This window comes from Schistocerca cancellata, chromosome 5, assembly GCF_023864275.1.
Source record: "Schistocerca cancellata isolate TAMUIC-IGC-003103 chromosome 5, iqSchCanc2.1, whole genome shotgun sequence".
In the NCBI taxonomy this organism is placed as follows: domain Eukaryota; kingdom Metazoa; phylum Arthropoda; class Insecta; order Orthoptera; family Acrididae; genus Schistocerca; species Schistocerca cancellata.
Genome location: NC_064630.1, coordinates 476,546,785 through 476,835,142, shown reverse-complemented (window position 1 = coordinate 476,835,142; position 288,358 = coordinate 476,546,785). Strand labels below are relative to the sequence as shown.

General features: G+C 41.7%; 1 protein-coding gene and 2 non-coding genes across 3 annotated transcripts; 1 reads left to right on the top strand and 2 right to left on the bottom strand.

Moving 5' to 3' along the window:
• Positions 1-58,334: 58,334 nt before the first annotated feature.
• On the bottom strand, positions 58,335-171,569 carry LOC126187491 (proton-coupled amino acid transporter-like protein pathetic). The gene is made up of 11 exons (XM_049928603.1): positions 171,439-171,569; positions 105,657-105,710; positions 74,415-74,500; positions 73,091-73,225; positions 72,229-72,379; positions 71,759-71,880; positions 71,397-71,481; positions 68,507-68,788; positions 65,337-65,515; positions 64,766-64,932; positions 58,335-60,756 (listed from the first exon to the last, which is right to left on the bottom strand). Exons 1-11 carry the CDS (start codon positions 171,493-171,495, stop codon positions 60,515-60,517), a joined length of 1,560 nt encoding a protein of 519 aa, XP_049784560.1. The 5' UTR covers positions 171,496-171,569; the 3' UTR covers positions 58,335-60,514.
• Trnat-ugu (transfer RNA threonine (anticodon UGU)) lies at positions 101,585-101,658 on the top strand. Its single transcript has one exon. It is a non-coding gene; the product is annotated as a tRNA-Thr (tRNA).
• Positions 110,391-110,465, bottom strand: Trnas-cga (transfer RNA serine (anticodon CGA)). Its single transcript has one exon. It is a non-coding gene; the product is annotated as a tRNA-Ser (tRNA).
• Positions 171,570-288,358: the final 116,789 nt, after the last annotated feature.

The window sequence follows — 288,358 nt, the reverse complement described above, 5'->3', positions numbered from 1 at the left end:
GAAATTGTACTGAATGCTTTCTCAAAAAATTATTTTGAACAATTAGTTTATGAGCCCACTCGAAGCGTAAATGGTTGCGAAAGCATACTTGACCTTTTAGCAACAAATAATACTGGACAAATATTGAGCATCGGGACGAATACAGGGATTAGAGACCACAAGGCAGTTGCTGCTAGGCTGAATGCCGTAACACCTTCAACCATCAAAAAGAAACGCAAAGCTGATAAATTTTAAGAGACAGTCTTCACTCCTTCCAATCTGGTCATGTAAGCGTAGAAAAGTTGTGGAAAGATTTCAAAGACATAGTATCAACAGCAATTGAGAGATATATACCACAAAAATTAATAAGTGCTGGTACTGATCCCCCATGGTACACAAAACGGGTCAGATCGCTGTTGCAGAAGCAGCGAAAAAAGCATGCCAAATTTAAAAGAACGCAAAATCCCCAAGACTGGCGAAGTTTTACAGAAGTTCGAAATATAGCGCTAACTTCAATGAGAGATGCTTTTAATAATTTCCATAACGAAACTGTCTCGAAATCTGGCAGAAAACCCAAAGAGATTCTGGTCATACATAAAGCACGCCAGTGGCAAGACGCAATCAATATCTTCGTTACGCGATGACATAGAAAGAAGGATCCTTTATTGTATGATTATATGATAGCGGAACAAACACTGGTAGCAGTTACTTCTGTAAAATATCTGGGAGTATGCGTGCGGAACGATTTGAAGTGGAATGATCATATAAAATTAATTGTTGGTAAGGCGGGTACCAGGTTGAGATTCATTGGGAGAGTCCTTAGAAAATGTAGTCCATCAACAAAGGAGGTGGCTAACAAAACACTCGTTCGACCTATACTTGAGTATTGCTCATCAGTGTGGGATCCGTACCAGATCGGGTTGACGGAGGAGATAGAGAAGATCCAAAGAAGAGCGGCGCGTTTCGTCACAGGGTTATTTGGTAACCGTGATAGCGTTACGGAGATGTTTAACAAACTCAAGTGGCAGACTCTGCAAGAGAGGCGCTCTGCATCGCGGTGTAGCTTGCTCGCCAGGTTTCGAGAGGGTGCGTTTCTGGATGAGGTATCGAATATATTGCTTCCCCCTACTTATACCTCCCGAGGAGATCACGAATGTAAAATTAGAGAGATTAGAGCGCGCACAGAGGCTTTCAGACAGTCGTTCTTCCCGCGAACCATACGCGACTGGAACAGGAAAGGGAGATAATGACAGTGGCACGTAAAGTGCCCTCCGCCACACACCGTTGGGTGGCTTGCGGAGTATAAATGTAGATGTAGATGTAGACAACGGTGACACTGATGACAGTGCCACTAAAGCAAAGTTATTAAACACGGTTTTTCGAAACTCCTTCACCAAAGAAGATGAAGTAAATATTATTGAATTCCAATCAAGAAAACCTGCCAATATGAGAAATATAGAAGTAGATATCCTCCGTGTCGCAAAGCAGCTTTAATCGCTTAATAAATGCAAGGATTCTGATCCAGATTGTATACCAGTCAGGTTCCTCTCAGAGTAAGCTGATACAATAACTCCATATTTAGCAATTATATACAACCCCTCGCTCACAGAAAGATCCGTACCTAAAGACTGGAAAATTGCTGAAGTCACACCAATACCCAAAAACATATGTAGGAGTAATCCGTTGAATTACAGGTCCATATCATTAACGTCAATTTGCAGTAGGGTTTCGGAACATACACTGTATTCGTACATTAGGAATTACCTCGAAGAAAACGATTTATTGACACACAGTCAGCACGGATTCAGAAAATATCGTTTTTGCGAAACACAACTGGCTCTTTATACTCATGAATTAATGAGTGCTATCGACAGGGGATGTCAAATTGATTCCATACTTTTATATTTCCAGATGGCTTCGACACCGTTCCTCACAAGCGTTTTCTAACCAAACTGCGTGACTATTGATTATCGCCTCAGTTGTACGACTGGATTCATGATTTCCTGTCGGAAAGGTCACAGTTCGTAGTAATAGACGGAAAGACATCGAGTAAAACGGAGGTAATATCCGGCGTTCCACAAGGAAGTGTTATGGGCCCTGTATTGTTCCTGATCTGTTTTAACTACATAGGAGACAATCTTAGTAGCCGTCTTAGATTGTTTGCAGATGATGCTGTCATTTATCATCTTGTAAAGTCATCAGATGACCAAAACGAATTGAAAAATGATTTAGATATCTGTATAGTGCAAAAAGTGGCAATTGACCCTGAATAAAGAAAAGTGTGAAGTTATTCATATGAGTACTAAAAGAAATACACTAAATTTCGATTACGCGATAAGTTTCACAAATCGAAGGCTGTAAGTTCAACTAAATAGTTAGAGATTACAATTACAAACAACCTAAATTGGAACGATCACACAGATAATGTTGTGGGTAGAGCAAACCAAAGACTGCGATTCATTGGCAGAACAGTTAGAAGGTGCAACAGGCCCATTAAAGAGATTGCGTACATCACGCTTGTCCGCCCTATTCTGGAGTGTTGCTGTGTGGTGTAGGAGCTGCATCAGATGGGACTGACGGATGACATCGAAAAAGTACAAAGAAGGGCGGCTCGTTTTGTATTATCGTGAAATAGTGGAGATAGTGCCACAGACATGATACGTGAACTGGAGTGGCAATCATTAAAACAAAGGCGTTTTTCGTTGCCACGGGATCTCCTCATGAAATTTCAAGCACCAGTTTTCTCATCTGATTGGGAAAACATTCTGTTGGCACCCACCTACATAGGGAGAAATGACCATCACGATAAAATAAGAGAAATCATGGCTCGCACAGAAAAAATTAAGTGCTCGTTTTTCCTTCGCGCCTTTCGAGTGTGGAACGGTGGAGAGACAGCATGAAGGTGGTTCATTGAACCATATCCCAGGCAGTTTATTGTGAATTGCAGAGTAATCATGTAGATGTAGATGTAGACTCCGTACCACCCAGGGCTGGAGGAACTGAATCATATCCTCTGCCAGGGTTTCGACTACCTCGCGTTGTGCACTGAAATGAGGAATGTCCTATGCGCTATCCCTCCCATCCCTTCCACAATGGTGTTCTGCCACTCACCAAACCTACACAATATCCTTGTCCATTCCTAAACTCCCCATCTTGTCCCAGTACGCTCCCACAAGCAGCACTTTACTGTCCACCACTCCTACCCTGTTATCTTCCCCTCTCCTTGCCTCAGTCTCCTTACACCCACCACCCAGACGGCTTATCCCATGATGCGCTGCTGCCTGCAGCCTGGCCTCGGCAGCTAGAGACTTTGGTCATGTATGTGTGAGTTGCGTTCACATGTGTCCGTGTGTGAGTGAGTGAGAGTGTGTGTATGTTGTCTAATTCTGATGAAGGCCTTTTTGGCTTGACAATATTTTTCTTGTAGCAATCCGCGACTTAGCGTCTCTGCTATTTGGCGAGTAGCAACTGTCCTTTTCATAATATTGTCATTAATCCACCCCGAATTTTTCAATGTTTGATTTTTTCAATGCAAAATTAATCATTTTAAGAGGTTGTTGTTGTTGTGGTCTTCAGTCCTGAGACTGGTTTGATGCAGCTTTCCATGCTACTCTATCCTGTGCAAGCTTCTTCATCTCCCAGTACCTACTGCAACCTACATCCTTCAGAATCTGCTTAGTATATTCATCTCTTGGTCTCCCCCTACGATTTTTACCCTCCACGCTGCCCTCCAATACTAAATTGGTGATCCCTTGATGCCTCAGAACATGTCCTACCAACCGATCCCTTCTTCTGGTCAAGTTGTGCCACAAACTTCTCTTCTCCCCAATCCTATTCAATACTTCCTCATTAGTTATGTGATCTACCCATCTAATCTTCAGCATTCTTCTGTAGCACCACATTTCGAAAGCTTCTATTCTCTTCTTGTCCAAACTATTTACCGTCCATGTTTCACTTCCATACATGGCTACACTCCATACAAATACTTTCAGAAATGACTTCCTGATACTTAAATCCATACTCGAGGTATCTGTGCTCAAAGAACAACCGAATGGTTCATTTTTTTTTCTTTGGTGACCGTCTTTCTGAGAAAAATAGAGGAAGCCATCATGATTGAAAGATAACACTTCACTGCTTTCACTTGGGAAAGTTCTCCAGCAATTATTGTCGCAGTTTTCTTTCTCCTGTTTCGGAGAGGAGTGGAGGGGGGAGGGGGGGAGTGTGACCCAGACAACCGTCCACATGAACAACAGATTTTCCCTCTCGCAACATAGAAGGCAGTTGAGTTTAAGAAGGTCTGCTAGGTGACAGTTTGGGTAGGTTCTCAAAATTTCGTTACGTGAGAAGGCACCTCATTTGGTGACAAGAGAATTATTTGCTAAGCGGGGTGTTGGACTCTCGTTCTTAAACGTTCGTTGGTTAATCATTGAACGCGTCTTCCCATTGATGGAATAACATTTCCATGGACTTTTTGTGGGAAACTCTGAAGCAGACGGAAAATGTAAAATTTTATGGAGACACATGATCACAGGACAGAGGCAACGACACTTGTCTGGAGAGATGCGGAAAAAGAAAATTGAAGAGAGCTTTAGTCTTACATTTCGCGATTCAGCTTGTCATTCCATGACTGATGGCGTTGTTGCCGTCAGCAGGTCACAGGGGACACAGATCTTGTCGCTATGAGTCGTAGATTCTGATGAAAATAGCTTGCAGTGCAGGCTAGCACGAGAGGAGAAGTGTTAGGTGTTTTCGATTGTTTCTTCAAATCTGATTTAACAACACGACTTGATATTTCGGCTGGTATCAGAGGGCCCATCTGTGACTGATCAGGCTTAGGTATTTGCATGTCATTTCATTTTTCTGATTTCTGGTACGATTGGAAAAATTATTTCGTCTCCAAAAGCAGTTACGCATTTGAGGAACAAACTTGTTGAGATCGTTCTTACACTTACCATTAAAACAAATCTGCTAAATTTCGGTTATGCAGTACATGACACAGACCTAAAGGCTGTAAATTCAACTAAATACTTAAGGATTACAATTACGAACAGGAAAGCAAACCAAAGACTGTGATTTATTTTACAGAACAGATAGAAAATCGCAACAGGCTTACAGGCTTACTAAAGAGACTGCTTAACCTATGCTTGTCCAGCTTGTCCTCATTCTTCTGGAGTATTGCTGTGCATTGTGGAATCAGATAGGATTGACGGAATGACGGAGGACATAGCAAAAGTCCAAAGAAGGGCAACTCGTTTTGTATTATCGAGAAATAGGGGAGAACGATGGGGCAGGATCTTCTCTCTCTCTGTTTCTCTCTCTCATCAATTTAGTGGATCAGACTATTAATCCTTCATGATTATATAAGAATGTATTTAAGAGTGACTTTCTTTTCTTATTATGTGATCCGTCGCATGATAAATTCAATTCCATATCTGAGTTCATGCGCAGCGATCCGTCTGTCACTCCAGCCAAAAACATTATAAAAACGACCGAAAGGCTCATCAGTTCAAGTGAGCCTCTTAAAATATGAGGTCAATTGCTTTGGATTCCTTTTCCAGGAATTATCTGATAATAGACTTCGTCTTGCATAAAAAGGTGGTCCGTGCACGACAGTGTTCCAAAAAGTCGCTTGCGAAAATTCCGTTATTAAGGGGTTAATAATTCTTGTTGTATTGATCACATAGGTAAGGAGTTAAGTGTTCTGGATAGCCCTTCACTTAGCGACAGTTCATATATCCATCGGAATAACGGGCTCACTGTGGCTGTCCTGCAGTGCAGGGTCAAAATTTAAACATTACACATTTTCTCTAGCCTAGGCAAATTGAACAAATCAGTTGGTTCTTTTGCATTAGGTGTAGTCTAGGATGGGCCTTAGGTGGCTTATAAAAGCACCATTTGTTCGTGGGTGGTTCCTGAGAAAACCGAGAAAAACAATTATATTTGGGTTCCATAAGTAGCAGTTGTGGGGATGCCCAATTCTATAATTTATACTTGCGGCGCATTGTCGAAATTTTTACCATATATTCATAAGATTCTTTTCTTGGGGAAACATGAAACTTTTTTTTTCGATATCAGTATCCGTTATCAATATTCAGAGATCCAAAGTTACTCTACTTGTGCAGTGCCCGTGTAATATCCTGTCTGAGGCATAAATGCAGTTTTAACTGATGTAGTGAAAACGTGGCAAGGGTCTGGGGTCATCGTAACGGTTCTGAGATCACCAAATTATGCTTTAGTCGACACTTTTTCGCTCTCTCTCTATGATGGGCATTTCACGTCTATACAGGCTGTCTTGACCTAGGAATCATCCGATGGCGCATCTGGCGGCATATGGACGCCACACACCGTCAAGTGGCTTGCGAAGTAAGGATGTAGATGTAAGGACCTTACAGAAATTTGTCATACGAAATTCTTCGTAAATCGCATTTAGAATCCCACCATTTTGGGTATACTGCAGCCTAAAAATGCTGTGCATCTTTTTATAAAGTAGTGTAAAGAGAACTGGTATTGGATGGCAAACAATTTTTTGTTAAGGTTATATTGTGAGTACTTATTTGTTGTTTATACATGTCAAAGTATGTAAATGTGTCAAAGTATATAAATAAACTGTCAAAATTTTACTGAACTACAGTATTCGTTTTACATAGGCAGCACACCCTGCTGTAACAGAGAAAAGACGGGAATCAGCTGAAAAATGCTCATGTTGGAGCACTAAAAAAGGCGAATGTGCTAGTCTTTGGAAGACTCTGACAGAAAACCAGCTGCCTCAATCCTCATTCTGCCTTCTTCACCAAACGTTTTGGCATGCAAACATATTTGTGCTTTTTTGTGCCGAACGACAGTAGCAGAGAGTGCCAAAGGGAGAGAAAGAGAGAGGAGAAAGTGCCAGTGGGAGAGAAAGAGATTGGAGAAAGTGATGGTGGAGGAGGGAAGGAGAAGAGGGAGGAAGGGAGGGAGAGAAAGAGAGAGGAAGGGAGTGAGGGAGGGAGAGAGCGAGAGAGAGAGAGAAAGAGAGAGAGAGAGGGAGGGAGGGAGGAAGAGGAGGCAGTGACAATGGTTGACAGAAAGTGGCAGTGAGAAAAAGATGAATGAAGACAATAGCTGTGGGAGCCAAAGAGAGTGGAGATACTGATGGCCAGTAAGACACAGTGGCAGTAAAAAGGAAGAGACATGGATGGAGATAGTAGAGGTCTGAGGAAAAGGAAAGAGAGAAGAGACAATGTAAATGAGAGAGATGAATGGAGACCATACATAAGCTGGGGGGGGGGGGGGGAGGGAGAGGGCCTAAAACTCGCCAGATCATACCACTTAAATACGAATAAATTCTGCCAATTTCCCCCATCCTATACACCCATGCATTAAAGTTTCTTGATCGAGGGGTCAAAACCCCGAGAAAACTATTCGCAAGTATATGTGTGGTGAGGAGGCACTGGTGGTTCAAGAGAGAGACAGCAGACTGTAAGCGAGAAAAAATGAGACAGTAACAATGGGAGAGAAAAAGAACAGGACAAAGACAATGGCAGTGCAACATAGAGACAGTGAAAGTGACAGAGATGGATATGGTGGTAAGGGAGGGATGAAGACAGTGACATTGGGAGAGGCAGACAGGAGGAAGGGCAAATGAGAGAACAAGGAGACAGTTGGAGAGACACATATGTAGACAGTGGCAGCGAGTATGCTGAGTATGTGAGTATGCTGAGTATGAAGGCTTCACTAAGGCACTGGGTAAAAGGATTTAGAATGTTGTGTGCTAAGAGTGCAAATATCTTTGCATGCCAAAATTTTTGATGAGGAAGGCACAATGAGGGCTGAGACATCTGATTCCCTTCCTTTCTGTGTCTTTCATACAGGAACACATTCGCAATTTTTGCCCTCTAACAGGAGCATTTTTCAGCTGGTAGAAATACTGTCTAATATTCGCTTGTTTCAAGTTCTCTAATAATGACAGGGAATGTTGTACAGCCGGCCGGAGTGGCAGAGCGGTTCTAGGCGCTACAGTCTGGAACCGAGCGACTGCTACGGTCGCAGGTTCGAATCCTACCTCGGACATGGATGTGTGTGATGTCCTTAGGTTAGTTAGATTTAAGTAATTCTAAGTTCTAGGGGACTGATGACCTCAGAAGTTAAGTCCCATAGTGCTCAGAACCATTTGAACCAATGTCGTACACAAAATGAATAAGCTGTCATTGATCTAGCTACTGTGGGATTTCAATGACAAGAAGTCAGTTCAAAGTAATGTCTTCGATAGCTAAAATAAAATTGCGAAAGCACTTAATTAAACCTATGTTTATTTCTTTCAGCACATTTTTCTTACATTGTGTCTTGTGTTTTCCTTGTCGTGTTCTCATTACAGTGTAGTTTGCCGGCATGGAAAACTTTTGGAAGGGCTATAATTGGAAGGAGAAACAGCAATAAGACCAATGCTGTTTCTCCTTCCAGTTATATCCATTATCTGGTCGTGGTGCACAGAACACTCCATGGAGTCGCCAATCAATAAAATTTTGGAAAGGCTTTAGTGTAGATTTATTTGTGATACAGTGCTGATACGTCGTCTGTTGGTTTGGCTTGTGAGGACAAAATTGCTTTCTTGTGTTAAACTCCCAATGAATAAGGATGAGGAATCGGAGCGGAGCAAAAAGGGAGTTAGAAAGGATCACTTGGTATAGGGTAGTGAGAGCAAACATGTTCTGAACAGCATACAGAATACGAGTGAGAGGGCGCTCTTAGTTTAGAAAATAGAGAGTAAATTGTGGGAAATCATAACAATGAAGACGTGAATGAGAGCGATGTAATGATGCAAAATGTAGACGTGATCGTGACTGATAGAATTTTCGAGGAAGAAGGCAGCACCAGATCAAATGTCACTGTACCTGGATAGGCTCAACTGAGCTATCTCAGCACGTCATAGTCAGAACCACCTGGAGAGAAGGATAAAATTGATATATTACTCGAGTTTTATGGCAAAAAATGAACCTAGATACAAGAGATGAGACGAGAAACAAAAGAGCTGAAACGAGAAATAAAAGAGAAGTTAACTAAGCAGAGTGAAGACACAAAATAAATTAGGGAGAGTCAACAGAGGTGTTGAATAGGCAGGACGTGCATTTGGTCGAAATTAGGATCCAACTGGAACAAACATCTATAATGTAGAAGATTAGCTATGTAGAACACCGGCACGAGGAGCACGGGAACCATGTCGAGAGCTTAAAAAAACACATAAATGAGGTAACGGAGCGAGTTAACCAGAGGCTGGTTGAGATTAGATGTAGGATGTGTGGGTCACAGAACAACTTAAGATCAGTAAACATAAGATAGTAAAGCAGGACTGAAATGTGCATAGGGATCAGACAGTACATGTCCAATACCAGAAGTGTAAAATGTGGAAGTACAATTGCTTCTCATGTTTAAACAGAACCAAGATGGAATAAATCAATGACAACACCATAGGAATGAGATTTTGACTAACGATTACGGATATTTCTAGATGAAGGTCACACGGGTGTTAGGCTGCTGAGGAACACAACTGGTGCACATAGCTTTGCACATTTCAGAAAATTATGCATGTGAAAGAGCACATGCTAGGCCGGAAATAATTAATGGATGGGAATGTTTTCGTAGCATACAACTACTAACAGTCGAACGAAATCACAAGAAGGCGAATCTTTTGACTACATGCACTTCCTCTCAGTGTGTAAGTTCCCATTTTTTTAGGCAAAATGGAAATGCATGTCACCTAAAGGCTTAGACTGTACAGTTTGACCACTCTTTTCCAGTTAGTTCGCTACTAAGACGTCGCTTAGAATTTCTGCGTAGTTTCCTCGAGGGTAAAATAGTGACGAGATTGTTACCAACATAATAACAATGCACATCGTACAGGGAATTTAAGGATCCATCCTTAGCTAATTAGTGGTCTAGTGCAGCGCCGAACTGAGTCAAATAGGATATAATGAAGAGCCAAAAACTGAAAGAACTTAATTTCCTAAGTTCAGTGAAATTCTCTGAAGCAAATCAGTACCATTCGGGCCTTCATAAATCATATGGTTATCTTGTATGAAGCTACCCACCAACTATGAGTGGGATCTTGCCAAACATTGTGAAGAGGATACAGAAGCTTTCAAAAGTTTGCTCTAAGACCTGGAGTTTGCCCAGGATGAGGACAATGTATGAAACAGGCAATAACAACCAGAGTGCGACTCTGATGGACCACTACTCTGTCACAACGAATGACATCGTTACCGATTCTAATCATAAGATTCTGATCTTATCATCAGAACAGAGTTAAATGGAACAACTGCTGATACAACCGTGGTTACCGGTTTGTGCTAAGACGAGACAGACAGGAGGGATTGACGCCTCAAACCGAGGTTGCTGAAATGTGGTTTGCTGAGTCATGTAGCCATCGCAGTGTGATACGATGATGGGAGGCAGATGGAAAGGGATAAACCTGTGGGAGACCTCAGAGACTGTGAAGTAAATGTGATAGAATATGGTGATGTAAGGCAATTACTTTACAAGAGAAGAAGAGTCTCAGTACATGAAATTTTCATCTGATAAACACCAATATCGTAGGGAGAATTGAATTAGAAACGATCCTGAATAATGGGAGTCAGATTTACAGCATTTCCACTACAGTGTTTTGGAGAAATGCTAAACACTGTATTTCAGAAACTCTTCTATAGTATAAAATGATCTTGCCTTTTTTTTAACAAGAGCTGATCTTCTACCAAACACTTAATTCTTCAACAGAGGGCGTTAAAAATTTTACAGGCAGTGAAATGAACTCCTTTCTGTACCATACTTGGATTTGTCTGTTTATAGTGGATATAATGTTTTCTTCTCGTCTCATGACTATCATACTCACTATTCAGTTTAAAAATGGATTATTCTCTCCTTATGAAGCTCAACAAAGAGAATATATATTGCACAGTGGATGTAAGGATTCTAAGCCTGCATGTGGCTCTAGGTTGGACTCCACACATTATCCTTATGGCTCTTTTTTGTGCTCAGAGTGATTTTTTAAACAGTGACTGATTTCCCCAAAATATAATTCCATATACCATAATGACATGAAAATAACTATAATAGGCTGACTTCATGTTTTCCATACTTCTACAAGAAGAAACAGTGCATAATGTGTAAGTTGCTGAACTCAGTCTTTTGCATAGATCCAGGATATGGTTTGACCAGTTGAGTTTGCTGTCAATATGCAGTCCTAGGTATTTTGAGGTATCCACCCTGGTTAAAACCTGCTCACCTATTTTTCCTAATATTTCTTCATCTTTGAATATTGTATGGAAATGAACTTAGTTTTTTTCAGTGTAATGTAAAGAAACGCCATTAAAGTTAAACCAGCTCAATGTTTCACTCAAAACCTTATATCCTGTTTCCTAAAGTTTATCTGTTCAATTATCAATAAGTAGTGTGGTGTGATCAGCAAAAATGATGAATCTGCAATATTCCGTACAGAGAAGCAGATCATTTATAAATACGATAAAAAGTAGGGAGCCCAGAACTGAGCCTTGGGGCACTTCATATCTAATGGTACCCCATTCTGAAGATAATGGGACTACATTCTGACTATCTACTACAACTTTCTATTTCTTGTTTGACAGGTACGACTCAAGCCATTTCCCTGATGAACCACTTCTACTGAGATGTGCAGCTTTTTGTAAAAGAATCTGGTGATTGACACACTCAAACGCTTTTGTTAGGATACAAAAACTCCCAAGCACGGTTTTTCTTGATAGAGTCCAAGACTTTGCCAGCAAATGTAAATATTGCATCTTCTGTTGACAAACCTTTCTCAAATCCAAACTGGCTTTCGCTGAGAATATTTTGATCTCTGAGATGATTAACTATCCTGGCAGGCATTAGTTACTCTGAAACCTTTCAAAAACTTGTCAGTAGTGATAGTGGCTGATAGTTAGCAGCATCTGTCTTATCGCCCTTCAGAGAAAGCGGTTGTACTACTGCATATTTCAGCCTCTCAGGAACTATTCTTTGCTTAAGTGATGCTTAAAAAATGTGGCAAAGGACTTTACTTACATGGCCTTAGCAGTATTTTAATAATTTGTTAGAAATACACTAGACTCTCTCTAATACGGCCACTCCTGGCACATGTGGGTGCCGGATTGGCGGAAGTTCCGGATTATTGAGTGTCTGAAATTTATTTTATTCATTTATTTTGTGTTTTATTTATTTTGAAAACATAGCTGATATAGTGTACTGTTCTTTATTAAACTGAAGGATACAATAAAACGTAGTGGATATACTTTATTACATCCGAAAATACATTAATTTTCAAAGAAAACTTATTCCTTGAGTGTATACTGTACATAATTATATAGTCGAATCACTCACTATGAAACATGTCTCTTAATTTTTAACTGTCGCAGTGATGATACACAATGATTAGATTAGATTAGATTAATACAAGTTCCATGGATCATGAATACGATATTTCGTAATGATGTGGAACGTGTCAAATTTTCCAATACATGACATAATTAAGTTAATTTAACAACATACTTAAGTTAATATAACAAATTTTTCTTTTTTGTGTTTTTTATTTTTATTTTTTTTATTTTTATTTTTTTATTATTTTTATTTTTTTGTTTTTTTTTTTAATTTATATCTAAAAATTTCTCTATGGAGTAGAAGGAGTTGTCATTCAGAAATTCTTTTAATTTCTTCTTAAATACTTGTTGGTTATCTGTCAGACTTTTGATACTATTTGGTAAGTGACCAAAGACTTTAGTACCAGTATAATTCACCCCTTTCTGTGCCAAAGTTAGATTTAATCTTGAATAGTGAAGATCATCCTTTCTCCTAGTATTGTAGTTATGCACACTGCTATTACTTTTGAATTGGGTTTGGTTGTTAATAACAAATTTCATAAGAGAGTATATATACTGAGAAGCTACTGTGAATATCCCTAGATCCTTAAATAAATGTCTGCAGGATGATCTTGGGTGGACTCCAGCTATTATTCTGATTACATGCTTTTGTGCAATAAATACTTTATTCCTCAGTGATGAATTACCCCAAAATATGATGCCATATGAGAGCAAGGAGTGAAAATAGGCGTAGTAAGCTAATTTACTAAGATGTTTATCACCAAAATTTGCAATGACCCTTATTGCATAAGTAGCTGAACTCAAACGTTTCAGCAGATCATCAATGTGTTTCTTCCAATTTAATCTCTCATCAATGGCCACACCTAAAAATTTGGGATATTCTACCTTAGCTATATGCTTCTGATTAAGGTCTATATTTATTAATGGCATCATACCATTCACTGTACGGAACTGTATATACTGTGTCTTATTAAAATTCAGTGAGAGTCCGTTTACAAGGAACCACTTAGTAATTTTCTGAAAGACAGTATTGACAATTTCATCAGTTAATTCTTGTTTGTCAGGTGTGATTACCATACTTGTATCATCAGCAAAGAGAACTAACTTTGCCTCTTCATGAATATAGACTGGCAAGTCATTAATATATATTAAGAACAACAAAGGACCCAAGACTGACCCTTGTGGAACCCCATTCTTGATAGTTCCCCAGTTTGAGGACTGTGCTGATCTTTGCATATTATGAGAACTACTTATTTCAACTTTCTGCACTCTTCCAGTTAGGTACGAATTAAACCATTTGTGCACTGTCCCACTCATGCCACAATACTTGAGCTTGTCTAGCAGAATTTCATGATTTACACAATCAAAAGCCTTTGAGAGATCATAAAAAATCCCAATGGGTGGTTTTCGGTTATTCAGATCATTCAAAATTTGATTGGTGAAAGCATATATGGCATTTTCTGTTGAAAAACCTTTCTGGAAACCAAACTGACATTTTGTTAGTACTTCATTGTTACAGATATGTGAAGCTACTCTTGAATACATTACTTTCTCAAAAATTTTGGATAAAGCTGTAAGAAGGGAGATTGGACGGTAATTGTTGACATCAGATCTATCCCCCTTTTTATGCAAATGTATAACAATAGCATATTTCAGTCTATCAGGGAAAATGCCCTGTTCCAGAGAGCTATTACACAGGTGGCTGAGAATCTTACTTATCTGTTGAGAACAAGTTTTTAGTATTTTGCTGGAAATGCCATCAATTCCATGTGAGTTTTTGCTTTTAAGCAAGTTTATTATTTTCCTAATTTCAGAGGGAGAAGTGGGTGAGATTTCAATTGTATCAAATTGCATAGGTATGGCCTCTTCCATTAACAGCCTAGCATCTTCTAAAGAACACCTGGATCCTACTATATCCACAACATTTAGAAAATGATTATTAAAAATATTTTCAACTTCTGACTTTTTGTTCGTAAAGTTTTCATTCAATTTGATGGTAATACTGTCTTCCTGTGCTCTTGGTTGACCTGTTTCTCTTTTAATAATAATCCAAATTGTTTTAATTTTATTATCAGAGTTGCTGATTTCAGACATGATACACATACTTCTGGATTTTTTAATAACTTTTCTTAATATAACACAGTAGTTTTTATAATGTTTGATAGTTTCTGGGTCACTACTCTTTCTTGCTGTCAGATACATTTCTCTTTTCCGGTTACAAGATATTTTTATACCCTTAGTAAGCCATGGTTTGTTACAAGGTTTCTTACAAGTATATTTAACTATTTTCTTGGGGAAGCAGTTTTCAAATGCATTTACAAAAATGTCATGAAATAAATTATATTTTAAATTGGCATCAGGTTCACGGTACACCTCATCCCAGTCTAACTGCTGTAGGCTTTCCCTGAAATTTGCAATTGTTAAATCGTTGACTGAACGTACTACTTTGGAGGACTGTTTAGTATTGCCGAATGGAGCTATGTCATATATTGTAACTAGCTGTGCACCATGATCAGAAAGACCATTCTCAACAGGCTGAGCATTTATCTGATTAAACTTATCTTGGTCTATAAAGAAGTTATCTATCAGTGAGCTGCTATCCTTTACCACCCGAGTAGGAAAATCAATAACGGGTGTCAAATTGAAAGAACCGAGTAATACTTCAAGGTCATTTTTCCTATTACCCTCTTTCAGAGAATCTACATTGAAGTCCCCACAAATAATAATTTGCTTCCCCCTGTCTGACAGATAGCACAACAAGGAGTCCAAATTTTTCAGAAATAGAGGAAAATTTCCTGATGGGGACCTATATACAGTTACAATTATAAATGCGCCTTTATTTAATTTAAGCTCACAGGCACATGCTTCTATATGTTTCTCTACACAAAACTTTTTTGTTTCTATACTTTTTGCACAATGATAACTTTTGACATATATGGCAACTCCTCCTTTCTCCATATTTTCTCTCATTACATGTGCAGAGAGCTTATATCCACTTACATTTACCTTATCCATATCAGTAACAATGTGATGCTCAGACAGGCATAGTATATCTATTTCATCCTCAGCTTCTAAATCTTCTAAACAAACCAGAAGCTCATCTATTTTATTCTTTAAACTCCCAATATTTTGATGAAATATACTTACATTATTTTTAATTATACTTTTATGAGAACCTTTCCTTATTCTAACATTTGCAGTACTATCCTGTCTTGAGTTTCTCATTGTGCTTAGGCCTAGTTGCTATACCAGTGGTCACATGGTGTTCAGAGAGGCAGATTATGTCAACTGGGTTGGGTGACTTTAATTCATCAATGGAATTACCTAGGACTGAGATACAACTTGGTGGAGATAAAATTTCTGATGATTGGTGAAAATTTATAATTGACAGCTGTGATTGATGATCCAATGTGCTAGAATTGTGCTGTTTAATTTCTTTCCTAAACTGAAGATTTGTTTCAGTCCTGACCTCTCGTAGAACTTGACATCTTTCTGTCTTACCTATCCTAAAAAAGGTGCTGCTCCAACACCTGTAACCACTGGTATTTTACCGTTCATGGCAGTGCCTCCCCCCCTTAAATTTCCTGCTATTACCCCAGCCAGTTTCCCCTTCCCTTTCCTGTTGAGATGTAGGCCGTGCCTGGTATAGTCCCACCTACTGAGAGAATCAACAGGAACCACACCAATATGAGCCCCTGCACCCGACCCAAGCAGCCGTTCCAACTCCAAATTAACTCTCCCAACAGAAGAGTTCAAATGAGGCCGGTCATGGCGTCTCAGGACAGATACAAATTCAACACTGGTGTGTCTCGATGCCGACGCAATCTTTACCAGGTCACACTCTATACTGTAAGTAGGATCTCTGTCGATGCTGTTCCCTGGCCCTCCCACAATAACCACGGTGCTTCCCTGGTAAATCCTTTACAGAGTGAACCTAAATCCTCTGTCACCTGATCCAGACTAGCACTTGGTTTGAAAAAATTTGTGACCTGGTATTCTGGTCCTAATTCCTCCTGCAGAAGTTGGCCTACACCTGTGACATGCGAACTGCCTAACAACAAAACTTTCTTCCTTTTCGATGGCTTTCCTACATTCTTTTTCAATTTCCTATTGAAAGTTTGTTGTGTCCTGTCTACACCTACCTCTGCTTGAGGCTCATCAGTTTCTAACTGAAGCAACAGGTCAAACTTATTTTGGACATTCACCACCAAACTGTCAGACTTAGTTCTAGGCCTGTTCCTTCTGCTACCTGTTGCCACTCCCCACCTCTCTTTGCCCTTCTCCCTCCTTAACCTGTCCAGATATTCCCTAGCCTGATCTAGCTCAGCCTGAAGGGCAGTAATTTTCCCCTCCTGTTCCACTATCTTCCTATCTCTGCTGCAAATCCTACAAAACCACTGATGAGCCTGATCCACTTTCCCGACACCCACGCCACTGCAGTCCCCCCAGTGAAAAAAACTACTGCATCCATCACACCAAATCCCGGAACTAACAATTCTACGGCAAGTCAGGCACTTCTCACTCATGGCAAAAATAATACTTTAGCTAGAATAAATCAATTAAATTACCGAAAATCAAAAAAGACGTTACAAGAATTAAGCCTATTCACAAATGTATATAAGCAAGTTTCTGATTTAAAATTCCGCTGTTTTTCTGAGATCTGTATTAAAACAATGAAGGTATACGCTATTTATTTTATATTTCACTCGATGGAATGAAAAAAAGGACAATTAAACGAGATACTTTAACTTTGATTCTCCAAAAACGTTACGAGAATTAGGCCTATAAACAAATGTATATAAGCAAGTTTCTGATATAAAGTTACGCTGTTTTTCTGAAATCTGTATTAAAACAATGAAGTTATACGCTATTCACGGTAGTTTACTTATTTGTTACAGAGAAATTAGTTAAATTACCGTGAAACAAGAAACAAACACGTTTACAAAATTTAAGCCTAAGCGCGACTTCGCGAAGTTACGGTCTTTTCGTGTTTTCTGAAAAAATACGCAAAGAAAAGTCAAACCTTTAACGGCAAGACTAAATAATACACTAATGCATGAATTTAATTTGTTGTCGGCGTTAAAGTAAATTATATTCCTGTTTAAATCACTCAACTTTCTGGAAGTGGTTTCTGGCGTCACTTACTCGGCGGCCATCTTGACTCGAAACTAGTGGCATGTTTTATCACGCTACCACTTTATAAGCATTACGTCGGTACTGCATGTATCTGGTTGTTGCATAATGTACTCCAGGAAGACCTCAGCTGCTTCAGCACCAGCAGTGTTATCTCCTCCTGTGTCCGCTTCATCACTTTCGTCATTACTTTTTTGCACGCTTTTGATTATTTCTTCATCTGTTAATGTTTGGTCCGTATCACAGTTTTCCTCATACAGCCGCTTAGTAACATCAATTTCTTCTCCTCCTGGAAGGTTGTGGAACATGTCAGTGTACAAAGTAATTGATAATTGTTAATTGACTGGCTCATCGCTGTCACTCACTGCTGGACCCATCTCATCATCAATGGACGGGCACAATTTTCTCCAGCTCTTCACTATGGAAGCGTCCAATTCCTTATTCTCACTCCTTCACATAACCTTCCGTTTTCCCAACTCACTATCCATTTGTGATGAGTACTGTCGAATAATATCTTCTTGCTTTTTGATGTCATAAATGGTTGCTCGTCCAACCATGAACTCAGCAGCAATGGTTTTCTGCGAAGAACCTCGACTTAACTTATCTAAAATTTCGAGTTTCCTTTAAGAAGACATGATTCCGAACTGTAAAGAAAGCTACAATTTCAAATACAGTATGTAAAGCATTATTTAACTAAACACTGTTGCGCACAATAATTCATTGTGCACGTGCTTTTGGATGTGCGTTGGTTGACTGAGAGACCGGACTACAGAGCACCGGATTAGCGAGAGTCTAGTGTATTGTCAATTCCAGTAGAATTTTTACTTTTTAGGGATTTAATAAGTCTTTCAATTTCTTGAACAGTGGCTGTTGTTACATTCGTGTGTTGTACTGATCTAGGTACTCTGGCTTTCAAAAGGTTGATGACTTGGTTCATGGAGTTTGTAAACCTATTTTTTCTGTTACTGTTAAAAATGTTTGATTAATGTGTCTGCAACTATTTTTGGATTGCCAGCAAGATGACCATCACTTTTTATTTGGATGTTTTCACTACAATCTGTGATTTTCCTTGTTTCCTTCTTCACTAAATTGCAAATAGTTTTATTTTATTGTTCGAGTAATCAGTTTCTGCCTTCAAGTACATGTTCTTTGCTTTTTTTATGGCCTTACTCAGAACTTTATTGTAGAGTTTATAGTGCACACTCGTACTGGAATCATTTGATCTCCTGGCTGCTGCATATAGTTCTCTTCTTGTTTTACAAGATATTTTGATGCTTTTAGTAATCCAAGGCTTGTTCCCAGATTTTAGCTGATTTTTTTCTCAAAGACTGTTTTTCGAAAGGTTTCGTCAAAAAGACTTGCAACTTCATTGATAAATATATTAAATTTTGACTCAACATCAACTGCAGCATAAACGGAAGTCCAGTCCACTAGCTGTAATTACTGATTAAAGTTTTCAATGGTGTGTTCCTTAGTAATCCCAAAGTTTTTCCAAGTGAAATTTTCTTTCCTTTGTACATTTATTTGTTTTAAAGTGCGGAATTGCCCTTCGTGATCAGAGAGGCCATTTATAATATTTTCACAGTTGAATTATTGTAAATATCCTTATCTAAAAATACAACTAGTTATTAGTGCTAGAACTGGCTGTTACACTAGTTGGAGCGTCTACCACTGGTACTAAGTTGTAACACTACATCAGGTTTTCAAAGTCGCTTTGTTTCAATTTTATGTTAAAAAGTCCACATTGAAGTCACCCATAACAATGGTTGATTTAGTTTTCCTACATAGGTAGGGCAGAAGTGATTCTATCTGTCTCAGAAATACGTTCAGATTTCCAGCAGGTACCCTGTAAATACCCAGTACAATAACTGTTGCACTGTCTGCTATTAACTTGATGCCACACACCTCAAAATTCTGTTCATCACAGTATTTGCTTAAATCTAGAGATTTATATACTACCTCGTTTTTTACAAGTATTGCAACTCCATCTTTTCTCATAAGAGAATTACAGTAATGTGCAACTAAACTGGAGTTTTCAGTTTGTGGATTCCACTCATAACACGCTGTTGTGAGAAACACAGTATATCAGGCTCACTTTCAAACTCGTCTTTTAAATTTATTAAAAAGTGGTCTATTTTATTCTTGAGACTACATATGTTTTGGTGGAATAAAGCCAAGATTTGAGTTTTGCTCACCTCTGCATTTGCATGATGTTTGCTCGGAGTGGCTTTTTCCTGTAGACAAGTTGATAGTATTGTTTGAGGTGTGGAAGACTCATATTGAACATACGTGACATATGTTTCACGAAACTTAGAATCCTATTTCCTCGCGTTACTCACCATAAAAAAAAACGACGGGTTTGCTTTCTGTTCCATGTAGGACGGTGCATGTGTTGATGTTACAGCTGTTGGTCCTGCCACTGATGAATCTGCTGATTTTCATGATTCTGCTTCTTCTGCTGCTGAGATTGGTCCCATACCGATACATGGAAGTTTGCTGTTCGCTCCACAGTAGCTGTTGCGTCGTATTTTTTGTTTTCTTTGAAAAGGCACATCATGTTTGTGCCGTACTGTCCGTTGAAGATAATACACTACTTTCGTGTTTGCACTGTTGTACGTTTTCGTTGATATTATTTTTCTCATTCGTCCCATTACTGCGTGCAAAAGATGGCATGCTCAGTTTCTCATTATCACTGTTTGCCTTAAGGCTGAACTTAGAGCCTGTGTCACCATTCTGTTGATAAGGTTTGTTCAAAAGTTTATGATCCCTTACCTATGTTAGACATGAAATTTGTTTTTAACCACCAGTTGTTTGTTGTTTTCACTCCCCGGTGATGTCATCGTATTTAGGCTATAACTTGGTTTTATATGGTATATTCGTTCACTCGTGACAGTTCTTTTGCGGAAGAGAAATGGACTTTTGTTTGACTAATGGCTCACTTATCTCTTTTCGAAGTTTAGACGTCTCACTACTGAATACTCCGACGATTTTGTGAAGACTAGAAATACGCCCATTTAGCTTCATAATTTCGTTCCTACAATTTACACACACTGTATTTTTACTGAAATATTTTCGTATCTAGCATGAGCACCACTCACTTGTACACACAATGTCACCGCCATCTTGGATTCTTACAGTGCTATGAATCCACTTTTCCTTTAAAATATTCGGGAGATAACTGAAGTAGAACCAGAAAAAGTTGCCAGCATACGGGTAAAGTCTGGCGCCGGCTGGCCAGCGCTGAAGCAGAAGTGTCTGGAACCTTCTTCCTCTCATTGCCTTGATGCTTCAAAGACATTATGACACCGTGGCTATATAAAGCCCACCCTGCTGTCGCAGTCATTCAGTGTAGATAGTTTCGTTCAGTGCAGACATATTTAGTGTTCTGACTTTAGTGTCTAGTGGACTATTTTGTGTAACTATATTTTATTCAATTACTTTAGTCTCTTAGTGATTTGTGAATTAAGTTTGCAATGGAAGTTAATGATACTGCAAATCATTGTGTCATCAGTTGCTCCATCGTCTTCAGGCAAGAACCATTCACAGCCAAAACCTGGCAATCCATTAAGGGAAGATCATTTCTGAAGTCTTGGTTGATCAAATATGAAGCATCTACCAAAACGTTTTTTGCAAAACCTGCAAAGAGGCATATGCTAAAAATCTATTACAATTTTCTTCAAAAAAGAAAATGTATTTACTTCCATAGAGTTTTCTAACTGGAAAAAGGCTTTGGAAAAATTCCGTCTTCATGAAAACACGTTTACGCATAAAGAAGGTGTTCTGAAACTAAATTCTATCTCTAAGAGAAGTGATGGTCTCCCAATTGAACGAACAGTTAGAGATATGAAGAAAGACCGTTTAGCTCTTGAGACAAATTTTACTACCATGCAATTTCTACGCCGAAAAGGACTAGCAAATAGAGGGCACAAAGATGTAAACTCAAATTTTTTTCAGCTGTTGGAACTTTGAAAGAATTACATGCTTGAGTTTAAAGATTGGTTAGGGCATTCAGGGTACAAGTGGACGTCCCACGATATTCAAAACGAGGACATTGATCTACAAGCAAAGTCTGTGTTGAGAAAGGTATTGGCTTCAATAAAGAAGACTGAACATTTATCTATTATGGTTGACGAAACAAGTGATTCTTCGAATCACGAACAAGTGTCATTTTGTATTCATATTGTCGATGATTCCTTAATCAGCAATGAAGACTTTATTGGCTTATACGAGACCCCCAACACTAAATCACAAACTCTGTTTAGTATTTTAAAAGACGTTTTTGCTCGTCTTGATTTGTCAGTGGATAACTTAAATAGACAGTGCTATGACGGTGTCTCGAATATGAGAGGTAAGTAAGTTCAAAGGACTAAAAAAGTTACTTTTGGATATGCAACCAAAAGTACATTATGTGCACTGCACTGCTCACAGTTTAGACTTGGCAGTTGTAGACGTGTCCGCCATCTTATGTCTATGAGGGATATTATAGCTTTAGCCAAAGAGTTAATAAACACTGTAAGGGAATCCAACAAAAGGATGGGACTTTTCAGAAGCATATGCTGTGAGAGTGCCAATGACCAAGCTGGTCTACGACCCCTATGCCCGACTCGATGGACTATGTGAGCTAGTTTCTTTAGAACATTGAAAAACTTCGAAGAAATTCTAGAGTTTTTTTTAAAACAATTTCTGCAGAGGACAAAACAGAGGCAGTTACAAATGTGCAGGTTACCTTGAGCCAATGTTAAAATTCAAAACTTATTTCTTTTTACATCCTTATTCCCATGCAATTAACCCAGAAGAGGACGTCAATGAAAAAATGTAATGCCATCTAAGTGTTGCTGATCTGGAAAAAGTATGTGAGGGCTTGGTTTCTGTATTGAATGGAAGACGTAACAGTTTTGAACACATTTGGGAATTGTGTTTAAAAGAGAAACCTTCACAAGTTGATGATCCTTCGCTTCCTCGGAATCAAAGTATTCCAAAGATGTATGAAAACAACGAAGCCAGCTCACCACACACTTTCAAAACCCCAAATAAATACTACAAAGCTAATTACATTGAAGTTCGTGAAACGGTGCAGTCTTGCATTACTAAGCGGTTTGCTTATGCTGGACTCACACAGGTTATTGCATTTGAACAAGAGTGCTTGCTTTTAGTAAACAGAGATGAAACAAATTTGGAAAAATCAACTGAGTTTTTCAAAAATGACCTAGACATTGAGAGACTTGAATATGTTAGCTGATATTGCTAACAAAAAACAACTGGTCTTAAAAAACATGTGTGATGTAAGAAAGCACATTACACAAGAGCCTGCAGTTGGAGAAATGTTATGTGAAGTAGTAAAGTGCATTAAGCTTCTCCGAGTAGTTCCAATCACGACAGCAACAGTAGAATGGTCATTTAGCGCCCTTAGACGTCAGAAGTCATATTCCAATCAACAATGGGATTGAACAAATTGGCTGTTCTTCATGCCCACGGAAATGTTTCAGATGAATTGGATATCCGACCAGTCATCAATGACTTCATATTCAGTAATCCAGTGAAACGGTTGACATTTGCTCCTTTCTAAAGACACTCTAGCCCTAATAATGGCATTTAGAACAATATTAAAAATCTTTATAAAATAGAGAATTAAACACATATATAATGTTAAATTTTCCATTTCGAAATATTAGTACTAGTTTAGTACCGTATTACTATATTACTATAGTACTGTATTAGTTATTTTCAAATACTTTAGGGTGTAAGATCCAATTAAAACCTACTATTTACATACTTTTGACAAAGTATTGGGCATACTGTATTAACTTTGTTAACTGTATTAAAGCATTAACTTTGAGATATTGTTTTTATTTAAGGACCCCATAGCCTTATTCGAAGTAAGCTTAAATTAGCTTTTTGCAGAAATACCATGCTTGTTTATGTTTCGTTTTTTTTTTTCAAAGCCAAAACATGTGTCAGGATCATCGAGTTATCGAGAGTCCAGTTTTCGGGGTTCTAATGTTGGTCATATGACTCTAAAATGCTTTAAAAAGCTTTAAAACTCACTATTTTTCATCTAAAATTTAGAAAATTTCCTGGGGCAAAACCCCCAGTATGAACCCCACCCAATCTTTTCTATAGATCAGCGCCCCTGCTGGCAGAACATACATGGGGGCAGCATAAAGGAGAGGGACACTGGATTCTGTTCTAGTGTCTATGGGGAAATGAAGGTTGTTGTCATGATGTAACGTGTGCAGCCTTCCACTAGGAGAGTCTGCCATGTTCAGAGACTGTTGTGTGTAATGGCACCATATAGCATTGTCATGAGCTATGGCACATATACTGGCCCACTGCAGAGTTTGAATGTCATGCCAGATAGACAAATAGTTTCTTGATTGACTGATCTGGGGGAAGGGATCAAACAGTGAGGCCATTGGTCCCATCAGATTAAGGAAGAGTGGGAAAGGAATTTGGCCATGCCCTTACAGAGGAAAGATCCCCTGCATTTGCCTGAAGCGATTTAGGGAAATCACAGACAACCTAAATCAGGATGGTCAGATGCAGGTTTGAACCGTCATCCTATTGAATGCAACTCCAGAGTGCTAACCACTTTGCCACCTCGCTCAGTAACAGATTCTTGCTGCATCACTGATGGTGTTTCGAAACCAACAGAGTGGATAGACAAGATAGGAAGTATACTAATTGTCACCCACACCATCAGATGTGCTTCACTGGAGATCTACTGTACAGTAAGGTGTGGGGGTCAGTGGATGGCATCAGTTAAGGCGGAAACGACGCAGATAGTGCTAATGACCAGCCAGGAGATGGCAGCAGGGTGTTCTGCTGAGCTCTGTGTCCTCTCGTTTGACCTCTGCTAGTCAAGTTCATTGGAGCTGAGGGGTAGGGGTCTTGGGGGGAGGGGGGGGGGAAGTAGTGGGGCACGAGGCACTGTTATTAACCCTCTCATCTGCCTAAGGGCTTGTGGTTGGAAGTAGCTGCCAAAGATGGATGAATCTATGTTCTTGATATACCAGCCAGAGCTTACCCTCTAAGAGACCTAATGGGTGTGAGAGCAGCGAAGTAGTAGCCCAACAAGCCATAATGCCCCAAGGGTGACACTTGGCATTATCTTGCGGCCAACCTGTGCTCATAATTGTCTTGAGAGCTGTGAAGGTGATCTGTCGCCACATTGGTCCTTGTGGATGATATGAAGAATTGCTTTTGTGGTAAGACACAATAGATATTCGGTGTAATTGACTTCATGGTAGCATATTAGGGTTGGGCAGAAGACCTCAAAATCAGGTTGCGAATGAGGTCATTATGGTCATGAAGGTCGCTGACCAAACAAGCGAATCGATCATCATCATTTAGATGCCACATATGCAGAGAATGCTATCAACCAAGGTGAACCACTACTTTGGATTGTCCTTGTGGAGCTGTGGTAACTTGGAGAATCTGCCCACTCGGCCATGTTGCATAGAAGTTGGTTGGCTCAGCTTATGACAGAAGAGGGGCAGCAATGTGGGTGATCGCAGTAGTATCTCCACAGCAGGGCGAGAAATCCTGATTGAGAATGTTGAGCAAAGAAGGTCAATGTGGTTTGTCATCTGAGGTCCCTGTGGGGAGTGGAGTGGGGCAGGGGAGAGGCAAAGCTTTGACCACATGTGCTACACAATGTGGAAGGTGCGGAATTGTAAGCAACTGATGCAAATGGGAGTACCATGGTGATAACTGAAAAGTGAGATAGAAAGTTCATGAGAAACTACTTGGGTGGCTGAATGGAACAATGCAGTGTTTGTGTGCAATAAATGTCCACTGCCTGCTGCGTGACAAACTGATGAAGCTGGTAAACACATAGAAGCAAGAGATTGTGAGGTGAATTCTTACTTCAAATGATGTAGATCTTGATCTGTTTTGGCAGAGCTTCCCAGCCATCGTATGTTGCAGTATGCAATGGTACTATTTATGAGGTATCCACCATGGTGGTGTAGTCATGTTTACATTAGCCTCCTGTGGGCCAATACACAAAGAATGTCCATGGGCCCACAAAACTGCTACTTCCACTGTTGATTATGTCTGTGCTTCACAATCGACACCCTGTGTGTAGTCATGGACTGTGGAGTCCAATGTATTCCATGGTAACTGATCTTTTGTGTATGTAGGCTGACTCTGAATACAGGTAACACACAAATAGTTAGTCACAGGTTGGAGGTGCAGATGTAGACTATGTAGTCTTGTAACCAGCTAGCTGGCATCAGGCATTTGCCTGCGTGGGAAAGAGGGATCTCTGCTGCATGAGCCTGGTTGTGAGGAAGTTTCAGGATGTAGTGGTTAGACTGCAACATCTAACAATAGTGCCACAGGGTTGTCCTCATTTATGTCATTCAGTAATTGGAGTGGGTGAAGAAGGGTGATGCGAGTTGTGGATGAGTCATCAGGAGAAGGAGGGAAAGTGACAAACACAAAAAACACTCTGCCAATAAGCTGAAGAGATGTATCCTTGATGAGGAAGACTAACACAGAGACAGTGAAGACTACAGCAATGGGAGGGGAGGGCAGGATGATGCAGAAACAAAATGCCCACATACCTTAACCGCTTGTTCAGGATGGGAAGCATTACATGAGGTACTGGTTCCAGGTGACACACTAGCAAGGAATGGGAGAGGGTGGGGGGAGGGGGGAGGGGGTGTACAGGGCACTGGAAGGAGTTATCATTACCCACAGCGAGGATATTGTCTGATGGTACAGCATGTGCATCTGTAGTAGTGGAAGTTTCCTCATCTAATGTCCAAGCAGACTTAACTGTGTTTAAGGAAACCATCTGATGTTTCCTTTTGAGAAGATTGTCCACTGTGCTATCCACAAGGCTAAGAACCCTGTGCAGACCAGAGTATACTGGTTGAAGAGATGTCATAACATAGTATCAAAAACTCACAGTGTTCCAAATCGTTATGTATATAGATTCATGGCCACGTGTGAGAGCACAGTGCTAGTGTACATATATTACTGATGTGTGAATAGATACCTCAACTACAGCAGGGAGCTCGTCCTGAGGCAGAAGCTCGGTGTCCACAACGAACACAGCAGATGGAACTAAGGACTAGCAACAGAGGACATCAGCAAGGGAAGAGTTCAGGTCATCTTGTGAGCCAAATGAATACTGAGTAAGACCCACAGCAGGGCCTTCAACCAGGATCCATCATTGCGCATGAGAGCCACTTTAAGGGCATGGTGCCAATGTTCAACCAGACTGTTGTTCTATGGGTGATGCACAGTTGAATGGAACCTGTCAACTATGCACAGAGAGCATAATTTGGTAATGAGTGAGGATTCAAACTGGGGTCTCTGGTTGGTGGTGATGGGTGTGGAGCATCCGAAATGTGAAGTCCACATAGAAGCAAAACTATGTGAGACAGAATCAGCCATGATATCTGAAATAGGTACTGTCAGCCCATCTGATTACGCGATCAACAACCAAAGGGATATATCTGGATCCGTTGGTGCTGTACATTATGAAAGTGTCCATTTGGTATGTTTGAAGTTTCCCAATAGAGACGGAGTGTGACGTCCAACCTTACTCTGTTGACATGGTATGTGCATGCATGTTAAAAAACACTAGTCATTCTTGATGTCAGACCAAACAAAATGTTTAACGACAAGGCTTGTTATAGCCTTGATGCCTGCATGATAAGATCATGGATATCCAAGAAAACTGTCTGTCATAGAGGAGCCAGAACAAGAGAACAGATTTTACCAGTTGAGATATCACAAAGTATCAAAGTGGAGGTACCAGAAAGGGGCAAGACACCGAAGTGCCGGCTGTTGTGGCTGAGCGGTTCTAGGCACTTCAGTCCTGAACTGCGATGCTGCTATGGTCGCAGGTTCCAATCCTGCCTCGGGCATGGGTGTTTGTGATGTCCTCAGGTTAGTTAGGTTTAAGTCTAAGTCTAGAGGACTGATGACCTCAGATAAGTCCCATAGTGTTTAGAGCCATTTGAACCATTTTTGAATACTGAGGTCAGTGCCAAACTAGAGTCCTGTTGCAGGATTGAATCTTAGGACTGTCCACTTCCTGGTGAGCTAGTTCACCCAAAACCAAAGTGGAAGTAATGGAATTTGCTCATAACAGGTAGGCAGCTACACTTGTTGTTCCACTGGAAGTGCCAAATGACAGTGGTATACTGGCTAACAAGGTGCATGTGTTGGCATCTCTGTGAGGGGTAGGTCCTGTGTGTGGTGGCAAATCACATGCATGAGTGGCTTGTGGCCAGTAAAAATTGTGACCTCACATCCTTCATTGTCCTCATGGAATTATGTCATGGCTTTGAAAACTGTGAGTAGTTCATGGTCAAATGCTGACCATTTGCATTGAGGAGCAGCGAGTTTCATTGAGAAGATATGAGAGGTTGTATAGTATCACTGAAGTGCTGCTGTACAACTGTGCTGATTGATGTGTTACTCATGTTAGCAGTGCTGGAGATATATGCATCAGTGTGTATGTGTGTAACAATGTTTCAAAGTAAAATCTTAATTGTGTTAAACACTTGAATCAATTTGTGTGCTAGAGGCATTTTGGCAGTCAAAGTATCTTTCAGAGAGGCCTGGAGAGAAGTGGTATGTGACAAATGTCTTCAAAGAAAAGTTCACTATTCCCAAAAAGCAGCAGAACCATCCATAAGTTGTGGATAATAGGAGGTCATGTATTAGTGGAATCTGTTCAGACATTAGACAAGTATCTTTTGCTGCAACAGTGTGACTGAGGATGCCAAGACTCATTCAGCTCAGTTTTGGCTTATCACAGTTAATTTCCATGCCATTATTGGTGAGAGTAGACAGAACTTGAGTTGGACGTTTTTCATGCTCCTCAGTGGAGGGGGAGTAGGTTAGCACATCATTGAGGTATGCGTAGCTATAAGGTAGGTTATACAAAACAGAATTAATGAACCTTTGCATAGTTTGAGACACTTACTTGAGGCTATAAGGCTTTAATCAGTTCTCTAATAAGCTGAATGGTGTAATTATTACTGTTTTAGGTTAGTCTTCTTTGCACACAAGAATCTGATGGTATGTCTTGCAACAGTCACTAACACTGAACAGTCTGGTTCTGTTAATTAGTTGGGGGAGTCTTGAATGTTTAGGATGGGATAATTGTCCAAAATGGCTTATATACTGAGTTTCCAGTAGTCACCACACAACCAAAATGAACTATTATTCCGAGGAACAAGATGTATGATGGGAGACCAGTTACTGGATAAAGGGTGTACAATGCCTGCATTTAAAAGTTCATTAAGAACTGTTTTCACATGGTGCAGTTTCTTAAGTGTGAGATGGCATGCATTGTAGTGTATGGGAGGACCCTTTGTCATTGTTATCCTATGTCAGGTAACATCTGTAATTGTGCCTAGGTATACTGCCTGTACAGGCAGCATTCCATATGAAGGCAGCATGATCAGATGAAATGTTAGTAGGAGAAAGGTCACTGACATTTGCTTGTATACACAGAGACTCCAACAGGTATTATGTTGCTGTGGTGAGCACATATGCAATGTGAGTTAGCCACAAATCAATTAGGCTATTCATACTGTACTGAATGTGCCATAGTTTGTCCAGGGCAATGTTAATCAGCTCTTGTAGTTTGAGGGTTGAAGTCTGTAGGGTGTTGATCTCAGAGGGCTGGGTAGTAAGCTCTATCAGGGAGCTGATGAGGTGAGGAGTCCACAAGGAGCACTCAGAGGGAGCAACTAGTGTTGGATCACTTTTCATCAAAGAAGGGGGCATTGATGGGCTGAAGAAGCCTGGAATACATATGTCTGTTACATGGTGTAGTAATGACTCCAAATGTAGATCCAGAGAGAGGTGAAAGCTTTCAAAAAAAGTCAGTGCTGAGGACTGCACTGTACACGTCAGCAACATAAAAATTCCAGAAAAACTGTAGATCCAGTATCTGGAGTTGGAGCAAGTTGGAGCTGAAGTTCAACCACGCAATAGATGTTGGTGTAAGAAATGTTGGTGGTGTAAAGGGCAAGTTTCACTGGGAGAATATACATGGGGGCATAACAGGGGGGGAGCGACAATGGATTCTGCTCCATTGTCTATAGAAAAATGAAGGTTACTATCATGTTCTAAGGTGTACAGCCTTCCACCAGGAAATTCCACTGTGTTCAATGACTGTTGCATGTAATGAAACCCTGTAGCATTGTCATGAGCTGTGGCAAATATACTAGACCACTGTGGAGTTTGAATGCCGTGCACAGAAAGGCCAACAGTTTCTTGATTGATTGATTGGGGGGAAGGTGCCAAACAGTGTGGTCATCAGTTCCATTGAATTATGGAAGAATGGAGAAATAAGTTGGCCATTCCCTTGCAATGGAACCATCCCAGCATATTCCTGAAGCAATTTAGGGAAATCACCAGAAATGTAAATCAGGTTGGTCTGGCACAGGTTTGAACTGTCATCCTCCCAAATGCGAGTCCAGTGTGATAACCAATTCGTCACCCCGCTCGGTCACAATTTCTTTCTGCATCACTGAAGGTGGTGTAAAACCAACAGTGTGGAATCTGTCATGCGTACCATCTGTTGAGCTTCACTGAAGATCTGCTGTATAATCAGATGGGGTGTCAGTGGATGGCATCAGTAGAGGAGGGACCAGCAGATGTAGTCCTAATGGCCAACCACCAGAGAGCAGCAGGGTGTTCTACTGAGTTGTGTGAGCTCTTGCATGACATCTGCCAGCCAGGCACATCGGAGCTGGGGAGCAGGTGGGAGAGGGGAGTGGGAGCATATGAGAGGATGATGTAAGTATTATTACTAACCTTCTTGTCTGCTGAAGGGTGTGCTGTTGGAAGTAGCTGCCAATGATGCATGATTCTATGTTCCTGATCTGCCAGCCAGAGCTTAGCCTCTAAGGGGCCTGCTGCATGTGAGAGCAGCTGAAGTTGTAGTTCATGTGGTAGCCAACCAAGCCATAATGTCCAAAGAGTGATATATGGATTGACCTTTGGGCCAGCCTGTGCCCAAAATTGACATGAGAGCTTTGAAGGTGATCTGTCACTGGGTTGCTCCTTGTGGATGCTATGATGAATCACTTCTGTGGTGGGACACAACAGATGTTCAATGTAATCAACTTTATCGTAGCAAGCTCGGGTTGTGTGAAGAGCTCAAATCTGATTGCAAATGAGATCAGTATGGTCATGAAGATGGCTGACCAAGCAAAGAAATCAAGCATCATCATTTAGATGCCATGTTTGCAGATGCAGGCTGAACCACTTCTTTGGTTTGTGCTTGTGGAGCTGTGGTAACTTGTCAAATCCACCTGCCTGGACATGCTGCATAGAAGTTGGTTGGCTCATTGTATGATGGAAGAGGGACAGTGATGTGGGTAATTCTAATGCTTTCTTCACAGCAGTGGGCATGAAAGTTTGAGTGAGAATGCTGTGCAAAGAAGGTCAGTGTGGTTTGCCATCTGACATCCCTGTTGGGGTTTTGAGTGGGGCAGGGGACAGACAAGGCTTTAACCACATGTGCTGCACAGTGTGGAAGGTGCAGAATTGCATCCAACTGATGCAGATGGGACTACCATGGTGGTCATTGGAAAGTGGGATGGAAAGTTCATGAGAAACTACTTGGGTGGCCAAATGGAACACTGCAGCACTTACCTGTAATAATTGTTCACCACCTGTTGTTGGTGACAAACTGAAGGAGATAGTAGACATGTAGAAGTGAGAGGTTGTGAGGTGAATTCTTACTTCAAATGATGTAGACCTTGTCCAGTTTTGGCAAACAGAGCTCAGTAGCCAGGGTATGTTGCAGTGTGCAATGGCACCATTTGTTGAGTTTCTGGTCACGGTGGTGTAATCACGGTTAGGTTAGGCATAAGTGGGTCGATACTGAAAGAATGTTCATGTGCGCATAAAACTGGTACTTGTGCTGTTGATTGTGTCTATGCTTCACAATCAACATCCGGTATTTATGCAGGGAGAGTGGAGTTCAATGTTTTCCATGGTAACTTATCTGTCATGTATGTAGGCTGACAATGAAGACCGGTAACACACAACACAAACACACACACAAAAATAGTTAGTCATGACTGAAAAGGAATCTGAGGTTACCATTGTCAGTATTTATCCTATACTCATTGGGTGTAAGAGAGATAACCCACCTATAAGAAACAATTTGCACTTTATTGTCTGAATAAACTGTATGCCCAACTGTACATCACAACAACATAGCAGAGACAGTAGGCCAATGATTCTGGTGTTTATTAATGTAAATACTTTCTGGACTATCAGTAGTTGCCACAAATTTCTTATTAGTCAGTTTTCATACATTTAGTGGAATACTTTGACTCAGGAATGAATATTTCAGATATTCCATACTTTCAGTAAATAGGTCCATACTTTGCCAGTATGAGGATGAATCAAATACAAACCTGATTTCTTAATAAGCTTATTTAAGCTTCTGAAAGATTTATACACACAAACACATTTTTCTCAGTAGGTAATATCTTGATCCTGTTTCCATAAAAAGAGCTTGGCTGTGATAGCAACCAGTTAAACTAAACACATCAACAGCACTATCATTGTCAAATCTGTGTCCTCTGGTGCTTCCGTTAGAGATCCAAACAAGTGAAAATTGCAGAGAAGTAAATCTGGATTGTAGGGTGGATTCTCTAGTGTGATCCAGAACAATTCCTCAATTTTTTATTGAGTTCAAGCAGCTATGTGGGATAGAGTTTTGTCATCAGTCACATTCTGGATTTAAAATGCACACATTTTCCAATGATATTCATGTTTCATGTGGTCCAAGAATTGGAAACACTATGCAGTATTCAAAGTATGATGTTTGTGGAAAAAATTGATTAGAAGAACTGCTTTAAAATGAAAAATGTTGCACAAGCCTTCCCAGTGGAGAGATAGGTTTTGTTTTTGATGGGTGCAGATTCTTCCTTTTTTGCACCATTCTGTGGTGCCTTCTGTTTTGTGTGTGTGTGTGTGTGTGTGTGTGTGTGTGTGTGTGTGTGTGTGTGTGTGTGTGTGTGTTTGTATGTGTTCACTATTGGAATTTGTGCTCTGCAGTGGGAAGATGAGATAACCATCTTGCAGACACTTTCAAAAATCCAAGGCTGTCAGTAATGACCATCTGAGCACTACTGTAGCTTATGCTAACCTCAGTATTAACTTCAGCAACTGTTACGTGGCAACCATCTTCAATGAGCTGGCTAACAATGCAAATATTCTCCTCAGTAATGCTGGTCCTTGGGCAATGTCAGTGAGCTGCATTATCAACTGCTTCTCATCCTCATAAAAACTGTTTGTGCTGTGCTTACTGTTGAGACTTTCCCAGGGTTTGTCCCCAAACTACCCCACAAATCTTTTCAAAATTTCAGATTGTTTTAGTCCTTCTGTTCTGAGAAAGTTGATTATAATGTGTTGCACAAAGATGATGCTACTTCTTACTCTGACATTGCAGTAATAAGTAAAGAAATGGTATGACAGTAATCTAGCTGTGGATAACAGCCACTGGAAACAAAAGCAACAATAATCAGAGATCATGTCACTCTCCATTCACAAAAAGGTACATAACAACAAAATTTCTCATTTATATTTAATTCATCCCCATGTATAGGTAGTTGACACTGTGTGTGTAATATTACACAAATGTATTGCATACGAAACTATGAAAGTCAGCACCAAAAATGTGACTCTGAGACTGAGAATAAATTACAGTTTAGCTAGGATTTAGGGGATTGACCCCAGTAAGTTCCATTGTCTAATTTTGACATTTGCACAGTGCAATTGTGCATTGAAGTATAAAAGGAAAACTGCAGCTGGTTACAAGAGGAAGAATGATTTTTTTTTTTCAAAGAAGTACATCTTCTTATAAACAGTTAGAGTAGGTTAGGGATATTTTATTGTTAGTGTACAGAAGCATCCAGTAGTGGTTGATTCCATTAACATATAATTGCACTTGTTCAACATCCCTGGAGGCTCTGCCTCATGTCGGGTTTTATAGAATGTGATGTGTGAATGAATGAATCATCTGTTGACTGTTTATGAAGCATCATAATTGACTGTTTTGGTTCTGTAACCATCTGACTGTGGGTAAAAGCAAACAACAGTGGCTTTGAATACCATTCTTCACTCCATTTGTAAAGTGGGTTCCATTATTAGATTTTTGCCTGCAAAAGGTTCTACAGCTGGTTACACTCATCAGGTTTTATGCCTAGCTTATGGCCTACAGTAATTAATGAAGGAAAGGTGAGACAATTGCCCCAATACTTTTGATATTTATATATTTCTTGATTTGGTGTTTTGTTCCCTAGGGATGCATTTACATGGTACTGGCCCTCATTTTCCCCTGCCTTCTAACATGCTTTTTGTTATTTTATTGCTGTTTTGCACTTTCTCTTTATTTATCAACTGGTATCTATTCATCTTTCTTCATCTTTCTCCTTTCACCATACCATCTGAAGCATCTGTCAGTAAGCATTTTCTTCTTGGACATTGCCCCAACAATTTTTTTTTTCTCTGTAAAATCTTGATTAATATTTGTTGATGACATACATGTTGCACATTTAACATATAATTCTAAGAAGAAACTTAAGTAACTGCCTTGGACTCGATGTATTTTTGTAATGTTTATAACTTATGGATGCCCACCAGAACAGTCTGTGTACGTCTAGTGTCATTTCAATTATTTTACTTTTAACTGGTTTTCACATAAGTATAAATTCAAATTAAATTATGTGTCCTTCTGCTTGGAAAAATGAAAGCACTGAAGTAGTGACAATAGATATTTTAAATAATTATGGTTTAGAGGTAGAATGTTCCAGAATGGGATGCCTATGAGGCTTCTGTTTACATTCTGCAGTACCATGACTTTAGATTAAATAAAAATGATTTTTTTGTAAATCTAACTACATTTTCATAATCACATGACAACTATTTAAATAATGGATAATAATATATAGTCTACAACAGTATTAATAAAATTTTATTATTTCACAAGCTTTGTTGACATTTGCTATTTGAATCAATTAAATACTGAAAAGTTACAGTGTTTTTGACATATATTTGTTTTCAAAATACTGTGTATTCTTTTCAGTTTAAAAGTGGTATTAATAAGGTGGTTAACTCTTTGGAATATTATGTTTATGTATTGGAATTGGTAGGAATATTCTCATTAACCAGAGACAATAAATAGAACTATTGTTGTTGTAAAGGCTCCAGTGTATTCAGTGTTTCATCAGAAGATAAGTATTGTATCATTCAAAACTAAAATGGTGTCTAAAACTATAAATCCAAAAGCAGTTTCAAACAGTTCATTTTGTCAAACTGAACTGAAGCTTGGTTCTTTACAAGTTGCTTTAATAAATGGCTTCAGCTTTGTCAATATCGAGATGCAGAATAAAACAGCAAGACTTCCAAATATTAGTCATGTAGATCCTTTGATAGTATAGGTAATTTCTAACATAAATAGGCTATAATTACTTCACAGCAGTACTGTAACTTAATTAACATCTCTTTAAATACAAACTTTTTTCAGGTTATTGTTCCTAAATAAAAAATTATACAGGCATTTGGGTTTTTAAGGTCCATGTTTTTATTTATTGACTTTCGGCAGGACACAGCCCATTTCCTTCATCATCCTTCCTAAGCCTGAACTTATGCTCTAATTACCTCCTTGTACAAGAGACAGTAGACCCTAATCTTCTTTTTTCCTATGTCATTCACATTTGTTTCCCACAGAGTACTATATCAAGATGGTTATCGACATTTGCACTATGTGAATGACATAATTTGACAAGAGAATTTACTGTGATCATTTTTCTTAATCCCTGCTAAACCATAATTTACTCTCAACCATAGAATCACATTTTGCAGCTGAATTTCATCACTTCATGTACATAACATAGAGAAACTGCATTTAATAAATAAAAGACAGAATTAATGATAAATACTTAACTTCAGGAGATGAGATGTTAACACTGCTGAACAGACATACATAAAAGTGATGACACAGACCTCACTTTTGGAGCTGTTGCTTCCATTCTCAGAGAGGAGAGAGGGATATAGTAGGTAGGGTTAAAGGAGAAGGATTACTTGTAGTGAAGACAATGGTAGACATAAGTTGTATTTCCAATTAACTGTTTTCAAAGTACAGGTCAAACAACTTAAGCTATTAAAAATGGTTGAAGAGAAACAAGCTGTTGTCTTGACTATCTTTGTTTTTTTTACCCCCCAAAGTCAGAAGTCTATTTCCCACTTATTTTGTTTATAATTTTTTTTTCATTTCAGAAAAGTTTTTCAGAAGTCAAATACTCCACAATAATTTTAAATATCTGCTCACTACAGCAGTTTGTTTTGTTTTTGATTGAACATAGTTTGGTGCTTGTTTTAGTGACTTAGCATAGCATTACACTATCAAATTTTCTTTGCAAAAGTGTCTTTCTGAAATAAAATTTGATAGTGTAATAAGGAACTTTGTCAAAGTTAGGCCTTGGTGAAATTTTCTTTGGTCGGATCTTGCACCTTGTCTTGGCTTTGATGAAATAAACTATTTATTATCTGTCTACTGCATGAAAAAATGTAACTGCTTGGATCAAAAGCATTCCTGAAGCTGTTTCACATCTAACGTTTACCAATATGGCATTGTAATTTGTGTGGTACATCACATCAATGATGAAATTGATATAAATGTACGAGGCAGAGCTACATCTACTCACACATCTACATGAACACTCTGCAAATAACACTTAACTGCCTGCCAGAGTGTGCACTAAACCACCTTCACAATAATTCTCTATTATTCCAGTCTTGAACAGCATGCAGTAAAAATGAACAGCTGTGTCTTTCTGTATGAGTACTGATTTCCCTTATTTTATTATGATGTTCATTTCTCCCTATGTAGATCAGCATCAACAAAATATTTTCACATTTGAGAGAGACAGTTGGTGGTTGAAATTTTGCCACAAGATTCTGCAACAACAAAAAGCATCTATTTTCTAATTATGTCCACCGGAGATCCTGTATCATGTCCATGGCACTCTCTCTCCTATTTCTTGATAATACAAAATGTGCTGCTCTTCTTTGAACTTTCTCAATGTTCTCCATTAATACTGTCTGGCAAGGATCCCACACCATGCAGCAGTATACCAAAAGAAGATGGACAAGTGTTGCGTGGGCAGTCTCTTTACTAGATCTGCTCCATCTTCTAAGTGTTCTGCCGATAAAAGATGGACTTTGGTTCCCTTCCCCACAATATTTCCAGTGGGTTCTTTCCAATTGTAATTCCTAGTTATTTAATTGAATTTATGGCCTTAGATTTGACAGATTTATTGTGCAACTGAAGTTTAACAGATTCCTTTTAGCATTCATGTGGATGACCTCACACTTTTCACTATTTAGGGGCAATTTCCAATTTTTGCACCATACAGATATCTTTTCTAAAATGCTTTGCAATTGGTTTTGATCTTCTGATGACTTTACTAGGCATTAAATGACAGCATTATCTGCCAACATCCTGAGGCAGCTGCACAGATTGTCTCCTAAATCATTTATATAGATGGGGAACAGCAGAGGGACTGTAACTCGACCCTAGGGGGAAACCAGAAATAACTCCTGTTTTACTCAATGACTTTCCATCAGTTACGGTACTATCAACTGTGACGTTTTTGACAGGAAATCACAAATCCAGTTAAATAACTAAGACAGTATTCCATAAGCAAGCAGATTGACTACAAGCCGCTTGTGAAGTACAATGTCAATAGCCTTCTGTAAATGTAAGAAAGATGTTTTCTAAATCCATGTTGAATGTGAGTCAGTAGACTATGCTCTTCAAGATAATTCATATCATTTGAACACAAAATATGTTCCAAAATCCCACTGAGTATCAATGTTAATGATATGGGTCTGTAATTTAGTCAATTACTCCTACTGCCTATCTTGAATACTGGTGTGAACTGTGCAACTTTCCAGTCTTTGGATATGAATCTTACATCAAGTGTGCAGATTTATATGATTGTTAAGTATGGAGGTACTGAATTAGCATACTCTGAAGGGAACCTAAATGGTACACAGTCTGGACCAGAAGACACTTTTATTGAGTGATATAAGTTGCTCCACAACTCCGAGGATGTTGTTGTTGTTGTGGTCTTCAGTCCTGAGACTGGTTTGATGCAGCTCTCCATGCTACTCTATCCTGTGCAAGCTTCTTCATCTCCCAGTACCTACTGCAGCCCACATCCTTCTGAATCTGCTTAGTGTATTCATCTCTTGGTCTCCCTCTACGATTTTTACCCTCCACACTGCCCTCCAGTACCAAATTGGTGATACCATGATGCCTCAGAACATGTCCTACCAACCGATCCCTTCTTCTAGTCAAATTGTGCCACAAACTACTCTTCTCCCCAATTCTATTCAATACCTCCTAATTGGTTATGCAATCTACCCATCTAATCTTCAGCATTCTTCCGTAGCACCACATTTCGAAAGCTTCTATTCTCTTCTTGTCCAAACTATTTACCATCCATGTTTCACTTCCATACATGCCTACAGTCCATACAAATACTTTCAGAAACGACTTCCTGACACTTAAATCAGTACTCAATGTTAACAAATTTCTCTTCTTCGGAAACGCTTTCCTTGCCATTGCCAGTCTACATTTTATGTCCTCTCTACTTTGACCATCATCAGTTATTTTGCTCCCCAAATAGCAAAACTCCTTTACTACTTTAGGTGTCTCATTTCCTAATCTAATTCCCTCAGCATCACCCAACTTAATTCAACTAAATTCCAGTATCCTCGTTTTGCTTTTGTTGATGTTCATCTTATATATTCCTTTCAAGACACTGTCTATTCCGTTCAACTGCTCTTCCAAGTCCTTTGAAGTCTCTGACAGAATTACAATGTCATCGGTGAACCTCAAAGTGTTTATTTCTTCTCCATGGATTTTAATACCTACTTCGAATTTTTCTTTTGTTTCCTTCACTGCTTGCTCAATATACAGATTGAATAACATCGGGGAGAGGCTACAACCCTGTCTCACTCCCTTCCCAACCACTACTTCCCTTTCATGTCCCTCGACTCTTATAACTGCAATCTGGTTTCTGTACAAATTGTAAATAGCCTTTCGCTCCCTGTATTTTACCCCTGACACCTTCAGAAGTTGAAAGAGAGTATTCCAGTCAACATTGTCAAAAGCTTTCTCTAAGTCTACAAATGCTAGAAATGTAGTTTTGCCTTTCCTTAATCTTTCTTCTAATATAAGTCGTAGGGTCAGTATTGCCTCTCGTGTTCCAACATTTCTACGGAATCCAAACTGATCTTCCCCCAGGTCGGCTTCTACCAGTTGCCCCACTCATCTGTATAGAATTCGTGTTAGTATTTTGCAGCCATGACTTATTAAACTGATATTTCGGTAATTTTCACATCTGTCAACACCTGCTTTCTTTGGGATTGGAATTACTATATTCTTCTTGAAGTCTGTGGGAATTTCGCCTGTCTCATACATCTTGCTCACCAGATGGTAGAGTTTTTTCAGGATTGGCTCTCCCAAGGCTGTCAGTAGTTCTAATGGAATGTTGTCTACTCCCGGGGCTTTGTTTTGAATTAGGTCTTTCAGTGCTTTGTCAAACTCTTCACACAGTATCAAATCTCCCATTCCATCTTCATTTACCTCCCCTTCCATTTCCACAATATTGTCCTCAAGAACATTGCCCCTGTATAGACCCTCTATATACTTCTTCCACCTTTCTCCTTTCCCTTCTTTGCTTAAAACTGGGTTTCCATCTGAGCTCTTGATATTCATACAAGTGGTTCTCTTTTCTCCAAAGGTCTCTTTAATTTCCCTGTAGGCAGTATCTATCTTACCCCTCGTGAGATAAGCCTCTACATCCTTACATTTGTCCTCCAGCCATCCCTGCTTAGCCATTTTGCATTTCCTGTCAATCTCATTTTTGAGATGTTTGTACTCCTTTTTGCCTGCTTCACTTACTGCATTTTTGTATTTTCTCCTTTCATCAATTAAATTCAGTATCTCTTCTGTTACCCAAGGATTTCTGCTATCCCTCGTCTTTTTACCTACTTGATCCCCTGCTGCCTTCACTATTTCATTCCTCAAAGCTACCCATTCTTCTTCTACTGTATTTCTTTCCCTCATTCCTGTCAATTGTTCCCTTATGCTCTCCCTGAAACTCTGCACAATCTCTGGTTCTTTCAGTTTATCCAGGTCCCATCTCCTTAATCTACAGTTCATAACCAATAGATTGTGGTCAGAGTCCACATCTGCCCCTGGAAATGTCTTACAATTTAAAATCTGGTTCTTAAATCTCTGTCTTACCATTATATAATCTGTCTGAAACCTTCTAGTATCTCCAGGGTTCTTCCCTGTATACAGCCTTCTTTCATGATTCTTGAACCAAGTGTTAGCTATGATTAAGTTATGCTCTGTGCAAAATTCTACCAGGCAGCTTCCTCTTTCATTTATTAGCCCCAATCCATATTCACCTACTATGTTTCCTTCTCTTCCTTTTCCTTCTGTTGAATTCCAGTCACCCATGACTATTAAATTTTCATCTTCCTTCACTACCTGAATAATTTCTTTTATCTCATCATACATTCCATCAATTTCTTCATCATCTGCACAGCTAGTTGGCATATAAACTTGTACTACTGTAGTAGGCATGGGCTTTGTGTCTATCTTGGTCACAATAATGTGTTCACTATGCTGTTTGTAGTACCTTACCTGCACTCCTATTTTTTTATTCATTACCCATATTTGATTTTGTATTTATAACCCTATATTCACCTGACCAAAAGTCTTGTTCCTCCTGCCACCAAACTTAACTAATTCCCACTATATCTAACCTCAACCTATCCACTTCCCTTTTTAAATTTTCTAACCTACCTGCCCAATTAAGGGATTCGACATTCCACACTCCGATCCATAGAATGCGAGTTGTCTTTCTCCTGATAACAACGTCCTCTTGAGTAGTCCCCGCCCGCAGATCCGAATGGGGGACTATTTTACCTCCAGCATATTTTACCCAAGAGGACGTCACCATCATTTAATCATACAGTAAAGCTGCATGCCCTCAGGAAAAATTACAGCTGTAGTTTCCCTTTGCTTTCAGCCGTTTGCAGTGCCAGAACAGCAAGGCCATTTTGGTTAGTGTTACAAGGCCAGAACAGTCAATCATCCAGACTGTTGCCCCTGCAACTACTGAAAAGGTTGCTGCCCCTCTTCAGGAACCATACGTTTGTCTGGCCTCTCAACAGATACCCCTCTGTTGTGGTTGCACGCTATGGCTATCTGTATCATTGAGGCATGCAAGCCTCCCCACCAACGGCAAGGTCCATGGTTCATGGGGGGGACTCCAAGGATATCTGCTTCTAAATAGCTCATGTTGGCAGCTTTTCTTCATTTTAATTCTGGTCTATTTACTTTGTCTTGTTTGGTGAAGGAATTTTGGAAGGCTGTGTTTAGTAACTCTCCTTTAGCAGCACTGTCATTGATAATATTTCCATTGTTATCATGCAGAGAAGACATTTATTGTGTCTTGTCACTAGCGTAATTTACATAAGACCAGAATCTGCCAGTTTTTGAGACATAATTTTGTTGTGGAATCTATTTAAGTATTTTGCATGGATGTCTCCACTAAATTTTGAGCTTCTGTAAAAGATCACCAATCTTGGTGATTTTGTGTTCTTTTAAGTTTGACATGCTTTTCTGGTTATTTCTGCAACAGTGTTCTGACCCGTTTTGTGTACCAAGGGGAATCAGGTCCACTGTTTGTTAATTTATTTGGTATAAATCTCTCAGCTGCTGTCAATACTATTTCTTTGAATTCAAGCCACATCGGTCTACATCTTACTGGTATATTGTTAACTTGGAAGGAATGGAGACTGTCTCTCTTTTCAATGTTCAGTATGCTGAATGCAAAAACCTGATTCATTGAGGTGAAAGGTACCAAGAAATGACATAAAGAAGAAGATAAATATTTACTATATATGTAGTAACTTTTCCTGGAGGTTGTAATGGTCGCCTAGTCATAGATATTGCTAATTGCTCCATTTATGGAGCTTGTTAGCACTTGATGTAAGGTTGTCACCATTAAAATGCATTGTAGTAATCGCTGCTGCTTGCTGGATCGCTGCTATGTCTCGATGCTGATGCTGGCTCTAAATCTGGTTGTCTAGGTTTAAAAAGATGAGGTACTGTGTTTCTGATGTGCTTTTGATGATAAATAACAAGCAAAACCAACAAATATTTAGACTTCAATCATTTATTACTCTGGTGGCCACCTTCATTCCACTGTCCACCAAAGACAATGACACATCACAAAGTAGTACTTCTTTTACATGTTCTTTGCATTTTTTATCCACCTTGAACATTAACACACATAGTACACTACACACTTTACCAAAGTGACATTCTGACTGCGCTCCCGACTCTTCTTGCTGCTTGTATTTATAACCTTGTCAAAGAACTACTAAAAACAGATATAGTTTATAAGTCACATGTACATCTGTTATCATAATTTGTGCAGAAAAGTTATTAATTTACATCGAGTGACATAATTTAACATGTTATTAAAATGACAGACAGATTTGTTGACTTGACAGAATAATTCTTTGGTACAAAAAGGCCGTTTTTTAGAAGTTTGTCAATTGACTTCTCTAATTTGCATAAATAAGTAAATAACATGAATTATTAAGAATTACATTGGTTTTCATCTAAAATAGGAGTGCTTATGTGAATACTGAGTGAAAACAGTCCTAGTGAACAAATAGGTTTCACTGGGTGATTTTTATTTAAGGAGATCCAAAATACGTCAGTTGGTCACTATTTTTCGTACTTCATATTAATTATTTAAGATGAACTTAGTGTTTTTACATGATGACATTTGCTGTATCAGTGATCAAGTGATATTAACTTTTGTGTGGGTCAGTTATTCAGTATAATTTAATGGATTGACTGTTTATGGAGACATGTTATGCAATCATTGGTGACATACACAATAACTTTACTATAATCATAAATACTCGTTAAACTGGTTGTATTTGGAGGGTATCGCATACTTCGGTAAAGTAAAGCCTTTAATAGGTCCTGTTACAAGGTACAGAAATAAGAAAACCACTAATGTGGCTGGCAAGAATAGAGAAGCTGCTTTCTACTAGTCTTCTTCGTTGTGACCACCTGTAATTAAAACCTGTAACAACCCCCCTAGTTCAGGGGTTGTATTATGTCAGAATGACAAACAGGTATGATTTGGGAGAGAAGGGTGACTCATGCCAAAACATGCAGAGGAACACCAGCAAGTGTGCCATTGACTTTATTGCACAAAGCTGACCTTTTGCTGAACCCAGTGCAGGTGCCACATGGCATGGTTGTGTGAGTCAGCACCAATGCCAGTGCTGTAATTTGCTGCATCAGTGTCTGGTTGCCCAGCCTTGCAGATGTAGTGCTCCTACTCATGCCATGGCTAAGAGGCAGCCACATATGTTGGCTCCACTGATACCCCATGACTTGGCTGACTGCTCCCTCAAGCGTAGCCCCATGTGTAGCACTGAAGGGCAACAGTCATCTGCCATCATTGTAATGAGCCTTAGCAGCTCAGGCCATCTGACCAGGGCAACTTGGTCAGCACGCACAGAAAGCTCCACTCCCTGGCGGCTGCCAGTTCATGCCGTACGCCTACCCCTGTGGACAGCAGCTTGTAGTGTGCTGGATGATGTCATCCAGGGAGCAAGGGTCAGCGGTCCTCTCACTCCTCATGCCAGTGCAGCTTCAATGTGTGGCCCACCCTGCCATAGTTATGATGTGCAGTGGAGGTTGGAGGTAGTTTCAGCAGGCCAGTTGGCTGTCAATATCCATCACCAGAGGTTGTTGTGGTTGGCCAGCAAGTTAAACAATCATCATTCTCTCCAGTTCTAGAAACAGACAGAATGGTGACATGACTGCATGATCTGAGCCTCCGGGCTTGCTTATTTATATTTATTTCCCCTATGCTGCTGATGTAGTTCCTCTGGAGGAGACAAGTGGAGTGCTCTTTAATAATTACAATGTCAGCTTCCTCAGCCCACTTTGGCCCCTACACACAGGTCAATAGACGCTGTTTTAACTGCAACATATGGTTTCTTCACAGTATACATTTACTAAGGCTCTACAAGGGCAAATCAATGTTACAGCAAGTTTGTGATTTGTAGATATAGCACATCTGAGATGAATTTTCTGCTTGGTAATATGAGGAGCCACTTCCTACATCACATATTGAGATGTAATATCCATTCACAAGTAATTTTTGTATAGCCTTACATCATTAACTTCCAGCTCCTGCAACTCACCTAGAAACCCACAGCTTCCTATGTTTACTTTTTCTTCTCTTCTGCTCCTCTTCAAAATGTAAATTCAGTGCACTTGTGGTATCTGCACCAGCATAACACTGTAATAAGTCTTCATCAGCCATTCCAAAGGAACTATGATATTGAAGATCTTCATCAAAAAAATATTATTTGAATATAATACTGCTACTTGCACCATATCAAATATATTTGTCAAACAGAATTTGATAGTGTAATACCAGCCTTATAAAGAAAAAATTATGATTAGGCTCACGGAAAACCAAGGCAGTTAGGGTATCTCAGTTAGTCGAGTTAACCAAATCATAATTATTTACTTTTGTAATTCAAAGATCTTTTTAATTTTAAAAATGTTTAGATCCTAAGGTTGTAAGGTTGTGAAAATGGCCACAAGTCAGACTTAGTATTTTTTTATTTACCCTTTCACTCTTCAAATGAACAAGAGTATCATTAGAATATACAGTGTAAAGTTGGTTGGAAACACTAAAGATTTAACTGGTTGTACTATAGTGCTTAAATTTACATTTAATGTATGTTTAAAGTACAGTAGTAAATGATGTCATTGACAGCACCAAATTTTTGGCCTTTCAATGTCATCATTTACTACTGTACTTTAGACATAAGTTTAGGTACTATAGTACATGCAATCCTATTTAGGAACAATGAAAGAAAAACAAGTGAACTGACAAATTTGTAAGAGCAGTTGAAAATGCTAAATTTTTAGGGATCACCGTGGACAGTTGTTTAGGATGGAAAGATCATATTTCCAATAGAAGCAATAAATTTAGCAGTGCTGTTTTTGCTCTGAGACAAATTAAGTCACCAATAACTGAAGATGATGTGCACATGGTGTATTTTTCATACTTCAACACTATAATGAGCATTGGTATAGAAATCTGAGGCCACTTGACTCAGGCAATTAAAATATTCAAATTGCAAAAGAGAGTAATTAGAATAATAGGAAACAAAAGAACAAGAGATAGTTGGAAACCTCTTTTCAAAAAATATAAGATTGTAACCTTCTACAGCTTGTACATAAATAAAATTCTGCTCTTTGCTTGGGATCATAAAGATGAAGATGTACACCACCACCACACCAGAAACACAAAGAAATTAAGAATTCCACAGCATAACACAACTCAGTATCAGAGAAGCAGTGATTATATGGCAGTAAAGTTGTACAACTCTTTATCGCTACTGCCAAATCATAGGATAAGTATAAATAGTCAATCAAACAACTGCTACCCCTTCATATTCAATCAGAGAATTTCTTTAAAATGAAAATAACTGAAGCAAACAGGCATAGTACACTAAAAAAATGTAAACAGGTATAGAGAAAAAGAAAAAGTAAAATGTTTTAACTTCTTAACAGCATTGTTTTTCCTAAATATTTTGTTTTCTACAGTATTATTGCTGTTAACTTTTTTTATAAATATAAGTAAAATGGGATCTAGAATATGTATGTGCTATATGACTGCACTATACCATATATATAAAATTATCGACCCATAGTATAGAATTATTGCAATTAAATGTTCTGTAATTTAGGTACACAGGTTATGCCTCATATAATCCATTCAGTTCACAGTATCTAAAATTTTGTAACTATGATGTAAATTTCCAGAAATATTGTGGCTAAAATTTATTAGTTATCTTAGCAAAATTGTAGTTATAATCAGTAAAAGTAATATATTTTATTGGAAAACTGACAAAGCAAACATGTACTTGGACCTACTCCATAGAGGTACATCATAATCTGCTAAATAAATAAATAAATAAATAAACCAGTTTAATCCTTAGAGCTGCCAGCAACTTTAAATGCAATCTTTAGTGCTGTCAACCAATTTTAAATTGTATATGCTGTTGATACTCTCGTTCATTTGAAGAGCGAAATCAGTAAATAAAAAATACTAAGTGAAATTTTCAGCTGTTTTCAAAAGCTTAGTTTTAACAGCTGCTCCCTCTGTAGGCAGTGCCTACTCTTGCTTTTTGATCATGCTACTGGTGATAACTTTCTTTGTAAAAATTCTGAATAAGTGCATATTAGACCTATTACAGTTGAATTGGTAATATTTATTTTCAGATATCAAGAGTTTACAATCATACAGCAGACCACTAGTCATATGCAGCAGCAAATCTGAATCTAATAGTGAAAACTATCAAAGCAGGAATTAGCATTTGTGCAGCATCCAAGCAATTTAACATGCCTCAAACAAAATTAAAAAATAACTCTGGCAAAGCTATTGAGATCCATAAAATAAACTTTCAAGTCATCGAATGAATACAAAGATGTTTTTACCCCAGCAGAACATCTTTCTCTGCATTCCACCTTAAAATAAATTGCTAATATGCGTTATTGTTTATTGTTCACAATTGTGAGGACATCAGCATATAAATTTACTCTAGGTAATAACAAGGAATGTAGGCCAAACTGGAAACTGCAGAAGGGCTTTATTTTTTTATGAAGAGACAAAAACTCTCTTTGTGACAAGCTGAAGCTACTAGTCTGAGTTATGAAAGTCATTTCAGTAAATCAAACATTGATAAATTTTATACCAGTTAGAATCTTGTCAAAAATTGAAATCTGGACTGGAAGACATCCACAACCTTGACGAGACTGGCCCCACAATTGTACAGGAGCCAGAAAAGCTAGTGTCTCCATACGGGCAGAAGCAAGTGGAAAAAAATTCTCCAGAGAGGGAGAAACTTGTAACCATTGTAGCATTATTGGGAGCACAGTAAAAGCATTTACCACATTTCTGTGTGGATGTGCTCCCACATGTCCATTTTCATGATTATATGCTTCACAAGGAACTACTTGGAAGTGCAGGTGCGGCACAACAGGATTTTTGGTTTCCAGCCATAATGAAAACTCCAAGATAACAGTGTTAAACGAAAGGAGAAATACCACCAGTGCTCACTCCCCTGTTCTGAAGATTATGACTCTAAATGTGCAGTGCCTCAAGAACAAATATTGTGAACTTGAAATAGCAGTAAGTAACACCCAACCTGATGTCTTGTGTATTACAGAACATTGGTGTAAGGACCAAGAAATTAGCAGTATTCACATTAATCCATTTAAACTGGCAAATAATTATAGTAGGAAAATTGCAAAAGGTGGTGGAGTCGGTATTTACCTTAGACAAGAGTTAGAAATTAAAAAGAGATGAGAAGCAGAGAACTTAAGTATTGAAAAGTTTTTTGAAGCAGGTGCTGTCCAACTATATGGCCTGATGAAAAAAGTCATAGTCATAACAGTGTATAGGTCACCATGTGGAAACATAGAAGTCTTTTTTGATAAATTAGAATTGTTGCTAAATACTATTTACAAAAAAGAAACTGTGATTATTCTTTGTGGTGATTTCAATATTTATCTTCTAGTTGAAAGTCAACAAAAAAGGCAATTTTTGGACATATTAAAGAGTTTCAACATGTCACCACACATAAACAATTCAACTAGAATAACAAACACCTCCAATAGCTTCATAGATAACATTTTCTCAAATATGTCAGAAACTGACATAGAGATAACAAACATAGATTTAGGATTGTCTGACCACAATGCTCTCACCATTGAAATCCCTTTAAGGTCAAAGGAAGATAAAGGTGTAAATAATATTTACAAAAGAAACTTCTCTGTGGACAGCTGTCATGAGTTCATAAGTATCTTAGAAAATGAAAATTGGTTAGATGTTTTGAAACAGTCAAGTACAGATGAGGCATATAGTGAATTTGCATCGATTTATATGATGAACTTTGAGAGAAACTGACCAGAGTCAAGTCTACTGGATACATAAAGTCAAGTTCTTGTATGACTCTTGGAATTAAGAAATCATGTGAAAACATGAAAAAACTGAATTCAGAGTTGAGGGAGTGTACAAATATTGATTTTATAGAATATGTAAAGAGGTATAGGAAAATATACCGCAGAGTAATTGCAAATGCAAAGTTATTAAGTAATAATATGGAAATAAAACAGTCCAGAAATAAAACTAAAATAGCATGGGAAATTGTGAGAAAAGAAACCGGGGTACCTACCAAAGACAAGGAAATTATTCTAAAAGATGAGGAGAATAAAATGGTAGATAAATATGCCATGCCTAATTATATAAATAATTACTTTTTAAATGTACCCCAGACATTAAGCAGGAATCTTGGGGAGCAGATTAAGATGGAAGCTCCCAAGGCAGCCAGCAGTATGATGGCAGTTCCAACGAACGTAAAAGAAGTTTTAAAAGTGATTAAAAGTCTGAAGTCCAAGATGTCAGCTGGAGTAGATGAGGTGCCAATAATATTAGTAAAGAAAACAGCTAATCAGATAGCGAAACCATTGACGCACATAGCAAACTTGTCAATGGCTGAGGGCGTGTTTCCACAAAAACTGAAAATTTCTAAAGTCATTCCCCTGTTGATAAAGGGTGATAAACTTAAAATAGAAAACTACAGACCTGTCTCACTCCTTCCAACTTTCTCTAAAGTTTTAGAGATACTAATGAAATATAGAGTCACACATTATCTTAATATGCACAATCTGATAAACAGTAATCAGCATGGATTTCAAGCTGGGAGAAGTACCGAAACAGCTGTACTAGAATACACAAAAGAAATAATCACTAAATTGGAAGAGGGAAATAGTGTAGTTGGGATAAATCTAGATTTGTCAAAAGCCTTTGACACCGTTGACCACAGCATACTTTTGAAAAAGCTTGAAGCTATAGTATCAGAGGACCGGTAAAAAAGTGGTTTGAGTCTTATCTGGAAAAGAGGATGCAGGTGGTTGAAATTACAGCACCAAATATTAATCAAAAAATTAAACTAAGATCAGATCCAAGGGAGGTCACAGTAGGAGTACCTCAAGGAAGTGTATTAGGCCCCTTGCTGTTCCTCATTTACATTAATGATATTCAGGTGTCAGAGAGAAAAGCTAGAATCATGTTATTTGCTGATGATACTAGTTTAATAGTTAGTGATATGAAGCAGTCATTGCACAGTACTGTGGACCATGTCCTACAAGATATACAAAAATGGTTTAGTGCTAACAAGCTAACACTGAATGCAAAAAAAACTAATTATGTGCAATATGGAAAAATAAGTGAACAGGACGACCTAAATCCCACCATGGAGGGCAAACAACTTGAAAGAGTACAGTGTGCAAAATTCCTGGGTATGCACATTGATGAGAAGATTAATTGGAAGGACCATGTGGTGAACTTAGCACTAAAACTAAATTCAGCATGTTTTGTGCTTAGAATAATTTCAAGAGTTTGTAGTAATGACTGTACCAGATTAGTATATTTTGGCTATTTTCAGTCCATTGCATCCTATGGGATAGTATTCTGGGGAAAAACAAATTGTCGTCTAAATGAGATTTTCAAATTGCAAAAACGTGCTATTCGGATAATGACCCACAGCCCACCTCAAACACATTGTAGGCCCCTTTTTAAAGCATTGAAAATTTTAACAATTCCATCATTATACATTCTGAAATGTCTGTTGGTGATCAAAAGAAATCAGGACAAAATGAAAACCAATACAGACTTCCATAATTACAATACACGGCAATGTAAAGATTTCCACATACAAGCTGTAACAAGGACCCGAAGCCAGAAACATGTATGTAATCAAGGCATCAAACTTTTTAATGCACTACCAAAACATATCAAAGAGCTGGAAAATGAGAATAAATTTAAAACTGTTCTAAAGAACCACATGCTTGACAAATGCTATTACAGCATAAGTGAATATCTCTGTGCAACTGTATAAAATATATGTTTAAGTTAATGTGACAAATGAAATTACATCAGTGCATAATAAATTATGTTATAAAAACACTTATTAGTTGTATATTGTATTAAATGTAAGATAGATTAGTATGAATTCAGCACAGATACAAATTTTGTAAAGATATTATATAGTTGTTAAAATGTACCCTGACAAATCCTATATCACAAATGTGATCATTGGGATGAAATAAATAAATAAATAAATAAATAAATGTATGACTGTAGACATATTTGTGGAGGTATTGGCACATATTGTCAAAAGTAAATGATCAGGCAAAGTTATTATCATTGACAATCACAAAAGCATCATGTCAATAAGAGCATTAAATTTGCCAAAGAAACTGTTTTGGCATTACAATGACAGTGCAGTGATAAACTGCAACATTTGGATGTTGCCATTCACTGTCCTTTCAAGTTCTGTTATAACAGGACACATGACAGGTGGCTATTAAACATCATTTCAGGTGTGTAATGTAGTAGGCATTGTGTGAGAAGCATTTACATATGCTTTCATGCCTTCTAATATCAGGAAAGATTTCAAAGCTCCAGCACTAATGCCTTTCAATGAAGAAACATTTGGTTAAGAAAATTTTCTGTGGTTATCTGTGACATATAGTCCTGCTGAGCCATCTGAGATTGAAAGAGTTGTCTCTAAAAACAATGTTCCTGCTACAGTTCCAGATTCAATTCCTCTATCTTCTCCTGTGTCTATCAGTGATACAGTTCTTTCAAGTACTAATACATTTGCATCTCATTCCTTCAGACCCTCATGAACAAGAACTCCAGACAGAATTATTTGTGCCTCCTAAAGCATTGCTTCTATTCCCACAATGTGTTTCCCAAAAAAGGAGTGATCATAGCTGAATATAAGGAAGATCTTTTATTCTTACAAGTTCACCTGTGTGGATCCATTTGCAAGAAGATTCTGTGTCCAAATAATAAAAGAAATATAAAAATAAGAAGACTGCTGCACAAAAACTGGATTTATTGTCAGAAGAAACTGTTAAATTTGTGTTAGAAGAATGTGACTGTTCTCAAAATGAATGCTTTGAAAATGGAGACAATTTTTCAGATTAAAACTGATTTATACATAGGTAATTGTTGAAGGGTATGGAATAAAAATAGACTGGGATTACCATTTTACAGCTGTTGTAAATGAGTTGATTTGTTCTGGCATTCAAGTGTCTATCTAAAGCAGCAGTTGCCAAAAGATTTTCCATGACGTGAAGATGCCTTTCTTGCCGCTGTTAATGCTATTACAAAACTTCCTCATCCCCTTCAGGACATACATCAAGGATTTGAAGAAATTGTTTATATCAATGATGATTCACATGAAAACATATTTTTATTAAGAATGATTTAATTTAAAGCTTCAGGCAGTTGGAATGGAATGGAATACTGGTATGAACAAATTGAAAGATAATAAAAAGGCATGAGAATTGTTTATTAAGCTGCAGAACAGATATGAATCTCTAACAATGGAAGACAACTTTAACATTAAAGGCCAGTGGAAAATGATAAAAACAAATATAGACACAGCAGCAGTAGATGTGAGCAAAAAGTGAGAGAAAGAAGAGTACCAAAGGAAAAACACCTACAGGAATATTCCAAAATAGCAAAGAAGCATGTGAAAATGCTAACAGGGAAACCAAAAATTTTCTCAGAAGGAAAAAGAGAGAGCACATCAAAAGTCTAGTGATATTCAGAAGAGGATACATACGATGGATGTATAATATTGAAGATTAAAGAGACAATAAGGTTTTGAAAAGAGTAAAAGGTGTGGAAATTTGCAAGGAATATTTTGAGGAGAAGAGCTGTTAAATGTTGGAGATGAAAGTACATAAATGGATAAACAACATAAATATCAGAATTTAGAGCCGTTACTGCACTGCTGAAGCTGAAAGATACAGCAAACACAGTCAGAACACTAAAAGACAACTAAGGGAGAGATGGAATAACATCTGAACTAAAGAAGGGAGGAGATAAAATTGTGAAACAAGTACACCAACTCATGATCAATATTTGGAACACAGGAAGAATCTGAGCAGAATGGAAAGAAGTGGTTATAGTACCAATCCATAAAAAGGGCAAATAATGAGAACATAGAAATTATAAAGGCATCTCATTAATTAACTCAACTACAAAGTGTTGTCCAAGATCCTCCAGAAATGATTGGAACCATATTTAAAAGAGACAATAGATGAGCAGCAAGTTGGACTTATCAAGGACTGGTCCAACATTGATAAGATATTTGTACTGAAGCAGCGATATCAAAATGCTGAAAAAAAAAAAAAACAGTGGCAATATCGTTCATTGATTTTAAAAAAATCTGTAATAGCAAAACAAAGAAAAGTTGTTGGAGGAAATGCAACAGTTTGGAACACCAAAGAAGATTACAAATCTTGTGAAAATTACACTGGGAGATTTAAAAGGGATAGAGAAAATGCATGGAGAATATTCCTTTGCTTTTGGAATAAAAACAGGAAACAGAAAATGAGATAGAACATCATCAGTCTTGTTCAATGTAGTAATACAGGAAGCACTGACTGCCACAAGTGAAGCAGGAAGGAAATTAGCATAGGAATAAAAATGAATGCATTGGTCTTTGCCAGTGATGTAGCATTAATCACTGAAAATGCAGATGGCCTGAAAATATTGGAAAGAAAGCTAATTCAAAGAGCAAAGAATTGGATCAGAGGTAAATGATGAGAAAGTAAAATTCACAAGGGGAGAAGGAATTATAAGACAAAAAGACATGCAGCCATACAGATTGATGACCATGCATTTGAAGAAGCAGAAGCGTTTGAATATTTGGTGGTTGGTGTGAATAACAGAAATGATCAGAAACAAGAAATATAAGCAAGGATAAAAGTAGCATCTAGAGCATCATATTCACTCAACAAACTACTGTCATCCAAAATTTTATCATGAGGAACCAAATTAAGGATATATAAAACTATCATTAAACCAGTATTATTATTTGGGGCCAAAACAGAAGAGTAGATAAATGCACAGAGAGAAAGATAAAGGTTTTCAAAAATAAAATCCTATGGAGGACATTTGGACCAATTTGTGAGGGAGGAGAATGGTGAAGAAGAAAAAAAAGCTGTCTCAGTGAGGCGTATAATGAACCTGATATTATTGTGGAAGCCAAGACTAAGAGACTGAGATGGTCCAGGCACATCTATAGAAGAGAGGAGGGATTGACACTACGAGAAGTGTAAGAGAGGAAACTCAAAGGAGGATGACCTATTTTCTTTTCTTTTTTGAGTCATCAATATTCTGCCTTCCTCTACAGTTTTTTCCCTCTAGAGCCATGGAAACCATTTCCTCACATCTTAAGAGACATCCTATCATCCTGTCCCTCCTTCTTGTCAGTGTTTACAACATATTCCTTTCCTCTCCAATTCTGCACAGAACATCCTCATTCCTTACCTTATCAGTCCACCTAATTTTCAACATTCTTCTGTAGCACCACATCTCAAATGCTTCAGTTCTTTCCACTTTAGTTTCCCCACAGGCCATGTTTCACTATCATACAATGCTGTGCTCCAGACGTACATTCTCAGAAATTTCTTTCTCAAATTAAGGCCTATGTTTGATACTAGTAGACTTCTCCTGGCCAGTAATGCCCTTTTGGCAGTGTCAGTCTGCTTTTGATGTCTTCCTTCCTCTGTCTGTCATTGGTTATTTTGCTGCCTAGTTAGTAGAATTCATTAACTTTATCTACTTTGTGACCATCAATCCCAATGTTAAGTTTCTTGCTGTTCTCATTAATCCCATTTTTTTAATTTACTTTCAATCCATAGTCTATACTCAATAGATTATTCATTCTATTCAGCAGATCTTGTAACTGTTCTTCATTTCGCCCAGGATAGCAATGTCGTCAGTGAATTGTATTATTGATATACTTTCACCTTGAATTTTAATTTCACTCCTGAATCTTTCTTTTATTTCCATCATTGCTTCTTTGATGTATAAATTGAACAGTAGGGTCAAAAGACTACATACCTGTCTTACACTCTTTTTAATCCATGCACTTTGTTCTTGGTCATCCACTTCTAGCCGAGTGGTCTAAGGCGCTGCAGTCATGGACTGTTCAGCTGATCCCGGCAGAGGTTCGAGTCCTCCCTTGGGCATGAGTGTGGGTGTTTGTCCTTAGGATAAGTTAGGTTAAATAATGTGTAAGCTTAGGGACTGATGACCTTAGCAGTTAAGTCCCATAAGATTTCAAACACATTTGAACATTTTTTTCATCCACTTCATTATTACCTCTTGGTTCTTGTACGTATTATATATTACCCATCTCCCTATAGCTTACTCCTATTTTTTTCAAGATTTTGAACACCTTTCACCATATTATCCTATTTTTCTCAGAATTCTGAACATCTTGCACCATTTTACATTGTCAAACATTTTCTCCAGGGTGACAAATCTGATGAACAAGTCTTGATTTTTCTTTAGTCTTGCTTCCATTATCAACTGCAATGCCAGAATTGCCTCTCTGATGCCTTTACCTCTCCTAAAGCCAAACTGATCACCCTGTAACACATCCTCAACTTTCTTTTCCATTCTTCTGTATATTATTCTTGTCAGCAACTTGGATGCATTAGCTTTTAAGTATTGTGTGATAATTCTTGCACTTGTCAGCTCTTGCAGTCTTGAGGATGATATTGTGTGGATGAAATTTTTCCAAAAGTCAGATGGTATGTAACCAGATCATACATTCTACAAATCAACATGAATAGTCATTTTGTTGCCACTTGCCCCAGTGATTTTAGAAATTCTGATGGAATGTTATCTATCCCTTCTGCCATATTTGATTCTAACTCCTCCAAAGTTCTTTTAAATTCTGATACTGAATTGCCTATCACTTCTAAATTGAGTCCTGTTTCTTCTTATACCACATCAGACAACTCTTCCCCCTCGTAGAGACCTTCAATGTACTCCTTTCACCTATCTGCTCTGTCCTCTACCTTCAACAGTGGACCGAGCAGGGTGGCGCAGTGGTTAGACACTGGACTCACATTCGGGAGGATGACGGTTCAATCCCGCGTCCGGCCATCCTGATTTAGGTTTTCTGTGATTTCCCTAAATCACTCCAGGCAAATGCCGGGATGGTTCCTCTGAAAGGGCACAGCCGACTTCCTTCCCAATCCTTCCCTAATCCGATGAGACCAATGACCACGCTGTCTGGTCTTCTTCCCCAAACCAACCAACCAACAGTGGAATTCCCATTGTACTCTTAATGTTACCATACTTGCTTTTTGAAATTTCAACAAAAGTTCTTTTGACTTTCCTATATGCTCAGTCAGTACTTCCACAATCATATCTTTCTCAATTTCTTCACATTTTTCATGCAGCCATTCTATCTTAGCTTCCCTGCACTTCCTATTTATTTCATTCCTCAATGCCCTGAATTTCAATGTTCCTGAATTTCCTTGAACATTTTTGTTCTTCCTCCTTTCATCAATCAGCTGAAGTATTTCTTCTGTTACCCATTGGTTTCTTCACATTTACCTTCTTTGTATCCATGTTTTCCTTTCCAACTTCTATGATTGCCATTTTTAGAGATGTCCATTCCTCTTGAATGATACCGCCTACTGCAATACACCTTATTGCTATATCTGTAACCTTAGAGAACTTGAATGTATCTCGCCATGCCTTAGTACTTTCATATCCCACGTCTTTGCACACTGATTCTTCCTGACTAGTCCCTTCAACTTCAGACTGCTCTTCATCATTACCAAATTGTGACCTGAGTGTGTATATATATAAACAGAGGGAAACATTCCACGTGGGAAAAATACATCTAAAAACAAAGATGATGTGACTTACCAAACGAAAGTGCTGGCATGTCGATAGACACACATACATACACACAAAATTCAAGCTTTCGCAACCAACGGTTGATTCGTCAGGAAAGAGGGAAGGAGAGCGAAAGACATCTCTGCCCAAACTCTTTGCCTTTACAAATGTCTGCTTGTGTCTGTGTATGTGCGGATGGATATGTATGTGTGTGCGAGTGTATACCTGTCCTTTTCTCCCCCTAAGGTAAGTCTTTCCGCTCCCGGGATTGGAATGACTCCTTATCCTCTCCTGTAAAACCCACATCCTTTTGTCTTTCCCTCTCCTTCCCTCTTTTCTGATGAAGCAACTGTTGGTTGCGAAACCTTGAATTTTGTGTGCATGTTTGTGTTTGTTTGTGTGTCTATCGACATGCCAGCATTTTCGTTTGGTAAGTCACATCATGCCTTACAACCCAGTATCTGATTTTGGAATCTCTGTCTGACAATGATGTAATCTAACTGGAATCTTCCCACATCACCCAGCCTTTTCCAAGTGTACCTCTTCCTCTTGTGATTCTTGAACAGAGTATTTGCTATTACTAGCTGAAAATTATTACAGAACTCAATTAGACTTTCTTCTCTCTCATTCCTTGTCCACAGCAAATATTCTCCTGTAACCTTTTCTTCTACTCTTTCCCCTACAACTGAATTCCAGTCCCCCATGACTATTAGATTTTCATCTTCATTTACATACCATATTAACCTTTCAATGCCCTCATATGGGTTCTCTTTCTCTTCATCTTCAGCTTGCAGTGTTGCCATTTATACCTGAACTATCATTGTTGGAGTTGTTTTCTTCTTGATTCTGATAAGAACAACCCTATCACTGAACTGTTCACAGTAACACACTCTCTGCCCTGCCTTCCTATTCATAATAAATCCTATTCCTATTATACCATTTTCTGCTGCTGTTGGTACTTCCCTACACTCATCTGACCAGAAGTCCTTGTTTTATTTCCATTTCACTTTGCTGACCCCTACTATATCCAGATTGAGTCTTTGTGTTTCTTTTTGCAGATTTTCTAGCTTCCCTACCACATTCCAAGCTGCTGAGATTCCATATCCCAACTTGAAGAATGTTATCCTTTTGTTGGTTATTCAGTCTTTTTCTCATGGTCAACTACGCCTTGGGAGTCCTCTCCTGGGGATCTGAATGGGGGTCTACTCCGGAATCTTTTGCCAGTGGAGGGATCATCATAACACTCTCCAATTACAGGCCACATGTCATGTGGATACAAATTATTTGTCTTTAATGAAGTGGTTTCCATTGCATTCTGCAACCTCAGCCATTGATCATTGCTGTTTCTTCCAGCTTTAGTGGCAGTTTCCTATCCCAAGGGTAAGAGAGTGCCCTGAACCTCTGTCCACTACTCTGTCCTCTTTGAAAGACTGTTGGCAGAATGAGTGTGATTCTTTATGGTGGATGTCTTCAGCCACCAATGCTGAATATTAATCAAAATTTAAGTGGTGGTGGGTTTTGAACCCAGTACTGAGGACGGTTTGATTGCCAGTGAAAGACGCTACCGCCATTATTTTTTATCCCCCCCCCCCCCCCCTCCCAGTGTTGTTCATTGCATTTGGCCTCAGCAGACATCACATGACATCTGTTCAAGTTGATCCTTGATTCCTTTATTCAGTTTTTTTATTACAGAGGACCACCACCTCTCTGACTGAATGCACTGAGCTACCATGCTGGCATTTTTAGGCAGACCAAAAATAAGATGGAGAGCAGGTGGCCAAGGAACATCATACACTTGGAGCAAGGAAAGTAGTTGCCAATGACAGAACACTGTGGAGGAGGCTAGTTGATGAAGCTGCGAACTGTGTGAAGTTTGTGAGGACAGGAGAGTAAGAGCAAGTCAGTTTAATCAGTTGCATTTGGTATAACAGTTACTGATGGTGCAATGCCTGTGCAATCTTTTGAAATAAAAAAAATTATTTAATTTATTTCCACTGATTTCACTACCTGAACCAGTTAACATTACTGGTTAGGTCACTTTGCAGATGACTCGATTAGTTCATAGTTCACAATTACTGAAAGTAATACAGAGTCCTTGAACTTCTCATTGTAAAGAAAACATGTAACCCAGACTTACCATGAAATTAAATGTAAATGAGTTTCGTACATACATTGTCAGACCAGTTTTAAAATATGTGATTAAATTAACCAAACCTTTTATAATTTCAACTCCAGGTCCAATTTTGTTACTCCCCCATCACACACAGAATCTTTCTGGTTTCATGTTATGATCAATTATATTAACTGCATTTCTTATATAGGAAGGACAATAAAGAGACGATACCACAAATAAAACACTCACAGTTTTTGTAAAATAATATGTATTATGTCACATCAGTACATCTGCAGATTTTAAAAAAATGAATACAGAAATTAAAAACTCACAAAGACAATTTTAAGTTTTGAAGAAAAGAAAAAAGTATGTTGTCCCTGATAAATATTCAGTCAGATCTGAACTGCTAGTAAGTGTAACACAAATACATGATCAATTGAATGTTGCACATTCTGTCATGTAATCTCCACTGAATATCTGTTCAATAAGTTACAAGCACAGCTGATAGGCACAATATTATGAAGCTTTTAACAATAAATTACATTCTTTTTGGTAAGCTGCAGATATTTTTTTGCAGACTAAAACATTTTTCATATTTCTTTCACTCATAGCACCACCTTACAATCACACAGCATTCCAATAATTTACACCCTGCAACTATCAATAACCTTCAATGTCAAACATTTGGCATGACTGCCACTGTACCACTTAATACACCTAAAAAACATTCCTGAGCTCTGAGCAAAATACTTTGCCAGGAACATTCAGTATACACACAGGATGCAAAATAACACAATGAATGGGACTAGACTACCAAGAAAAAGATCTACACTATATATATGGCATAAAGAAGCAACAGCCTCTTTCACTCATACATGAAAACTTAACAACAGTATCAATCAAACATTGGAACTTTGTTTCAAAAGTACAAAGGATATCTATTGGCTAATATGGTACCCTATTTCAACTAAAACTGAGGAAGCTGGTTTCCATGTGGTGCAAGTATTAAAAATAAATATCTGAAATGTGTTGTTCATTGTAAAAAAACTACATGTGCAAAAAATACTATTATTTTGTATGCAACAGCATAACATAACTTGGTGTCATGAGATTTTATCATGCAGTATGCATGTAATGGTTCAAAAACTTGAAAGTATTAAAAATGTAAAAGCTTCATGGAAATCTAACTTGAAAAATGTTTTATTTTCACTTCTGTTTTACTAGAACCACTTAAGTCCACTGGTAAATCAATTCAATAATTTGCTCTGAATCTCATGATAGCAGTATTCAGAGTAAATTGAAAAATAGTGCTACATAACAGAAGTTGCTTGTGCTTTTATACAGCAGAGATTTGTATAATTAAGAATTTTAGTGAGCAATAATAATCCACAGAAACCAGCGAACATCACTGAAAAGTTTTATCACTTTTACTGATTCTGATTTCAAACAGTATTTTATTCAATACACAAATCCTTTTTCGAAAATAGTATGTTGAGCATCATTGAAATTTAAAAAAAAAATGTATAAAGCTGTGAAACAGTTTAAATATAGTTTCTCATATCCATCATTAAATTTTGGAACTTTGTTTAAAGCATCAGCATTACAAAAATATATCTACTAAAATATAACTGCTTTGTACATTACAGTGTTTGTCGAAAATATCAGATAATATTCCTCACTTAGATTGTACAATTTATCACAGTTGGCTTCTTTATTAACTGCTGAGCTTAACCTTTCTTAAATTTTTTGACAATTTTTGCAAAGTTGTTGTAACAGGTGAAATGAGTTAATTTCAATTTTAAAGACATATGTTTCTTATGTCAGTTTCTTTGTAAAATGTGAGTAAATTGTTCTTATGTCATTGTATGAAATCAAAGTAAATTAATCTCTGAACTGCAATAGCAGCATACACATTATACATGAATAGAAACAAAAGCAGGAACAATATTGGAAATCTTTCACACACTGCAGTTGTACATCATGCCAGTTCTCTAAGAAAGCACACTGAGAAAGCTGATATCAAACTCTGTGTTAGTTGTGTGGCACTATTCAGCATTTCCAACCCACCCACCTGTGCAAAAACACTTAAAAATTATCTTTCCATTTATGTATACAAATACTGCATTTAAGAAGAGTAAAATAGGTTACTCTTCTGTCCAATAAAATTTACAACTTTTACATGCTATATCTACATATTATTACATTCACATTTGTTAAATAACAATAAAAAACAATTGAGATAGCACCTTACACAATAACTCGTATCTTATTTACAGAAACAATTAATAACATTAACAGAATGCGGCTCAGTGAAAGACTGCATTGGAACAGACTATAGTGCATGACAAACAATGGTTTTAAAAGTTTGTCATGTTTGGTACAAAGCTGTTGCTGCATTAACTGAGGTCCAAAACAGTTTTGGATTACTCTGTTCCCTTACTATTACTGCATAGCCCTTTAACTGCAATGCAAAAAGAAATGGATGTTGCAGTTTTCTAATGCATGTAATGCAGTTTTACATTATATAAATTAAATTTGCTTGTGGGCTATGACTAGATAAATTTGCTTAAACGTGTTCAACACATTACAGCAAACAGCTAGTTCTTCCTGTAGGCACTCTTTGCTAACTCATTATCACTAATAAAGCTCCCTTTTCGCTTGCCACATGGTTATAACACTAACTAAAACATTAGCACCATATGGCAAGCTCTGCAGTCTAATAGGCATGTATATCTATGTTAACAGTCTATCTCTTCCAAATTACTGGAAATGGCACACCCAAAAGGGCTTATGGCAGGGAATGCCAGTGCCACAGTTGGTTTTAATAAATCACATACCAACTCTGTAACTACCCTGTGGTGCCTGCACCTAGGTAGACAAAGCTCTGAATCCGCCTCTGTTTACTGATTACTGAGATTAGCCTCCCACAACCTTTGCATGCGGACGGATGTAGGATGTGTGAGGCAGTTCCCACAGTAATTCTCCCTTAATATCTCACATCCTTACATCTCTTCAACAATTTCTTGTATGCTTGTCCAGGTTCCAGTGACAAACCCAAGTACTCCAAACAGAATGATCAACACGTTTTTCCAGAGACGCCAGTAATAACTCCCCAGTCCAGGAGATTCCCAGTAGGTGGCCAATTCAATGATGGCAGGGAACATCAGGCCAAGGGTTGATAAACACACAGCACCCACCAATGAAATTATTGGTCCTAGGTTTGGCACAGCAGCTGCTACACCCACTGTAAAGAAAGTGTTCCATTTTATACACACAATTGACATGGCAAACATTGTAAATATTATGGCATAGGAGTTTTTATGTATTCTGCAAGCAATGGATGGAAATTCAGAAACAACTTGTGATTTTATAGAAATGATGCAGAATAGTTATATTGCTTGTAAAAATCAGTAAAAAATAATGCAAGATTTGTGAGTGACTGATTGTTTTCTGATATATATTCCAACAGAAATGTGCCATTAATAATTGTAACTCTAGATTTCCATGTTTATTATACATCTAAAGGACTAGTTTTCACTTTACAGTTAATTCCATGAAATAATGTCTAGGCATAGAAACTTTTAAGTTCAAAATTTGAGTGGTGTTGTGTCAAATGAATCATATAGTTTTATTGCATGGACAAGAAATTATTTGTGACACAACTGTTATTGCATTACTGGCATGTGAAAAATTACATTGTGGTTATAATACAAAAAGTACATGATAAATACATTGAGTAAAGGTGTTTGGAGCAACATATATAGTCTTGTTACTTTTAAACATTATCCCCATTATCAGAGGAAATGTTCCAAAGCTTGGAAGTGAGAGCTTAGTAGTTGTGAGAAAGTTAAATGCATAGATGTTTAAAACAATGGACTTGCATTTGGAAAGAGCAAGATACAAATACCCATCTGTTTCTTATAGTTTTCATAAATTACCTAAAGTTGATGTTAGAATTTAGCCTCCAAAAAGACACAGCTAATTTCCCACCATAGGCTTATCCAATTTAACCCTTTGACTGCTGTTGATAGATTAATTCATCAAACCCCACTGTTCCCACTAAGCTGCTGAAGAGCTTAATTGTGACCTCTGCATTTTCCTTCAGCATTACTGATCAACTTGTACCTCCTCTCTGACTGCTGAGCACCCTTGACCAATACAGACATGTCACTACTCAGGAACTTGAGTACTGTTTCTGAGTTTAAGTACACAGCAGAATTTCTGCCCCATATCTTAGTAGCTTTTTACAGTTACTGCCATTAAATTGTGTTGGGATTCTTTTGTTTGTTGTGACCCTCTTTTTCTGCATTCAGCTTTGCTTTATGTCTTACTGTTAATCAGGATTGGCATCACAATTTTTTTCCCATCATCGTTTCTACAAACAAAATGACAGGCCATTGTGGTTGCACTGAGGAAGAGTTCATGGAGATACTCAGGAAGGGCAGCACTGAAGAATGAATTATTTGCTGTTGATGTAAGTGATAACTGCTCCTCATATCCTGAAAGTCATGGTCCTAAGCAGCAGATGTAGAATTATGTTTCAACAAGAGATGTAACTGATAGTCCTTCCAAATATGAAAAGCTGAAAGTGGTAGTAACTTTCACATGGGTACTGATTTCCTATCTGAACTCTTGATATTCATAGAGCTGCTTTGCTTTTGTCCAAAGTTTCTTTAATATTTCTATAGGTGACCTCTGTCTTTCCTCAAGTTATGCATTCTTCTACAGTCTTGCCATCTCTACTTTGCCATTTTGCACTTCCTGTCAATCTCATTTACTAGATATCTATATATTATTTTGCCTTCTTCCTTTGCTTAAATTTTATATTTTCTGCTTTTGTCAGTTAGATACCTTATCTCATGGGTTATTAATAGAGCTCTACTGGGCTTTCCCTGTTTGATCCCATATTGCTTTCACTATTTAATTTTTCAAAATAAACCAATTATCTTCTATTTATTTCAGTCAATTATTGTCTAATTCTCTTTCTCAAACTCTAAACTGCCTCTGTTTCTTTAAAGCTGTTCAGGCCCATTTCCTCAATTTCCTACCTTTCTGAAATGTCATCAGATTTAATCTGCAGTTTGTAACCAACAAATTATGGTCAGAACCCAATTCAGTGTCTAGAAATGTTTTGCAGCTTTAAATCCAGTTTTGAAGTTGCCTTGCTGTTATGTAATCAGTCTGAAAGATTCCAGTGTCTCCTGCTCTATTCCACATGTACAATCTTCTTTCATGAGTTTAAACCAAGGATTAGTAGTGATAAACTATATTCTGCACAAAATTCAATCAGGTGACTTCCCCTATCATTTCTTTCCCCTAGTCCATATTCCTCACTATTTTTCCTTCTCTTCTTTTTTACACTGCTTAAATCCAATCCCCCATCACAATTAAATTTTTGCCTCCTTTCACTATTTGAATAATTTGTCCCATTATACATTCTTTAATTTCTTCATCATGAATGGCGCTGATTGGCATATAAACTTGTATTATTTTTGTGGGTGTTGCCTTCATGTCTATGTTGACTATGATAATGCATTCATTATGCTGTTCATAGATGCTTATTTGCTTTATTATCTTGTTATTCATTATTAGACCTACTTTTACATTATCGCTATTTTTTATTTTGTTTTTATAACTCATCTGACCAGAAGTCATTTTCTTCTGCCATCACACTACACTAATTCCAACTATATCAAACTTCATCCTATCCAATTAAGGAATCTAATGCTGCACACTGAAAGCCATAGAAAGCCACTTTTGTTTTACCTAGTGATGACATCTTCCTCAGTAGTTCCCAGATAGAGATCTGAATGAAGTAATATTTTCCCAGACTTAACCATACAGTAGAGTTGCACGCCTTCAGGAAATATAATGGCTGTTGTTTTCCTAGCTTTCTCCTGTTTGCAGTATCAGCATAGCAAAGCCATGTTGCTTAATATTACAAGGCCCGATCAGGCAATCATCCAGCCTGTTGCCTCTGCAACTACTGAAAAGGGTGCTGATCCTCTTCAGGAACTACATGTTTGTCTGGCCTCTCCAGAGATTCCAGAATGAGATTTTCACTCTGCAGCGGAGTGTGCACTGATATGAAACTTCCTGGCAGATTAAAACTGTGTGCCCGACCGAGACTCGAACTCGGGACCTTTTGCCTTTTGTGGGCAAGTGCTCTACCATCTGAGCTACCGAAGCACGACTCACACCCGGTACTCACAGCTTTACTTCTGCCAGTACCTCGTCTCCTACCTTCCAAACTTTACAGAAGCTCTCCTGCGAACCTTGCAGAACTAGCACTCCTGAAAGAAAGGATATTGCGGAGACATGGCTTAGCCACAGCCTAGGGGATGTTTCCAGAATGAGATTTTCACTCTGCAGCGGAGTGTGCCCTGATATGAAACTTCCTGGTAGATTAAAACTGTGTGCCCGACCGAGACTCGAACTCGGGACCTTTTGCCTTTCGCGGGCAAGTGCTCTACCATCTGAGCTACCGAGGCACGACTCACACCCGGTACTCACAGCTTTACTTCTGCCAGTACCTCATCTCCAGAGATTGATTATTCCCCCGACCCCATCCCCACCCCCTTCCTCTCTCTCCGTGACTGCAACTATGGTAGAGCTATCCATGCCACTGAGGCAGACAGCAACCCGACCTTGGAAATGTTCCTTATTAATGGGGGTGGAGCTAATTTTTACACCTTCAATTATGTCCATCTTGGTGGTGGCAAATCCTAGAGTAACAGGAGGAGACATACAAACATATTCAGCACAGTGCAAAGCAGGCTGTTTGGGTAACACAGGATTTAGTGTGGGCAGATGTGATCAGGGGCTAACACCACAGCTCTCAGCTTGGCATGTAGCAATCTCATCTGCAGCAGCCATAGGGTTAAGCCTGTGATCCGTCTTCAATAATTTCATCAGTGGTGGTGAGTTCAACAGTAATATTTCTCCTTTGAGTGACCAAACATACATAAAAGTGGTAATATCAAGAGGAAAAGAGCCAGGCCAGAAAAATTTGAGACACAAGTAGAACAGAAACTAAAAGGCAGAACATGAGATTACTAGAAAAAAGGAATAGAGTAAATATTTGGCAATGGAGACTTTTAATGTGAGAATGAGCTACTCAGTAAAATTCCACATGTTTGTGAATATAAACTTGTGTTACATTTTATGTAAATTAGTATGTTTCATTGTCATAAATTATGTTACAGTGTTTGCAATTAATATTGCATAACCATTTAAATCTGTAACAAACATACCTGTGCAGATAACGAGGATCGTTCTCAGTACGTACTCAGCAATGGTTTTGCGGGAACCAAAACGATGTTTTGTCGCCTTCCAGATGATCTCGAAGGGCACGTAGAACTGCAGTGAGTATGTGAAGAAAATTGCCACCGCTATCATGACCTTAACTGACTGGGCCAGACTGTAACAAAACCGCACTAAAGATGGACCTCCATAGTTGGTTCCATTGGCATTTTGTCACTTCATTGTATCTTGTTGTAAAATGTGATACAGTGACATCCAACAATGATTTGTGTTAGTATTCAGTACAAATTTATTTTTGTACTCAGACCACTAATATCTGTGTACTATTTGAATTTTAAGGTGATTCCTCAGCTGTATATGTAATAATTGTTTACACTATATGTTGCTGGCAAGTGTCCTGAGGAAGTGCTGTAAATTTAATATCATTTTAAAGCTAAGAAAGTTAGTGTTAGATAATATTTAAGCACTTTGGACAAATAATAGACATTGTGACATTAGATGGTATTAAAAATAATGTAGAACATTAATATAAGACCATACTGACTCTGAATTAATACTCACACTTCTTCTGTTGGCAAGTTCAGGGTTATGCTGCCTTCAGTCTTGTCACCATATTTAAGGTAGCCAAAGAAGCCGACAGCTGTGTAAAGGGACACTACAACTGCCATGCCAATATTGAGCACACCTGGGCAGCCAATAAAATGTGTCGGTGTCTTCATACTGTTTTCAAGTGGCATTACCTGCAAAAAGATATTCAAATTAAATAAACAAAATTAAGAAGAGATCTTAAGATAATGAGTAATAGAGTACAAATATTATGGACAATGCTGCTAAGCTTTTTGACAATTTTCTCCTTCAGAGATAACTAATACGGTGAACATACACAAATGAGGCTACATTGTCCCAACTCTGCTGCTTAACTGGGGTATTGAGTTGTGTCAGGTCTAGTGGGAGGAAGGGAAAGTAGGCAGGGAGCAGTGGAAGTGCAGGTGCTGCATGTTGGGAGGGAGAAGTAATGAAAAAACATGATAGGGATGTGGAAGTAGTGAGTCCAGGTACCAGAAGTGTTGTGTGGCACATGATGAAGTGGTTTCATGGATTGTGACTTAGACAGGGAGGTAGAACAGAGGAAGATAGAAACTGCAGAGAAATGAGTGTAAGTGTAGACTCAAAAAAACTGAGGCATGGGGACAGGGGTAGAGATAGATGTGTGACAGAGAAAAGTACGGTACATCATTTGTCCCATATAGATGGCTGCATATATATATATATATATATATATATATATATATATATATATATATATATATATATACTCCTGGAAATGGAAAAAAGAACACATTGACACCGGTGTGTCAGACCCACCATACTTGCTCCGGACACTGCGAGAGGGCTGTACAAGCAATGATCACACGCACGGCACAGCGGACACACCAGGAACCGCGGTGTTGGCCGTCGAATGGCGCTAGCTGCGCAGCATTTGTGCACCGCCGCCATCAGTGTCAACCAGTTTGTGCAGTTGACGGACTCTGAGCGAGGGCATATAGTGGGCATGCGGGAGGCCGGGTGGACGTACCGCCGAATTGCTCAACACGTGGGGCATGAGGTCTCCACAGTACATCGATGTCGTCGCCAGTGGTCGGCGGAAGGTGCACGTGCCCGTCGACCTGGGACCGGACCGCAGCAACACACGGATGCACGCCAAGACCGTAGGATCCTACGCAGTGCCGTAGGGGACCGCACCGCCACTTCCCAGCAAATTAGGGACACTGTTGCTCCTGGGGTATCGGCGAGGACCATTCGCAACCGTCTCCATGAAGCTGGGCGATGGTCCCGCACACCGTTAGGCCGTCTTCCGCTCACGCCCCAACATCGTGCAGCCCGCCTCCAGTGGTGTCGCGACAGGCGTGAATGGAGGGACGAATGGAGACGTGTCGTCTTCAGCGATGAGAGTCGCTTCTGCCTTGGTGCCAATGATGGTCGTATGCGTGTTTGGCGCCGTGCAGGTGAGCGCCACAATCAGGACTGCATACGACCGAGGCACACAGGGCCAACACCCGGCATCATGGTGTGGGGAGCGATCTCCTACACTGGCCGTACACCACTGGTGATCGTCGAGGGGACACTGAATAGTGCACGGTACATCCAAGCCGTCATCGAACCCATCGTTCTACCATTCCTAGACCGGCAAGGGAACTTGCTGTTCCAACAGGACAATGCACGTCCACATGTATCCCGTGCCACCCAACGTGCTCTAGAAGGTGTAAGTCAACTACCCTGGCCAGCAAGATCTCCGGATCTGTCCCCCATTGAGCATGTTTTGGACTGGATGAAGCGTCGTCTCACGCGGTCTGCACGTCCAGCACGAACGCTGGTCCAACTGAGGTGCCAGGTGGAAATGGCATGGCAAGCCGTTCCACAGGACTACATCCAGCATCTCTACGATCGTCTCCATGGGAGAATAGCAGCCTGCATTGCTGCAAAAGGTGGATATACACTGTACTAGTGCCAACATTGTGCATGCTCTGTTGCCTGTGTCTACGTGCCTGTGGTTCTGTCAGTGTGATCATGTGATGTATCTGACCCCAGGAATGTGTCAATAAAGTTTCCCCTTCCTGGGACAATGAATTCACGGTGTTCTTATTTCAATTTCCAGGAGTGTATATATATGTGTGTCGACAGACACACAAACGAACACAAACATACACACAAAATTCAAGCACCTTGTGTCTGTATATGTGTGGATGGATATGTGTTTGTGTGTGCAAGTGTATACCTGTCCCTTTTTCCCCCTAAGGTAAGTCTTTCCGCTCCCGGGACTGGAATGACTCCTTACCCTCTCCTTAAAACCACATCCTTTCGTCTTTCCCTCTCCTTCCCTCTTTCCTGATGAGGCAACAGTTTGTTGTGAAAGCTTGAATTTTGTGTGTATGTTTGTGTTCGTTTGTGTGTCTGTCGACCTGCCACCACTTTCATTTGGTAAGTCACATCATCTTTGTTTTTAGGTATATTTTTCCTACGTGGAATGTTTCCTTCTTTTATAACCATATATATATATATATATATATATATATATATATATATATATATATATATATATATATATATATATATATATATAATGAATAAAAGTACAAGTACTTTGAACTATGAGAAGAGACTGCGACAGTCATTAAGAACCTAGTCCACTGAGGTTTATATACAAGTCATATAAAATACCAGAAGCTGTTCGTGAATTTTGAATAGGTTCATGGATCATCCATCAATGCTGTCTCATTACTTTGCTGAGTATTACAGATAAGCAAAAAATATTGCAACTACTACAGTGATAGAAACTATTTTCTATACTTGTGTATGAATGTCTGAAATCAGATATTAGTTGAGAACTTTAGAGAATCATTCAGAATGAAGGTGAGTAAGTCAAACATTAAAACATTAACACTAAGCCTGGTGTGCAAAAACCAAGCTACTGTGAAAGTCAATGACTCAGTTGTCAGAATCATAAAAACAGCTGTGCAAATAATGTATATCCTGATTGAGCTTAAAATCCTAAATTGTCTCATTAATTTGAATACTGCTCTATATTTAAATCAAATTGAATGTATCCTACAAAAGAGGTTAATGCAGAAGATTTGCATTTTTAACTGTTAGTATTTTTCATTAGTTGATATAGGAGTTAACATTTATTTAACATTAAAACCACACATAAATTGTCGATTGTTTCCACATACCACTCCTATTCCTTCCAAGGCAAAAATGGCAGTTCCAAAAAACAATGGTAGTTGTCCCCATGATGAAAAATTAGGAAGGCCACTGTTGGTGATGGAAGGCAGATCACTGAAGATGTAGTAGAAGGTAATTCCTAATCCAATACTGATCAGTATGTTTGCCAGCATTGAGAAAGGAGAGAGGTATTTCAGATTTCGAACCCAGTTGATTAGGATCAGTACAGGAGCCATTATCAGCATGTAGTACTGAATAGGCCACTCAGTCTCTGAGTAGAAATCAACAACCTATGACAGAAAGAGAAGCAGTTACAACCAACAAATAAACAAAAAAAAATGGCTCTGAGCACTATGGGACTTAACAGCTGAGGTCATCAGTCCCCTAGAACTTAGAACTACTTAAACCTAACTAACCTAAGGACATCACACACATCCATGCCCGAGGCAGGATTCGAACCTGCGACTGTAGCGGTCGCGCGGTTCCAGACTGAAGCACCTAGAACTGCTCGGCCACCACGGCCGGCAAAAATAAAGAGTTCAAACAGTTAATTATTTTTGTGAATACCCTCTGTGTCTTCAGTTTTTCTTCAGATAACAACAGCTACATATATAACTACTTTAGTATTAAAGGAGACCACTCACCAAAAAGCAGAAGCATTGAATTGTTGATAGGCATACACAAAAGAAGGAAAACTTGCTAGCTTTCAGAATTATCTTTTAATGGCCTAGAGTAAAATACACAAACACACACACTCACAAACATGGATACATGCCCTATGCCCGGCACCATGGAGGGGCATAGGCATGGATATTTGTGCGTGTGAGTGAGTGTGTATGTGTATTTTGCTCATTAAAGGATAACATTGAAAGCTAGCAAGTTTTCCTTCTTTTGTGTTTGCCTATCAAGAACTAAATGCTCCTGCTTTTTGGTGAGTGGTGTTATATAATCCTAAGGTATTTACACCCTACAAGAACTTTAGAGTAAATTTTATGTATATAACTAGTATTCAGTCACACCAATGACATCATCCAAATAGAATATCAGCATAACAAGCATTTTTGATACATAACAAGCAATAAATTGTTGGATTCAGTGATTGATGTGAAACTCCATTGTACTTAATCTGAATGACATCACCTGTGAAACACATTTAAAAAATGTATTTTGTGGCTTGAGAGGATTTATTTATTGCATTCTAAAGATATTAATCTGATCATGGTTCATGAAAACTGTAGTGGTAAATTACCAACCAAACTAAATTTGGACAAAATGTTAGTAGGAAGCCTAATAAATTTTTGATTCAGAGTTATCTTTTAAATATGTCAGGATTAGCCTGAAGATGTAAATCAAGTGTACACAGTAAATTACTATAGGTGATATAAGTCACAATGAATTACACAAAAAGGTAAACAAAATGTTTCCTCATATCACAATGTTTCTGTATTTTCACTTTGAAACTGGAATAATTGAGTACACGCAAGCAAGAATCATACGGAATTCTGTAGAGGCAGCAAAATTACCATGTTTATCATTATGCCTTCTACATATCATCTGTTTAAAAAAAGGTCAACAATGCCTATTTAATTATTTCTGCCCTTCATGTAACTGTTGCAGATTTGCTTAGTCACTGTTCAGCTATTAACAATCAAATGATACTGCATCAGTTCCATTTATTCTGTACACCTCACACAAAACATATATCTATTTATTTTTATTCATGTATTAATTTATTTATCCTTTCATCCAGCCATGTACTTTACATAGTTTACATTAAGTTAATTACAGCACATGTTATAACAAGTCTTGCACCACTTAGAAATAATTATGAGGGTATGTTGAAGAGTAATACTTCCAAATTCTTATGTGAAAAATCTTAAAGCTTTTTAGATAAAACAAACATTATTAACATTCTCCTTATATATATATTTTCTGCAGTCTTCTGTCACTAGAGAGCTCTGAATGGTGGCGTGTAACAAGGTGGTGTGTAATGTAAGCATGTCAATGCAAGAAAAACAGCATGTTGTAATCGAGTTTTGAATTCAAGTAGTTCATTCATACATGGAGCACAGCATGACAATGCCAGGCCACACACAAGCACTGTGACATCCATAACAGTCTGATGCCTCAGGTTCACTCTCATCAATTGTCCTCCATACAGTCCAGACTTGGCCTCATCCGATTTTTGTCTGTTTCCAAAACTTAAAGAAAGGGCACGTTTAGGACTTCAATCTGACCTGATGAAGAGGTGCAAGCCAGGGTAAGGCTGTACCTCTGTCAATGAAGTTAAATGTTTCACAACAAAGGTATCAATGAACAGGTCTGTCATTGGGAGAAACATATTTATTACAAGCATGACTATATTAAGAAATAAGTATGTAAACATGATCTAGAATTTTAATAACATTTGTTTTATTAAAAAAAGCATTAAGATTTTTCATGTAACACTTTTAAGTGTATAAAATAAATAGTGGTGACAGCAGTAGTTACCATAAATAGTAAAAGAGATTTTATATAATTTCATGGAAAGTGAAACAACAAAGACAAATTATAAGGAGGTAGACGTAAACTGAAAACTCTGGATACTGGTAGCAATGAATGTTGGGAAATAGGTGGGGGAGGGAGATAAAAAGGAACATCCAGAATGAGGGGTGGGGGTGGAGAAAGAAGCATGACTGAATAAAACATGAAAATGGAAATACAGATAGCCAGGAGAAGATGGAAGCACTTGCTTTACTGTTTAACAGAGATAAATTGGCCATATCTGGCACTGAGATCACTTAAGAAATTTTTAGGCCTCAGATTTTACACGTAAGTAACGTGGTCAACAGACACACATAACAGTTACACAATGCCAGCCTGTTATATAAAATTTGCTAAATTTAATTAATTTCTTACCTGTTTAATATTTTTTGCAACAAAAACAATGTAGACACAGCAGCATCCTATTAAATCAATCACCAGGAATGTGTTTATGCAGCCCCTGCAAGAGAAACAATTTCATACATTTTCAGGAAATAGATACCTTGTGTTACAGTATTGTTGTAAACTATACTTCAATGCAAATAATCTTTTTAATTTGGTTGTCAATAACTGTGTAATTAAAATGTGAAAATACAGAACAACACTTCAAAAAATTTGTGAATGTAGCATGTCTGTTTTACGTATTTCAGTATCCATTGAATATAGTATTTTTTTTAATATTGCATTTTTCTGACAAAAAAGTTATTTAATTTTTTATGATAAATATGTGCACTCACGCTGCAATTCCCGAAAACTTCTGCAAAACTGGTGGTCCTGTCAAAAATGCTGCTTCAGCTACTTCAGAAAAGCCGAGTGTAGGAACTTTGGATCTACGACATAGGATATGTGCGCATTTCACCTGAAAAAGAGGTTTTTGTTATACTTGCTGCAGAAAATAGAGTGTACAGAAGTATCCACTCAGTTCTAATGAACTGCTCAACCATTTCATAGCCTGTTCAAAAATTTATGTAAACTGAAGGTAATAAAGACAGGAAATTGCTTTTTGCCTTATAACAACATGTTTATCAAAGTAATTCTTCCCTTAGGGAGATATAACTAGCTCTACTTATGTCACTGAGACTGAGTTTGTCATCAAAATATGCTACAAATGTATATATCTAATTTACAATCTTAATATTAGAAAAATCGTTATTGATTGTTTACATATAAATGAATACTTGTGCAAGTAATCACATGAAATACTCACCAGTATGTGTACACAGTATGTGCAGACAAAACCAACAATGAAAATTGCAATAAGGCCAAACAGGAGACCAGAATTGTAGAATGCTAGAGGCATTGCCAAGATTCCTGATCCAAGACTTCCCTTTAGCAAATGTATTAGTGTCTCACAGTCACTGAAAAAGTTAAAAATCACAGAATCTATCAGTGGTCTACAACAGAAATAAGTGAAAAATATTAACTGTTAATAAAATTGAATGTAAATTATGTTCCTAACTTGTGGAGACCTACTAAGCCAGTAGATGTGAAAAACATGGAACAAAACTACAATAAAATGTGAACTCTTGTTACAAATAGTTTCCTCAGAGTACTCAGATATGCATATTACTTTGACTTTTAAAGCATATTATAAGTATGTGAATTATGTCCTGTTGCTGCAGTCAATAATAATGTCAGAACTGACCGAGAGAAACAAAATTATTATGTTCATATTTCTGCAGTGACATATTCTTTCAGTTTAATCTCATAAAGAGGGCTGAGGGTAAAGGAAATCACTATTAAATGAAAGCCTGAGGTTTATGTACATTTCTTTCATGTTAATATTATTTCAAAATTTATAGATGCAGGTCTACTGCAAAAAAAATTATGTCAACCCTATAAGACATGTCAGCAGAGTCCATAACTAAAATAATAGAAACAGTTAAACAATGCTTGCTAGAGATATCATGAGATAAAATATGCACGTGCGGTGGATGATGAAGCAGAGAGCTCATGATAATCACTATTCATAAGAAGCCTTAGAAGAATCTTCATTACACACATAATGTTAGTTTTGATAATATTATCAGTCTGTCAAGAAATAAAGAAAACTGCACAGCAACACTTACGTGGTGGGATGTGGGTGGTCACGATGTTCAAAGGGGTTATAACCGAGCTCCTCATCATTGGCAGGCTTTTCAACAAGTGGAGTAGTTGATCCAGCAGCAACAGTGATGGGAACATCATTTTTATCACATTTATATCTGTGAAAAAAAGCGGATAGTTAGCACTCTCAAGGGGACTTTAAAACAGATAACACAAATTTAGTATTTCCTCATTGTTATAAATAAATACAACCATGTCTCTGATGACACTTTTGTGTATAATGTAAGCCATACAGTGAATTGCAATCTTGGATTGAGACACCCACTTATGAGAGTGTTATCTGGATTACTGAAGGACAAACAGTTAAAATTGTACAAGCAAGTTGTGTGACATTGCTGTAACAAATAATATGTAAAGTAGTGTTAGTGTACAATAGCTAGGATGGATCTTGTACGGTTGGTGCCAGTGGAAACACAGATCACACTACGAGAGATTGTGATACCAACCAATTCCTACATTAAATATGTGAAGCTTGTAATCATAAATGTACCTAATTAGGATTCTCAACTATCTGAATTAAAATCTTACTGATTAGAATTCATTTCTAATGCTTTGGGTAATGGATATCTGTTTTTAGCCAGTTTCCAAGATCTTAATGAAGTTAGAAACAGATAATACATGAATTTCTGCCACATCAAGTTAGTTGAAGTTTGATGAATTACATCAGACACCTTTATTAAAAGGAGAGAAAAAAATCAGTCATTTAATAGAGCGTGAGTTCTTGATGAAAACAAGTTCAGAACATATTGTGGCAGACACTGATTGCTTATAAAGATAGATGTGTAAATTACATGTATGGTCAGACACATGTATGACACAAAGTGGAATTCAGTACATATGTTATATTTTGTCAGTAAAATAATTAATTTTGTTTTCAGTTCTCCTGCCATGTGTTGCCTGTATGTAACTAGTGTCCGTGTTTCCATTTTTTTATAGTGTGTGTTTCAGTTAGAGTGACTGAAATATCACTGATTGCTTTTTTTAAATTCTAGCTTATCAATGCTGTATCTAGCATCTCCCTCTTCAGGTGACTCTATTTGACTTGAAACCACATTTTTCCTTTAATGCTTTAGTAAATTTGTTTTAAATTCTCTATGAGTCAGCTAAACTAATAGATCAACCACTACCAGTTAGTTTGAGATGTATTTACACTGTCTGTATTTTACCAGATCCTCTGGTAATATTGTCTTACATCTTTGCTTTTGATCAAAGACACTACATTTTTTTTATACTCTGAAACATGAAGACTGTTTCTTTAAGTTTACTTCATTTTAGCACATTACTTACTTGTTAAGAACAAGGTCTGCGAGTTCTGTTCGACAGCCTCTCTTCTTGGAATCATATTCAGTGATTATAGGTCGCAGGTTGCCTGCCTGTAAAGAGAGAAATTGGATATGATTAGACAGTGCTGCATGTATTGACAAAAATTACGTTGATAGCAATTAATGCCACCTACTGCATTGTATGTCTCAGGTAACTTACTTAATTGATACCTTATTGCCAAACTTCTCAGACAATGGCCACATATTTGCTTTTGGAGGAAACAGTGAACGTACTGCGAGTGCTCGACTGATGATAAGTCCTAGTACACTGATCAGGAGACACGTTTCCGGTGAATCTCTGATGAAACTCCTTTTAACTCATCCTCTTATTGGGTGAGTGGCCATTCTCTGTTTGTTGCCTTCATTCGCATCTGCATCTCATAAACAGTCCAAAAATTGACAAATAGCCTCATGGTGCAGAAGAACTACTCTTGAAATACGATGCCTCTTTAGCTGAAGTTGTCAACCAATGATAACTTGGTGGTACTCAGTTGGAGATAGTTCAACCCATTCCGGAAGGTGAAAGAAAGTTCCTATTGCAGAATTTGGACTGCAAGGGAAAAGTGGTAGTGCCTGATCATCACATTTTGCAACAATGTTCCATGTTGAAAATCAAACCTTTCCACAGTGTCTAATAGAATGAGGACATGTAACACTGTAAATTAAGATCCATCCCTTGTATAGGGATGGTTGGTAGCCCTCCTTGTACTATTTGAGAGGGATGGACAAGTGCTAGTAGTGAGTTTCACCATGCTTTTGTTCCATACTATGGTCATCAGTAACAATACAAACACCTCATTAAATTGCACAAGCATGCTTCAAAGTATCAGTTTCACACAGATGTGCACTTGATATCATGTACAATCTGAGGAATGTAATGATAAACCATCTCAAGAAGGAGCTTAATCAGGACAATGAATTGAGATTCCCACGATGTCTTCAATGCTTGCTGATCAGTATGAGACTAACTTTGACTACGACTCCACTCAGATTTCCTCCATTGCATAACTAGGCAAAACTATGTGGCTGCAACATACTTCTGGCAGTCTACTAACTGACTGACCTCATCATTGAATCCTGAAAGCAACACAATAGAGACTCACCACCATCACTCTCTGCCAACAACTTCAATGGATGCAGTATGGAGAAGTATGGGATCAGTATACTAGTCTCTCAACTATTGTCAGCATTCTGTCCTTTAGAGATATTATTATTTCCTATTTAAGTGGATTCTCACCCTCATGATTGCATCCAGTCCATTCCAGTCCTTCGATTAAAAAAAAAAAAAAATCCCTTGTAAAACCAAAAATCAAAACTAGGTCCTCTACATGATAGTCAGACATGTTAATTGCTTCTGAGGTGGACACTAATTATTCCTTTAAATGAAAAGTGAAATAGCAGTTATACGCTTGTGCCAGACCACATGGTGCTAATTCATGTATGATAAATGCCTATCTTTCCTGTAACTTGCATAACAGTGTATATGCTATGAAGGTTCTGATTGCACAATCATAAATTTTTACTAACACCTAAATTACCGCTCAGTCATAGCTTATGCAGTATTTTAGTATTGACAATACCTTTCAAGGATCTAGTTCCCACTATCATATGTAATAAATTCAAGTTACATTGTGTTTTTGTGGAGATCTTGACAGAGATGAATCAAGAACGTTTTTCAGCACAAGTGACATATCATTCAGTGATTAGATTCATCTGCCAATTTACACAAAAATAATGGAAGTTTGGAATTTATTGAAGTAGGCACACCAGCACCCAAAGTACTTGAGATACAGTATCTAGCAGTATCATGAGATACAGTACTTAGCCACCAAGGACTTGAGATACAGTATCTAGCACCAATAATCTGGATCTTCAAAGGCTGAATTTGGATTTGTACAGTTACAAGCATGGAAGTTTCCTTCAGCACCTGACTAGAAGGAAAATGTAGTCTTCTTAAGTTCATCCTCAGTTGCTAACAGTTGCCTCAGGAGCCCTGTTGACATGCCAAGCAGTCGGACCCTGCCAAGTTTCCAAGAGTTAGCAGAGGCAAAGTACCTCTCTGCCAGCAACTGTTGAAGTCGGCCACCCATATAGTGTTAACCAGCTCACTTTATTCCAAGAAGCGTTCTGCCTGTGTGAATGGCTCACTGCTCCACAATATGTTGTCATCACGTGCACTCCCTGGCACCGAGGCAGTGCTCGTCGTGACAGTCGCACTATACTGAATTTTTTGCTAGCCTTTAACTTAACAAAATCTCTCAAAACAGAATATGAATCTATTGACTTCTAAGTACCATTTTCAATGGCTACAGTTGACATTCTACACAATCATATATAAACGTTCTTGACCTAAGGCATGTCTTTGTTAACTAGAGTTTTAAAAATCTCCTCTCACTACTGGCTACAGATAAAGTCAAGAGGTTTTGTAAGGTTAAAAAAGTCGTGAGAAAAATGTCAAATTGCTTTACGGAAAATAAGGTAGGTCTGACGAGGCATGTGGAGCACTTCCAGCAGGAATATTGGGCGCAAAGATCAAAACATCATCTTTCAGTTCCTTCCCACTGGTGCCACATTCATCACCATCGTTTAATGCAGTCTCAAGAGCCGTAAATACGACTTTTAGTTTCTCACCATCCCTCGTCTGCAGATCATAAATAACGTACAGAAAGCAGAAGCTCTTGCTATAAGTGTAAATAACTTAAAATCTACCTAAAATCTATTTCATGGACGACAATGCAGAAAAAATTATCGTGAAGGAACTTTCTGCTTCCCGTTCATCAACAGGCTCATTGTTAGACTCGTAGGTAAAATACTTCTTCATTCTCGTGGGACTAATTAATTTTTTTCCAACTCTGTATGAGATCGACGTTCGTGTTAGCAATTACATTTGCATCCGTTGTCACTTCTTCTGAGCTTTCCTGCTAATTCTGATATTGCCTGTGTACAAATCTTGGACTTAAACGCCTCTCATCTACTTGGCACCCCAAGCTGCCGTTTGGGTTGGGTCCTCATTCCATCAATGTGCCATCAGTACTAAGCTGTTAAATGAATTGCGAGTTAGCTCAAACTGTGTGGTAAATGTGACGTGGCACTGATTCCAGAACATGTCCAGATGCGCCATTCCGTCACGCTGGTGATTTCCTAACTTTGCGTGAAGTGTAGCCAAGTTTGGGGACTTGCGCTGATGTCTTGGCAAGAACGGCGTTACGTTTCTCCATTAGACGAAGCGTGTTCTAACAATAACGGTTTTCGGGTCTCCCACTGCCTGTTGCGAAATCTGCCCTGTCTTGCCGCCATGACACGACGGGCAACTTGTGTTCTTTTCAGTCTCCTCTAGCAAATTGTCAAAAAGTTCGTCAGCGATAGTTCAGAAGATAAAAAGAATTATTTTATCCATCCAAAATATTTCATCCTTGTATTCGAGACGGTACGGACAAATGTTCCGAGCTTCAGCCCAACACATTGTCCATAGACCGTAACTTAGGCGCGGGAACAATATTCTGCTCAGATTTTGCAAATTTAGTAATTTTGTAAGCAGGTTAATTAGAAATGAAGCATTACTGAAAAATATTACTTAAATTAAGTATGTAGATAAAAATATTGCACACACCAAATTACATGTATCTTTGCAGTAAAGAAATAACAAATTGTATAAACTTCCTCAAAAAAATCTTACTGTTTATGGCTGCTAATGTACATCCGTTTTAGTAAGACGTATAATAAAGAACAAATTTTATTTGCTCCTCATAAATTATCAATATTGTTTAGTTATAAAAGAGCGGTGCTGAAATTAGCTATTGAGAAAATATCACTTTCCAGGAACTATGTATGTGTGTGTGTGTGTGTGTGTGTGTGTGTGTGTGTGTGTGTGTGTTTATAATTTTATTTTGCGTTTCCTTGCTTCAAGCGAAGCAAACTCACCGATTAAGTCACTGACTTAAGCTTAGGAGTTGAGTCGCATACTCATATTCAATCGACAATGTAGCTAAATCTGACAGTCTGCTTTAACGAATACTTACTGCATCCACAAGATGATGCTGTTACTGACATTGTCGTAAATATCCTCAAAGCCATTTCAGTTTTCGATCAGCGTCTCTCAACCGTAACTTAATTCTTAAAGCACTCTTTTTTTTAAAAAAAAAAATCAGTTTTTGCGCTTCCTCTGTGGCTGCATTGTTGGCGGGAGCCAGTTTCGCCAGCCCCTCGTGCAAAGGGAGACAGAAAGACCGTGCCAGGTTTTTTTAAAAACTTCTTGCATTAAAACATTAGCGTCATTCCTAGGAGCGCTTAGTGCTCGGTTAACTAAGAACCATTATGGCGTCACGTTCGGTCGGCAAACCTGACCCTGCATTGTTTGCCAACCCACACCTGCTACGTTGCCAGAACAAGGTGTAAGCAAGTCTGCAGCGGCATTCTGAATTTTGCAATCTCCCTTGCCCACTACCGCGTTTGGTAAGACAGCTGGACGACACGAGAGCGGTGTTGTTTAAGTTGGAAGGGTTCAAGGCGCAAACCATTTACTTATCACAATTTCCTAATCTGGGCGTTCGAGCACTAGAAAAGACATTCGTTAGACAATGGATCGCTCTAGGTTACGGTAAACGTCTGCAGACTGGCCAACAATTTTTTTTAATGAGGCATTGGATAATTCAGAGCAGTTATTTATCTATACTGTAGACTTCTCTTTAATATCTCTCGGTTGGATCTAAATGTGCCAGTATATTGCTATACTTGAAACACTTGGTTAAGCCAATTGACTCATGCTCGAAAGGATCGGAATAAATACAGCAACTTGATAACTTAATGTTTTAGTGATTTCCGCATGTGATTCTTCACTTCAGCCAGTGATCCATCTGCAGCGATGTTGCTGTCGACGAGATATTAAGCCCGACAAAAAATAAAACAGCTTCTCAGTAAAGAGCCACTGCCAAGTATTTATGACAGTGTTTGCTAGTTTTCGCCGGCCGCGGTGGTCTAGCGGTTCTAGGCGCTCAGTCCGGAACCGCGCGGCTGCTACGGTCGCAGGTTCGAATCCTGCCTCGGGCATGGATGTGTGTGATGTCCTTAGGTTAGTTAGATTTAAGTAGTTCTAAGTTCTAGGGGACTGATGACCACAGCTGTTAAGTCCCATAGTGCTCAGAGCCATTTGAACCAGCCATTTTGCTAGTTTTCACTTTGTTGCCATCATTATTCGCACTGACTTGGTAAGCATTACAGCTGAACTTTACCCACAGTGTTTAGCTTCGAGGAGGTTTTGAGGGAACTAAACAAGTAGCGTGTGCATATATCCTTGTGTATACATAACATCAGTAGAGGTTTGTATGACTGTAGTAGTCTTTCGAGCCTTGTAAGAGCTTTTGCGAGCAGAAAGCTTAGTCACAGATACAGGAAAGATATGTTCATTTCTGCCTCTGTACAACAACTCTTGGAATGAATGTTCAGGAAATTCTCTTTCGAGTTTAGTGAACAGAATTTGTCTGTTTTAGTACTTATTACGACATTTAAAAAGCTATGAATATTCCTGTCGTATCACATTATTGTCTGGCAGACCCCGAGGCAAGTTTAGCCTCCAAATCGGAAACCTTGCCACGTATAGTGGCTTTCTGCCTTCAGACAGTATGAGTGTTATGTCCCGGTAAGTACAGCTTTTTGGTGTATGTGAAAATAACATCGGGATTTTAATGGGCAGTCTGATGATCAGGAACTGTACAAGATACCAACTCTCCTCAACTTGCTGACTAAGTAGCGGAAATGAACATTTGTTCCAACACCATGATTCGAGGCAGCGCATGGCTTGGCTACGAAAGCGGGTTTGTTCTTGTCAAATTCCGGCGATTTTGGTGTATCTGTGTTACTGCAGTCCGCTGTTTCTCCACGATAAATGTTCTCAAAAATTACTGATGAAAAGTGAAGTTTCTTTTCCCATGTCGCTGTTAACTCCTGTTACAATCTACAGGGTGTTCTAGAAGTCACTCTCCTGACTTGCCGCCTTCGCTCAATCTATAGAGTAGTTTCCTATGAAATTCACTCACAAAAGAGCAGCAGAACTTCAAGTATCGCGGCCAGCAAGGCACGATTGCGTTAGATAAAAATTTAAAAATGGAAGGCAGTGAGAGGCGAACTTTGGTTGCAAATTTCGAAATGTCGAGTCTCGCTCAAGAGTGTTATTTTCTGATGAATTTGGGATGTATCACTGTTTGCTTGGGAGGGGTGTGGTTTTCTGATCTAAGGAAAATCCCTATTATGTGCAAGAGTCGGAAAACAAAACGCCCCATGTCAACACAATGCCTGTTCGGACCATTTTTTTTTTTTTAAGGACACTTGAACAGAAATTTGTATTTAGACAAGTCGCCAACGTAGTTTATTACTTCAGCTCGAAGACATGGGAATCAATAATGATGTGTGTCTACAGCGGGATGGAGATCCAGCACACTTTGCTATTTAGTTGCGTGAGCTTCTTGATGAACAATTTCCAGACTACTGGATCTGGCGTAGTTCAGCTGCATCTCCATCGCCAGTGAAACGACCACCATGAAGCCTTGACCTCACCACGCCGGCAGACTCATTATGGAGAATAATCAAGTGCCATGTGGCTCACCGTTGGCAAGACTTGTGAAGAACTGAGCAAAAGTGTTGTGGAAACCTTTCGAATCGAAACTGATAACATCATCCACAAGACGTCGAAAAGAACATGGATCTCTGTGGAAAGCATGGTAGTGTACATACAGAATCACTGGATATAGTGCATGGTTTTCATTACTTCATTATGCTGGGTAGTTATGATTGAAGTGCAACTCCTCACGGAGGTCCAGAGTGAGCTGTAATTATCGTGTGGGAGTCGAACTTGGTAGATGTGCTTGTGTGTTAATGTGAGACCGATTTACGCAGGAAAAAACTTAGTTCCAATTTTAGCCACCAGGTGCAAATCTGGCGCTGTACATCTAGTAAACGTCTTTGGTGCTCGTATTGAGCTAACTATGCAAGCGCCGGTTAATAATAAAATCAACATCATGCCTTTCTCACTTGTTTGACCTTTTCTTTCCGGGTCAGTAGAAACATTGTAATTGGGACTAATGTTTTCCCAGCGTAAGTCGGATACGCATTAACGCATTAAAATATCTACCAAGTTTCGCCAAAATTGGGCCTCTGTGAGTACTTTCACTCTATAAGCAACTGGCAGAATATACTGGTTTGACCTAGTGGTACAAGAACTTCTCGGATACACGGCACTTATCCAGCTGTTATGACAGCGTATGTTACGGGACGCTTTGACGAGATGAGTGCGTTGATAGACTTGCGCAATGCGGCGCGGCTCTTCCCACGAAGCTGCAAACGAGTCCCGAAGGCTGACCACGGCGTCAGGCAGGGATCGCGTGGATGTGGCCCATTGCGGTAATGGTCAACATCCCCCGCGACGGCTTCAAGTGGCTCAAGTACCCACCAAGGACGGCCAATTGCTGATCGCGAGCTGCGCTCCCTTGTCACCTGCCTGGTGGGGGGGAGGGTGACAGCGAGGTCGCGATCGCTTTTTTATTTTTAGCTCCCGCTGCTCTGATTGCTACCAGCTACGTCATGCTGGCGCCGTCGCTCTCGGGTGCGTTGACTCGCACAGCGTGGAGCGTAATTTTGGGTTAGTTGTTAACAATTTTTAACTGCTTAATGAAAGTGGTAGCTGGACCTTTTATCGTCAAATATCTGTTTTTCTATTTCCTTGTGGATAAATCTGGTCGGATATAGACATGGCAAGCATATGGCCGTCCTGTAGCTGCAGCCATTATTGTTACACTGCTATCATGGATCATACTTCAGAAGCCATCTAGCCAATTTCTCCTTTGACTTACCCTGGCTCAATATAAGCTCAATATGTGGATCTGATCGTCCTGTAACATACCCTACTCCCTATCATTTCAGGATTTAAGCATCGATCAATGCGCTGTATGTTGTTTAAAAAATTCTTTTACTGCCCTTTTGTTGAAGCGCAGGTATGCTAACGGCGTCTACGTAATCAGTTGGTAGAGGAGGTAAAGAGATCCTACAGGCAGAGGGTGGGTAGTCCTTCATGTACAATTCGTAATTACGTGGTTCTCTAGATAGTCTTACGTAACTCTGGAAGTACGCGTAAACTGGCACTGCTAAAACTTTTATCGAACTTGCGCTTGTTCACTTTGCTGCTACAAAAAACTCTGTTGAAGTTTTTAAATAATTCTAGATAATTTTTTTTTTTACGGGACAGTTTTATGAAAGTCTTATTTCGATTTCTGTTAGTAGTCTACTTTTGTCACTCATAAAAAAAGAAAATGTTGTTACCAATAAAACTGAAGATACAGTTAAATTGAGTAATCACGCGGTATAAATCTAATGCAGCTAGGAACTCGTATTATATGATATTACTTGGTATTAAATTCAAATAATGTTCAGTTTAGTGAAAAAATAGAAAGCACACAGCCTGTTTTTTAGTTGTTGTTACGAATTAATTATGTGATACAGAACTTATTCAACCACATCAGCCTTATAAGAAATAATGTTGTAGATCATCACAAAAATCCTTCGTAAACTCTGATATATTATGCATCTAACAAGCGAAATCACTTTTGGAGGCGCTCGTGGCATTTACCTTCCACTTCACAAAAATCTACCACGGATTGTTTTGTGTTATTAATCAGTGGTTGAAACTGTATCGCTACAAGACACGAAACACGATGTCTCATGGGTAAAATGTAGGCAAATTAGTTGGAGATTGCTTCGATTTGGCGTCCTGATTGACAGCCCGTGATTACGGCCTTAGCGGTATCAGCTGCCAGATAGCGACGCCAATCCTATCGCCGTCACCGTAAAAATCGAAGTCTGCGTCATTCCAGGGAAAGGGTGTGTAACGGGATACTAGAGACGACTTCAGCGGTTTACAAACTATGTACGAGGGCGAGTCAGTGTTCTTAGAGTCGTGGAAGCCAAAAACACACATTGCTAATAATTCGTCTACAGTGGCCATTACGACTGAACACCCGCCAAATGTCGAATCCTTTCGGTAAAACTGATTCTAGTGACAAAAAATGTCCAAACTGTTGACATTTACGTCAGTTTGCTCGCCCATCTTCCGCAGCAGCCAGTAAAACCGGTAGTAATTGTTGACATGTGTCACGGATGTTCTGTTCTTTACGAATGGAGTGTACTGAACGAAGGTGTTGTAAGTTAATGATGGTGTTTGTTTTAAGAGTTGAAACAAAAATGCTCATATCGATATTAAAAGTTGACTGATGGTCAAAAACAGCTCGGCGAACACCGGAATTGTAGTGTCATTCAAATGGGACGTGTCTGAACATCCGCCTCGTCGTCCAACTGGCTCCAGGAGACATCCACCTGCAGAAGCTCATGACAAAGTAGCATGGCTCCCAAATCCCAACGGTTTGCATCCGACAAATAACAGCAAGACGTTGTGGCAGGCTAGCTGCAATCTCTTGTTAAGAGATACGATAAATGCTCAAATATGAATAGCAACAATGCCGAAAAGTAATATAAAGGTTCAGCTTTAAGACATTCACGTCAACCATTCCAATACGTTATTTCTTGACTAACGGAGGCTATTTTCCAGGTGACATTGTTGTATTTTACCGCGAACGGTAAGTATGCAGTGTTCTGAATACGTTACCGCGAACGGTAAGTATGCAGTGTTCTGAATACGTTGCAAGTGTCACTCGGGGTCAGACCAGTGTTCTACGTAGATGCGATTGTATTAGAACAGAGCTAAGTGAATTAGAACATGAATAAATTGCTCGTGCTCGTATGATGGGTGCTTCCGTAACGAAGGAAACCGAGATGTTCGGTGTTTCAAGAGGCACCATTTCGAAGATTTATTCCGCATATAAGGAAAGTGGAAAAACGTCATCCGCTAAGTCACAACACAGACGAGGAAGTGTGTGTTGAGTGATGTAATAGACTGTCATTGAAGAAGATTGTGACGGAACATAAGAGGGCAACAGCTACAAAAGTCATTGCAGAATTATACCCTGGCAGCACCAATACAACAGGAAGGGAGTTTCATAAGCAGGGAATTTACAGGGAAAGGCGACATTTCAAAAGCACACATCAGTGATGTAAATCCCGTAACAAAAAAACATGGTGGCGAAGCCATAAAATCTGGACTATGGACCAATGGAAGAAAGTCATTTCGTGAGATGAGTCTTGTTGCTCACTGTTTCTAACTTCTGTCCGAGTTTACGTCGCAAGAGTGAAAGAAGGTGGGGGTTCAGCGATGATTTAGGAAGCCATATTGTGGTAGTCCGCTGGTCCCATGCGTACTCTGCAAGGACCCATTAACGCCAAGCATTGTGTGGCCATTTCGGCTGATCAAAAAAATGGTTCAAATGGCTCTGAGTACTATGGGACTTAACATCTGTAGTCATCAGTCCCCTAGAACTTAGAACTACTTAAACCTAATTAACCTAAGGACATCACACACATCCATGCCCGAGGCAGGATTTGAACCTGCGACCGTAGCGGTCACGCGGTTCCAGACTGAAGCGCCTAGAACCGCACGGCCACACCGGCCAGCTCGGCTGATCAGGTCCATCCCATGGTACAATGTTTGTTCCCCATGGCAGTGCTGTGTTTCAAGGTGACACAACCCCTGTTCACACAGATCACATCGTACGGGGCTGGTTATGTGAGCAAGTGGATGCAACGACGCGTTCCTTTGAAACTGCACAGGAACTGTTTTGATCCATTCCAAAATGATTGGAAGTGTTTTGAATGCCAAAGGTTTTCCTACTCCGTATTGGGATGGTTTTCCCATGTTTTTGTCCATCCCCTGCAAGTGCTCGTTAACGCTCTTCATTTCGACAGAATTTCCGTAGTCGTACTCTGTACAGTGTATGTTCATAAAAAGCGGGGACGGCAACCGATGTTAAGAAACAAGGAATGAATTGGAGAGATGAGAAAGTGGCTCGAGCAGGGTTCACTGTCGCATGGCTCGAGCATGCTTCGTTTCAGAGTCGAGGTCACGAGAGGGCCGCCCCGTGGCAGTGTGGTGGCGGCACGTGGCCATTTACATTGGCGATCGCATTGTCGTTGCTTCCGGCGGCCACAAAGAAGACCGCGCGCGAGCTCTGCATTCGCCAGCGCGCCTCTTCCACACAATGGCTGGCCCGCAATCTTCCACTTTGGCGACGGTGGCCAGACTTGGCGTAATAGGGCGCTATATTTAGAGGCGCTGGAGACACTCATCTCACGGGAGGTGCTGATCCCAGCGCTCTGTACGGCTAACAGGCCAATGCACAACCAGACAGACGTACGTACTTCACTTTGACACTACTCGCTTTGTGACTGATAAATTAATGGCGTTGCCAATGTTCGTCGTCTGTGATTATATCCGCTTCAGCGTTTTCTTCGTGCCTTCCAATCACAACTGGATTTATTCTTATCTCTTTCTCACACTGACCTAGTCTCTGACACCACCTATTTCCAGAACCAGCACTAAATACAAGAACGAACAATCTGGGAGAGCACGTGTAGTGTTGATCAGTCTCTTTCTCGAAGCAGTATTGCTCCTCGCGCTTAAGACTTGAGTACTCGTAAATACAGAGGACTAGACAGAAAAATTATCAAGTTATTGGGCGTAAAGCAGCTCGGCTTGAGCAGAGCTATACGTACAAAAGACGTAAACCTGACATTACTCTAGTGAAGCAGTATTTTTCGTGACTCTTTGGTGCCTCAGGGTATCCTCCAGACCAGAGAATGCCAGGACAGTATGGGGAAGGTCAAGGGCAGTTGGGGAGACACTGTTGCCATGTCACTCCCACTCCGTGCACGGTTGGAGAACGAGTAAAGACAGATCGAAACACAGTCACATGTTATTTTCGTTTCGTCAATTGCAAACAGGACTAGTTTTGAACTGTGGTTGCGAAAACGAGGAAGAAGGAAAACCTGGAATTTATGGGGCACTCACTGTCATTGCGTGTTTAATGTAGAACGTGACTCATTCCCATCTCTACGAGAAAGTTTTGATTGTATTGGTGTGTTCATGTTCATCCGAAGATACGGGATGTCCGTAAATTATCCTTACAATTTAAGACTTAAATAACCTTAAAAATATACGAGATATTAACAAATGGTTTTCAGCAACTGACAACTCTTTTTTTTTTAGCCTCCAGATGACACAATTTTGACGCCAAATTGAACCCGAGAACCTGGTAAAATATTTCTGGGTAGGTGGACTGGACGAGATGGCCGCCACAATCTCTTGTGGGGTTTTTGTAAAGGACCTGGTGTAACGAACGAAGGTTAGGAACCTACAGGACTTGAAGACACATATTCGCAATGCATTTGAATATGTCACTGTGGAGATCTTGAGTAGCACATTGTATAGGTACATAAGGAAAAGCCCCAACAAGCTATGGCAAACATTCAAAACCAATTATAATAATTATTAGCGCGATGACAAAAATTTAAAATAATGATAATAATTACCAGCGTGGCCGCTGCAAGCGTCGATAAAGATATATTTTGCTACACCGGAAGGCGAATAACAAATGATAAAAAAAAACTCCTTTCATTTTTTTGTCAATTAATAGAGACACTCTGTCTTTAGTCCTCGAGGGGAGAAGACGTATTTTTTGTAAGATGTGTGTGGTAACCATTTGTGTTGTCTGAATAATAATTATTATTGGAACAAAACCAAGAAGCTATTCAGTTATCTTCCGCGCAATATGTAAATGTCATGTCAAGAATGCAGCACGCACACACACACACACACACACACACACACACACACACACACACACACATATATATATATATATATATATATATATATATATATATATATGGAATAAGTCAGATAAATGAAGATTACATTACCTACACGGTCAAGAAGAATAAATTTTGCGGCGTCGGAAGAAGAAGCACCTACCAGAAGTGTGTAGAACTCTACTACAAGGAATAAAACGGACTCAAAGGAGAGAAACTATAAAAATCCAAAATTTGAGCATTAATTGAAAATATTTATGTACCCTTATAATTATCGCTATTTATATGTATAGACATGTACATATATTTGCACAACATGGAGAGAAATGGCCTTCCGACTAGACATTATCCATGTCACTAATGGTGCACGCACTGATGTAAATGAATGAGGAAACAAAACTTTATGAGTTACTACAAATATGAAAATCATTCGCTGATTGTAACTATAATATGCTATACACTGGACCAGGTTACGTGCTGTCTGGTTAACCACAGTCGTATTACACATTATTTTGCTGTTGTAATGCTTGTGTTTATGACCTGATTAATAATTTTATGTATATCTTGTCTTAGACAGGAATGCCAAAAACATTCCGGTAGGAACAGTATGTATTAAAACAACTTTAACCCGTGTATGCATTCTCTATCAAGAAACTGTACAGAACTGTTGACCAAGCTAATTAGGTATGTAACTATGTATCTTTTTAAATTATTATTTATCTTTCGTATTGTGCCTCTAAACATGAGAATGAGGCCCGATACGAGTTCTGTATAATAAACTGTAAATTTTAAATAAGTTCTACTATGCAACCGATCCTGACATTTTGGCTACTATAAAGCTCCTAGTATTTATCGTTTAGTCATTCTCGAAGTTAACATAGATCGAGGCGGGGATAAATCGAAAAAAGATTAACGAAGTAAACCTAGGTGAACGAACCATCGCAGAAATTGTCTGACATGAGTGAAGGAAACCACACTTCCTAAATAATAGTCTGCTGCCCTCTCTATGAGCCTTCTCGCCTTGTTCTTGAGTATCAGCGGAATGGTGGCGTGCAATAATGCGACATACTGTCATACTACATGTGCTGTTACGCTCAGGGTCCAATCTATGATAATAGTGGGATCTCTGCTACAGAGACTTATACTGCACGAAAAGTCTTCAGTTACTATGTACCACTTCTACATGATAACTCTTTATTCGTCTTCAAATAAAGTAAAACAGAACAGCAAAGGCAACAAGGAAAAGAACAGCAGGTGTTTCCTCCGGACGTCCCTTTTTGTTAGTCACTTTCCCTAGACACATGGCGTTTCCGCTTTGTGAAACAGACCGAGAATATTCGGCTCGTCTTATCGAGCAATGATCTTGAGTAGTTGTAACTCAGCTTTTTACTGTTCCTCCAGCGTTTGCACCTAAATAATTTTGGAGACCGGGTCCTTCTCATCTAAAACACAAATTCGTTCTCTTCAGGCATACACGTTTTGACACTGCTGCAGACTCGTTAGTGGTTACATTGTTTTTTCTTGCACAATTAATGTAATTGTTGGGTAGAGCTATTAGTGTGCCAACTAAAAGAGAGAGAGAGTGCAGTAACAGTGCGAAACAACATTAACATTAATTTCAGGATAAACGGTATACTAACTGATGACGCCATGGCAGTGACACCACGTGTTTGACTGGAAACAAACCAAATTATATTGCATAACGTGGGTTCGATCTCCGGGGGAAGAAAGAAAAACATTTCTATATCTTGTGCACACTATACTTGTTGTAGCGTTTCGAATTATCATATTATCTCCCCCTCAGTTTCTTCTTTCTCGCCATGAAAACAGATTTTCGACTGAGTAGATACTCCTACAGACTTCTACTTCAGTTGTGCAATTGGCTCACTGTTGTCTATCGGAATTAACGACTGTAGTGGATAGACTTTATTAAAAACGAACGCCAAAAAAGAATAGCTATTTTGTGTTTTTAAATTAGGTCCCTATTATATGTGCAGTACTTGACGTTGGTGGTTTGTTATGTCCTAAATGAATGTGACTGAAAGATGGAGCCATCTGGACCGAGAATCTCGATATCAGTCAGAACCCTCTTTTTCCGGTTTCAACAGTTTAAGTAAAGATGGAAGATATGTTGGAACTTTTTGCCTTTCAGATGAGTTACAGTAACATAAATCTTATTGCAAGCGATAAATCCGTGGCTGGACCATCCACTTCTCATACAGCTGCCGTCCAGTTCATCACAAGTGAATCTGGACGGCTTAAATTGGATAGATACTTAGTGAGATTGCCTCAACACTCACACGCAGCCTTGTGTTATCCTCGCTCTGTCACAGAAAATACCTTCTAGTACCAGTGGAGACAGTGATGCCAAATCGAATGCCAACAGATTCATTTCAGTTACTCTACGTTAACCCGCCAACGAGTCCCAAGAACAGTTAAAACTTAGTTATTTCCATGAAATTCAACGCCCATGTCAGACGATTTTTATTCTGCACAGAAAATGCTATTTTAAGACATAGCCTGCGTAGTTCTCGTAGGAAGGTAAATACACATCGGAGCGGCTGTGTTGAACAAGAGGGCAAAAGTGCCCTGTAAAATGCACGGGCAGCCAGAAGGAGGTCAGAAAAACGGGGACGCTTCGCCGGTAAAATTTTTTCCGAGCCGTTGACTCCTCTGGGAGGTGGAGTGGCGGAAGTCCTCTAGCGTTCAAGAAAAGGCCTGCTGGAGCAGAGCGGAGCAAAAGAGAGACGAGGTGGCGAAGCGAACACTCGCGTGGCTGAGGGTTCGGTATTTGTGCCACGTGCGCATTGCTACAATTCAGTCTTGAAGTATCTTCTACTGCTGATTTTTAAGATAACATCTCGTAACGGAGACACATGTGATCTTCCTTTTTTTTAATTTTTTTGTTAAACCTCGCTTTTATGTACCGTACATAGAAAAGGGCGTCGACAACGATTTCTGAGGGCTAGGTTTCATTACTGGAACATTTTAATGAAGGACGTTAAGCATGGGTGGTTTACAGAACAGAACTCTCACTCTGCAGTGGACTGTAAGCAACAGCGTTTTACCTGACACACTAAAACTGCGTGCCGGTGCGGGATTCGAACCCAGACCTTGGAATCCAGACGAGTAATAGAGGCGTATTAGCAGCGATTTTGTCGGTTGTGAGGAGTATTGGGATAGTGCGTTGTCTGTGGAACGATAAACCTTCGATTTCAGGTCTGTGGCGCACAGATATTTTTTTTGTTTTGTTTTGAATTAATTATTTGTACACCCATATTGTCCGAAATACTGCATGTAACGAAAATACAAGACTACATGTGACATATTTTGCTTCCGCAATGCAGCCTGCTATATACGTACGCAAGAAGTAACTGGCACTAGCATAGCAACGAAAACATTCTCCTCCTGAAAGTTCTTTTGTGAGCAGAAGAACACTGCAAAATGTAATAGCTTCAACATACCACGGATTAAGAAACCAGAGAAGTAACAGCTTGACTGAAGTATTTCAGTAAGAAATGAAACCTGATCCGGTATGCTCGTAAAAATGGTCGACAAAGGGTGAATCTTAGAGTGTATCCTATTTTATTGAACAACGTGCTGAAAAGTGATTCTTCAGCAATGAAAGTATTCACAGCAATTGTAAATTTATTGTCCAATCTGTGTATGCTGTGCGGGCTGTTTTGAACTGCTTAGCTTCAGTGAGACGCTGCAGTCAAGAGCTGTGCGTTCGTGTTACGAAGAGCTATCATACTGTGCAAATTTATGTTGCCACTGGTTTCCTGAAGATATTCGACTCGAAAATCTGGGTTGAAAAATCTTGAAGCAACATTATGGCAGATTACGTATCACGTCGTTATGCAACTGAACAAGCACTTTGTCGTAGACAAATCTGTAACTTGAACGATTAGCAGTCGGAAAGGAAATATTGGAGTTACCGTATTGTCACATCTACGAACACTTCTTTTTCATATGGCAAAATATAATACAACCAAACAGGGAATGGATGCAAGAATATTTCTTCACGGCGTCCTACGAGACGTAGTCATAATGTTTTAATTACCAACTCGAAAAATATAACTGCGTAATTAATTTTTCGTTTATAGTAGGTACACGTCTACAGTCCTGGTTCGCACTGAAATACCCGCATCGCGGTAACGTAGCACGCCCCTAGGCGAAAACAAAATGGCGCCGCCAACTGACAAAATGGAGAAGGCCGCGCCATTTTTTGGCTCCCCTAGCGGTGTGCTAAGGTACTGCGGTGCGGATGTTTCAGCGAGCTCGAGGTATACCTGTAAACAGACGAAAGATTACTTACGTACTTTTATATTTTTTCAGGCGATGAAAAACTTTATTACGGTACTAATTCTTGTACAAGAGAACATTTGAGAGAGGATGTAAAGAAGAGATGACGTAATCTTAAGTCGGAATACTGGTTTGATGCACATCGCCACGATACTCTGTCCTGTGCAAGCCTGTTTATCTCCCACCAGTCAAGTCTCGATCTCCATCTAGAATCTTTACCCACCGTATTTCCGTTAATTACCAAACTGGCGATTTCTTCATGCCTCATGGCGTATCCTGTCAACCGACCCCTTCGTTTTGTCCAACTGGATGTACGAATAACATTATTTTTTGCTCTTCTGTTGCAAAAGTTGTTCATTAGAAACGTTCGGAAAACTTTACCGAGCATTCCTCAATCAAAGAGGTCTTTTTAGTAGTTACGAAATTAACAGCAGCAGCTGGCTGTGTCTCGTGTAGCAAGGCCGTTGCTCACACGCTTGAGGAAAAAGCGCAGAAGGTCTGTTGTCTGCCGGAAATATACCGGCTACAGAGCTCAACAAACCGGTCCTCGCCGTGGGACGGTGGAGCCGACCTCGCTTGGCAGCGGTTCCATGTACGGGCCGGGTTCCCCGTCGGCGCGCCTGGACAGCTGGATTCCGCGTGCCTCGCAGCTGACGAGGCAACGACCACGCGCGTGGAACACGGCCAACAGGCGGTCCCCCGCGCCCTGGAGAAACTGGAAGCGTTCCAGCGAATGGCACCGACCTACGCTGGCGGCTGTGCCCCAACTCCCACGCCAGTGAGCGCTCGCCCCGCCACGAGTGATCTGCGCATGCGTCATTCCGTTCTCTTGCCGAGGAATGCTGAATGAAAGCGTGGGCCCTACACTGCGCCGAAGAATGTGACGGCGAGTGTGACACAATGAATATACCTACTGAACGTTTGAATTTGTTGCTGCGGGCGAACGGGAGCCCTGTCGGTTCTGTTTCACTGTAAAAGGGTGTGCTGATAGCGAACGTATCGTTAAAAAATTAAATCGAGTTTAGTCACGAACGCAGTAGCCAGAGATGTGCTAAGAGGACAAGCAGTCCATAGGCATATGCACACGCTGCCATTTGAATGACCACTTTTGATGGTAAAGAGATGTGGTGCATGCACCACGATTTTTCGTACAAGCGCATCCCATATGACATAAATCTGCTGGTCTTTCAGAATTGCAGTCTAAGATGATGCTAGTTTCTCAAAATGAATTCAAAGACAAATTGAGACCTCTTCTTTCCTTCGTCTGTTTGCAACGAAACGTCATAGATGGAGTACTATCTGAGCAAATGGGGATAAAAGCAGAAATAGATCCAAGGTAGATAGACAGACTATCTGGATCCGAAATCTACATCTACGAAGAATAAGGCCAGTGTTTTGCAAGTGTGCAACCTCAGTCACTAATATGTTGAAGAAGAGTGATTTACATGACGCTGATATTCAAACCTAGGTGTAGCCGAATGAGAGTGTCTAGTTAGCACAACATTTCGGTGACGTGCATCACCATCATCATGTGCTAATGAGGCCGCTGAGGTATCAGGAACGTAACTAAGGAGTCAAAAATATACTCCATGTTTATATATCTAGGTCAGGTCTGTTGTAACCATCGAAGATTTTATTGGCATCTCAGAAGCAATAGAAGCAGCTGGTGAAGCCAACGAGCTACGTCACCTCAGTGGAAGACACATTACCAATAATCAGTTTTGCACGAATCAAATTTGTTTTGTTAAAGTTTGCCGTCCTGTATGTAGTGCATCGTTAACAGTAGAACAATACAACAGTTATAAATAGTTGGAGACAAAATGAGAGGGGTAGGGAAATCATCCATTGCAGCGTTACTTCACTAGGTTACACGACTCGCTTCCCGAGCACGGGGTCCCGGGTTCGATTCCCGGCGGGGTCAGGGATTTTCACCTGCCTCGAGATGACTGGGTGTTTGTGTTGTCCTCATCATTTCATCATCATCCAGGAAAGTGGCGAAATTGGACTGAGCAAAGATTGGGTAATTGTACGGGCGCTGATAACCACGCAGTTGAGCGCCCCACAAACCAAACATCATCATCATCATCAGGTTACACGACGGTGTTACACACACACTGCGGTGTCACTGATCGCGATTGATAATACAGAGCTGTGATGTATGCACCACAATATATTTGCCGTGACTGCACAAGTGTGGTCCAACTTGTGAAGATGACCAAAACGGAGAAAAAAGGAAAAAGATTGGGGTTCAACGTCACGTTGACGTCGAGATCATTACAGGAGGACCAAGACGAACAACGTGTTAACTGACACAGTCATCTGATCTGTGATGAAGTGATTCGTTGATAAGGCCGAAAGCTATGGTCTTGTGTGTAATAGCGGCCTTTACTTCAAGCAGGCAGCAAATGCACGTAAGACCACCGCACACGCTACTTTAAGATGGCGATCAGGTAAACCGTCGAAATATTGTGCGCAGAAAACGGAATCGGTGGCTTGGCAAGAAACACAAAAGCACTTTACCAATCAATTATGGCGTAAAAAACTACAGAAATCGCATCCGTAACAACTGTAGCCGCTAGCTTTAAATAAGCATCAGAATGTGATAGCTCAGTTCGTTTACTTTGAAGCTAATATCCACTTGTCGATGTACGAATCTCCGTCTTTCCACGAGTCCATTTAGCATGTATTTTCACTTTCGCCTTTGAATACTATTTTGTGCATGAAATATTCGAAGGTGCGACGTGATTCCGATGATAGAATGACAACTACAGGTGTGGGGGCGGCTTATTTACAGTTGCAGTGAGAGCAAGAGTATCTCATCTCCCCTAGGAAAAGACCTAGTAAAGCTAACCTTTAAATTGATGGCTATCTTAGCCTTCAAATTGCAATCTAGATGAAGGGACCAAAGCGAAAATCCTCTCCTTTTACAAAAAGTGTAGAGCCGTATTAAATTCTGTAATACGGAAATAAGGAAGACACAGTGAGGTTTCTAGACTCCGTATTTTGTAGTTGCCACCCTCGTTTGGTGATCTCCAGCCCTGACCACGTCACAGTTTCCGCAATGTCACGAGTGAAGGAGCCAGCGAACTCTTTATTGAGCTTGTCAGGTTGCTTAATGGTGATGGAGTACGTCGAACGGTGGCTGTAGTGAGATTTACAGCGCCCGTCGACTGCTTGGTGTCGCTATTCCTGTTAGATGACCGGTTTAGCAATTGTTTCAATGGAATAATGGGCATCCACTTGACTGCATGCGCGGCTGGGCGTCTGCGAGATGAAAGAGCGTCGACAGCCGTCTCGTCTCTCATCTCAAACTCACGTCGTCCGCCCGACATGCTCTAAAAATATTGCGTCTGAACCCAGGCTGGCAGCTGCGACGTTTCACAGACAGCAAGGACTGTAGAAAGGAAAGAAGGAAGCACTAGCTATCCCCTCTTTGGGTTGCGGAGCTCTGTCGTTTGTTGCTGCGGAGTACAAGCCGCAAAATGGCGTCAGTAATATGGCGATGTCCTCGACACTGAGGGACCACAAATCCAAACAGTCCCAAGGTCTGAGACCGAAATAATTAATACCTAGGAAATAAGCTGGATTAGAAAAAAAAACTGCATCCAAACATGGAGACTACTTTAGCCGCGATCATGTAGCTACGCAAATACTGAAAATGGGTTGATTCGTGCGGTTTGCAAACAGTAACTTGCGATTTTCTAACAGCGATGCACCATGTCATTGAGATGAGGAGCCACCGGAAATATATCCTGAAGGAGAAAGGACTAGATGGTAGCTGCAGTGAGCGTGGGAATTAGAAGGAGATCACATCGGACATTACACCTGGATTTAAAACCAGGACATCCACAGAACATTTGAAAAGTGATGATGAAGATAAAATAATCTACTACAAATTGGGACAATGGTATCAGACACTGAAGGATTCCTCTGTAGCAGAGAAACTGTAGCATAAAACGAAAAACTCAACATTTACTGGAACTGCAGCATACTAACTGATGAAACAGTTCATTGCAATGGAAATTATGCAATAATGGCCGATAAAGGTGAGCAAATCACTTTCCTCGTAGACATCACTCTACCCAGTACCCATAATTTACAAACAAAAAGCTACCCACAATTTACTAACACAAAGCTGAGAAAGTAATGTTCCATATAGACCAAAGACTCGGAGTTTACAAATCATCTGCAACTTGAAAACTGGCAAGCAAAGGGATGTGGTAGATGAGGTACGGGCCGTATCGAAACTGAGTGGGTACACATCGTCGCTATTGTAATATTGGACATGGATGTTGTCTCAAAATAGACTGCGGAGATCCCACAAAATGTAACCTGCAACCTTCACCTTATTGGCATTACAAAACGCAGTTGTACTAAGCCCTAGCAGAATAGTTCGATGGATTCTCGGAGGTCATAGTTAATGCAGTTGCAACCTGTTCTTTAAACCACTCTCATTACATCGATACCTTGTCATAATCAGAGGGCATTAGGAGCTTCCACTAATATTAAGAAATGGATAACTTATCCTAGTGTAGACTGAGTCGGAAGTAAATGCGAAAATGCCAAATTTTTTAACTGCTACGTTACCAAACGTAACGTGTAATCCAGAATGAAATTTTCACTCTGCAGCAGAGTGTGCGCTGATAAGAAACTTCCTGGGAGATTGAAATCGTGTACCAGAGCGAGGCTCGAACTAGGGACCTTTACCTTTCGCGGGCAAGTGCTCTGCCAACTTAACTACCCAAGCAAGATTAACGAACGGACCTCACAGCTTCAATTCTCCCTGTACCTCGTCTCCGACCAGTAGCCGATAGAATCATTCTAAATTTTTACATTATTTTAACTAGCCGTAAAGCAGGAAGTGTGTCTGCATGCATTCGTACAGCCAACGCCTTCGTTGAAACAACTGGGAGGGGGTTGCAAGGAACATCAATATATGTCTCATATAGAAATACAGAAAGAGAACAGAAAAAAGGGGAATGCGAGTAATAAGGAAATCTGCACTAACGTTTCTGAGTGTCAATAGTTGACGTTACCTGGGAGGTGGATGGAACGTAATCGACTCCTACGAATGAAGAATCTCCCTAGTTACGTAACATTTTCGTGCGCAGTAGGGGAAAGGTAATACGCTCGGCGACCTTCGGCGATATTCTCTTGCGCAATAAGTTAGTACCTCCTGTACAGAAGAGTGACACTGTCACAAGTGCCACACAAATGCGGAAAGGAATGCGCCCGCATTAGCCTTCAAGCTACGTATATTCACTGCAGGTATTAAAAACGAAAAAAATATATCTTCGGCATTCACAGAATATTTTAGTGGTAGTCACTAGTGAGAGGAATTTTGAGTTACATTTCAACATTGATTCCCTATCGGACTGAGCAATTCACGAAAAACATCCTCATTATGACCGAATGTAATTTACAGCTAATAAATAAGCAAAAAGACCTGGATATTGTTTAATATCATTGTCGGTGAGAAACCATTCACGAGTGCTGGGTGTATAGTGGTGAATGTGTGGAGTAATTTAAGTCTGGAAGACCAGGTAAGCCATGTTATGGAGAAGCCAGATAAAGCACTGAGATTCATTGGAAGAATCCTAAGGAAGTGAAATTCGTCTGTAGCGGGAGGTCAGTTACGAAAGTTTCGTCCGACCTGCTCTTGAGTATAGCTCATCACAGCGAGATCCTTAACTAAATGAATTAAGTTACTTCTGTTCCTACCTTTAATTGTTTACACCAGACGTAATTTTGGCATTGGCTAATTTTTGTTGTTGCTTTTATGATGATATAGATTCAATGGCTTACTCTGAGTCATTCATTATCACTGTTTTCTGAAACTCGTTAGTTGAATAGTTAATGGCCTCAGCTTTACTATCAGAGTTGTTTTTACAAGCAAAATAAAGGAGTGGTCTATTTACTCATGCTCCAGCATTTTCAGCTCTTTTAATTACCAAGTCATCTGTATAAACATGGAGTCAATGTTACGGTGAGCATTAATTGTCCATTGAGATAGCTCTTAGCGTATCCAGGTTGATATCATGTTTTCTTGTGAGCCTTCTGTTAAAATTAAATTGTCAGTGATGTCACTGTACTTATGCAAATAAATTGGGGGTATGAGCTTTCCTTTTCTGCAGATAGGGAGTTACCATCCCTTATAATATGTAACCTTTGAACAAAACCTTTTTATATTTTCAGCTGCCTTGGATGTCATATAATTCGACTATGAATGTGTGTTCGGTAACCTGATTAATTTTCTATGAAGTAAAATAGCTAGCCTTTCGACATCAAGAAAATACAGCGGTATTGTTCTTAACGATCTGCTGGATGGAAATCGATGGAAATGAAACTACTATTACCATCAAACACCGTACGGTGGTGTGCCAAGCGTCAAAGTCACAAACCGACGTACAGAATGAGCTAATTCCGTCGCAAAGTATGAAGTGGAGAGCGAAATTCGTTGAACTCTTACACTTTACCAAACGTGGTTGGTGTTAGCATGTGTGGAATGATCACTTGATTATTATAACACAAAGGGGATTATCATCATATGAGTATAAAAGCCGCCCTGTCGAATAAAAAGCGACTTTGGTGATGCTATTTGTTCTGCTTGTATTAAAATTAACTTTATAATTGTCATTTCAGCGAGTCGAGTGTACGGATCAGCCACGAGGCCACCGGGTTTTTTTCTTTTTTCCCCTCGAACCTTGTCAAGCGTGGCTGGCTGGTCGCCGGTACCACTGCCCGACGCCATTCAATCAAGTTGTTTTACTGGAGTTACAGCGAGTCAGCAGAACGTAAATTCACGGTACAAAACACAGGCCACATTCTCACTGTTACCTCTGGAGCTCTGTAGACGGTTTAGCACAGGAGTAACCAACCATTTTTACCTGCAGTACACTTATACATCTCTGTTGCTACTAAATTTTTTTCTAATCACCCGCCGGTTCCACAGTAATGGTAATTTACAAAGTAGGGAACTAACTTCGCTTTATGGAGTTTATAAAGCAGAGTAACAGCAAGTTAAAGCATATAAAAATAGTTACCAACGAAACATTTTAGATAAAAAATTTATGATAACGTAATAAAATGTTTTTTAAAACGCCTACCGCCTTCAGTCTACTAGTAGACATTAGGGACCAGATTGACTATTACTGACTTTTGCACTAGTACCATGTGACTCCACTGCTGAGGTAAGTGGTAGATATGTGGCAGTCTGTTGTATGAAATTAGTGTAGCAAGACAGGTCGACGGGCAGACGTGACAGAATGGTAGGAAGGGGTTGTCTTGTTCGGAACGTGTTCATGACGAGTCCGTGAATAAAGCTGGGCCGTGCGTAGAGGACTGTCTTAGTGACTTCAACGAACTGTGTATAATTCGCGGCTATTTAACATAGCATAACAGCAGTGGCCGCAGTAAAGAGACTAGTTGAGGCCTTGTCCACGAGAATCGGTTTCAGACCTGACATGAACTGCTGCTTCAGTGAATGCAGGGATTTTCTTATCCAGCCTCCAAGCGAACATTACGGAGGGAACTGCATGCAATGGACACTGAGAATTGGGTACCTCATGAAAGGGCGTTGTCTACAGCGGCAAATATCCGCACATTTTTGAGCCAAACAACAAGGAAACTGGATAGATTCTGGCTGGGGGCGTGACTACCACTAAAATATTCTGTGAATGCCGAAGATATATTTTTTTTCGTTTTTAATACCTGCAGTGAATATACGTAGCTTGAAGGCTAATGCGGGCGCATTCCTTTCCGCATTTGTGTGGCACTTGTGACAGTGTCACTCTTCTGTACAGGAGGTACTAACTTATTGCGCAAGAGAATATCGTGTAGTGTGGTACGAAGATTCTGTCTCTTTTACAAATGATGCGAGGTGTGAAACGAACCGACGACCCAATTGAGCGTTTACCCGCAGGGTGTGGTGAGTGTCATTCAAGCCGAAGGTGTCCATTCTTTTTTTATTTTTTGGCTTTCGGGCCGAGCCCATTCAGCCACCCAATAGTAATGTCACTTATGACGATACGAAGATAAGGACAACACCCAGTCCCCGAGCGGAGAAAATCTCCAACCTGGGCCGGAGTCGAATCCGGCCTCTTCGTTTAGAAATCCCCTGCCCTGATCGCGCAGCTACCCGGGTGAACACCGTAGGTGGTTCTGTGATGGTTTTCAGTACTGCGAATTGAGTCCACTCATTTAGGGTATGGTGATCATCAGAGACATCAAAGGACTTGGAAGAGCAGTTGAACGGAATGGACAGTATCTTGAAAGGAGGATATAAGATGAACATCAACAAGAGCAAAACGAGGATAATGGAATGTAGTCGAATTAAGTCGGGTGATGCTGAGGGAATTAGGTTAGGAAATGAGAGGCTTAAAGTAGTAAAGGAGTTTTGCTATTTGGGAAGCAAAATAACTGATGATGGTCGAAGTAGAGAGGGTATAAAATGTAGACTGGCAATGGCAAGAAAAGCGTTTCTGAAGAAGAGGAATTTGTTAACATCGAGTATAGATTTAAGCGTCAGGAAGTCGTTTCTGAAAGTATTTGTATGGAGTGTAGCCATGTATGGAAGTGAAACATGGACGATAAATAGTTTGGACAAGAAGAGAATACAAGCTTTCGAAATGTGGTGCTACAGAAGAATGCTGAAGATTAGATGGGTAGATCATATAACTAATGAGGAGGTATTGAATAGAATTGGGGAGAAGAGGAGTTTGTGGCACAACTTGACTAGAAGAAGGGATCGGTCAGTCGGACATATTCTGAGGCATCAAGGGATCACCAGTTTAGTATTGGAGCGCAGCGTGGAGGGTAAAAATCGTAGACGGAGACCAAGAGATGAATACATTAAGCAGATTCAGAAGGATGTAGGTTGCAGAAAGTACTGGGTGATGAAGAAGCTTGCACAGGATAGGGTAGCATGGAGAGCTGCATCAAACCAGTCTCAGGACTGAAGACCACAACAACAACAACGATCATTTCAATAGCCTCCGTGACCTAGTGTCTTCTTAGGCGCTCTATTGCAGCTCGGATGGGCTGCTAAATGACCCGATTATAGCCCCAAAGAAAATGTCTGAAATGGTTTGGTACAGCAGGTGCAACGCAGCAATCAACATCCTCTCAATTTGGTAGTCCTAGAATACGGCATACACGTGAAGAAATACGTGGTCCCTCTTCGTCGACGATTTCTGCCCGGGGACTGGGTGTTTGCGTTGTTCTCATTATTCCATCATCATTCACGAAAGTGGCTAGATTGGACTGTGTACAGACTGGGAATGTGTACGGGCGCTGATGACAGCGCGATTGAGCGTCCAACGAGCCAAACATCACCACCATTATCATCTTCTTCGTCGGCGACTTGAGACCATTATGAAAGCCTGGTAGGGTAGTTTTTGCAGGGTGCGCTTAGCACGCGGTCGGTCGCGGCAAGTGTCTGCGTCCTTGCGTGTGGTCGCCAGCGGCTGCGGCGCGTCCTTGAACCGCGCGGCGGCGCGCAGACGGCGGGTCCGGTTCCAGCGGCCGCCTGCTGGCGGCGCCTTCGTGTGCCGCTGCCGCCCACGAGCCGCGTGCGTTGCGCAACCGGGTAGGGCGACGCCGTCTCGCCAGATGGCGTGTGCCATCGAGCGGCCGAGGCCGGCTGAACGAGCGGCCTCACCGCTGCGGCAGGTCGCAGCCACGTGGCGAGCGCGAGACGGCATCGGAGGGGGGGAAACTAGTTTCACTCGAAGCTTGCTAGGAAGGAACGTCAAAATGACGTGTACTTGTCTATTACGTTAATCGACTGCTATCGAGTTACGTAGGCACAACGAATTTTACGGAAGTGCTCAAGTGTGTGCATAAATCCTCGCAAATCTCGGCAGCTAAATACACTAAAGCTGAATATATACTAAGATGGTATCTGTTCTTTCGGACATGACCGAATGCACAAACAGTGCCAGCACTCTTACGGGGATCGGCAACGCGACGCGAGTAATGAGTATAATGGGCGAGGGCACTACGAATGTAGTGCGGGACAATACGTTGAAAATGTGGGTTTCGCGGAAGGCGTGCCAGAGATAAATCCCTGCAGTCGCGCTATCCTCTGTGTCCTCGGTGGCTCAGATGGATAGAGCGTCTGCCATGTAAGCAGGAGATCCCGGGTTCGAGTCCCGGTCGGGGCATACACTTTCATCTGTCCCCGTTGACGTATGTCAACGCCTGTAAGCAGCTAAGGGTGTTCATTTCATTGTAATTTCACACTAAAGCTGAACTCCATCCGAACAGGTCAACAGGCCATGAAGGCCCACTGGCGTCACTGGATGCGGGCATAGAGGGGCATGTCGTCAACACTCTGCTCTCCTGGCCGTATGTCAGTTTACGAGACCGGAGCCGCTACCTCTCATGCAAGTAACTCCCCAGTTTGCCTCACAATGGCTGAGTGCACCCCGCTTACCAACAGTGCTCGGCAGACGGGACGGTGACCCAACCTAATGCTAACCCAAGCTAAACACACTGACGAAAAAATTCGCAGCACCAAAAAGGAGTTGTGTAACACAAACGAAAGTTTGTAAGCGTGATTCTACATCTGAAAGATCATGCCTGTTCAAATTTCACGCAGGTCTCATCAGACTGGCGCTAGTTGCTCCACGATAAGTAAGCCAATCAAATTTTGTTTCAATACGCGCTGTGACGGCCCTGAGCATTTGTTAGCTTTGAGATTGGACCTGGTGAGTTGATGTTGGCCGATAATGCCTTCAAGGCGATAAAGTCGCCATTATCAGCATCTCACTGAGATCTGTAATAGGTCTACGAGAAGTTGAATGTTCCTTCTGCGATACTGCAGAAGATGCTGATACATAATTTTTGTAAGTTTGCATTAGTTATAAATTACGTTATAATTTTTACTTTACAATTTGTAAATGTCCTTACCGGCGGTGCTGTCGAAATTTATTATATGTTGATAAGTTAATCAACTTTTATTAATCTGCACCGGCACTGATTTTGAGATGTTTAATTCGTTTCTAAAACTGACAACTTCTGTTGACAGCTTGGTAACGGTGCACTACATTTACAAAAATGGTTCAAATGGCTCCGAACTCTATGGCACTTAACATCGGAGGTCATCAGTCCCATAGAACTTAGAACTACTTAAACCTAACTAACCTAAGGACGTTCCAGACTGAAGCGCCTAGAACCGCACGGCCACAACGGCCGGCCAGCCTGTCTCTTTTTTTTTTTTCGCCCATCCCAAAATGGTGCAATGGATACGTGCCCTAGCTGCCACAAGCTACTCACGGCATTATATGTAGGTATAGTACACGTGGAGTTCAGAAACTTACGGAATAGAACTTACATAATTAAAGTCCAGGCAGTGCACACGAGACATCCGCATTAGTTAGCCTGATGTATGAGACAAGTATTCATAGCTGAATTGTACGTCCATTAATACGAGTAGAATGTCCTGGCCGAGTATTTTTCGTCCCATTGTGTAAATTTGCTTCCTCTGCACCTTGCCAAAACTGTATTAAAAGTCTCAGCAACTAAGTTTCTGGAAGAGTGTTGTAAGAGATCACATATGCACATGAATTGATATTAGATGTAATAGATCACATATGCCGATATAATAGATTTCTGAGTATCGCACCGCGTCGTAGTGTAAAATCTGTGCTGGAGAAATCAGCGTTTCGGCCACGGTCCTGCTTCCGGGTCTGCTAATCAGCAGAACACTGTAACCGTAACATTATGACGCGGCACGATGCTCAGAGAGATTTTATGTCAACTGACTCTAGCCGCGGAAGTCCACACGCAGATCACATATGGTCGTTGAACTAATTTCGTGAATTTATAGCCTATAATATATGACATTACGCGCTGGCATGCAGTACTATCTTCCGTTTGTCCTCGTAGAATTGTTAACTTGTATACCTATTGCGACCGCTGGTGGAAACCAGCAAGTAGGCACCATCTCTTTCGGCGTGTTAGGAGATACCTGCTTCTGCGCCGCACACAGTGCCGGTCGGTGCTCACGTCACACAGCCAGCCGCCACGCGAAATACGAGCCCCGCTCTTATCGCGCGGTCTCATTGTCGGCAGACAAGCGTGCCGTGGAGCGGCGCTGCCGTGTGGGTGGCCTACCGGCCAGGGGAACGCCGCGGAGGACTACGAAAGGCCCGCTTTGCACGGAATAGGACACGCCGCGGTGCCGGCCCACACACAGACTGTGTTCCCATCTAGGGGCGTCTGAGTCACAGCGCAGCAAAGCAAAGCAAAGCTCCTCTCGCCGCCCTACATGGCACGCGCATGCGAGGAGAAGCAGTGCCGGAGTGGAAGAAAGGCTCTGCGAGGGACTTAAAATACCGTCTAAAATGACCAGACTATACTTACTAACAAATATAACTCGCAGGAAAAAAAAACATACTAATGTGAGCTATTTTGTGTTTTAGCGACTGGTAACAAAGTTCTAATTACATACGGGGTGAATTTCTCTATGAATGTGCTCTGCAGTAAGTCCCTCGGCTCACAAAAATCGCGCTGTTCTAGTCATGTACACACGCACAGCACATCTTGGTCTGACTGTAAATCATAAACCATTGGCTGCGGAATACTGTGTATCGGCTACCTCCCGCGTGACATGTGCTGCCACCTTATTCTGGCGTTTGCGACTTACTTACTGACTCACCCTCGTACTGCATACCAATATAAAAGTACCATAACTTCTCCTGATGGCGACGGCCAAACAAAAATTGCCTCAAATTCACGTAGCATTTAATGTTACATGAATAACATAAATACAACCGTGTCAGTTGCACAACTAATAAAAATTATTTTATTTTTCCAAGCACAGAAATGGTCCTTTTTTTATCTTTTCTGTACGAGTGCAGTACCACAATTAGAATAAAAGAGAATCTTTTCTTGTTCTTTACATAAGTTAAGATCGAAAATCTTTTATGATCGCCAACAGGAGTCAGTTACACAAACAAAACTCAGTACAGATACATAATCGACTGAAACGAACAAAACAGCAGAAAAGTGCTCTTCCAAGAGATTGTGATGCCACAGTACTTTTACCGCTCCCCTAATAAAATTCAGTGTTGACTAAACAGGCGAAGTTACGTTTGGGTACTCAAACAGCACGTTTCAAAATTTTTTGCAGGATAACCATTCAAGAGGTATATTTCACATTAAAAGATTCTTCGTACCTTAGGACACGTTTCATTTCACGACCATTAGTTGTATTGAGAAAGCTAAATGCTTAAAAAATATTGCAAATAAGTAAATAAATAAAAATAGAAATAGACCGACTGTGCCCCCACGGCATAAAAACTAATTATTTTGCGCTTCATCTCCTCTTTATTATTTTAATCTTTGCTTTATGACATCTCTGACGTTTTCACACTGACTTTATATTACTTAGAGCTGCCATACACTCCAGGAATGTCCGATCAGTACTAGGTTTTGGAACACTGAAAACTTCCCGTGCCAGCAAATACTGTACAATATTTGATTTACGTTTCCCATCAGTTTTTGAGTATTAAGTGGAACGTATTTATTTATTGTTACGATATTTTGGCCAGAAATCTTCCAGATATTGCGAAGGCAAGGTTTTAGCCGAAGAACTGGAAGGAGAAGTATAAGGGGTAGTCAAATGAAAACGAGAAACATGGAAAAAACATTTCAGTAGCCTCTTTATTACTTCGAAAGTAGTCACCGTAACTATCAATACAATTAGTCAGTGCCTTAAGGAAAAAATGTTTGCGGTTGCCTCCAGAACCGTGATTGTACCCAAGCGTGCCCTCATCGTCCGAAGCAAATCGACGACCACGAATGTCTTTCTTCATGGCCGTCGACTTGGTTCGGACGAAAAGGTGCACGCCCGGGTACAATCACGGTTCTGGAGGCAACCGCAAACATTTTTTCCTGAAGTCGTTGACTGTCTTGTACCACAGCGGAATAATTCTATTAATAGTTATGGCGAATACTTTTGAAATAATAAATAATTTACTTATTTTTACTCATCTGTCTCGTTTTCATTAGACTGTCCCTTATAATTATGTCCTCGATGTGCGCCCGAAAACCGAAAGAACTTCGAATTATATGGGAAAATGGCAAGAAACGCATATGAAATATTTTTACAGCAAATTCCTGAAAGGGGAACAAAATAGAAATTTGGATAACTTACGCGCTTCGTTTCTTTTCTTTCTGCAGAGCAGGGAGACACACTCACCTGGAAGACCTGAAATGAAACAAAGAGAAAGAACTGTTAGTCAAACTGAGTAATGTTGGAACGAAAGAGAGATAATAAACAAATGTAAAACATAGGCGCACATTTCAAGCGTTACGCGACCGAAAATCGCAGGAAATCCGAAGAGCCCCAAGTGATTTAGATTTGTGTGAGCTACATGATGAAAACTTTCATTTCTTAGTTTCATCTGTTACTTCTCTGAAACTCCTGTCGCCTTCACGTTCAGTACACTTCATTATTCACAAAGACTTTAAAATAAATGGACACGAAGTGCCTAATACAAAAAATAGACAAATACAGTTCTTGAATTGTATCTTTTACGTTTAACGTAAAAGTATCCGTAAGAATGGTGGGGGCAGGGGGACAGTATTGCGTAACACAGGCTGGTATTCATAACAGTAAAAATAATATGCGCCTATCAAACGAATTGTGTGCAGCCATCCGAAGATTAGCCATGAAACTAATTACGAATTAGTAAGTAGTTGATTCTTCGAAATTGTAAGTGACTAGAGTGTTGTGATCTCTCACTTTCTGACGGTAGGGTTGATTACAGATGAATATTTTTCTCGGAGTAGGTAATTTTTAGCCTGAACTTCTCAGCAAACTGATCTGTGTGTTAGACTGGGTTTCGAACCCAAATCCATGCCTTTGGCAAGAAATACTCTTACCTGCCGAACTATCCGACCAGGCTTCATAGTGACATCTTAGAGAAGCGGCTTACACGCAGCCTATGGGCCCATTTCCCTAATGACCCTTTCACTCTGCAATGCAGTTTGCTTTACTGAGATACTTTCTGACGGATAAAACTTTAGGGCTCGTGCGTGTATCACTGAAAGTTTCAACCGTATCTTGAAAGAGACTGCCATGCAGTACCTCGCGCAGGATACTGCTGCACGATCGAGACCTAGAGCGGGCGGAAAGCCCTCACAACTTCATTTGTGTGTCAAGATTTGCTACGAGAAGATGACTTCGGAGCATCTGTCTCTCTCTCTCTCTCTCTCTCTCTCTCTCTCTTTCTCTCTTCTCCAGTGAAGACACCGTACACGGCGTTGCAACTGGCGGATACGCATCTGGAATTCATTCCGCATGCAGCAGAAGTAAAAAGACAAGCTCATTCGCAACACTGTATTGTTCTCCAGCGAGATACGGCTCGTGACAGCTGTGCACGGAGCAGCTGTTCGGAATACCAAAAGTGTCTGCGCGCGTCGCCAAATTTTACTTTCATATTGGTTGCGACATTCATCTGTCTTTGTGATCGGTATTCCTGGAGCGGCACTGGTAGGAAAACGACAGGAAATTTTCCACTGCCCACTGATGACGTCGACGCGAGTAAAGCCTGTTCCTGTTTCTGGAGTATATTATCATTTAGAAACAGTTTCTGGAAAACGTGAATGATTTCGTTTCGTTAAAGTAAATCAAGGTCGAAGGATCGCCGCATTAGCCTCTCAGATGTGAAGACTATAACGAAGAGAAACGACCAATTGTTCTACAATTATCAGTCGAGAAATTGCTCCGTACTGATTTGAAGTTTCAATTGCTCAAATAACTTCAACACGGCCTAAGACTAGTGTCGAAGAGATCATCGCCAATTCTGGGCCCTAGAGAAACGGTTTCATTTTCGGTAGCCACCGGATTTTGCAATTCACTGTCTAATATCAAAGAAATAGTTTTTTAATTCTTCTGGGTGGTCATATCTCTTCGTGTAACATGAACGTTTTCCATTACTTCTGCTCGGAATATGTACTTCAGCATGTAGTTGCTAGAAGCGTGTGACTTTCCACCGCTGAGTAGGTGTCATGAACGTTACCCGCAGTGGTTATCAGTCGCAAGACGATAACCGACAACCTAAAACCGGTTAGCGTGTGTTCCAGTTTTTGTCTCCCTCTGCCCCTTCTTTTTGCTTTGGCGTTAACACACGGGACAAGAAAGGGGAACAGTGGTCATTGTCAGCTGGTACTTAACTATTTTCCAAGAAAGTTTTTTTATATGATTTCGGCACGGTACAGGAAGAGCATATAAAAATCTACAGATATCTAACACATGTAGACGAGTCACAGATTCCGCTATTTCTTCATCTTACCTAACTGCTCCAAGATCATCTAAAACTATACTCTTGTTGTGTTGCATTCGTAAATTGATCGACACCGAGACCAGTCTGAAAGAAATTTCCAAAGGCAAAAGGTTTGTAAAGTTCCTGAGTTTTTTATTTTTGAGATACTCCGTTAACGGTCTTATGCATGTTATTAAGATTTACGATGTACTATAAACATCGGAAATATACAACATCATAAATACATTTTAAACTGAATTTAGTTTTATATTCGGAGTTCACGTGGCAATAAAGGTGGTTAAGTAAAAAAGAATAAAGACCTGTTCCGGTATTCCGGCACTGCAGAAATCTGATCCTGTTTTCTAACATATCTCGTATGTAGGATACTGACGATGGCGCCTAAACTATCCCTCCAGGACGAAGATTTGTGAAGACAAAGAAGTAGTTATGATTCTGACGCATGAACATTTGTTCAGGCGACTCGAAATCGACAAACGCTTTGAAAATGTCAAACATTTTTTATTAGAGGACTTCCGTTACGTCTATACACTCTTAAACAATTCATGTTCCTGCAGTGATCCTCAAACTCTTCTTCCATATTCTGATGGGTACGATAAGGTAGTGTACTGTCTTGTCGCTTGTGAGATGCTGTAGCCGAACTGTGTTCGGACTGTAGGATCCTATATCGTCCACTGATGAGAAACGATGGCACACTATCAGGAGACCCGTTTCATCGCTCGTGAACCCCGCTGCCTCCCCCGTCCCTACCTCATACACATACCTTCTCCATTTGACTGATCTGTGTCCCGTCGAAACTCGAATGTGTCGTCTCATGTGGCTTTCCACGTACTCGACTCAACCACTGGTCCGTACTCATCCATTCAAGCGACCTTCTTCCACTTCCCGAGTGTCCAATAGCTGTGGCAGTCTCTGTGCCGTGTGATATTCCGTGTGCAGAGGAAAACATGTAAGACGACCAGTTCTGTAGTCTTCTGAAACGGGTTGCTGCGGCGTTGTATAGCTACTCATCGTTGTTGACCGGCTCTGAACTGGTGAGTGAATTGTAAGCTTTGCTAGAACCTTCGGTAGTCGACGGCGATCACATTCTTCAACCGATGTTGTCCGAATGGAGGTACCCACGTTACTCTATTGCCGTAGAAAGACGTGAAAATCGCAGTGCCTGCACGATCTTAGAGATGAATTGACCTGTGTGCTGAGCATCCACGATCTGGTCGTGATCACATATTTCGCGTATTGCCCATGTTACACTAGACTGCCACGCCGACAGGCAGTACTAGGCCTGAGGACATCTCAGTTGGTGAAACGCTTAACTGTTCCATTCTACTGTGCCGACAGAAGATTTCTGTCTGCGATACTGCAGCTGAATCAAATTCGGTAGCTCACGAGTCTGAATTGTACCGGAAAACCACCTATCTCCAAACAAATGGTGAAAGTGGTGAGGAAGTTATTTTTCGTTTTCAGGAAGGTGGACCAAGAAAAGAAATGAACCAAGGAAGAACGGATTGACACTATTAGTGGGGCTGGGAACGATACGCCATGTAGCACACACTTTCGAGGCAGCGTACAGGACGCCAATAACCAATGATACCGCGGCAAAATTTATCAAGAAATTAAAAAGAGCAGGTTCCGTAGCTAACTGGACTCACATTCGGGAGGACGACAGTTCAAATCGCCGTCTGGCTATCCAGATTTGTTTTCCGAGATTTCCCTAATTTTCTCGTCGTGGTAGTTTCGCGAGATGTATGTGGGAGGAAGTAATACGTTATCTGACACTTATGAAAAGTGCTCTCAGGAAGTTTCAATAAAAAATTTCTCCGTGGTGTAATAGGCCTCCTTCGTAAGACTATCACTGTGTGTCGTCATGGAAGAGAGACACATGGAATATAAACGCAAGTATATCACCATATGAAACCATTTGCACTAATGATTGGCTATTGACTCTAAACAATGGTGTGAATTCGTTCAGATGAGTACTAAAAGAAATCCGCTAAATTTCGGTTACACGATAAATTACACAAATCTATGGGCTGCAATTTCGCCTACATACTTATGGACTACAATTACGAATAAATAAAACTGGAAAGATCATAGAGGTAATGTTCGGGTAAAGCAAACCAAAGACAGTGATTTATTGGCAGAACGCGTAGAAAGTGCAACAGATCTACTAAAGAGGCTGCTTACGCCAAGCACGTCCTCCCTCTTCTGGAGTATTGCTGTGCGGTGTGGGATCCGCAGCAGGTGGGACTGACGGAGGAGATCGAAAAAGTTCAAGGAAGGGCGGCTCGTTCTGTATTATTGCGAAACAGGCGAAAGAGTGCTATGGACATGATACGTGAATTAGGGTGGCGATCATTAAAGCAAGCGATTTTTCGGAGTGGCAGGATCTCTTCGTGAAATTTCAATCACCAACTTCCTCACCCGATTGCGAAAATGTCCTGTTGGCGCCCATCTACATAGGGAGGAACGATCATCATGAAAAAATAAGAGAAATCGGAGTTCGCACAGAAAGATTGAAGTGCTCGTTTTTCCCTCACGCCGTTCGAGAACGGAACGGTAGATGAATAGCTAGAAGGTGAAACTTCCTGGCAGATTAAAACTGTGTGCCGGACCGAGACTCGAACTCGGGACCTTTGCCTTTCGCGGGCAAATGCTCTACCAACTGAGCTACCCAAGCACGACTCACGCCCCGTCCTCACAGCTTTACTTCTGCCAGTATCTCGCAGGAGAGCTTCTGTAAAGTTTGGAAGGTAGGAGACGCGATACTGGCAGAAGTAAAGCTGTGAGGACAGGGCGTGAGTCGTGCTTGGGTAGCTCAGTTGGTAGAGCATTTGCCCGTGAAAGGCAAAGGTCCCGAGTCCGAGTCTCGGTCCGGCACACAGTTTTAATCTGCCAGGAAGTTTCATATCAGCGCACACTCCGCTGGAGAGCGAAAATCTCATTCAAGCTTGAAGGTGGTTCGAAAAATGCTTTGCCAGGCACTTAATTGTGAATTGCAGAATAATCATGTAAATGTAGGTGTAGATGAATAAAATATAGTCACCACTTCTACTCTTTGTATGGAATCTTATGACTCACGCGGTAGATGAAATTGAATTCCATAGTTGTTCTTAGTACAGTCCAACAATGTCTTCAAATAGTTGATGCGGCTGCGTTTAACGGGCCGATATTTATCTTACGGGTATTTAGTTGCGATTCCGAAGTAGGGACCGCAGACGGGACGGAGAACGCTTGGGACAGTTCGACTCCAGAGGCAGTCTCCAGCGGAGCGGCGTGAGGGCGGGCTGGAGACGCGACACCCCAAGGACACGGATCAGGCCGCCTCCACGTGCCGTCACGCCGCCGCCGCTCGCCGTCTGCAGATTCCGTCGGCCGTGACGCTGACGTCCACACCAGCACCCACCACTCCGCAACTTCTCCGTGCAGCGCGTGTGAAATCCGTTCCGACGCTTCGTTCCCTCGTGAACGGCCGGTGTTTCTCACCTAGCGGAGGACAGCCTTTCGCAACTCAAAAGGTGCCACATCGTTCAAACAATTCGTTCTCTCCTTTCCTCGGTAGTGATGCAGCCGGACCGAATTTCACGGGGCGCTGTCATTTCGGACTCATCGTTGACGGCGAAAATAATTTCATGGCCACAGTTTATGCGTCAAGGAGATGAGCAATGGTGGAGTACATTTACTGGTCAATGAGCTTGTGCCTACGTCTTTAGTTTCTTAAGAGATGACGATATACACTGAGGAACTCACTGGATAGCGACATCTACATATAAAGATGGCGGTGGTATAGCGTACACAAGGTATAAAAGGTCATTACTGACGGAGCTGACATTTGTACTCAGGTGATTCATGCGAAAAGGTTTCCAAAGAGATTATGCCCAAGCGATTGGAAGTAACAGACTCTGAACGTTATAGCTAGACGTGTGGGGACTTCCATTTCGGAGATCATTAGAGAATATACGAGATCTACAGTGTCAAGAGTGTACCTAGAGTACCAAATTTCAGGCACTAACTCTGACCATGGACAACACAGTGGCCGACGGCCTTCGCTTAACGACCGAGAGCAGCGGCGTTTGCGTAGCACTATCAGTGCTGATAAACAAACAAAACTGTTGAAATAACAGCAGAAATCAATGTGGGACGTACTTCGAACATGTCCGTTAGGACAGTGAGGCGAAATGTGGCATTAGATGACTGTCGCAGCAGACGACCGTCGCTAGCGTCTTTGCTAACAGCACGCCATCGTCTGCAGCATCTCTCCTGGGTTCTTGACCATATCGGTTGGACTCTTAGACGACTGGAAAACCGTGGCCTGGTCAGATGAGTCCAGATATCAGGATGGTAAAGATCGAATGTGGTACAGACTGCACGAAGTTTTGGACCCAAGCTTCAAGAATCCACTGTGCAGGGTGGTGGTGGCTCCGTAATGGTATGAGCTGTGTTTACATGGAATGGACTGGGTCCTCTGGTGCAACTCAACCGATCGTTGACTGGAAATCGCTATTTGGAGACCATTTGCAACCATTCAACGATCGACTTTAATGGATGACTATGCGTCATGTCACTGAACCACAGTTGTTCGCAGTTGATTTGAAGATCTTCCGGACAGTTCAATCGAATGATTTGTTCACCCAGATCACCTAATCGAGAGCTCAATTCGCGCACGAAATCCTGCACTGGTAACACTTTCGCAATAATAGACGGCTACAGAGGCGACACCCGATAGCTGAGTGATCAGCGCGGCGGTCTGTCACGCCAAGAGGCCCGGGTTTGATTCCCGGCTGGGTCGGAGATTTTCTCCGCTCAGGGACTGGGTGTTGCGTTATTCTCATTCTATCATCGTCAGTGGGAGGCAACGAGAAACCACCACTGGAATCACTTCCCTAGACACTCATGCGGTGGACTTCTCTGACGAGGCTTCCCCCATGACAAGACCTGCCGTAAGGCGGAACACAAAGTTCTATAGAGGCAGCATAGCTCACCATTTCTGCAGAGGGCTACCAGCGACTTGTTGAGTCCATGTCACGTCAAGATGCTGCACTATGCCGGGCAAAAGGAGATCCAACATGATAAAAAAAATGTTCAAATGGCTCTGAGCACTATGGGACTTAAAATCTATGGTCATCAGTCCCCTAGAACTTAGAACTACGTAAACCTAACTAACCTAAGTACAGCACACAACACCCAGCCAACACGAGGCAGAGAAAATCCCTGATCCCGCCGGGAATCGAACCCGGGAACCCGGGCGTGGGAAGCGAGAACGCTACCGAACGACCACGAGATGCGGGCTCCAACACGATATTAGCAGCTGTCCCGTGACTTTTGTCACCTCAGTGTAACGTAGTGTTCTTTGTGATCCGTTCGTCCGACGTGAACGTCAAGCCCAGAGACATGTTGAAGCTTTTCGAAAGAAGTAAGAAAGTAGCAAACATCGAGTATCGGCCATATGCTTCACTAACTCAAACACAGCACTATACTCTTCACGCACCCAGTCCTGTCAACTAAGTAAGTGGCAGAAAAAAGACCAGTTCGGCTAGTGTCTAAATACGTTTCCATTTTGCTTGTTGTATTCTTATTATTTAAGCACTCGCAGAACTGTATTTTTTTCCTGGATGCATGTTTCTCTGTCTTAATAACTTCTTAACAAAATAATTTTCATTTCGTATGTTGTACAGGTTTTCTTTAAGACACAACTCGTCTAGAAGAAGCGATCGGTTGATGGCATACATCGAATGGTTCAAATGGTTCTGAGCGCTATGGGACTTAACATCTGAAGTCATCAGTCCCCTAGAACTTAGAACTACTTAAACCTAACTAACCTAAGGACATCACACACATCCATGCCCGAGGCAGGATTCGAACCTGTGACGGTAGCGGTCGCGCTGTTCGAGACTGAAGCGCCTAGAACCACTCGCCCACTACGGCCGGCGATGGCATACACCCTGAGGCATCATAGAATAGTAAATTTCGGAATAAAAGGAAATTCGGGAAGTAAAAAATGGTAGATACGGAGTACTCTTGGCTACAGTAACCAGGTTCGTGTGGATGTAGGTTGCAGTATTTATGGAGAGATGGACAGACTAGCGGGGAGAGATGCATGAAACCATTCTTCGGAATGAAGATCACAACAACAACACCGCTCGTCAGCAAAGATATAGGATCATATATGTTTCCTTTGTTTTCCTTTTTCTTGGGTAACCGACGTCTGTTTGTAGCAACCAAGTGTTTGGTTCAAAAAACTAAGTGCCATAACAGTGTTGAGTAACTTTTTATGTCTTTTTTAACTGACTCCACTTTTTTGTGCTTATCAGGGATTGTAATTTTCAATTATGATGGAGTTTTATTAACCAAAAGTGTTGTGAGCACTTATTAATCTTATGGTGCAGTTGTCGACCGCAGTGGACAGTTGTTAATGTTGCTTCTGTGGCGTCTTTGGTAAGTCCAGATGCAGAAAACGCTCGCTGGGCACAGCACCACTAAGGAGTCCGCACTGTAGTGGACTGCGTGCATTTGCAGCCTCAGAACTGATTAAAAACGCCAAAGAAGCAACATCAACAGCTGCCCACTGCAGAGGAAAATTGGAACACGTGGTTAAGGTGCTATTTCAATGAAGTTCACCATTATGTTCAATTTCAACGGTATTGTCACAGCGATCAGTTTCTGAACTCTGAGCCACAGTTATTCACGTTCTCGGTCCCGCCCCGGTATCTGGCGTCACCGTAAACTGCTCTTCGCAGAGTGTGGGCGTGGGTATGAAGACAACTATCTAGGAGCTGAAGATGATCATTGAAGAAGAGACTGTCTGAAATCAAGAATGGGCATATATTTGATACGCAGTGGACAAGTGATTACGGTATACTCGTATTTGTGGGCTCGCGTAGAGTGTGCTGCTTAATATGAAAGGGAACGATTTCTCACAGTGTTCCCGGCGAAGTCGAACCCTGTACGCCGGAGCGACTGCTCGGAGCCAAGTCGGCGACCTTTGCTTCTGGGAACTGGGTGCGGAGTTTCTGAATGGGACGTGGCTGAGTCACCCTCTTACGCAAAGCCGCGTCATACCGGCTGGCACTAGCCGCCTAGCGTGCGCGCTCAAGGCGCGGTAAACACGTATCCTCGCACTCGCCTGATAGGCAACCCGCTAACGCTGCTGGCTCTCATCAGGCTGCGAGAGTGCAGACCCAGTGTTACAAGTGGCGTGCAAGGCGGAAGCCGGCGGTATGACGCGTCCTGCGCAGATACAGCGAGAGAGAGAGAGAGACGAAGAGTACTCAGCGGACTCCACACTGCGCTCGCTTGTCGCTTTTCCATACCAAGCGTTCCAGCCGTTGCCTAATCTCGTTAACTGGCTACGATAGGGTGGGCGCACATTGAGTAACTGTTTCTACTAATGACTTTTCCTAGAACAATTAAATGTACAAAAAACTATCGCTGTCGCTTCTACATCTACATCTACACACAAAATCCTCAAAGCACCATACGGAACGCGGTGCTGTACCACTGCTAGTCATTCTCTTTGCTGTTCCACCCGCAAATGAAGCGAGGGCAAATCGATTGTCTTCGCATCCCTTACACTAAAAGTACATTGGCGGCAAGAGAACCGTTCTGCACTCACCCGACAAAACCAGTTCTCTAAATTTTCTCAATATTGTTTCGCAAAAGGAAAAAAAAAAAAAATCGCTCCAGGACTTCCCACTTGAGTTTACGAAGCATCTACGTAATACCTGCGTGTGGATCGAACATACCACTAACAAATCTAGCAACACGTCTGTGAATTGCTTCAAAGTCTCCGAATTTAATCCGACTCGTTACGGATCCCAAATACTCGAGCAGTACCCAAGAATGGGTCGCACTAGTGTTCTAAACGCGATCTGCTTTTATAGGTGAGCTACACTTCCCTAAATGTCTCCCAATAAATCAAAGCCGATCATTTGCCTTCCCTACTACCTATCTTCCGTGCCCATTCCATGTTATATCGTTTTGCAACGTTACGATTAGGTACTTAATCGACGAGATTGTGTCAGGCATTACACCAGTAATGCTTTATTAGAACATTACGGATTTTTTCCCTATTCATTTTCATTACCTTGCGTTTTTCTGTGCTTAAAGCAAGGTGACATTCATCACATCAACGTCATCCTGTACATTTCTACAGTCACTCGTCGACGACTTTCCTGTACACCACAGCGTCGTCAGCGAACAGTTGTAGACCGCTGCCCGTTCTATCCGTCAGGTCATTTATGTACTTAAAGTACAAGAGTGGTCTATCACACTTCCTGGGGCAATCCGGACGTTATCCTTGTCTATGATGAACGCTCGTCGTCGAGGACAATGTTCAAGTCGCTCACATATCAGGGAATCTACTCAGTCTGCTCGTACTGTGGTTGAAGTCTGCAGTGGAGCACTCTGTTAAATGCTTTCCGTAAAATGCCTGCTGCCCGTCATCCATATCATGTGAGAAAAGGACAAGCCGACTTTCGCTTAGTGAACTCCATTAAGCCTAAGTTCTTTTCCATTACGTAAACTAACATAAAAATCACTGCTAAGTGTTCTACGCTGACCACGAAGGACACACTACTGTCAGATGCAGCGTAATGACGCCGTTGGCTGAAATGTCATGTGGTACATTGCTCCATGTAACTGCTATTGCTCATCGCCCCAACACCCACCTTCCCACTTGCAAGTGACTTACAGTGGAGAAGTGCAGTTCGATCTCTGGCGACAGACATCCGCAAACTCTGCCCGAAGACAGATGACTTTGAAATTGGTGCCAGACAGTATGATTCCCTTACCCAGTGATTTGGCTGGCAAGTCATGTGGAATAGCAATTTTATTTAGTCGTTTACATAACGATGGGCGCAGTGACAAGTAGCGAACTAGGATACTGTATTTGGTATTTATTATATTTACATGTGTAAAAATGTCATGCAGTTTATGGTTTGGGTGGTATTAGGAGGGCAAAAAACTCTATCCATTAAAATATGTAAATCATGTAAATAATAATACTTACATGTGTAAAAATGTCACCGCAGTTTATGGTTTGGATGGTATTAGGGGTACAAAAAACTCGTCCATTAAAAAATGTGAATAAAGAATTAACACACTTTACTGTTCTTAGTTGTTCATCACTGAATACATTCGTTGAATGTTAAGGTTTTGACTGATATGCGTGCACGAGAGAGAATGACAACTATCTTGCCAACTAGCGAGGACCATGTTGGACCATGGCAAGGGTGTGATTGAGGTAAGCTACTCGCTGATTCGATCTTACATTAGATATTTCAGTACAAATTTCTGTGTGTATTATGTTTTGATCGTTCCGTTTGGAAGATCACAAATGGGTATTTCAACAACTTCTTTAACAATATGTCGATTAGAAATAGGCCCCTACTTCTTTCAGTTGCAACTTCTTCTAGGTAAAAGCCAAAATGTGCAGTGGAGAGCAAGTAAAGGCGAAACACTATCCCACATCCGTGTCAATTTTTGTTGGTAACAGCAACATTCGTCTGGCTTGGACAATCAGTCTTATCACTGAGCACAAAACTGGGATGAGTACAAATTTACACCATTCGGGCACCATATAGCTGTGTGACAGGACACAAGCTTCCACTGGTTGACACATTCTTACGTGCTAGCTAATCCACTATAACTGATGCAGGATGAAATAACAGTTGTAACACACCGTGCGCGTTGTTGAGTGAAGTGGGGTCCGAATTCGGTTCTTGACACATTGGGCTGTGTTTACGCGATTTAGTTAGATAACTTGAAGCTAATGCATTCCTTCAACAACACTGACGCTCAGTTTCGTATTGAGTTTATAGCACTGTCGAAAGTAACTAAATGTTTACTGCACAAAACTACAATATTTAAAGCTCAAATTTAGACGATGTTTAGAATGCGCCATCAGAAACAATTTGCTTTGCAAGTCCATGTGATTGAATTGTCTGAGTATAGTAGAACAGACGTTAACAGCCGAATGGTGTTACGTCACCCAAGAGGTACTGCGTACACACGATTGCTACATTGTTTAAATGGCACACTTTGCTTGAAGCCCTGAACAGACCGTCGGTCGGCACAATCCCACCCACGCAGCGGCTGGAATCCAGGTCGGAGAGTTTGCGTTTGCAGTTACCCGCGGGTAACTGCTATGTGCAGCGGGTAACTGCTACGTTTACAGAAGCTGCGACTGTTTGTTTACTGGCAGCCGCGTAAACAGACAGGGAGGTTCTTGACCATGAGCCAACATGTGTTTGCGCGGCTCCGCCTCTAGAAGAGCTATGGCGTCATAGCTTTATTTTCTCTAGAGCTTTCACGTGACCGCGGACAGCCTTCGTTTGGGTTGCAGGCACGCCGTGAGTTCAGCTGCACCGTAAGGCAAACGAGAGGTTGGACAGCGCACGAGATTCGTCATGTCGGTGGTGTTTCTCAGTCCGTCTTTCATGACCTCTTCGTCATGTCGAAGTACGTAGCTCTATCTCCTTCATTTATCGTTATCCGCTTCTGCTGGCTGCCAGATTTCTCAGTCTAGTCTTCCTCCAGATCGTAGTGTCGTAGTGAACTAGTCTCGTATTCGGAAGAACTTAGCTTCATATTTCGGACAATTTATGTCTGTTATGAATCATTTTCCTAAATCAGTTGAAACGATTGCCGAAATAACTTCATGAACGATAGTAGTTCTCGTTCTTCTTCTGCTCACATGAACTTTGCTCCATCTCTAACTAATAACACGTTATTTTCACCAAAAAAATTTCACTTAAAAACGAATAGAAATAAACTGTTACGAGGTTTTGTTGGGTAGCCTATCTCAGGGTGTATTCGAAGAACTTCAAAGAGCTGTTATACCATCTTATAGATTCGAGATGCAGCATTGCAGTACGTCTTTCTAGCGTTTTTTTCTCATAAGTAGCAGACTATGTTCCTTTTTGAAAAACATGCTGGATTTTCCCCTCAGTTCGCTGACGAGGATATTTTTGCCTTCAAAATAGTATAGCTCAGTGCCTCACAATAAGTGAAGACTACAAAGGAAACGCCCTCATTTTGCTTCCTAGTAGGACCTTCCAATTTTCCTGTCACTTGAGGCTTCTTTCACGTCTCGTAGTGTTTGTTATGTGAAAAATACCAAACAGCACAATGGTAAGGAGTCCACGTACAATGTTAAGTCAGTTCTGTGACGGAACGAAGCAAACGGCATACAACCTCTAAGAGGACTGTGGAGAAGAAGGTGCTGCTGTAGTGAAATCAACCTTCGGGTAGAGATTTTAGAGGAAAAAGTCTCTGGAATCGTTAATCTACATTGTCTATCCATTCCTTTTTTAACATTCCATTTGTTTGTCGCACATTTGCTCGTAATTATAAGGATAAATTGGCATTATGACTACCGAAAAATAAAATTTGTGATAACGTATGGTGGAAAATACGAAACGGATTGGTTGCATCCGGTTGCTCTTCATAACAGCCTTTCAGTCATGTTCCAGGAAATAACACGCTATCTGTCCGTGTTGTGGGTGTGGTCTACGGCATTGGCAATACAGGCTCTATTCCGCTCGATAAGAAGGTGCTCTGCACACGAGAAATCTCTCCATACGACAGCTGGTTTAAGATTTCAAAATCCGCAACAAAGCTAAAGAAACCACTAATAGGAACAAGTACTCTGTTTCCTCGTAGAAAGACTACTGCGAATCACCTGCCTCCTTTAGTAACCCTTTTTCCATTCTCTTGCCATGGCATAAACAAAGACTCTTAAAGACAATGTAATATAGGTTAATGGATTACTAGCTGTTATCTTTACATGGCGATGTTAGCTTGTGGTCCCTGGATAACAGCAAGATTTGAAGAAGAATCAGCAACAAGATAGTACTATTTAATAATGAAGTGGAGACTAACTCGTCCGAGAATTTCGGAAACATGAGGAGAGAACATAAGTGTGTGATTAAACATTCTTTTGCACACTGTAGATTCATGGTGGGCACTAGACACGTTAGTGAAGCTAAGTGTCGCAGTTAGAAGACGAAAAGAACGATTTGACATCATAACTACGTTGTGTTCGTCAGAGCAGGATACTTGCGCAGGACACAGCTGCAGAAGAAGTAAAGGCATTCACATTATTGAACGAACCATCCTAGAATTCGTCAAAAATGGCTATGAAAACTCCATAAAAGTCCTCACTATGGATGGCTGCACACGAATGTGAAGGCCGCTGTTTCGGAACGCGATTTAGTTATCGTAACCAAATAGCTAATAGGACTAATCAAACAGCCGATGTTTTTGTTAAACTCGTTATCCTTTTTGTGGGATATTTACGTAGAATTGTGAGACGTCATGGTAATAATTTTGTGTCCAAGAGTACGTTTAAAGTTCATAACTGCACTCTTCCTACAAGTGAATGAGGCATCAGTTAGGCAGGTCATCAGTAACGAGTTTAAGACTCTCAGTTACGAGCTCAAGCATTATTTTTGCGAACTATGAAAAGACGCTCTGCGTTCACTTCGAAGGATTCTGATAACGTAGATAATCTAGGAAAATGAAGAAATTCTGCTATAGTGAAGTAGAGAAAGTGGAATAATAGAAATTGGAAGCTTCTAAAAGTGACGAAGTGGACTGGTGTTAAAAAAAAAGGAATGTGTGAAATGTGGTCCGCAGCTCGTGGTCGTGCGGTAGCGTCCTCGCTTCCCACACCCGGGTTCGATTCCCGGCGGGGTCAGGGATTTTCTCTGCCTCGTGATGACTGGGTGTTGTGTGCTGTCCTTAGGTTAGTTAGGTTTAAGTAGTTCTAAGTTCTAGGGGACTGATGACCATAGCTGTTAAGTCCCATAGTGCTCAGAGCCATTTGAACCATTTTTTGTGAAATGTGAAAAGCTGATTCTTTCGTCAGAACAGATGAGAAAGCAGCCTGAGGTATGCGATTAGGATTGTGCTGATCCATTGAGGACAACGTAATATGTTAAAGAAGGGAGCAGTATAACGAAGTGAATAACAGGGTGGAACAGCCCTAACGTAGCATAAAGATTGCATCTGCACTTTGAAACTGTTTCCCTTACGTACTATTCCACTATACTCTCTTGTAAAGGCCGAAATAGATGAAAGTGAGGCAGTAGTCGACAAACGATTAAGGTAGTGCTCCCATGTCATCCAATGTGTACATAAAGAACGCAATAACAGGAAGTAAGGAGAAATCTGGAAAAGAAATAACAACTGAGGTAGAAGAAATAAAACTTCAAAGTAGGTCTGTCAGAGAGGGCAAGGAGAAAGCAGTTTTACTAAAAGAAGTCAGAGAAAGAGAGTTACGCAAATATCAGGTGGTTATAGCTTAAGTGCAGCTACTAACAGAGTTACACTGTGGGCTGCAATTATCTTATGGCAGTGAATCTTGGTAGACATTCTAATGCATCAATGCGGAACCGATTTACGCTGTAAAAAGATTAGTTCCAATTTTGGCCACCAGTTGGAAATCTGACGCTTTACAGAATGTCGTCGATGTCCCTTGTGCTCATATTGAACCACTTGTGTAAACGACGGTTAATAATAACATCAAAATTATGCTCTTTTCACTTGTTTGACCTTTTCTGCCCACGTGCCTTTCCTAATCCATTACATATGGAAACATTTCTATATGTCTTTCTAGCATTCACAGCCCCAGATTTGCACCTGGTGGCAAAAATTGTAGCGTAAATCGGTTCCGCATTAACGCATTAGAATATGTATCGAAGTTTGCTGCCATACGATAAACACAACCCACACAGCTCTTTATTTATAACGACCCGGTATGTAGAGACTTGCGCAAGGTAGACTAGCGTGGAGAGATGCAGCGAAACAGTTGTTCGAGTGGAGACCGCAACAACATCAACACATTCAGCTATTGACACTCGGAGCGAGGGGAAGAGCAGAGAGCAGGGCCGCTTTGTTTCTGCAGCGCGGCCTTTGGACAGGCGGCAGCGGCTGTGAGGCAACGCCTGCCGGACGCTGTATTTTAAGCAGAAGCCGCGACGAGGCCTGTGGAACTGTTCCAGCCGGCGCGCCGGCGTGCCACGCACAGCTCGCCTCCTGTGCGAACCGCACTCACCCGCTGGCATTCTGTCCCTTCGTCGCGACCGGTTCTTAAACATCGAGCCCAAGAAAGATGACATTTAGCATTTCTTACTTAGTAAATGTTTAGCGTGCCTCCGACAACGAATTGATTTCAGACGAAACATTAGATTTGTAAGTAGGCTGTTTAGGTTTTTATGTTGGTAACGTCATGTAGCGCTCTATATGAAAATCAATGACTGTGCTGTGTGAAGGCTGTGGTTGGTTTGCATTGTTGGAGTAATATTTACCATTGTAGTGTTGGGCAGTTGGCTGTTAACAGCGTTGCGCGGTTGGAGGTGAGCCGCCAACAGTGGTGGATGTGGGGAGAGAGATGGCGGAGTTTTGAGAGCGAATGATCTGGACTTGTGTCCATCAGAGACAGTAAATTTGTAAGACTGGATGCCATGAACTGATTTATATATTATGACTTTTGAACACTATTAGGGTAAATACACTGTTTGTTCTTTATCAAAATCTTTCATTTGCTAACTATGCCTATCAGTAGTTAGTGCCTTCAGTAGTTTGAATCTTTTATTTAGCTGGCCATAGTGGCGCTCGCTGTATTGCAGTAGTTCGAGTAACGAAGATTTTTGTGAGGTAAGTGATTTGTGAAAGTTATAGGTTAATGTTAGTCAAGGCCATTATTTGTTGGGATTATTGAAAGTCAGATTGCGTTGCACTAAAAATATTGTGTGTCAGTTTAGTGTTGATCAGAATAGGTAAAGAGCGAAGTGTCTGAGTACGTTCAGTTCTGCTCAGCTGTTTGAAAATCAAATAATGTAAGAGGTTTATCAGCACAGTCATTCAATAAGTTTTCTAAGGGGACGTTTTAGATTGTGTAGGCAGTATTTGGGAAAGAGGGAGTGCTTGCGTGTTTGTTAAAGGAACCACCGCGAAATTATCAGGATCTAATGAATGAAAAATAAGGAAAAATTATAAATGGATGATATCATGATAGATCTCGTTGAAGTCGGTTGTTCAAATAAAGGTTGTTCAGATATGAGAAGATTTTAGGTTGGGCTTGACCGTTATCTTTATGAGTTTCATTTGAAAGTGCAACATTCCGTAAGTAATCACATTTGTTACACTTTCCGCTAGGCGTTGCGGAAGATTACGCGAGAGTGAGTCAATATATACCGGGTGATCAAAAAGTCAGTATAAATTTGAAAACTGAATTAATCACTGAATGACGTAGATACAGAGGTAGAAATTGACACACATGCTTGGAATGACATGGGGTTTTATTAGAACCAAAAAAATACAAACGTTTAAAAAATGTCCGACAGATGGCCGTTCATCTGATCAGAATAGCAATAATTAGCATAACAAAGTAAGACAAAGCAAAGATGATGTTCTTTACAGGAAATGCTCAATATGTCCACCATCATTCCTCAACAATAACTGTAGTAGAGGAATAATGTTGTGAACAGCACTGTAAAGCATGTCCGGAGTTATGGTGAGGCATTGGCGTCGAATGTTGTCTTTCAGCATCCCTAGAGATGACGGTCGATTACGATACACTTGCGACTTCAGGTAACCCCAAAGTCAATAATCGCACGGACTGAGGTCTGGGCACTGGGAGGCCAAGCATGACGAAAGTGGCGGCTGAGCACACGATCATCACCAAACGAAGCGTCTAACAATATGGGGTAGAGCGCCATCCTGCATTTTGGTTCTAATAAAACCCCATGTCATTTCAAGCATGTGTGTCAATGTTTGCCTCTCTATCTACATTATTCCGTGGTTTATTAAGTTTTCAAATTTATACTGACTTTTTCATCACCCGGTAAGTCGCAAACGGGAATAGAGATATCAGAGCCGCGTGCACTAGTCTGAAATTTATTTTCCTTTTCAGCATACTCCTCTTGAAAAATTAAACACTTAGCCAATCGCTCGACAAAACGTTAAAAGCCTGCAGCACAGAATTCTTGTCGCGGCGTTCGCATCTAACGAGTGACATTTCAGGACATAACAAGTTTATTTGATTCCTCAAATTGGTGCAACCCACAACAACGATGTGTCCCGCGGATAGCGAATACCCCTAGACGGGGAAACAATTTGCAGTCTCACAGCATACCACGGACGGCCACGACGTTTCGTATTTGCGACTTTTTTTTTCTCTTTGCGGAATTCTTCTATCCAGTTGAACACAAAATTTCCATTAAATACAGTTGTAACCATGAGTGGGACGAATTTCGCCGTGCCCGTGTTCTGCCGACAGTTCCTCGGATCACTGGAATCTCGTAGTTCTAGTTGTGTACATTCTCATAGCACACCCGCCATCTTGGTCTGACTGCAGATCATTAATCATTGGCCACGGAGTTTTGTGTATCGGTGCTACCACCTCGAACACGTGTATAGGCGTGAAATTTAAAACGATATGCCGTATTCCAGCGTTGTCTTTTGTGACCCCCATCATCAGATGGATTTATGTCAGTAAATAAACACGAGCGTATTGTGTGTACGACTTTTGGGTAGCACGTGGCAGTGTCTTTCAATGACCCGGGGCTGCTCTTCCAGTCATATTTACATCGCGTACACTTTCTTTGTAAAGAAAGAAGGAAGATTAGGGTTTAACGTCCCGTCGGCATGGGTATTATTAGGAACAGAGTAAAACTTCGGACTGTTTCTTGGACGGGGAAGGAATTCAGCTGTTCCCTTTCTAAGGAACCATCCAGGCATTTGCCTGGAGCGATTTAGCGAAATCACGGAGAATCTAAATCTGGATGGCCGGACGCAGATTTGAACCGTCGTGCTCCCGAGTGCGATTCCAGTGCATTAACCACTGCGCCACCTTTTTTTTTTTCTTTTTGGTTCCGTTTATGAAAAGTATATACAGAGTAAATAATACACGAATGAAAAAGCAGTATTTGTCCGCTAAAAGACAGCGCTATAGATTACCAAGAAGCCATACACACACTGTATCTTACCCTTTTAAGTGACATAAATCCACCCGATGATGGGGCTATAATCTTCTGAACTGCTTGAAGGAAAGTATACAAAATGTGACTGGTTACAGTAATTTGCAGTTTGAAATGATTGCTGAGACAGACCGTAACCTGCCGCAGATACCATTATAAAGCTTTTATTTCATCGCCATTATCGGTTACGAGTAACTGTTCCCATCTTCAGACGAATACATCTGTTCTATCACACCGTCAATGTCGTAAGTAACATGTTGTCTACTCATGCACTGCGTGTGCTTAAATATTCTCATAGCGTGCAGGAGAAGATGACATATTGCTAAAGACAGTGAAGATACGGCAAAGCAATTATAGCTATCTGAAGATGAGACTGATGATACAAAATCTGTAACAGCGATGAAATAAAAGGATTCGTGGCTGGCTGCAGTCACTCTCAACAAACTTTAGTTGAAACTGGAGCCGCAGCCTCCAAAATAGTGTACTATCTTGCTCGGTCTTTTCCGTTGAAGGAAAACTTAGGTCTTCAGCGGGAAAAGAACTCAGGTTCTGACAGTGAGAAACGTGTACCGCAACCCGACAGACCACAATGCACAGTAATAGAATAGACTGCCGGAGTCAGATGTGTAAATGACTATCCTCCAAGACAAGGAAGCCCAAAGAAGTCAGTAGCAGGAACCTGGAGGAAATAGGTCATATCTAAGTGCAAGAACTTGCAAACGTGCCGTTCCCGTCACTTCGGCGTTTCTAAAGGTCAGAAACGTACATTAAGCTCAGTCATAAAGGCCTATCGACGTCGACTTAACTGCGTGCATTGGGGCGCTTTTATTGCACTACAGCTTACAACGGACGAAATAAAGAACGATATTATTCTTTGCCCTGGTAATTTTGCGGTGGGCGCTTGCTGGCGGGAGAGAGAGACGGGTGAGGGGTGGGGGTCACTGGAGAAAGCTAACACGATATTCAGCATGTTAGCACACAGTCGATTAAGTGGCAGAAAGTAACGTAAGAAGCTGCTACTGAATATAACGCTGCTCACCCTGCTCCTCGTGCCAGGTACACCTTACATCTCGTACATAGTGTACTTATGTGCGAATACACGTTCACATACACTAATCTTCCATTTTTTTTTTCTGTGACATATCGGCTCAGAATTAAATTAAAAATAGTTCCCATCTCCGGAATCTGACGAAATATTTCGAGAGGTTTCATACCGTAGTAAGGCAAATACTTGAACCGGAAATCTCCAACCAAACGCTCCGAATTGGGCTTCTTTGTGTCCTGTTGCCAGCTCCCGTGCTATTTTGTTGAAGCGGCTTTACAACAGATCATTATTAAAATAAAAATAAAAAAATGCAGCGCTCTTACGAATGCACCACTGCGTGTGTTCAAGTAACTTCTAATGTGTGTACCGATACTTCGAGTTCAGTATTCTGAACAACAACGAACGTCCTTCTTTAGTTCTCTGAATAGCTATACCGCACTTGCGAATCGAGTGGATCACACGATCACCAACTGAGTGACTAACATTATAATAAAATTTAAATAACTTTGTGATGGATGTTTCAACGAGTCGCATGGTAGAAGCGAACCGCCAGCCAATCGCAGTTCTTTCACGAGTGGCATGAGTTAGCCGTGTTGCCTGGTTGTAGGTACACACACAGCCTTGTCTAGCGCGTATGGCCGTACTCCGACAACACTTCTCCTGGCCGCTGCAGTCTGTCAGTCACTGAGTTATTTTAATAGAAGTATACTGTAAGCTGCCATTGCAAAAGTTTTGGACGGGCTGAGGCGTTGCCGCTTTCCGTTATCAACCGACAGACACGTATTCGTGACTGAAATCTCTGTCCTGCGAGCTCGCCTGATGATTGTTGCGGTTTCCCTAAGTCACGTCAAACGAGCGTCAAAATGATTCCTTCACAAATGCCACGGCGGATTTAATCTCCCGCGCCCCCATCCCTTCACCTTTAGTTTTGCCAATAAATCACCTCTCCGTATTTAACGACCTGATGAGACACACATTTCAAGCTTCCGTTTCACTTCCTTCTGTCTTCAGGCGTCCATTTTTCGCGTAGATGCTTCAGGAATTTTCTTATTGGAAACATCGCTTTTCAGCCTGTCGTCCTTCCAGCAACATTGTTTGTCGCTTTCTTTATGTTCATTCTTCTTCTTTTATGTCCGGCTCCTACGAAATGTATTGTGAACCTGACTGAAACAAAAAAATAATAAAAGTATGTAAATTGGTGTAGTCCTTGCGTATAACGTTTAGGCGACTTCATCTCAAGTCTTGGCGTGTAGTAGTAGTTTACAGGCGCATCAGGTACATCTTAGGTTGTTGCAGAAAGTAATTATTTCTGTAATACGCTGGTAATACCAAGCTCCAGAAATATTTCTATACTTTTATTTCTGGAAGCTCTGCACTTGTGTTTCAAAATAAAATATTAATCCTATATTCTTGAAAAAACTTTGTAAATCCGTAGTGTATTATGCGCTCCTAGAATTCTCATAGTCACTAGACGCTACATTTACCTGAACATTTCCCCAGAAGATTAACCAGCCTTGCGACATAGATCACTGGCTGTAGATCAGGCATTATTTAACTAGTCCCTGCCCATAGAAACTGCATATCAGTTTATGTGACTCCAGGATGCATACCTGAATTTCAAATCATAACTGCAAATCACAGTTGAAGTACCAAAATTAAGATGTGAAAATGTCTTTTGTTGTCTGAGTCGACTTTATCATTTTTTTTTTCACTCAATGTTGTTTGGAAGCAAGTTATGGGATCATCAGTGTGTTCATTTCCCGACTGTTCAGCAAAGAAAAAAACGCTTCAGTAAAAGCAGATCGCTACTAATCAGTTTCTGAATGTTGAAGAGATAGGGAACTGCACAGATTTTGCTATGGAACGAAGTAGCAAAGTTCAACGCTTTCTCAAAAAATCACTTAAATGTCACTTTTCTTGCATAATGTAAGGCTAAAGAAAGACAATGAGGTCGACTGATACTTGCTGAACCCGCCTCAGCTTCAAGCACATATCTTCTCTGTCCCACGTCTCAGATCTTGGGGAACCTGTAGACGAAGCCACTCCCATTTGTTCCTTAAGAGAGGAGAAAACATTTAACGAAACTAATCTATGCCCCTGATAATACCTAAGTGGTGTTCCAACTACACTTGACGTGTTATACCTGCTCGATTTGCGTCGGCCATCTATTCAACATTTAAAATTTTTTTGATGGACTTGTAGATACGACGCATGAATAAGTAGTATTTGTGCCAAGTTGGTAACCTTCAATTATTTCAAGGATAATTACTGGCAAGTCGAAATGCTTTACGATAGATAAGTAATTTAAACGTGCCTCTCGCCACTTGTAGTGAAATAGTTCTGATAAGACGAAGATAATGTAACGACACCAGTAAGTGGCGTTTCTGTCCAGTATGGATGTATTGGATAAAAACTACGCTTAAAACGTCAGTCGACTACCAATCTCACGCCAAATAAATGAGTTTCATTTTTGGTTAATTAGCCAGACTTGTATGGAAACTGAATGACGGCGAACTATTGTGAATGAGAGAAAATTATGTACGAAGTTAACGGAAGCGATAGAGGAGACGTGTGGCTCTGTTATGTAACTTCCAAAATAGTTTGTGATCCAGGATACCTAATATGCCAAAGAACAAATAAGATTCTCTCTTCCGACAGACAAAGGGCAATCAGATCTTAAGAAATGTATGAGGTTTTCACACGATGCTGAAAAACGGCTAACCATACCTTACGATCATTAGGTTACAATCCCTGCATAGGTGTAGAGTAGCTCACCAACGCCAGCCAGCGGACTGTGAAATCTAAGCTGATATACTCTCGGACCCATATAAATTCCGGTTGTCTACTAAGATTACAAATAAAGGACTTAGTACATGGTTGATAAAGATTAGAAGTTGGAATGTTGTGAAAAAGAGAATTGTAAAGAAGGATTGTTGTCATTTCAAATCGATACCAAAACGCACACCTGTCAAGCTTCGAACAAGAGCCCATAAATTACCTGAGGGAGTCTTTATGCAATTATTTGAGAAAATAGATGTGCAATGAAAATCTCGGAACTCCATGCAGACGAGATAAACGAGATCAACCATGACCCTTTTCCAAAAGCACCACTTAAAGAGCTTGTAAGTGATTCACAGAGAAAGACGAAAACGGGGCAGCTGTCAGCTGGATTTGCGGGTGAGAGATGGATGCGTTAAGCATTGGGATCCAATGGGACTAATAACGTTAGTGGTGTATCCCGGATCTTTGTAATCCTAGATGTATCAACAACAGTGACGAATAGCAGATCCGGCTTCTTCGTGTAAAGTGAGCCACGGTCGGCTGTATAAGCTTCACCATGTCACAAATCGTTGACCCAGTTGCAAAAGAAGTTAGCAGAGGGACTGCTATTTGCCTAGACGCACTTCTATATCGGAAAGCTATCTTTGCTATCAACGAGTGTTTTTCAGTGTTTATTTACTGTGCCTGTTTCGTCGCGTTTGTTTATTTTGCGTTTTAGATTGAAGAGTCTATCCAGTAAGAGAGTTTGTGGGGCGCTATTGGTTCGGGCAGCCAGCGTTCTTCCCAGTCGCTTTACGACTCTAGAAAAACTTTCCTCCGACGGCCGCAAACTGCATGGCCTGAATTCGTTAGAAACTAGAACGGAAATCAAGTGATTTCTATCGGCAGGCAGCACTGTTCACAGTACCAAGGCAACCAGAAGAGAAAAAGAAACCCTGGGCCGTTTTAGATGTCTTTCCTTTCAGCTCCTCCTTAGTGTTAATACCGCAGTTATTCAACACCAGCGATTTCATACGACAGGTTTATATATACTGGGAGTACTAGTATCTTCCAAACAATCGTGACAAAGGAAAACCTGTGTAATAGAGATAACACTTCCACGGTTAAAATTTGGCTCTCCTGTCATAAGCTCCAAAGAAATGATCGAGTGCAATTTTCATATACGTAACATTCATCCTTTGAAGGAGAGTAATTTGGTAATCTGTTCCACGGAAGAGAAAAAGAAAAGATAGACCGCTTCCAAGCTTACGGTTTTTGGTTTCCGAGGGGCAATCTTGTTCGGAATTTGCTCTCCAACACCACTAGTTAAAAAGAGGATCGCGTACTCTTGCTCCAACTAAAAGCTTGCTCACCTACTTGACAACCCACATTGGAAACTACACATTTTCACAGCCTTGGCTAAATGAAAACATTAATGTCTAGAAGGCTGGCACGTGACGAAAAATCATGTCTTGTTGTTTTTAGCAATAATATCGTCTATATTGAAAAAGTGATTACTTTGGAAAGAGAGAAACTAACACCTATTTAGCTTTTTGTAATAAAATGCATAATTATTTGTTGCTGTCCCCACTAAACGATTCTTGAAGGTAATGAAGGTAACGATGGCAATTACAAATAATATGTTTTGCTGTGTTGCATGTATCGAACGTGTTTCTTTCGTTTCGTGTCCCTTGCACAGCGTTCCTAAATTAGGGAAAATAGTCAGATATCTTTTATTGGATAAGTGCCAAAATCTCACCGTTAGTCAACATACTTTATTTGATTAATTTTTAAAAGGTCAGTTCTGCAATAAAAGGCAACGACACAAAAATATTCTCGAAAGCTCTACTGCACGTTCGCACATCGAAGGAAATTTACGCAGCAACGCTTGCTTGCATCCAGATAGCTGCTACAATTAATTCCATATATGTACGTTTGTGAAAATGAGCATGTAGTGCCTTCGAATACATGTAACTCCTTCGGCCGATTTTTGCAACAAGGTAAATGCTCCAATAAAACAAGAAATATTATTCCGCTTATTGAATATTTATATAGTGTATCAGGTATAACTGCAGATATTTCCATTACTGACTGACTGAGGCTAATAATTATAGCTATTACAAGTTATATTTTTAGGTTGGTTAGTACCTCCAAGTACATGTGGCAAGAGCAAGCCATTAATCCTTATTTTCGCCTTGGCAGCTGGTCAGGCGTTGAAATGTGGAAGCGTGGGCCCAAAATGGTTAATCTGTCCTGACAGTCGTGGTTTACTTAGTGGGGTAGTAATGACCGTGCAGAAAACATCAGGTAGTAAGTTAGATGACGTGTTAGCGGGAAGTGTTAGATGCAGAGCAGAGATGAGTCTTTCCAATTTGTTGAAAACCCCTGAAGTAATGTAGATGAGCTGAGACAAGCAATTGAAAGCAGATACCAAAAAGTGGACGACGAATGTTGGACACGTGACGTCACAGATGACGTACCTCACCGCACTTGCAGCAGCTGGTCTTGTCGATTCTACCCCCTACCAGCGTTGCACACCGCTCCGCTAGAGTACTCTGTTTCGCGTTCTTGCACTATCCAATTCGATGGGATAACGCTCCGGTAGTGTTAATACAAGACTACAGTGATTCGGTTTACGTGTATGAAAATAGAGTAGCCTATCGGAGTGCTATGTAGCCCCGCCCCCTAACAATATAGAAATAATTGCTTTGATTGCATTTGACGAACTGGCGACGGTTTACTGGATTCAAAAAATGGTTAAAATGGCTCTGAGCACTATGGGACTTAACTTCTGAGGTCATCAGACTCTTAGAACTACTTAAACCTAACTAACCTAAGGACATTACACACACCCAGGCCCGAGGCAGGATTCGAACCTGCGACCGAAGCGGTCGCGCGGTTCCAGACTGTAGCGCCTAGAACAGCGTGGCCACTCCGGCCGGCTTACTGGATTCGACCAGATCCTTGTTAATAAAGTAAAACTTGAAACAGACATCTAGCGCCCATCTCGATCACTTTCGTGTAACTTTGGTAGCAAGTTACTGGTGCTGATTGTGACTGATATGATTCGAAATCGGTAACTGTAAGTGCCATAAAACCACCATCTACCAATAATATAGCTGTGGATAAGGGAGCATTTTTCAAAATAAAGTGAGTGCTACACGGTCTAAGGCGCTGCAGTCATGGTCTGTGCGGCTGGTCCCGGCGGAGGTTCGAGTCCTCTCTCGGGCATGGGTGTGTGTGTTTGTACTTAGGATAATTTAGCTTAAGTAGTGTGTAAGCTTAGGGACTGATGACCTTAGCAGTTAAGTCCCATAAGATTTCACGCACATTTGAACATTTTTTTGGGTGCTACAACTTGAGAATGTCAGTGTTCAAAATATCTGTGTTCTTCAAGGTGAAGACATTTCAATGATCCATTTCATAACTATTGATAGATGTTCTCAATCGACGCCAGGCTACAGTTATTGAGGGTCTTTAACGGAGACGTGACTGATGAAATCTATCACAGGAACTCTTTAAGGCGCCTTGGTTAGAGCTGTCTGACGGAGGACGGATTATAAATGGACGGCAGAGTGTTGTGACGCCGCCGGTGCATCATGTTGCCAGTAGCTGCGGCGACCTCGCGTTTCTCTTTCTGCAGCCACCTTTCAGAGAATAGGTCACCTGTGAGCCCGTCTCGCCGCCAGTATTTGGATCAAGGGCGGAGGCGGCGGCGGTGCTGGCGTTGTCTCAACAAGGCTCTCAGCGCCGCCGTCACGGCCCCCTAGTTACTGTGCCACTGCTCACTGAGGCACGTTGTTCTCGCGCTTGAGGTCAGCTTGTTGACACACAGACCACCTGCGTAATGGACGCTCCTCTACCGTGCAGTAAGCTGCCTGTCACTGATGACCTCGTAGTCGACGGTGCGTTAGACCATAATCTATTTCCATTTTTGCAGTGCTATACCCACCTACTTTCGGGGAGAACTGTAACAATGAGCGAGGCCATACTGTCCCTACGACTTATTATAGAAGATAGACTAGGCAAGGAAAACATATGTACACAGCGTTTGTAGATTTAGAAGGAGTTTTTGACAATGTGAATGGAATACACTCTTGGAATAAAAATGTGCGAGGGTAAAATACAGGGAGCAAAAAGTTATCTATAATCTGTACAAAAACTAGATTGTAGTTATAAGATTTGAAGGAAATAAAGTGGGAAGCGGAAGTTGAGAAGCCGGCCGCTGTGGCCGAGAGGTTCTAGGCGCTTCAGTCTGGAACCGCGCGACCGCTACGGTCGCAGGTTGAATCCTGCCTCGGGCATGGACATGTGTGATGTCCTTAGGTTAGTAGGTTTAAATAGTTCTCAGTTCTAGGGGACTGATGACCTCAGATGTTAAGTCCCATAGTGCTCAAAGCCATTTGGACCAAGCAGTTGAGAAGGGTCTCTCGACAGGGTTTAGCCTATCCCATGATATTTTTCAGTCTGTAGATTGAATAAGTAGTAAAGTAAACCTAGGAGAAATTTGGAAAGAGAATTGAAGCTCGAAAGAACAAATAAAAGCATTGAAGTGATTCTTGAGTGTCTCCCGGCGTATTTGATAATCAAAATATCCACGTGTGTGCTGCCGGTCTATAGTGTCCAACGGGCACAATGTGGCAAGTCGTATATTGGTGAGACGATGCGTACCGTCGAGGATCGATGCCGTGAACACCAGAGGCACACTCGACTGATGTATCCGAGCAAGTCGGCGGTCGCTGAACATTGTTTGTCGGAAAATCACGCCATGGAGTATGACCGCACGAGGATTCTGGTACAGACGTCGAGATGCTGGGACAGCGTTGTTAGAGAGGCCATCGAAATTCGCACCAATGACGACATCTTAAACCGTGACTGTGGCTATAATCTTAGCAAGGCTTGGGAACCAGCGATTGGGTTAATCAAGAGTAAATCGAGCAAACGTATAGTTGTGACGACCACGGCGGACAGAGCCATCACACCGACGTCATCTCAGACGCCGTCGCAACCTGTTCCACCCCGCGACCGTGGCGCGGGGCGCGGACGGCGGAGGAAGCGCGCCGCGGGCGGACCGAACCCAGTTCCCTCTGAGCAGCCATAGCGTACGGATCTCCGTGCCGGCACTTTCACAGGAGCTCAGTTCGTCAGTTCACCTGATGATGGCGACATGTATGATCGACGAAATATTGTGCCCGTTGGACACTATAGACCGGCAGCACACCCGTGGATATTTTGAAAAGCATTGAAGTTCGCTACGGCAGTGTAATACCGCCAGAGACGGCAATGGGCTTGGGAGATCAGTTGAAAGGAATAGATAGTGTCTTGCCAAATGTGTATGAAATAAATATAAATAAAAGTAAAACAAGGGAAATAGAGTGAAATCGAGTACAACGAGACGATGCTGAGATAAGTAGATTTAGGAAATGAGGTATTACAAGTAGTAGACTGGTTTTGCATTTGTGGAGCAAAATGTTTGACGATGGAAAAGAGGGGTATAAAGTGCAGATTGCGTTTCTGTGAAAGAGAAATATGTTTCAGGATCTATGAATATTATAAATTAAAGTCCACTGGTACTACCGCTACGGTCGCAGGTTCGAATCCTGCCTCAGGCCCTGATGTGTGTGATGTCCTTAGGTTAGTTAGCTTTAAGTAGTTCTAAGTTCTAGGGGACTGATGACCTCAGCTGTTGAGTCCCATAGTGCTCAGAGCCATTTGAACCATTTTTTTTCCACTGGTTCAAAATGGTTCAAATGGCTCTGAGCACTATGGGACTTAACATCTGAGGTCATCAGTCCCCTAGAACTTAGAACCACTTAAACCTAAGAACATGACTCACATCCATGCCCGAGGCAGGATTCGAACCTGCGACCGTAGCGGTCTCGCGGTTCCAGACTGAAGCGCCTAGAACCGCACGGCCACACCGGCCAGCGTTTTCCACTGGTACTGCGTTTTTATGCCTGTAACTCATGGCTAATCTCAGGAGCTATTGTAGGGATTTTGATACGGTTTTCTCTACTAGACTGATTGACTAGAAAGATTTGTGTACATCACTGCATATTATAATCAAGTTAGGTCGAGGCAGTGCTACCGTTGCGATGCTGGGACGGGTTGCTAGTCTGATGAACTCGATGTTAACAAAGTCCTCTTCTCAAGAAACGCTTTCCTTGCCATTTCCAGTCAACATTTTATATCCTCTCTACTTCGACCATCATCAGTTATTTTGCTCCCCAAATAGCAAAACTCCTTTACTACTTTAAGTGTCTCATTTCCTAATCTAATTCCCTCAGCATCACCCGACTTAATTCGACTACATTCCGTTATCCTCGTTTTGCTCTTGTTGATGTTCATCTTATATCCTCCTTTCAAGACACTGTCCATTCCATTCAACTGCTCTTCCAAGTCCTTTGCTGTCTCTGACAGAATTACAATGTCATCGGCGAACCTCAAAGTTTTTATTTCTTCTCCATGGATTTTAATACCTACTCCAAATTTTTCTTTTGTTTCCTTTACTGCTTGCTCAATATACAGATTGAATAACATCGGGGAGAGGCTACAAACCTGTCTCACTTCCTTCCCAGCCAGTGCTTCCCTTTCATGCCCCTCGACTCTTATAACTGCCATCTGGTTTTTGTACAGATTGTAAATAGCCTTTAGCTCCCTGTATTTTACCCCTGCCACCTTTAGAATTTGAAAGAGAGTATTCCAGTCAACATTGTCAAAAGCTTTCTTTAAGTCTACAAATGCTAGAAACGTAGGTTTGCCTTTCCTTAATCTTTCTTCTAAGATAAGTCGTAAGGTCAGTATTGCCTCACGTGTTCCAACATTTCTACAGAATCCAAACTGATCTTCCCCGAGGTCGGCTTCTACCAGTTTTTCCATTCGTCTGTAAATAATTCGTGTTAGTTTTTTGCAGCTGTGACTTATTAAACTGATAGTTCGGTAATTTTCACATCTGTCAACACCTGCTTTCTTTGGGATTGGAATTATTATATTCTTCTTGAAGTATGAGGGTATTTCGCCTGTCTCGTACATCTTGCTCACCAGATGGTAGAGTTTTGTCAGGACTGGCTCTCCCAAGGCTGTCAGTAGTTGTAATGGAACTTGTTTAGACTCAGGTCTTTCAGTGCTCTGTCAAACTTCTCACGCATTTGGAATTTATGCCTAAATGCAACGTGATAAACTCTTGACAGGTACTGCGAGGCCCTCGCTAAACTGAAAGTACGAATTCGAAGAATTCGTCGGTACATGGAGCACCGTCTCCTTCATCATGACAATGCCAATCTACACATGAGCCCTGCGACGTCTGTAAGAATCCGCCACCTGGGATTCGTTGTCATCGATCATCCTCTGTTTAATCCTGACTTGTTCCCATCCGATTTCTGTCTCTTTCCAAACCTTACGGAACACTTTCAAGGACTTCGCTTTGATAGTGATGGAGCGCTGTAAGGAGAGTTGAGGTTGAGGCTCCGTCTTCATAGTCAAATAGTCTACAGTGGCGGTATCAACAACAGCGCCAGGGTGACTATGTTGAGAACTAAATATGTAGACATGGAGAGTGAAGATTTGGATTTTTATTTTAAAAAACTTGAAGAGTTTGGCGAAGTCCTCTCTGTTGTGTTGGCAGATGAGCCAACACCGTGTTACTCGTGGAGGCCGAAATGCACGTGTTTTTGCTCGCGCAGACTGCCGTGAGGAGGGAAGGACTTTACTGACGTTGAGGTCTGGAACATGACAAGGAATTAGAATTCAGAAAGCGGGCGTAATTAGTTTGATACTTAACTTTAATCCATTAATGATGAACGTCGCTCTTGACGGTACATGAGTCACAATATTATCTGTTCAGAAGATATAGTAACTGAATATGGCGCCTTGCTAGGTCGTAGCAAAGGACGTAGCTGAAGGTTATGCTAAACTGCCGTCTCTGCAAATGAGAACGTATGTAGATAGTGAACCATCGCTAGCAAAGTCGGCTGTTCCACTGGGGCGAGTGCTAGGGAGTCTCTCTAGACTAGACCTGCCGTATGGCGGGGCTCGGTCTGCAATCACTGATAGTGGCGACACGCGGGTCCGACGTGTACTAACGGATCGCGGCCGATTTAAAGGCTACCACCTAGCAAGTGTGGTGTCTGGCAGTGACACCACACTCTCTGAAGGTATATGTCTGGAGTGCAGCCTGGTACGGAAATGAAATGTGAACAGTAAATTGCTAAGATTAGAAGAGAATGCAAGTTTTTAAAATGTGGTGCTGCATAAAATGCTGAAGATTAGATGGGTAGGTAATTCGATCTGATGGGGCAGTACCAGTTTCGATTTTTACATATTTTACTTCATCCTCTTTTATGCTACCAGTGATTGCTACTGTCTTTAGTTTGTTCGTATTTAAATTAGTTATTGTACAAGACGCCTGCTCAGTTGCACGTCACATTTCCTTTTGGTCTTTTATCCTATAAAAATTTTTATCACTTCGATCTGTTGCGCCTCAGATTAAAATCGGAGGCAATGGATGACAGTCGCCTCACTGTCATGATTACCATTGTTCCCTAGTTTCGTGAGTGTGCATTCTCTCCTGTCTCTACTGCGCACATTGGTTGCTTATTCATTCGTTAACGACGCGCCAAGAAGTATGAGAGTTATGTACCTCCGGGCGCTGCTGACATCAAGTTAGTGAAGTGCGCCGCAGTGCCGTACCGTGGGTTCTCCCTGGCGCAGATAGCTTATCCTTCCCCGCCAGCGTTGCCTCCTCCAGTCTGCTGGTTTCGCGGAAGGCGATTACCTGAACAAATTTACTCAGGCGAGCGGCGCGGGCCTGGAAGGTGAGTTGCGCAAACGCCGGGTGGCTCCCAGCGGACCTTATCTGCCGGCGCCAGTACTTAACCGTGTCCCTCGTCTACCGGGCCGCTCCACACGAACAACTGCTGCGTCTAGGTCGCCGGTAATTCAGGGTCTCCACGTCTGACCACTCCCGGCACAGAATTCGCCGCCACACGTATTTGATTAACACTTGAGACCACCTGTTCGGATGATAACATCATGTTTTTCTTTTCCTCATTTGTTTTGCGGCAATATAATATCGCAAAAGGTGACTCACGTCTATGATGCAATATGCTACTGGCTGCCTCAAGTTCCTAATTAACAACACTTCTTTCATATACCAGTTTGGCGCATTTTTCATAATCCGCAGTGAGAGAAAATATTGAACGTCATTTTTTTCTGGAATAGATTTTTTTTGAAAATTTGACGCTTCCCACTATTTGCTTCGACTTCACTAAAATAGTTGGAAATGTCACATCTCTTCGATTTCATTGTGATCACTTTTCACGCTCAAGAACTGTAACATAAGCAGTGGAAAAAGTCATAGCTGTAGTACAAAAGAACAGAGTTTAACATAGGTTATGAAAAGTAAAACAAAAAAGGCAGGGAAGTAGATAGTGTCGGAAGTTCCATGCGGCTTTTCGCGGATGATGCTGTAGTATACAGAGAAGTTGCAGCATTAGAAAATTGCAGTGAAATGCAGGAAGATCTGCAGCGGATAGGCACTTGGTGCAGGGAGTGGCAACTGACCCTTAACATAGACAAATGTAATGTATTGCTAATACATAGAAAGAAGGATCCTTTATTGTATGATTATATGATAGCGGAACAAACACTGGTAGCAGTTACTTCTGTAAAATATCTGGGAGTATGCGTACGGAATGATTTGAAGTGGAATGATCATATAAAGTTAATTGTTGGTATGGCGGGTGCCAGCTTCAGATTCATTGGGAGAGTCCTTAGAAAATGTAGTCCATCAAAAAAGGAGGTAGCTCACAAAACACTCGTTCGACCTATACTTGAGTATTGCTCATCAGTGTGGGATCCGTACCAGGTCGGGTTGACAGAGGAGATAGAGAAGATCCAAAGAAGAGCGACGCGTTTCGTCACAGGGTTATTTGGCAAGCGTGATAGCGCTACGGAGATGTTTAACAAACTCAAGTGGCAGACTCTTCAAGAGAGGCGCTCTGCATCGCGGTGTAGCTTGCTGCCCAGGTTTCGAGAGGGTGCGTTTCTGGATGAGGTATCGAACATAATGCTTCCCCCTACTTATACCTCCCGAGGAGATTACGAATGTAAAAGTAGAGAGATTCGAGCGCGCACGGAGGCTTTCCGGCAGTCGTTCTTCCCGCGAACCATACGCGACTGGAACAGGAAATGGAGGTAATGACAGTGGCACGTAAAGTGCCCTCCGCCACACGCCGTTGGGTGGCTTCCGGAGTATAAATGTAGATGTAGATGTAGAGTGAGGTCACTGGCAATAACAGACTTGAGAAAAGTGGTAGGCGAAGGACAGAAAGAGAAATGTGATGGAAGACAAATAACGAAGAGAGAGAGAAAGAAAGTGACGTTAAGTGAAAAGAGAAAGAAGCATAACTGGGAGAAAAATGGATGAACTTGCTTTACTGTTTGGCAGAGAGAAGCTAATCATATTTGTTTTATCAGGGAAAAGTTATGAGGTTGACAAAAGGATTTGCCACAGGTACTTTCGTAAACGAAACAGGGAAATGTATTGTGCGCAGAGCGCTTAACTGCTTGTTCCAAAGGCGCAATACAGCAATCGAGATAGAATTTGACAATATTTTTCTTTTCTTTTAAATTTCTAATATGATGCATTGGTGTGCAGGCACAATGAGGAGCTGCTAGAGCTAACATAGTTGCGGATCTTGTCTCGCTACAATCATTCTAGCTGATCACATGAACCACTGTCGAGACCAGATACAAGTGTCTCGCAGTTGTGACGCCCACGAGTATTCAGGGTTAGCTGAAATCGTCTAGAATTTCCAAAACTCGCGTCATATTGGAGTTACTTTGCATCGAGTGATTGCACAATTGTCTGCTTCGCGTCCCGTGGAAATATGTCCCGAAATTTCCGCAGGGCCGGCCGGGGTGGCCGAGCGGATCTAGGCGCTACGGTCTGGAGCCGCGCGACCGCTACGGTCGCAGGTTCGAATCCTGCCTCGGGCATGGATGTATGTGATGTCCTTATGTTAGTTAGGTTTAAGTAGTTCTAAGTTCTAGGGGACTGATGACTTCAACAGTAAAGTCCCATAGTGCTCAGAGCCATCTCAATTTCCGCAGGAGACACAAACAAGCATAAGTTTTCCTGCACGTGGTGGTCGAGTTCTCTGCCCAGTTGTAGTGTCCATACAAAGTTACATTCAGGTTCTTCACTATTTTCTGATATCATGTTGGGATATGAGAATACGAGGCAATTTTTCGCGGACTTCAGAATTAATTAATTTATTATAAGATACTAAAAATTGCTAGTGACTGTGCATGTAGTTTATGTGCTGAAGGCAGATCATTATGGGGAGTTTCCAGTTTATACATATCGAATACTCTTCTCTTTTACGAAGGGTTCTAGAGACATTTCACTAACGCCCCGCAAGATGCGACATAACTGCGGCAAACTGTAAAGAGAGGCATCGATTAATGGTGAGACCGCTACGGTCGCAGCTTCGAATCCTGCCTCGGACATGGATGTGTGTGATGTCCTTAGGTTAGTTAGGTTTAACTAGTTCTAAGTTCTAGGGGACTGATGACCTCAGAAGTTAAGTCCCATAGTGCTCAGAGTCATTTGAACCATTTTTTTGATTAATGGTGAACTGAGGCAGCTCGTGAGACATCAAAGTCCCTCGTCCGGCCTGAATATATGGATGGCAACGTTGTCAGCTATTTGACGTTCTGATGTTTGGAGCTCAAATTTCAGTAAAATCCCTGTTTCAAAACTATCGGAGACAGACTCGGAGGTGTAACATCAACCTGAAGATCCGACGTTTCGGAGTCCGAGATGACGACCCGTTATCTGTCTATCGTACCTTAGATGTAAGAGGAGCGTATCTGGACTCTTCGGCTCATTTCACACTCATCCGGCAGCCGCGTGCACTGAACGCTGCCTCTGCCATTTCACACTCATCCGGCTGCTGTTGTACACGGCACACGAGTTCCCCGTGTTTTAATTCCTTCCCAGTCTCTCAGAACACTCCCGGCATGATGGAACGTGAACAGTTGCTGGAATTGGTTTTAGTTCATTATTGTTTCAAAAGAGGAAAGAGAAACAGATTCATCTAGTTTATTTAAAAAGCTGTGGCTGCGGTCGGTTTCACGTCTTATTGCAAGAGCTATCCTGAAAAATTCTGCTGATACTTTCGAATGAGGATATCGAAGTTCGATGACCTTCATGGGCGACTAAAAAATTCGTTACACTGCAAGAATACATTCTTGAGCGTATCTGTTCAGCATATACAAACGTTGGCTGTAGCCAACAGATAGAATTTTGTCCCACAAACCTGGCCATTCTTCCACTAAAGAACTTAATCCTGCAGTTTCTGTTTCCTGTGCTATGTATAAGACTACAAGAAAAGCTACGAAAACAAAAATGAAGGCAAATAACAACCGAACTAATGAATTTATATACACGCTGTTGTTGCTTCGAGGACTGCTGTGTCGAACCAGAACGGTGTGATGGGACCAGAGTTCAGTAAGTCTCCACTACCGCACACTGCAGCGTGGTGACGGCAAGGCAGCAGTCTAGGAGAATGTCCGTGACACGGCCGCATACACAGTGCCCTATAGTTGGCTATCGGACAAGTGTGAAATGGGCCTACGGAGAGGGGTGACCCTTGAGCCAGCCAAGACACCCTGACCTGCCCTAGTTGCGCGGCGCGGCGGTAGCGTGTTCGTGGCCCGACTGGCCCCCCCCCCCCCCCCTCCGACAGGGCAGGAGTATTGATCTGCGGGCCAAGCCAAGGGCACCAAACTTCCGTATTTATAGTCGCTGCGGGTACAACTGAGGTATCCTCCCAGCAAGAACGGCGGCATTCTCTGCCCTGTTTTCTGCCACCACCTCCGTCACTTACGTGACCAACGCCTATAATTTATACCAGATCTGTAATTAGGCAGCTAAGAAATACGTACATATGACGTAGGAACGTTCATTTCCCAGCCTTTGGAGTACAATTATCCCAATTTCCATTTTAAATTGACACAATATTATTCTTTGCTCCAAATATATTCTTTATACGTGAAGAAATCAACTAGGGATGGAACACAAATACAATACAGGAAAATAACCTCACCTCCAATCTATGCAGTAGTTCCAATCACATGAGAAGACAGCCTATGAAGATAAAACTCTAATAGATAAAAGAACAGAAATATTATAACTTTATTAGAAAAAAAGGTTCAAATGGCTCTAAGCACTACGGGACTTAACATCTGTAGTCATCAGTCTCCTAGACTTAGAACTACTAAAACCTACCTAAACTAAGGACATCACACACATCCATGCCCGGTCTAAGGCGCTGCAGTCATGGACTGCGCGGCTGGTCCCGGCGGAGGTTCCAGTCCGCCCTCGGACATGGGTGTGTGTGTGTTTGTCCTTAGGATAATTTAGGTGTAGTAGTGTGTAAGCTTAGGGACTGATGACCTTAGCAGTTAAGTCCCATAAGATTTCACACACATTTGAACATTTTGAACATACATGCCCGAGGCAGGATTCGAACCTGAGACTGTAGCAGCCGCGTGGTTCCCGACTGAAGCGCCCAGAACAGCTCAGCCACCGCGGCCGGCTATTAGAACTAAACTTCTTAGTTTGAACATTTATTAAAACTCGTTTTTTTTTTTTTTGCATCCCTGTAACTATACCGGAAAACTCAGCTTCTCAACAAAACTGTATGCTACCACAGTCACGTCCCGCACATCCCGATAATGACTTCAATGCTGCACCGTAGTTTAGGTGCGTCAACAGATACAGTCACCTACGGGGAGTAGCTGCTTAAACACTGGAAACAATTTTCGAATTTTAGGTAAACGGTGGTAACCAACAGTATGTAACAATATAGCGTCACACTACGTCGTATCAATATGATACATATAAATATTTGTGGACAACGTGGATACGTAGATATCGTAATCCACAACCGTACCAACGCCATTCATACAATAGAAGTGCTAAAGCAACGCTTGGCAACAGTAGGCAGAACCACGTACGACTCAGCAAATGCCACAGAACTACTCTACACCAGGAAAAATGGACACCCTCGAGCAAAGAATACAGCAGAAGGCAGAAATTAGCATTGGGAGAAAGAGAGAGAGAGGAATGTGCGGAAAGATAAGGAAACTGCCTTCGAATAAAATTGCAGCAGTTAAAAAAAATAGGAAATACAGCTGAAGTTATAGTTACTATAGACGAGAGGCATGAAAAGGGCAGTATGTATTTAAAACGAAAGAAAAACAGACTTTCTTGTAGAAGAGCAGTGTACACTCAATACAGCCAATACGGCATTCGTTACAGATATAAAATTTCAGCTCAAGTCTACAGGATCACGAAAGTTGTGAATATCCCGAACGAAGTGGCACAGTGGTAAGAAAATGGATTATTATTAGAGACAACAGTGGTTGCCGTCCGCTGTGGCCGAGCGGTTCTAGGCGCTTCAGTCCGGAACCGCGCTGCTGCTACGGTCGCAGGTTCGAATCCTGCCTCGGGCATGGATGTGTGTAATGTCCTTAGGATGGTTAGGTTTAAGTAGTTCTAAGTTCTAGGGGACTGGTGACCTCAGATGTTAAGTCTCATAGTGCTCAGCGCCGTTTGAACAACAGTGGTTCAAATACTCGTCCGGGCCGAGCGGCTCCCCCCGTCGGAGTTTCGAGTCCTCCTTCGAGGTTGGGTGTGTGTGTTGTCCTTAGCGTAAGTTAGTTTAAGATAGATTAAGTAGTGTGTAAAAACCTAGGGACCGATGACCTCAGCAGTTTGGTCGATAGCAACTTACCACAAATTCTCGTTCGGCCATCCAGATTTTAAGTTTTCCACGACATCTCTAAATCGTTTAAAGCTGTTTCCTCTAAAACACCGTCACCGATTTCCTTGGCCATCTAAATCTACATCGTTCCACAATCCTAGCTCTAATTAACTCGTCGTCGTCGTTCTGTTCCTTCCGAAGGAGTTCTGAACCACTCTTCTTCCGTGTATTAATCATGTGAGCAAAGTACTGTCCTAACTCGCCAAGTGCTTCATTTTTAGAGCGAAGACCTATAAGGCGGTGTATCAGTTGGGCCTCTAACATCTCCGTGTCCAACGTTGATCTCTCACTTGAAAGGGATCCAGTGGACGGTAGTTATCGAAATAGTGCAGTTTGTCTGTTCATGATAACTCTTTGACGAAGTTGTACCCGAAAGGTCAAGAAACTCTGCTCTTTTGGCAAACATTTCTGTTGTTGGTTTCAGCGCCCCTTCCACGCATGCCAACACAGAGGGGCGGATAGTCAAGCTTACCAGCCTTATCGATGTACCAGAGCGGAGATGTGCAGCGTGAGGTTCATAGTGTGTTCAGTGGTAGCAAGCATTAGCAATGTGGCACGAGTGAGTGCTACCGGCTGCTATGCTGGATTCATGTGAAGTAACGGAAAAGATCGGCGACGGGCCTCAAACGAGCACAGAGTGATGCGAATACGACCAATCGGAGCCTCGCCGGAGAGGCACTCCCGTTCGGTGCAGATGGAGCTGGGGGCGAGGCCGTGAGATGCGCGGGAAGTATGTAGGCCGGCGGCGGTGGCACAATACTCGCTATTTATACGCGGCGTCCACTACGGGCGTCGGCGTCCATCGGCGGGAGGGAGGCGCCTGCAGCGGGGACAGCAGCACCCGCGTGCTCCCGGCCTCTGCAGCCGTGCTGGCGGCTCATACGGGCTCCTGGCCTACTTGCCGCTAGGTGCTGGGGTCTGGCTGACGCGGCTGTGTTTTCACGGCCACGCAGTGCCGTGGAACGCCAAGCAGCAGTGTCGAGTTGTAGGTGAAGAGGCTCTATCGCCAAAAGCAGTCTACCAGTGATTTGCCAATGGCTCTGAGCACTATGGGACTTAACTTCTAAGGTCATCAGTCCCCTAGAACTTAGGACTACTTAAACCTAACTAACCTAAGGACATCACACACATCCATGCCCAAGTCAGGATTCGAACCTGCGACCGCAGCGGTTGCGCGGTTCCAGAGTAGCGCCTAGAACCGCTCGGCCACTCCGGCCGGCCGGCCGCGGTGGTCTAGCGGTTCTAGGCGCTCAGTCCGGAGCCGCGCGACTGCTACGGTCGCAGGTTCGAATCCTGCCTCGGGCATGGATGTGTGTGATGTCCTTAGGTTTAAGTAGTTCTAAGTTCTAGGGACTGATGACCATAGATGTTAAGTCCCATAGTGCTCAGAGCCATTTGAACCACTCCGACCTGCGTGATTTGACAACAATCTGGCACTGCACTTTAGAGCAGAGACTCTCCTACTCACCATCCCACAGGAGGTCCACAGCAGACCCAAGTTACACATCGACCGAACATACAGGGGTTACACAAAAATATGGAAAGACCAACAGCACATTGTCATGCCTAATACGGTACAAAACAGAGTCTCCTCGGAATCGATAAACAAAGCTCCTTTATGGTTTTCAGGCGAATCTTACAGCATTCTTCTCACAAAACAGTGGAAGTTAACGTAAAGGCGGTGGAAGTTCTAACAACCCTACCACAACAAAGGTCAAAATTTTAATAACGATTGTGGTGTTACTCACGCTGCTAAATACTGCATTTTCGGGCGACATCAGTCATATTATGTGGCAGGTGTCATTAGAGCACAGTTAATAGTCATTTCATGTAATAATGAAAAAACTAGGCACTCATCTTTTTGTGTTTCCGACGCAGGTCTCGTCGTAAAATCATGGCTCAATCGTTGAAAATCTAGGTGGTTATGATTCCAAGCTCGGATGCAAAGAGGCCTAGGTTTTATCGTGCTATATTCAAAAGTTTTGTAGATGCGCTTCACAAACCATTCTTGGAGATTACACTTTTGTTGAAAACATCTTCCTCACATTTTATAAGCCAACTACAATATGCATCTTTCCAACATGACGTCCAAGACTTGACTTTCTCAAGGTCCGACTCTCTAACAACTCAACAACTAACTAACTAATAATCGCTTACGCGCCCGAAAATCAGAGTTACAAGTACGTCAAACATCATAGTGACAAAAGAAAGAATACACATAAGAATAATATCATTGCAATATAAACATATCGATGTATCAAAAGTGAAATCTAATCTGAATGTTGTCTCAGAAATATGTTAAGTAGTTAACAGAAATACAGTAGAATATTACTGGTATCGAGAGGTTCAGGTAAGGTACCATAATGGTTACGTAATTCAAGTACCATTACAAAGTGGATAAGGATAACGCACCCTTCTCTCCAAAGTACACTAAAAAGGTTCAATAATACTGAGACCTAGCGACTGGTAGCCAGGGGAGGTGTGAAGATTTATCCTCGTGCTCACAAAACCAGTCCTGGACGATGCGAGTTGTGTGAACAGAGGGCCAGTCATCTTGGAGCACAGCATCACCACTGGGAAACAAACATTGTGACCATTTTGGCTGATCAGGTTTAATCCCTTATACATAGTCCTTACCGTCCTGAGTGAAAGTAAAGAAGAATTACATAATCTGCGGAATAGAATGTACAGTCTAATGAATAGAGCATATGGATTGAGATTAAATCGAAGGATGCCGAAAGTAATGAGAAGTAGCAGAAATGAGAACAGCGAGAAACTTACCATCAAGATTGATGGTCACGAAGTAGATGAAGTTAAGGAATTCTACTATCTAGGCAACAAAATAACCAATGACGAACGAAGCAACATCAAAAGAAGACTAGCCCCAGCAAAAAGGGCATTCCTGTTAGTATCAAACATTGGCCTTAATTTCAGGAGGAAATTTCTAAGAATGCGCGTTTGGTAGTGAAACATGGACTGTGGAAAAACCAGAACAGAGGAAAATCGAAGCATTTGAGATGTGGTGCTACAGACGAATGTAGAAAATTAGGTGGACTGACAAGGTGAGGAACGAGGAGGTTCTGGGCAGAATCGGAGAGGAAAGGAATATGTAGAAAATACTGACAAGGAGAAGGAACAGGATGATAGGACATCTGGGAATGACTTCCATGGTACTAGAGGGAGCTGTAGTAGGCAAAAACTGTAGAGGAAGGCGGAGACTGGAATAACTCCAGCAAATAATTGAGGACGTAGGTTGCAAGCGCTAATCGGAGATGAAGAGGTTGACACGGGAGAGGAACTCGTGGCGGGTCGCGTTAAATCAGTCAGAAGACTGATGAACCAAAAAAAAAGTCCTTGGCAATAATGAGACCTTACAGAATAACCGTGGGGTCCATGGGATACCACGATATGTCAGTCAAAAGCATCAAGAAACCCCCCATCATTTTTCACTCTTAGGACTTAAACTCGGCCAGAAATTGGCAGCAGATCCGGCCGTTGTGGCCGAGTGGTTCTAGTCGCCTCAGTCCGCAACCGCGCTGGTGCTACGATCGCAGGTTCGAATCCTGCCTCGAGCATGGATGTGTGTGATGTCCTTAGGTTAGTTAGGTTTAAATAGTTCTTAGTTCTAGGGGACTGATGACCTCAGATGTTAAGTCCCATAGTGCTTAGAGCCATTTGATTTGATTGGTAGCAGTGTGAAGTAACATTCTTCCGACCAAATGACTTCCTTCCATGCTCCATAGTCCTGGTCTTATGGCCTCGGGAGCACGTTTTTCCTGTTACGGGCAATTTGCATCACTGATTAGTGGTTTTGCAATGCGAGCTCGCCCTGTAATTCCCTAATTATGGAACACCCGCCTTCTTATTCTGAAGCTTTCAGGCTTCGCTAGTGTTACATTCAGTCCTAAAGTGACTTTTACATCTGTCGTTCTCTTTATTTTTTGTCACAGTCATCTTCAGTGACGCACTTTCGTCCGCGATGTGACCTAGCGGATGATGTTTTCTGCTTTCCCTGTATGAGGTATAAATCTTCGGTACGGTGCTTCTTGAAACACCAAACACTTCGACTTTCTTGGTTACGGAAGCACCCGCCACATGAGTAATAACAGTTTTCCCATGTTAGAATTCTCTTAGCTCCGAGATAACGCACTCACAACTACGCGGAACACTGTTCTAACCTCGATTGACACAATACTGAGGATGTGGCTCAGGTGCTGTTCGTGGTCAAACACAACAGTACAACCTGCAGGCTGGGGTAGCAGCTGCATTCATAGAACTTGCGTCTTTCCAGTACAATACTCGACCTGAATCGCGTTTACCTATGAAAAATTTGTCTGGGGGTCAGTTTTGACTGCCCCCAAATCCTACAACGGTACATCGTCTACCACTCCTAAATGAAATCTATACCAGATCATGTAACTGCCACATTTTTTAATTTATTTATTCTCCTTTGAGTATATCCCTCACACCCACACAAGTAAATAAATCAGAATTACATACAACGCGTGTAGATAACAAACCAAATTAATAATACAGACATTAATGGTGGCATAAAACGAAGGCGGAAACAACTGAAACGCCATTTTGAATAACACAAAGTTATTCAATTTAGTCAGTCAGTTCATATTTCTCTATTCGATTCTGATAGAAAGGAGTGAAGTTACTGATACACTGCAAGGTATGTTGTTGTTGATAACGTTGGCACATATGGTGGTAACTGGTATTCAAGACCCATAAAACTTCTCAGCAACTTTGATGTGAGGCCCCACCGGTTGATAAATCCGGGAAAAAAATGTGTGATTCGTGTCTTCGACTTCGCCACAGTCACAAAGCGGAGAATGTGCTACGCTTAGGCTGCGCACCTGACGTGAGAGGCCCTAGGTGATGATACCACCCCTCCGCCACACACCGTTGGGTGGCTTGAGGAGTATAAATGTAGATGTAGAGACTAGAAATGCTGTGGAAACTACGGTGCGAAAAGACTCGCACAGTAAGGCATTGAGAGATTTCGTTTCCTGGTCGTGAGCGGGGCCACAGACGCGCGACGTCTGCGTGTCGGCACGCCCACGCAAAGGCACGCGTGCGTGTCGGCAAAGACCACACCCTGCGGCAGATGGAATGCCGGCGGAGTCTCGTGCGAGCTTGTCCCAACTTGCCGCAACCTTGCGGACGTGACAGGACCGGCAGGACTAGCTGTCAGCTATACTGCATGCTCACATGCAGGAAGGGGGACTCAAATGGAAACGAGACAAATGGAAAAAATAAGTAAACCGCATATTTTCTCAAAAGTAATCGTTACAAGTGTTAATATTTTTATTCCAATGCGAGGCAAGACGGTCAGTGCCTTCACGAAAAAATATTTACGGTTGCCTACGGAACAATTATTGTACTGAAGCGTGCACCGTCCGACCCAATTGACGGCCAAAATGTCTCTCCACAGTGCTCCAAACATATGGGAAACGTATGGGGAGAGATTGGGACTGTGTAAGGGCTTCCCATCGAATTTTCCGCGGCATAAGCGAAACTAATTTGGCAACACGTGAGTACATATTTTGCTGGTGAGTTGTTTCGTTAAGCTGCAGAAATTTCGCTGGCAAGTCCTTACACGTTCTCTGTACAGTGCAAATTTCTCCCCATAAGTTTTCCATACGTTTGGAGCCCTGCGGGAAGGACATTCGTGGTCGTCGATTTGATGCAAACAAAGAGATGTACGCCCGAGTAAAATCATCGTTCCATCGTCAGCCTCAACCATATTTCCATAAAGGCATTTACCGTCTTGTCTCACAGTGATTTACGTCACTGTATACTCGTCGAAGGATAGTAATGAAAATATTGAATAATCTTAACTGGTAGATAATCTTAAGAATACCCAATATTTCACGAGAATCCGATTCAGTTTTTGGGGTGGACTCAGCAAATATTCTTTAGACTTCCAGTATTGTTCCAGTAGAGACAGTGGTGATAAAATCAGACTAATAATAACACGCACAGCGCTATATAAGCAGTAATTCTTCATAAATTTCCTCCGTAAGGACGGCCGTAGTGGCCGAGCGCTTCTAGGTGCTACAGTCTGGAACCGCGCGACCGCTACGGTCGCAGGTTCGAATCCTGCCTCGGGTATGGATGTGTGTGATGTCCATAGGTTAGTTAGGTTTAGGTAGTTCTAAGTTCTAGGGGACTGATGACCTCAGAAGTTAAGTCCCACAGTGCTCAGAGCCATTTGAACCATTTTTTGAACCTCCGTAAATAAGTTATGTGAAACGATGTTGCACTTTACAAAAAGTACCGTCTTTCGTGCATCTTTTAGTGCTACAGAGAGTGTATATTACTACGTAGACCGACAGCCGTCGTATGAAGACAGTTGTATGTTTGTAAGAGGAGGGAAAGTAGACTCTCAAATTGCTCCTGCGTTAGAAAAAGGCACAGAAACAGCATTTTCTGATGCAACTCGATCGTTTCCAGGAAATAAACGTCAAGGAATGGGCTCAATTCACTTTCACAGTTTGCATCGTAAACGTCTGGCGTATCTTATGCAGCTGGCATCCTGCCACTGATACACGCGTTTATTTCCCTTCGGACGTACGACACGTGATCTGTTCGTGCCTTTACGACTTCCGGCTGGAGTGCATACAGCAGCAACTTTCTGTTGCGACACCATAGTCTCTCGCGTCGTCGAATCTCAGGAAACAGCGGACGTAATACCAGCTGCATGAGAGCATTGGAGGGAGGACGAGCAATACACTTCCTGCCCTTGAGTCAAGCTGAAGTCTACAGTAGTCTGATTCCATGCAAACTGTAATCGCAATCTAAATAGCTTTAGGAATGGCCGTGGAACCGTAATCTATTAAGGTCGTGCGTGGTTGTGGAGATGATTGCGACCTACGTAATCGGAAGTTTATGTCAACCAAACTGGAACTGAGAGTCAGCAATTCCTTCCTTGGGCCGTGTATTGATAGTACAATAAACAAGCTGGGTTTATGCGTGCCAGAATTCTGCAAACAGGTGTGGTTTGCACTCTATTCTCCAACAGCAACAAACAATCGACGCAGTCGCAGGTTTCATACATTTATACTACCTACGTCTACACGTTGAAAACTAAAAAACGTGAGACTTTTTTAGAAGACATGTGGTATTAAGGCGTCGTCGATAGAGTGGTCGTTATGGACCAAGCTCAAGCTCGATTGAACCATGATTAGCGGTTGGGAAGGAGGTGACAGTGGGCTTGATTTCGTCCTAACATACACCAGAAGTGGTTTAGAACACTCCTCTCCTTCGCACATACGGGATATTCTTCTTAAGCAGAGTTAGCGAAAAATTCGGGGTTGCACATGTAGCAGTACACTGTTTTCAAGTGTACAACGGAAGGTAGGAAAAAAGTGAAAAAAATGGAGGGTATTGTGTCTTTCAGCTCTGAATGTAATTTTTAGGGTGAAAAGTGCCAAGTGGTACCGTAGCTGGTAGTCCTGTTTATAACTGGCTGGGTAAATCAATCCGGAGAAACCAAATGCATTCCATCTCCAATAGGAGGTAAGAACTGTGCTTTTCGAAGCGGCCTTGTTTGCTTTTAATGTGTTATATGCCCAACTACCACGTCAGTCACCAAGATTGCTGATCACGGTACTGAGAACGTTCTTACAAAATACAGTAACTGTATTGGGATAGGTTTCTTCAAGGACGCTACAGAACTTTTAGCCTTGTACGGAAGTGAAACGTGGGCGGCAAACTGCTCAGGCAAGTTCAGAAAAAAATCTTTTGAAGTGTGGTGCTGTGACAATGCTGAAGATTACCTGAGGAGGTCGGATAACTAACGAAAGAGTACTAAGTCGAACTGAGGAGAAAAGAAATTGATGGCATAGCCTGACTAAAGGAACGGACCGGTTGATAGGACGCATCTTAAGGTATTGAAGAATGGTCAATTTGGTCTTAGAGTGAATTGGGGCGGGGGGAGGGGGGCAGACGAAAATTGTAGAGGGAGTACAATGGTTGAGTACACTAAGCAGGGTGGGTTATGCACAAGACAGACAGGAGCGGAGAGCTGCATCAAACCAGTCTTCGGACCGAAAATCACGTCAATACCTTCTTCAAGGAGGGAGTACCAGTAAGTCATTGTAAAACAAAAAACGCCAACAGTTTAAGCAGGGAACAAGTGTTTCGAGGGCCACATTACTGCATTAGTATCACTACTCCGATCTCTAATACTGCTTTTTCCACTGTCACTACTGTTACTGCTTCTGTGCCTACCATTCAATGTTCGTCAGCTGCACTCTCCGGAAGAGCACGTCGTCCACGGTTACGAACGTTTTCACAGTTGGGGGCTATTGAGACCACCTGGCTGTGCGGCTAAGAATAGCCGTTATGACGTAGCTAGTCCGGCAGACGGTCCTGACCTACCATTATAGGAGGAGGAGAACGACAACCCCCGGAAGGAGTGTGGCGGGCGGTCACGACCGCAGGCGGTGCGGTCCTTTCTCCTCGACCTGCGGCAACGCCTGCCGCTGCTGATGGAACCGGTTTGCCGGCAAGGGCGCTTTCGAAACCGCCTTCCTGCACTCTGCTATATGCAGTGAACCTCACGTTCGGTTTCGTCAGCACCTGTTGCAGGAAGCTCTGTCGCGTCCTCGACAGATCAGGACGCGTTGAGGCATTCCCGCCTACGACGCACAATATCTAGGTTTCGGAAATCGCAGTGTTTCCGTGATACTTGCGGTTTGGTGCACTGTGTCACTGTAGACTGACGATCTGCTTTGTTCTGAGAATGGAAAATCTTCCCTGGTTCGTCGGTTCTGGCTGTGACCTTCAGCTGTCCTGACTTAAAAGCAACTCTGCTGCTAAGTCACCACTTCGGTCTGAGTGAACTACATGCTTGCTCCATTCTCCTCCGCCGTGTTTCCCTGTCGATATCAGATTTCGCCTTCCTTTGTAACCTTTTCCCGTTTCTCTACGGCGTCGGCATAATAATATTGGTTGTGGCAATGTTGATGACAGTGGATGGCTGGCTACCGTTCCCCCGGGGACGGAATCTGAGTACCAGCTCCGTATGCGTCTGCAATAAATATCTTGTTCAAGCGTGAGAATGTTTTTCGAAATGTTTGCGTGGCATGTATCTGGAGCAGGACGTAGGCAGCAGCCCGGCGTTTACCAGGATGGATGTGGGAAATTGCCTAAAAAACACATGCAGGTTGGCAGGATCACCAGGCCTCGCTGTTAATCCGCGAGACCAATTTGATCTGGGACAGGCTCGCCTCCCCGAATCTTGGAAGAGGCAAGTTAACACGCACGGTTATTCGGGCAGATACACAGCTCAGCAGTATCTCCACCGATTTTATCTTTTCATTTCATTTGAGGCCTCACTCGTCTCGTACAGTCGGCTACAGAACCTCTGACTGGTGCCAGTCTCATGGCAACCTCAGTACACGTCCAGCTCGCTTAAGTCAGCTCTGTGTCATACTGGAAACGATTCTGTCAGGTCAGAATCTATGTATGAGGTTTTCTTTTTTTTTTTTTTTTACTCTCGTGTATTCTGGTTTCCTCACATGGCTCAAAACTTCTGTTAGAAGCTTGTGATGAAATTTTAGACTGTATCGCACTTCAAAAACTAATGTAAAGAGAAAACGGAGGCACATAGTTTGCTAAAGTAAGAATCTACGACATACAATGTATTTCATGGACAAATTTTGTCCGATTTTTTACTCACGCCAAACGCTATCATTAAATGCTCCTCAGTTCCATTCTGTTTTATGCTTCACTTTCATTTTTAAATTATAAAGCTTTTTTCTATTTTTTAATTCTACAAGAGGAAAGAAACACTATGACACAATTATTCCCTTCTGTGTTTTTTTTTTTTCCTGTCAGGTTTCAACACCTACTCTTCTGTCTTCAGCGATTAGTTACTTATTGCCTAGAAAAGTGTACACATGCAACGGTTACTTTTGAAATAGTAGGAAATTAGTTTAAAAAGCTGTTTCCAGAACAATGGGCTTAGTTCGGTGATTTCGCTGTAAGATACGTAGATTGTGTACGAATATTATGTCAACTACTTACAGTGGCAGTGATAGCCTATATCGAATTTAGACGTGGAAAACTATTTTCAAGTCCTACAGGAACAAAAATGGCTCTGAGCACTATGAGACTTAACTTCTGAGGTCATCAGTCCCCTAGAAGTTACTACTACTTAAGTCTAGTTAACATAAGGACATCACAAACATCCATGCCCAAGGGAGGATTCGAACCTGCGACCGTAGCGGTCGCGCGGTTCCAGACTGAAGCGCCTAGAACCGCTCGGCCACTCCGGCCGGCCCTACAGGAACAAAAAGCAGAAATATGAAAGGCAATTGAAAGTTTTTGTTAGGTGGAACATCAAATGATTGCAAATATATTATTGTGTTTGATCAAAACCTACTGCGATAGTCCGTTTTAAATGACAAAAACAGCTGTTCTTCAAATCTTGCTGAGGCATTTTACTGTGCCAGAACAAATTACTCAGCGGAAGTTTGCCGATCTACGGCTTTTTTACCAATTAAGAGCTACATATCCCGTGTGAGTTCGCCAATTTGGTACTACAGAATTTTCATTGACAGTAAGAAGTAACCAGAAGTTAAAAGGTTAGTCCGGTGTACTATCTCAAAAAAAGGCTGTATTTGGGTGGACGGCTGTCAAACCCCGCCCGACGCTTCAGATTTGCCTTTTCTTAATTTCCTACAGGCAAATGCCGGTGTGGTTCCTCTGAGAGGGCACGGCCGGTTCTCTTCCCGTTTCCAGCCTTGTGTTCCGTCTCTAATTACGTCGTCTTCAACGGGATGTTAAACCGTAATCTTCCTTCTTTCGTTTTCGAAACAAGAGTAAATAATCAGGTTTGAGAACGCACCGTTCCACGTAAAATAAAGTAGAGAAAAGTAGAACGTTTATCTTGTCAGTGGAGTAAAATACACCGCAATCGAGCATCGTTTGATCATCGACGAGTCTCGGGTGTGTTACCCATCGAGCAGTGTCTTTATATCGAATTCTCAACAATACATCATCGAGGAAACCGTGGAAGGTAGGCAACCGCAGTTATAAATCAGCTCTCAGTAACCACACACTTGTTATCTCAGAAGAGGTTGAGAATTCAACCCGTCAACTAATGTGCCGCTTCCCTTCTTCCCAATGGGTAACAACATGGCGTCAAACGCAGAAGAGCCAAGCTGCCAGCAGACACGGTTGCACTGTCGTCACTGCTGTTAGCGGCTAGCGGACATAGCAGTTCCGCGGACTTGCAGAACGAGCCTCCGGTGACGACGGCGGCGCCGGCGCCTAAAAGGCCGGCAGCCGAGTTATTTTCAAAGCTGCGTGACGGAATTAGCTTTCGCGAACTGTGCGGCTGCAGGAGGCGCCTCCTCTGGAACGTCAGCAGCTAGCAGGCAGCTAGCAGCGGAACGAGCAGGTCGGCGCCGTACTACAAGGCCCTCCCGCGGCTGCTGCTTCCTGCCCGGCGCGCTCCACTGCCTGTTCTTTTCGCTCACGGTGAAGCGGACTGTCTACAACGCAGGTAGTCTCCTCACATTCACCCATCCGCGTCCGTTGCGCTACCGAGTCGCAGTATCAGAGGCTACCTTCACAGAACGTAACTCTTGACAAATGTCACTAATCTCCAACGGGACTTAATGAAACAACAACTTTACTGTTACCTGTTACTGTTTATTTATCTCAACGACGCGTTTCAAAGGTTTAAGCCTCCATGATGAGGTGGATTTACACTTGTTAGTATGACATGTGTGTGTGTGTGTTACTTTTTTTGGAAGAACTTACGACACTTTCTAGTGGAGAAACAAACCACTATTTCAGAACATGGTTTTCGATTACTTTGACAAAAAACGAAACGCATCTATAGACAGAGCCATAAGGTCTTCCAAAAAATAGTAGCACGACACATACACATTTCATACTAACAAATGTAAATCCACAGGATGAGGGAGGTTTAAACCTTTGAAACGCGTCGTAGAGATAAATAAACAGCGACTCGCAACAGCAAACTTCTTATTAAATGAATAACGTCAGTAACATTCACGTAAAGCCTAACCTAAAATGTTCGCATTTAAAACTGTGACGGGACTTGAAACCCTGACCTTAACAGTAAAACACTTGCTGCTGCGTTTCGATTCTTATACATTTAATTTCTTCTCATGTGTTTCAGTTTTACACGAATGTCACTCAAATGCTGTCTTCACTGTTACCATTTTCGACTTATTACCGAGACATCGTCACATGATTTGCTTAAAAAGAAAGAAAATGGAGGATGTTAACATACTAGAAAACTAGATCACGTATCAAACCAAATTTTTGCACAATTATGGGTACGTAATATAATTTCATATCGTTTTGCTAACTTGCGTTTTTCTTTCTTTTTAAACAGAGCATCTGACGACCAGTTGCTAATAATTCGAAACCAGAACCGGTAATGATACCACTTGAATGACATAAGTCTGTGTTCATATATTTAATTTTTTAAATTTTATATTCACTGCTAGCACGTACCGAACATGGTATGTCAAGGTCTGGTATGTCTGTCTATCTGTTTTGGTGTTCATGTGACTGGCAGCTGCAAATGATTTGCTACAAACGAAGTCTCTTGCGAGTATATCCCTAGGTACAGGTCAGAAGAAGTAACGCCGTGTAAGTACAAAAGTGATGACCATTGGTTTAAAAGTCAAGGGAGTGAACGGGAGTTAGCGCATCTACAATGAAAGAATTTGCTCCAAAGCTCTGTAGTGAAGGCGTGTCGAGAGTGCACTGAACACACTTTATCGAGAGCCGTCGTGAAAATTGTACAATTTCCCGCTTGATCTTGCTGTACGATCACTACGGTCCATGTAGGCCAACCACAGCTCACTGGCCGAATAAAACAAGGTCCAAAAATACTCGATCTCAGCATAACAGACGAGCGAACCCTCCAGATCATGCAATTCAGAAGATGTTTGGCGTCTGCATCCAGGCTGTTGAAGATACAGTAATGATTAAGTGATACTACATTTATTTCGTAAGGGAGTGAAGCCATAATTAAAATAAAAAGCCATGTTTCTCGGTTTTCTGTGTGTCCCCGAGACGAGAGCGAGTCTGAAAGTACTGAACGTTATTCCCTCCGTACAGGAGAAATATGGGCCACGTTGATTTTAAGGCAACGCTTTCCAAAGAGTAGTTATTGGTGGTCACCAAATGCTGACCGTCAGAGAAGGTCCTTCGTTTGAAGAAGGACGCAAGGAGAGTAGGTATACATTCGTGGAAGGTAGCTGTCGGTTAGGACCAGCAAGGTAACGGCTCCCCAACAGATCTACATAGTTCCCTCAGAACTCTCTGGTTAGAGATATACCGTTCTGTAGGAAAGGCCGTTAGGGTCCGATAGAAACTAGTGTCTATCCTGCCAGTCTGTTGTTTCCTTCATGGACCATAGTTTTAAACAGGACCCAGCAGGAGCACACAGAATGTCTCCCTTTCGTTGGTGTCCCGGAGCAGTCAACATGATTCATCCGCGTATGCAGTGTCCATCACAGGAGGCCTCGTGGACAACTGCCAGCCGCCGTCGGCACAGCACAGCGAGATGCTACGTCATCCACACTAGGTAACACTCTGTCACACCCTAGTGTTGCTGCTCATTGTTAACATTTCTCTGGCCCGCTCATCCTTCATTTGTTACTTTTCTGTACCTTTTACTTTAACTGAAGCTTAATGTCATGTGATCTTGATACTGAACACTAGTCCACTCTTCCCTCCCAAGTACAGTGCTTAATGTTAGTTTTCTGTTGCCTTGAAAATCTTGATTGCGCAGTAGACGTGTAACACCACAATGACTTGTTGCAGGAATCTATTGTCTGTGTAGAAACCTTCATGCAATAATTTCAGTGGCACGTGGATTTGGAAGGTGGCACTGAATATGAAGGGAGCGGAGTTTAAATCTCCGTGTGGCATTATTAGGTCTTCCGTGGCTCCCATTAATCATTTCCAGGCCACAATTCCTGCATCTTTGTTCAAATGAGGAAATGCTGTGTGATCACGTTGGTGACACGTTAACAATCTCCGCCGCCGCCCCCGTAACTCATCAGCCAGTCAGCGGCGTCGTGGACCCAGCTACGGCCAGTGCAGTACGGCCTCCTCGGCAGTACAGGATCTCGCTTGTCGCGCCATCGGCAAAAACTGCACTGTGGACGGCGAGGTGCCACAGTGGTCTGTCCTTGTGCAGCCGTGGCAGAAGGTCGCCCTTGCGGCTCCCGTTAGACCTAGGCCTCCCACACTGGCTTCTTGCTACCTGTGCCGCACTGCTGACCCTGCCGTAACGGTATTTCGCGCAGAGGCCACAGACACTGAAAGTTTTGGCTGCGCGTGTTCATCTACATCTAAGTACATAGACAGCAAGGTACTGAACAGTGCTCGGTGAGAAGTACTTCGTAACAGATTATCCTTTTTCTGCCCTATTCTATGCGCGTATTGAGCGAGAGTAAAATGGCTACCGTACGCCCTAATTTCAGTTACCTTATTCCCATGTTCCTTTCACGACATGTTCGATGGTGACAGCCCAATATCCACACAGGCTTTTTCCAATACAGGTTTCGCGAGAACTACGCCGTCCTTCTTCTTAGGATCCCCGTTAGTTCGATGTCTGTTCTCGTGCCCACTTAATAAGGACTGTAGATGCTACAACATTGCTCTAGAAACAGTCGCATTACCGCCTCTTATGCGATTTACTTTACATATAAATTGCGTTTTTACAGATTCCTCCAACAAACCTGAGTCTTCCAACGAAATTCCCTGATACTGATTTTACGAGATCGTCCCATTTCATGTTGCTTCTTGCTATTACCTCTAAATAATTGTACGATGCGACGTGCTCAATATGTTCGCCACTAGCCCTGTAATCCGACAACACAGGTTTCTTTCTCCTTGTTGTAGGCATTATCTTTCATTTACCCACGTTAGAACAGAGCTGCCAATCATTGTACCTAGTGGAAATTGTGCCCTATGGAAATTGTGCCCTAGTCTTTCTGCATTTCCTTGCGATCTTCCAACGGTGATGCATTCCCGTAGACACGGAAGAGCGTTGCGTTTTGCCCAGAGGATATGGAAGATTTCATTCAGAATCTGTCTGATGTCACGCATTTTAATTGTCTTAGTGGATCGCAAAAGGCCCTTTCTGACGCGACCTTTCCTAGAAATGCCACATCTTATGATTCCCCCAAATGAAGAATCGGCAGCTGATGATTGAAGTCATCGCTGTCTCAAAAATCTACAGACATCAGTCTTCGAATGCTGGCCCCTATTTCGATCGTAACCGAGTTTGGAATCTTCCTATAGTCAGTCAGGAGACCTGAAGATGGCTTAATATATCACCGAAACTGGTATCCCAATAAAATAACAGTTCGGAAATTTAGACGCCTGAAAGGTATTTGATTTGACTTTCTGTACTGAAAAGCTGAGGTCCCGAACCACCTCTGAAAAGCTGGACATACAGAAAACGAAATAAATTCAGTAGTGAAGTACCGCATCGATTTTACCGCAATGAATTTTTCAGATTCATAAAGACATTCAACAAATGTTGTATTAATAAACAGGAATCTAAAAATAAATAAGAAGAAAATCGGCATTAATGGGAATAAGGAAATAGTTAAAAAGACCTACACGGAAATGAGGTCTTGTGTCACTAAAATCAGTCTCAGGTTTAGCAGTTCTGCCATCTCGGCAGAATAATTACGAGAAGATGTTCGATAGCAGTGGAGATAATGATTGATCTAGCAAAACCAAAGACTTTTTGTGTGAAAATTATTCCTATAAGTAGACACATCTATGTAGGAATGGGGAAATTCTTCTCAAAATTGTTCATGTGGAGACACATCTCTGTGGATGTGAAAGCTGGACGATGTAGAAACAAGAGAAGACCCGAGTGAAGGCAGTTGAAATATGGATATGCCCACAACGATCTGAACGGAAAGAAAAACGAATCTAGAAACACTATTGGAACTAGAGGAGCACCACGTTTGATTAGGTAAACGGGAACAAAGAAGCTAAAAATTATAGAAAATTTCTTTAGAAGCGATACTTTACTCACAAATTCAGGAACGTGGGATTTTAGGCAATAAAAAGGACGCTCGAGAATAGTGTTCCTTGAGACTTTCAGGGCTAAAATTAAATTATGGAGAGGTACAACTTGCCATGGCGAGATGGGAACTAACTGACTGACACACATTGTTTATGAATAAATGTCCGTTGACCGTTTTCAGTTTTTGCTTCCGGTACGTATTTCGAAGTGGTAACTCCAGCGTAACTACTAACTCATACTTTTATCTTAAACACCCGACCAGGAGACACAAATTTTAATGAATCCATAATGTTTTCAAATGGCGCACAGAGGCAGTTACGGACACATATTTTGTGACTGTATTTCAGTTCTATTTCCGGAGTGAAGGTTCTTGCTCTGGAATACGTAACAGCAATGCAGTGTGTCCCATGAGAAACGGTCATTGATATGACAGGAATGATCATTCGAAGCAAATAAGTCGGTAAGCATGACCCTACAATGGATATATTAAGAGCTTGATCACGTCTTTATCTTTGATTCTATGAACCAAATCTCTTCTACTACAAGGTTTTTGCTTTCCATATTTTGGGAGGATGTACTATGGACCAAAACAAGGAAAACTATCAAGTAAACATGAGCTTAAAACCTTAGGAGCTACGAGCACTTGTCCAGTAGAAGAGATTTATTAAACAGTAGTGAAGCTGAAAAAAATGCTCATAACTTTTAAGGTATGCACTTTAAGGGACCATGTTTACTGGAATTTTTTCTTGTTTGGTGCGTACCACCACCTTTCAAAATGTGGAAAGCAAAGAGCTTGCTGTACAAGGGACTTGTTTCACACTATCAAAGATGAAGAAGTGCTGACAGCTGTTAAGATGTGTATTTTAGAACCAATGTTTATTAGTCTTTTTGTTTCGAATGATAGTTCCTGTCATATTCCTGCATACTGACTACTCCTTCTGGGACACAGTGTTGTTGTTGGTGTGGTCCTCAGTCCATAGACTGATTTGATGCAGCTCTCCATGCTACTCTATCCTGTGCAAGCTTCTTCATTTCCCAGTACCTACTGCAACCTACATCCTTCTGAATCTGCTTAGTGTATTCGTCTCTTGGTCCCCCTCTACGATTTTTACCCTCCACGCTGCCCTCCAATACTAAATTGATGATCCCTTGATGCCTCAGAACATGTCCTACCAACGGATCCCTTCTTCTAGTCAAGTTGTGCCACAAATTTCTCTTCTCCCCAATTCTAGTCAATATCTCCTCAGTAGTTATGTGGTCTACTCATCTAATCTTCATCAGTCTTCTGTAGCACCACATTTCGAAAGTTTCTATTCTCTTCTCGTCCAAACTATTTATCGTCCATGTTTCTACATTTTATATCCTCTCTACTTCGACCATCATCAGTTATTTTGCTCCCCAAATAGCAAAACACCTTGATTACTGTAAGTGTCTCATTTCCTAATCTAATTCCCTCCTCAGCATCGCCCGACTTAATTCGACTACATTCCATTATCCTCGTTTTGCTTTTGTTGATGTTCATCTTATATCCTCCTTTCAAGACACTATCCATTCCATTCAGCTGCTCTTCCAGGTCCTTTGCTGTCTCTGACAGAATTGGACACAGTGTATAAAGCGAAAAACAGTCAGTCCGCGGACTTTTAATCATAAAATATAAATATTTCAGTGCCTATGGTACCACGCAAAAAAGAAAGCTTGACACGTTTTATACGCAACTGAAACAAATATCTCGCAAACTGTCTTAACAACGAAAGTGAACGTATTTATATTTGTTCTCTTACTGCAAATTCTATAATTTGACGGCAGTACAAAGTATTTGGCTATCAGGCGAACATAGGTCTTTCTTTTTAGCAGTAAGTGTTGTATTATTTTAAGATCATGATTGTTCAAAGTAAATGTACCTGATGATGAGCGCAAGTCTGAAACAGTAGAGTTAGAAACTAGCCATCATGAAGTGATTAGTAGCAGGAATTCGGCTGAAAATCTGAACATTTCTTTACATTTAAAGCACAGTATCACGGAGATACGTATGTTAACAGCATCCCCGAAGAGATTACAAAGGGGTTAAGGTGACAACAGTACATTAGTACCCATCACCAGACACCGTGCGGCCTCTTGTTGAGTACATATTTAGATTCTTTCAGTGACCGACGGTGTAGATGCAATGTATTGGCGCGGCACCTGCGACGTGTGCATTTTGGCGCCACGAACAGCAGCGCCAGCAGACAGGGCGCGGCTCGCTGGCGGACAATGGCCGGCCCAGCCCAGCCTGGCCGCTTTCACTGCAGAATGCAGGTGCAGGTAGTGGCGGCGCGGAAAAAGGGCGGCCGACCGCACAATAGCAGTCAGCCGGAAGAACGCGGGCCGGGTCGGGCGGCCGCAGACAAGACGCGACCTGTCCTTCCGCTCATAAATGGCGCCAGCGCCACTGGCGTGTGTGGTTGGGTAGCGGGGGGCCGGGAGGGAGGGGGGGGGGGGGGGGTGACCGATAGTCCATTTACCGGCAAGGAATTCCTGAATGGGCACGGCTTCTATCAACTCCGCCGCAATGCGGCTGTCTACACTGTCTTATGCGGCCCCTGGACGGTCGATATTACTCTACAATGATATTTTGATGGTCTTCTTTGACGGCTCATAAAAAAAAGTGCAATAATATTGTGTAAATATGAAACGTTTGTACTGATACCGCTATCAGTCACAACGTTTGTTGACCGATTTATTTAATTAGCAACATGCTTCGAGACTAGAAAAAATGGCTCTCAGCACTATGGGACTTAACATCTGAGGTCATCAGTCCCCTAGAACTTAGAACTACTTAAACCTAACTAACCTAAGGACATCACACACATCCATGCCCGAGGCAGGATTCGAACCTGCGACCGTAGCAGTCGCGCGGTTCCGTACTACAGTGCCTATAACCGCATGGCCACCGCGACCAGCTCGAGATTAGACATGATCAGACTACAGTGGCAGTAATAAAAAAAAAAAATTAAAAAAAACACCTTAACACAAGTGCACATCTACATCAGTTCTCCGCAAGCCAGCTGACGGTGTATGGAGGAGGGTACTTCTGGTACCATTAACTGAACTCCCCCCCCCCCCCCTTTCAGGGTTCCACTTGCGATTGGCGCGTGGGAAGGACGATTGCTGGTACGCCTGTGTATTAGCTCTTAATTTCTCGAATTTCCTCGCCCTGGTTATTCGCGAGATGCACGTGGAAGGAAGTAATAAGCTGTCCGACTCTTCCCGGAAAGTACTCTGTCGAAATTTGGTTAGTAAACTTCTCCGTGATGCACAACACCTCTCTTGTAGCGTCTGCCACTGGAATTTGTTGAGCGTCTCTGTAGAGCTCTCTGCGCCGATTAAGGACGATCCCGTGACGAAACGTGTCGCTCTTCGTTGGATCTCCTGTATCTCCTCTATTAGTACTACATATCAAGGGTCCCAGATTGATGAATAATACTCAAGAGTCAGTCGAACAAACGCCTTGTAAGCCACTTGTTTCATGGGTGAGCTACATTTCCTTAAGATTCTTCCTATGAATCTGTGTGTCATCTCCTTTTCCTGCTGTATTTTTTTTATTTTTTTTACTTGCTATAGATATGTAAGTCCCTTTCTGCATAGTCTCAGTATGTCCTGTGCTCATCCTTGTTCTTGTGACGTGGTAGACTTCCTATATTGTGTCCAGGTACCTCTATTTGTAATGCTCTTTTAAACCTGCGGCCATTGTTCACAAACTTCTAGAAGACTGCAACGCCATAAGAAAAAAGATAGCGACAGGCACATACCAAAACCTTACAAACTTTAATGTCTATGTGAACTTGCGTTAAACGTTTTATTAACCTGATGATGAGGTCTTACCTGAGTACATATTGCTAATTAAATTATTTAAGCAGTCAATAAAGTTTGTGACTGGTAGCGGTATTTGTAAAACATTTCCATATTTATGGAAGTTACGGTCCACAAACAGTCAATATGGCTTTAAACTGGTTCCGCGATGGGCACCATTTTTTCCCCAAGGAATGATCCTCACAGATTACTTGGAGAAGAGCAGAACCGTAACTGGACCCCATTATGCTTCAGTTTTGGATCGGTTGAAACATCCGTTGGCTGGAAAAAGATCAAGGTTCACACGCAAGATAGTGCTCTTTCACCAGGATAATGTACCATCTCAAGCACCAGCTAACGTGCATCAATCGCTTCCTCATCCACCATATTCAGCAGAATCTTAGCCCCAAATGACTTCTTCCTGTTCCCTAACACAAAACTTTGGCTTGTTGGGGAGAAAGTGTCATCAAATTAGCAAGTGATACTTGCAGTCAACGAGTACTTTGCAGAGTTTGACAGAACCTATTTATCAGGTGGGATGAAAAATTTGGAGGATCGCTGAACCAAGTGTAAATCCCTGAAAGGAGACTATGTTGAGAAGTAAGGTGAGTTGTATACGAAACAAACATTTTTACTGCTTTTTTACCAGACTTACCAAACCACCTTCGTGTAAGTCAAACGATTTAACTTTTTGTCAATGCTCAGAAGATTAAAAAATCCTGCGGAATAAGCATGAGACGAGAAAATCGACCTGATGGACATGATTTTCACAAACAGCCCGTGTCCATAATTGGTCCGACTTTGCAACGTCTGATGATAGGCACCTCGTCAATGAGTAGTAAGAAGTCAGCGGTGTCGGAGTAAAGAAGGAGACTCCGTTAGTCGTGTCACGCGATAGCACATGCAGACAAGCTGTAGAGGGTGTCAGGTTCCGCAACTTGAAGCCGCGAGTGTGATGCAACAGACACCCGAGAGCGTGCCACATTACACGACGGCCCTGACTCCACCCTTGAGGCAATATTGTTTTTTTATTCAGACTTTTACGCCTCGAATAGTTTCTCGATGATTACAGCAGAAACGAGCGAAAGAGGCAACTTACTAGACGCGTACTCTGCGAAGAAATGTAGTTCTATTGAAAAAAAAAATAAAAAAAGTGACAACAACAGCCAACCTCGGTGCTTATTGTAATTACTTATCATTACACTTTATCGTGCTGAATCATTTACTGGACAGGGGACGCAACAAGGAAACTAAATAGAATTCCGATGACATGACTTTTAAGATGCCGCGTGTCTTTAACGTTGCTGACATTTACAAAGTATTAACAAGTTTACTCTCATTGTATTAACAAGTTTATTCCCATATTAGGATAACAGCGGCAAAAGCGAAGGCAAATGGAATGCGGTCGATTGTACACAGCACAACGCGATTTTGGCGTGAATTTGCGTGCATATCATGTAACAACGTAGTGCCCTGTACGACAATATCAATCATCAACGAAATTTTGCGCGAGTTTGTTTTTCTAGTGAGATGTGCGCAGGATAGGCCGGCCAATGGAACTTGACTGGGTTTCTAGGATATATGTCGCTCATTCATGTCGATGAATGCCACGGTGGCCAAATATCTTTCTGCATCTAAGGAACAATGTATACACACCAGTGTACAGTGTTATATTGGAAAAGTAAATAAGCGGCGTTCCTCGACTTGAGCCTTATGTAGCAAATTCTGCCATGAATAATACGCGACGCTATGCTCTACAAACAGCGGATATACGGTGATCCATGAGATTAGACATAAACTGGTCCCAGTACTGTGGATACTGTTAAAAAAAATGGCTCCAAATACTATGGGACTTAACATCTGAGGTCATCAGTTCCCTAGACTTAGAACTACTTAAACCTAACCATCCTAAGGACATCACCACATCCATGCCCAAGGCAGGATTCGAACCTGCGACCGTACCAGCAGCGCGGTTCCGGACTGAAGCGCCTAGAAGCGCTCGACCACATCGGCCGGCGATACTGTTCAGACACGAGCAATAGAAGCAGGCAGACGCAAGGCAGGATTCGAACCTGCGACCGTAGCAGCAGCGCGGTTCCGGACTGAAGCGCCTAGAAGCGCTCGGCTACAGCGGCCGGCAATACTGTTCAGACACGAGCAACAGAAGCAGGCAGACGTGCCGTGTAGAATGAAGACGCTCTATCTAGTATTAAGAATATATATAAGGAACTAGAAGCACGGGTCCTAATGTATTCAGGACTATAAAACAGTCTTTTTTTAAAAATTTATATATGTTATTTTAATCAGAAACATAAGACCTTTTATGTGCTCAAAAATGCTCAGAATAACTTCTTAGAGGCAACCGGAACATGAAGCAGTAAATAATATGACGAAGTAGATTACCCCACAAAATTCAAATATGTCTGCATCGTTTCGTTTGCCTTCTCTGTTCAATGATACCCACGAAATGATAGCCTCGCAATTCTCTACACGTGGTTTCCAGATTATGTTTTCCTCTACAAAGACGCTATTCAAATGTCTTCACACTCGATACGACTCTGATCAATAACAAAGAAGTATCTTCCTTTCATCACGAGATGGGAAATTAGAAGTTGACGGATTAAGCCCTCGTATTACCTTTTATATTACGTATACGCAGCGCGCACGATGTGTCAATGCTAAGAAACATAGCTCGATGAAACTTGGACAATGTACAGTAAGAACTGCCCGCCCGGTTAGCCGTGCGGTCTAATGCACGGCTTTCCAGACTGGGAAGGAGCGCCTGCTCCCCGGCACGAATCCACCCGGCGGACTTGTGCCGAGGTCCGGTGAGCCGGCCAGTCTGCGGATGGTTTTTAGGCGGTTTTCCATCTGCCTCGGCGAAGGCGGGCTCGTTCCCCTTATTCCACCACAGCTACACAATGTCGGCGATTTTTGCGCAAACAAGTTCCCCACGTACGCGTACACCACCATTACCCTACCACGCAAACATAGCGGTTACACTCAAATGGTTCAAATGGCTCTGAGCACTATGGGACTTAACTACTGAGGTCATCAGTCCCCTAGAACTTAGAACTACTTAAATCTAACTAACCTAAGGACATCACACACATCCATGTCCGAGGCAGGATTCGATGGTGGTGGTGGTGGTTAGTGTTTAACGTCCCGTCGACAACGAGGTCATTAGAGACGGAGCGCACGCTCGGGTTAGGGAAGGATTGGGAAGGAAATCGGCCGTGCCCTGTCAAAGGAACCATCCCGGCATTTGCCTGAAACGATTTAGGGAAATCACGGAAAACCTAAATCAGGATGGCCGGAGACGGGATTGAACCGTCGTCCTCCCGAATGCAGGATTCGAACCTGCAACCGTAGCGGTCGCGCGGTTCCGGACTGTAGCGCCTAGAACCGCTCGGCCACACATTCGTCTGGTGTGAGACGTTCCCTGAGGCGGGGAGGGGGGTGGGGGGTCCACCGGGAGCCGAACCGCAAAATCTCACAATAACCCTGAAAGAGTGGTTCGGTGTGGGGCCGCAGAGGGGTGAAGTGGACTGAGGTAGTCGTTGAGGGGTTGTGGACCACTGCAGCTGCGGCGGGGACGGAGCCTCTCCGTCGTTTCTAGGCCCCTGGTTAACATACAATACAATAAGTAAGAACTGCTACAGTATACTGCAGAAGGTAACTGAAATAAGTACGCAATGAGACGAACAGAGACCCCTTTAGTCAAAGATAATAATTACTGTGGAGTCACTGCCATTTTTGATGGTCGCCTGGACATTACAAAAGCTGTGACACGATTTTTAAGAGGGTGTGTGATCACCATGCGCTCCCATACTGGCCACAAGATTGGTAGCGAGTTCTTGGGGTAGCGCGTCTCATCCCTCCAACAGCCCAGTCGGCAACTGCTAAACGGTCAATGGTGCATGGGCGCGCTGCAATACATTTCCACAACGCGTCCAACGTGTGCTCGATGGCATTTAAGTTGGAAGAACAGGCAGGTCAATCCATTCGCCGAAAAGCCTCTCGTTCTAAGAGCTGTTTGACGCGGTCGCGCATTGTCATCCATAAAAAGGAAGTCTGGGCAGATTGCACCCCTGAAAAGATGCACTTGGTAAGGGAGTACAGTGTCACAATAACATCGATGGCGAGTGTACCGTGTTTACGGATTTTAAAGTCAGTATTCCCATACATCATTATACATCCCCATACCATAACACAGGGCTCGCCAAAACGATCACGTTCAGCAATGTTCCTGGGTGCATTACTTGTTCCTAGTTCTCGCCCAATGAGGGTAAGTCGAGCATCGTCGAATATGATCGATTTCATAGTCCAGGTGTCACGCTGAAGAGAGGCATAATGTTGTATGGGTGCACTGACCTTCAAATTTTCGAACACGGTACACTACGCTGTCAACATAATTGTTTCACAGTACTCCTTCCCCACATTTGCCTTTTCAGGGGGGCATTCTGCTTGAATTTATGCGTGACCGCATCAAACAGCACAGCTGCGGGAGTTCGAGAAACGAGAGGATACTGGGCGGATGGAATGGTCTGTCCGTCACACCGACTTAAATCACTTCGAGCGTGTGTGGGATGCGTTGGGGAGATGTGCTGTATGACTTCCACATGCATCAACGACCACCCAGCAGTTGTCAACTGCACTGATGGACGAATGGGAAGCCCTACACAAGAACCCGTTATCAATCTTGTGGGTGGCATGGGGTCACGTTGCAGAACATACACTGTACTCTGTGGTGACCACACGCACTATTAAGAACCACGACCCGCTTTTTGTAATGTCCGGGGGTCCACCATGAATTGCGAAGACTTCACTGGAATTATTTTCTTTGAATGAATGTGCCATTTCAGTCCTGTCAGTGCGTTTTTCTTTCAGTTAGCTTTTGTGCTGCACTATACCAGTTTGTTCTACGTACGGACCAAGTCTCATCGAACTATGTTACTTGGCAGTGACACATCACGCGGAGGCTACTTTTGTCGTTACGTTTTGTGCACCAGTGTATTAGAACTTTGGAGTAGTTAGATAACACATTAGAGTCCTTTCTGGAACACGTGTCTAATTTGTTGGTCGAGGAGAACGAACGAACGATACCAACTCTGCTCGGAAGTCGCATCTGCTTGAATGGGTCGAGTAGGTACGCCAGTCAATGGGTGGCTGTGGATCGATCGTAAAAGTTGCTTATCGGCGCGATGCGCTGCACACACACACACACACACACACACACACACACAGTAAACAGAGCCGTCCACCCGCGCCCTCAGATTAATCCGAGTGAACCCGCTGGGGAGTTGCATATATCCATATGCACACGCAATGACCTATGTTGCACCACGAAATGTAGAGTTATTACGCGGAAAGTCTCCCTCGGGTGAAAAATAACTCCGCGCATGTAGGCTAGCCAACATGCAAGATTCCAATAGAAAAGTTAGTCGTCGATGTCAGAATGTACGTTAGGTCGTGAGTTACAGCTACCTGCTCTCCACATCATGAGACATTGAAACTGAAGCAAGGGAAACGGCTGGCTGCAAGTGCACGTGACCGCCGGATGGTAAGAATTATTGTCCGAACTGTGACATATGATCATTTAGTCGCTCTTACGTAACGCCCACGTTGGGAAATGGTGTATCGCAGATTTAGCAGCTCTCTTTCGTTCATCTGCTGCTCCACAAGCGAAGCGTCAACTTACGTAATCGGTAAAAATAATCGACTTATTAGTCAATTGGGTGAAATATGGAATAAATCACGGTATGATTTTAATCTCATCTCTCTACCTTGTCAGACATCACTACCTTAATGATACTACGTCTCAGACGCCAAGTACTGAGTCTTTGAGTGATAAGGATTGTGATTGACAGACTTTTCTGTACTTGACTGACTACAACTTCTATTACTTTTGAATGCTTAAGTTTTTAAAAAAAAATCAACAGGACACATGAACCAACAAGCTTCAAAGACGTAGTGATTGTCTAAACTTTCAGCATTACATCTCTTATAGTTACCCATACTCGGGCTTTTTAAGGTGTCTGACTGATGTTTACTATCATTCATGTAACGTTTAGAATGAAAACCTCCGAAAAATGAAAATAAAACACGTCACACATTATATCCATCAACGTTAATGTAGGCTCAGTGTGGTCTCTCATTTTCAGTAATTTCCCTGTTAATAGTCACGAACAAGCAATTATTCTCCGACAGATATGGCACGTGAATGGTTGAAAAACCTTGCGAAATAATGGAGCGAGGGGGGAATGAATGCGGAAACAGTCTGTGAGTCGAGCGACGATTTCGCAAAGTCCGTGGCCCTCATTTGGCTACGGCGCCGTTTACGTAACAAGACACAGGACATCGGAATCCACAACCATTCAAGCAGCATTCACGGGACGATTCGTGAGAAGGCAGGCAGAAGAGTGGAAACCTGTCTGTCTTTAGTTGTAATAATATATTTTTAAAAAAAACGCAATTTATTGCTGGCGCAAGCGATGACAAACCGTTCCAGGTTGCTTTGCAGGTGCGTGAAGGAACGGTACATAACACACACAGTTGAGAAAATTCAATTAGGCGACCAATGAAACTCAAAATTTGCTAACAGATAAGTGGCGCTCCGTCGTTGTAGTCTCACTGAGATAGCATAGCTGACCGGCTGTAATCACCACGGCACGTCAAGACGCCAGACCATTCCACAGAAAGTTATGGGTTATTAAGATAGAACGCCACATTCGCAGTGTCACGAGACCAGGTTAAGAGCTACGACGCGAAGGCTGAAGTAAGCGCCATTTTTTTTACCCCTCTGTTACGTAGAAAACTCCGCGCCGCTACATCTTCAAGTGTGGCGTAGTACCCCTTTTCGGATTTCTTAGGAGGTGCACAATTAATGAACTTTTTCAAGCATTATAAGCCTATCATCTGCACATTACCATGACAACTCGAGGCATGACTAAATGTGCGCCAACACAGAATAAAGTTTCAGAGACAAACATGCAAACACAAATATATAAATTAACGGAAAAAGCTTGGGTGAGGTGTACAATGACATTATTATTAACTTCATTTGCTTTTAAAATTGTCTCAGTTGATTGTCCGACACATTATACATCTAAACTCCGAAAAGCAGCGTTTAAGCGTGCAGCTGTATTTGTTGGAGCCCATACCAATATTTCTTCATGCTTCATTGAAATAGTGACTACGCCGCACTGATTATATGCCTCAGTGTGGAGTGTTATTCGTCTAATTTTACCGTTGAATTCAATCCGGGAGCGATTTGCAAACATCTGCAGAACATCCCGGTTCCTACGAATTTTCGAAATAGACTTTTGCTAAATGTTGATGTCTTTCAGCGTATGTTTATCAGTCGAGAGCTCTTAGCATTTCCATCACACTCCCCCGCGCAATAAAAAAGCATGTGACAAATCGCGGCTCTCTTCTTTGTATAAGCTCGATGTCCCACCTTAGGCAGTTCCGTCTCGTTTTTCGAGGTGTAGTTCAGTCGGTACAATGAAAGGCTACCAGATATTTATATTTCCCGAAACACAGGAAAATTAACGTTTGTCTTCCTTGAAAGCTACTTGCAAATCTTAGCACCAGTTCGACGTCTTTTTACGAGACTTCACGTGGACGTTTCCACTATTTTTATAGAGTGATCCCTGCGGGCACATAACCACACCAAACTCAGCACATTCTCGGCAAATTCACACTGTAATCCAAAAGTGTAGAAAATGTTGGACTGAACGTGGAGTGAACGCTTCTCTTTTCCCGCTCAGGGAGAGTCTGCCGTGGTCAGTGACCGCATCGCATCGACCCACAAACTACCTTGCGGTGCCAGACGGCCGTACCTAGAGGCTGACAACGGTTGCCAAAAGCCAAGGCAGCGCCCTACGAACGACACCAGATACCGAATGAGGTCGAGGAGCTGCGAAGCACAGCACTACGAAAATGTCATCGGGTTCGCTGTTACAACTGCATGCTGTCTACTTATTTAGGGTACCAAATGTGCGTTTTATTTGCGCTACTGCTGTGCTTCATAAAAAAAAGGCGCGCGTCCAGAATAAGCGGGTGCTATTTTGAAGGAAAGAAAAATAGGCAAAAGTCGTGAAGATGTAGTAGTTTAATGAAGAAGTGCTGGGAACCACTCACCTCTGGAGCCTTGGTGGAGTTAGCCGCGACGCGCTGTGGCACTTGGTGTCCCGGCATGGTGTCCTTTAGCTTCTGGGTGTCCTCTGCTCTTGATGACTGCTGGCCCGCGAATGAACCGGCGACGCGTGTGCGCGCCGTACTCTCTCTCCAGCGGCGGCGGCTACGTCACGTGCCCCCCTCCCCTCCCCTCCCTGCCGCTGCCGCTGCCGCCACCACAGCCGCCGCCCCCACCCCTGGGCCGTCGCTCTGGTTTACACCGCCCCCACTTCGCACGCCGCCGCCTTGCGCCAGCCACGCGACGCCGACGCGCTACGTCAGAGCTCCCCGACCTGGCGCCGCCGCGTCCTCTGGAGCTGGTCGGCGGAGCGCCGCCGCCGTGGCCACGGGGCCTCTGGCACTCCAGTCTCCAGTCGGGCGCTGCCTGATTGGTCCGCACCTTCTCTGAGCTCGCCAGTGCTTCCTCGAAAAAGCGTGTGTCCGCTAGAGATCATGAACGGAGAGAGGACGAGTCTGATGTTCGGGTTGCATACCCACAAATCAACGTGCCGCTGTCATATCAGTGATAACGGGCTTCCTTCATTTCCACTGTACTGGGTGTTCAAAAAGTCAGTATAAATTTGAAAACTGAATAGATCACAGAATAATGTAGATAGAGAGGTAAAAATTGACACACGTGCTTGGAATGACATGGTGTTTTATTAGAACAAAAAGAAAACAAAGTTCACAAAATGTCCGACAGATGGCGCTGGACAGCAAAACGTCAGTGACTGCGCATGACGATCGTTATGCTTGGCCTCCCAGGTCCCCAGACCTCAGTCCGTGCGATTATTGGCTTTGGGGTTATCTGAAGTCGCAAGTGTATCGTGATCGACCGACATCTCTAGGGATGCTGAAAGACAACATCCGACGCCAATGCCTCACCATAACTTCGGACATGCTTTACAGTGCTGTTCACAACATTATTCCTCGACTACAGCTATTGTTGAGGAATGATGGTGGACATATTGAGCATTTCCTGCAAAGAACATCATCTTTGTCCTACTTTGTTATGCTAATTATTGCTATTCTGATCAGATGAAGCACCATCTGTCTGACATTTTTTGAACTTTTGTATTTTTTTGGTTCTAATAAAACCCCATGTCATTCCAAGCATGTGTGTCAATTTGTACCTCTCTATCTACATTATTCCGTGATTTATTCAGTTTTCAAATTTATACTGACTTTTTGATCACCTGGTATATCGACGACTATGACGAGTCTGAGAAGTGTGGCGATGCCGTCGCTTCACACTCGTCGACTCGTTCTGTCTTACCCTTCGAGTGGGCTCGCATCTTCTTCTTTTTGCATGCGTAGTCGCGTGGGATATTCAGTACCCACCTTCTATGATAAGTTATAATTTATTTAGGGATCAGTTTAATATTTACGTTTTGCAATAATATTGTTATATACTTGTTTGAAAAGTTTCAGCCAGCATCTGAATGAAGGAAATCATGATACAAATATGCAAATACGCAACAAAGGGCAGAAATATAGTATTTATTTATGTACGACAGAGAATACAACGCATTACAAACAGAAATCTCTTGTAGCCCATTGTGGCCCTCAGGATATCCATAGCTGTACCGTCTGACTCCTAAACTTCTTTACATTTAGATGTTGACCTTTATACCCATCAAACATAAAACGCCGAATATTGTCGTAATTCCATATCTATTCGTAGTTTTATAATTTCTTTTACGTTTGTAGTTTGTTTTAAGGTTTTAATATATTTGTTAGTATGGGATACTACCACTTGTATCATAGCAGTTGCGAAAAAACCTGGAAAACTCAGCAATTTCATTAGAAATATTGTTTGTAGAGCTTGTGAGACCGGCTCAAACTTTTGTAATACTTTTTTTTGGCTTAGTTTCATTTTAAGGGCAGGTTTCTTACTCCATTTTGATAGTTTGTATTTTTCTAAGTAAATTCCAATTTCCGAACTTCTTCCTGTTAGAAGTTAGTTTCATGGTCTCGCTCGCTGAAATGGACTTCTTCGTCACTCAGATCACCTTCCCTTTCAGCTAACTCAGAAAGACTTATTTCAAGCCTCTCAGCTTCGTCGGGCTCTTGAAGGTACGCAATCTTTGGACCTAGAAACAAATAGAAGAAAGTCACTTACATATTTTTCGATCTATGTATTAAATAATGCAGTGGGAAAGTGCTTTTACAGTTCAATCCTTTGCTTGGATAAAGTGAAAATGGCGCACACGTTCAAAACTACCTGAAAGAAATACGAGTAACGTGGGGGGTACGGAGTGCCTCACTACCGTTTTCCTGACGAAAAAAAACAGTACTGAGGGCTCTGAGTCGTGGCCCGGTGGGGGGGGGGGGGGGGGAAGGTGGGTAGAGGAAAGGAGGGGCGAAGGTGGCTAAGGTAAACAAATACCTAGAACTGCCACGTCGCAGGGCACTGAGTTACGCTTCAGCAATACGGAATTCCGCAGTGGGGTACTTAATACCCCAGCCCGCCCACTTGAAGAGTAAGGTATGTCCACACGATGAGCTTTTCCTCACGCGCAATAGCTGACGCACGGGAACAGAAGGGCATGCACAAAAACTAGTGGAAAGAGCGCAGGAAGGCATGAGAGTACTCATGTCCAGACGTTGTCTCATCATGCAAGTGGTCTGCTATGGACCTATTGCTTTGCTCTGCAATTTGTGCAGCGCTTTTTGCCATGAAAGGCGACAGAAAACGTGAACACAAGACGACTATGAGTAAAATAATATCTTGACAGCAGAGGCACGAGAAATACAAAGTGACTCTGACGTTTTGTTTGCAAATTTCCAGGGAAGTTGGATATAGCGAGATTTAAGAATTCCTGCTTAGGAAAATGTAGCGATAAGGCTAGCAATAAAATTTCGTTGCTGGCAACTGGCGACCTTTATACCAGTTTGAACAACTTATTTAGCATTTCAGAGCAACTCGTTTCAGCCATTATTCCTGAAAATGGTTCAAATGGCTCTAAGCACTATGGGACTTAACATCTAATGTCGTCAGTCCCCTACACTTAGAACTACTTAAACCCAACTAACCTAAGGAAATCACACACATCCATGCCCGAGGCAGAAATCGAACCTGCGACCGTAGCAAGAGCGCGGTTCCACATTATTCCTGAAACTGAGAGGTACTATACCACACCTACTTTGTCATTCTGTAAATGTTAATTAACTATTCATATGTAATTTGATTTTATTGAAAGTTATTTACACAACTTCTTCACTCAAGAGAGATTGTAGATAGGTTAACATTCTCGTGCTCGATAAATTCGATAACGCTGTAGACACCAGAATCCACTAGGACGAATGTTGTGTTTTCCTATTTTGTATTTTTTTACTTCATCAGTGCCCTTCATTTCTATCTCTGGTACCAGTACTGTAGCTTGTTAAGGAGCTCCACTTAATCCCACGTTTTCTTTCTGTCAGATGTCAGCCTCTTCAAAAGTTATGCTGTTAAGTCTGTATAAAATCAGCATTCGTCCAAAGCATTCATACACCTTTCTCATTTGACGCTCATGGCATCATACCTAAAATTTTTATTCATATAATCTTTAAAGCAGCGTTCCACACAACTTGTATTTTTCTGTATACATACATAATTTTCAGAGTACTTTCTTTCGAATCAAGAGACAATATTTCAAAGAAAACGCATTAAAACGTAACGTCAACACACCACACTACGACACACACACCAGGGTCCAAGCTGCCTGTCGTCTGCTAAACAGCGCAAGAGATTCTCACCGAACCGGGAGCCCTTAGGGCACGGTCTCCATTTCGAAGAAATGACGCACGCACAATTGCGCATGCGTTGGTGCGCTTCCGGAAATGTTGGCGCATGCGGAAAGTTGAACGGAAAAAAGACATCGTGTGGACGCAGAAGTGTAAGGCTAGTCGTGACTTATTGTTAGTACGGAAAATGAATTCACGATTTTTCTGCTGTGAAGTCGCACTGACAAGGTGAAATGACTGATTGTCGGCATCAGATGGCTTTTACGAAGCTATGTTTCATGAGACTGTGGATGGCGTGAGGGAAAAACTAATTAACGTAAGGTACACAATGCAAATGTGTTCCATTACACGAGGAGTGATATGTGGACTAACTTTCACGCTATAGTCCACGCTTTAGACGAAAAACATGCAAAGTTCTTCCAATGCAAACTAAATGGTCGTATTCTTGTTTATTCTATGTCCACAAATACATTGTGTCAAACGGAAATTGGGCACTATTTCTGTATTCATTTGGTCATGGAAATTGGCGTTTATGAACAAAAAGAGAGTTGAGTAGGCTATTATTCATTTCTGTAATTTAATGTAATAATTAATCTTCATTTAGAGATTGCTCTTCGTTATCATGTCGTGCTTTCTGGTACTGTCGTTATAGACTTGGTAACGGCTAGAAAGTGTGTATCTGTCAACGTAATTATTAGGCATGCTCTGATTAGATATTAAATGTCAAAATAGCCCGCCCGGTTGGCCGTGCGGTCTAACGCACGGCTTTCCGGGCGGGAAGAAGCGCCGGTCCCCGGCACGAATACGCCCGGGGCAAGACGCTGATATAAGCTGTTGTGTCTGTGTCATTGATGGGAAATGTGTACTGGCATTCAAATCTGCCCTGTGGACGGAATATGTGTTGCCACAACCGCTGGAGAATGAACCTCTGAATGTTAGACAAGAGATGTACATTCAGTATGATGCGGCGCCAGCCCATTTCAGCATTCCTGCGAGGGATCATCTGAGAGCCACTTTCGTCTTCGAGAATCGATGGATCGACCGAGGTGGCCCTCTAGCCCGGCCACTCAAGTCATGTGGCCTCCCGTGTCTGGATTTCCTCCTTTGCGCTCATATGAAGCAGCTAGTGTATGAAATCGTCGTAGAAACAGATGAAGACCTCGTCTGAGATCCTGTGAATACAACTGCTGTAATTAGCATGCTAAGCCATCTTCTGTGTAGACCGTCCCTAGCAAGCATCAGAAACTGCCGTCCGGCACCATATGTACCGTAATTAAATATATTTATTTCGACGTTCTCTACCTCATGAGAAAGAGTAGTTTCGGAAAACACTTTATATTCAGTGTCACCGACAGTGCAGTGTACTGAAGTCGAACACTTGTGTGTATAAGAACGTTAGGAACGAAGCACGAAGCGGAAAATCCTGAGTAGTAATTTCAGTGTAATACTGTTTAATAGTGGCGAATTAATGCTATTTAACAGTGGCGCTTTAAAACTGTTTACGATCTTGCCACACAGATTTGTACGAAAACCAAATTTTTACAGAGACTACAGAAGATATTTGAAATAAATCGAAACGCTTACGGTCTAAATAAGGCTTTTACTATAGTTGCAAAAATCGAAACGCTTACGGTCTAAATAAGGCTTGTACTATAGTTGCAAATGGCATATGTCACCTATATTATTTACTGAGAAGTTTGCATTAGAACAAAAACTTGCGCAAGTTTTCCTCTGCAAGTCGCTTGGACTAGTTCATTTCGGGCACTTGACAAGTACTTGCAAAAGGGCTTGCACTAGAGCAGGAGAGTAGCATCATGAGATATGGAAGTGGAAGTTTACTAAGACATGCTTAAAATCCAGAACAGGTACTATCGTTGTTGCATTATTATTATCAAAGTAAAACCTCGACGGACACAGAAAACTAAGAAAAAAATAAGTGTTATGGCGAAGAAACAGATAAAGAGGCGTACGTGTTTAAATTTCTAAGAAACACTGCTGATCGAACTAAAACCAGAAGACTCCGCTCTGACTAAAAACTTTCTCAGAATGTCGTATAAAAGTCTGAAAATTTCATTGTCTACTGTATAATCAAGTATTCGAAAGCGGGATACAGAAATGTGGCAAGGTATAGCATCAAGAGACCGACTTTCAACAATTCTTCGATTTCTACAATCTGTATTTATTAGTTTTATTACAGTGTAATAAACTTATGTGTATGTTAACATCAAAGATCAACTAATAATATTTAAAGACGTTTACATTGTCATTCTGCTTTCCTTTCTAGTGAAACAAACCAAACGGTCAATTCATTTCGCACTTCGCGCGTCCAGTGGTAAATTTCGTCCAAGGTATTTGTCTTTGCGCCATTTTGCTTTTCGATAATGAAATTTTCGAATTCGTATTGAACACATGAAACTTTTTCAAGTCTGGGAAAAAGTTACGGCAACTGGCAAGTTCAGCAAGTAACTGCAGCAAGATGCAAGAAACTGTTTTCACTAACTTTCGGAAGAAAATTCTGGAAGTGGAGCAAACTCGAGGAAGTCAACTTTCTGGTAATGTCTCCAAGTCAAAGAACTTACAGAAGTAGCTTCTACAAATGACTAGCGGGAGTTTGTGCGTAACGCATTACAAGTTTTATTTACATCATCCTCGCCACCCGCAATAGGAAGTTAACTCGTAGAATCGGTTGCTATGCAAGCGGTACTACGTAGTGTTAGCGCCGAAGCAGCAAACTGATTTCTTCAGTATGTGAACATTAATTTCCGGTTGTCATTCAAAAGCAAAACAGTCCTTCGATACTAGTTTTCTTAATTATTCGTTGAACGAAACAGACATAAATGAGAAAAGATCGACGCATCGACTGTTATAAGTGGAGAACTCGTTCATGTAAGGAAAAGTCTGGGAATGAATAGACCACGGCCATGCTGAATAGGGCCAGCATTCGACTGAGGAGATGTAGAGAAAGGAACTCATCAGCTGAATCATTATGGCTAGGAGGAGGTTTGGTCCAGACTTCTTCTGAACACGAACCAGTATTTTTACCTCTCCTCTGCATTCGAGCGAACGGTTTCATATTCCACGGAGCGATGTGTCGCTTTTTAACACGCCGGAATCGCACTTGGGAGTACAGTTGATGATATCCCCGACCAGACATTCAGATTTGGGTTTACCGTGATATCCCTAAATGTGCAGAGAAAAATACCGGGCTGGTTCCTTTGAAAAGCACCTGACCGACCTCTTTTCCCTTCTTTCCCCAATACAAACTCGTCTTCCGTCTAATGACTCCTTCGTCGATGAAGCGTTAAACACTGAATTTCAGTTTCTAAATTCTGATTTAGCTTTTCTTTCGTGTCTGTAATTCACTCGATGTGAATGCGAGTGTTATGCCTTCAACGAAGTCGATTTTCTTCCTTTGTCTTGACAAATCAGTTTGTACTCCAAAGACCTCGACGCATGCTTGTTGCGTGTCGACAATCTCTAATTTTTAATTTTTTACATTCTTCCTTTGCAATATCTCTCTTGTAGTGAGAAGATGTGTGCTTCCAGCCAAGAAAATATGTACTGTGAATGATATGGCCAACTGTGTTGCGTCGCCCCCCCGTCCCTCGCTCTTGGGGTACAAAGCCATGCGTCCGTGGAAAGAAATACGACTGGAAATGACGGACAACAAGTAGCGATTGGTAAAACAAACTACTCGACCGTAGCGTACCTCCATCTGGCCACTGACACTAGAGTAACTATTTCCCACTCACTTTCGAATAGTGTATTTCCCTGTGACGTGTCGCTCCCTACTTTGACTGAAGTACCCTCCAATAAGTGGCGCTTGTAAGGCTTGTAAATGAATGTATTTGATATTCAGACGAGAAGCATAGGTTACCAGCTGATCCGTTCTTTGTTTTGTTGTTGATAAGAATGTGACATGAGAGTAGGGTACCAGTGTGGGTCCTGGGCCGCCCAAAATAAATCTCACAGACAAGACTTCAGGTGAATGAGCAAAACTCCACATGTCAAGGTCACATCCACACCTTTGTACTTTAATAGAAACATTATATACTTATGTACAAATAGAGATATATCCTGTATACAGAGAGAGTACTACTAGTAAAGAATCTATATACTACTACATTTTTTATCTAATTGATTATTAAATTTTCGTGATGTGGATAAAAATTAGCACATTTTAAAAGGTTCGTTTGAATTTTCTCATTTTGAGAAGACCAAAGGAGCAATCTGTTTTACTTACTAAAACATTCAACAACGTAGATCACATAAATAATTCTTTAAGACTGCTTGTTTCAACTGACTTTGCTGTTGTCTTCACATCTTAAAAATGTTTTTGTTGTGAAATCTGTTTATATTACGTGGACCTCGTGCCAAGCTGTCATGTGGATAAAAATCAGCACATTATAAAAGGCGCTGATGACAACTTCATGTGAGTCCAAAGTAAAATAAACATGTTACACAGTAAAAAGATTTTATTGAGAGCTGAAGATGACAGAAAACTTCCTCGAAACTGATAGTCTTAAAAAAAGGAATATTTATTCGAGCTAGGCTGTTGAATGTTTTTAGTAAGTAAAACAGATCGTTTCTTTGGTCCTCTCAAAATGAGAAAATTCAATGCTGACTTGTACATGCACACTCTCATTATCATCCAAGTGTAGGAGTGGGAGAGTCCTGATCCTGTCCTCGTAGATAAACTGTTAACTGTCATATTGCAACAGACTAACTTTCAGCTGTGATGAAGTATATACCATGTGGTCTCATGATCGAAAGACTACTTGCTGCACCAAATATTGAGGGTCACTCAAGATACCACTAATACCTCTGAGCAGACACTCCTTGTAATGTTTGATCGTTGCAGGAGTTGAGTCTGCATGGTGCACACCTTTAGTCCATCCTTGGATGGCACCCATATCTGTACAGTATGTGAACATTTTCGATTCATCGGGGCACCACCTTATTATTAAATATGGACAGCAGCCTTTCACGCATTAGATGAAACTCTTTGCACCCACATAAAGTAACTTCGAATTAGCAGAGTACAGAGCCACAAACTCATAGTACACGCAGAAATTGGAAAGGTCCAGTGTATCACAGACAGGTTCTGTAAACTCTACTGAAATCTTAGCCATCTCCAAAGTAACTAATTCTCTATAGAAGATAGTGGCCTACTTAAAATTTGTCAAAGACATTCAATCTTTTGCGCCAAATCATTGTAAGGTGGCTATAATTTCGCACTTTACAAGCACTCATCCACTTACTTTGCCGTGATCTACAACCACATTAGGTATGAATATGAATATTTAAAGGAGACACACATTGCCATATACACATTGTAAATAATTGTTAATGCTTATTGCATGAAAGGTGACGGACTGTCTTTATTATAATGCTAACAGAGTTTGGAATGACAGTGGAAATGAAACGGCAGATGGAACTCAAGCACTGGGTGGAAGGCCCACACAGGTGTGCTGGTCCTGCTTAAACACGGAAATAGCACAATAGAGTCGCGACCGGCCAGTTGGTGGCTGAACCGGAAGGATTATACTTCGGAAACTGTGAAAATCTTGGACGCAGGTGAGAGGAATGAAGAAGCAGCACCTCGGAAACCATGCAGTATGGGTTATTTCCAAGGATTTTACTCAGAAGCATACCATTGCACGAGCATAGGTTTTTCCTCGCGAACTTTCCGCGCTGGACTACAAAAGAATAAAATATGGTTGGTCGGCGTTCGGAAGAATCTGTACAGAGGGAGAATATTCCGTGGATTCGGGAATATGATTCGTTTTCAGAATTACGATGGTGGGGAGCCGAGCCTTGCTTGGAGACCAGCGGTGGAGAGAAGAGTTTTTCCATTTTGAGCTCCCGTGTGTGACGGTCGCTCAGTATCAGCCTCTTGTTGGTATGGACGGACTTGCTGTCTTTGCTCTCAAGAGATTTTATAGTTAGAACGGTTAGGCACTGTACTGTTGTGATCTTATACGATTCTGGACTTCGCCTCCGAGTTGGAAGTCGTCATTGAGTATGCAGCATTCAGTGATTGAGAGCACTTCCTCTGCCTATACTTACGTTGAGACGTTATTAGAACTCTGGCCTTGTGGCTGGGAGTTCGCGTTTCTCGTCCACAGAACAAAGAGAGGAGAAGACAGTATTAGAGTGTAGTAGCCAGAGGACCACCATCTGCCGTCCTAGTGCTTGAAAGAGTTTTATTTTGTGGCTGGAGTTCTTTAATCGACGCACATGTGTATGAGAACCAGCACACCGACACACCAGACGCAGTACATATGGTGACATTGCAAATTGCTTCGGCTTATTAGGGCTATAAAGCTAAACAGCCGTGATCACGTTAGTTTATTTCCACTGAGGTTCCACACAAATGTAGATCAATTTTGAAAGTAGTGTCTTCTAGTGTCTGGAACGTAGAGAATGTCAGTCATTTCGCGTTATTGTGTTAGATCGCGTGGCCATAAAAGGGGGCAGAGTTGGGTAACTGATTAATAATTTTACTTGGGAAATATAGACATTTGTCTATAAATCTGCAATAAACATATAATAAGAAAAAAACGTTTATCAATTTATTAGTTGCCTTCCACATTGATTTATATTTAGATTGTAATTTATGGAATTAAGAGATCCTAAGATCTGCTTCAGGGGGTAGTCAGACAAGGGCAAATCAACATTTTACCGCTTATTAATTTCCGTTGCGCACATTCATTTCACACCCGCCTGGAGTAGCATCTTGGAACGTCCATCCCAGTGGTAAACTAAATGAAGTTCGTGACACTTTATCAAATTTTCTATACTTTACCTGAATACGAAATTATTCATTAATTTAAAACAATACTTTTCAATGTCACATTCACGAGAGCCACTTTTGTGGTATTTAGATCTATATACTCCTCCAGCCAACATGACTGATTGAGGGATTTAGCACCCAAACTGAGGCACTAATGAAGGTATCGGTAGTGCTTGATGTATCTCCTCTAATTCCCCAGCATTATCATCCACCTGGGTACAGAACCATTGCATGGGACAAGCTGCTCTGGGCACAGTAGCAAGTCACTGTCTTCATCATGCAGATTGGTGGGATATGCCAGTTCTGCCTCAATGACATATCATTCACCAGTATCCACAGCATTTAGGCAAATTCCTAATTGGACAGCCCTCAGAACTCCCCAGTTGGCAGAGACTGGGGCATGGCACGCCTATACATGTTGTTGGCATCCTCGCATAGGATGTAACTCAATTCATCTAATGATCTGTACTCCTCCTCACTAATTCATGGGCTATTCACCTTAAGGTGAATGCACACACTATTGGGTGGAGAGAAGATGAGATGTGGATTTGATCCAAACATAGTTTTGTGTCTCACACACAGAGAATAGCAACAAATCTATGGTTGGGGTACTGCCTGGCTACTTTGGAAAAGTAAAGGATCTGATTACTTTATGCAATACATCTTCATATACTGTATTGCAAGCCAGAAGTGACAATGCAAAGCAGATTTTTGGACATTAATACATGCTCTTTTAGCAGCAATATCTTTTTGAAGGTGGATCAAACTGGATCTTCCGATTACTGGATCTCAGACATGTAATTACAAAACAAGATGGAGTACATGGCCTTTCCTGCATTTCAGAAAAATGAGCATGTATGACACTCACAGTAAACGTTCTGAATCAATATGGCATATCGAGTCACCCTGTGATATCAGACCATAAACACCCCAAATTCAGACAATGCTCTCTTCTTTAGCAGCGTTACTACCTTCTTTCAGGTGGGTGCATAATTTGCAGCATGGAACCATGCTTGCCTTAGTGGTATAATAACGTGAGTCATTGATGATTCTATGGAGATCCCTTCCCAAACTGGGCTAGTAAGCATTATGGAATATGAGAGCTTCTGGTAGTAAGCTATGGAGTTGTGTATGTGAGCTTCTGGGATCCTGTTCCCAAAAGCACCATCAACCACAGATTAGTCCAGTGTGGATGTGTCATTTACCAGGTGCTCATTGACAGGATGGGCTGAAGGATTGCTGCTAGGTTAGTACGTGGCATACGCGCACTCTGTAGGTTCTAATTCCATGTTTGATATTTAAATGTCACACACACACACACACACACACACACACACACACGTGTATATGTATCAGCTTGAAATATGTCACATATTATCTGTGTCTACTGTGGGAGTTACTTGTCCCTGTCTAGTACATGTGTTTGTTATCCACTTACTCATCATTCAGAATATGTGATTTAAAAACAGTAACTTTCTGCTGTAAGGCTTTGTCATAAAACCTTTTAAAAATACCACATATTTGACAACAGATCTAACAATTAATAGTGTGCCATATATATATATACATACATACATACATACATATATATATATATATATATATATAGCACCCTATATATATATATATATATATATATATATATATATATATATATATATATATATATATATATATATATATACAGGATGTCCTAGCTATCTTGTCCACCCAGAATATCTCTCGAATAATAGCAGCTATTGGAAAACGACTTTCACCGGTATCAATGTAGGGCTGGGGCCCATGAATGTACATACACTCCTGGAAATTGAAATAAGAACACCGTGAATTCATTGTCCCAGGAAGGGGAAACTTTATTGACACATTCCTGGGGTCAGATACATCACATGATCACACTGACAGAACCACAGGCACATAGACACAGGCAACAGAGCATGCACAATGTCGGCACTAGTACAGTGTATATCCACCTTTCGCAGCAATGCAGGCTGCTATTCTCCCATGGAGACGATCGTAGAGATGCTGGATGTAGTCCTGTGGAACGGCTTGCCATGCCATTTCCACCTGGCGCCTCAGTTGGACCAGCGTTCGTGCTGGACGTGCAGACTGCGTGAGACGACGCTTCATCCAGTCCCAAACAAGCTCAATGGGGGACAGATCCGGAGATCTTGCTGGCCAGGGTAGTTGACTTACACCTTCTAGAGCACGTTGGGTGGCACGGGATACATGCGGACGTGCATTGTCCTGTTGGAACAGCAAGTTCCCTTGCCGGTCTAGGAATGGTAGAACGATGGGTTCGATGACGGTTTGGATGTACCGTGCACTATTCAGTGTCCCCTCGACGATCACCAGTGGTGTACGGCCAGTGAAGGAGATCGCTCCCCACACCATGATGCCGGGTGTTGGCCCTGTGTGCCTCGGTCGTATGCAGTCCTGATTGTGGCGCTCACCTGCACGGCGCCAAACACGCATACGACCATCATTGGCACCAAGGCAGAAGCGACTCTCATCGCTGAAGACGACACGTCTCCATTCGTCCCTCCATTCACGCCTGTCGCGACACCACTGGAGGCGGGCTGCACGATGTTGGGGCGTGAGCGGAAGACGGCCTAACGGTGTGCGGGACCGTAGCCCAGCTTCATGGAGACGGTTGCGAATGGTCCTCGCCGATACCCCAGGAGCAACAGTGTCCCTAATTTGCTGGGAAGTGGCGGTGCGGTCCCCTACGGCACTGCGTAGGATCCTACGGTCTTGGCGTTCATCCGTGCGTCGCTGCGGTCCGGTCCCAGGTCGACGGGCACGTGCACCTTCCGCCGACCACTGGCGACAACATCGATGTACTGTGGAGACCTCACGCCCCACGTGTTGAGCAATTCGGCGGTACGTCCACCCGGCCTCCCGCATGCCCACTATACGCCCTCGCTCAAAGTCCGTCAACTGCACATACGGTTCACGTCCACGCTGTCGCGGCATGCTACCAGTGTTAAAGACTGCGATGGAGCTCCGTATGCCACGGCAAACTGGCTGACACTGACGGCGGCGGTGCACAAATGCTGCGCAGCTAGCGCCATTCGACGGCCAACACCGCGGTTCCTGGTGTGTCCGCTGTGCCGTGCGTGTGATCATTGCTTGTACAGCCCTCTCGCAGTGTCCGGAGCAAGTATGGTGGGTCTGACACACCGGTGTCAATGTGTTCTTTTTTCCATTTCCAGGAGTGTATTTGGAAACATTCTAAAACGAAAGCATATGTGTTTTTTAACACAAACTTATGTTTTTTTAAATGGACCTCCTATATTTTTTCTTCAGCAATCCATAGCACGACAAAGCACATACACAATGGTGTTGATTGCATCGCAATATTCCCATTACATCCCGAGATATTAAGACGCGAAGTCGACGCTTGAAACACCCGACATGCGCTGCTAGCGCACGTCCTGAGGCTCAGGCGTGAACCCCATGCTGCCCGTAATCGCGATGTGAGTGACACGCGTAATCACACTTCCATACTCATCAAGAGGTCCGAAATGAATAATACGGTCTGCTGCCATCCTGCATTAACGTCGTACATTCCAGCAGGTATTTATTCCATAGGCTAGGGGTGATGCGGTTCTGTAACATATCTGTGTATCGCAACGTTAGTCACAAAGTTAATTTCGCTTATCGTTAATCCGTTACTAAAAAGGTAATGCCGTTCAACGTTAAAACTTTACTTTACTGTATATCTAGCGAAAGCGACAGTTAATCATTCACTCGTAATAGTAAAATTCATGTTGATGGTTTTAGTGAAACGAGTAAGTGGACTAAAAGTTTTACCGTTGTTTAGGTAAAAATGTTTTGATTTGGGAAGTTCAGGTAGGACATAGGAGATGAATGTAAACATGTTTAACCAATTAGTTTTATTATCACATAATTATCAATGTTATGTTTATCTAATGCGTTAAATGACAAATTGTAGCAAACAAATGTTTCTTAACATAACTGGGTAAAATGGCCCTTTGTAGAAACTTCCACTGTGATACCAGCACTACATACTAACTATAGCGTTCACATCTCATGCTCAAAGTGATGCCCATTGGCTTGCATACATAGGGTCACTCTGCGGATGAAGGATTCCCTATTTCGTGCTACTGTTTCCTCTTTGATGGCTGTACAAGCATCAATAATGCGTTGCTTCATGTCCTCTGGTGTTGTTGGTTCATGTTGGTAAACAGCATCCTTCACTGCTCCCCAAAGAAAATAGTCCAGCGGTGTAAGGTCCGGAGATCGGGCCACCTAACTGGGCCACCTCGTCCAATCCACCTACCAGGGAACTTACGGTTCAGAAGTCGTCGTGCTCGTACGGCGTTATGTGCAGGGCATCCGTCATGCTAATACCACATGACCCTTCTCCGGTTCAGAGGTACGGTGTCCAAGAGAACAGGAAGATTGTGTCGTATAAATCTGGAGTATTGTCTGCCATTTTGGATGCCATTTATAAAGAAAGGTCCGATAATGGTACCTCCAATAATCCCACACCAAACGTTAACTTTCCACGGACGTTGATGCTCTACCTGACGGAGTCATTTTGGACTGTCTGCGGACCAATAATGCATGTTCCTCATATTGACCATTCCTTTGTTGGAGAATGATGCCTCGTCGGTAAAGAGAACATCTGCAAAAAAATTTGGATTAGTCAGAAGTTTTTGCTGAGCCCACCGACAAAATGTTACCCTATTGCGGAAGTCATTTCCATGAAGATCCTGGTGTAAATGAACATGGTAAGGATGAAATTTATGACGTTTAAGAATACGCTGTGCATTTGATTTCGACACACCAACTTCACGTTCAATTTGAAGTGTGCTGATTTGAGGATTCACAACTATGGTAGCGAGCACAGCAACTTCAGCACGTTCATCTGTGCGTGTTCTAGGACAATGTCGAGGTCTTGGATTTAAGCTTCCCATTTCACGTAGACGAGATGTGAGACGACCAAACATCCGGCGCGAAGGCGATGGCTTGTCAGGGAATCGTCTTCTGTACAGTCGTTCTGCCTGAACAGCATTTCGTCCACCTACAACAGGGTACAGTACAGGTAGGGTAGCAAACAGACATATTAACTTAATAATCATAATGTTCACTAACAGTACTATCAACAAACAAGCAATCTCATAACGTATTTCCCGTCAACGTACATTCTCCATAGATCAGCAGCATTTCTATCATATCTTCATGTGTGTACATTATACTGTACAGTATAAGTTCCTCAACACAACGTTTATTCACAATGTGTACTACCTCCGTGCCGTCACTAGATTACTCTGATGCACGACTACACTGGCAAGCGGTGTACTGCACGCCAAAGCAACAACAAATGGGATGCTCGGAGGGTACTGGAGTACAGGAGTTTGCATGAGTCGCAAATCAGAAACAAGGCGAAGTGGTAACTGTGGCAGTAGTGGGAACTACGTTGGACACTTGACTAGGTAGAGCCAGGCACTGCGCGACAGGCACAATGGGTCGTATAACGCATTAGATAAACCTTATTTTGGGTGTGCAGGATAAATAAGACAACCTGACGGGTGTACACCGATCGGTACTGGTTCATATTGTGTACGTAGATACGCAAAACGTGCAAGAGGGAAAACATTATGTGCTTATGAGAGTTGATGGCAGCAGACCGTATTATTCGTTTCAGACCTCTTGATAAGTATGGAGGTGTGATTACACATGTCAATCACATCGCGATTACGGGCAGTATGGGGTTCACGCCTGAGCCTCAGGACGTGCGGTAGCAGCGCATGTCGGGTGTTTCAAGCGTCAACTTCGCGTCTCAATATCTCGGGATGTAATGCGAATATTGCGATGCAATCAACGCCATTGTGTATGTGCTTTGTCATGCTATGGATTGCTGAAGAAAAAATATAGGAGGTCCATTTAAAAAAACATAAGTTTGTGTTAAAAAACACATATGCTTTCCTTTTAGAATGTTTCCAAATATGTACATTCATGGGCCCCAGCCCTACAGTGATACCGGTGAAAGTCGTTTTCCAAGAGCTGTTATTGTTCCAGAGTTATTTTGGGTGGGCAAGATAGCTGGGACACCCTATATATATATATATATATATATATATATATATATATATATATATATATGGCACACTATTAATTGTTTGATCTGTTGTCAAATATTTGGTATTTTTAAAAGGTTTTATGACAAAGCCTTACAGCAGAAAGCTACTATTTTTAAATCATATATTCTGAATGATGATTAAGTGGATAACAAACACATGTACTAGACAGGGACAAGTAACTCCCACAGTGGACACAGATAATACGTGACATATTTCAAGCTGATACATATACATGTGTATAACTTCTTAGTTGTTCTGTTAGAACTGAAATACACAACTAATTTCTGGCCTTCTAAATTAAGTAGGAACTGGGTAATTTGGTGACACAATCATCGAGCACCCTAATCTGAAGTCCAATTAACTTTTTACAAAATGATTTCTTATGTATGAGCATTACCTATGTGCATGGTTATTTGCCACAAAATGCACCATTAACCAACAATGACTTTTTGGCTGAAAGCTTCTTTTTACCCACTTTATTAAAGTTAACAAATACAATTTAATTTAAGGTAAAAATAATCAGCATTCAGAATAGTTTCAATTACAGATGAGAGTAATTGTAATTCCCCTTTTATATCACTGTTTGAGTGGATCCTTTTGTGTCAGACGTAATAATACTAATAACCTGGAAAATTAACCAATTTATACAAAAGGAAATACTTCAAGTGGACACCATTTATCAGGATTTAAATGTAATTTTGTTGAGCTTCCTGTGCAACCAAATTTTGATGTCATGCAACTAAAAATTGTATTTCTCTTTTTCATATTCACAGACATGTGAATGAGACAACATTATTTGGAGGAATGAAGCAAATAAGCCACAAATATAAAAAAAAGTTTAAAAATCATAAAATGGTCTAAATAATATTTCCTAATATAGGTATTTTTACAAAGGATCTAAAATATCTTGCTAAAGATAAGGAAGAGATATAACTGTTTACTCTTCTTCCTCTGCATCTCATAAAACTTTGTCAGTTAGGTAGACAGTTCACAGACCAATTTGCAGAAATTCACTAGTTAATTATGTTATTCATGAAATTAGTCTCAACAAGATGGTTGACTATGTGCACAGTATGAACAATATGGTATAGTGCTAGTATCTTGTTTTCTGCAGATCGTTAATTTCTTGTTGATAATTCATGCTTTTATGCAATATTACTTGTATACTGCTCTTTATAACGGATATATGAAATTCATCAAAACGATTTCAGTCATCTGTGGCGTGGTAAAAACGGGTAGAATTATAAATATGGAACCTGAAGAAACCATTGATCATGAATCACTTGCAGACGACAGGGAATTTGCTGATCTGGCAATGGGAGATGGAATCAATTACAAGCTAAAGATGAGGAGTTTGTTCTGCAAACTAGTCATACTGTAGACCAGTTTATCAAGTTGTATAAAATAACAGAAGTAATGATGAATACAAGTTTCGATCGCTTATCATTAAAAGAGATTGCCTTTCAGTCCACTTAGGACTCCTTCATGTCTAAACTGGAGACCATTCAATCAAAACAGGACGTTTTTCAGTTCACACAGGATGCTATAAGATCAGAAATTTCGGAATTGACTGTTGCTCACCATGGAGCTATAAAAGTTTAACAGGTGAATTGGGTGCAATATGATCAGAACACTCCTGACTAGAAAGAATTCTTCAGCAGCTAACGGAAAGAGAAGGTAGCTTAGCAGCTGAAGAAGAGGTAAAATTAAAAAAAAATTGATTAACAGAGTTGGAATGTTTCTCATGCATTTATGATACTGATATCTAAGGAAGGTGCAGAGATTAATGAAAAGCTGGATTTTGAGTTAAAAGATGCTATACAACAGTTACAACAGTCTAGTATTGGGGTGTTAACAGAAAAAAATACTTCAGGGGAACTAATTTAGTCTATGGCAGATTAAAACTGCACTAAGCACGGACCTCCCTAAGTTATATAGCAATGTTGTTGCACAATTTAATGATACAAAGAGGGAGTTGCATGACACGCATTCTCTGTTATAGGACAAGTGACACTTTTAACAAACCGAGTCAACCTGAAATGATAAATAAAGGTGATGCAAATCATAGTAGCCCATCACGTAATTGTGAATCATACAGGATGGAGAAAGTTCCCTTTTTTCATCCTCTAGAGGAACATTTGCTGGAGCATAGATAGTTCCAAGTCTTTTCACTTGATAAAAAGGGCACACACCAGTCGTATCCACAAGAGATATGGACTGATTTACAAACAAATACAATTCACTACGGTATTTATACTGAGTGAAGCAACATTATGGGCAACAGACACTGACAAGTGTTCTGTTATCAGTTGTATGAACAATCTGAAGAGGCTTATGCATCCAGATATTGGTCTACCTATATACAGAAGAAGCCCAGAAGAGAATTTTCAATTCGCAACCCTTCCATAGCAGATAAGGTAATTTATGTAAATACTTAGAAAAATATATAAATAAAACCACAGAGTGGGATGAAACAGTTTTGCAGTGAGACCTGTTGTGGCTTCAGAGAAAAGGTAGCAAATGTTTCCGAAACAAACTTAGAGCATTTTATGTCCATTTTGGACTCAACTGACTCCATTCTTGAGAATTCTAAACTAAGTAATGTCAGTAGGACTGGCCAGTCCACACTGCCAGGTAACCATTTCAACAGTCAAAGCAGAACAAAAAGTTGCTGCCAAAACTGTGTAGTGCTGACAGTGAGACTTCTGGTGAATAATGGTATGCAAGGAAATCAGAGTACAATGAAATTAAATAAAAGAAGAGGAAATGACGGTAGGTAAAATCTCAGATACTTCATTGGAAGGGGAAATTAAAGCACAATAATTACCAAAATGAAGGGAATATCAATTTAAGAAATAATGGTCAATCCAATGTAAATAAAACTCACCAAAGCAAAAATGAAGTGTAGAACTGAACTACCAAAACTAATTGAAAGACAGCCACCCCTACATGTCAAATACAACAAACTAAAAGCGGCACCATTTTGATGTCAAATGTCGGTCACAGGATGGTGTTAGGACAATGATGCCAGACTGTTAACCTGCTTTGATATAGTATTGGAACAGACATTAGAGATGAATTGTGTACTGATCTTTGCATGTGTAATGATTGATGAGCAACATGAGAACCTAGATAAGGCTGTTGTTGAAACTGTAGTGGGAAATGCACCAACTACAGTTGTACTATACATTGGAGCTACTGCCAATGTAATGTCCACTGACTTAATCAATAGGATGGATCAAATTACGAAAGTCTCTACTTTGCTAATTAGAAACTGTAGAACTATCAGCTTGGTTGGTACTAGGTCTTGAAATATCAAGCTGCAAACACAAGTGCCTGTAATCGTAGGGAATAGAGACATTATTGCACATTCCTAATTTTGGAAGGTTTAATCTCACATTGCATCCTTGGTTTTAATTAGACCTATTTAATAGTAAATGCTACCTGTTTGTTGATGGAAAGAACATTACCAAAGATTCATTAAAAATATGGTAAGTACTATCAAGGTGTAATGGTCAAATTTGTTAAAAGAAAATTACTGGATATCAGCAATTAGCAATCTCATTTCATGGACACAAACTCTAGCAAAGATCTTACTAGTGACAAGGTGTCAGAACCCAAGTATCTTTATTCAGAGCAAAAAGCTGAATTATTCAATTTTGTTAAAGTATATAGGTGCATCCAAGTCAGCCATCATACATGGTTATGAATATCACATGGCGGTAATTCATCACAAAACGTATTGTCATATGTTTGATTCAAATGGTTCAAATGGCTCTGAGCACTATGGGACTTAACATCTATGGTCATCAGTCCCTAGAACTTAGAACTACTTAAACCTAACTAACCTAAGGACATCACACAACACCCAGTCATCATGAGGCAGAGAAAATCCCTGACCCCGCCGGGAATCGAACCCGGGAACCCAGGCGCAGGAAGCGAGAACGCTACCGCACGACCACGAGCTGCGGACTATGTCTGATTCCACCCTGTATCTAAGCAAGAGGCAGTTACTAACGAAATACATAACATACTGTCCTGGATGATCACTGAGTCTTTGTTATCATCGTTTTATAGTCTGTTATTAGTCATGGCTAAGTCTGGTGGTAACATTCGCCTTGTGCTTGATGCTAGAGCGATTAATCAAATTGTTGTTCCTTTCATACCAAGCATTGGAACCTAGATGAACAAATACAAAAATTTCATAGTGTGAATTTTTGACAAGCATTGATCTGAGAGGCTCCTGTTGACATGTCCTGTTTACATTTGCAGGTAGAAGTTGCCAATTTAGTGCTCGGTCCTTTGGTTTAGATGTCAGTTCAGGGATCTTTATTACCGTCCCAGCCACTGAGCTGGAACCTGAAATGAAAGATAACATAACCCTGTCTGTTGACTATTTATTCATCATGACACCCACTTGAGAGAAACACATTAATTTAAATGGGAGAGTATTACAGAAGTTTCTAAAGAGAAGAGGTACAGAAAATCTTCAAAAATCTAAAGTTGGTAAGGATAAAATCTGATTTCTTGGATGTTTAATTTCACCTAAGGGAACAGTGCCAGATGGTGACAAAAGTAGTGCACTAAAAGATTTTCCTGTACCCAGAATGAAGAAACACATCAAAGGATTTCTAGGTTTTGGTTCATTTTTAAGACAATGTGTACCTAATCAACAGATGAATGGTGAGCCACTTCTGAATTTGTAGGCAAAGAATGCATAGTGCTTTAGGTTGAAAGACTATCAAGTAGTTTTCGATTCTATAAAACAAGTCTAGCTGAATTCTGAACTGTTACAATAGCCTAATATGTATTAGGACTTCTGTCTTGCAACAGAAGCTTACTGCTGTGTGTGGGGATGTCAATGGTTAAACAGTTACTAATACAGCATTCCACTGGCATAGTGAATAGTATTATTCTTGGTGTGTGTTTATTTTACCACAGCCTGTCAAGCTAGTCATATGTGGTATACTTATGGGGACACTTTGATGCTGAAAAATGTCCAAGGATAGTTAATCTTTATTGATACTTTCCAAACACACATAGACAAGTGCAACAACTTTTAATAAACTCCATCATCTGTCTGAAGACCAAATCATCAAACAAGTGCTCTCAAACAGAACTGCATTCAGTATTATTAACTAAAACATTACAAATCATGTCAAATGATGTCTCTGGCTCCCTGCCTCAAGCTCAGGGTAAAGTAAACTACTTGGCTGCACTTTACATTACCTTTTTTAAATACGTCATACTGTGCACAATGAAAAAAACTATCACAGCATTATCTATTATTAAAAGGATCTCAAATAACTATTTACTAAGGATTGGTAAGTCTGGTACATCAATATCAGACAACGATTCTGATGCAAAGTGGAAGGCATCCAAAGTTAACATCAAATTAAACAGATTTCAATTTCAAGATTTCATCCAGAGGCAAACCCGTGGGTAGACTTTTCAGAGAGTTTAATCGATTTATCTGTACTTATACTGCAAATCGCAAACATGCTAGGCCTTTCAATCAAATAGTTAACAATTTGCCACATGACTCTACCTGATACACACTAGCTGAATTAATGTCTAGAGAATAAGAGAAGAACAAGTAGAGAGAACACTTCCCTGAATTCTGAGGAAAGAATGCCTGTGGGAAGAGAAACTAAGACAATCACTGATTGCATTACCAGAAGATGCTTGCCTAAGGAAGGAATACTATGATAGAAAGTTAACACATACCCAAGCATTCCACATAGGCGATTAAATACTTTTAGGGTCATATGCAAAGCCATCCCTTTTAAAGAGAAAAAAACACAAAATGGCAACTAATATATTCAAGTCCATTTAAAATAGTTGGGATAGCTTACAAAGGGAAGTATTTGCTAGCCTAACTTGATCCAAACAAGGTTAAGGGACAACACACTCACCAGGAAATAAAAAAATACACTCAGTAACTTTAAATTTTCTACATTTACTGGTTTGTATAGATATATAAAAACTCTTTCTTACACATAACGTAGTTGCTTTATGGACAGTGACAGAAAATGTAATTACATGATTTATGCAAAGAAGTACAAGGACATTATTAAGCTGCTGTAATTAACGTGAGGTATACATTATATATATATATATATATATATATATATATATATATATATGTGTGTGTGTGTGTGTGTGTGTGTGTGTGTGTATGTGTGTGTGTGTGTGTGTATGTATGTGTGTGTGTGTGTGTGTGTGTGTGTGTGTGTGTGTGTGTGTGTGTATGTGTGTGTTTTATGATTATTTAATATGGAGTTCAGAAACTGTATTCTGTCAATTAAATGACTATTACACACAAACATAGCTAAGCTGTGGAACAGTTGGAGTGACGAGCTAATCCTCACCATGTCTGCCATCTTTTTATATGTGTGCACAGTAGTGAATACATACAAAGAGTATAATTATTTGCATTTCAAGGAGAAACAGGACTGTACTATTAAAGATTACTTACAGTGCTATTAACAATTGTGTCTGCATTGAGAATTACCACTAGTTCACTGAGCTACAAACATTAATAATCTTATGAAGAGATAATTGATAAAATGCACAGATTAGCAACAACTGAATGTCTTCACTTAGAAAAAGCATAAATGAGTGCTACAACACAGGACAGTATGTTTTACTATGTAAATTTTCTTATATTATAAATATTCCGACAGAAAAGTGGGAACCAGCTCCACCAATCCTCATTCTGCCTTCCTCATGAAAAATTTGGCATGTGACCATATTCGTAATCTTTTAAGACAGAAGATTGTAAATCATTTTTCGCAGTCTCTGTTTGTAGTTAAGATTTCTTACTTACCATCTCCCTCTCACTGCCACTTTGTACATATGAATCTCTCATTGTCTCCTTTTTCCCCCTTTAATTTACAATATATCACACGACCAGTATCTCCTGTCTTACTTACATTGTCTCCTATTGATCTTTCTTCTCCACTGTTACTCTCCATACCATACCTTGACAATTAAAATATTCTTAGGAGTCAAATCTATTTTTTCCCTATACCCACGACTTAAAACTTCTTTGTGCTCTGGTAAGAGAATTTTTCCGCCGTTCCTTTGTTTTCCCTTCTACAGCAGGGTGGGCTGCTTACAGACCCTCCAAGCTTAATTATGGTCTCCACACATATGTCTCTTTCATTTACACTGCTCCCTCTCTCTTTTGCTGCCATTGCTTGTGTCTCAGTCCAGATATCTTTCTCTTTCACTGCCACTGTCTCTTACTTACCATCAATACCTCCTCTCTCTTTGGCTGCCACTGCTATTACTTCATGTATCACTCTTTCTGTTTCACTGTCACTAACTGTCTCCCACCATCACTGTCTTCTCTGTCTTTTTCTCCACTGGCACTGCCCCCTCTCTCTTCAACTATCACTGTCTCTCCGCTACTCTCTTTCAGCACAAAAAGTGTGAATACGTTTGCATTCCAGAATTTTTGGTGAGGAAGTCGGGATGAGGTTTGAGGCAGGTGGTTCGCCACTTTTCAGTCAGAAACTTTTAAAGAGGAACACATTTTCTTTCCATGTGCTCTGGTAGGAGAATTTTTCTGCTGTTCCTTTCTTTTTCCTGCTACAACAGAGTGTGCTGCTTATATAAAACGTGTTCTATATGCCAGTAAAGTTTTGACAGCTTATGTATGTACTCCAACGCATTTATATACTTTGAGACATATAACCCAGCAAAGAAGTAGACATAATACTCTCTGTTCAAACAAGCCTCGTAAAGCCCAATGGTACTGACTAACCACCGTGTCATCCACTGTTGTGAGGCATCACTGGATATGGATATGGAGGGGCATGTGGTCATCACACCGCTTTCCTGACTCTTGTCAGTGTTCCTGACCAGAGACTCAGTTTTTCAATCAAGTATTTCCTAAATTTTCTAAGGAACCATCAACGAACAAATAATGCTTTTATAAGCTGCCTAAAGTCCACCCTAGACCACATCTAATGCAAGGAAACCAACTGATTCACTGAACTTGTCAGGGCCACAGGAAGTGTGTGATATTTGAATTTTGATCCTATGCTGCAGGATAGTTACAGTACGCCTGTTTTTCCGATAGGTATAGAAATGGTCGCTAGGCCTGGAGCTATCCAAAACACTTTACCCCTTATCTCTGTGATCAATGGAATCCGAGATATGACCCTAGAAAAATCGCATTTTTGCTCGCAGTTTTTTTGGAACATATTGGTGATGCCATAGTAGTTGACAACTACTCAAGTGTCTGTGCACTGAAGACAAGAATCTAATTGTATAATACCTGTTATAAAATAAATAAATAAAAAATTAAATAAAATATTGGTTATTGTATATGTATGATAGTGATTGGTTGAGAATTAATATTTGCTTATCTGGAATGTGGATGTTTAATTATTTGGTATCAGACGCTTGACAGTGGCTCTTTTGTATATGCAATCTTATTCATAGTTGACCGTGAAATAAAACTCAAATAATCGGACTTCGTATTTAAATCGTTTCCAAAGACTGCTGTGTTAGGTGTGGACTCAAAATTTCAATATTAGAATAATTTGCCAGCCATGTCAATACGTCGTACAGAGATGACTGTCTACTAAACATAAAAAGTTTAAACAGTTAGTTAAATCAGATATACTCAACGAACAAGCCTACAGTTAAATAATTCAACTTACTTTGATAAATATAGAATCTTTACAGGGCCGAGTGCCTAGTGATATTGCAACTCGGAGTGTTCTTATATAACATCAAATATGGCTGTGTGCCAGTTAATAAAATATACGTGCTTCCTGCACCAGTTATTGTACATGACCTACTTCTTCTTAATGAAACGTAAGAGTGTCGTAATTGTATTTTGCTTTATCAGTGGCATAGCGCTACAGTTCTGTGCCATAGGCTTTATTTATTTGTCAGAGATTAATTATTTAATTAAGATTTCGCGTTTCTGAGGAAACTCACGCACGGCATGCAAATGTGCCTTTACACTGTGCACCATGAGTAGTAGTTGTTGGTACACAATTGAAGGAATATTTCTGCTATAATGATGAATATAAATGGTGAGAAGGTAATGTACAATGCTAATGTAGAATTAATAAACACTTGAAGAATTCTCATAATATATGTATATATATCTACATTATTCTGTGATTTATTCAGTTTTCAAATTCATACTGACTTTTTGATCACACACACACACACACACACATATATATATATATATATATATATATATATATATATATATATATATATGTGTGTATATATATGTATATATATATATGTATGTATGTATATATATGTATATATATGTGTATATATATATATATATATATATATATATATATATATATATATATATATATATATATATATACCGGGTGATCAAAAAGTCAGTATAAATTTGAAAACTGAATAAATCACGGAATAATGTAGATAGAGAGGTACACGTTGACACACATGCTTGGAATGACATGGGTTTTATTAGAACAAAAAAAAAACGAAAGTTCAAAAAATGTCCGACAGATGGCACTTCATCTGATTGGAATAGCAATAATTAGCATAACAAAGTAAGACAAAGCAAAGATGATATTCTTTACAGGACATGCTTAATATGTCCACTATCATTCCTCAACAATAGCTATAGTCGAGGAATAATGGTGTGAACAACACTGTAAAGCATGTCCGGAGTTATGGTGAGGCATTGGCGTCAGATGTTGTCTTTCAGCATCCTTAGAGATGTCGGTCGATCACGATACACTTGTGACTTCGGTAACCCAAAAGCCTGTCTGGGGACCTGGGAGACCAAGCATGACGAAAGTGGCGGCTGAGCACACGATCATCACCAAACGATGGGCGCAAGAGATCTTTCAAGCGCCATCTGTTGGACATTTTGTGACCTTTCTTTTCTTTTCGGTTCTAATAAAACCCCATGTCATTCCAAGCATGTGTGTCAATTTTTACTTCTCTATCTACATTATTCCGTGGTTTATTAAGTTTTCAAATTTATACTGACTTTTTGATCACCCTGTATATATATATATATATATATATATATATATATATATATATATATATATATATATATATATATATATATAGAGAGAGAGAGAGAGAGAGAGAGAGAGAGAGAGAGAAAGGGTGAACATTAATAAAATTTACACACTGCAGTGACGGATTCTTGACTGGGAACGAAGGAAAAAAGGCCTTATGAATATGTTTCCAGAAAGCATCGTCACCTCGATAGGTGGTGCAGATGAGTGAAAGTTCCTCTGATCATGGGCTGTGTGTTCCTTGTGTCTTGCAGGCTGTGTCACACAGAGTCCCGTAAACCGCAGAATGATCCGATATTCGTCAGGAACAAGCTGAGATGGTGTTATTGTACAGGGTGCAGAGGCCCTGTAGCATGACATTCTACAGCACCAGATTTAAACCCTCTGGATTTTTACCTCTGAGGCCATCTGAAAAGCGTTGAGTGTGCTGAACCAGTTTCTGATGCACAGACCCTTCAACAGTGTGTTCACAACACCTGTGATGCTGTTCTGAAAGTGGCTGTAACGTGCAAAAGAATGCGATAATCCACGATGGGATGTGTGAATGTGTGTATTGCATCCCATGGAGACCACTTTGAGTACTTATTGTGATGTGAATGCAAAGCAGCTCTGTATGGCGTTCTGTCCATTTCCAGGACTGTAGTGTGAAAAACAGTTTCTTAGCTCACATTTGGATATTCATAGGTCTATGGGTAGTAATACAGACTCTGAACTACCTACTGTGGAACTGATAATAGTTTTTAGCTATGAAATGCTTACTTCACTCATTCATGAGTTTACGATTGCTTTTCTTTTCTTGTTAAATGAAGTTTACTTCATGTATTCTGATACAGGTATAGTATAATTATTCAGAGATGTATACTTTTGAATATAAACTATGATGTCCTAATCGTTCAGTAAATATAATATGTCTGTAATGGTGCACATGTCTGTAAAGTTCAGGCCAAAGTGTCACACTCTTATTAATGTATGTTATCATTGTGAATTAATGTTCTTCTTTCCAATGAAATGTGTAAATACAACGTAAATATTTTTGGTTGTACATCATATCTCGAAAAACTATGGTCTGTGCAGACAATATTAAAACTTCACAAAAAATGATAAATGTAAAATGGTTATGCTATGAATTCTATGTGGAAGTTCTTGTATTTAAGTTTCGCAAACGCTCCTCTGAGTGATACTAGCATGTGTTGACATGAACAGCAAGTCTAGTGCATAAATGAATAATTACGGTTTCTCACTCACCTTATTCAACACTTTAGTAAGATTGATTCACATCCATGGTCCAGTAGGAGACCTCAGCTTCAGATGAGATTGATGAACTGATTTGATAATCAAGTGCACACGAAGTCACAGTGAACGAAAAGTGAATGGCCACTGTATCCATGCTTTCCGTAATCGACAATAGTCTCTGTGCTGCACCTGGTTGTTGAAGTGAAACACTGGGCATGTAAGCATTATTGATTTAAAGCGTGTAGTGGCACTGTTTAAACCTATCCTTACAAAGACACTCATTCAGTGTATGTAGTGGACATTGACATATATAAGACTTGCCTGTGAAATATATTACAGATTTTGAATAATAGATGTTATTTTGAATCAATGTAGAAAAATGTACAAGTCGATGAAAGATAAACAGACCTACAAGCTTAAAAGGTAAAAAGAGACCCAAATAAAACCTCAAATCTCCTCAATGTATTCAAATGATTAACTATTCATTTATGCATTTACATAAATTGTATGTATGTGTTAATGAAATTTTTCTTTTAGAACAACCTAATGGAAGCCTTATGTTATTTGTTATTCATGCAAATGTACAACTGTTTTATTTAATCCATATCTAAGGAGATGCGTGACATCTCCCTGAAATGATACCAACCTACCCTAAAGACTGTGACCACCTGCCACCAGGCCAATGAAGATTTGCCTGGCTGTCTGTTTCTCTGCCCTTGAACAACGAATCCTGTCCCTGACAGTTGGCACTTGTTTCTTGTATGTGATCCATTTCATCAGATCTCAACATGGTAGACCATTCATTGACAACTACCATTCAAAATGTCCAACACCTGAAACCATTTGTCTTAACATACATACAAACATGTGTCTCTCCTTTCTGCACCTTAACAAAAAGTTATGAAATAAGAAACAATCTAAAATACATGATTCTTATAAAACCTGAACTCATCTCTTCTACAATTAACAATAAATTTTTCGTTTTACATTATATGTATGTATGTTGTTTTTGTAAAAACTATTGCAAAATAATGAACTTTACAGAATTTAGTTATTTTTACTCAGAAACAACATGTTTAACAGAACCTTACGTTCGCTACTTCCATATAAAATTTATACTTTGTTGGATGTTACAGAATTCTCTGTACTTTAACTAATCTTATTTCACACATATGAACTTAATTTTAAAGCAACATTCTTAGTGTGATTTTAAAGAACATGAAATTAATCATCGCTTCTATACAAAATAAATGTCAAACTTTATTTGTCATGCATGTCCTGACCTGTACTACTTCTTCTCATGACTGATGTTAAGCCTGAAGCTGTGACCCAACTTTTAGCTCAGATTTCCCATGGACTACGCCTGAATAGGAGTAAAATATGTGAAATATGATCATGAGCACTGGTGTAGTAATCCAGTCTTTAACAATACCCTGTGATCTCTAATTACCAAGTGTGGACTTGAGCAAATCTGTAACTAATGTGGGGAATACCACGCCTTGGAAATAATCTAATAATGATGTTTGTTTTGCAAAACCACATTAAAATGACGAACAGCATTGTTCAGTCAAATAATTATCTCATGACCAACACTATAAATCAACTATAATAAATAAATTGCTAATATTTATGGTACCTTTTCCACAGTTTTGCTAACAACTGAAGTGAATAATATGTAGTCAAATGGTGGAAGCTGGCTTGCACTCCAAAACGATACATTCACCATTTGAGGGGCTACATAACATGCCTGTTGATAAAGACACAAAGGTAAACTTTGGCGCCTGTTTAAGTAGTGCAAAATGGACATGATAATAAAAATATCAAAAAATATTCCTGCTTACAGACTGTCATTGAGTTTTATTACCTGGAAAATTAATCAATTTATACAAAAGGATCCTCTTGTTTGAGACTTTATGACACTTATTATCTGGAAAATTAATCAATTTATACAAAAGGAATCACTTCAGCAGCACTCCTCTGCCAGAATCGACCAGAGGTAATTTATTTAGAACATGAACAATGTGCACTTTTGAGATGAGGTATGTACAACAGTTGACATATTAAACGATTGGGATTTTTCCATATACATAGTAGTTCAGGCAACAGGCAGCAATCGATTGTTGACATTTCGAGCATCATATAGAAGAGGCATCTAAAATTGTATGTCCAGCCCTCAACAAGCTGCATAGGTAGCGAGTTGAAACCTGTAAAGTGCAGAGTATATGAATAATTACAATTTTTGAAAGAAAATATCATTTATTGGTAATCAAATTTAAAAGTATTTGCACATTATCTGAAGCACACATAACACCATTTTTTGACTTCACCATAAATTTCCTTGAGTTGTATAATATGTAACATTTGTACGATTCAAGATTCTTAATGGACACATTCTTGTGGATATCACGAATCCACATCTTCTCAACACCTTTGACAAAGACGATACTGTTAGTGTGATCAAGGTTTTGCAGCGATGTTGTCATACCTTAACACACAATTCCAATATCGTCTCAGCATTTTAAATGATGGATGCATGTTAACCATGCTGTGGCTTTTTTAATTTTGTTGGTAACTATTACGCAAAGCGATGACTGTGGTCAAGGTCGTTATTACAGGCCAGTACTGGTGAATGTGATAAAGGCAACTTTTTGCAAATGTTGTAAAAGTACTGAGTGTCCACAATGATGTTTGTTCTCTGAGGTGTCATTGTCAAATGCCTCAGACACAGTGCATCATCTCTATATTTATATAAGTTGCTGTACATTCTCAGTGGTGAATAATTGATGATACAGCCATGTAACATTATTGTGTATGGTGTGGTGTTTTGAGCGAAATTCTTTGATGACTCAAATTCAATACGGTCCTAACTTTACACTTGCATTTTTCCTAGAGCGATCAGTCACAATGATTGGCATTAATTCATTTAAATGCAGTGGGCTTAAAAAGGATCCAAATTCATTATGTTTAGGGTAAGAAGAGCAAAACGTTATTATCCCTGTCAAGCTGTAGATTATCATATAGGTAAAATACAAAATTCAAGCAAAGCTCTAGCACAGATTAGCTTCCAATCGTTGAATATGCTGGAATCCATTTTCATTCCCCCTCCTGTCTATTTGTAGCGACAGAGTAACGAATCAAGGCGTTTTGTGTTGAAATGCTGATTCAGTGGCTCATGTGTGCCTGCATGTTGATGGCAGAAATGGATATTCAAACAACTACCATGAATGGAAAGTTAATGAGAGCTGATTATCTGCATTCAACACACATAGAAATTTCAGATGCTCCCTGTCTGTTATGGAAATATAGGGTATTTCCCACACCAATTCCTCAAACACAATTTTATTCTCTTCTTGCACTCCTCATATTTATTGTTTGTTATATAGAGCAATTTGAACGAGAATCAGTTCTTTAGCATTCATGTTGATTTGTCTGTAATCTCCTAAGGACCCCATAAACATTTTGAGTGGAATACATACACTAAAGGTATTACTTATCGATCTGTCCATGAACCACCCAGCGTTTTGTAAAACATTCAAGTCTGAAGTTGAGACAGATGCACATGTTTTGAGGATCAATGTAATTCCAACACTTCTATGCTGGTCAATGTCAATAGCCTTCAGTTTGTATCTTGGGGGTGAAAGACAAATGTATTACATGTAAGTTACAGTACTGCTTCTGTAGAACTTCCACCATTCTTCATTAACGTTTTCTCCATGTAGAGGAATTGTTAATTGATCTTGGTGTTGAATCATCAAATTGAATTGTAGCTATTATGCTGAGTGATGTCATTGTGTGCTTTCAAATATACCAATTCACTGAGCTTGTATTTCTCCCGTCATCATGTTGTGTTTCCCTGCAAAGTGATACACCAATGGCCGTGTACACCAGTTTTATGCATTTTACCCATGCTGCTGCTTCAGGTGAAGATGTACCATGATTGACTAACTTGAGAAGGTCCAATGTCTGAACAGTCACTGGAAGGTATAGGAACTTGTTTGTTGCCTCAGTGATTTTATATCCTGGTAACACTGTAGGAAGAATCTGTGTATCGTATGAATTAATTTGCCATCGAGATATAAATTTGTTTCAGAATTACACTCAACACAGTTGATGCTAATATAGTATAACCATTAGACAGTAGTATATACACTGGATAGTAGTATATCCACTGGTAGTATATCCACTGGGTGATCCAACTTGTAAATTTTATCACTATTGTTCTCCAAAACTTCATCTCTTGAAAAGCCCAGTAGTGATCCTATTGAACCTCTTCAGCAGAAGCCTAATGTCTGTTTTGTCATTTTTATCTCAGTTTCAAATATATTAACATTTGCACATAACTCAAACGCTTTTGCTTATAATTTCATGATTACGCTTGAATCGTTAGTGTCGTATGAACCAGAGAGTATTTCTATAACTTCACCACTTCCATAATGTAATTTATGGTGCACCTCAGTGTTTTTAGGTATGCTGTTGTATTTTCGAAGACTGATCAATGCAATACTCTATTTCTCCTTTGTTAGAAATATTTATGAAACGTAATTCACACTTACTACTAACAGTCATTCTTTTAATGTTAGAGTGTTCAGCATCAGATCTAAACCTCAACTGATGCAGTGATATGCTTGCTACTTGCTTTATGCAATTGTCAGGAGCAACATTAAGTACAATTATCTACAGAGATAGGAATCAATGTCTTGGTAGCAAAAAAAAAATGTACAACACAAAGTTGTTGGTGAAGCTATGGTGGTACTCTTCAGGTGTCTGTAAATGCCCAGATGAGTCAAATTAGTAGATGGTATTCCAGTTTTTTTTTATATACACACCCAGCGGGTTCCAGATTCTCCTGCAACATAAATTTACAACGGCACATACCTTGAATTTCCGCATTGTCTTTTGTGAAGTATTCTGCACAAAAACTCATGAAATATTGGAGGACTTTAAGTTTTTTGACGAACTGAAGCTGATATGTTCTTGTGAATGGTTTGCCCAGTAGTACAGCTACCAGAATTTCTTATGAACAGTACGGTTTTAAATATAGCCCTTCCCCAACAGCAACAGCCTCCACCATTCTGTTGTATTTGTTGGTCCCCTGCAGTTGCTCCTCTGGGTTTTGCGCATTCTCAGTGGTCGACGTGAGGCAGCCGTTCCTCCTGCTAATGAGCCAGTTGCTGGTAGTCCCGCAAGTTCTGGAATTAGGAATGCGATAATTCCACCAGTTGTCATAAGTATTGGCATAACTCTACGTGTTTGAATACGTTTTCTCCTTAAGCCTTTCACTTCAAGGCACTTTCTGCCACTGTTACCATTGACTGGACGACACTTGTTTGGATTCAATGCTTTAAATGTCTCATGGGTTTTTTCTTCTGCTTCTTTATTGTACAATGAGCTGCAAGCATTCAATTTAAGTATGGCTTCCATTGCCTTATCAGCTGGAAATGCTTCAATGTACTGGGGTGATAAAAGTCATGGGATACCACCTAACATCTTGTCGGAGCTCCTTTTCCCCAGTGTAATGCAACAACTCGATGTGGCATGGACTCATCTAGTCGTTGGAAGCCCCCTGCAGATACAATGAGCAGCGCTGCCTGTGTAGCAATCCATAATTGTAAAAGTGTTGCCGGTTCATGATTTCGAGTACAAACGGATGCTTAGTTATGTCCCATTCATGTTAGATGCTCGAATTGTCCAGAACGTTCTTCAAACAAATCGTGAACAGTTGTGGCTTTGTGGCAAGGTGTACAGTCATCCATAAAAATTTCATCGTTGTTTGGGAAAATGAAGTCCATAAATGCCTGAAAATGGCTTCCAGGTAGCCAAGCATAACCATTTCCAGTTAATGATCGTTTAATTTGGACAAGAGGATCCAGTCCATACCACGTAAATACACCCCACACCATTATGGAGCCACCACGAGCTTGCACAGTACCTCGTTGACAGCCTGGATCCATGCCCTCGTGGGATCTTCGCCTCACTCAAACCCTACTGTCAGCTATTACCAACTCGGAATATTAAATACTCTTATGATTTCCGAAATCCAATGTCCCATGCGTCTATTTCCAACTACCATTCGACATTCAAAGTCTGTTAACTCGTATCATGCGGCCATAATCACGTTAGAAACATTTTCACATGAATCGCCTGAACACAAATGACAGTTCCTCTAATACACCACCCTTTTATATGTTGTGCACACTGTATTACCGTCATCTGTATACAGGGTGTTACAAAAAGGTACGGCCAAACCTTCAGGAAACAGTCCTCACACACAAATAACGAAAATATGTTATCTGGACATGTGCCCGGAAACGCTTAATTTCCATGTTAGAGCTCATTTTAGTTTCGTCAGTATGTACTGTACTTCCTCGATTCACCGTCAGTTGGCCCAATTGAAGGAAGGTAATGTTGACTTCGGTGCTTGTGTTGACATGCGACTCATTGCTCTACAGTACTAGCATCAAACACATCAGTACGTAGCATCAACAGGTTAGTGTTGATCACGAACGTGGTTTTTCAGTCAGTGCAATGTTTACAAATGCGGAGTTGGCAGATGCCCATTTGATGTATGGATTATCACGGGGCAATAGCCGTGGCGCGGTACGTTTGTATCGAGACAGATTTCCGGAACGAAGGCGTCCCGACAGGAAGACGTTCGAAGCAATTGATCGGCGGAACATTCCAGCCTATGACTCGCGACGGGGAAGACCTAGATTGACGAGGACACCTGCAATGGACGAGGCAATTCTTCGTGCAGTTGACGATAACCCTAATGTCAGCGTCAGAGAAGTTGCTGCTGTACAAGGTAACGTTGACCACGTCACTGTATGGAGAGTGCTATGGGAGAACCAGTTGTTTCCGTACCATATACAGCGTGTGCAGGCACTATCAGCAGCTGATTGGCCTCCACGGGTACACTTCTGCGAATGGTTCATCCAACAATGTGTCAATCCTCATTTCAGAAGTACGACACAACATGTGGTTCATGCACGATGGAGCTCCTGCACATTTCAGTCGAATTGTTCGTACGCTTCTCAACAACAGATTCGGTGACCGATGGATTGGTAGAGGCGGACCAATTCCATGGCCTCCACGCTCCCCTGACCTCAATCCTCTTGATTTTCATTTATGGGGGCATTTGAAAGCTCTTGTCTACGCAACCCCGGTACCAAATGTAGAGACTCTTTGTGCTCGTATTGTGGACGGCTGTGATACAATACGCCATTCTCCAGGGCTGCATCAGCGCATCAGGGATTGCATGCGACGCAGGGTGGATGCATGTATCCTCGCTAACGGAGGACATTTTGAACATTTCCTGTAACAAAGTGTTTGAAGTCACGCTGGTACGTTCTGTTGCTGTGTGTTTCCATTCCATTATTAATGTGATTTGAAGAGAAGTAATAAAATGACCTCTAACATGGAAAGTAAGCGTTTCCGGACACATGTCCACATAACATATTTTCTTTCTTTGTGTGTGAGGAATGTTTCCTGAAAGTTTGGCCGTACCTTTTTGTAACACCCTGTATGTGCATATCGCTATCACATGACGTTTGGCACCTCAGTGTTCGTTTTCTATGCCTATGTCTCGTTTTTGACATATTTTCTTGCTATTATCAGTTAAAATTCAATCAATAACGTGATGTTCCGCCAAACTCTGACTTGTAAGCTACACTAAATTATGTTCCTTGTAGGACTCATCTAGTAGGTTTAGCCCCTTCTCGCCAAGAGCCAGATGCTTCTTCAACTTTGTTCTAGTTCGACAGTAGTTATATCCAGGGATGTGCAATTTAACTTGCACCATATCAAGAACATCTCCACCACCTCTGATACTCTTCCTAGCACTCATGTCGTGCTACTGAAGTTTGTGCAGTCTGTTACACCTGTACGTTAAATCAGAGTGTTCATCCATTTGCTGTGGAATGATGGAAAGCTGAGTAGTTTAACTAAAGCTTTGGTCCCTCAACATCTTATGTCATGGACTGTGAGAAACACAGCACCTTCAGACCTTTCCTATACTTCTTGTGTGCAGAAACACCCTGAAATATCTTCACCTTTCCTGCCTCTTATGATGTATGTTATTGGATTCGTTTGTTGCTCTTTGGAAACTGTAAATATCTCGACATAAAAGTTTTCTGGTTATGGTACCGCGTCATGCTGTAAAAAAACTACTGCTGCCCGAGAAAAACCAACGTTTCGGCCACGGTTGCGGCGGCCTTCTTCTGGGTCAAGTTGACCATTAGACCCAGAAGAAGGCCGCTGCAACCGTGGCGAAACCTTGGTTTTTCTCCAGCAGCAGTAGTTTTTTTACATTATGACGCCGTACCATAACTTTTATGTCGACTGACTCTGGCCGCGGAAGCCTACGCAATTATGTAAATATTTCCATTAGCCAGTTCAGTAGGTAGGATTTCTCAAACACAGTTTTGTGTTTTGAAATATGCACAAAACTGCTAGAGTGAATTTCTGCCTGCGTGGATTCACCTTTTTAATATGACTGCCTACAGTATTCAGAATCTCATTATCACAAACATCAGTTGGCCTCATTTTATTCATATGGTGTTAAGTTTGGTTCTATTCCTCAGTTGTTTGCGAGAGAACATTTAGCCGTTTGTATGAACCACAAAGATTAAATCAAATTCAATACTGTTTTCTGTCATCAGGTTCAAACATTCCATAATGCTCGGTTTCATGTAGGAATATGACGAGTAGTGTGTTTTCCGTGTGTCTTTAGTAGCACTGATATTGTTTCTCTCCATTGAAACCTTGCTATATAAACATTTGAATGATAGGATGTAGAGAAAGTAAGAATAATATTCTTGCTATATTTTCATACATATTCACAAAATTACAACCATCCTTTTCTGCAACATTTTTTAAGTAGTTGGTATCTATGCACGTTAAACCCTGCCTGAATGACATTCAGGCTTATAGGAGCAACAACGTACATGGGTGTTCTATTAATATATTCCGTCTCTATGGCTTTCATACTTACGGTTTCAGCAGTTGTAAACCTTGGTGCTGGATGCACACAGGCATTTATACATTTCCTAATGGACTCTACGCAATGATTGCGTACATAATTTACAAATCCATAGAATGCAGATCTGACATACGGGCAACAGTGACAAAATCTGTCTGTCGCTACCACTAATGTACAGTGTAGTTCACGTAAACTGATGGCTCTCGTATGATTCATATGAATGGACAATCTCCTGCAGTTATTTCCAGCATTGTTTCTCCATATACGAGGATGAGTCAAATGAAAACCTTACATTTGTAATAACAAATCGAAATTTCACCCCGTTATCCTGTAAGTTGGTAAGCGTGCTACAAACAGCGTGCAGAATGGCCTGCAGGTGGCAGCATAGTGCAGATGCACACATACCGTCGCAGTATCAGCATAAAGATGGCCGCCCCACTTGTGACTTGCACCAGGGAAGAACAGCGTTCTTTTATTCGGTTTTTGCGTAGTGAAGGTGTGAAACCCATTGAAACTCATCGACGAATGAAGTTTCAGAACGGTGATACATGTTTGTCACAGCAGCAAGTCTACGAATGGAGTAGGAAGTTCGCAAATGGTGTGACTACAGTGGAAGATGCTCCTCGTCCAGGTCAACGAGTTGTGACTCCACAGAACATTGCACCAGTTGAAGCCATAGTGAAGGAAAACCGCCGAATGACACTGAATGACATTGCAGCATGTTTACAGATTAGTCATGGGTCAGCACACCACATTGTGCACGATGTGCTCCAGTTTCACAAAGTGTCTGCAAGATGGGTGCCACGGCAGCTGACTCCTGAAATGAGGGAACGACGTGTTGATGCTTGTGAAGAACTTCTTCGGCGCTTTGAACGAGAAGGTGATGGCTTCCTTGCAAGAATCGTTACTGGAGACGAAACCTGGGTTCACTTCCACCAACCGGAAACGAAGAGAGCGAGCAAGGAATGGCACCATTCCTCATCATCAAAACCAAAGAATTTCGAACAGAACCATCAGCAAGGAAGGTTATGCTGACTCTCTTCTGGGACGAAAAAGGCGTCATTTTGGAGCATTACATGCCTAGAGGGACCACTGTCACCAGTGTATCATACACAGATCTCCTAAAAAATCATCTTCGGCCTGTAATCAAATCAAATCGACGTGGATTGCTGTCAGCAGGTGTCCTTTTGCAACATGACAATGCAAGGCTCCACACTGCCCGTACAACAGTTGCAACAATCACAGACCTGCATTTTGAGTGTCTTCCTCATCCACCATATTCACCAGACCTTGCCCCCAATTGATTTCCATATGTCTGGACCACTCAAAGAGGCAATGGGAGGAAAGAAGTTCCGTTCTGATAAAGAGTTACGCCACGCGGGCATGAGCGGTTGCGCGGACTACCAAAAGAATTTTTTTCTAAAGGAATTAATGCACTTTGTAAGCACTGGAGGACTTTCATTGAGATTGGAAGAGATTATTTTGAAAAGTGATACAGCTTTGTACCACTTCTGCACAATAAATAATATTTAAAAAGTATTTAAGGTTTTCATTTCACTCACCGTCGTATATATCGACTATGGACACCTTCCTTCCAAATGTATAGACATTAATTGGAATGTGCGACAGATCTAGTGACTTGTCCTCTCAATATAGTCTGTTATACACCATATGTAGTTCCACTCATACCACCTGTACTGTACACTATCTAGTACCAATATGTTTAACATTCTACACTTAAATTAATATGTCAAAGTTGCCAACAGGTGCCAAGCCTGTCTTCACATGTTTAGATCCTCTAGCAGCCATATTATAGAACGTTCCGACGGCTGCAGCTGCAGTGGTACAGAATCGGGAAGACCAAATTCTGGCGGCTGCTGATGTGGTGTCACAGATAACACGTGTGTATCACAATATCACATTTATGAAGTAATATAGTACTGGACTTATCAGGAGAAAAGAAAACGTCTACAATTTATGGCACAGGAAGTACGTTACATATCAAAGACGCTACGTGAATGTGACGTAGCTGCGTTGTATGCTCCGGGAACTAGTTTTTATTCCTTGATGTGGGGAACTGTATCTGTTACCGTAAGAAAAAGGTGGTATCTGGAAGGATAATTCTTCGAGAAAAAATAACTGGTCTAGCTAAATCCGTTGTTCCGTTACTTAAAAAATGGATTTGGAACTGTTTAGAAGAAGTATAGATTGTTTGTATGAAGTGAAATAATAGTTCACTGGAATACTGTGAAGATACTATTAAAGGACGACGTGCAAATGACGTCAGGCAAAGATTAGTATAGATCCGTGCGTCTGTGAAAAGATCTCTGCGCGAAGCATACATCAGCTACCACGGTCATACCTTGGCTAAAGATCTGGAGGAGAACATGAAAAAATTCTGGTCCCATGTATATTGGCTAAGCGGTTCTAAGGCTTCCATACAGTCACTTGTTGCCCAGTCTCGTTTGGCAGTAGAATATAGCAAAATGAAGGCCAAAGTTTTAAATTCCATCGCACTGAGTCCCGTATGGACGACATACTAATAAGAATCCATGGCATATAAGACAACTGAGAGAGTTGAAAACAATTAAGTCGCCTGGCCCGATGGAATCCCACTTCGGTTTTACAAAGAGTTCTCTATGTCACTGACTCCTTACTTAGCTTGCATTTATCGCGAATCTCTCGAGCACAGCAAAGTGCCAAGCGAATGGAAAAAAGTGCAGGTGATTCCTGTATATAAGAAGGGTAAAAGAACGGACCCACAAAATTACAGGCCAACATCCTTAACATCGGTTTGCTAGAGCATATTCTGAGTTCGAATATTACAAATTTCCTAGAGGCCGAAAAGCTCACGACCATGTATCAGCGCTGCATTACAAGCATCGCTCGAGCGAAACTCAGCTTGTTCTTTACGCACATGATATACTGCGAACTGTGGATGAAGGGCGACAGGCAGATTCCATATTCCTAGACTTCCGAAGAGCATACGATATGGTACGCCACTGCAGACTGTTAACGAAGGTGCATGCATACGGATTACGCTCCCACATATGTGGCTGCCTCGAAGACTTCTTAAGTAACAGAACCCTGTAGTTGTCCTCGACGGCGAGTGTTCGTAGGAGAGAGGAGTAACACCAAGAGAGCTCCAGCGAAGGGTGACAGGACCGTTGCCACTTTCTATATACGTAAATGATCTGGCAGGCAGGTTGATACTGTGGTGTACAGGAAGGTGCCGAAGATTAGTGACTACAGGTTGATACAAGATGACCTAGACAAAATTTTTTGGCGTGATGAATGACAGCTGGCTCTTAATGTAAAAAATATGTAAGTTAATGCGGATGAGTAGGAAAAACAAACCAGTAATGTTCGGATACAGCATTGGTAGAGTCTTGCTTGACACAGTCACGTCGTTACGGCTGCAAAGCGATATGAAATGGAACGAGCATGTGAGGATTGTGGTATGGAAGGTTAATGGTCGACTTCGGGTTATTGACAGAATTTTAGGAAAGTGTAGTAACAGGAAAGTGTAGTAACAGGAAAGTGTAGTAAAGTATACCGCGTATAGGACGCCAGTGCGACCTGTTCGAGTGTTTAGGATTCGCACCAGGTCGGACTGAAAGAAGACATCGAAGCAATTCAGAGGAGAGCTGCTAGATTTGTTACCGGTGGGTTTGATCAGCATGCAAGTGTTACGGATATGCTTCGGGAGTTCAAGTGGGAGCCCCTGTGGCACAAATGACGTTCATTTCGAAGAAAAGTACTGAGAAAGTTTAGAGAACCGGCATTTGAAGCTGACTGCAAAACGATCTTACTGCCGTCAACATTCATTTCACGTAGGGATCATGAAGATGAGATACGAGAAATTTGGGCTCCTACAGAGGCATATGGGCTGTCGTTTTTCCCTCGCTCTATCTGCGAGTGTAACAGGAAAGGAAACGATTAGTTGTGATACAAGGTACCGTCCTCCACGCACCGTACGGTGGCTTTCCTGAGCATCTGTGTAAATGTAGCTGTAGATGTAATAAAAGGCGGATTCACAAGACTGATGATGAGGCGACTGGAATTCTTTCACTCTTTAATTACACTACTGGCCATTAAAATTGCTACACCAAGAAGAAATGCAGATCATAAACGGGTATTCATTGGACAAATATATTATACTAGAACTGACGTGTGATTACATTTTCACGCAATTTGGGTGCATAGATCCTGAGAAATCAGTACCCAGAACAACCACCTCTGGCCGTAATAACGGCCTTGATACGCCTGGGCATTGACTCAAACAGAGCTTGGATGGCGTGTACACGTACAGCTGCCCATGCAGCTTCAACACGATACCACAGTTCATCAAGAGTAGTGACTAGCGTATTGTGACGAGCCAGTTGCTCGGCCACTATTGACCAGACGTTTTCAATTGATGAGAGATCTGGAGAATGTGCTGGCCAGGGCAGCAGTCGAACATTTTCTGTATCCAGAAAGGCCCGTACAGGACCTGCAACATGCGGTCGTGCACTATCCTGCTGAAACGTAGGGTTTCGCAGGGATCGAATGAAGGGTAAAGCCACGGGTCGTAGCACATCTGAAATGTAACGTCCACTGTTCAAAGTGCCGCCAATGCGAACAAGAGGTGACAGAGACGTGTAACCAATGGCACCCCATACCATCACGCCGGATGATACGCCAGTATGGCGATGACGAATACACGCTTCCAATGTGCGTTCACCGCGATGTCGCCAAACACGGATGAGACCATCACGATGCTGTAAACAGAACTTGGGTTCATCAGAAAAAATGACATTTTGCCATTCGTGCATCCAGGTTCGTCGTTGAGTACACCATCGCAGGCGCTCCTGTCTGTGATTCAGCGTCAAGGGTAACCGCAGCCATGGCCTCCGAGCTGATAGTCCATGCTGCTGCAAATGTCGTCGAACTGTTCGTGCAGATGGTTGTTGTCTTGCAAACGTTCCCATCTTTTGGCTCAGGGATCGAGACGTGGCTGCACGATCCGTTACAACCATGCGGATAAGATGCCTGTCATCTCGACTGCTAGTGATACGAGGCCGTTGGGATCGAGCACGGCGTTCCGTATTACCCTCCTGAACCCACCGATTCCATATTCTGCTAACAGTTATTGGATCTCGACCAACGCGAGCAGCAATGTCGCGATACGATAAACCGCAATCGCGATAGGCTGCAATTCGACCTTTATCAAAGTCGGAAACGTGATGGTACGCATTTCTCCTCCTTACATGAGCAACGCCTGTCAACTGCTGTTTGTGTATGAGAAATCGGTTGGAAACTTTCCTCATGTCAGCACGTTGTATGTGTTGCCACCGGCGCCAACCTTGTGTGAATGCTCTGAAAAGCTAATCATTTACATATCACACCATCTTCTTCCTGTCGGTTAAATTTCGTCGCTGTAGCACGTGATCTTCGTGGTGTAGCAATTTTAATGGCCAGTCGTGTAATTAATCTGCTATAAGACATTGTAGTACATTAGAACAAAGGATGAGGAGCTTGGACGCCGAGGTTGAGCCTGCAGTACGTAGTCTACACAAGATTCCAAGCTTCCGCAATGAGCTACGTGTTCCTGTACTAGTTCATTGTGCTGAGTAGAGCTAGGTAAGTGATTTACTAGATTCTATCTTAAACAGAATTTGAATAAATTTTTCCGATACTGTCTTAATGCGTTGTTGTAAGTCTTTCTGAAGACAGTTGCCAGGAAAATCAAGTAAACAATATAACATCATGGTCCAGCACTTCTGCTATCAATACGTCAGGAACGTATTATGGTGTTAGAAAATAACGAAACGTAAATAACAACACTTAGGATATACTACTTAAGAATAATATTGATATTACTAATAACGGATTGGCAAATGCTATCTCCTCTTGTTATTCTGACTGCAGGTTGATCTTTCTGGTTGACAGTGTACCATACTGATCCTTTCACTATGGTGAGCAGACCTCGAATGACGATGCTCAAGCAGTTATGTTTATAATGAGAAAAGGGATAGGGAGGGGAGGTTGATTCTTATCGAATCATGCGGGAGGGGAGGGGTTTCCAGATCTTTGGTCCTTTTTTTTTTTTTTTGCGGGACTTAACTGCTAAGGTCATCAGTCCCTAAGCTAGCACACTACTTAACCTAAATTATCCTAAAGGCAAACACACAGACCCATGTCAGAGGGAGGACTCGAACCTCCGCTGGGATCAGCCGCACAGTCCATGACTGCAGCTCCTTAGACGGCTCGGCTATTGCAGAGTGGCTCCGTCCGGGTCTGCTGAGTGCTCTTGGCAAGTGGCGTGCACTCAGTCCTTGTGATGCCAATTGAAGAGCTACTTGATTTAGAGGTAGCGGCACCAGTCACAAAAACTGACAACGTTTGGGAGGGCGGTATGCTGACCACATATCCCTCCTCTGTATCTGGGTCGGGAGACAACTAAGGCCTGAGGAGGACACTGCCGCCGGTCGGTACCGTTGCGCCTTCAAGGCATGTTCGGACGGTGTTTGTTTGTTATTAGGACCTCGACACGTGGAACCATATATTCTCACATGAAGACTTATGAAGACACTGATTTTGGGCCCAGAACCTGCACCGATAACCTACTTACATGATTGAAGATTTTGTTAAAAGTCGAGTTGCTCCCTATAGTATTAGGGAAAAAATTGTTGGATGTGAGGTCTGCCAGTTATGCTAAACACCGTTTTTTCTCAGTACCTAAACTTGTTTCAGCACCACTGTGCCATCATCAGTGGGTTTGCGTTTTATTTATTCTTTATACTTGGTGTGCTTGAATTTTCCGGATCACTTGTGTATTATTTACTACAGGTAGCTAGTCATGTTTTCTTCTGGCAAGCCTTTTTATTCTCTGCATCATGGTGAGGTGTCGTGAGGCACACGTAAAAATTACACGTATTTGCCACAAATAAGGTAGTAAAATAGTTTTCACTTCACCAGAACACAGTGTGATTGTGGTTTGCGTTATCAGGGTGGTTGGTTCATCTCGTTTTGTTGTAAGCTATTAATTAGCCACATTTTCCCCACTAACGTTTTTAATTTTTGTTCTGTAACTAGGTTAACATTGTCGAGCATGGTGGCCTAATTGTAATGATCGTGCCTGAAAACTGAAAGGTCGCGGGATCGAGTCCCGGTCGCACCACGGACTTTTTTCAAACAGCTTTTAATCTATCTAGCCTTTGCCTCTCAGTTACGTGAAAAACCGCTGCAATAAATTCCACATTGAAGTGTAGGTTACCTTTCCCCGGTAGCATTATTGTGATAGGTTAGGGACGCACTAGTCGCCGATGTGGCATCCAATTGAAAGACCTGCCCCAGGCCAACGGGTAGTACGACATTAGTATTAGTGAGAAAGTTAACAGCAGATTTCACCATTGAAAGAGTTGACAGTTTCCAATTCTTTCTAAATGTTATGTTAAGTGTAGGTGAATCACAATGAGAGTGACTAATTTTAAATGAAACTGTATTTTATGCATTTTTAAGTTTGAGCTCCGATTCGGACAATTTTAAGAAGGGTGTTAATTAACACGCTGTTGAACTCATCTAAACGTAAAGGCGCTCGTGTGCGCGTGCACACACACACACACACACAAACGCGCGTCCGCGCGCGCGCTCGCGCAATCGCGCGCACTCGCGTGCACGTTCTCCTTTTGAATCAGACACTAATGTTCAAAAATATCTCAAAAGCTCAGCAGCTTACAATCTGTGTATTGTTTAAAGGTACCCAGCGGCTCCGTCACGGTTTTTCCATTTCACATTGTTAAATAATGTTGTAAAATAACTACTCTCTTCTCCTGTCTCTCACGTTCCACTTTATCAGCCTGACTTCACGAACTGGTCTTATCTTTATAACGGTAACATAAAATGTTAGCGCTTCTGAATTCGTTATCAGTGGAGGAATCACACTACGAGAATTTTGCTATCAGCCTTAAGTGGAAAAGTTTACCTGGTACTACAGATATCTAGAAATGGTTGCACAATACTGTCGTTTCACCTGTAGAAAACTGCTTCTGAAAGTGGAAAGTCCCATTTCTGTTGTCGAATTCCAAGATTTTGTGGTTGATATTGGTAGATGCAATTGTTAACTACTAAATCGCATAAGGACATTTTAAAATACGTATAATATAAAAATGCCGTATTTACCAGTGAACAGGGCTGAAGTAGACTGAATACTTCGTCTGTCCCGGTACAGCATTTCGAATTATTGTGCAAGAATTTATTTCAGATATAGTCGACAGTTACACGAAAAGTTGTTGCATAAAGTCTTTTCGTAAAGTGTGAATAATAAATCGCCATAACTCGACTATCTCGTAATGGTATTTTGTAATAACTGTTCATGTCTGAGCCACTCTTCGCTGCGAAACCGTACAGACGATCTGTCTATGCCTAATAGCTCGTCACTGCTTGCTATTAAAGCACTGCTTTAAGTGGAATTAAACGGTGTGGCACCTAGCATCATGTACGGTGAATAATAACTGAAGTTTGTAATTACTGAGAAATGAATGTCAGCAAGCACATCTGAAGTTCAATGTGATGCGTTATGATATCGCGCATCACCTTGTCGATGAACTGTTTGACGCTTAGAACAAGAGCATCCGATTTAACGACAAATTTAATTTCGCCGGCAGTTTTGGTTTTATCGACGATTCGGATAACTCCTTGACTATGAACCGTTCGGCTGGAATTTTCTTCTTCTACTCAACAATGAGATTGGACAGTAGCATGAAGGGCTCTCAGATGAAGGGCTCTCAGACGCTTTCTCTGTTATGTCATCTTCGTGGAATCGTGGCGTTGTTTTCCTTTCTTTGTGACAATCGTAAATTGGCGACGACGTCATCTTGCTCTGTTTCTTTCAACTTTCCTCTTAATAATATTGGAGAACCAGCAGAAGTAGCGCAGAAGATGACCAATAAAGTTTTTTCCTCATTCTTTCCACAAAGCTTCCTTTTTCCTTCATTCTTTCCAAAATCTGTATGTGTCACACTCTTGGCTCACGGTTTCCTTAAAGCTCGCCGCCAGCGCCACATTTCAAAAGCTTCCAGTTTAGTTCTTTCAGTTTTCCTCATAGTCGATGTCTCTCAGCTTGTAGCTTGGATACTGCGCACAATGACTTTTGTAAACAGCTTCTCTATATCTGTAGATGTCGATTTGAATGTTAACGGGGCTCTAATCTTGTTAAAAGCTTTTCTTTTTCTTTAAAAATTCGTGACATCTTCGCTTACCAGCATCTTTCTTCACAGGGGATAATGATTCCCAAGGGTGTGAATTCCTTTGCTTGGGCTGATTTGATGTATAACAGGGTGACTGCGCTTTATTAACTTCATCCGTATTGCGTCTCATAATTATCGTTTTGCATTTGTTTATTTCATCTTACATTTGACTTCCAGCAAGTAATTCACTTGTTTCAGTGAGTTTTCTAGTTATTTTTCAGTCTCAACTCCAAGGCCGATATCATTTGCAAATCTGATAATTTGAAAAATGTCCTTATTTATACAACCAGTTTCTGTCGTCTTACGATCAACAGTTTCATAAAAATATTCACAGCATCGTGTTAACATGTTATTATGTGCAGTTTCCGTTTCATTCATTCAACAAGTGTTTGCGTCTGAGAAAACTTCAATTGTTTCATGTGCGTTGATACTGAATAGTAGTGCTGACAGCCAATATCCTTGCCTCACTATTACTACCCTTGCACATAATTTGTCTGAAATCGCTCAATTTCCGTACAACAGGCGATATAATATCCCATATCCGTAACGTGTTTCAAAGGTTTGAAGGCCTGAAAGAGAACATTACGAGGCGTGTAAAAGTTTTGCCTCCCATTAAGTTGCGTTCATTAACTTGCACCTGATTTCAGTTCTGTTTGAAATCTTATCCAGTCAGTACTACAAATGCTAACAATGTAGTCAGTGACTGGTGAAGTTTTGCAGTAAAGTAGATTCCTGATAAATAAACATTTTCCGAAGTCCCCATCCGATCAGAATTCGAATGCCTTAAACGGACCTGTGGTCATGCCTGTACAAGTATTCCTGAAACTTGTCACAGGCTAGACATACTGATCAGCATCAGTTCAAGTTATTTGGAGAGGTAGTAGTGTAAATTGCCTGTTGTACTCAGTTTTCTTGATTTTGCGCTGCAATATTTGGTAGCATCCTCATCCTGTCGTTCTTGATGCTGGTCTTCTTCATTTCAGTTGGTCATGCCGTCGTCCGTGGTGTTCCATGGTGTGAAGTACTCCATACAGTTGAAAACCTTTTAAGGGTTTCGCTTAGTCTTTGTTGTCAGAGAATTTCGTCGATGACTGTTATGAAAAACAGATCTGTAACCCTGACTCAGAGTTTCCAAACTCTCCTTGGAGGATGGTGTTTGCTGATGGGACAAGAATACTAAATCAACAACCTAGTACAACTGATATCTGGGTATGAGTAATATTGAACGGTTTTTGAAACCAGAGGACACACATCTGCTGTTTGAAGGAACTATGCCTGCTCGATAACCTCTGCAATTAACCGTAATAAATCGGAGTGAGCTGAGCTGCAAAATTAGATAAATGATTTCTGTAGTATGGGCATTGAGTTTGAATCTAGGAGGTAGGTCAAAACACTTAACTAGATTGGTATTTTTTCCCAGTATTTGCCATTAGGCTACACTGCAGAACTTCTTGTGCACAATGCTAGAGACAATATGTAAATGCACCCTTCTGGTTATTTCAGCATAGGGGGTGAACGTCTATGGAAGGATGCGTTTGTATGAGATACTGCCTAAGGCTGGTACTGATACTGGTACTGGCCCGAATGAAACAATTTGCTGTGCATTGGAGTTACCACGTTTAACATTAGCAAGTTACAGCTTTCCATATGCCGTAATGATCCCTTTGAAAAGGACAAGGCCGATTTTCTTCCCCATCCATGAGCTGGCCGCTGTGGCCGAGCGGTCCTAGGCGCTTCAGTCCGGAACCGCGCTGCTGCTACGGTCGCAGGTTCGAATCCTGCCTTGGGCATGAATGTGTGTGATGTCCTTAGGTTAGTTAGGTTTAAGTAGTTCTAAGTCTAGGGGACTGATGACCTCTGATGTTAAGTCCCATAGTGCTTAGAGCCATTTGAACCACTTGAACCCCATCCATGTCCTGACAGAAATTGTGCTACACCTCTAATGATCTTGTCGTAGACATTAAGTTAGCCCTGTTGTCTCTTTCTTTCGCCACATATTGGATCATTGGAGCATTCTCTGGGATAGATATGTCTGCATCTGCCAATGTTTCCCTAACATTCTCTCTCGTACCTTGTCAGAGAATGTGTTGTAAGAGATTGGATGTGCAGAGAATTGCTTCAGCTGCATCCTAGATGTTGGTTACAGAACGAAACCTTACTACTTTGCCATAGAGTGTTTGGATTTTATTGTGTAACTATTTTCACAGAATGCTCCGTCTTTACGTTTGTGCCCCTAATAATCTTACTGCCGACGAGGACTGATATTCCAATGTTGTTTTGCTTTACGATTACTTTGTAATTACACTGGTCAATACGAAAAAGAAACAGAATTTCTATGTTTTTTATCTGTTTACGGGAGGCTATGTGTTATATGTATATTGCAGATAGAAACACTCTCGCAACAAGACTAAAGAAACTCCCAATACAGAAAGGATTTAAAGAAATCAGTGACATAATAGTAAAGGAAAAGTAAAAATAATAGTAGTTAGAGATATGTCGTTTCCGATTTCCTGCAATACCTGGCCTTAAGAGCTTCATTTTCCAAGGACCAGCAATAATCGGACAACACTGGGATATTCTAGCTGCCATGATAACTCTTTAAAGTTCGAGAAACGTCCTGATGAAACTGTTAGCTATGTTCATCACTAAAGGCACCTAGTGTATCTGTGAACAACCCCAAACCATATTCGAGAAATGTAGTTCAAGTGACATGTTATATGTCACAAGGTTGTATGTTCTCATGTAGTATTTCTCGTAAAAGGCCTCTAGAGCTCTCAGTCTTATGGTTGCCTAAGATGTTCTTGCAGACACTTGTGACAAATGGAACGATATAGTTATCAAACATTAACTCTGTCCTGCTATTGTTCCATCTTTAGCTTTTGCCTAACTGATCCTTGGAAACTTCTCTGATGAGTATACGAATGCAAGTGAACGTTTGTTGTGCATGATTTCCACAAAGTTTTTGAAGACACACAGTTTGAGGCAGACACACATTTTTTTTTTTTTGGAGGGGGGGGGCATTCTTTTGTTCAATGTTGTAGCATGCCAAATAATCTTCGTTTCCTGTTGGTGGATTCCGGTAATTTCTGAGTGTTAATTCCTTTAACACATTTCGATTAGTTTTGAAGAATTACGTCTACAGAATATTTAAGTTAACAGAATTATAACCAGTAAGCAGTATTTTCAACGGTTTCGACACGTAGATGGTAGCATGTCACAACAAAACTGAGCCCGATAGCCAAAACCTGACTTCTGAATTCAGCTACTGTGACTTAGCAAAAGCCAGCATTCGACTCTTTGTAGCAAGAAATTTTTTGAACAGTATAACCAGAATCTCTTTCTTAGAATTTACAAAACTTGGAGAGATGCCAGATTAAGAAATCTGTTTAGGTGTGCAGGGCGTTGCTGGATGGCTCACCTGATGGGACGCTGCCCTATGTGAAACTGTTCGTGAAGAACAGCTATCGTGCCGCATGCAGAACGACAGGGCAGTTGCGTCTCGAGACGAAAAAGTTGTGCAACCATCACAGCTGCGTGCAGTGTCGTACTCTGCTGAGGTGTTGTACAACGTCCATGTATCTGCTGCGTGAGCCTCATGATGTAACAGTCAGGAATAGAAGGTGCAGGTTTAGTAACGCTCACACTCACGTCAAATATAGATCTTATTGAGGAAGAAGATACCGACTTGTCACAATGACCAGTTGCACAACAGACAATCCAGATAAATGCTCTATTACAACTTGTTATCTCGCCTCGCGTACGTTCATTAAGTCTTGCGAACCGGTGACACATTGTGTGTGCTTTTGCCCGTGTTTGCAAACGGCGCTGCTGTCTGCATAAATCAAGTCGAGATGACGCAGCATCCGTGCCGCGTACTACGCATTCAGAGAGCAGCAGCTCTTTCCACTGAGAAAGAGACAATGAATTATACATAACGTTTCGTTTCCAGGTTACACTCAGACCGTATTCACAATGTCGTCACTCGAAATATGTTACTCATGGAATACACAGCAATTACTACTACACAGTTTTAAAACCGTTTAGAATTGATGAATATATACTATGCTGCCATATTTTCAAATGTTGTCCATGGATGCTTCTTATTAAAGGCGTTGTCTCAAGCGGCATGTGTCGGGTCTCGTGTTCCCGAGGTAATGCGCGTTTCTAGGAGCGGAAACATCGCGGGATCCATTCCTGGCCGGAACACGGAATATTTCAGTATACTTTTAACCTAGCGTTCACTTCTCGATGACGTGAAGATTCCCCAGAAACGTCGCGTGGTTCGGATTCCACGACACACTGTAGGCCCCATTTCTTCCGTAGAATTACTGAAGCAGTTGAGCGACATGTAAGTTGGCGAAGTGGTATGTGATAGAAAAACCAGCACCAGGCGATTGAGTCACAAGGAATTATTATTGTGCTTCACTCATATCAGTCAAATTTTCAGGGAAAAATCGTGGCGACTATTTAGAAAGTGAATCTTAAGGCTCGTCACACAGTGTACCAAAGCGGACTGTCAGTAACAGAAATATAATTTAGACTTTTTTGTGTCTTAAGAAGACAGTATCACACCTCTTCAAATGATACCCAAGCTTACCTCTCACACACAGTCAGTTTTTATTAAAAGTTGACATGGAACTTCAATTTTCGAATATGAGAAGGAAGAAATAGACTTTCTTTCAATTTCTCTTATGGCAGATCAGAAAATTTCTTGCAGAGATACATGAAATATACTCCATGTTCTGGTAAGGCCTTTACAAACCGTTTCATTAGGTCTAGATTAATACGCAATAGTGCTAATAGATCTTTTTTGTGCCCATCAGCTTGTTGCGAATAAAGGAAGAGTCAATAAGCTTGTCATGATATTTATGACGTATACTAACCATTACAGCCACTGCAACAGATATTTCGGTAATATGATGCCTGAAGTAGTAAATGAAAGATACAGGATGTCCAAAAAAAGAAAAACGGAAAATTTCTTACACCAAAACAATATAAAAATTTCCAGTAAACAAAGTCTCTATAGCGCATATCTTAAAAAAATATGGGCACTTGTTCATCTTCGGTACTATAAAACACATCTCTCCTACTGCAAGCTCTTTGCTTTTCATCTTCTGGGAGGAGGTAGTATGAACCAAAACAAGAAAAAGATCTCAAGTAAATATTCGCTCTAAAACGTATGCCGTAAAAGCTATGAGCACTTGTTGAGTGGTAGAGATTTTGTTTTACACTAACGAAGATGAGAAATGCTCATTGCTCTTAAAATATGCGTTTTAGACCCCATCTTTATTAGACTTTTTTGGAAGAGATATGTTTCGTAGTGTCGAAGACAAACAAGTGCTCATACCTCTTACCGTATGAATATTAGAGCTTATGTTTACTATACAGTTTTTGCTTATTTCTGTATGAGGAACCTCTTCCTAAAGTTTGATGGCGTTTCTTAAGACACTCTGTATATAATGAAAAACTTAATAAATGTATTTTTAAATATTACAAGTTAACTGTAAATTATTAGGATGGTATGGCTTCTTTTGTTATCAGATAGAAAACAAAAGTCAAAAGGATACCGGTAAGCTACTTTAATTAAAAAGTTTTTTCATCATTGTGATGATTATCTGTGGCAGAAACTTGCCCATGTCGTTTTCTATTTTACAGAGTAAAATGTTTATGAGGAAGCAGTTACAACTTTATTCTCACTTTACTTTCTTCTGCTACCATCTCCACTTTGAGGAAATTCTCCAGTAACCAAGTGTATTTTCATACCGAGTAAAAAGGCATTTAGATGCGTGCTGGAATTAATATTCAGAGAGTCCTGAAGAAATCGCTTCAAATCTCTTAACGTAATGACTATACCTAGTTTCTATATAAATAACTGTTTGATGTAAAAGGGCGTAAATGTGGAGAAAATTCGTATGATACCATACATTTGCTGGATTCGTCTTGTTGAAAACACCCCATAATAATTATAGTTGTGTAAGCATACAATTTTTCCACAAGCTGCTATTCTCGGCTCATAGAGTGCCATTCATACAATAGAAGAGAGGATTTGAAATGTAGTTAAGTGTATGGAATTCTGCTCAACTAAAGAATCATTATAAAATATATTTTTCATGAATAAAAATCGCTCTATTTGGTATTTAATTACTGACGTCTCTGTGTTCATTTAACTAAGTGATTATTGTAAAATGTTTGACTCCATTGTATAATCTGCCGAGAACAACTCTATGTGAATCCATAAATGTAATTATTCACAATAACGCTCTATTGTTAGCCATATTCAATGCTTGTGACAAGGCTCCGTTATTGATTTTGTTAAAACAACCATGAAAATTATCTTACAGATTTGGATAAAACTGTGCCGAAAGAAATTTCTGTCCAACAAAGAGGGAGACGACTTGCCTTCCACAGTATCCGTATCTGTGTGCGTCACACCCCTTCAAGGGATCGTAAGAGACAGAAAGAGGACACAGATGAGTGAGTGAGGGTGAGGGGATGCCGAGGGGGGGGGGGGGGGCTCAAAGACAGTGTTGTCCTTGGGTGATGGCATCTACTGCGCCATAGTTTGAGAAAGGCTTTACACGTTTTAGCTGCAGCTGATCCTCTTGGCGTTCCTTCACTATACTTGGGCTACCACACTACGGTATACTCCAGTTCCTTAAGCATAGCCACTTAAAAGTTTGCACAAAATACAATGGGGAGTGAACATCAGATTCACTGGATCCTACAGAATTCTATCATTGGAGGTGCGTGTTGTGACTTTTGTGATTTACCCAGTTAACCTACGGTTCATGAAATAAAGAGCAATAGATCAGGTGAAAACTTCTCGTCATGGTCGACTATGGCTTTGGTATCAACAAAATTCCATTTTTGGTATTTCTGTTATGTTGGTGAGTGTCGTACTATGACATGAGTCAACTGTTTTTTTTTTGTTTTTTTTTTTGTTTTTTTTTTTAATGTCGCATTTTGAAGGGTAATCGTGTCATAAAGACGATCCATACGAGAACGTGCCGAAACTATAGTTACAAACGAAAATACCGAGAAAGTACACAATATGGTATTGAATGACTGGTAACTGTACGTATATCAGATAGTTGGCATCGTAGATATACAACAGGAGAAAAAGTACGGAACGTTATACACGTAGTAATTATTTTAGGAAACTTTGTGAAAGATGGATGCCACATTTGTTGAACGATGACTACAAGAGAATGCGAAATAAGCGTTTCACACACTATAAAACGAGCAAAACTGACCCTAGGGACCAGTGTACTGTTATGTATGAGACATGGGTCCACTAGTTTGAGCCGATATGGAAACACAATCAGAGATTGGAATAAAATGCTTGTATTTGTTAGGCTACGTATAATGAAACACTCACGCAACTACAAAACTGGCGTTCGAATGTTTATGCAGCAGGCCTCTTCAGTGGGACCAAACTGCAGTGTGTAGTACATTCAAAATGACTTTATTCAACTTTACACTGGCTGTCCTACGCACTTATTTAGCAATCATAATCGTTGGAAGCCGCTAGACTAAGGGAACAAAAAAGAAAACCACACACACATTCACACTCAAACGCTTTATACTTAATCTGGTAATAAATATTCTTTCATAATTATGAGACTGAGGTGTTTCCATTACAGATTGTGAGAATATTTACCTTATTCATCAAAATTTACTCTCACTGACTTCCACGTATTTCGTCATTTAAAGTGAGTTGTTACTAAAAACTAATTATTTTGCAGACCTCTCAGAATGGCACTTCAGGATGCAACCACTAATATGAAAAACTGCAGAAAATAAGAATCGCATAAATGGCTTTTAAAGTAATCGCAATAGCCATACTGATGGAAGGGCGCTCGTTAGCTATCGAATGTCGTGGGCCGAAACAGAATAAAATACAGGTGTACCACATTAAAAGACGACTCTCATTCATTCGTTTAGGAACAGCAGCAGGGTTATAGAAGTCAGCTGAAGTTGACGAGGCGTTGCAGTAGCTGCCTTGTAGTATTCAGACATCCAAATCGCACAATGGTATGATACCAAGTCAGTGCGATGGAGGTGTGTCATGCCAACGGCCTTGTCCCGTTGAAGACAGGAGTTCCCAAAAAATCCCCTGTATTAAGCAACATAATGCGTTGCCAGTATTTGGTTGAGTAACTGTCTGGTTATACGACGCACTGTAGGCAGGTGGCGTAAGGTACCTGATCACCAGACACTGCGCCAGTGCCCCGAATTAAATTCCTAACGTTTCCGCAGTGTCTCATGAAGGGAGGGAACGTCACTTTTGATGATGATCCGTCTGTCAGATGGAGGCTTAAGCTCGTTGGCCCCCTTGATGCTATTCGAGAAAAGTAGGCTGTGTGCCTACATGAGGCTTCACCCTCTCCCTTCTCTCATCACCAAGCTACACAAACATGAAACCACACTACTGAACACCCCAATCACAGTTATCTACACACTCAGGTACACTTAACGTACAAATGTCACACTTTGCTAAGGAGTCTGAAACTGTCCCCAGTGTCTCCCAGCCAACCATTCCATACGACTTTACGATTTAGGTGTGTCCTGTAGCCGTCTTGGCTGAAATACAAGAGAGGTACTGTGCTGTTGAACAACGATAATGATGTGATTCTGCATGGTGTGTAGAAATGCTTGTTTTACAGCCTTTAGCTGACCTGTCAGAAACCGTTATTTCTTCAAACGGCCCCTGTGATAGGTGCCATTGTAGTAAATACAGACAAATCCTTTTATATTTTTAGAACGTGGACTACATTTGGCGCTCCCTTTGATTTTCGATCGCAATGGTACATTATTTCTGTGACAGTGTCCAAGTTATCCAATAGTTTTAATTTCAAGTTAAGTTGTAGAGTCGTTATAAACAGGATAGTTGTGAGACGCCAGCTTGAGCTAACCAACCTTTTGGCAATTTTAATAATCTGTTCTGTCTGGACCAACCAGAAGACAGATTGTTGCCTGTACTTTCCGATACAGAAATGAATCTGTCACATAATGGATTATGTAATGGGAAAAAAATTGGCTCCTTGTAAAGGTGTCTTGGGTGTCACATCTCACCAAATCATTAAGGATAAGTATTTTGAGGGGATAACTATCTCCTGGATTCAAAGTCTTGGGCCCAATTAACCCCAACATTATTTTCTCATCACGAGCAACATACATTAAAAGATCTATACATGAAATGATACATCTAGAACAATGAAACAGTTTAACAGAGTACTAGATCCGGGTGGCAAGTCCTTCAAGAAACAAGTAAGTCCTGAGAAACCTTCATCTCAGCTGATAATTTTCTGAAATGCATGATCACGTTTGTCCGTGCAGTTGTTGCTCCGATAGTACCAGAAAACAAAGTGTAGACTCCACATGTAATTACCTAAACTTGTTTGGTCAAGGATGAGCCCACAACGTCGATACAAGAGATTGAATAACAATGCTTAACCGTGTTTAGGATGAAATTAATCGAAAACACCTAACTATAGTCCTTCCCGCTATAACCCAGTCCAGAAGCTCTTCTCACCAGAATTTATGACTCAGGGGAATGAGACCTGCATCTTCTGCAGCTGACGGCAACAGCAGTTCGTTAGTGATGGTGTGACGAGCTGTTACTCAGGTTAGCAGGCTGCAGCTCTCAGCCAAGTCTGTCTTCCGTGTCCGTATCCAGAGTGTCCTAAGAATTCTACACAGCCTCTTTGCATCACTCAAAACCTGCGCAAATGAGCTTCCATGTATGGGAATGGCTTAACTAACGTTAATCAACAAAATTTTACTAAACTACCTCTAACACCCCGCATAGCAGACATCATTTTTGCGTCCAATATTTCTGTGCAAGAAACTTTGAGAACTAGGGTTCTAAACTCCCACTTAGCTGATATTCTCTAAGTTAACTAACAGTTTTCCCATGTTAAGAGTGAGAATTATAGACAGCCCATGTGAAGTGGCATCTGTATGCCGACAAACGGTCCCCATAGGTAGAAGAAGAGAACGTAGATGACAGAGAATTAAGTTGAATAACGTTCACAAGAATGACTAGCACATAGCGTCCCCCGTGAAGGCAATTAAATGGCTATCTCTCGGTCAGCCCAGCTTCCCTCGGGTTTCTAAGAAGGCCAGTGAGCAAAAACATAGCTTCAGGTGTCCGAGCAGAGATTCTGACTCATATGAGAGGCGTTCAATAATTAATGGAACACTGTTTTATTGAAAGCAGATGGGTTTTATTCAGATTATCATCAGCACCCTCCACAACCGTGGATGGCTGATACTCCAACTTTTCAAGAATTTTGCAAGGCGCTCAAGAGTGTGAAACCTGGGAAGGCTCCTGGACCTGACAGCATCCCGATCGAGCTTATTGAGGGTGGCGGTTTGCCTCTAAAAACTAGCCTCTTCTCACTCACTCTATTAATGTGGGAAACCCGCAAGGTACCAGCTGACTTGAAAAACTCCACAATTGTCACCATCTTCAAGAAGGGCGACAGAAGCGTCTGTGGTAACTACCGGGGAATATCTCTACTCTCAGTCACTGGCAAAATTTTTGCAAGAATCCTTCCTTTTAAATCACCTCCAGATACTTTCAGAGGCTATACTACCTGAGTCTCAATACGGGTTTCGACCTTCAAGAGGGACAATTGACATGATTTTCTATGCACGACAACTACATGAGAAGTGCAGAGAACAGCAAAAGCCTTTACTACTTGTTTTCTACGATCTACAAAAGGCCTTTGATACAGTTCCCAGAGAAGCCATGTGGATGGTCTTAAAACGCTTCGGCTGCCCTGAACATTTTGTTGACTTGATTGAAGCTCTCCACGATGATATGACTGGACAGGTCCTCTGCCAGAATGAAACAACTGGAGAATTCCCAATAACAAGTGGGCTTAAACAAGGATGCGTTCTTGCACCAACATTATTTGCATTGTATCTGGCAGCTATGCTTTACGAGACATCCGTAAACATTGCAGGAATGGAACTAAAGTACAGGTTCGATGGAGGATTATTCAACCAGTCCAGACTCCATTCAAAAAGGTTCACCAGTACCACTCGTATGACACAGCTACAGTATGCTGCTGACAATGCTTCTCCAGCTCATTCACCTGCAGAGTTGCAGTTGTCAGTTGATTCCTTCAGCAGGGCGCACGAACGATTTGGTCTCTCCATCAATATTCCAAAGACAAAGGTGATGGCGCAGCCAACTCCTGGCTCCTCCGTTCCTGATTTCAGCATATCCATTTATGATACACCCTTGGAACAAATGGACCATTTCCTCTACCTAGGAAGCATACTGTCATCTAGCAGCTCATCTGGAAAAGATGTGGAGAATAGATTACGTGCTGTCCATGTAGCATTTGGACGTATTACAAAGCGTGTCTTTCTGAATAAAGACCTAACACTGTACACCAAACTGATGGTGTACAAAGCTTTAGTCATTTCCACCCTGCTATATGGTTGCGAAACCTGGACTTTATATTGCTGTGATCTGAATAAAGTAGAACGCTTCAACCAACAGAGGCTAAGATAAATCATGAACCTGAAATGGGATGACTTCATATCCAACACGGCTGTTCTTGAGAAAGCAAAAATGTATAGCATGGAAGCTCTTATCGTTGGGCATCAACTCAGATGGGTCGGACATGTCCAGCGGATGAAAAATGACAGATTTCCGTGCCAAATGCTGTACAGCGAAATGAGCACAGGTAAAAGTCCACGAGGTGCCTCTCTCAAACGTTATAAGGATCAGTACAAGAAAAATCTGAAAAACTTGAACATCGATCCGAGTAACTGGTCCACAATAGCAGAAGATCGAAGTCACTGGCGCTCAGTTACCTCAAATGCTCTTCAAAACTTTGGGCTGGAACGTCGAAGAATGGAGAATGACAAACGCCGGAGACGTAAACTCCTCCAGGCTCAGCCACGTCCTCCACCTTCCATCAATCGTAATGTCTGTGGCCGCCTGTTCCACGCTAGGATTGGCTTGCTAAGCCATCAACGACACTTCCACGCCTGAACCGTGACAAAGGAAATCTCAGGAGAGAAATGAAAACCCGGATACGAGTATCAGCCGACGACGGCGACGACGACGATCAACTGTGATGCTACCTAACAGTTTTCTGCTGAGTAGTTGCTCTTCTCTGCAGCATCCCATACGAGCAAACTAGTTACTACTTTACTTGATGTCGTTCGCACCTTAGGTAGTTAGCCCTAGGTTGAGCCGTGCATTCTGCTTTCATGCCCAGGAGCTAACTCTCTGCAAATAATAACCTGTAGCTGTGATGCTGTAGTCAAATAGTCTATGCATTGTCTAGAATTGTGATTCAATAAAATACATAAAAATATAAAATAAAAGATGAATGAATAATTTAATGAAAACGATTCTATTTTGACATCTGTAATTGACGTAGATGACAGAGAATTAAGTTGAATAATGTTTATTCAAGAAAGGACATTTCAAATAAACGGAAAGTGGACTCACGATATCCAGTTAAACACAGACAGATAATAATCTTATCAAATGCTGCATAGTTACGTTGAGAGCATTACAAGAATGGTGGCAAAAACCCCAAACTAAATAGTCATCAAAAATATACGAAAACTAAGTTCATTTCGTGATCAAAGTACACGAAATATTCACCAGTTCAAAACAGTTCAGAGTTCAGCATGATGATTCACAAATTAATACACGTGATACAAAGAATAAAAACTATTACCCTGTGTATTATCAGTCCCACAATACAAACGGAAGAGTTGGAGTCCTACACAGGAGCACATTCTGACCTCTCTAAATATAAAGTACCTTCAGAAGTTAGAGCACTATATTGGCCATTCACTGCCCAGAATCAGTCACCTACACGATTGAATACCATTTGTTAACACACGGAGGACTGCTTCATTCAAGTGAAAATGTAAAAGTGGCCAGAACCGCTCCCTTGAATCTTCAGTCGAAAAGTCTCAGCCTCCACTTGATTCCCGTAGTGCACTGATAATGTCTGCTTTTCCACTGGCTGAAGGCCACCCCACCAATAACGCATTATTCTTAAAGTTCTCCAGACATCATTTTACTCGACCATTTCCTAGACTAAACTAATATATTACAACAATACTTAAACAAAGAAATGTTATAAACATTTAGTCACACTCAGATCATTTAAATAATTATAACTAAAGAGTAGTTCGTAAATAAATAAGCCAACATTCTTGCACAAACATGCTTATGTTAAGTGACAAACGGTTGTCCCTCAGTATTGTTATAACAATAAATTATGTATTCCTGCTTCTCAGAAGCATCTTTTGAAACTATTTACAACAGTGGTGTCAGATAAAACTAGTAACTGACCTAAATTAGCACAGTTTCTAATTGCACTTGCAGTTACCATTTAAATAAAGTTACTGGAAAAATAGTAAACTGTTCAATAAATAAAAGTACAAGTACGACAAAATGTGAAGTATTCATGCCCAATTCATATACTGTATTATTTTAGGGAATACAATGTTCTGACAAACATACACGTATTAAAGAAGTATACAGGACGTTGAAAATCAATCAATAAAATAGACAGAGATACATAGCTTTCAGGAATGATAGCTATAGTGTAATGCTGTCATTTCAGACATCATTTGATGAAACTACTTGAAGCATTTAAAAGTTATTAATTCAGAGGTTAATTGTGGAAATTTTTTATTTACTGTGAAGTAGTAATTTCTGTAGTTTTAAAGATATTGAAACCATTATTGTGACACTGGATGCCACTAATTTTGCTGCGATTGTAGATATATTCAGATTTGTTTTAATACTTGGCTGTGTATTGCTGTTGAATCTCAAAGAGTAGTAACTCAGTCATCTTTAAGATTGTCTGACACTCCGTCATCTCTTGTAGCATTGTCTCCCCTCTTAAGCGGCCAGATGTCGTCAAAATAACCCATAATGGGATTTACCCACAGGCCAGACTGGTCGCAGAACATTCTCGGTTCTGGTACCATACAGCTAGTATTTAGCCAACCAACCAAATTCACCTTCCCTCATACTAACTCCAGGCAGCCGAATAGCTCGCCTACGTTTGCATATCATTACACATTGCACCATAATCCCTTCAGAGTCCCAGAAGACCGTCACCTTGGCTTTACCAGCTGAGGGTTATGCTTTAAACTTTCCCTCCTGCCCGACTGCTGAGTTGTGCAACTCATTAAATAGAGAAAATGGTACTAAATATACAGAATAAAAGAGGAGTTGAAATTCGTGTCAGCAACTCAGTATTTGTAGTCCGTGGTACGACATCAACACTGATAATATTGGATGCTACAAGCGTCTTATGTTTTTTTTTTTTTTATAAATTGATATAATAGATAATTATATGTCTCAATCCAAACTTGACTGCCACATTTCAAGGTGAACCATTCAACAGTTCGAGAAACGCAGTAGCATACGACCTCCATGCCTCACAGCCGTTATTCTTGAATTTACTTTACTAATTAGGTAGTTGCTCTATGATCAGCACACGCCGCGCGGGGAGGACTGCACGGTTGAGGCCTCTTGTCACGGTTCACGAGGCTCCCCCCGTCGGAGGTTCGGATCACCCCTCGGACACTGGTGTGTGTGTTGTCCTCAGTGTAAGTTAGTTTAAATTAAATTAAGTAGAGTGTAAGCCTAGGGACCGATGACCGCAGATATTTGGCCCCATAGGAACTTACCACAAATTTCCAAATCAGCACAGATAAACTTCTTGCTTTCTGTTCATGGTAGAATCTAGTAATAAAATGGCTGACGTTATCAGGTCGAAAGTTACCTGTTAAATATGTCATCTATCTGTTTCTCAGTTTTGTGTAACCATGAACTTGTGAGTAGTCTTTCCTATGTTAATCTGTGCCCACAGATTGACACCTGTGGTTTAACTGCTCTCCTCACTGCAGTAGGTTCCCTTAACGGCATTGTTTGGGGCGAGTGGAGTCTTGGGCAATAGGTATTTTACGAGTCCAGAGTTTGCAGCATTGCCTGTACTTTGAACTGGAACAAAAGTTTGTAATGAGCTATGTTCAGGTGTTGTCTGTGTTATGATGTGGTTGTAAGGAGGACGTGTGTCTACCGTGTGGAAACTAATATAGAGAATTGCGATCTGCATTTGTCTGTGTGCGTGCACCAAATGCCAATGTACAGTACATTGCACTGTGTGGCTTGACGAACAATATTGAAGTTGGAAGTTCAGGTGTACACTGAGCCATTGTGAACAGTATGGCGAGAAACACAGTTTCGGTTAGTGTGAGTGAGAATTTGTTTTTCATACGTTACATTTGATTCCTAATAGAATTAAACTATACCTGTTGATTCGCCAAACAATTTGTGGCTTTGTGTAGGTTTCATGTATACTTTGTAAACAACATCTTTGTCTTTTCGTGGTTTAACAATCAAGTGGTTCCTGTAGCTACATTGATTCTACGTATTCCTATGAATCGAATGTACTTTTGGGTTACAATAATTTTGAAGTGTTATGAGATCATTCTTTATTTGTTCATGCACTTTCCCATTATTGGACTGAGAATGCATACAACAGGTCTCTTAAAGGAACTATGTTGCCATGGTCTTACAAATTACTCAGTAATAGGAGTTCAGCTGGAAGCAGTTGCCTTTTGCATGGTTAGTTGCTCACAAAATATTATTTTTTGTGTGAAGTGTCCATTCAGTCAGCATAAGATTACTTGCGATATTTTTAATATTTCTCGCAGGATGATATTAACGATCTTGTAGAATGACATTTACGATCACAGTTACGAGCCAAACAAGCTCTCTGCACGTAGCACTGCACATACCACTGCACAAGTTTTGCCCAGAAGGTGAGACATATTAAACTTTCCCAAGGTCAAACGCTAATTGTTTCGTTAGGTAACTTAGTCGTTAAAGTGAATTAATCATTCTCTATGCCAAGTTTAACCTTCGAACGAAGTAAGTGTTGTCCGTCTTATGTGAATCATGAAGTTAGGACAGACTGTGTTACCATACTAGGCCTATATTCCTGAGAGGTAAAAAGGGCATTTTAATCAGGGAAATTTTCCGATGTCTTTCTAATTAATTATAAGCACTGGTCACTTACAAGATGAAACACAATATGTTTGTTTGCATGGCCATCTTCAGCACAAGCTGTTACATATTAATTATTATTATATTTTTCCTGTATTAAGTTGACTTCAGTTAACGAGTGCTTTTCACCAGCAACGTTTCGCTTTTGTTATAAAATCGTGTTCAATGGTCGTTATAGAAATAAGATACACATAATATGTTCCACATTTTGCGAAAACAATATTGCTTTACGGATTTTATGTGCAATTTACCTACAGTGATTTTTCTAAAGTCAATTCTTTTCCCTTGTTGTTGGCTGTGGTCGAAGTCGAAATAAATCTGGTTGTACGTTCGGTTTTCACGATATTTCGGTATTTACGAAACCAAATTTTATTTTTCTGTGTTTGTGTTGTACACACTTCACTTTACTGTTGTAAATTACACAAAATTTGTTTTCATAGAAATACTACGGTCGTTATATTACAACTAATGCAATATGTTTTGATATCAGAAACAACTCTAGTTATCTGAATTTCTTCAGCGCCATGGTTGCAGCAAATCCCTTCTGCTGCTGGAAATAGAATTGATGGACCATATGAAAACCATTCAATAGTTTATTATGTAAAATCCCTTGAAAAGCATTTGCACTGAAAATTTTAAGATTGCGTAATGTTGTATGGGCTATTTCATGTACTACTTATATCAGTAGTTAATACTGCCGATACAACTATGATGTTCACAAATGTAGCAAAAGTGACAAAAATAATGCTAACTCAAAAAATTATGCAGTGAAGGTCATGAAACATACCTAAGATAAGATTAGATTAGGTACACTGTTGGTTCCATAGACACAAAGTGTGGTGGTTCAAATGGTTCAAATGGCTCTGAGCACTATGGGACTCAACTGCTGTGGTCATAAGTCCCCTAGAACTTAGAACTACTTAAACCTAACTAACCTAAGGACAGCACACAACACCCAGCCATCACGAGGCAGAGAAAATCCCTGACCCCGCTGGGAATCGAACCCGGGAACCCGGGCGTGGGAAGCGAGAACGCTACCACACGACCACGAGATGCGGGCAAAAGTGTGGTGGTTCTCAAAGATGTGGATCAAAGCGTAAATGCGACATGGAAACACAGTTACATACGAAGAATTTAGTTTTGACATCGTAAAATATTTGAAATGTAGAAAAGGAAAGTTTCTTTTTGGTGTAACACAGATGACATCATTCCAATGCACGTTTATGCTGAGGAAGAAGAAATTGCACACACCAATGACTGATGCTGCTACTGATGGTGCCTATGAGCTCCATAGAAAAATCTGTTCAAAGGTGTCTGTATGTTGCAAAACCTTTCATTCATCTCATTTGGTATGCAGCAGATGATTGCTTGATGGTCTGCTGCACATGTAGATGTATCTTTGTAATCCCTCTGCTTGCTGAAATTGTCATGGCCTGAGTCAATATGTTTATACATCCTGTGAGCCCACTGTAGATTTTATCTATTGTAATTATCATTTCATTGCATTTTGTAGAGTTACAGAATTAATGGATATGAGTAAGCTTGCAGCCTCGACATCTAATGTCCAATAACACACAGATTTTGTGACTACTGTATCTCAGATTGTCTTGAATAGTAGCTCTGTTAATAGGATGACTCTGCCAGCACTGTGGCCCTTTTCATATCGTATTTTAAATACATACAATGAAGCTAAGCTGATTTTGCATATATTACTAGACAATTCCTCTACGAATTTATTATATTAGGACACAATGTAAAAGAGGTATATCTTGTCATATTTTAAGTGCATGTTTCCAAATCTGTGAAAAGAATACATTTAATTAAGGCATATTTTATTTTTTTAAGCTTCAAATTGTCCACTAGTTGTATATAATTTTTCAATTTTTTGTTGTATATCTGAAAAATGTTATCACTGACCGAAACTGGTACTCTAAGGTCCAAAACGTTTTGTGATCACTGGTGGAAATAAAAGAAATTTATTCTAAACTTCCTGGATCACTGTTCTAATCCACAACTATGTTGCAGCCTATGATTCATGAGTCAATATGTTCTTGGCTCTATCATTGATTCGGCTCCCAGCAACCTCTCCCTGTTCCTGACGCCATATGAAGCAGATTGGTAGATGCCTCAGGAGTCACCCTGCTCTTTGTGCTGATGGCACATTCGCTGATTCAGATGACAGTGTTCTTTCTCATTCTGATTCAGCTTGCAGTCATATTGAATTTTTGATTCACTGCTCTCCTTTCAAGTACAGCTCACTGTGGATATTATTGCTTACCAAATTTTACATATATATTAGTGAGTTTACAGTTTATAGAATACATTGTATCTATATTTGTTCTTATTTTACATTTTTACTATTTAAAAATTGCAGCTTCATAGTTGCAGGATGTAAGTTAACCATGTAGCAATCATATAGAAGAGTTTCAAATTACATGTGGTATCGTTTTACCAAACTGGATAAAAAAGGAAAATGCCATTACTACTGGCAATTGCTTTCTGTTCTTCTGGCTCATCATCAAACTGAAGCCATATTCAGAGTTCAAACACCTAGTAGTACCCCTGGAATAGTATGCGTTAGGAAGCCCATCAAGATCACAATCAATCGATGATTCTTCTACAGAAATTTGGGGTACTGTTTCTTACAAATCATCCTTACCGATGCCTGCTTTCAGTTCAGATCAAGCTCTCAGTCCAGCAAGTCAAAGCGAGTCTCAGTCTGTTTCCAGCCTATTATTGTCATTTGATTCACAACCAGAACTTGGTTTATTATCTTTTGTGACACCCTCTTTCCCAACCTACTTCTGTTTTTAATAACAGATAAGTAAATCTGTCAGATCTACAAATCCAGTCACATTACACAAAATTATCAATTTGTTATACTATGAGCCAACAGCTTGCATAAATTTTTTAAGTGATTCATATTCACTTTAATCTGTTACTATTTTTATTTAACTATTCCCACTACACATTTGCGCGATTTCAGGCATCTGCAAAGCATAATAAAACCTAATAAGCAGAACATAACATAAGATCAACACTACACACAAAAACAGTTTTTTAATTTTTTTAGCATTCTTGTACCTACAGGATTTGATGTTATGCCATAGGTATAGGTTAAAATGACATTGTTGTAGGATTATGCTACTTTTGATGGGAACAAAGTCATTGGTTGTTACAATTACTTGAGTAGATTTGTGATTTGTGGCTAACGATAGGTGGACAACCACAAATAATATTTGTTGGTATGCACTCACAGCATATTTTGTAGATTATGAGATACAGTTTAAGTGCATCTAATCTGAAGAAAGACACAATGTAGAAAATATTTCAAGTTGGGTAAAGGCTGTTATGATTAAATATCATGTTTAAAATCACTGTCATAACAATGGACAATACTTCAATATGAAATCAGCTACCATGCTTTTGAATCTTCTTTATGTATCATGTTTTGTACATTCTTTACATTGCATTGCGTAACGTGTAATGCAAAAGTCGAAAGAGAAAACTGTTGTTGAGGTCAAAACAGCAGTTGTGTGTTTCAGTAATTCTTTTGCCATAAGAAAACTTTCTGAAATATGAACAAATTAAAAGGAAGACCAGTCACCAACCAATTGTTGTTATAATTGGCTGGAAGTATTCAACTAGGAAGTTGTCTGACAGTACCATCAGTTGGGGCCAAGAAAGCCATGACCTGAGATATCCAGTGATCTTCAAGATAGGTATATATTGTTACACTGATTGTAAATGATAGCTGTAGATAATACAGGAGGTACAAACTTAATTTCACTGATATTTCCAGTTTTATATTACATATTGTTTTCAATAATGTTGTGAAAAAGTAACAAGAATGAGTTATTTTTATTATTTCCCAAATTCTTATTCAGAATTTTGTCATGCTATTTTTAATTTTTACTGAAGAACCTATGTGAGACTTTTCGGAAGTCAGAAAACTGCGAGGGACATAACTGAAAATTATTAGTCGTCTTCCTAAATTATTTCGAAAAAGGTTAAAGTACATTACAGTGACCTTGAATTAAAAGGCAAAGTTGCCTTTCTGTTATTTATTTTAGTAAGTGAATTTTGAGTGGTAATCCATCAAAAAGAGTTATTTCATTGCAGGGATTGAGCAGTTCTGATCTGATCACTGAAAGGAAGGCTAGAGCTAGCTGGGATGCTGGCAATACTTTCGACATCATGAGTCATTCCTTGTACTGACTTTATGCGGTTTTTACAACCACCCACTGCAGTGGTTGACAGTCCCTGTCCAGCAGTACCTCAGCTCTGTCTGGTCTGTGTTTAACTGTGGTTGTTCCTCGGCATTTATACTTCACAATCACATCACCAATAGTGGATTTGAGCAGATTTAGAAGGGTTGACATGTCCCCAGGTGACATTCAATGACTAATACAAATTCAAAGTCACTAATCTCTTCTGACATACTTATTCCGCTGTTATTGCTTTTCTACTAACAACACAATACTCCCCACCCATTTATTTTATAGTCCTGCATTGCTGTGTTGTCACTGTGGCTCACTGCCATGCAAAGGTCTTGAGTTTGATTCCCAGTACTGACAGGGATTTTTCGTTGTTGAGTGGCCCAGAACAGGGTACACTCAACCTTGTGCTGTCAGCTGAGTAGCTACTTGGACGATAATTAGCAGCACCATGTCTGCAAAACTGGCAACAGCTATGAGAAAGGTGTACTGATCTCATGCTCTTCCGTACCACATCCATATGCCACCATAAGGCAGAGGATTGGACACTGGTCGCTCAGTGCTGAATGGATTGCCTGTGGTCTGCGGTGGTGGTTTCCTTTTTTATCCTTTCTTTTTATCCTGGAAGACCCACCTCTTGTTACATCTGGTGGTCAATTCTGCATTACGTAGGAGGGTCTGGATAGTTTTTATCAGATAGTGTATGTTGAGAGAAAAGTTTTCTGTTGATTTCTAGTCCATTTTCTATGTTAGCCATCTCACTAAAAAAAGCTTTCTTTTGTGATGAGCAGTCTGATGTAGACATGTGGCAGATTGTCTTCCACATATTCTCATGAGAAACTGAATTAGTGTCACCTGTCTAGTGGCATGAAGATCTCCTTACACCCCAATGAAAGGAGCTCCCAGCTAGAGAGCCACATTTAATTATTATTCAGTCTTAGCCCACAAACCCCGAAATTTGATTAGATCTACGTAAAAGGCCTGCACATCCCTCTTGATGCTGTCCAAGTAATACTTTGTAGGACTGAGATCAATGACCTAGAGGAGGGTGAGGGCATAGCTTTCTCATGTCCATGATTCTGAAACAACTTGGTAGCGATCAGATCGTGTACTGTTATGATGGACCAACTGGTCACTTGCAGAGATTCTAGGCAAGTAACAGGAAGGACATGGTCGGGCAACGTGTTATCTTTGAGAGATGATGTTAGACGAAACATGTCCTATTTTATCCCTTGTAAACGTCCACCACGCGAAAAAACCTCTATGATATTCCTATGCAGTGACTTGCAGGCAAGTGAGATATAGCGCCTTGTTGGCTTTCCACTTCCTCGTTACTGCAATTGGCTACTCAGCCTAGAGACTCAGAACCATGTTTCAGGGATCCATTGGCAGAGTTCCTTCAGTCTCACTAATTGCTGCTGATTGAAGCTTTCAAAGAGCACAGCTACTAATGTCAAACGATGGCTTCTCTAGACTGTACTGAGCAGAGTATTCATGTGGGGTGATGGTTTATCATGAACCATAGTGAGCAGAGGTAGCCTCGTAGATCTATAGCTTGTGTAGATCATAGAAACTGAAGTACATATGGGACAATAGCTTGCGTGTGCTATAGTGAGCAGAAGTATTGATGTCCGAAGAAAGCTTGTCTAGACTAGTGAGCAGATGCGCTCATCTGAGGTTATGGCTTCTCTAGACAGTAGTGAACAGTAATATTTGTGTGGGACAATATTTTTGCATAGCCGGTTGTGCGCAGAGCTACGAACATTGGACGATGACTTGAGTAGACCATAATGGGCGGAGATTGCGGTTGAGAGCTTGTGTAGACCATAGCTAGCAGAGGTACGATGGGTTATGTTCAGCATAGTGACCACAACTACTCGTATGGAACGATAGCTTGTCTAGATTGTAGTGAACAGAGGTACTCATGTAAGAGAATTGGCTATGTGTTCCATAGTAAAATGGTATGTGTGAGTGGTATGGCCTCTCATTGAACTGACGATGATATGCTGTGATGTGGCCTGTCTATCTTCTGTTGCAATCTGCGATGATCAGCGGCATGTTGTTGCTCATGGCAGACAACTACGATGGCGCTGGATTTCCTGTAACTGATATACCTACTCTACGGCCTTGACGTGGTGTCTCGTGAAAAGTCCAGCACCTGTATGACTTCGAAGATGGAATTTCCCACCCGCCGACAGGCCTTAGGAGGACTGACGGCATTCCAGTCGCGTGACACGATGCACAAAAACTGTCTTCAGAGTATCGATTTCGACTATAGCGACCATCTTAGGATCTGTTTAAAACGTATCCTAATAAAATAGAACCAGAGTGGCGTCGTTCAGTAGATATAATAATTTTGCCGGCACTGTGGCACAGTTCGCACCGAATTATTGCTTCTGTTCGACGATGCCCCTGCTAATTTTGTTTTATCTTTTGACGATTCCATTCTTGCTCTATTAGTATTTGCTGTAAACAGATCTGAAATGATCACTACAGACAGAAATTAATACTATGAGGATAGTTTTTGTGATCATATACTGTAAGTAAAGAAAGATATTGTACAAATCCGGCATAACCCTTCGTGTACTTCACTATGTCGCAGCTCGTAAAACGCTGAACTATTCCAGTTGTGACTGCAGGAGCCAACTATTATTCAATCAACCCCTAGTTAACATTACTCTCATAAAGTCTTCCACGCACACTGCTCAGTCACTTGAATTATCTACTACAGCACCACTTTGCATTAACCACCCAATCTTTTCAATAATTATTATCACGTTGAAATTTTTCCCTAATTTGTGAATGCCAATGAATTTTTTGAAATTTCATTGCTACCTGCATTTTTGAAAGTTACTGCTTTTACGAATTTTGTCACATTTACCCTACCATCTGCACCTTCGATGTGTGGTATACACTTGCCACGTGGTGAACTACAAGAATAAGTCATTTTCATTCTGAAACAGTAAGGTAACTGTTACAGGCAGTGATTGCGATGCTTTACGAATGATTGCGATCTTGGGAGATTACTGTATCTCACAATAATTTCTAAGCGTGCTGGCAGATGGTTTTAATAATAATAACGATATTTTTTCATGTTTATATATATTCGAAAGCTAGTGTGTCATAGATGTGCACAAAGGAAAAAGAAAGAAAGTCATGTGTGTGGCGCTGTTAAGAGAGATAAAAGGAAAGTTGTTTTCCAGCTCCGCAAGACGACGGTTGAAATTCCGCTGCCACAGCGGAATGTCAGTGTGCACCACGCTTCTTAGGTCCTGCACTTCCACACTCGAGCCCAAGTCCTTGGCCTCAATCGCGGCGTGAACCTTCTCGTCTGTTGTTTGATTAAGGTCGGTGTCTTTTGCCTCCAACCAGTTCATAAATTCCTTTTCAATTTTGTTCGCCTGTTCGGACATATATATATATATATATATATATATATATATATATATATATATATATACTCCTGGAAATTGAAATAAGAACACCGTGAATTCATTGTCCCAGGAAGGGGAAACTTTATTGACACATTCCTGGGGTCAGATACATCACATGATCACACTGACAGAACCACAGGCACATAGACACAGGCAACAGAGCATGCACAATGTCGGCACTAGTACAATGTATATCCACCTTTCGCAGCAATGCAGGCTGCTATTCTCCCATGGAGACGATCGTAGAGATGCTGGATGTAGTCCTGTGGAACGGCTTGCCATGCCATTTCCACCTGGCGCCTCAGTTGGACCAGCGTTCGTGCTGGACGTGCAGACCGCGTGAGACGACGCTTCATCCAGTCCCAAACATGCTCAATGGGGTACAGATCCGGAGATCTTGCTGGCCAGGGTAGTTGACTTACACCTTCTAGAGCACGTTGGGTGGCACGGGATACATGCGGACGTGCATTGTCCTGTTGGAACAGCAAGTTCCCTTGCCGGTCTAGCAATGGTAGAACGATGGGTTCGATGACGGTTTGGATGTACCGTGCACTATTCAGTGTCCCCTCGACGATCACCAGTGGTGTACGGCCAGTGTAGGAGATCGCTCCCCACACCATGATGCCGGGTGTTGGCCCTGTGTGCCTCGGTCGTATGCAGTCCTGATTGTGGCGCTCACCTGCACGGCGCCAAACACGCATACGACCATCATTGGCACCAAGGCAGAAGCGACCCTCATCGCTGAAGACGACACGTCTCCATTCGTCCCTCCATTCACGCCTGTCGCGACACCACTGGAGGCGGGCTGCACGATGTTGGGGCGTGAGCGGAAGACGGCCTAACGGTGTGCGGGACCGTAGCCCAGCTTCATGGAGACGGTTGCGAATGGTCCTCGGCGATACCCCAGGAGCAACAGTGTCCCTAATTTGCTGGGAAGTGGCGGTGCGGTCCCCTACGGCACTGCGTAGGATCCTACGGTCTTGGCGTGCATCCGTGCGTCGCTGCGGTCCGGTCCCAGGTCGACGGGCACGTGCACCTTCCGCCGACCACTGGCGACAACATCGACGTACTGTGGAGACCTCACGCCCCACGTGTTGAGCAATTCGGCGGTACGTCCACCCGGCCTCCCGCATGCCCACTATACGCCCTCGCTCAAAGTCCGTCAACTGCACATACGGTTCACGTCCACGCTGTCGCGGCATGCTACCAGTGTTAAAGACTGCGATGGAGCTCCGTATGCCACGGCAAACTGGCTGCCACTGACGGCGGCGGTGCACAAATGCTGCGCAGCTAGCGCCATTCGACGGCCAACACCGCGGTTCCTGGTGTGTCCGCTGTGCCGTGCGTGTGATCATTGCTTGTACAGCCCTCTCGCAGTGTACGGAGCAAGTATGGTGGGTCTGACACACCAGTGTCAATGTGTTCTTTTTTCCATTTCCAGAAGTGTATATATATAAAACAGCGCCATACACACATGATTATCTTTCTTTGTTTTTTCTTTGTGCACATCTATGGCACACTAGCGTTCGAATTACACAAGGGCAGTTGGTCCCATAGCGTAATTAATATTAAAAAGCAGCACTTCAGTTTTAGATATTCATGCATTAATGTTATGGTGAACTGTTTCTCTTTTTAGAACAGGGTCCCGGGTACGATTCCCGGCGGGGTCAGGGATTTTCACCTGTCTCAAGATGACTGGGTGTTTGTGTTGTCCTCATCATTTCATCATCATTCATGAAAGTGGCGAGACTACCAAGCAAAGATTGGGAATTTGTACGGGTGCTGAATAACCGCGCAGTTGAGCGACCCACAAACCAAACATCATCATCATCATCATCATCATTATCTTTTTAGAACAACAAGTCACTGACTGCCACGCATACCTTCCAACGTTGCGGTATACGCTTATACTTAGCATTTTTGCTGAAATATGAACGTGTGCATCACTTTACGCATAATCACTGAATTGGCTTAATTCCCCCCCCCTCTTCCCCCCCCCCCCCCAACACCCTTGCAGTAAAGAATACAGGTTACACCAATTACTTTATATTCATGTTCCTTCTTGAGCACTGAGTAAGACTTGTATGTTTTTTTCTATTTTTATTTTTTTAAGAAATGCGCTGAAACGTCTAACAGTTGCAGATTGGCAAGTACTGCTGTCGTTAGTTTCTGTGCCATCTGTACACATCAGAGAGGGGTCAAACTGGATTGAATTATGTAGAGCAGACGCTCGTAATTTGCGTTGAATGCTGACGGACTGCGTGCGCATGTCTGGGAGACTGCCAGACTGCCAACAGCCATGGACGGCGTCAATGGCAACGGCTATATGCATTCAGTGATACCGGTGCGTTTTGGAATTACTTTACGTGCATTACTCTGCATCAGTTTGTTACTTTGTATTTTTTTTTCTCTCTTGCGAAGAGGGTAATGTGGACTGCAAAAGGCCACTGAGGAAACTTGTGTGTTGATCACAGATATTTTGCCAGTGTTCTGGTATAATGGACCCATGTTCTCCAGTGGCTCGTTTCAGAGTAATATGAAATTTGATTTATTTGATTTTCTACCCCAGTTACCATTCTTTCTATAAAAATACTTTCAACATAGTAACAAGTCTGTAATAAGAGATCACCGAAACATGCAATACAATACAAAGAGTAATGTAACAACCCTTAGATGAAACACGTACACTTTTTCCATAATGTGTTTAGTTTTTTTCTGTCAGTTGCAGTATAGTAGATAACAAATGCAGACCTTCGCTTTCAGGAGTTGTTGAAAATGTCGAACACGTGGTTACGACGACTGTCTTATGTGCCGTAGAGTCCCGAAAGTTTGTTCTCCATGGCTGCAACGATTCTGGCAACCAGGTCCATGTCTGAAATGCTGAAGAATCCCAGGAATTTGGCTTACGACTTCCATGGCTACGACAATCCTGGCAACCAGGCGCAGGAATAAGTCCATTGTTGCCACGTCTGCTGAACGAACTGGCCGTGGAACAGGAACACCGTGATCATCATGTTATCCAACGTAATGAAATTACTCTGCATCGAGCCACCGTAAACCATTGATCCTTTGTACACAACTACTCAATGAACGACCCTGGAAATCGGAAATTTATGGTAAGGACCGTGACAACGCGCTTCAAACCGCTCGGCTACCCCGCTGCAATCATGGACTGTGCGGCTGGTCCCGGCGGAGGTTCGAGTCCTGCCTCGGGCGTAGGTGTGTGTGTTTGTCCTCAGGATAATTTAGGTTAAGTAGTGCGTAAGTTTAGGGACTGATGACCTTAGCAGCTAAGTCCCATAAGATTTTAAACACATTTTGATTTTATTTTGGTTACCTCGCTCGGCCGAACGTCCCTGATAGAACGTCCGTATTTTGTTGATGGAGCCAGGTTCAATTTGTATATAATTGTGTAGAAATAAGTACTCATTTTCTCACTTGCGCTGCGTAAAGGTACAGAGCCATCTGAAACTTGCTGGCACATTAAAACTTTCTAGCGGACCTGGACTCGAACCTGTAACGTTGCCTTTCAGGGCACTGTTCTTACAGGTGAGCCCGTAGGTGTGGAGAGGTAAAAATTTGATACTATAAGTGAGAGACGGAAGCCTAAAATGGATGAAATGGATACGACCGTTTCAATAAGTGATGCAACGCATTTTTTTGTCGGTCAGTTTCAGCAGAAAAAATGCAAAATTTGTTGTGAAACGTCGTGGAATATTTACGCTTCAACCCCTATAGTTTCAAGAAGTTCCAATAGGTAGCGGCGCCACATGTAGCCTTCAAACTGACGTCTGTAACAGTGGTGCTTCCAAGCAGAGGACTGTCATTTTCTTTTGACGGAAATTCAGAGCATCGAAGTTATTCACAGGCGCTTGCAAAATGTGTTAAGGGGCCTGGCAGTGAACAAAAGCACGGTAAATCTTTGGGAAAGGTGTATGTCATCATGGCAACAAGGTCGCACAAACCTGTCCTCTCTCCCGCGTGCTGGCCGCCCGCACACAGCTATGACTCCTGCTCTGTTTGAACGTGCGGACACTCTCATTAGAGGAGACTAAAGGATAACAATCACCTTGCTGCTCGACTCAGCGTCTCTGTAGGCAGTGCTGGAGCATTCGTCCATCATTTAGGTACTGAAAGGTGTGTGCCGCTGGGTTCCTGGCAGCCTAACAGAAGATCCTAAAGACAACGAAGGACCATCTGTCCGGAATTATTTGCGCGTTACAAGGCTGACTGTGACAAAGTTTTGTCGAACATCGTCACAGGTGATGGATCATGGATTCATTATTCCGAGCTGGAAACGAAACGGCAATGCATGAAGTTGCGTCCCACCACCTCTCTTCAGAAGAAAAAGTTCAAAGCCGTACCCTCAGTCGACAAAGTCATGGTGTTGTCTTCTAGAACTCTGAAGGAGTTGTTCTGTTTGATGTCCTCCCTCGTGGTGCAACGATCAACTCTGAGATGTATACTGCTACCATAAATTGAAGAAACGACTTCTGCGTGTCCGTCGAGACAACAAATGTCTCCTTCTCCATGACAACACAAGGCCTCAATCAAGTCTGTGCATCTGAGAGGAGCTCATGGTACTTCACTTGACCCTTCTTCCTCACGCACCCTACAGACCGGATCTCACATCTGTTTGGCCCATAGAAGGATGCACTCTGCCGGAAGCAGTACGTCGATGTCGAGGAGGTTACTGCTGCAGCAAGACGTTGGCTCTGACGTCGACCATTAGAATGACATCATACGGGCATAGAGTCTTCCCAGTAAGGTGGCGTAAGGCCGTCGCATTGGAAGGGGATTGAGCTGATAGACAGGGTTTTGTAGACAAAAGAGTGGTGAGTAGTACAGTGGTCTTCAACCCTGAACAAAAAAACTTGCTTCCAGAAGAAAAACGTGTTGCATTGTTTATTGAACACCACTCGTAGAATTCAAACATGTGCCAGGAGCCGAAAATGGATTAGAAGGAAAATGTAAGAATGGCATTAAAAGTAACTAAAGTGATATCATTCTTGATTTGACTAGAACAAGAGAGTTGGAGTTGGTTAAGTATTGACTGTTACAGATGCATTTACGGCAACATTGCGAGTTCAGATATACAAGAGTTCTTCACATGTAGGCTGACTAAAATCATAAAGTAATGGTCTTTAGTATTGACAACCGCTTCAGCTGTATTTTGGTCCTTTATAACTGTATCACTACCGGTTTCGTGGCTTTAAAGCCACATCTTCAGGTGGCATATGATTAAAAAATTAGTGCGGAAAAGCTCGGAATCTTTTTCTCCAACATTCGTTGTCTGTAAAATACGAAAGATCGCTAAAAGACGGTATGTAACGCCACGAAACCAGTAGTGATACAGTACTAAAGGACCAAAATACAGCTGAAGTGGTTATTAATACCCAGGATGAATACTCATAGCTGTGGTTGTCCCATGTACAAGGTTGTCTGCATAAACAAATGGATTCAGCTGCAAAAACTTGAATGCTCTGTTTCTTCAGAGAAAATTTTAGTAGAGGACAAAGTACTGCAAACACAGAGGGGATCAGTGGACTGTTATTGAGAACCGTCACATTCAGTCTGGTTGTGGGTCTTACGTAAGTTTTGAACTGCAAATATTTGCACAGGAAAGCGTTATCACCCTGACAGTTTTAGCGGTGATCTCATACACGACCTTGACCTTGACGTTTCCGTAGAGGTAAAGTAAGGTGATAGTTGGACCACAGCCCATTAAGGTGGAATGTGAAGTTTGAATGCTATTTTATTTGTCTTATCACTTTCATCTGCATGTAATCGTAAATGCTTGTATTTCATATCTAAATCAACTGTCGTTCCCTTCGCTGTGTAACTCCACTCTATGATGTGTTAAGCAGTTGGTAATGAAAGATACTGATGGCTGAGGAAAGCACCTTTGGAAATTAGACTTGCTGAAGAACCTGAAGACAGTATTTTCTCGAACGTCATTACAACGGAGGTGGGTATTTTCCTACGGAAGTGCGTGTTTCCTACTATTGCAGGTACTTCTCCGAATATACATATTGCCAGCAGTCAGACGATACTCATGAAATTACCATTTCGTCATTTTTCCTTTTTCTCACTGTGACATACACTGTAAATACCTCTGTGTAACTGTGACTGCGACTCATCATAGCGTAAGCGGGGCCCAACGTGGGATGTGTCCGGTGCAGGTCTGTATAGTGGGCGAAATCACACTCAGAACTTGATTGGCAAGAGAAGGAAAGGTGTGGTTACCATAATTGTGTTGGTGTTGATGTTTCGCAATGTATTCCAGAACCTCTCTGCAGTGTCTCATCGAGCGAATAGCTTTTGCCAATGTCGATGATGACCTTCAGTTTGTTACTGTCAGGCCCTCACTCAGACAATCAAAAGTATCTAGTGTCAAACGAAGTCCTAGAATTCCTTTTCATTGTCGCGACTATTAGTTTTATGCTACTTTATTCTTCGAATGATAATTGTGAATTTTGGAAATTATTAATAGTATTTTTACTTTTGCATATAAAATACTTTCAATATTTTTTTCTTTTTTTTGAAGGCGGGGGGGGGGGGGGGGGGGAGTGAGGCGAGGGGTGACATGCCGCCATTCCCATTCCCACTTCCACGCTGCTTATACAGTTGTACAGTTGATTATGAATCTGTTGCGTGGTTCTTATCCGTCAGAACAGTTGATCGAAGTCTGTAGTTAGCAGTGTTATACTTCGCTGTGCACGACACGCTGACTTTGTAATAAGCCCATAATTTCTTTTTTTTTTTACTGATGAAAAACACACAGTATTTTTTATAGGAACTGCATACTTACCCTGTCTGTATTACACAACACGGCGCGGAAAAATTCTCACGTATACAACAGGTATACAGGCACACTCTGTTACTGTGGCCAGAGACCTTTATCAGCTTATTGTTAACTAGTGCGCTTATTTCACATCTAGTATCTACATACGAACTTTTTATTTACTTATTTAACGTTTGTTACGCGTAAAGTGGTACGTGGATAATGAACACTGACACTGTAGGAGTTTCTAAAGTAAACTGGATGTCCACGAATGCTTCTTTAATTAGGAAATGGATTAACAGTTATACTTCTGAAGTATCACCCAATGGTAGCAAGAGGGCAATGATAAGTCACGTTCACTAAGACCGTCAAGGGAGCTTTTATTAGAAAATTCCTTTGTTTCTCACCAAAATGAGTACCGCTTTTCATTTTGCATGTACAACATGTTATAGGTAACTTTAAATCTGAGAATGAAGTAAGCGCCACTCAACCAAAAACATAGATTATAAACTTGTATTTTCATCCCCCTGCTATAGTGAAGTGAATTACTTTTTTATCCCATATCAAACATTAGAAAAAAAAACATGTCTCTGACTTTATTGTAAGATGATGATGATGATGTTTGGTTTGTGGGGCGCTCAACTGCGTGGTTATCAGCGCCCGTACAATTATCCAATCTTTGCTCAATCCAATTTCGCCACTTTCCTGGATGATGATGAAATGAGGAGGACAACACAAACACCCAGTCATCTCGAGGCAGGTGAAAATCCCTGACCCCGCCGGGAATCGAACCCGGGACCCCGTGCTCGGGAAGCGAGAACGCTACCGCGAGACCACGAGCGGCGGACTTTATTGTAAGCGTTCTGCGTTCATTTAGAATTGTATTTCCAGAAGTTCATAGGTACTTTACGTGATAAATCTTTTGTAAAGTATGGAGCGAATATGATGTTGTATACCGTTAGTGAATGCGGAAAAAAGTCTAAGGAAAAAGGGGATAAAATGCCACCAGAAGAATAATCTAAGGAAACAAGGTGGATGTAACAGAAAGTGTGGAAGGCTTTTTGCAATTTATAGCTATTACTGGCTGAATTGTATGACTCAGAAATAATGGGGGAAAATTATGTGCGGTTGCCACAGAGGAAGAGGATCAAACAGCAACACTAATATTCATAGACGGTGAAGTCCTGGTCGAAACTATCGAGGAAGTATAATAACTGTTTCATTACAATTGACACTCTGCTTCACATAGAATTTTGTTTCGGGACAACAGAGCTGTCAGGAAGGTGAGGAAGTATAATACATAAAACGGTAATGACTTGCTTAAATTCAAAATTGGGAATACAGAGGAAGTAAGAGAACTCTCCAGTTTAAGGAACAAGATTACACGAGATGGCAGCAACAAGGAGGAGGAAAGTGGTAAAAATGAAGAGATTCAACTAAAGAACTCAAATGGCATAAAATAGTGGTACATGAAGCACGGACCTTGCCGTCGGAGGGGTGGCTTACAAACTTCACCCATATAGATAGGCGTACCGTAGGTGCAACCACATCGGAAGGGTATCTGTTGAGAGGCCAGAAAAACGTGTGGTTCCTGTGGAGTGTCGGCATCCTTTTGAGTAACAACAGTCTGGATGATTGATTGCTCTGGTCTTGTAACTTGAACCAAAACGGGATTGTAGTGTTGGTACGGCGATCGGCTGAGTGCATGGGGAAACTACAGCCGTATTTTTTCCCGAGGGCATGCAACCGTATGGTTAAATGATGATGGCATCCTCTGGATAAAATATTCTGGAGGTAAAATAGTCCTCCTTTCGGATCTTCGGATGAGGTCTACTCTGGAGTACGTTGTCATTCAGAGAAACACAACTGGCGTTCTACGAGTCTAGTATTGGATTGTTCGAGCTCTTAACAGAGCAGGTAGATTAGAAAAGGCAGGTAGATTAGAAAATTTAAAGAGGGAAATGGATAGGTTGAAGTTAGAAACAGTGACAAGTAGCGAAGTTCGGTGGTAGGAGAAATAGGTCTTGTGGTCACGTGAATAAAGGAAATACAAAACCAAATAGGGGGGGGTATGTTGGTGTAGGTTAGTAACGAATATGAAAATAGGCATAGTGAACGCATCATCGTAGCCTGGAAGGATAATAATCTCACAATCACTACAATAGTTCAAGTTTAAATGCCAGATAGATCCCCAAATGATGAGTAGATTGAAGAAATGTATGATTATATCGTTAAGGGAGACGAAAATTGAAGTTTGATGGACTGAAATTCGATAGTAGAAAAAGGAAGAGAAGAAAAAAATAGGTGAATATGGGCTGGAGAAAGTAATGAAAGAGTTTCCCACAGAGCATAATTTAATAATCGCTAACATTTAGTTCGAGAATGATGAAAGAAGTTTGTTTACATGGAAGGGACTTGCATATAACGCAAATTTGAGATAGATTACGCAGGGTGGTCAGAAACAGACTGAAAAGCTTGGGAAGGGTGGGTTGTCCTGAGAAATAATCCTTAAGGAAAAAACTGATACGTTGCGCTGTTTTCGAGCTAAGAAGCATTGGAGATAGCCAAATCACGTCGTAGCGTTCACAATTACAAGCTGCCCGCCGGATACCGTTAATGTCAGTTGTTCTCACAGAGCGGATGAAAGTGTACGAGACTGCTCAGCCTTTGGCTCGAATTTGATCCTTACCGTCACATGTCCTACTTTTGTTCGGTTTTTTTCTTAATACTTATTTCCCTGATCGACTTACCCTGTAACACCCTTACAAGCATTTAAGACTGTTTCTGATCACCCTGTAGAGTAGTAAGACAGAGATTTCAGAACCAGATTTTAAATTGTAAGACATTTTAAGTGGTATAGTGCACTCTGATTACTATTTATTGGTTATGAATTGTAGATCAAAACTGAAGAAATTGCAGAAAGGTAGGAAATAAATGATGGATAAGATGAAAGAACGAGAGGTTGTTGACAGTTTCAGATGGAGCATTAGGCAACGAATGACCAGAATAGGGGAAAGAAATACAGTAGAAGACGTATGAGTAGATCAAATAGTGAAGGCAGCGAAAGATCAGATACGTAAAAAACCAAGGCCTAGTTGAAATCCGTGGATATCACAGCACGTATTGAATTTAACTGATGAAAGGAGTGTGTGTGTGTGTGTGTGTGTGTGTGTGTGTGTGTGTGTGTGGTTTGAGGTTTTCGGGCGCTAAACAGCGTGGTCATCAGCGCCCAAACGCATAGAAACTGGAACACATGCAGTGAAGGGACGAAGACGGACAGCGAACAAGGAGAACGGCTAAAAGACACAGACCTGACGCAGTTACAAATCCTCACATACAGAGGCAAAACAAGAGGAGAAGAAACGCACTAAAAGAGGAAAGGAAACACAAGGAAAAGAGAACAGAAATCGAAGTGAAACAAGTAGGTAATCGTGACTGGCGGACCTCTTACCTAAAGCCTGGGTGAGCCAGTCACCCAGCAGCACATTAAAATCCTCTCCCTAAAATCCGAGGCAACAAATTGGACAGGACACAAAACCGTAAGACCTTAACCACAGTCGTTGCGTCGTCTTGCAAAATAGAGGGCAAATCCGGTGGCAAGGAAACCACCGCCCTCTGGTCAGAGAATAAAGGACAGTCAAGTAAAATGTGGCGGACAGTAATCTGGACGCCACAAGCACTGCAGATTGGGGGGTCTTCCCGCCGTAGTAAAAAACCGTGCGTTAAGGGACTGTGCCCGATGAGGAGGCGAGTGAGGAGAACCTCATGCCGCCTGCATGACTGGTAGGACGTACGCCATGGCCGCGTGGTGACCTTGACCAGACGCAGCTTATTTTCACCGACTGCCAGCCACTCCTCTTCCCATTGACGCATAACACGAAAACGCAAAAGGGAGGTAACAGCTTGGAGGGGGACGGCACATTCAACAACGTGAGGGAGGGAACATGCATCTTTGGCAGCCACATCCGCCAGTTCGTTTCCCCTAATACCCACGTGCCCCGGCACCCAGCAGAAAGAAACCTCCTTCCCCTGCCGTTGCAGGTGGAGTAGGGCATCATGGATGTTCTGGACAACCGTATCCGCTGGGTACAAGTGTTGCAGGGTGTGAAGCGCACTCAGGGAGTCAGAACAGATGAGAAACTTAAGACTGGGAACACATCTCATCTGCTCCAATGCCCGCAAGATCGCAAACAATTCGGCAACAAAGATGGTAAACGCTGCAGGAAGCCGTAACTTGACGACTCGATCAGGGAAAACAACAGCACAACCAACAGAGTCCCCCTGTTTAGAGCCATCCGTAAATACTGGTACATGGTCGGCATGCTGGTTTATAATATCATAAAATAAGGAGGGAAAAACAAACGCAGGAGTGCAGCTCCTCCGGTACTCTGACAAGTCGAAGAGGACGCTGGGCCTCTGGAGCAACCAGGGAGGCAGGCGGGTAAAACCCTGGAGTTGGGGTGCCACACGCTCCACACCAAGGGGCTCAAGCAAATGCTTGGCACGAATCCCAAATGGTCTCGTTGCCCTTGGACGACCGGAAAAGAGACGTTCCATAGGCGGTCGGGCAACAGTAGGGTATGCAGGGGAGGTAGGACAGGCAAGAAATTGACACACCCGTCGCACCATGAGGAGTTTCCACCGGATGACGAGTGGCGGTTCCCCTGCCTCAGCACACAGGCTGGGGATGGGACTGGTACGGAAGGCACCAGTAGCCAGCCTGATACCCTCATGGTGTACTGCGTCAAGAATCTTCAGATACGAAGGCCTCGCTGACCCATACACAGTGCATCCATAGTCAAGACGCGACCGGACGAAAGCCCTATAAAACTGCAGCAGACGCGCCCGATCTGCTCCCCAGGACCGATGGCTCAGACACTTCAAAATATTCAGCGCCTTCAGGGCCCGCACCTTGAGGTCTTTAAGGTGCGGCAACCACGACAACTTGGAATCAAAAGTGAGGCCCAGGAACCTCACAGTGTCTCTAAAAGGGAGAATGGCGTCCCTCAGACGCAATTCAAGGGAGGTAAAAGCACGTCGAGAACGATTAAAATGAACACACACACATTTGTCTGCAGAAAAGGTAAAACCCGTCTTCGCAGTCCATGCCTCTAATCGCTTTATCGTAAGCTGCAGCTGCCGACTAGCAGTGACAAGACTGGAGGAAGAACAGAAAACAGCAAAATCGTCCACAAACAAGGAGCACTGGGCAGGACTCCGGATAGTGGACGTGATACTGTTAACGGCGACGGCAAAGAGGGTGACACTTAAAACGCTTCCCTGAGGAACACCATTCTCCTGCACGTGCAAATCAGATAGCACATTACCAACCCGATATCGAAAGAGGCGGCGGGAAAGAAAGGACCGAATGAAGATGGGGAGATGGCCACGAAAGCCCCACCGATGGAGTTGATTGAGGATAAGGCGGCGCCAAGTAGTGTCATACGCCTTACTAATGTCAAAGAATACACCTAGACAATGCTGGTTACGTAGGAAGGCCTGCTGGATGGCCGCCTCAAGCAGGGTCAAGTTGTCTATAGTTGAACGACATCTCCGAAAGCCACACTGAGAGTGGCTAAGGAGCTGCCTGGTCTCGAGCAGCCAAACCAGGCGACGGTTGACCATGCGTTCCAATGTCTTCCCGACACAGCTCGTCAAAGCTGGGATGCATTCGGTCTTTTCCCGGTTTGAGGAGGGGAATCAAAATCGCCTCCCTCCACGAGTCAGGGAACGTGCCGGATGACCATATCATATTAAAACAATTCAGGAGAACTTCCTTGGATAGCAGCAACAAGTGCTGCAGCATGCTGTACAGGATTTGATCATCACCTGGCGCAGTATCATGAGCCACAGACAGCGCCGAATCCAGTTCCCACATTGTGAAGGGGCAGTTGTAGGGTTCAGAATTTGGAGACCGGAAGTCCAAGTGATCCCTCTCGATGGCAGTGCGGTAGCGGCAGAAATCTGGATCAGAGTTAATAGTGGCAGTAGATTCCGCAAAATGCATGGCCAGTGTCTGGGCAATGTCTCTCGGCGCCGTGAGTAGACAACCCTGATGCAGCAATGCCGTGACAGGTAGTTGGCTGCGTTTCCCGGAAATCCTCCTGATGGCTTCCCATACTTTTGTAGAACTAGTGGAGCGGGAGATGGAGTTCAGGAACGATTGCCATGACCGTCGTTTACTCTCTTTAATCACTCGCCGCGCTTTGGCCCTTGCCACCCGAAAGGCCGCAAGATTGTCAGCTGAGGGACGGCACTTGAAGCGGCGCAGAGCTGCACGGCGGGCTCGGATGGCTGAGCGGCACTCAGTGGTCCATCAAGTGACAGGGCTCCTCTTGGGATGACTTGAGGACCGTGGGATCGACAATTCAGCAGCATGGGAGATCACGGCTGTAACATGGTCGACCCATTCGTGGACGCTGGCACGGTGTTCCAAAACAGCTAAATCGCTGAAAAGTGTCCAGTCAGCTCTGCCACAGTCTCATCCAGGAGGCGAATCCAAAGGGGGAAGTGGTCACTAGAATGGAGGTCAGCGGCAACCTCCCACAGAGCAGAATCCGCGAGTGCTGGAGAGCAAAAGGAAAGGTCAATAGCTGACGACGACCCAGAAGCAGTACAGAAATGAGTGGGAGCACCAGAGTTGAGGATGCACAGTTCTTTGGATGCCATGAGGCTTTCCAGAATGCGACCCCTGGGGCAAGTAGTCGTAGAACCCCATAAGACATTATGAGCGTTGAAGTCCCCCAGAAGGAGAAATGGGCGGGGGAGTTGGCTAATAAGGTCTGTGAGAGCCTCAGAGTCTATTGCATCCTGAGGTGGTAAGTAAGCGGAACAGATTGTGAGCCTCCGCCCCACAAGAAGGTCAACTGCAACTGCTTGCAAGTCCGTAACGAGAGGGAGCTCAGATGAGTGGTGCATGTCATGGACAAAAACTGCAACACCACCCTTTGCCCTTTCCCCCATCAGATCATCTTTTCGATACACGGTATAGCCCCGTAAAGAAGGAGCATCAGTGGCTCGGAAATGTGTCTCTTGGAGACATAAGCACAAGGGGCGCTCTCGTACAAGGAGTTGTAATTCGGCCACATGCTTCCTGAACCCATTCAGGTTCCACTGTAATATGGGAGCCAGTGATCAGGGTGGCTGAATTTTCACCCTGCCCCTGTGCTTTGGAGGAGAGCCCGTACTGGCCAGAGATTTATTCCTGGGGCGAAAATATCGCCCCCGGTCGACATCAATGTCCATCAGCTCTGATGGTGACCCAAGGGAGATGTCAGATAGTACGATGGCATCGTCATCGGACTGACCCTGACTAGTCTCCTCAGGTGGCAAAACCTTCACCTTCGGCGTCTTCGTCTTGGGGGGCTTGGAATGCAGAACCTTGTCAACAGTTGGAGCTTTACTCGCCTGGGCAGAAGGTGCCATATGGGGAGGGGCAGGAAGTACCCCAATGTCAGCAACCACGGCCTTGTCCGACGTTGTGGGGAGAGCTGCAGGTTGCAAAACAACCGCAGCAGCACAAGTGCACTGACAAACGCAGGTATTAGTGCTGACACTAGCAACCTCCGTTTGTGTAGCAACAGTGGCCAACTGCAGAGTGGAAGCGAAAGATATTGTAAACACAGGAAGCTGCATGGCCTTAAAGAGCTTCTTGGCCTCACCATGCGCTTAGATGTTTTGATCTCCTGTATCTTCCGTTCCTCGAGATAGATGGGGCAGACCCGGCTCCAGACAGGGTGACTCCCAGAGCAATTCACGCATTTCACAGGCGATGAACAATCGGCTCCTTCATGGGCAGGCTGACCACATTTACCACAAGTGGCTATCCCATTGCACCCCAACGTAGTATGCCCAAAGCGCTGACATTTAAAACAGCGCATTGGGTTGGTGAAATATGGCCGTACTGGCAAACGTAAGAAACCCGCTTTAACATGCTCTGGGAGTCCGCTCAATTGAACGTGAGAATAAACGAGTCGGATTTGACTAGGTCCCCATCGACTCGTTTCATAATATGCTGCACGTCGACAATACCTTCGTCAGCCCACTCAAATTTCAACTCGTCCTTGGGGATATCCACCAAGTCCCTAATGTCACAACACCCTTACTATAGTTAAAAGTGGAGTGGAACTCGGTCTCGATAGCGTACTCTCCGAGACAGGTTGCTCTCCTAAGAGAAAAGATGTAAAAGGGAGAAACTCTCTCAAAGCTACCTTCCTTCCGTTTGACAATCAAAAACACATTCTGATTATCAGCATGTGCTCTGTTACGACAGTCTGATAAATCTCTAGTAACACCAGGCGCTGGAGGACTCCCAGCACGAAGTCGCTTTTTCGATTGGGTGTGTTTTCCTACCAGTGGCCCACCCAATCCACTGGTAGGGGGAAACGTAGAGGTCGAAGGGTCCATTGTGGTCCCACGAGCAGCTAGGGAACTAAAAGTCCGCTCAGACAGAGCCCCGCGTGCCTGAGTAAGCCTTATACAACTGGGGTGCGGCAGGTGCCCCAGAGGTTGCCCCAACAGCCATGCATCTTATAGGCGCGCAGCACACCGTAAGATTGAGTTTTTTTTTTATAGAGGTTTACCTTCCTAGCAATCCAGGCGGTCAAGCCAAGATTACCATTCCCTGTAGCACACAACATTCCACCGCCGCGCCATGCGGTGGTCGCTGAAGCATGTCCGGGGTTTACGGTGACAGGAGACTGGCGGTGCTGACCAGTTCCCAGCTCAGGACCCCGGGGTCGTCAAGCCCGTACTCAGCAAATGAATGCTGAGCCTCTGGGGGGGCTGATGAAAGGAAAAAGTACAAAAATGCAGCAAATGAAGCAGGAAAAGGGAATACAAACGTCTAAGAAACGAGACGAAAGGAAGTGCAAAGTGCCTAAGCAGGAATGGCTAGGTGACACATGTAAAGGTTTAGAAGCATAAATCAATAGTGCGAAAGATACCGCCAACAGCAAAATGAAAGAGACCTTTGGAGAAAAGAGAAGTAGCTGTATGAATATTAACAGCAAAGAAGAGAAAGCTGACAGATGGTTGGAGTATATACAGGGTCTCTGCAAGGGAGATGAACGTGAAAGCAATGTAGTAGGAAGGCAAGAAGATGTAAACGATGATGAAATTGGAGATATGATACTGCAAGAAGAATTTCACAGAGTACTGAAAGACCTAAGCAGAAACGAGGCCACTGGAATAGACAACATTCCATCTGGACTACTTGGGAGGGCCAGAATGATAAAATTCTTCGATGTGGGGTGCAAAATGTACGAAAAAGGCGAAATACCCTTAGATTTCAGAAAAAATTTAATAATTCCAATTCAAAAGAAAACAAGTTCTGACAGGTGTGTATATTAGAGAACTATCAGTAATAAGTCATAGTCGCAAAACACTAACATGAATTCTTTACAGAAGAATGCGAAAGCTGGTAGAAGCCGATCTCGGGGAAGATCTGTTTAGTTTCCGGAGAAGTTTAGGAACACACAATGCAATACTGACTCTACGATTTCTCTTAGAAGATAGTTAAGGAAAGGCAATTCTACGTTTAAAGCATTGTTAAACTTAGAGAAAGCTTTTGAAAATGTTGACTGGAACACGCTCTTTGAATTTCTGAAGATAGTAGGGGTAAAGTACTCTGGAGCGAAATGCCATTTACAACTTGTACAGAAGCCACACGGCAGTTATAAGACGCAAGGGCTCGAAAGCAGTGGTTGCCAAGGGAGTGAGACTGGGTAGTAGTAGCCTTCCCCAGATTTTATTCAGTCTGTACATAGATCAAGCAGTAAAGCAAACCAAAGAAAAATTTGAATAGGAATTAAACTTCATGGAGTAGAAATACAAACTTTGAATTCTGTCAGAGACATCAAAGAACTCGTAAGAGCGGTTTAACGGAACGGACAGTGTCTTGAAAGGAGGATATAATATCAACAAAAGCAAAACAGAGATAATAGAAAGTAGTATAATTAAGGGGCTCCGGAACGCCCTATATTTGCAATGTTAAAATAACGCTTATAAATTACATCTTTCCTCACAAAGTATTTGAGGTAGGAAGTTGAACTTTTTACAGATTATTTATTGGAATATGGGCTACAACTTAACACAGGGATTTTACAAAATTTTAGTTCAGTTATTAAAGATGATTTTTTTTCAACTGTAATGAAAATTCACAACTTTTTTTGCAATTTTTTATTTATATATTCAAAAATATACAGTTTTTTGGAAAAAGGCTGTGTTAAATTATGCAGAAGGTACTGTGTAACATTTACTGAAAGTTTGAAACAAATATGTTTGGAAGATCCTTAGAAAACATGTAATGACTATGAGAAAATAAAAGTTTTGGGAATCGAGCGACAAAGATTGGATTAACTTTTTAGTGCATTCCAGGTCCATAGGATGGATTATCTTCATCCTCTGCAAACTCCTCCTCCAGCTTCCTCTTGTTCCTCCTCCTGTTTACTCTTGCTTGTATTTCTAGACTCTTTGCAGCCCTGTCTGCAGCCCGAAGGCGTTCCTTGTCTAAAGCAAGCATCGCTCGTACCATGTTAGAACCTATCTTCATTTCCATATTTCTAAATACCTTGCACTTTACAATGTTGCCATCATTGAAAGTCGCAACAGCATCATACACACGAAAGTGAAGTGTTTCTATTCCAACACATACAGTCATGGGAATTCTCGACCATATAACACTATTTACACTTTCATTGGGGTTTTGAGTTTTTCCGTTAATACACTTTTTCAACAGTTCAGGTGCTGCTAAGTCTCTGAAAATAGGTTAGCCACAACACATACTTTATCTCAAATCACTAAAATGTACCTGATGAACACGGACGTTAATAATAACACCATTTGACAGCAGTTTAACAGCGCCACAGTGGGTCACGCCCATGTAGAACACATTTCAAAAAAAAATTAAAAATAGTTGTAGTCTTCGGAATTGAATAAATTATATATCTATTAAAAGGTAATAGTCTGCAGATTCAGAAAACGCAAAAAAGTAAAAATTGAACTTTTCATGATTTTGAGCCTTTCCGGAGCCCCTTAAATCAGGTGATGCTGAGGGAATTAGATTCATTAAAGAACCACATAATTAGTAGATAAGTTTTGCTATTTGGGCAGCAAATTAACTGATGATGGCCGAAGCAGAAAGGGCGTAAAATATACAATGGCAATGGCAAGCGAAGTGTTCGTGAAGAAAAACTGAATATAGATTTATATGTTATGAATTCTTTTCTGAAGGTATTTCTCTGAAGTGTAGTCATGTATGGAAGTGAAACATGGACGATAGACAGTTTAGATAAGAATAGAATAGAAGCTTTTGAAATGTAGCGGTACAGAGCAATGCTGAAGATTAGGGCGGTAGGTCGCGTAAATAATAAAGAGGTACTGAACAGATTTGGGGAGAAAAGAAATTTGTAGCACAACTTGACTAAAAGAAGGGATCGGTTGATAGAAGACATTCTAAGGCATCAAAGGCTCACAAATTTAGTAACAGAGGGAAGAATGGAGGGTATAGCTCGTAGAGGGAGACCAAGAGGTAAATACAGCAAGCACGTACAGAAGGATGTTGGCTGAAGTAGTTGTTTGGACACGAACAGTTACACAGGATAGAACAGCATGGAGAGCTGCATCAAACCAGTCTTTGGAGAGAGGACCACAGCAACAGACTAAAAGAAAAAAAAAAAAGAACTTGCCTGAACTGTGTGAAAGAAAGGAGCCTTCAATATAAATATTGTGAACAGGTGGTGGACGCGTCCTGTTGAGATCTTCGCCGTACCAGTGGAATGACATAGGCCCTACGTTCTGCAGTTGCATTACAGTGAATTTCGTCGTCCGTAGGTGTTTTTCGACATCCTGAGTATTTGTAATCTTCTGAAATCGTTCAGGTTCAATAGTCTCGGTCTTAACTGTCGACAGCGAAGTGTAAGAATCCTTTACTGGTGAACCTATTACCTCTTCTATCTTCATTGGGATTAGACCTTTTAAAATAAATTCATGATATCATAATTTATTTCTCTAAAATGTAATACTTGTTTGTTCGTGAGATCGTCGAAAACAAGCGACTGAACATAAATATCTAAAACATCACAACGCAGTATATAAAAATTTGTGCTTTCCAAAGCTCGTAATAATTCCACAAAATTTGTGCAATTTTTCTTTGCTTTAGTCACATAATGTCCCTCATGTTTGACAGGGAAACCCTGAGTTTATGTTCCCCATTTAAATATCACTGAGCAAAATACCGTCTGAAAGTAAAATATAAGAAGACTGTTGAACGGAAAGCTGAATGTTTGCTACAGCAACTTTGCAAGTTTTTAGGTAACACCACTTATCATTTAGTCTAATGTGAAGCGTAGTTACATGTCTTCCAGCACTGCATCTCCTCAACCGCCGCTGGACTAAAACGCTGTTAACAAGTCTAGTCTGTTGGGCATGAGGTTGGTGTTGCATTTACTCATCAGTAAGCTTCAATGTTTATCAGTTTTGCAGAGTTGTGCAAATCCATTCATATGTAGACACAGATATTGGGACAATCACGACAAAGCATAATTTACTCTCTCAAACTGCTAACAAACAACTCAGAACAATAATTTCGACCTTTTATGGGCTATGTAGCGAAGTGTGAGACTGTTGATTGTAATGAAAATACGACGATTAATTCCGCATCATTCACCAAGGTTTTGCTTCACCCATTACGTGTTTTTAATGACAAGCATAGGCCGTTTCCTGCAGCAGCTTGTTCCTGCAGCAGCTTGTGAAGTGGTTGTGAGGTGAGTTGCGACTTTCACTGGGAAAAATTATCTAATATGGCCACTGTATCTATCGACGTCACGATCAAATGGTTTACAGATATGAAAGGTACGTCCAGTGCAAGAGAAGCAGTAGATTTGCTGCATTCTTCAGCCGAAAATCGTACACACAGTCACACATTTTTGTGATCTGGTCGTAAAGAAGTAATATTTTTCGTCAAAAAGTATTTACATAACATACACTTCAAACACAAGACGGATCAGAATATGTGCTTTCGTTTTCTGTGTTGTGGCAAAAATAAGAACTGGCAGTGATATTTTTCGTTTGTATCGAATGTTGAACACTGATTTAAACGTTTATGACATCATTCGTGTTAATGACAATATCGCCCCTGAGAAGAAGCTGGACAACAGAAAAAAAAGATGACAATGACACCCCAGGCAGGATAATGAGTTTTTTTAAATAATGTATTTTTTAAAATTTTTGTTTATTTACATGCATAAGCGACTTGATGACAGTTATCGCTGGACCGAACTGTCGCCATCTTTTGAGAAACTTCCAAACCGCTAAGAATGTTTTCTGCAACACTACTCTGAAATTGTCTCTACAGCATTCACTAAATACCTCCTAACTCTTAAATGAATTATAAGAGGTCTTTATACCTTTTTACTTTGAGCTTTAACTTTCATTTCTGCCTCCCGCAGCCGAGGTCGTCGATGCACAGGGCTACTTGTGCGGTGACACTCGACTCTGAGGAAGCTTGTTCGAGTCGTTTTTTATCTGTGGTCTTGGGTGGTAGGAAAGGACCGTACTGCCCATGTACCCTTCTTAAAATTCAAACTCCTTCGTAATGTTCTGTGGCAGCTAAGGATTATGATTCCCGAGGAGGAGATAACGTACCATAAGCCGGCAATGGATTCCCCCCCCCCCCCCCTGTATCTCTCCACCGCCACCATCATAATCATCACCATCACCACCATCATCATCATCGTTAACAACAACAACAACACAAACTCTACATTACACTAATACTGATAACAGTCACCTACACTGAACAGTTACGGTTACAATACCTTACATGCAATTCACTCAACTGATGTGACTAGCAAGACTTACTCTTAAGCCGTGAGACTGAATGTGAATGAATTTAAATTTGAAGATGCAGTTCCTTAACCTTTCTATCACAGTGTAGTCTAATGTTATTAGCTATGCTATATACACTACACAATTTAAAAAAAGTCTTGAGTCGTAACAGTGATATAACATCGATTTTCCGTATAGTTCTCTTACAGGAAAATAATCGAGTTATATTCTGAAGAGCCAAAGAAACTGGTACACCTGTTTAATATCCTGCAGGGTGTCGCATTGTCATGCTAGAATTGCCGTTGTCGGTCGGAATGCACAATGGGCTTGAATGTTGTTGTTGTGGACTTCAGTCCAGAGACTGGTTTGATGCAGCTCTCCATGCTACTCTATCCCGTGCAAGCTTCTTCATCTCCCAGTACCTATTGCAACCTACATCCTTCTGAATCTGTTTAGTGTATTCATCTCTTGGTCTCCCTCTACGATTTTTACCCTCCACGCTGCCCTCCAATACTAAATTGGTGATCCCTTGATGCCTCAGAATATGCCCTACCAACCGATCCCTTCTTCTAGTCAAGTTGTGCCACAAATTTCTCTTCTCTCCAATTCTATTCAATACCTCCTCATTAGTTATGTGATCTACCCATCTAATCTTCAGCATTCTTCTGTAGCTGCAGGTGATCAGACAATACGCTTACGTACGTGTCACCTACCAGAGTCGTATCTAGACGTATCAGGGGTCCCATATAACTCCAACTGCACATGCCTCACACCATCACAGAGCCTTCACAATCCCCTGCTGACATGCAGGGTCCATGGATTCATGACGTTGCCTCCAAAGCCGTACACCTCCATCCGCTCAATACAATTCGATACGAGACTCGTCCGACCAAGCAATGTGTTTTTAGTCATCAACAGTCCAATGTCGTTGTTGACGGGCCAAGGCGAGGCGTAATGCTTCGTGTTGTGCAGTCATCAAGAGTACACGACTGGGCCTTCGGTTCGGCAAGCCCATATTGATAATGTTTCGTTGAATGGTTTGCGCGCTGACACTTGCTGATGGGGCCAGCACTGAAATCTGCAGCAATTTGCGGAAGGGTTGCACTTCAGTCACGCTGAACGATTCTCTTCGGTCGTCGTTGGTCCCATTCTTGTGGGATCTTCATCCAACCGCAGCTATGTCGGAGATTTCATGTTTTACCGGATTCCTCATATTCACAGTACACTCTTGAAATGGTTGTACGGGAAAATCCCCACTTCATCGCTGTCTCGAAGATGCTGTGTCCTGCCGCCCCTGCACCACCATAACACCACGTTCAATCTCACTTAAATCTTGATAACCTGCCATTGTAGCAGCAGTAACCGATCTAGCAACTGCGCCAGACACTTGTCTTATATAGGCGTTACCGACCGCAGCGCCGTATTCTGCCTGTTTACACATCTCTGTATTTGAATAAGCATGTCTATACTAATTTTTTTGGCACTTCAGTGTATGATTATATTTTCACCCTGAACAACAACAACTATTTTAAATTCATTTTCCTCTCAAAAGAATGTAGTTAACACTGCACATTTGTTGTGGTATCACAAAATTCTATCCATTAGATCACATTCTACTGTTAAACTGTTTTACAGTGTCAACATATACACTATCCGCCCGAAAAGTTCCGACACGGAGTTTAGCCCTGAGGTACAGGCGATGTTAGCCCTATAACTACGGTGGCAGCCTGAACTAACACCTATAAACAAGCAGAAATGCATTTGACCAGTCACTTGTGAGCAGGCAGTTTTAAGTAGTGGACATGCGGCCGTCGCGTGTCACAAATCGAGCAACGAACTAAAAACTTCTAAATCAGGTATTCAAGACATTCTCCAGAGTTTTTTGAAGGTGAGAAAAGCGTGTGCAAAGTTTATCCTACACACAATGACGCACGAAGAAAAACAACGACACGTCAACGCCTGACGCGACTTGATGGAAATGAAAAGCGTGAAGATTTCTTTTCTGGAAAAAAGTTATCATAGGTGACGAGACTTGCTCTTATTAGTACGAGCCTATCGAAAACGGTAAAGTGTAGCATGGTGTCCGATGGTTCGCCAAGAACGAAGAAGATGCGAAAATGACGGGAGAGTTTACAACATACCAATACACTTTTCTGACAGTTTCATCTGCAACTACATCTACATGATAACACAGTAATTCACACTGAAGTGCCTGGCAGAGGGTTCAACGAACCTCTTTCAAGCCGTACATCTACCGTTACACTCTCAAAATGCGCGCGAGAAAAACAAACATATATTTTCACGCGCGCTGTGATTTCTGTTATTTTGTAACGATATGCATTTCTCCCTTTTTAGGTGGCTGCCAAGAGAATATTTTAGTATTCGGAGGAGAAAGTTGATGATTAAAATTTCTTGAAAAGATCTCACCGCAACCACAAACGCCTTTGTTGTAATGTTTGCCATCCCAGTTCGCGTATCATACACTCTCTCACCTATTTCGCGATAATACGAAACGAGCTGTCCTACTTTGAACTCCTTCACTGTCCTCTGTCAACCCTATGCGGTAGAAGTACGTACTGCACAGCAGTACTCCAGCAGAGGACGAACAAGTGTAATGCAGACGGTCGCTTTAATGGATTTGTTACGTCTCCTAAGTGTCCTGCAAATAAAATGCACTGTTTAGTTCGACTTAACCATAACATTATCTATGTAACTGTTCCAGTTTTTATCCCAGGTATTTAGTCGAACCGACAATCTTTAGATCTGAGTGATTCATCCTGTAACTGAGATCATAATTTTCTTTCAGTACAGTGGATGACCTCACGATTTTCATTATTTAGGGTCAATTGCCACTTTTTGCATATATATATATATATATATATATATATATATATATATATATATATATATATATATATATATATATATGCCTAAATCGTTTTGAAATTTGTTTTTATCTTCTGATGGTTTTACTAGACGTAAATGACAGAATCATCTGCAGACAATCTAAGAGGGCTGCTCAGATTGTCTCCTAAGTCATTCATCGCACAGTAGGAACAACAGAAGGCCTGTAACACTTACTTGGGGAACATCAGATATCACTTCTGATTTACTCAGAGACTTTCCGTCAGTTACTACGAACTGTGCTTCTGACAAGAAACCAAGAATCCAATCACACAAATGAGACATTACTCCATAGGCAGGCAATTTGATTAGAAGTCTCTTGTGCGGAACGTCATCAAAAGCTTTCAGGAAGTCCAGAAATATGGAAGTAACGTGAGATGTCCTGTCGATTGCACTCGTCACTTCTTGGGAATAAATCGATGTTAGTGAGATGCGTTGTAATTCAGCAAATTACTCCTATGTCCTTTACTGGGTGTTGGTGTTTACCGTGCAACTTTGCAGTCTTTCGGTGCTGATCTTCCGTCGAACGAGTGGTTGAATATGATGGCAAAGTATGGAACTATTACGTCAACATACTCAGAAAGAAACCTAATTGCTACACAATAGCGACCGGAGGCCTTGCCGTTATTAACCGATTTGAGTAACTTCGCTACACCACTCATGATAGCAGGTCTCCTCGATTTGAGTTCTGGAATATTTACTTGGTCTTCTTTGATCAAGGAATTTCGGAATGCTGTACTTAGTAACTCGGCTTTGCTGGCACTGTCATCAGCAATTTTACCATCATTATCAGTCAGTGAAGATACTGATCGTGTCTTGCTGGTGGTGTACTTTACATACGATCAGAATATCTTCGGATTTCTGCAGGATTTCGAGACAGAGTTTCATCGTGGAAACAATTAAAAGCATTTCACATTTAAGTCCACGCTAAATTTCGTGCTTCTATAAAACTTCGCCAGTCTTGGGGATTTTGTCTTCTTTGTATATGGTTTATGAACTTTCTGTGTGTTTTACTCAAGTGCAGAGAGACTACGTAGAACATCTGAAACATTAAACCACTATCGTGCCTCCTCTCTGTTTCTTATCAATCCACCCACTAAACTTGTTCGACTGAGGAAGTTTAGAGAGAACATATGTAATCTAGTACAAGCCTAACTAAGTAAGCACCCAAACGGTTTTGTCTTTGGTCGATTTTACAGCACCTCCATTCAATTTACGCGTCCTTGGTTGCTTTTATTGCAACCCTTTTGAATTTACGGGTACAAAGTTATTTCATCACGCAACGATGGGCTTTTTTGGTGTTTCGAGCATCGCTTTTACATGTTTCACCTCCTATCCTCCATATATATTTCAGGTTTCATGCTTATTGCTACAGTTGAATTCGAAGCTATAACAGAGGCGTTCTGTCACCTCCGCGGCTCCCCCCTCCCCCCCTCCCCCCCTCCCCGTCGGAGGTAGTTAGTTTAAATTATGTTAAGTAGTGTGTAAGCTTAGGGACCGATGACCTCGGCAGTTTGGTCCCGTAAGATCTTACCACAAATTTACAAAATAGAATAATTACTGCCTGGAATTCTGGTCTCCTGGAATGACCTTGGTCAGTTCGAAAATGGACTTTTCTGCTGCTGATAGAACTATGGGCATCGAAATTTCGTAGCACCATTCGTTTACTTGAAAGCACTTTTTTGCAATCCACATCAATAATCATTGATTTTCTTTCTCTGTGTTACAGACGGCGAATAACATCAAAAAGTGCCTTTGCATATATCTCTTTCCGTCTTATAGTTTAACTTGGATTTCGCTTTATCGCCAAAATTTCAAAATGTGCTGAGACTTGGTGTGGAAACAGCTTAGCAATAAAAAGGGAATAACTTTGCTGGTATGTTCTACATCTACATACATACTCCGCAATCCACCATACGGTGCGTAGCGGAGGGTACCTCGTACCACAACTAGCATCGTCTGTCCCTGTTCCACTCCCAAATAGAACGAGGGAAAAATGACCGCCTATATGCCTCTGTACGAGCCCTAATCTCTCTTATATTATCTTGGTGGTCTTTCCTCGAAATGTAAGTTGGCTACAGTAAAATTGTACTGCAGTCAGCCTAAAATGCTGGTTCTCTAAATTTTCTCAGTAGCGATTCACGAAAAGAACGCCTCCTTTCCTCTAGAGACTCCCACCCGAGTTCCTGATGCATTTCCGTAACACTCGCGTGATGATCAAACCTACCAGCAACAAATCTAGCAGCCCGCCTTTGAGCTGCTTCTATATCCTCCCTCAATCCGACCTGATAGGGATCCCAAACGCTCGAGCAGTACTCAAGAATATGTCGTATTAGTGTTTTGTAAGCGGTCTCCTTTACAGATGAACCACATCTTCACAAAATTCTACCAATTAACCGAAGACAATCCGCTTTCCCCACATTTGTTTACTTGAAAGCGCTTTTTTGCAGTCCACATCAATAATCATTGATTTTCTTTCTCTGTGTTACAGACAGCGAATAATATTCAGATGATGAGACTTTAAAACTTCAAATGACGTCCATACTTCATAAGGAACTGGGAAAATATTGTTATTTGACGCTTTTAAGGAGAACATAAGTTTGGAATTCGGAAAGCTATAACGAAAATAATATTTGTTCGTTGTCCTATTACCTAGTTCAAAAATGGTTCAAATGGCTCTGAGCACTATGGGACTTAACATCTAAGGTCATCATTCCCCTAGAACTTAGAACTACTTAAACCTAACTAACCTAAGGACATCACACACATCCATGACCGAGGCAGTATTCGAACCTGCGACCGTAGCGGATTTCTACTTTCACATTAGCTTCAATGATACCGACGTTGCAATTATAGATAGTACAAAGTGGTAATATTATTACTGAATCTTGAGTTACTATTATGATTCGCAGTCGAGCAAACGACCGGAGCGGGCCGCTGCTCTCTGCATATGGCGTAGCTGCCCGAGGATAGTTCCACGGAGTGGTCGCTGCTGTTGGTGAAAATCTACTAACGCTCTCAAGCGGTCAGCGGATAAGAGACGACTTGTAACTTCTGCAGCTTTTGTTGCACGCGTCTCCGGCGTAACTCTCCCGTCCTTTGTTAGGGACTTAGACGGTTCAAATGGCTCTGAGCACTATGGAACTTAACAGCTATGGTCATCAGTCCCCTAGAACTTAGAACTACTTAAACCTAACTAACCTAAGGACATCACACAACGCCCAGTCATCACGAAGCAGAGAAAATCCCTGACCCCGCCGGGAATCGAACCCGGGAACCAGGGCGCGGGAAACGAGAACGCTACCGCACGACCACGAGCTGCGGACTAGGGACTTAGAAGGCAGTATCAGGGAACCGTTCACGACTGTTATTCCCGCGTGCTGCAGGCCCTCTTTCTTCCATTTGCGCTTCCTTCAAGCGCCGCGCATTGCACTCTGCGCTGAGAGGTCGTAGGGACTTCATAGTTCGCAGGGCACATGTTGAAGCTTTTTTCTTTTCATAAAAAAGAAAAATATGTCGGATCCCTCCCTACCTAATAAAATGCCTTGTGCTGGGGAGATGGTGGATACCCCCCTAGCCGATCCCACCCGATTACCCGCATCATGGCTGCAGCACAAGCGGCGGAGATGCCGGCTGACCCCGCCAGTGTCTCCGTCCCACTCGTCACGTTCCAGGTGCCAGCTGCCTTACAGGAGCGGTAGAACACTGAGCACCAAGAACTGATCCAGCTGCTCGCGGAGGGTGACCTCACACAAACACGAAAACAACCACCACACGCGTAAGTGCCTGCCGCAAGTGCCCTAGAGATGCCTCCTCTATCACACCTGGTGACTGAGACACCGAAAGAGCTGCAGCCGGGGCCGACAGAGGACACAGAAAACGGAAGACGGAGGGTGGCAGCAGGTCAGCCCATGCCACAAACACCGCAAACACACACAAACAAGTGAGCCCACAAACCTACGAGGCAACCATCGAATGCTGTCAACGTCAAGTAGTAACACCAACAACACAGAGAACAACACAAACAACCCTGCGATTGCATCACGCCCAAGTACACAAGCAGCTACGCAGAACCCAAAAGTGTCCTCGGCTGGCTTTCCACCAGTCATTGTTCACAACTCAAGTGGGTAGATACTTGAACATCGACCGAAACAGTAGACAGCGAAGTCACTGCCCTAGGCTGGCAACGCATTCGCGTATCGATAGAGTGAGTTCGGCACAGTGAGACCTTCGCACATCTGCATGACTGAGTTGGTCGATACGGTCAAATCACGCGACCTGCTGAAGATGAAGCTATTTTTTCATATGGTCGTAATGTAAAGATCTACAACAGGCAATGCACCCTCCGAAAAAGCCACAACTGCCAGAGCTCTGCGCATGTTGGTATTCGATGCTGTCTCGCTCTCCACTGCCGCAAAAGCGCTGGTGGCCACACAACGCGAGAGTGCAAATTCCCCCCTACAGCACCACGCAAATGCGCCAAATGTGGTGAGGCCCTCCCGGCCAACAACAGGGGGTGCATTGTCTATAAGGAGGCTCTGAGGTCAGAACAGCAAACCTATCGCCATCACAGCTCCGAAACCCCACCACCCCCTGCGCCCAGTAAGGAGTGGAATACCCCTTGCTGGAGTGGTAGCTGCTAACCCCAGCAACGCTGGATGGGCTGAGGAACCTCAGATCTGCATAAACAAGCAGCAAACTCCAGCAGCAACACACACAGAGACAAGATAGACAACACCCATCATCACACCAGCATTGGTTACACCGCAGGGTACAAATAACAGCACGACCCAACCCCCGGCACTATGGATTGTAGCCCACTATAAGTCATAGAAAATGGACCCACACAGTGACAGTCACACCCTCAGAGAACCCTCGAAAAATAAGTGAAAAATATACCTATTCGAAAAAGCAGATAAAAATTCACTTGACGCCTTCCTAGGAGACGATGTCCACTCATTTCAAATTAATAATGTAAGTGTAGACCAGATGTGGCTTAAATTCGAAGAAATAGTATTGTCAGCAATTGATAGATTTATACCAAATAAATTAACAAACGACGGAGCTGATCCTCCTAGGTAAGCCAAATTTAAACAGACGCAAAATCCCCAAGATTGGCGATCTTTTACAGAAGCTCGAAATATAGCGCGGATTTCAATGCGAGATGCCTATAACAGTTTCCACAATGAAACTTTGTCTCGAAACCTGGCAGAAAATCCAAAGAGGTTTTGGTAGTATGTGAAGTATGTTAGCGGCAAGAGACAATCAATGCCTTCTCTGCGCGATACCAATGAAGATACTATCGAAGACAGTGCTGCCAAAGCAGACACAGCCTTCTGAAATGCCTTCACAAAAGAAGACGAAGTAAATATTCCAGAATTCGAATCGAGAACGGCTGCCAACATGGGTAACGTAGAAGTAAATATCCTCGGAGTAGTGAAATAACTTAAATCACTTAATAAAATCAAATCTTCTGGTCCAGACTGTACACCAATTAGGGTCCTTTCGGAGTACGCTAATGCATTAGCTCCATACTTAACAATCATATACAACCGTTCACTTGACGAAAGATCCGTACCCAAAGACTGGAAAGTTGCATAGGTCACACCAATATTCAAGAAAGGTAGTAGGAGTAATCCACTAAATTACAGGCCCATATCGTTAACGTCGATATGCAGCAGGATTTTAGAACATATATTGTGTTCGAACATCATGAATTACCTCGAAGAAAACAGTCTATTGACACACAGTCAACATGGGTTTAGAAAACATCGTTCCTGTGAAACACAACTAGCTCTTTATTCACATGAAGTGTTGAGTGCTATTGACAAGGGATTTCAGATCGATTCCGTATTTGTGAATTTCCGGAAGACTTTTGACACTGTGCCACACAAGCGGCTCGTAGTGAAATTGCGTGCTTGTGGAATATCGTCTCAGTTATGTGACTGGGCCCAGTGGGTTCTAGGCGTTCAGTCTGGAACCGCACGGCTGCTACGGTCGCAGGTTCGAATCCTGCCTCGGGCATAGATGTGTGTGATGTCCTTAGGTTAGTTAGATTTAAGTAGTTCTAAGTCCAAGGGGACTGATGACCACACATGTTAAGTCCCATAATGCTCAGAGCCGTTTTTTATGTGACTGGATTTGTGATTTCCTATGATAAAGGTCACAGTTCGTAGTAATTGACGGAAAGTCATCGAGTAAAACAGAAGTGATTTCTGGCGTTCCCCAAGGTAGTGTTATAGCCCCCTTGCTGTTCCTTATCTATATAAACGATTTTGGAGACAATCTGAGAAGTCGTCTTCGGTTGTATGCAGATGACGCTGTCGTTTATCGACTAAAAGAGTATCAGAAGATTAAAACGAACTGCAAAACGATTTAGAAAATATATCTGAATGGTGCAAAAAGTGGTAGTTGACGCTAAATAACGAAAAGTGTGAGGTCATCTACATGAGTGCTAACTTCGGTTACACGATAAATCAGTCTAATCTAAAAGTCGTAAATTCAACTAAATATCTAGGTACTACAATTACGAACAACTTAAATTAGAAGGAACACATAGAAAATGTTGGGGGGAAGGCAAACCAAAGACTACGTTTTATCGGCATGACATTTAGAAAATGTAACAGACCTACTAAGGAGACTGCCTGCACTACGATTTGCCTTCCTCTTTTAGAATAATGCTCCTGGGTGTGGGGTCCTTACCAGATAGGACTGACGGAGTACATCCAAAAACTTCAAAGAAAGGCAGCAAGTTGTGTATTATCGCGAAATAGGGGGGAGAGTGTCAGAAATGAAACAGGATTTGGGCTGGAAATCATTAAAAGAAAGGCGTTTTTCGTTGCGACGGAATCTTCTCAAGAAATTCCAATCACCAACTTTTTCCTCAGAATGCAGAAATATTTTGTTGACACCGACGTACATAGGGAGGAACGATCACTACGATAAAATAAGGGAAATCAAAGATCGTACGGAAAGATGTAGGTGTTCATTACTTCCGCGCGCTATACGATATTGGAATAATAGAGAATTGTGAAGGTGGTTCGATGAACCCTCTGCCAAGCACTTAAATGTAATTTGCAGAGTATTCATGCAGATGTAGATGTAGATGAGAGAAGGTGGAGGGGGAGAAACAACGGGAACAAAGGGAACACGACCACACCACAACAAGAACACAGACAATAAGACACCAGTACACATATAAAAAACTCGGACACCAGTCCAACGACCTACAGAACACGACCACTCACATAGTAGCCCGTGCATAGTACCACGCGATACCAGTACTATTCTCAGCATAGCACAGTGAGTAATTGCCGCTGGGGATTTAAACTCAAAAACACGCCGACTGGAACGCACGAATACGTACCTCCAACGGCAAGAAAATATACGAACATACACTAAGCCGAAAGTACATTATATTAGGGCTGGTCGTCCCCACGTACGCGCCCGCACGGGTCTGACTCAGGCCAGACGCCTTAGACACAGCCCTCATCAAGGGCATCACAAGCATACTCATCCCTACTGTTGAAAACGATCTGGACTCAGACCATAAGCCTGTAATACTTCACACAGAAGATATGCTGCAGGACAAAGAACCACGCAGGATAATGAACAACAAGCGCGCGAATTAGACTCTGTTCAAGGAGACGCTTGATAGTCGTATTACGAATACTCACGAAATTAACAACATGCAACAAATTGATGAGGCCGTTGAGGTCGTTACATCTGTTGTCCAAGACGCAACTTCCGACGCCATTCCACACACAACACCACAACAACAGTCGACGGCGCTGCTCCAGGAAATCTTGATCTTGTCTCAATGAGGAACGGCCTCAGGAGGTACTGGCAGCGTACCAGGCGTCCGTTCTGTAAGATCACATTGACAGACTCCAGAGCCTACGAAGGGAGAAAACACAAACATTCAGAAACGAACAATGGGGGCAGAAACTCGCAGAGCTAGATGGCACACGTTCTGGCGTGTGGAAGCTAACCAGACCCTTCACCGAGGAGAAACATTACAGTCCTGCTACACAAGGCTCAGACGGCCCTGCATACTTCTCGAAGGAGCGTCCATGCCGAATCTGGCTCATTCAAAGTCAGGTCCTTGAAACGGACCAGGAGGTTGCTCGACTTATAGCCCAGCCCACGCGCAACGAAATCAGACGTAATAGCACAAATGAAATCACTTGGGCTATCAGACATTCTAATGTTAGAAAAGCCTCTAGTCCCGATGGCATTCAAAACCGTGTTCTCCAGGAGTTCACGGACAGAGTCGTGCAATACCTTACACAAATAACGAACGACATCTTACAACACCGACACTTCCCTGACTTTCGGAAGGCGGCCAAGGTCCTGATGTTCAAGAATCCAGAGGAAGACCACTCCCTCTCACGAAATTACCGATCTGCTGTGCTCGCTCAGCAAGATTGTCGAGAAGGTAATACTAAAACGCATCACTAGGCACTGCATAGCCAATGAAATCCTGAGCATTTCGGCTTTACGAATTATCACTCCACAACACGACAACTCCTCCGCCTAGCTGAACATTATAAACACAGGGTACAACACGAACAAAGCCATACGGTCTGTGTTCCTGGACATCCAAAAAGATTTCGACCGTCATGGAGAACACGGTTTGGAATGCCATCGGGACCAGAGGTTCATACGCAAACTAAGCAATACTGGTTTCCTCGACTAACTCGTACGTCTCATACACTCATCTCTCACGAAAAGAACTTGCAGGGCGAACAATCGACACTACACGGTATCCAAGCTGGAGTACCCCAGGGAAGCATACACCATCTTCTTCAAACTTTACATTAATGACCTCCCAGCAACACAAAACACGACGTTGTCCATCTGCGCGAATGAGACGGCCATCCTTGCGCAAGACTGGAAACCGTCGAACATAAATTCACGATTACAGACAGCACTCAGAACTGCCGAGCCTTGGTAGGAATGATGATATAATGAACTTCGATCAGTGAGAAGCAGTTCTGTTGTTCACACACAGACCGAAGCTACTGCGCAAACATCAACACTGTAGACAAGTAACACTACACGCACACCCAATAAGTTCACGAGTGAAAGTTAGATACCTCAGTGTCTGGCTGGACCGGAAACTTACTTGCGGGGACAACACAGAAAACTTTGCCAACAGAGCGCACACACGGCTGGAACAACTTTATCCAATGCTCAAGAGGGAAAGCACACTAAATAGGAGGGTGTCGAGGTCCCTATAAATGACACTGATCAGACTTCTTATGACGTATGCAGCTCCTCTCTGGAGATATGCAGCTCCTACACGCCTGCGCCACCTGCAGATCATAGGCCGGCCGGGGTGGCTAAGCGGTTAAAGGCGCTACAGTCTGGAACCGAAAACTCGACTATACAGGAGCTCGAGACACTCGAACAATCAAATGGTTCAAATGGCTCTGAGCACTATGGGACTTAACTGCTGTGGTCATCAGTCTCCTAGAACTTAGAACTACTTAAACCTAACTAACCTACGGACATCACACACATCCATGCCCGAGGCAGGATTCGAACCTGCGACCGTAGCGGTCGCGCGGTTCCAGACTGTAGCGCCTAGAACCGCTCGGCCACCCCGGCCGGCACTCGAACAATCCTTTCAGTCCTACTTGGGGGAACTGTGATCACAACCATATGTGGAAGCATAAGCGACCAAACACACTAGTAGCTAGGACATAACCGCCTATGGCGAACTAACACACACACACACACACACACACACACATACTAGCATAAATTAAATCACTTAGGCTATCAAGCATCCCAATGCTAGGAAAGCCCCTGGTCCCGATGCCATTCGAAACCGTTCCTCCAGGAATGCACGGATAGCCCCTGCACATCGACAATACTGACTGGATATGCCAGCTGCTGTCACAGTCGATCAGCAGGCAACAGCAGGGAAGCCGACAAGGTCTCACGCTAACGCACAAACAAACCGAAAACACTGCCCTACACTGTGAATCGGATATATGAGGTATTGGACACTAACCGATGGGGTGAACCCAACTGTTAAAGGTATGCTGATGCTGCTCGAGAAGTCAGCACCGATTTCAACTGCAGCCGCTGAGTAACAACACGTCAAAAGTCTCCGCCTGCATGATACCCACCACTAACTTACCTAACCTTTGCATGATCTGTCGTAGATAGCAAGCAATCTGCTGGTGCTTCTTCTCTTACTATCGCAGAGACTTTTTCCTCTTGGCTCTTGCCTTGGCACTCCCCTCCCCCTCCCTCTATCCCTTAAACTGCTACCCTTCGTTCAACTTTCGACCCAATCTATCTCGATGAGCGCGTATTAATGGTTACTCATAACCAGATGTACGCAAACATCGCATTACCCACAACCTGCGAGATCTCACATACAAGAAACTAACCAATATACACAGATTGCAGTAGATCTTTTGTGTTGACCATCATGCTAGTGTGAGCGTGGAGGGGTTCCATCCTGTAATAAAAAATACTGTGATTAATCCATTTGCAGCTGTCTACCTCTATTCTTGTTATTTCCACTACTACTGTGATCGATAATTACTGAATCCCTCCACATATACCTTGTGCGATGACGATGAAAGTGAAATTAGGATACAATGGGATGTCACAATTATTCGTGAGTAGAATTGGAAGCGTGAAATGATACTGCTACATTAGAAAATATATGCTCCTCGAGTTCTATACGGTAGCTTCTGAAGCATGTCTTATTTTACTTTTGTATTTTTTTTATTTGTATTGGAATCTGCAGTATGGGTATATAATGAACAATTACATTGTTACATTACTTATTACATTAGTGATACATCTCATGAATAAAAGATTCGGAGCGGATGTAGAATCCATAGAAGCCGAAAAGGAGGCCATAAACATTCGTCACGGACGTTGACAATAAGTACAATCCTATTACACTACTGTGGGAAAAAGATAGTGTAATAAAGGAACGAACAAGCTTACAGATTTAATCTGAAGTGAAATGTTTGCAAAATGCTATGACTCTGCAACGTTTTTCTTAAAGTAAAGTGTAGCCAGTACGTACATAGAGACGTAGAAATTGTGAGGTACTTTTACCCGTGATGTGTATCGTCAAATTCAATGACTCGTTACTGATTCCTCAACGTGAGGAACGCAGCTTTTCAGTTAACCGCTGACACGACTAGAATACCAGGAGTCTTTCAAGTACACTCTTAGATATCCATTTAGTGACATAATTTTCGAAGTAGCAATGCTTAAGCATTTTTACAGTAATATTCTGTAAGTTTTCTTTGTTCCTGTTTTATTCTAAGTTGATATTTGCAGTATATACAAACAAATATAGTAAATTATAACATATTGATAAAATATCTAATGCTATAACTTCCACGCTACGTCATTTCTTGAAAGAGTAGCTAATTAAATATTATGAATGCTTTTGTAAACGGTCACCTATTGGAGTGAGAACTCTGCTTAAGCTTAAATATTAGAGAGTTCAATTTCTACCAAAACTAGTGGGGATCTAAGGCACACTGAATTTCGTGTATTGTTCTACAGCGATCTGAACCCTGACCAGATCTGTGATCGGTGTTCTTAGTGCCTTTGTACCAAATGCCTGGTAGTAGTCTCTTTATGCTCTTACTGTAAATATTACGTTCTTTATTGTAGTCGGCTAATGACTGCCTCTTTGAACTCTTTATTTTTAAAAACAAATTTCTTCATTACGCGATGACGTCCTTTAAAAAGCAGATTGTTTCTGGATTAAGAGACGGACAACCATATTTCTTCGAAACATCGATTGATTTTATTTCAGAAATTGGTTTCTCTTCATTCTTAGTAACCAACAAATATATGTTTGCCACTAGTGAAAGAATTGAGAGATTTACTTCTTTGCTTTCTCACAATGGCTGCTATTCTGCTGGCAACAAAGGTCGTTGTCGTTGTCTCTGGCGCCTGTTAGTCTTCAACGCACAACTCTAATAAGACGGCTGGAAGATCTGTCCTGCAGCTCACGGAAAAGACGTAAATCAAGCGAATACCAACAGAAATTTCGAGGTTTCCTGAGGCAGCTATGACTCCCTATTTTTAGGGTGTCTGCCTGAAACCAGTACTGACTGCTGCGAACTTGGCGTGACCAGGAAATAGCGTCGCTACTAAGGGCATTCGAAAGTACGCCGAAGGTCCGCGTTTTTAAGTCATTTCCGTTTTGTTCTTCTTCCTTATTTGTCTTAATTTTTTCTGCTTATTGACACTGTTTGTTTTTCGAATTTATATTTAACATATACCAACTGGCTCTGGTTTTGCATCTCATATGTGGATGGCCATCGCAGCAGCACTAATCACATTTAACATAACTTCCGTGTATACACATACACGTGCACACACACACACACACACACACACACACACACACACACACACACACACACACGTTTCAGCAAAAGAAATTATTAACATGATAGAAAGACATCTGAAGCTATAAGTGGGGAAAAGATACAAGGCATATCAAACATTTTGATCCAACAATAAGTTTACTCTCAACAAGGAAGACTACCTATGGTGGCCTATGACTGACTTATTCATGAATCACAAAGAAAATCAAATGTTTGACAAAACTGTAAAACTGAAGGGGTACAAAATAAAATATTCCTCACAATATATAGCTGATGTAATTTGTCTGTTAGAAGATCCACATACTGGTTTAAAAAAGCTACATGATGACATAAACATTGTTAATCCAGAAATTCTGTTCACCACTGAACCGCAAACAGATGAAAGACTTACCAGTCCAACCAGCGTGTAACACGTAAACAAGCCAGCTTCGGATATTCACTGCACAGACTGAAACAACACCTACGAACAAACATGGTTACGTGGAAGAATTAAACACAATAAAACAAATAACACTGGAAAATGGTTACGTTGCGTAGACAGTGCATAAAATAATCAATAAACTATGGAAACAGATATCACAATCTTGAAATGCACACACAGATAAACACAACGACATACAACAAATCACCAGACAGCAGGCCTAAGCAAAACTGGCACATAGAGACATACACCTACTAAGTCACACACAGGGTCAGTAACATATTAAAGAGACAAGGATTCAGCATATCGCTTCGAAGTAACACATAATACAGAACAAAGCTGGAAGACAAACCTCCAATACTTACAAATATAACCAACCTGGTAAATACCAATGAACTAGCAAGTTCTGTCAGTCTGTATACGTCTTAAAAAAAAAAAAAAAAAAAAAAAAGAGAGAGAGAGAGAGAGAAAACACGTAATGAAACAAATGAGCCGGCCGGAGCGGCCGAGCGGTTAAAGGCGCTACAGTCTGGAACCGTACGACCGCTACGGTCGCAGGTTCGAATCCTGCCTCGGGCATGGATGGGTGTGACGTCCTTCGGTTAGTTAGGTTTAAGTAGTTCTAAGTTCTAGGGGATTTATGACCACAGCAGTTGAGTCCTATAGTGCTCAGAGCCATTTTTTTTAAACAAATGAACATCGTATAGCATTAATAGCAACAAAACGTCTGCAAACATTTTGTTTTTATAATATTGAAGCGGTCGCCTCGCAAACACAGGAAACGACGACGAACGCCTTCCGATGACGCCCTTTCTCAGACGGCCCCACGAGATGTCGACCTGATGTCTGACGGTGATCTCCCACATTGCGTCCAGTCACGCGATGTGGCAGCAACAGGAGCCCCTCCTGTGACGCCTAATCTCCCAGCCAGGGACGTGTCCTCGCCGTTGTCAACGAATGATGACGGCGGTCCCCCTGCCACTCATGTTGCGGAATCCACAACAGCCGTTCCGGAAGTACGTGACCGTCACATGCCCACGTCGTCAGCTTCCTGGGCCGATGACGTTGAAGAAGAAGCGGAACAGACTGCCAGCGTGTCTGCACAGGAGTCCACCTCGGCGACACTGGGGCTGGCGCCCCGCCAGTAATTATCACCACTGCGGGACCACCGGCGGGTCTCCACCTGCCGGCTACTTCTACCGCACGTTCTGCAAATACTGAGGATGGCCGCACACAGCACTATCGTATCGCCACGACGAATCTTGCCACCATTCGTGCCCCCCATAAACTGGCCATGTTCAGAGACACTATTTACTCTGCGGATGTGGATATAGCACTCTTACAAGAGGTGTTTGTGGCTGACTTCCTAGATCCCATCGGATACAACGCCCATGTTTCCCCCGCATCCGATACCGGTAGCGGCGTCGCCATCCTGCTACGCGACGGACTCCCTGCAGAGGACGTCATCTACCTCCCCACTGCGCGAGGTATGGCCCTCACACTGTTCGGCGTGCGTATTATTAATATCTACGGTCCGTCCGGCACTGGCCGCCGTCATGACCGACAAACTTTTTTTGCCGAATGCGTCACATCCTTCTTCACCGGTCCGCAGGACGATTTGGTACTCGGTGGGGATTTTCACTCGACACAAGAGCCCGCGGACCAACTCCCGCGACATTCCTCTTGTGCATCTCTCTCAGTGGTCATCGACCGTCTCCGACTTGTTGACACATGGAAGAAGCTCCACGGAATTCAACCGGGCTATACATTCTACACCTCTCACTCGTCCAGCCGCATAGATCGCATCTACGTTACCCGCTCCCTTGCTGATGGCACACGTCATGCGGAAGTTTGGCCCTTGGCCTTTTCAGACCATGATGCATACCTCTGTGACGTCACTCTCGCCCGACAGCAAGTGTGGCATAGTCGTGGTCTGTGGAAACTCAATGTCGCTCACCTGACCTCCTCAGACTGTCGCCGTATGGTCGAAGAAGCGTGGGCACGCTGCCACCATCGTCGAGAAGCCTATGACTCCACCTTATCATGGTGGCTCTCCTGTGCAAAGCCGACCCTCAGGAAGACTCTGATGAGTTTTGGGAAGGAATTAAAGGCGTGGCAAACGAATACCCTGCACTTCTACTACACCATTCTACGTGACTGTGCGACGATGCCTTTCTCGCCAGCCCGGCAGTCGATGGTCCATCGCACGAAGGCGCAGATCTCCTTGATCATGCGGCGTAACTTGGAAGGCACTGTAGTCCGTTCTCGAGCTTCTAATCGAATCCCTCAAGAACGTCCGTCGATGTACCACCTCCTTCAGGAAAGACAACGACGACGACGAGCTTTGATCCAAGTCCTCACTGATGTGGAAGGGCGCCGGCACGACACCCTGGACCTGACGGTATACCCATCGAATTTTATAAAAGTTTTCAGTATTTGTTGGCTTCCACATGGACGGCAATCGCACAAGAGCTGATGTCACCGAGGACAGTGGTCCCGAGCGCCTTTCTAGAAGGAATTATTATCCCCGTACATAAACCGCGCGGGTTATCGAGGGTCCAGGACTATCGACCAATTACTTTGCTCAACAGCGACATGATAATATTCACACGGCTACTGGCATCGCGACTCAAGAAGGTCGCACGTTACGTCACATCCTGCGACCAAACTTCCCTAGGAGGCGACAACAACATCCGTACGGCCCTTTGCCGTTACAGAGACATGATAGCATTAGCGCATCATCAGCGTCTCCCTGGCGCCTTGGCTTCACTGGACTTTAGCCAGGCTTTCGACCGTGTTGACCACTTCTATTTACGGACAGTTCTTCAGCATATGGGTTTTCCTGGCGGTTTTGTAACAGTGGTTATGCGCCTGTTGAGTAGTGCAACCTCTAAAATCATGTACAATGGTCGACTTACACCGTCCCTGGTCATCGCACGATCTGTACGGCAAGGTTGCCCTCTTTTCACGATTTTGTATGCTTTCGCCTTGGAACCCCTGCTCCAGGGCATGCGCCAACGTTTGGAAGGCATGGCTGTGCAAGGCCACCGTTTTTGTTGTACAGCCTACGCAGACGACATAGTACTATATCTGCGCAGTGAAGATGAAGTACGAACAGCACTGACATGGGTGGCGACTTACGGCGAAGCATCGGGGAGCTGCCCCAACGTGTCAAAATCCAAGGTCCTGCTCATTGGTGAGGGCTTGCCAGAGAGATGCGCTGCCCCCCTTAGTGTCGCCGCCACCATACGGTGTCTTGGACTTGATTTCACAGCAGACCTGCGCCGCTCAGCGGCTATCAATGGTAGACGCTTGCTACAGACAATCAGGGCAAATCTCGCCGATCACCGGCTACGAGCTCTCGACGTTATCCAACGCGCGCAATACGTGAACATGTATCATGCTTCCCGTATACCACACGTGGCTCAAGTACTACCAGTCCCAAATCTCCTGGCGCGACGACTGTTGATGGCTTTCGGCTCCTTCGTCAGCTCGGGGATGTTATTCAAGGTGCAGTATGAATCCTTTGCACTGCCACGAGATCGTGGCGGGGTGGGACTCATCCACGTGCCGACTCGTGTCAAGGCACTATACGTCAGCTCCCAACTCAAACTTTGGCATCGTTGCCCGCAGAGCCTTACTAGCCTCCTGCTTCACAACTTTGCACCGGCCTCCTTGTCCGCCCCAGTACTGATATCGACCATTCCAACCCCCTTTTATTACATCCAACGATTTTTCCTGGAGTTCAGTTATATCTACCGGTCCTTACCACTTACACGTTTGTACCTCACGAAAACAGTCTCCGAATTGTTACAACAGTGCCGCCCGTCCAACCCCAACGAACGTAAGTATCCACAGTACGTGTGGCGACACATATGGAAGGCGATCCATGCGCGTTTTCTCGAATCAGACGTTCAATCAGCGTGGTACATCACCGTGAATGGCAAACAAGTTAACCGAGATCGTCTGCACCGCATCCATCTCGCCGATTCATCCCTCTGCACCCACTATGGCGTGGATGACACGGATGTCCACCGGTTCCACTGTGGCACAGCGCTAGACGTCTGGACACTTGCGCGGCGAATTTTGGCGTTTCTTACTCGCCAGACACCGGCTCAGATCGACGTCCACATGCTTTTGTACCCCGATAAGACTTTCTACCCCTCCGCCAAAACTAACTCTGTGAATTGGATCTGTGGCCACACGATCCGCTATCTTTTTACTTCAGGCGACAAGTCTACGTTAGGATATTGGACTTATCTCAACGAACGACACTGCGTCCTGATACGCAACCCACGCTATAAACTATATTTTTCTAAATTCTTACGGAGCACTTTCGGTGACCCACCTAGTAGCTGGAACGTCCAAGCCCTGAGAAGCTGAAAACTGTATAAAACGAACTGAACTGAATAGATCTGCCACCCAGAACTCACGCCTACGCCATGAGAAGACACGTTTGGACGAGCTGGCATGCTGTAGGCGGACACTTCAGGAGCTCCTGTAAGAACTGGACTTTAACTACAAGTCGCATGACGACTTAAAAAGCTTTTCCTTATTTCTTCCTCATAGTTTGTTCTTAAAGGAAAAAGAACTTTGATTTTCACTTTGAGAAACTTTTTTTTTTTTGTTCCAAAGGATTGCTTCTTCGCCAACAAGACGAAGGAGACTCATTTTTGTTTACTGGAAGGAGAAACCAGTATAATCGGAGTCTTTGTTTTCTTTCGACAAAAAAACTTTTCCTTATTTATTCCTCACAATTTGTTCTTAAAGGAAAAAGAAATATTGAATTTGGCTTTAAAAAAAAAAAGTTCGTAATCCGAAGGTCACCGGATCGAATCTCGCGCCATGCAACATTTTTTTTATTATTAGTTTTTTTGTATTTAAAAAAAAACTGTGTCTGTACAATGTTAAAACGTTGCAACAAATGAACTTAAAACTAAATTTGAAGAAGTGGATTTTTCGATTTTCCTTGGATTTTAATAATTAAGTTGTGAATTCCAATAAGCGATCTTTCTATTAAAAAAAAAAAAAAAAAGAGTGGCCGAGCGGTTAAAGGCGCTACAGTCTGGAACCGTACGACCGCTACGGTCGCAGGTTTGAATCCTGCCTCGGGCATGGATGGGTGTGACGTCCTTCGGTTAGTTAGGTTTAAGTAGTTCTAAGTTCTAGGGGACTTATGACCACAGCAGTTGAGTCCTATAGTGCTCAGAGCCATTTTTTTTAAACAAATGAACATCGTATAGCATTAATAGCAACAAAACGTCTGCAAACATTTTGTTTTTATAATATTGATTTTATGTTATTGATTTTTATGATACTGATATTGATGACAATGTGTATGTGATACTTAAAAACAGGAATAGCGAAAGAAGTAAATGTTTTAACAAATCTAAAAGAATGGAAGCAAGAGTAGCATCAGTAACTGTATTTAACACGCTACAGAACGCGAAATATTAGATTCTTATTTTCAGTTAGAAATGCAAGAGAAACAGAAAAATTAAAAAGTATTGTTGTTTTCAGATGATAAGCTACAGACATGAAACCACCCATATAAGTAATCTATAATATCATACAAGGCATGTAAACAACGTTATCACTAACTTATTCCCAATTTAATTTCCTAGGTCTGATTTTAAGCATTGGCGTAAACGTACATCATTCAGTGTCTTAACTCTATGACATGTGTCTTCAACTGTATATGTAAACTAAAGTCAAATTTAGTGCCTAAACATCGCTGTTTTATACGTTATATTCTTATAACCTCAGCAAAATGCTAACACGTCACAATAATTTTCAGAAAGAATAGTAACTACAAGCCACTGAGGAGAGCACAGAGAGCACTGAAACATAATTGGTTAAAACATAACTAACCAAACGGCGCCTTGCGAAAGGCTGAATTGGAAATTAAGAGGAGCTACAGCATTGAAAAGATGGTTACATATTATCACGAAATAGGGATGGACATGATGCGTGAACTGTGGTGGCAATCATTAATACAAATGCGTTTTTCGGGGTAGCCGCGCGGTCTCGGGCGTCTTGCCACGATTCGCGGGGCTTCCCCCGTCGGAGGTTCGAATCCTTCCTGGGACATATGTGTGTGTGTGTGTGTGTGTGTGTGTGTGTGTGTGTGTGTGTGTGTTGTCCCTGGCGTAAGTTAGTTTAAGTTAGATTGAGAAGTATGTAAGCCTAGGGACCGATGAGCTCGACAGTTTGATCCCATAGGAAATTACCACCAAAAATGCATTTTTAGTTGCGGCAGAATCTTCTCATGAAATTCATTCACCAGCTTTCTCATCAAACTCTGAAAATATTTTTTAGGTATCCAACCACAGGGAAAAATCATTATACAATGAAATAAGAGAAATTAGAGATCGCACGGGAAGATTTAAGTGTTCGTTTCCCCGCGCGCTGTTCGAGAGTGCTACGCTAGAGAAATAGCTTGAAGGTGGTTCGATGAACTCTCTACCAGGAGTGGCTACAACTTCAAGTAGATGGTTATGGTCCCAGTCATTTTCAGAGTGTGGTTTGAAAAGAGGCAATATTGCATCCCGATGGACCACACTTCATGGCTCTAGTCAGGTACTGTCCAGTTTCTGTGTCATTTGGCACACTATAGGCGTGCAAATATATGTGCTGCTGTGAGGAATGGCCTTTTGCTAGGTAACCGACTCCAGATGTCAAGTGCATGCAGTCCACAATGACCGTGCGGAAGCTGATATAGACCTGCATTCAGTGGCAGAGCAATTTCGGTTTCCACTGACACTCATATCCGGTCCCTGATGTGACCTTTCTACTACCACTCTTCTTATTTCGTTCTACACGGCTGCAATCGGTATACCATTCATTGCAGAAACGTTCGACAATCCACATAGAACAGGAAATTTAGCACCTTCTTTCACGATGTCATCGTGGGCACGTCCAAAGGCAATAGCTATTTTCTATCATACTCCCACGACTCCACGATAATCTATCATACAATCGATTGGTGCATACGCACTCCTTCACTGCCATGACTTACTTCGTCGGCGAGGGTCACATGAGTACTGGCGCCAGTTCTACACCACCTACAGAGCTCCAAGGTGACTGGCGTGCTCTTTGAAGCGGCTTACTAATATTTTGTCCAGTGGGCATGTATCACTTTTGGTTACTTATTCTTACTAACATGACTCAGTGACAGCTCCAACGATACACTTTTCGCGACCGAATATGGAATGGGGGGTATGGTAAAGTGACAGTAGTACACCAATTAACATCCGCTACACACCGTCAAGTCGCTTGCTCAGTACACAGGGTGTCTCTTCTAAGAGTCATCAGGAGCATTTTCTCTGGTGTTTCAGCTGACATCTGCAATTTCGTTTCTGCATTGTGTTGCTGGAGTCAGCCGAAACGTATAGCGCTCACCATATCTATCATGTAACACTCAGTGTCGATTGAAAGCGTCGTTTTGTTTCCCGTTACAAACAAAAATGATTTTTAAGGCAGAATTTGGCGTGTCCGTTCGATAGAGGGGTCCCAAATTATATCGATTTGTATTAACATGGACAGTAAAACGTGAAGAATAACCTGTACTTGAACAGCGATAGCACAGTCCTGACACTCGCAGACTGCTACCGCCAAGCACGTAGCGCTTCTGAGTCGCTGCTAGACTGCTGTTTATTCTTCGGTTTCCCACTCCCTGTTAATACTTATTGATAAAATGGATATGGGAATAACTCTATCAAACGGGCACCAAAAATATCTCTTACAAATAATTTTGTTTACAATGGGGAACAGATGGACGCCAGATGCCTTCTATTGACTCTGGGCTTCGTATGAAATACGTGAGGAGTAGCAGTCGTTTGGATGGACTCAAATTACACAATGCAGAAACGAAATTCAAAGTATCTCCTGAAACATCAGAGAAAATGCACCTGGCGACTCCCTGCATACGTAGACGTGCGTATACATTAAACTAAGATAAATCGGTTCACACGGCGGTCTTGACACAACGTTCATTGTAGTCCGTGTTCCAGCCGTCGAAAAGGGACAGGACATAGGCCACTTCTAAGGAAAAGAACACTGGGAGCAGCTGACAGCGTGAGTGGCTGCGACGAAGGAAGGTGGCAAAACTGGACACTTGTGTAAGTTGGAGGTGGGGGTAGGAGTAAGGAAACGAAAGGGAAGTAACTACTGATCTCAACTGAGGGGTCACCGGCAACGAGTGAAAATGTGTGCCAGGCCAGTATTCGAACCCGGTCTCGGCTGCTTACTAGGCAGTTGTGCCGATCACTGAGGCACGCGGACGCAGTGTTTATCTGAATTGCGCGGACTATCTCGGCACGGTTCTCTGTCGACTCACGCTCCCACCTAGAGCCACCTATCCACAGTCCCCCTCCATGTCCTCCATGCTCGCTACTTCGAGATTCCCGCAGTAGGCCGCACGTAAGTCTGAATCCGCACTGAAAGTGTTGGGTTCATTTCTCATCGAGCCGAATTAATTATGTGAATGCGCAGTGTCAGTTCTTTCGGACATATGAATGCGTAGTGTCTGTTCATTCGGACATGTCCGAAAGAACAGACACCACGCATTCATATAATTAAAACTGGCCAGCGTTTCCGAGGTTGCGAACTGTGATGTATCTCAGGACACTTTTCAGACTACCACCCTGTAACAGAACTTTAATATATTTGCATACTACATTTTTATGTGATGACATTCACTTTTTATAAAAATTACTAGAGAAGATTAAGGTTTATTCAAAATGTGAAAACATGTTCCAAGGTACAACATGGTGCAGGGCAGGTTGTACTGAGATATGAACGTTACGAAAAAAATTCGATACGTTTCACAGTTTCCAAGTTATTTGGCATTGAAGTTACCCAATCAGATCGCCGCGCGCGCGTAAATTCAAGTTTCAGCTTACGAGACAGAGCACTCGTTGGGCGACACCGCCCCTGGCAGGCCGCTTGAATGTGAGCGCGCGACGCCCCGATTGGCTAACTTCAATGCTAAATAACTCGGAAACGGAGCAACGTATTGAATTTTTTTCTTAACACATATGTCTCAGTACAACCTGCCCTGTAACATCCCTACAAGCATTACGTGGCGACAAATATGCTGTTGAAATTTAAAACCGCTGCAGTCAAAAAAATCCTGTCAATACTGTATTTAGTCTTCTATGTGTTACATTATTACTGCTATTTCGCACCTGTAGTCAGGATGTGAAATGAAATTGAGGAGAAGTATTTTTGCAAACAAGATGCAAGTTAAATAAATTTTGAAACTAAAACTTTCGAAAAGTGACACAAATTTACATTTTGGAAATAGGCAAAACTGTTCAAAAATGGTTCAAATGGCTCTGAGCACTATGCGACTCAACTTCTGAGGTCATCAGTCGCCTAGAACTTAGAACTAATTAAACCTAACTAACCTAAGGACATCACGCACATCCATGCCCGAGGCAGGATTCGAACCTGCGACCGTAGCGGTCACGCGGTTCCAGACTGAAGCGCCTTTAACCGCACGGCCACACCGGCCGGCGGCAAAACTGTTAAGACATTAACGAAACTCAGTTAATTTGCAGAAATCCCATATTTCACGGTAACAGCTATTCTTTCGTTACAAAGGAAAAAGGCGGTGTACGAGTGATGAAGTTTGGCTTTACCGTCCACGTGCTGTATAAATAATTTTAAAAATATTTAGAATTTTACTAGCCATAAAATTCTGCAACTGACAAATTAACGGTACATTTCAAACAGAATGACGGTAAAAAAATGTCAGCACAATATACAGGGTGGTCAGAAAATGTGTGAAATGCTTGTAGGGATGTTACACGGCAGGTTGTACTGAGACATATGTGTCAAGAAAAAAATTCAATACGTTGCTCCGTTTCCGAGTTATTTAGCATTGAAGTTAGCCAATCGGGGCGTCGCGCGCTCACATTCAAGCGGCCTGCCAGGGGCGGTGTTGCCCAACGAGTGCTCTGTCTCGTAAGCTGAAACTTGAATTTACGCGCGCGGCGATCTGATTGGGTAACTTCAATGCCAAATAACTTGGAAACTGTGAAACGTATCGAATTTTTTTCGTAACATTCATATCTCAGTACAACCTGCCCTGCAACATCCCTACAAGCGTTTCAGACATTTTCTGACCACACTCTATACGTAAGTTACTAGGTGTGTTTCTATATCTGAAAGATGATGTCAGTTCCAATTTCGTGTCCACGCATAAAAGTGAACCTTAGTAATGCCGCTAAGAGGATGCAAATCAGGTTTGCTTTAATACACTCTGCAACGGTCGTGAGCGTTAGTTACCTATGAGACTGGACGTTGTGAGTTGATTTTACTCAAGAATGCCTTTAAGGCGACAAAGACTCCATTCTCAGCACCCCACTTTTAGGAGGTGGAGCAACAGCGCTATGAGAAACTGTACGTTCCTTCTGAGATACAGTTGAAAGACTTGCCTGGAATGTAACCACTCTACATGACTACTGGAAGCGGTGGTCAGGAGAATGTACGGGCTCTGGATAGCCACGTAGCACTACTCAGAGGCACCACCATCGTGTTTGGCGTATGGCTCTGCCGCGTCGTGCATCTGCAGCAGCAATTTGAGCAGCGTTTGGCACCGCAGTGAGACAACAAACTTTTACAAATCGCTTACCCCAAGGACAACTCCGAGCCAGACGCTCTGTAGCGTACATTCCACTGACCCCAAACCACCGCCATTTGCAACT

Bases quoted from the DNA above. Each gene is read 5' to 3' on its own strand.
- LOC126187491 (XM_049928603.1), bottom strand. From the start codon at position 171,495: ATGCCGGGACACCAAGTGCCACAGCGCGTCGCGGCTAACTCCACCAAG. The intron at 64,933-65,336 runs GTGAGTATTAAT...GTTTTGTTACAG, and splicing joins AACTTGCCAACAGAAGAAGT to TCTGGCCCAGTCAGTTAAGG. The intron at 60,757-64,765 runs GTATGTTTGTTA...CTTTCTTTACAG, and splicing joins GATCCTCGTTATCTGCACAG to TGGGTGTAGCAGCTGCTGTG.